The sequence below is a fragment of the Lithobates pipiens genome, unplaced genomic scaffold (assembly GCF_037356315.1).
Source record: "Lithobates pipiens isolate NorthernLeopardFrog02 unplaced genomic scaffold, aLitPip1_a1.2 Scaffold_1, whole genome shotgun sequence".
Classification (NCBI taxonomy): Eukaryota; Metazoa; Chordata; class Amphibia; order Anura; family Ranidae; genus Lithobates; species Lithobates pipiens.
Genome location: NW_027507685.1, coordinates 125698537 through 125966922, shown reverse-complemented (window position 1 = coordinate 125966922; position 268386 = coordinate 125698537). Strand labels below are relative to the sequence as shown.

Below are 268386 nucleotides of genomic sequence, written 5' to 3'. Positions count from 1 at the left end.
GTTTTACTTTGAAGTGGTTGTTAAGCCACTCTAACTTCTTTATACTATCCGCTCTGTCCCCTAATCAGCATTTTATTTTATAAATCACACACAGGACGACACAGGGTGTGTGTGATTTATAAAATGCAGATTATACCTAGTTTCAGAGCATCGCTCAGCGATCACGTGACCGGACAACTTTCTCCTCTCCCTGTCTGACAGCTGCAGCGGGCAGGCAGAGATTCCCCCAATGACATCAGCTGGGAGGGGAGGGGAGGAGAAGAGAGCTGGCCGGTCACGTGATCGCCAAGCGGCGCGCTGAAATAAGGTATGATCGTCATTTTTTTTATAAATCACACACACAGGGGGACATAGAGCAGATAGTATAACAATATACATGTTATTTCAGCAGCAGGAGAGACAGGGGCGGGTACTGTCACAAGCTCATAGGTAGGGAGGGAGGGGGGAGAGAAGAGCAGACAGGAGACAGCGGATGACAGAGGCATGTAAACTGACCACAGTGTCAGGGCTCAGAAGCCATGATGAACCGTTGTCAGTTTACAAAGGGAAGGGTAGAAACTGGCAGGCTCAACCAGGTTTTTCAGGTGATACAGGGGCCAAATGCTTTAAAGGGATAGGATATATATATATATATATATATATATTTTTTTTTTTTTTTAGGGTAACAAATGCTTTAAGGTTCCCATGGATGTTAACGTGTCTCTTACCTTATATCATAACTGCCGGGCAGGAGATATCACAGCCTTCATGAAGGACCTTGGCATAGATGGACTGAAATTTAGACAGTTCAGCAAGAACAGAGTGGTTCTCAACTCCTGTCCTCAGGACCCACTAACAGGCCAGATTTTAAGTATTACGTTGGGGAGATGCAGACTAGAATACTGCAATCACTGAGCAGCAAATTATATCACCTGAGATGTATTTCAGTTATCTTGTGTAGCAAGGTCCCAGGCCTCCTTCGGTCTAATGAAAACCTCCAGGGCCAGAGACAGCTGACATCCTTCTGCATGTGGAGGTTTGTGAGGCATGGTGGGTGCAGAGTAGTTGAAGTTATTGGGTGCCAGACCCTTCTTGAATGCAAAAGAAAGTTTATTTCTCTTAACAAACTTTTTGGGGGGGAAAGAGATTTGGGGTCAGGACACCCTTAGGTAGTTGCAAGATTAATTGACAGACTCCAAGACTTCAATAAGAGCACAGCCATGCAGGGAAAGGTATCCAGCAAGACGCCACATCTGCATGTGCAGGAATGCTCTCTCCTGTGGCAACAGTCTTTAACAGTTCCTAACGCAAAACGTAACATTCCTTTCCCTTTCACTACAATTGCTCCTTGTAGTTCTTTAGCCCACTGAGCTCCCGGCCTCTCACTAGACCTGCCGATTCACTGCCACTGAATTCCTTGGGCTCCTCCAATCTTCACGGTGGTATCTTCCTCAAGCGTCGCTCCCATTTCTCTGCTGGGTCCCTAGCTTGGCACTCTAGATACCTCTCAAGCTTCACCCTCACTGGCCTGCTTGATCCCTAGCTTGACACACAAGATTGCTCTGCATGCGTCACCTCCATTGTCTGGGTTCCAGGCTTGATTCACACTGAAGTTTCACGATTCTTCACTGTCCCCGATTGGTGAGAATGCTGCTCCAGTACTTGCTTCAGTTACTCACTGTGGTAATTAGGTGGATAGTTCCTTACTGGCAACAACTTCCCCATCTACCTCCGTCCACGACATATTCTCCAGCCAGCGGAACCATTTCTTCTGCTTGAACTGCAAGCCGCAGTCCCAACCCTGTGCTGCTCTCGTGCTTCTGGATAGGCCCTCAGATAGCCTAGCAGCCAGATGTGCCTGGGATAGGTCCCATCTCTGTCCTAGCAACCCGGACAGCCTTCCAGGTGGCACAGAACATAGATCACCTGACTCCACCTGAATATATAGGCTCTCCCAGCAGGCCAAGGGATCCAAGAAAACCCCTGCCTCTTTGCTGAGATACCCCATATACCCATAACCTGACCTTGCGTTGCCCTTCTCATATCTAGTACCACCAAGTACCCGACCACCTAGTGGTAGAAGAGAAAAGTGCAACAAAGCTAAACTTAGGGAGAATCAAAAGATCTCTATCAATCAACCAGAATAACTACTTCTGGCAAGTAAATTTGCGAGGAGCAACCCTGCCTAAACTCCAGGGTGCTACACTTGCAAACCTGGACTGTTAGTGGGTCCTGAGGACAGGAGTTGAGAACCACTGGTCTATGGGCAAGCTGGTTGTACATCGATCCATCGACTGCCAACAGCCTATCTTTTGGTTTTTTTTGTGCGATCACTGTGGGCGGCTATAGCTGCCAGCAGTGATCATTGTATTCTGACCGCTGAGAAATCTCCCACTGTCAGAATACAATGGCACAGCGGGATAAATTGAGTGTGTTGATGGGGGAATTGAGTAATTTTCTTTCCTTCAACCTGTGGTTGAAGGAAAGAAAATTTTATAATGTATGGTTTGCTTTACAGCCTAAAACGGACCTCTGCTCTGACAGGGAGAGAAAAACAGGAATATATTAAAAACTTCAATAATCCCTGAGCGGTAAGGCAGCACTATTATAACTATTTAGTTGAGAGTCGGATTTTTACAGATGTGCACCAGTGACTACTCAGAGACAAAAAAATGAATAAAGCTGTCTGCCAGATCTCTCGGGATTATTGTGGTCTTCGTAATCCATTGCTTAGATTCCTCCCAGTTTCACAATGTGCGCAAATACAGTGCCTTGCAAAAGTATTCCCCCCCCCCCCTTTGCATTTTTCGTGTTTTGTTGCCTCACAACCTGTAATTAACATGGATTGTTTGAGGATTTGCATAATTTAATTTACAGAACATGCCCACAACTTTGAAGATTTTTTTTTTTATGTGAAGCAAACAACAAATAGGAAAAAGTCAATGTGCATAACTATTCACTCCCCTAAAGTCAATACTTTGTAGAGACATCTTTTTTATGGCTATCACAGCTCCAAGTCGCTTTGGATAAGTCTCTATGAGCTTGCCACATCTTAGCACTGGGATATTTGCCCATTCCTACTTGCAAAACTGCTCCAGGTCCTTCAAGTTGGATGGTTTGCGCTTGTGAACAGCAATCTTTAAGTCTGACCACAGATTTAATATTGGATTGAGGCCTGGGCTTTGACTAGGCCATTCCAGCACATTTACATGTTTCCCCTTAAACCGCTCAAGTGTTGCTTTAGCAGTGTGTTTGGGGACATTGTCCTGCTGGAAGGTGAACCTCCATCCTAGCCTCAAATCACACACAGAGTAGTAAAGGTTTTGCTCAAGACTATCCCTGTATTTAGAACCATCCATCTTTCCATCAACTCTGACCTGTTTCCCAGACTGCTGAAAAACATCCCCACGGTATGGTGTTCTTTGGGTGATGTGATGTGTTCAGTTTGCGCCAGACATAGCGTTTTCTTTGGCCAGAAAGTACAATTTTTGTCTCATCAGACTAGAGCACATTCCTCCATGCATTTTGGGAGTCTCCCACATGCCTTTTCGCAAACTCAAAATGGGCCATTTTGTTTTTTGCTGAAAGTAATGCCTTTTTTTCTGGCCACTCTGCCATAAAGCCAATAGAGCGTATGGCTTATTGTCGTCCTATGTACAGATACTCCAGTCTCTGCTGTGGAACTCTGCAGCTCCTCCAGGGTTACCTTAGGTCTCTGTGGTACCTCTCTGATTATTGCCCTCCTTGCCCGATCCTTGAGTTTTGGTGTGGCAGGTTTGCTGTTGTGCCATGTTCTTTCTATTTGGTTTTGATAGATTTCATGGTGCTCCTAGGGATCATCAAACATTTGGATATTTTTTTATAACCTAACCCTGACTTGTACTTCTCAACAACATTGCCCCTTACTTGTTTGGAGAGTTCCTTGATCTTCTTGGCAGTGTTTGGTTAGTGGTGCCTCTTGCTTAGGTGTTGCAGCCTCTGGGGCCTTTCAAAAAGGTGTGTATATAAAATGACAGATCATGTGACACTTAAGGCCCATACACACGATCAGACTTTTTGACAACAAACATGCAAATTAGCTGTTTTGGAGCAACATCCGACCGTGTGTACGCTCCATCAGACAAACTTTTTTGGTTTTCATCTGACTTTTGTTGGCTGTGCGAACAGACAAACTTTCTGGCAACAAAAGTCCGATGGAGCAAAGTCTGATCGTGTGTACAGAAAACCATAGAACTTTTGTACAAAGTACAAACAGGCATGCTCAGAACCAATGCAAAAGATCAGACAACAATACAGAAGTTGACCAAAGGTGGCGGTAAAGAGCAGAAAAACCACATGATTTGGTGAAAGTTGGCTGAAAAAGTCCTGCTGTGTGTATGCAATACAAGTTCAGGCCGACGCCCTTTGTACAAAAATCCAAGGGAAAGTTTGTACAAAGTCCTATAGTGTGTATGAGGCTTTAGATTGCACACAGGTGGACATCATTTCACCAATTATGTGACTTCTGAAGTTAATTGGTTGCACCAGAGCTTTTTATCTGCTTCATAACAAAGGGGGAAAATACATACACACATGCCAATTATCATTTTTTTATTTCTGAAAAATAGTTTTATGTATATATTTTTCTAATTTAACTTCACCAACTTAGACTATTGTGTTCTGATCCATCACATATAATTCAGATTAAAAAAACAGTGAACTAAAGGCTGTAATGTAACAAAATAGGTAAAAAGCCAAGGGGGGGGGGGGCAAATAATTTTGCAAGGCACTGTAGCTAACACAACAAGTGCCACAAACAGTAAGACTCCTCATTTCACTGTGAAGGCGTTTGCAGGCATTTTAGCACTAAAAATAGTGCATGTAAAGTGCCTGAAAATCTCCTCCCATGCCACCCCAGTCTGAAAGCCCGAGTGCTTTCACACTGGGATGGTGCGCTTGCAGGAGTTCTGCAAGCAGCAACTTTGGGGTGGTGCTGAAGCGACTGCTCCCAAAACACCCTGCCCATTGAAATGACTGGGCAGCGCTGCGAAGCGTCGCAACACGGCAGCTTTTAACCCTTTCCTCTGTCCCGCTAGCAGGGGTTAAAAGCTCCCTGCTAGAGGCCGAAAAGCATTGCTATAATAGTGGTAAAGAGCATATAAAACTACCGGCGCTTTACCGATAACGCCGGGACTGCCCCAGTGTGAAAGTAGCCTACAAGCAGCATCTTAGGGGAAGTTTGGAGGCAGTACTCCTAAACCGACCCTAGAATGGGCAGCACTTCCAAAGCACTTCACTGAAAAGTGATTTGGAAGTGCTGCAACACGGGCGCTTTTAACTCTCTTTTCGGCCGCTAGCGGGGGTTAAAAGCACCCTGCTAGCGGCTGAAAAGCACAGCTAAAATGAAGGTAAAGCGCTGCTAAAACTAACGGCACTTTACCACTAACGTGGTGTGACCCCAGTGTGAAGGTGACCTAACACAATTAGATTTCTTAAGTTTGTTTAAACATATTGCTGAAAAAAGGAAAACAATATATTTTTTAGTTACCAGTGTTACATTTAGAGAGAGTATATTTTTTTTTTTTTCTGTGACGTTCCCTTTTTTACATGCCTGTGTAGTGGGCACCCGGCTGTGAAGCCGCAAGCTGTCACAGCCGGGGGCACATAGTAGAGTTGCCGATGCTGCTGAGTGAGGACACGGGGAGAGCACGGCTGTGGTGGGTACACCGCTGGATCATAGGACAGGTGAGTGCACTTTTTGTAGCTGCTGACTTTTAATAAACTAAAACATGACTGGAACTCCGCTTTACGTCTTGTACTTATTTTTAGAAAATCAGATTGTCCAATTTCTCCTACATGTTCGTACCATGCTGAAAACAAGAATGCCATCAATGGCATGAAAATTCTCAAATGACAGAGGAAAACTTCCTGTGTACCTTCCAGGGGAGATCATTGATTCAATAATGCGCAGTCTTGCTCATTTGATTCTTTTAGGCCCCTTTGGGATAGCGGATGTCAGCGGATAAACATCCACTGACATCCGATGACATCAGTCTCCACGCTCTGTTTTGATGACGGAGGAAAACCCTACATTTCCATCTGTCATCAGATCAGATGAAAACTCACTCTATGGTCATCCGATCCGCCATAGAGTAGAGCAGCTCTCTGACAAGTCGGTCCCTGCACGGTGTGCAGAGACAGACCTGGCATCTGCCTGCTCAGTGGGGATCGATGGAACGATCCCCCGATGAGCAAAGCGGAGCCCATACACGGACATGTTTTGATAACCAGAAAATTTTTCCAGCCTGTCCCTTCAGAAATTTTTGTCTAAACAGTTGACATCGGCTCTTGTATTGATGAAGGGAAAATCAAACGATTGTTCCGAATACGGATATTTTTGTCTGATTTTCTAATAACGTGTACTAGGCGTTAGTCAATCTTATTGTTAGTTTGTTGTTATTCTCACATCTGAGAATGCACCCTGCCTCTGGATGTGAGAACCCCAGTGGCAGCCCCATTGAAAGCGAAGGAGAGTCTGCCGTCTCCCACAGCTAATCGCAGCCACTAGCATGTAATCTCTCATGCAGCGATCACATGCAAGTGATCTACCCTGGACGCAGACAGTCTGAATCCAGGATCAGACACTCACAGGTGATTGCTGCATGAACGATTACATGCAAGTGATTGCGATTAGCAGCTAATTAACAGTTAATCAGGGGAACCCCCAACAGGGTTCTCGCATCTGATTGGAGGCAGGGTGCATTCACAAGTGTGGCTGCAACCTTAATCTTCATAGTGTTAATTATATTGTTAAAATCGTTGTTCTTATTGTTATGCAGGCCATACACGGTCGAATTTCGAACGAATTTTCTTTTCAAAATCAGAAAATTCGTTTTTTTTGTGATCCGATGATGCCACCATTGATTTTCGAAATTCGGCCGACCAAGCCTTCAATTTCACCTCATGTTGCTACAGAAAAGAATTTTCTTGGCTGGGAATCTTCTTTTCTCTCCGTACATTTTCTTTTATCTCCGTACATTTTCTTTTATCTCCGTACATTTTCTTACGTTTCTCGCACGATTCTCCCATCATTGATTAGAAAATCGTTCGTTTTTCTAAAAATTTCCAACATGTCCGATTCCTCAAATTTTATTTCTGCACGAAAATCGGCTGTTGCTGCAGCCCACTAATGGTGCGAAATTCATACGAAAATTCTTAGATACGATTTTCGAAAGAAAATTCTTTCGAAATTCGAACCGTGTATGGCCGGCATTAGTGTGCTGCTTTTAATCAGGTCAGCACCTGTCCCATTGACAATCACAAAAGAAGGGAGCAGCGAATAGTTTTTGTGCAGCAATACTCAGTAGATGTAGTTCACATGTGGTTCACATTAATGTGATTTGGCATGCGATTTGACATGTCAAATCGCATGCTAAATTTCCGCCAATGGTAGCGTCCGAATCGGTGTGACACCGCACAGATTCTCAAAAGTATTTTACGTACTACTTTTGGCAATTTTGGGTTCAATTTCCATTGACATCTGTGCATAAACCCGCACAGATGTCTCTGAAATTGCCACCGAATTCGGGACTGACATGCGGGAATGAAATTCAGCTGAACTCGCACCATTTCATCCCCGCAGTCGGTGTGAACCTGGGCAGGATCCTTGTAGGATCGGGCACGTGAGGTTTTGAACACAGCCAAGCCCATCACTATCTGAAATATATGCAAGGATGGTGAGGGTCCACCCCACCAGCTATAAAGAACAGAAGAGGAAAGAGGAATAAGGTGAGTAGCCTTTTTCTCTACCCCAAGACTCGATGAGTGTTTAAAGTATAACTAAAAGTAAAACTTTTTTTCTTAGTTTTGGTTAGAGTGGAGAGGGATTAGATGCAATGTCAGTGTTTATTGGGATCTGTGCCCCCATTGAGGAGATTCACCCTCTCTATTTGTCCTAGTTACCATTATCATTGAAAGTGAAGAAAAGTAATAGAGGGGAAAATTGCCTATAGTTCTAATTTGCCCCCTGGAAGAGCGGGGGGTGGTGGTGGTGGGGGGGGGGGGGGGGGGTTGTTGCATGGGCAAAGCACAGATTGACATTTAGCTGATCACATATCCACAATAAAATGTAAAAAATTATAATACACGCAAATGCTGTCAGTGGTGTCTGTCGCAAAGCTTCCGTCAATCCTCATTTACGTGACGAGCACTCTGGATTTTTAGGTGTTGAGCATAGAAAAGTCATGACTCATTGTACCCTTTGGTTTCTACGGAGTTGATGAGACTTTATCCACCCTGAGAAAACAGGATTTAATAAGAGATTTAAGTAGTAGTGTGACCCGCCTTGACAATTACAGTAAATGCTGGATTATTACATTCTGCCAGTAAGAAGTCGCCCATTGCAATTTGGACTTCTGTATTACAACGCCTGACAAATGACTAACTCAGCTTTTTCTGTCTCCCAGGGACCCTATCGTGAGATTTCTGAACTGGGTACTCAGGTCTTCACACCTGCTGTGCCCATCGTAATGGCTCTTACCTAATATTTTATATTATAAGAATGTAACGGGGGGAGCTGGAAGGCACAAAGGACACCCAAAACTTCCAGGTGGACAGGAACAGCAGGTGTGAAGACCTGAGAATTATTAAAGGGAGTCACACTGTTGGAGTATGTAAGACATATAAAGAGCCCGGGGCTGACTCACCTGGTCTCCTTTACAACCAAATATCACTTTAAAATGAACTGGCCCTTCAACCAAACACAACCTATTACTAAATTTGAACAATTTTCAGGACTAAACATGCTAAACAAATCAAACAGATTGATTCTGCAATGTTATCTAGCTCCATATAAACACCTTAGCAGATGTGCATAGTGCTCACCTCTCCTGCAGATCTTTCACCCTTGGAATTTTGCTATAAAATCTTTTGTCAATGTTTCTCAGAAGTATTTCTAGTAAATTTGATGCATAAACAACTTTAACGAAAGCCATTTTCTCCATTGATTTTGTAATGAAAATGGGGTTGAGAGCTGTGCATGTTTCTAGAAAGAAAGATATTCACAAGGAGAGACATGGAGATCACAGGATGGAGTGACCAGAAATCCAACAGATCAGGTAACGATAGCCAGCAGATATACAGTGGGGAAAAATAATTATTTGATCCCCTGCAGATTTTGTAAGTTTACCCACTTAGAAAGAAATTAAGGGTTTTTTATTAAATGTGTATTTTAAATGATAGAAACAGAATATCAACTACAAATCCAGAAAAAAAACATGATACAAATGTTCTAAATGGAGTTGCCGTTCAGTAAGTAAAATAAATATTTGATCCCCAGGCAAAACAGGACTTGGACAACCCTTTGTTGGCAAGCACTGAGGTAAAGGGTTTCTTGTATTTGTTTACCAGGTTTGCACACATCTCAGGAGGGATTTTGGTCCACTCTTTACATATCTTCTCTAAATCCTTAACCACTTGCCGCCCGCCCTATAACAAATTGACGGTGGCAAAGTGGTTTCATAATCCTGATCGGACGTCATATGACGTGATCAGGATTATGAGCCCCGGGGGCGCGCATCGCGGCGATCTTTGTTGCGGGGTGTCAGTCTGCCACCCTGCAACTACGATCTCGGTAAAGAGTCTCCGACGGAGACTCTTTACCACGTCCAATCACGGCTGATCACAGTGTAAATAGGAAAAGCCGGTGATCGGCTTTTCCTCACTCGTGTCTGTCAGACGCGAGTAGAGGAGAGCCGATCGGCTGCTCCTCTGACAGAGGGGGTCTGTGCTGATCGATTATCAGCACAGCCCCCCCAAGGATGCCCACACTGGACCACCAAGGACGCCACCAGACCACCAGGGATGCCCAGGACAAGGTATGCCACCCTAGACCACCAGGGATTCCAGTCAGTGCCACAATGGATGCCAATCAGTGCCCATAATGGATGTCAATCAGTGCCCACAATGGGCATCACTGATTGGCATGCATTATTGTTTGGCATACATTAGTACAGTATATTTTAATACAATGCCGCCTATCAGTTCCCATCTGTGCCCATCCATGCCCACCTGTGCTGCCTACCCATGCCCACCTGTGCCACCTACCCATGCCCACCTGTGCTGCCTACCCATGCCCACCTGTGTCGCCTATCCATGCCCATCCATGCCAATCCGTGCCAGCTATCAGTGCCAATGTGTGCCACCTATCAGTGCCCATCCGTGTCGCCCATCAGTGCCACCCATCAGTGCCGCCTATCAGTGCCCATCAGTGCCGCCTATCAGTGCCACATATCAGTGTCCATCAGTGCCACTTCATTGGTGCCACCTCATCGGTGCCCATCAGTGCCGCCTTATCATTGCCCATCAGTGTAACCCCATCAGTGCCCATCAGTGAAGGAGAAAACTTACTTATTTGCAAAGTTTTGAAACTGAAACAAAAAAAAACATTTTTTTTTCAAAATTTTCGATATTTTTTTATTTGTTTAGCAAAAAATAAAAACCGCAGAGGTGATCAAATACCACCAAAAGAAAGCTCTATTTATGGGGAAAAAATGATAAAAATGTCATTTGGGTACAGTGTAGCATGCCCGCGCAATTGTCATTCAAAGTGCAACAGCGCTGAAAGCTCAAAATTGGTCTGGGCAGGAAAGTGCCCGGTATTGAAGTGGTTAAACTGGATGTAAACCCATTTTTTTTTTTTTCAATTAAGGCTTGCACCTTGTACAATATAGGGTTTCATGTCATCTGTGCCCAGTCTTGCCACGAATAGTTAATCCAACTCTCAGCATTCCTCTTATCTTTTTTTCAGTGAAATAAAAACTGACACACAGAGAAATAGGAGTCAGTTTCTACCCTTTTTGACAAGTTATTTACATATCTCATGCAGGAGCCTGAAAGGGACATTCTGTGTACTTCAAATGTCCTCCTCCTTTCCTCTCCAGCTCTCCCAGGATTGGCTGCTCCACACCTCAGCATGATTGGGCATGTTGAAGTCATGTGGTGACTTTTCTGGGTTTTGACTGGATGTTAGTGATCATAGCAGAAGTTCAGTGTAAGAAATACACAGGCGAAAATGCATGTTGTCAAGCGAAGTGTAGAGGTGGGCGGAGAGCTTACTGACATGACTCCACGGTCCACCCACCAAGCCCTGGACAACAGACCCAACATTGACCTGTACCTTTAGCAGAGAAACAGCCCCAAAGCATAATTTTTCGACCTTTGTGCTCGACTGTAGGGTTGTTATTCTTAGGGTCATCATCCAAACTAGGGTCATCGCCCAAACACGGCGAGTGGAGTTGATGCCAAAGAGCTCAATTTTGGTCTCATCTGACCACAGCACTTTCTCCCAATCCTTCTCTAAATCATTTAGATGTTCATTAGCAAGCTTCAGACAGGCCTGTACATGTAGTACTTCTTGAGGAGGGGGACCCTGCTGGTGCTGCAGGATTTCAATCCATGGCGGCATATTGTGTTACCAATGGTTGTTTGGTGACTGTAGCCCCAACTGCCTTGAAATCATTCACAAGCTCCTCCCAAGTAGTTTTGGGCTGATCCCTCACTTTTCTTTTTCTTTTACAAATATTTATTGAAAATTAAGCATAACATAGCAATTCAGACATGTGACTGAGACATCAGACAGAAAAATGAGGGAAAAAGAGACGAATGTCTCGATGAGGGGAGGATACATAAATGTTATAAAGTTCCATAAGACAATAAAGGTAGCAAAAGAAGAGGAAAAAATAATAAAAAAAAAAAAAAAATAAAAAAAAAAAAAATAAAATAAAATAAAAACAAAGGCCCAGTATAAACAGATAATCATATCGTATATTCAATTGCGTCTCAAAAAGGCCATATATAGTGCAGCCTAGTTCAGGTAACCTCAAACATATTGTTAGAAAGACACATAGGTGCCGGGCTGTGCTGCTAAACAGACATATAGAAGGAGCGATGGAGAAAAAAAAAAAAAAAAAAAAATTGAATTTTCCTCTCTGAAGTGAGTCATCTCGTCTTCAAGATATCTCATATCAATATAATCTTTAACCACATGTCGACTCCTCTAAATGGGAGTCACCGAAAAGGACAAATAGAACAAACAAGGAATGAATAGATAGAATACAGACCGTGGGTAAGAGTGCCCACTAAGAGGGAGTAAAGAAAAGGATAAAAAGTAAAGAAAAGAAAAAAAAAAGGGGGGGAAAAGAAGAAGAAAAGAGAAGGGGAAGAGGTCCTCCGGGGCCGCGCCCACACGCCTTTAGATTGAAAGAAGTTGGTCATTAAATCTGGAGGGCCGGATATAAGTTATCCATGGTTGCCACACCCTGAGAAATTTGGCATGGGTGTCAGAGGTAAATGATGTCAATTTCTCATTAATCATTATATCGTTCATGCGATTTTTAACAGCTTCAAAGCTAAGTGTTGGAGTTTTGATCCCTCACTTTTCTCATGATCATTCTCCCCCCATGGGACAAAATCTTGCATAAAGTTTCAGACTGATGGCGATTGATTGGTTATTTTGTATTTCTTCCATTTGCGAATAATCACTGCAGCAGTTGTCTTCTCACCAAGCTTCTTCCTGATGGTCTTGTAGACCATTCCAGCCTTGTGCAGGTCTACAATCTTGTCCATGACTTTCTTTGACAGTTCATAAATGGGTGCTACTAGTCAAATATAGTCCTGCTGGGTGGTAGAAAACGAAGCTGATTTATAGTCTACTTATGCACTTGGTTCTTCACCTAAATTCAGTGGACCTGTGGTTTCCCCCTTCTGCCAGTAGGTGTCACTGGTACTTCAGGTATTAGTATGGGAATCTACAGGAAAAATTACTTATGAATATTCATACTTCTCCTTGCCAACCAGTAGGAGTTGTTTCTTGGCCACAGGCACATCCTAAGGGCGAGTATTGTCAGGGCTGGGCTGGGCTTCCTTCTCTGAGCTGGCCTCTCAGTTGTCGGCTCATTGCCAGCTCCTATCTCTCCACAGTTACTCAGCTGTTGATGATATCCTGCTGGTCAGTCCTGCCTAATTAAGTCATCCAGCCCAGAGGATCTCTGCCTTCGCCTTAGTCAACATCACAGAGACGCTCTCCTGCATTCCTGTTAAGACTTGCTTGGCCGACATCCCTTCTGGCTCCAGATCCTGCTTGCTGTTTTACTACGCTCATCTCTGGCTCCCTGACTTTTGGCTTGTCTGAATATCAGTTCCGGTTCCTGAACTCTGGCTGTGTTTTGACTACATTTGTTCTATTTACTTTTATTTCTAAACAAGTGTGATTTAACTGTACTTCTGTCTCGGTCTGATTTCATGGTTTCTGATAGGCGAAGGCCAAGAATTCAGAAGATACAGTCAATCCACTTCTTGGTACTATTTTTCTCCAGATTGGATGAGCAAGATCACCGCATGGATCAGTTTGCCATGGCGTTACAAATGCTCCCGAGTCACACGGCTCACTTGGAATCTCCCACTGTGGCTGCTCCAGTACAACCCGAGTTGCAGGCCGTTCTTGCTGCTGCGCCAGTCTCTCTGCAGAAGCACTTTCTCGAGGTTTGATTCACAAATCCTCGTCCCCTGCTGGTGCTGATTTCTTCTTCGTGAAGAGGAAGAGTGGTGAACTGAGACCTTGTATTGATTATAGGGCAGTTATAGGGCCCCGGTAGTTTTCCAGGAATTCATTAACGATGTCCTCTGAGATTTGTTGCAGTTATGTGTGGTGGTTTTTCTTGATGATATCCTCATTTTTTCCAAGTCTCTGGAGAGCCACCACACAAATGTCTATAGTGTGCTTCAGAAACTAAAACTATTGTAAATTGGAGAAGTGTGAGTTCCATCGTGAACAGGTTAAATTCCTGGGTTATGTCATTTCCACTACTGTTTTTTCGATTGACTCAGAGAAACTTTCAGCAGTCCTACAGTAGCTCCGACCCGTGGGTTTACATCCTCTGCAGCATTTCCTGGGCTTTGCCAACTATTATTGGAAGTTTATTAGTAACTTCTCATCTTTGGTCAAGCCCCTGACTGATATGACCAGAAAGGACAATAACCCACAGAGTTGGTCTCCGGAGTCCGTTAAGGCCTTTGAGAATCTCAGTGCTGACTTTGTTTCTGCTCCTGTGTTGAGACATCCTGATCCTATGTTACCTTTTATCCTAGAGGTTGATGCTTCTGAGACTGGAGTTGGCACGCTTCTGTCTCAATGTCCTACCTCTGAGAGCACTATGTATCCTTCTGGCTACAGAGTGCAATTACGAGATTGGTGAGAGAGAACATGATTAAGCATTGTTTGATAGTAAACGCTTCAGCTCTTCTGTCCGTTCTACATTGGCATGTATTTTTTGATTCCTTTTGAAGAATAAAGGCTATTTTTTTGGAGTGAGGCTGTCCAGAATTTTTCTCAAATTTCATTGCTATATGCATTGCCAGCACCTGTGGCGTCCAAACTAGAGGAGAAGTTCATTCCAATCTGACCTGCCTGGAGTGGTGACATCCCTTTCATTAGTGAGTGAGAGCTATTAGCGATCATTGTAGCCCTGAAAGAATGGAGACATCTCTTCAAAGGTACCACTGTGCTGGTTCTCATTCTTGAAAGGGTTAATCCTGTTTCTAGGGGGGTCCCTTCAACCTCTCAGACCTCAGATTCAATGTATTGTGTAATTTCAGATATATCTGGAATCAGATCTCAAAGAAGTGACACTCACACCATGCTGTCTTCAAGAACTAATTGTATAGAGTTATCACAAAGCGATTCATATAGTAATTTACATGTCACACAGAATAAGACATGCGCACTAGATATTAAGACAGTTACAGCTGGTCAAGACAAAACAAACAGTCATTGTTCTTTGTTCCATGTTAGCTAAAGGAATATAAGAATGTGTGAAAATGTTGATAAGAAGTATGTGAGAACAGTTCATTGTTTTCTACATTAGCTGAGGGAATGCTGAGACAATTTGTGAAAGTTTTAGATAAGTGTGTGAGAACAAATGAGTTAGAAGAATCTCGTGTTGAGACAGTTATCTGAGAAGTTAAAGGGGTGTTCAAACTGTACATATTGTAAAATGGAAGTTTGTGAATATTAAGATGGCTGACAGAAACAAGATGGATGCTTAACATAACCTTTCAATTCTTACTGGCCATAAGAATCTCACATTCGTGTCTGAGGCTAAACTCCTTTTTTTTTTCCAAGAAGTGCGCGATGGGCTCTTTTCTTGCTAGTTTCAATTACATTTTCTCATTCTTACCCGGTACTAAGAATGTAAGGGCTGGCGCCTTGTCACGACAATTTTCCTCCACTTCTAAGTTGGAGTCAGTTCCGGTTCCTGTGATTCCTCCTGATCGTATTCTGGCTATGGTTCGCACCAGTCTCACTTCTCATTTGGATGACAAAATTCTTGCTGCTTAGGTCCATGCTCCTCCTGAGAAGCCTTGTGACCACTGCTTTGTCCCAGAGGGTCTCCATACTGCTGTACTCCAGACTTACTATTCTGCCAAGGCTGCTGGCCACCCTGGGAAGAATAAACTCTTTTGGGTCATTTCCCAACAATTTTGGTGGCCTAGCCTATGTACTGATGTAATTGCCTTCGTAGCTGCCCGTGTGTGCTCAGAGTAAGACTTCACGACACCTTCCAGTGGGCCTCCTACAATCCATAACCTATGGAGAGAGGCCCTGGACCCACCTATGGATTTAATTGTAGAGTTACCCAACTCCCAGGGCAACACGGTTATCCTTATGGTGGTTGACCGATTCTCAAAGATGTGTCACTTCCACTTAAGAAGTTGCCCACTTCTAAGGAACTGGCTTCCATTTTTGCTCAGATCTTTTGCTTACATGGGCTACCCAAGGTGATTGTCTCAGACAGGGGTAGTCAGTAGTAGTAATAGTTGTTCAAATTCTGTTAATGGTCTATCTATTAGAGTTTTGTGTCAATGATTGAATATATGTTTGGAGTTGTTGGTATTTCATCCATTTGATCCTAAATTCTAGGCCCAAAGAATCCAGTGGAGGACGTCTGTTCTCCACCAAGGTCTGGACAACTCTCACATCCTCATGTCTGCACCATTTTAAGAAGACTGGAACTTCCATTGCTGGTGGAAATTCAGGATTGCAGAATAAAGTTGTCATTTACCCAATCTGGGTATACCAAGTCTGCATTTTAGTGTAAATATGAGATCTGAGGTCATTTTTACCCGAGATCTCATATTTAAGAGGTCCTGTCATGCTTTTTTTTTGTATTACCAGGGATGTTTACATTCCTTGTAATAGGAATAAAAGTGACACATTTTTTAAAAGAACAGTGTAAAAATAAAAAATAAAAGGTAAAATAAATAAGATTTTTTTTTTGTTTTAACACGCCCCATCCCGCCGAGCTCGTGTGCAGAAGCGAACGCATACGTGAGTAGGCTCGCATATGAAAATGGTGTTAAAACCACACATGAGGTATCACCGCGATCGGTAGAGCGAGAACAATAATTTTAGCCCGAGACCTCCTCTGTAACTCAAAACATGCAACCTGTAGAATTTAGTATATGTCGCCTATGGAGATTTTTAAGGGTAAAAGTTTGTTGCAATTCCACGAGGGGGCGCAATTTTGAAGCGTGACATGTTGGGTATCAATTAACTCACCGCAACATTATCTTTCACAATATAAAAAAAAATTGGACTGACTTTATTGTTGACTTATTTTTTAATTCAAAACATTTATTTTTTCCACAAAAAGTGTGCTTGTAAGACTGGTGCGCAAATACGGTGTGACAAAAAGTATTGCAACGACCGCCATTTTATTTTCTAGGGGTGCTAAAAATATATATATATATATATATATATATATATATATATATATATATATATATATATATATATATATAATATATATATATATATAATGAGCAGAAGAGGCACAAACAAAAGTAAATTTATTGATAAAATTTACATCACATCAGGTATAATTCAGTTATTCAGGTGACGTTTCGGGCTAAGCATGATATCGCCCTTACTCATGACCACATACCTGCAATAAAAATTTTAACTTCACATATAAAGGCTTATAGCTCACATCTATCATTAATCAGTTAATTACATTCAGCTGGAATCAATCTTCATAAACCACCCCTTGTATCTCTCATACATCATTTTTATATCTATGGGTATATCTGAACAATAGCTAAAAAACGGGACAAAAGGACGCATTCCCTTGATGATAGTATGCTGAATCATGTAGTTCATCCAAAAAAATACAAAGAAAACATAATCAATGAATCATCAAAATTCATTTTTTATATTCACATACTATGAAAAACTAAAAACTAAACAACAAACAAAAAAATCTCATGATGTGGGACCATATCTGCCAATATCTGGCAGATCGGTCAACACATATAGAGACTTATACCATCCTATAATCATAAAAATAAATAAAGATCAACACCTGTATTTAACTCTTTAGGATATAAAGAGTCTAAGCGATTTATCCAATAAACTTCTCTTTTTCTCAATTCCAATTCTCTATTCCCCCCACGTCTATTAGTTGGAATACCATTGATTACCATATATCTCAATTGAGAAACTGAATTTTTAATTTCTAAAAAATGTCTAGAGAGAGGTAATTTATCATTTTTATCCCTAACAGAATATTTATGTCTAGCTATTCTGTCTGACTTTTTGTGTAGTTTCACCTACATAGGTCAAACTACACGGACATTTAATGATGTATATGACATATGTAGTTTGACATGTGAAATGATCTTTTTTAGGGATATTGTAACCTTGAGTCGGATGATTAAAGGACTTCCCTTTAATCATGCTAGAGCATTGAATACATGACAAGCAAGGAAATGAACCATAACTAGGAGGTCCCAAAAAAGTAACCCGTGAAGTGGGTGCCCTATACTGGTCAGATCTTACCAATCGATTGTATATGGTCCTACCCTTACGGTATGAAGGTAAAGGGGAGAAACAAAACTCAGGGACAGAAGGATAATTTTTGCTTAATATGGACCAGTGTTTTTTAATAATATTATTAACTTTATGAGAGAAGGGATGAAACTGAGAGATGAAGGGGATCCTAGGACAGGAATTTTTTTCTTTTTTTGTTTCTAAATTAGTACGTTCAAATGTACTGTATTACCAGGATAACCCCGCTGTCGTAGTCTCGCCTCCATCTCACTCAGTCTGTCCTCCTTAAAATGAGATTTATCAGTGATCCTAGCAACTCTTTTTAACTGACTTCTTGGAATAAATTTAAATACACCTGGAGGGTGAAAACTAGAATAGTGTAGTAGTTGATTGCAGTCTGTGGGTTTGCGATAAATATTGCTAACAATCCTCCCTTCCTGAACAGATAATAAAGTGTCCAGAAAAGGAACATTTTCACTTGCAACCGACATGTTAAATTTCAGACCAGGAACTAAACAGTTGAGATATTCATTGAATAACCATAGCGATTCACTGTCGCCCACCCATATGCCAAAGGCGTCATCAATAAATCTAAAATATGCCAGACAATTATCTTCAAACAGTTTACAATGATAAACAAATGCATTTTCCAGCATATCCATAAATGCATTGGCATATGGGGGGGGCGACATTGGAACCCATCGCCGTGCCTGTTAATTGTAAATAGTATGTATCGGGCAGGTCCACAGGATGATACACCTGTCTCTCAAGTCTTCCATTTGTTCAAAGACACAAGAAACGAATTATAAGGTTTTGATGAGATGGTACTTGACTCCCAGCAGACTCCGTGCCATGTTCCCGGAGACCTCAGATCGGTGCTGGCGATGTGGCACGGATAAGGGGACATTGCTCCATATTTTTTGGACCTGCCCCAAACTGCTAACATTTTGGCACTCGGTACGCACTATATCTCAGGACTTCACGGAATTCGTGATACCTGATGATCCCGCCTTCTTCCTGCTACATGTCTCTACCATGTCGCTCAAGACCTATAAAAAATCTATTCTACGACATCTGGTGAACGCGGCCAAGGCCTGCGTTCCCCTCATGTGGAAACAGCAAAACCCACCTACGGTGGCATTATGGCTGAGAAAGGTTGAAGAAATCAATAAAATGGAGGACTTGATTTTGACAGCAGCGGATAAACGTGAGACGTATCTTCAGATATGGACCCGTTGGAACCTATTCAAGTATTCAGATGCAGGGAGACCCTTATTTGACGCCTGACATGTTAAATAGTGTATGTTACCCGGGGGCTCTACTATTAAGCCTAGAGACCCTGCGACCTGCCTCTACAGATTTGTCTACCCGTTACCCCTTCCTCCCTTCCCTCTCCCTCTTCCCCCCTCCTTCCCCCAATCCCTGTCTCTACTTATTGCTTCTCCTTCTTTATTTTCAGACTATCCATACTCTCTGTTTTCTCTGGTGATTCCAGTTCACGTAATTTACATTGCGCAGTGGTGATATATGGTTGTGGTCAATTATATATGTATGGAGGATGGTTATCAAAGTGGCTACTTTTAATATATGTCTGTGCATTTCACCGTGCCCTCGGGCTACCATTGATATTCGACCTGAGCTGGATTTTGTCTTCCACCGGTGCTGCGCACCTGTTTTCACCAATCTCTGTTACCTATATGATATGGTCACCAGACTGTTTGTTTTTTCTTCTTTGTTCTATGTACCGATAAAATTAATAAAACTATATTTGGAAAAAAAAAATAGTATGTATCCTTGAACAGAAAAAAAATTCTCTTCCAATACAAGCCGCAATAGTTTTTTTTTTTTTTTGAAAAATGTTTATTTGGTTTTACAAATAAAAATTACAAAACATAGCCGTAAAGTTTTACAGAAACAGATTCCTGCACAATAAACAGCAAACAATAAAGTACCAATAGTCCTCTTGTGTTGTAGTAAGCGGACCCGAACAGGTCCTATCAGGTCAAACGATCTAAGTATACCAGCTAAATGATTCCACTTCGTAGCCCTTGGGTAAATACCCTCTAGAGTGGGTGAAAAGAACGGGGAGAAAAGAATGCACAGTGTAGGGTCCTTGTTGTCAAGGAGGCTTAAAGTTTGCCGGATCCCCACGGAGAAGCAGTTTAAGTCTACCCAGAGATCCAGCTAAGTTGCTTTGAAGATACCATTCCGTGAAGCGAAATGGTTGCATGGCCATCTGAATGTCAGAGTGTGATAGCGTGGCCTCCATATATTTGCGCCACCGCACAAAAAAACGGTGAGTAGGTTTAGGATTTCTGGTAATGGTATCCAATCTCTCCAGGTAAAAGAGCGATTCGATAGCCTTTTGTAACGCCGGTAGCCACAATAGTTTTAAAATAAATTCTATTTGAGCAGAACTATGAAGTCCCGATTGTTTTAGAAGGCGTTTGCTTGCTTCAGTTCCTAGCTCATGTGGAATTGGCTACATCCCAGGTGACTAATACAGCCCCTGGGGCTATATTAAACTTCTCTACCTTTTCTAAAAAATCCATAGTATCACGAATATAAGAGCGGGTATTGGAGACCAGAGGAGATAAACACTTGTCTACATATTTAGCTAATGGTGTGGTAATAGAATTTATACTAGAGACGATGGGACGTCCAGGAGGATTTTTCAAATCGTTAAACGTTAACAGTGTTCGCACAAATTTTTTACCTGTTTGTATGTTCTGCTGCGAACCGGGGGATGTTCGGCTTATCTCTAGACAGGAGCATGTAATGTACAAAATGCAGGCTCCAGGAATATGTAATGCACAGAATGCAGGGGACAAGTGTATGTAATGCACAGAATGCAGGGTACAGGAGTATGTAATGTACAGAGATACTTAAACTGGTTGAAACCCTTTGCAAGCACTTTTGACCACAGGTAAGCCTAAAATAAGGCTTTCCTGTAGCTACCCTGAATATCTCCTAAACCGGCATGGTTTAGGAGATATCCCCTGTATCAGCATGTGCCGATGTCATTGGCATATGCGTCCTGAAGCAATGACCTACTCGATGGTAATAGAAACAAGTAAGCGGCTTTTTATGATCGAACTGTCTTACCTTATCATTCCTGAAGGGACAGCATCAACTGCTTTAAACCTAATCTGGATGTCTCTTTTAAAATTCCTATTCTGAATGACAGATATCTTGGTTTTTAAATTACTTTGTTTTAATTGTCTTCTTACAATATCTATAACTGAAGCTGTCTCATCTAAATCTTCTTTTTGACTAGCCAACACCATTGACGCAGGATCTAAATATGTACATTTTCCAACATATGCCCTTATTAAAGCTGGAGTTTCGTCCTCCAACGCATATACCATCTTGAAGGCCTTAGAAAATTTCTCTCTAAAATGAAAAGGGTCATCATGTATTGTAACTCTTCCTCCGTAATACACAGCAATAACTGGTGCAATCTCTCAGATGTGTCACTATAAACTTCAACCCCATTATTATTGATATGGTGATTTGCTTAAACGACGTGCCATAAAATTAGGGACCCATCAACAGAAAATTCTATTCCTTTGATCATCACTTAAGTTGAAACAATCACAAAAACATTCAAAGACATCTCCATTTTGAAACGCATCTGCCCTTAAAACATAGTGCGGGATATCTTTCAAAATTTTCATCAACTGATCATGTATTTGCAACTTAAGCTTAGACGTTCTATCTAATAACTTTTGTTTGCGTACGTCCTCCTCACTTGCCACTTTCCTCCTCCAATTCCAAAGGAAAATCTGGTATATAAGATCATTTTGCAGCTTCTGACTGTGTTTTGATATTCCTCATTGCAACCACTGAGATATGTTTGCTTTTTGAAATTGTAACATCCTGCATTTCCATTTCACTCTCCAAATGCTCAATATAGTTGCAAAAATTTCACAGTTTGAACAGCTAGGTTCAATAGATAAATTCTCATGTGTTTGTGTAATTTTTGAAACATTTTCACCTCCTAATTTTTTCTTTGTTATAGCTAATGAAAATCTAGCATTATACATTTCAACATAGATAAAGATAGTTCATACATTGATTTCCCCAAAATAGTGTCAGACACATGATTCGCTAAACCTTTCCATTCCAATTTGCTTTCATTTGCTAGACAATAAACACATTCCATGATTTGTACTCTCCCAATATAGGACTTTTTCCTTTATGCACTGATCTCAAATAGCTGTCTTTCAAGACTTCTGATTTCCACACGAAATTTTCAGGTCTTCACAATCATCAATTGATCGATTTTTCTTTTAGGTTTAGTCAATAGTTCCGAAATTTTATTTAAGTACATCACTTCTCCCCTCTGATCAAAGAAGGAAGTAGTAAAAAAAAAAGTCTGCAAAACTGATACTGGCTGGCATGTGCCAATGTAATTAAGTCACTTTAGCTGTGAAAAGACTCTTCTGCCTTTTCTGGATGATTGTGAGACAAATGTCTTAGTCGTATGACTGAGTCAGCTTAAATCAAATAGTGTGAAGTAGCTTCACCTAAGATCAAATATATAAGATAAAGTTGTTTGTTTCAAAAAATAAGTTCAAGACATGCTCATAATAGAGCAATTTCCTTTGTCCTGAGAGCAGCTGTAAAAAATGTCTGTATGCTGGGTTTCTGTAGGTATGTTAGAAGTGAAGAGAAGAAAAAATAGTGTGATGGAGGAAAAAACTACTCTGCGGTCCATCGTCACCCGATCTCCCATAGGGCAGAGCGGCGCTGTGACAGGTCCGTCCCTGCGCAGTGTGCAGAGATGGACCTGTCCTCTTGCTGCTCAGCGGAGATCACTCCGGCGATCCCCGTTGAGCAAGCAATATCCATGGGGTGGATCAGCACTGATCCGCCCCGTGTGAAAGGACCCTTAGTCACTAGCTCAAAAACCTTCCATGCACACATAATTACAGGGGATTTAATGACCTCAGCTTTATTCTATAGGACCAAATTAAAATTTAGATATTAAGAATATAACAAGGATATCCTGCATAAACTAGCCATTTCCTTCCCCAGCACATATATGGGGCTAAGAGTGGCAAAGGGAAAAATGTGTCTGCATGAGTGGTGTTACTGAAAGGAAAATATGTCCCTGCATTTGTGGTGTCACTAAATGGAAAAATGTCTCTGCAATGGTGGTGTGACTGGAAGAAAATAATGTCCCAGTATTGATAGTACTAAAAAGAAAATCCATCAGAATATCCATCCATCTGTGGTGTAACTGGAAGGAAAAAATGTCCCTGTGTTGGTGGTGTCACTGGAAGGAAAAACATATCTCAGGATCAGTGGGATCACTGAAATGAAAAATGTCCCAAAAAGAGCTTAGGCGTGCATATCATGCAAGGCACAGGGCTCGAAGTGTGTATTACACCAAGCACTGGAAGTATATTGCAGGGCTCCAGGGTGTGTATCATGCAGGGCTCGGGAGTGTGTGTTGTGTAGGGGTGGGTATCACACAGGGCGCAGGGTTCAGGAATGAGTATTGTGCATTGCTCAGGAGTGGCTACTATGCAGGGAGCAAGTCTCGAGAGTGGGTAACACACCAGTACAGAGCGCTTTCCTCAACTTCTGCCCTGTACAGGGTTCTTCCCCCCTCCCCCATTAGAGATCTTCCCTCCTCAGTATGGAGCTCTTCCCTCAACAACCCCCCCCCCCCTCCCGGAATACAAAGCTCCCCCTCCAGTACAGAGCTTTTCCTTCACTCCTCATCCCCTTCAATACAAAGCTCTCCCCACCCAGTACAGGGCTCTCCCCCCACCCTCCAGTATATATTTTTCTTATTGGCATATCTAGAAGGGAACCAGGGAAAGCAAAATCTAAGCAGATTAAACTTCAGCTTTAAACAGACCATAATTATTCATGTAGATACTAGACTATGCAATGTGAAATTCATGTCATTTGTTAAAGTATGCATGCATCTAAAGACCATTTTTTTGTTTTGTTTTTTACAATTTGGATAGAACAGATGGTTAGAACCTCTGACAGGTTTTTATAGCAGCTTGCGCCCCATCTTGTGGGATCCATAGTCCCTATTAGTCCTTGTGTTCATTTTTTTTGCAATGGAAAATGAAAAGAAATCCAATATATTAGAACCATCACCACAACTGCAATAAAAGTTATTTTCTACCAATGGGGATGCCTTTTCTGAACACAACTGTCTAAGTGCTCATTCATATGGGTGCTTAGCCCAGTACAGTGGGCAGAGCCCTTTGCTTACTTTTCTGACCAAACACTGAGCTGCATGCAGGCAACCCATATTACCACTTGACAACTGGGCACTTAAAGAGAAAGTAAACTCTCCCACTCTGATGCTTCTTTTCATTTAGACCATTATAATAAGTAATTATCAGACTATAGCCACTGTAATCCAGCCCAAATCGCATATTACTTACTGTTTAACCACTTTCAGACCGGTCCATTTTGCTGGTCAAAGACCAGACCACTTTTTGCGATTCGGCACTGCGTCGCTTTATCTGACAATTGCGCGGTCGTGCGACGTGGCTCCCAAACAAAATTGACGTCCTTTTTTCCCCACAAATAGAGCTTTCTTTTGGTGGTATTTGATCACCCCTGCGGTTACTAACTGTGGGGGGTTGGGCTTTCATTTAGTGAACACTGATCTCTGCTCCAATCACATGGAGCAGAGATGAGCGTCACTAGTTGCTAGGCAGAATGGAGAAATGCTGTTTACACGGCATTTCCTCCATTCAGCCGTCCCGTGAGACGATCGCGGGGATGCCCGCGGTGATCGACCGCGGGTCCCACGACCGGACTCACGGGGGTCCCGACCAGCGCGGGACACCCGTGGCAGGGCGGCATTGAAGATTGGACGTACATGTACGCCAATATGCCTTCCCGTGCCATTCTGTCGACGTACATCATCGTGCGCTGGTCAGGAAGTGGTTAAAGAAACTTTAAAAAACTTGTTTCCAGGGGTAAGCAGCGCCATCTTAAGTATTGTTTTCTGAGTCCACAGTGGAGTGTATTTCCGCCCTTACATTAAGCACTTCCTGTACTGTTAACCAAGCCTCCTTCTCAATCCAACCTTTCTATGGCAACCCTGCTTCCCTGTTCATAGCTTACTTGTTTTTTTCATAGTATTTACTTGTGCCGATGTCTAATGTTTGCATTTGTCAGACTTATCAGCTTCAGCTGATAAGACTGCAGTAATGGCCAAGTGTAGACTGTATATGAGGTCACATGGTGTGTAGGAGGAAGCTCTGAGTGATTAGCAGCCTCCTGGGAGTTCAGTGGTGTGCCATAGGTCCTGATAACAGATAGATAAGCACATAGTGAGTGTGCCGTAAATCAGGGGAGATCTGGGCATGCTCAGTGACTTCATTCTACAGAACAAAAAGGATTACAACAATACTAAGCATGTAAGGAGATATCTACAAGCAGTGTTTATTAGGGTTTTTATGCTGATTTACATGGGACAAAGTTGTGGGGGAGGGTTTACAACCACTTTAAACCCCCCTCGTGACCAGACCAATTTTCAGCTTTCAGCGCTCTCACAGTTTGAATGACAATTACTCAGTCATGTAACCCTCCCCAAATGAATTTTTTGTCCTTTTTTTCAAACAAATAGAGCTTTCTTTTGGTGGTATTTGATCACCACTGGGTTTTAAATTTTTTGCTCTATAAATGAAAAAAGACCGAAAAGTTTGAAAAAACAAAACAAAATTTTCTTTGTTTCTGTGATAAAATTTTGCAAATGATTAATTTTTCTAAATAAATTTTCGCCACGATTTATACTGCTACATTTCCTTGGTAAAAATAACCGAAATTAGTGGATATTATTTGGTCTTTGTGAAAGTTAGAGTTCACAAGCTGTGGTACAAATCGTAAAATAAGATCACAACTGATGTACTGGTGGCCTAAATGTGCTAAATAAATCAAACAGATTGATTATGCAATGTTATCTTAGTGCTCCATATAAACACCTTAGCAGATGTGCATATTGTTCACCTCTCCTGCAGATCTCTCACCTTTGGAATTTTGCTATAAAATCTTTTGTTGATGTTTCTCAGAAGTATTTCTAGTAAATTTGATGCATAAACAACTTTAAAGAGAGGAAATTTTCTCAATTGATTTTGTAATGAAAATGGGGTTGAGACCTGTGCATATTTCTAGAAAGAAAGATATTCACAAGGAGAGACATGGAGATCACAGGATGGAGTGACCAGAAATCAATATATACAGTGGGGAAAAATAATTATTTGATCCCATGCAGATTTTGTAAGTTTGTCCACTTACAAAGAAATGAAGGTTTTTTTATTTTTTATTATAGGTGTATTTTAAATGATAGAGCCAGAATATCAACTACAAATCCAGAAAAAAACACATGATACAAATGTTCTAAATGGAGTTGCAGTTCAGTGAGTAAAATAAGTATTTGATCCCCAAGCAAAACAGGACTTTGTACTTTGTCGACAAACCTTTGTTGGCAAGCACTGAGGCAAAGGGTTTCTTGTAGTTGGTTACCAGGTTTTCACACATTTCAGGAGGGATTTTGGTCCACTCTTCTTTACAGATCTTCTCTAAATCCTTGTGGATGTAAACCCGATTTATTTTTATTTATTTTTCTTTCAAATAAGGCTTGCACTTTGTACAGTATAGGGTTTCATGTCGTCTGTGCCCAGTCTTGCCACAAAGAGTTACTTCAGCTCTGAGCATTTCTCTTATCTTTTTTCAGTAAAATAAAAACTGACAAACAGAGAAATGCCTTGTCGGATAATCCGACCGTGTGTGGGCTCCATCTGACTTTTTCCGTCAGAATGTCCGAGCAACAAAGTTTGAGAGCTGGATCTAAAATTTTCCGACAACATAATCCGATGTGCGCCAATTCCGATCATCTGTAGCCTAGTCCAACGGACAAATTGCCACGCATGCTCAGAATAAATTCTGAGACGGAAGTGCTCGGTCAGGTAAAATTAGCATTCATAATTGATATAGCACATTCGTCACACTGCAGTGTTAAAAATTCTTTAATGCAGCGCATTCTCTTTTTCTTTATAATGCTAGAAGACTGAAGTTGTTTTGCTGCTCATATTCACACACACTTCTCCAAAACGTATTTCTTTATTCTTTTTTCTGATTTCATGAATAGAATATTTTTATTCGTCAGGTCTCCCAAATCATTTTTTATTTTTGTTTAAATTTTGTGGTTGGTTGTCTAATCAAGATCTCCTTTTTTTGACATTTTGCTCATCTTCGTAATTTTTTTGGTGTGTTTTGTGTGTCAACTTACCACAACACCATTATTAACTTTTTATTTTATTGTTTTATTTTTTAATCTCTAGGAGGTTGTTTGGTGTTGGTGCCCCTTGTCAATTTGACTTGGTATTTTTGAAATGTACCTGCCTACTCACAAATAAACTGCCCTTTTTGAAGTAAAACACATAGGCAAGTATTTCTTGAACCAAAAAAAAAACTTTATTTAGGTGTCATAAAAGAGGGAGGCAATGCTGGAGAAACTGGGGACATTGGCGAAGCCTTTGGCCCCCAGGGCACACATCAATTATTTAAAGGCAAAAATTGGTGGCCTGAGGAGTACATATCTAAGTGAGAACAGTCTGGTCCAGAAGTCCAAGAAATCAGGAACAGCAGCAGATGACATCTATGTCCCCAGGCTGTGGTCATACAAGAGCCTGCATCTTCTGTCAGACCAGACTGAACCCAGGCCATCACTCTCTGGTCTTCCTTCCAGGCTGTGGCTGTGGTGCTGGAGGTGTGGCAGGAGGAGGAGGAGCATGGTCCAAGTCGCACAAGTGCGTTTTTTGTGCCATTTGGCCCTTCAATCTCTTATTTAAAGTTTGGAAAATTATTTCCTCACACATGAGGTGTTGCCCCTCCTCCATTTGGTCCAGTTTGCATGCAGCCAAGGCGGCAAATGCCAATTGATATGTGGGGGTGGCTTTGAGGGCTGCCGAGACTGGCTTGTGACTGGCGGTGCTTTCTCCCATCGGCTGCATTGGAGTGGTGGAAACGCCGGCGATGGTGGTAGTAAGACCATTGTACACTACACACTAACCAATAAGGATTTCATTTGTTGCCAACTGTGTTTTTTATCTTTGTGAGTGCAATATTTGGCGATTTTACTGATTAAATTAAAAGCTGTTTTGCGGGATTACACTATTGTTTGCCTTTTTCATATTCCTTTGAGATACTAAGGACACACCACACCTTTGGCTGTTTGATGAGCTCAATTTATTTTGGGAGTCTGGAAAGTCTAAAACTAAAGGGGGCTTTGCTGTCACACATCACCTTTCTTTGTGTGTATCTATGTCCTTCAACACGTGTGGAGGTGGTCTGTATTGGTGTCAGAGGTTCACTTCTTATCTGACTGCAACAAGAACTGCTGTTGAGTTTCTACGTGTGCATCAGAGAGTTGAGATTAAAGTGGACTGTCCTATCATTTAAAAAGATACAGATTATATGGACTGCAATTAACATGCTAGATTTTGTATTCTATTAATCAGTGTTGTTTGGTTTAATGTTTTAGCGCTGCTGTTTTTTCATTTTTAAAGGGAAACACTTTGTCTCAATTGATGATTGAAGTTATTCATTTGAATAATTTTTTAAGCAGCTGCTGTTGTGATTTTATGTGGTTTTATGAGGATTTAACATATATTTCTCATTGATTTGGATATTGTTTTTCTAGGACTCCACCGCTCCGAAATCCTATGCATTTATATGCAGGGGTATATAATTTTTATATAAGCGCTTGTATTTATAAGGAGAACAGGGCGGAGGTGTCTTATAAATAAATTAATTTCATTTTTATTATTTCACTTTAAGCATTATTAAAATCACTGCTTCCAAAAATATGGCTGTTTTTTGCATTTATACATGTCCCCTGGGGAAGAACCTGGGTACCCAAGCACTTTTTATGACAATAACTTGCATATAAGCCTTTAAAATTAGCACTTTTGATTTTTCACGTTCATGTCCCATAGACTTTAACGGTGTTCACACAAATGTTTTGCCTGTTTGCATATTCTGCTGCGAACCGAAACGGGGGTGTTTGGCTCATCTCCAGACAGGAGTATGTAATGTACAGAGAATGCAGGGGACAGAAGTGTGTAATGTACAAAATGCAGGGGACAGGAGTATGTAATGTGCAGAATGCAGGGGACAGGGGTGAGTATCCATCCAACATCCTCAACAAGGTAATTTTGGTTAATTTTGGTAAAGTGTGTAATATACAGCAGTGGTCATCAACCCTGTTCTCAGGGCCTACTAACAGGCCAGGTTTGCAAGATAACTGAAATACATCACAGGTGATATCATTTGCTGCTCAGTGATTGCAGTATTCTAGTCTGGATCTCCCCAAAGTAATACTTAAAATCTGGCCTGTTAGTGGGTCCTGAGGACAGGGTTGATGACCACTGATGTACAGAATGCAGGCTCCAGGAGTATGTAATGCACAGAATGCAAGGGACAAGAGTATGTAATGCACAGAATGCAAGGGACAAGAGTATGTAATGCACAGAATGCAGGGTACAGGAGTATGTAATGTGCAGAATGCAGGGGACAGGGGTGAGTATCCATCCAACATCCTCAACAAGGTAATTTTGGTTAATTTTGGTAAAGTGTGTAATATACAGCAGTGGTCATCAACCCTGTTCTCAGGGCCTACTAACAGGCCAGGTTTGCAAGATAACTGAAATACATCACAGGTGATATCATTTGCTGCTCAGTGATTGCAGTATTCTAGTCTGGATCTCCCCAAAGTAATACTTAAAATCTGGCCTGTTAGTGGGTCCTGAGGACAGGGTTGATGACCACTGATGTACAGAATGCAGGCTCCAGGAGTATGTAATGCACAGAATGCAAGGGACAAGAGTATGTAATGCACAGAATGCAAGGGACAAGAGTATGTAATGCACAGAATGCAGGGTACAGGAGTATGTAATGTGCAGAATGCAGGGGACAGGGGTGAGTATCCATCCAACATCCTCAACAAGGTAATTTTGGTTACCTAATTCCGTCTTAGTTTTTACAGGTTCTACAGAGATACTTAAAGTGGTTGTAAACCCTTTACAAACACTTTTGACTACAGGTAAGCCTAAAATAAGGCTTACCTGTAGCTACCCCGAAAATCTCCTGCACGGTTTAGGAGATATCCCCTGTATCAGCATGTGCCGACGTCATCGGCATATGCGCACTGAAGCAATGACCTACTCGATGGCAATAGAAACAAGTAAGCGGCTTTTTATGATCAAACTGTCTTACCCTATCATTCCTGAAGGGGCAGCATCACCTGCTTTAAACCTAATCTGGGTGTTTCTTTTTATATTCTGAATGACAGATATCTTGGTTTTTAATTTACTTTGTTTTAATTGTCTTCTTACAATATCTATAACTGAAGCTGCCTCATCTAAATCTTCTTTTTGACTAGCCAACACCATTGACGCAGGATCTAAATATGTAAATTTTTAAATCTATGCCCTTATTAAAGCTGGAGTTTCGTCCTCCAACACATATACCATCTTGAAGGCCTTAGCAAATTTCTCTCTAAAATGAAAAGGGTCATCATGAATTGTAACTCTTAAGGAGTCCTTTATTTTGGCCATTAGCGTTTCTTCCCCCGTAATACACAGTAATAACTGGCGCAATCTCTCAGATGTGTCACTATAAACGTCAACCCCATTATTATTAAGATATGGTGATTTGATTAAATGCCGTGCCATAAAATTAGGGACCTATAAACAAAAAATTCTATTCCTTTGATCATCACTTAAGTTACACAAAATTTCAAAGACATCCCGTTTTGAAACGCATCTGCTCTTAAATTATATCTTTCAAAATTTTCATGAACTGATCATGTATGTGCAACTTAAGCTTAGACACTCTATCTAATAACTTTTGATTGCATACGTCCTCCTCGCTTGCCACTTTCCTCCTCCAATTCCAAAGGAGAATCTGGTATATAAGATGATTTTGCAGCTTCTGACTGCGTTTTGAGATTCCTCATCGTAACTCATTTCACTCTCCAAATGCTCAATATAAGTACAGTTATTATTTATTTGGTCTTACTTTCCTTTTCCTGGTCAGACTATCTTCTTGCAGATTCCCCAGGCCAATTGGAAGATGTAATGGACTCCTCTCAACATGTCCTGGGTCTGTACTAGTTGGATGTTCTTGCAGCAGCTCCAATGATGACCTCAAAAGAGTAACATTTGTGACATAACTACCTTAAATGTCTTCTCTTCATTCAGAGAAGTGGCAGCTTTATTCCACGGTATCCTGGATCAGTAATTGTATCAAAAATAAGGATCAGCAACCCAACAAGGAAATCAAATTTCTGCTACTTGCAAACACAACCGGTTTATTTTGTTGCTAGATATGATGAAATTGTTGAATCCTTGCAACGGGGGTTTTTTTTTTTTAAATGGTCAGGCTGCATGCCTAACTGCAATGCTATCCTAAGCTATGCGATAATGACTGAAAGAAGCCGATCTTCTCCTCATGTTGCAATTTTTGCTTTTTGTCATAAAGGAAGGATGACTCCTGTGTTGGTCTGATGTCCTATCTTTCATAAAAGGAAATCGTGTCTTAGCACCTGTTCTAATAAGATGGCTCTTGTACTGTAAGATCTCTATATTTCTCTTTTGAAATACTGGATATGATTTTTTTAGTGTGAGATTTTTTTCTTGCTTCTTACTATCTGCCTCCTGATATAACCTCAGCATATTCTCTGGCCCTACCAATAACCCACTGGCTTAAACATTACTTTTCTACTGTATCTTGCTATCTGCTCAGTTTTTTTTATTAACTTCTGGTGTTTGCCTGTCTTAACATTGGCTTGTCTCTTGCTGGTTTTTAGTTCCTTCCCTGTCTGTGGCTTTCCTTCTAAGTATTGCTGAAGTTTCTCTGCTTTGACCTTGGCTTTTCTTCAGATAACTGCTGGTGGTTGTCTGCCTTAAACTTGGCTTGTCTCCTGCTTCCTGCAGTTTGCTGCCTGCCCTGGCCTTGGTGTTTTTTCTACTCCTTGCTGGCATTATCTGCCTGTATTAACCTGTACTTGTCTTCTGGTTCCTAATGTTTCCTGTTTACCCTGCACTTGGCTTTCCCTTAAGTCATTGTGTTTGGCTAGCTCTCTCAAATTTGGCTTGTCTGTTGGATTCTGCTGTTTTCCATCTGTCCGGACCTTGGCTTTTTTGCTAATCCTTACTGGAATCTGCCTGCCTTGATCTGGACCTGTCTCCTTGTTCCCTCTGTTGACACTTTGCCTTGGCTGGTTTTCCCTTTAGTTTTGCTGGTGGCTGCCTACCTTAAAGTATCTAATGTCAAAACTTTTATTTGGTGTGTTTTAAGAGTTTGTTTCCTCTGTGATTTTTTTTTACTGCTGTATTTCCATTTTTTTCTGATTCCACTGGTGAACACCATCACAGGGAATGGAGGTGGGGGTGTGGGGGGGGGGGGTTTAAATTGCTACCAGAACATTGGAGAGGTTTCCTTTAATGACCTGTTATCTCTACAGGACAAGAAGTGAAAAGAAATTTCCCCAATAGGTTTTTTTTTTTTTTCATCTGTGTCCTAACAGAGTTTTATATCATTCCCTACTTTACCCAGAATAAAAAAGGCTTGGCTTTCGAATACTGTAGTTAATTGTTGGTTTGTTTCTCAGTTCCTACTGTTTGCACTTGCCCCTTACCTTAGCTTCTCTAATTTGTGCTGCCAACTATCTGCCCTTACCTTCAATTGACTCCCGTTTAATGCGGTTTACCACCTAACCTGGCTTTTTTTCCTACTCAATTGCCCGCCTTGATTTTTGGGTTGTATTCTGGTTCATGCAGTTTGATGCTGGCTCTAACGCTGGTTGATCCTCTAGTGCCAGTTTTCTGCTGCCTCCTTACCTCTGGCCTGAACCAAGCATGTGATACAATTTTAATAATATAGTTTATGGTGTCATTACCATGTTCATGGTATGTTGATGGAGCTGACAGAAGCCAAACTGGGAGGCCGACACCTGCTGTATGATAATACCCAGTAGGTTGAACTAAGTTCATTTGTTCAATAGAGCTATGAGGTGATCAAAAAAACAAGACTCAGTTATGTCCACATATCAGGCTCATTTATTTCGGCAATACAGACTCCATTGCACTTCAGTCCAGTCTGGCTACAGGTAAATAAAGATTAATCAGGGCTCACAGATAACTAGCTCAAAAAGAAAATGGAGTTTTCCTGTAACAACCAGACTGCAGTTGTCAGTTCTTGAGTGCAGATTAGAAAATGAAAGGTTGTCCTTGATTGGTTGCCACAGGCGACAGCCATATTCTTTTTCTCTTGATGCTAGTGTTTTCTTTTTTTTTTTTTTTTTTAAAGCCCAACTATCTATCTACAGAGTGACAGTAGTACAGTATTAGCAATTACACAGACCATGCCCTCCCACCCACCACATTTCCAGGTCAAAACAGCATTTTATCATTTCAATGACCTTACAACATTCACGTGTAACACAATAACAAACAAAATCCAGTGTGGAAGAAAAAAAGCAATCATATCATAAAATAATAACAAAAGTGAGAAGGCAATAGTAGCATAACCAGAGAGTCTTGGGGCTTTGTCTCCCCTTGGCTGGCTGCCAAACTCTTGCTCGGAGTAAAGGTGACCATATTGTTCTCAGAATCAAAAAAGATGATTGCAGTAGCTTAGCAGTGAACCAGAAAGCAATGGAGCTTTGATGACTTTAGTACTTTCTAATTCATTGACAAGCCACCAATTGGTTACCACCCTTTAGTGTCACATACCTATACCAATTGAAATTTAATGTATTAATCTACATAGTAAATATCAGAACCATTTCTTATTAATCATTAATAGAGCATCTGTAATCTTTGAAAATCAGGATTTCATTTTGAAATCTAACATATGTGCATAAACTCATTTTGGTAGACAAAAGGGGAGATGTACTAAAACTGAAGCATGCAAAATCTGGTGCTTCTCTGCATAGAAACCAATCGGCTTCCATATTCTATTCTCAAAGCTTAATTGAACAAGCTGAAATTAGAAGCAGATTGGCTACCATACACAGATGCACCAGATTCCAAGTGCTCCAGTTTTAGTAAATCTCCCCCAAAGATATATATATTTTTTGCCATTTACTCTATAGAGAAGAACATATTTTAGAGGTCTCTGAACCATTGTGCACATATTTAAAATTTGTTGGTCACTTCTATGCTACGACAACCTCCTTGAACAATGTCCACCATCAGGATGAAGCCTACCAAACAAAATTGTTACAATGATAGTTGTGTTTACAAAAGGGTTGAGGGAACGCCTCCATCTCCATGTAAATTTGTCATGTTTACAATAGAATTTCTTTAAAGAAAATCTAAAGTATTTTTTTTTCCATTGTTTAGTAATATTAAATTGATCACATATTACAGTCTTGTAATTGCTTTTTATATTTTCTTCCTTTGATAGTTATACATGGACATTCTTCCTAATTAATAATGCAGCAGTGTGTCTGTCCTTCCTTCTCAAACCAAAAGAAAAGTCAGATTAGACTGCTGGAAAACAATATACTGTACTCTCTGATTTATCATGTAATTGATTCTGCCTTGGTGGTCATTCAGCAAGAGTTCCAGTGGGAGTTGTTCATACATAGAGAATGTTCTACATGGCTTAATATTTATTTTTTGCTCAGAAACTGCATTCAGTACAGTTTTACTTTACCAATGCAAAATGTGTACTTCTTGAGAACAAACTATAATATACATTTAGAGTACTACTATATTTGTAAGAAAGCTCTTAGGCTACTTTCAGGAATGCCTTAATCAAACTCACAGGCTTTATATAGGTTCACCCGTATGAAATGAGAAATCTTTTTCATTGTGGTCTTGCCCTGGGAAAGCTGTAAAAATCACTACTGCACACTGTACACTAATCATTTTTCTTTGAACCACAAATGTATCCTACTAAAAGCAGAAGTATGTAGTGCAATTCCGACCCAACGTTTTGAAACAGTTAAGTGGGACATGCAAAATGTTTTCCAGTTGTTATACAGGTTATCTCAACAGTAAGGGAGCAGTGGTTCTTTTTGAACTAGGGAGCAATAATATTTAAGGGGACCAATGATAAAGCAGCATCTTTTCCATAGTGACACAAATGGGATTATAAGAAAGGTAGTAGCCATGATGGTTTAGCAGTTCTATCTGCAGGGTAGTAATGTAACTGTCTTTGCTCCTATAGTGAAATCTGCAAAATGAATGTTTCATAAGCACCTGACACCTCATAGTTTAACATACTTTGTACAGTGGCCTTGCATTTTTGTGATGACTAAAGGTGTACTTGCACTGGTAGTTTTAACCATACCTGGACACCGTTCACACTCTTGGTCCGGTTAATTTGTGTACTGTGATTGCTCTAAATCATGCCCGGGAATGGTTAAGCGCACCATGCCCAAAACAACTTGGAAGAGGCTATTTGGAGCATGGTTCATCAGTGTCCAGTATCACTGTGGTATAGCACACAGATGTAATAATGTAAGCAAACCCAAGAACACTTCCTTATCCACTTCAACTCCGGAAGGTTCACCCCCTTCATGACCAGACCATGTGTGCCACTGACAGTTGATCGGTTGTGCGAGACTGTACCCAAAAAAAAAATGATGTCCTTTTTTTCCAATAGAGCTTCCTTTTGGTGGTATTTGATCACCTCTATGTTTTTTATTTTGCGCACTAGAAAAATAGCATGACCAACAATTTTGAAAAAAAACACTATTTTTTACTTTCTGCTCTAAAACACATGCAATAGCCAAATGTAAAAAATCTACTTTCTTCATCAATTTAGGCTGGGACATGGTTTTGTAAAACCATGTCCAGTGTGAGCACACCCTAAGAGAACTGAAAGAAACCCTCCTGGTTTCAGACTTTGCTTGTAACAAAGGAAAGCTCCAAACAAAAAAGTTCCAAATGGCTGCACTCCAAATCACTTATACAAAAAATGCCTTTATTGAAATAAGTATTAAAAGCACTACAGATGTACAGACAGAGGGGACGAGAGGTTAACGCGTTTCACACGGAAGGATGCTCCACGTTTCCATTATGAAACTGTCCTTTCATTACCCAAGAACCATAAAGCTGGCCATAGATGGTACAATTTTCTTTCCTGAATAGGATGGGGGAATCCTTTCCATGGAGTTGTGTTGGGGAGGGGGTTAGGTCACGTGGGGTGTAATCCCTGCCGGGAGAACACGTAGTGTTATTGCTATAATCGCATGAAGAATCTAACATGCTGGTTGTACCCAAGTCCATAGATGAATCGACTTGGGGACAATTGGCCTGCCCACACATGGTTTGAATCTTGGCCAGTCCCTGCTGAACCAGCCAAAATTTTAACTGTGTATGGAAAGCCCAAATCGGAGAATCTAATTGGTCATCATGAGGATCTGCTTTCATGCAAAGGGTCCTAAACTAGCCCACAGGAAAGCTGCAGAAATGTACTTTTGCTAAAGGTTTTGTTAATTGTTAACGCAACAAAAGGACATGTCTATAGCTGTTATTACTAACCCCCAAAAAATCGTTTTTCTACCCACTTATTGCTTTATAAGAACATCCTGGATGAAAAAAACAACAGTGGCTGTCAAAAATGACAATGTCCAATGTTACCATCAAAAATTTGAGCAGTACCAGGAAAGAGGCAATGAAGCCTAAAATGTGGAGATGTTGCTGCGTTTTCCAAACTTCCATGGTCCATAATTCTAAGGGTTAAGTCTTGTGGTTGCATTATTCCTCTACATGGGGCAGATGTATTTTAAAGGTAATCTGTACAGAGAGGCTGCCACTGATGGCCTAATGAAATCACTTGTTTCCTAGATGTCTTTGGATCTAGCATTTTCAGAGTCACTGACCTGAAGCACACCATCAGCCCGTTAAGCAGGAACTCCTGATTTGCATGCAGCCGGTTAAGCCGGAACTCCTGATTTGCATGCTGGTTGCCAAACAATGATTTAAAAATGGTTAAACCCACTAGATCAACATAATTCCAGGAACTAGAATTTTTAGAAGGAGAGTTGGGCAATAGCTTATACATTTCTCCTCCAAATGGTTTCCTTTCATTTGAATGTAAACTTACTGTAGTAATTTTATGTGGATTCCTTTACCCCCTATATGCCCTGCTTAATTCAGGTATACATTTTAGACTTGCTTTGAGTTGCTCACTGGAGTTAACCTATCAAAGTTTTTTGGGTGTATGGAGAGTAGTCAAAGCATTGAATCAGAGTACAGCTCCTAACTTTCTAGAACAGATTGTAAAAAGAAGAGTAGTTTCCAAGGCTTCAGGCAATCGCTTTGTGGTATTACTATGCTTACTAGCTTTATTGTCATAAAAAAAAAAAATGAGAGGACAGCATTTCGTTTTCACCCCTTTAACTGGTTACACATGTTAGGCCCTGTCTGCACTTTAGTTAGATCATATTTCATGGCTATCGGAGTATGCGAAGGCCAATTTTTTATCGAATGTGGTTAGATAAGACACTGGGATGATTCAAGGATTTGAATGTACTGGAACCCTTCTTCACCCGAATATAAATATGGTGTTACTGTATAATTAAATATGTTACTGTACAATCTTATCCCATCAAAATTATTAGTAGTCTTATGTTTAGTTTTGCAATAAAATCTTAAGAGGAAATAAATCTAATATTCTTGCTCAGTGTGATGAAATTGTATTTCAAAGAAATGATCATTTCCAATAATTATAACGTGTAGCCTGCTTTAGAATGGCCATTCCTGAATATAGATATTTACGGGGGGGAGGGGCGCACTAATTGGATCCATATTACCTTGTTGCTTTTAGAAAGATACTCTTATGCCACCAGAATGGTGTCATTTATTGCAAGTAATGTTGTGCAAAAATGAATGTGTTAAATAAAGTAGTAATCCATTTAATGGGAACTACACACAACTGAAATATACATTTTTACGTTTCTTTTGACCATCCAAATTGATCCCCTAAAGGATTTTTATCAGGTTTACCCACCTTTTGGTCCTTACTATCACAAGACACATACAGTATAACACACTCTCACTCATACGCACTCAAGTAGGCAGTAATTGACAATGTCCTTTGTTATTTAAAGCAAAGGTTCATTGAGGTCTCAGAATTCGTTTTCAGGTACCATTTTGTTGGTTGTATTTTAATTGTTCTACAGTAAAACCTTGGTTTAAGAGTGTTTTGCAAGACAAGCAACATTTTTAAATAAAGTTTGACTTGATATACAAGCGATGTCTTGATGTACAAGTAGCGTCATGTCACAACTGAGTATAAAACAGAACAGAGGTGCCTCTAAATGTAGCAATATGGTTACATTTAATGAAGGTACAACATTTAGCAAGTCGCATGGTTGATGATTAAAACAAGCATCCAGGGTAAAGCTGTCCACATAGACCATCCTCCAGACCACCATCAACGTCCCTTCCACTCTGTGCTCCATGAGCGCTTTAAGCCTCACTTTCAAATTGCTCTACTGCAGGGTAGTATTCCCGGTCACGATTGCAGACTGACAGCGGTAAGAGCCGGTGGTGCGGTCTATGTGGACAGCTTTACCCCAGGTGCTTGCATACTTAGATGTGCCTCTTTTAATCACTAACCATGTGAGTTGCTAAATGTTGTACCTTCATTAAATGTAACCATATTGCTACACTTAGAAGCACCTCTCTTCTCTTTTATACACTGTAGCTCCTTTTGCTTCTAATTACCTTGTGGATGGACACATTGCTATAATCTTTTTATATGGACTATAAACTGAAGGACTTATGAATAAATGGTTATGGAACAATTCATCTGAGTTTCTTACTTCTTATGGGGAAATTTGCTTTGATATGCAAGTGCTTTGGATTACAAGCATGTTTACAGAACAAATTATGCTAGCAAACCAAGGTTTTACTGTATATTGCCTTTTGGAGAAATGGCACACCAGAACATAGACTGCAGTACATTGATGAATTGACGCTTGAAATCCCAGGACAATCAAACATTACCTTGGATACAACAGATCTGACACACTTAACACATTCACTCCCAGAAAACAATACAATGACCTTAGTAAACCAAGAACAATAGCAGGCTGAAATTTAGACTCAAACCATGGGTGTAGCATAACAGGTTGCGGGGGTCACAATCGCAACCCTGCCCCTAGCTCCAGGGGGCCCTGCAGCATCCCTGTCATATTAACATATCCTCCACAAAGTCCAGCTTCGATCAGCCCTAGGGCCCCACAGCCACACTTTGCCTTCCACAGGTCATACTCCTCTGTTCTCATTGGCTGGGGAGAATCTGTGAACCATTTCCTGAATGGAGAGGAGCATGGGGTGAGAACAGGCCAGGATGGGGAAGTGTCTGTGCTGTGTGCTGGCAACATGGAATGGTAACCGATCACAGAGAGGCAAGAGGAGGAGAGCGTCGTCCTGTAGCCCTGATGGGTCCGATGTCCCTGGTCAGGTAAGATACCGCCCAGTGTCTTCTAGTCACTAGCTGGGATTCTCTGACCCCCCCCCCCCACCCGGGGTTGTCCGCTTACCCCACTTCCCTGACAACTGGGGAAAAGACACACTCCTCTGGGAGGGGACCTTCCCCCAACATCTGCCAACACTGATGGAGAAACCTTCATAAATTGCTAAATCAAATCCCATAACACCTACTGAGGGGCCCCTGAGGGGCTGCAAGTTCCAGATTTCATGTCACGTCGCTTTGCCCCCCCCAGATCTAAGTTTCGCCCATCCCAAAGTCCCATGACCAGCCCCTCCATCCTGGATGCTATGCCCGCTGCTGAGCACCTTTCCCATTACAGCACTCTATACTGCTCCTCCTCCGCAGGGCTGAAATCACATTCCTTTACAACACAGCCAGATAGCCACGGTCTGCACTGGGTGTATCTGGCTACTGCAACTACACTGCCATTCTGACCAGAGAATTTCACAGGTCAGAAGGGCAAAATAAAAGCCAGATACACCCTGTGAAGACTGATAGACAGTATGTAAAGGAATGTGATTTCAGCCCTGTGTAAGGGGGGGGGGGGCTGTATATGGTGCTGGGATGGGACAGGAGCTGTGCCAAGTGACCTGCCAGTGATTCCTGTCCTCTGATTCTCCAGCGGTGATCCCTGTCCTCTGAATCTAAAGAGGTGATTCCTGTCCTCTGATTCTCCAGCTGTGGTCCCTGTCCTCTGATTCTCCAGCTGTGATCCCTGTCCTCTGATTCTCCAGCTGTGATCCCTGCCCTCTGAATCTCCAGGGGTGATCCCTGTCCTCTGATTCTCCAGCTGTGATCCCTGTCCTCTAATGTAAGGATGAACTCTGGGAACTCAAAACTCTTAGGCCACTTTGAGTATCTTGGCGTGCTGTGGGTGTATCTGCACACGTGGTGGAAGTGGTGGGCGGTAGTGGGGGGGGCCATGTCAACTTTTGCATCGGGGCCCACAAGCTTCAAGCTACGCCTCTGACTCAAACTGTCATTTGTAATCCTAAGTGGCACACTGACACTTGGGCAGGACATACACGGAGCACATTTCTTTGCTGAAACATATGCGATCTAGAAAAATAACAGCATGACAACTAAGGGTCTCAGAACAATGACATACTAATATTTGGTGATTCCAGAACAGTATTATACCAATATTTATGGTTCTAGGGAAGTGGCATGCTTCGACTTCAGCTACCAGATCAATGGTACATCGACACCTAGGGCTCCAGAACAGTGTCATTCTGAAAATGTTTTTATACAGTGACACATTACCAACATGTGGTTACCCTGTACAGTGCCACCCTCACAACTGGCAATCCTGTACAATGGCACACTTATACTGGTGATCAGTGTACATTGGCACACTAATACTGGGTACAGTTGTACAATGGCAACCTGATATTTGTACAATGGCACAATACCATTTGCAGTTCCTGGACAATGTCATACTGACATTTGGGGCCCCTGTACAATGGCACACTAACACTTGGGGTTATTGTACATTGACATAATGATGCTAGCAGCTCCTGATTGGGGACCCTGTGCAATTACACATTGATACATGGGGTTCTTGTACAATGTCTTGGGGTGTCTGTATGAAAACACATCAACATTTGGGATCCCTAATCTATAACATCCTGATATTTGGAGTCCCTATATAATGGCACACTGAAACTTTGAATCTCTGTACAATGGCACAAAAACACTTGGGATCTCATAACAATAGAACACCAATATTTAATGTCCTAGGACAGTGGTAGAATGACACTTGGGCTACCATTACAATGGTACATCAACACTTAGGGTTCCAGAACAATGCCATGATGACACTTTGGATCCACAATTTGTGTCCCAGGATAACTCACTGTCACTTGGGATCCCTGAACAGTGACACACAAACACTTGGCAATCCCTTGTAATGCCACATTAACACTTAGGGGCTATGCACAAGGGCACAGAAACACTTGGGGACACCTTTACAAGAATACACTGACATTCGGGGTCCAAGAAATATGACACACTGACACATGGGGCTCTGAATAAGAACACACTCACTGTTTGGGTCCCAATTATATACTGACACTTGGGGTCCCAGTACAGTGGTGCACTGACACTTGGGTTCCCAGAATATTAACACACATACACTTAGGGTGAGATCCCAAAACAATGATACACTTACAATTGGGGCCAGTACAATGACACCTGGGTCCTAAATCAATGCATGGAATCACACTGCCTTACAGAAAGAGACCTGTGCAATGTTCTGCACTAGAATGGCGAACTGTTACGCTACAATTAATATGAATTAAAGTGAAGGAATAAGTCTATGTTTTCTGTACAGTAAGAGTGCATTTAAGAGCTTTAACATAAATGTATGAAACAGAAAACAAACAAACATTCTCTTATCTCTCCTATACAACAGAGACATTCTAGTAAACTAAAAGGCATATGAAAATAATTACTTATTTTCATCATTTATTAACATGGTAGCAGCTCGAATATGTGGCAAATGATGCCTACCAATGGCATGTCAGCTTTGTGCAGTCTGTTTTGGGCTAGATATTGGAAGCTGATATCTGACGAGCCAGTGTAGAATTGCACATATAGGAGTATTTTTACCAAGTTATTGAATAAAAATTATAGTCCATATATCATTGTATTTTTAACCACCTTTTTACAACTGCCAAAAATGCAGTCCTTCGGGCTTCCAGACAATTAACAGGGTTAAAATAAAAGCAAAACAATAGCAGTTAAGTGTATAGTAGTTCTATGAGTAAACATAAATTTAGGTCCAATTATGTTATATGACTCTTTCATAGCATTTAACGTTCAATAAAGTATAAGGGTTAGGTGTTAATACCACCCCAAAAGCTTGTTCATTCAAAGTCTTTAATGCAGGGGTGGCCAACCTTTTGAACAGCGAGGGCCACTTAAGCGACTTGGTAACCGGTCGCCGGCCACAATAAGCAGAGCAGGCGGATGACAAGTCTGTGCAGAGCGGACACAGCCCACTCTACTCTGTGGGTCCTCCTATCCACCCTGACAGAAGGGGATTGATCCCCTTCTGTTTTTTTAGCGAATCAGATTGGAGGTAGGCAGATGTAAAAGGACACAAATCTGTTTACATCTGCCGTTTCATAGAGGTGAATGGAGGATCTGATTGAGTCAGACCTGTGTCTTTCCTGCAGGTTAGCTACACTTTGCCATAGACTTCTATTATATCCTGCAGGTGTGGTGCATTTTCTGAAAGCTCACCAAACCTGCAGGTAATAACAGAAGTCTATTCCTCAGTGCAAGTAACCTTAGTAATAAACTGACCTTTAATAACAGTCTTCCATTCAGGTATCGCTTGCTGTTGCTGTACCCGGCAGAGTGCATTTGGCATCACTCTGCGTGTGGCAAGAGATGGCGCTATACAGGAAGCTTATACAGCTCTGGTCCACAGCTGCTTGCTTTGCCAGCTTCATTAACAACACAGATGCTCTGGGATGGCGGGTCTGCAACCCATGATCTGGGCTTGCCAATCTGCCATCCCACAGAAGGAGATCGCGGACCACATCAGAGGGCTCCGCGGGCCACTGGTTGGGCACCCCTGCTTTAATGGCTAGTGTAATGTAGTTTAAGACACAACAAACAAAAATGTTACTTGCGCCTTACGCAAGGGACTGCATTAGTTATACATATTGTTATCCCAATTTAGAAACTCAGGGGTGGGACATTAGGTAACACCCCAAAGCTTCTATACTGTGGCAAAATTAACAGAACGCAATGGGAAGAAATAAAGGGATTATGGGAAAAAGGATTACTGGAAATGTTAATGATTGCTATTACTTGCTGTTGTCCTAACACCTTCTAAGAGATAAGCAAAGTCCTTTGAGAATGTAAAAGTAACCTTATAGTTACTTAAGACAAGTACAAAGGTACAGATTTTGAAACTAGTAGCCCTTTAAATCATGGCTGACTGCAGTCAGAGAAGAATCCGAAATTGATCACATAAGATTTCCCATCTGTGTTTCATAAAGCTGATACCGGTCCCTTAGTTTATGTACACAACAGGGCATAATAAATATACCACAATTTCCTCTGGATCTGTGTAATGGTAATATACTCACTTGATATTGGACACACATACAGTCTCCCCCTTCCCTGTACACTTATATACACATACACAGAATGTAGTGGTACTCTTTAGTGGGACATTGTCCTACTTCTCACATCTTAATTCCAGTCCTCAATCCCAGCTGGGGTGCTCCCCATTGTGGGAGATACAGCCTTGCTTCATCACCCTAAAATCAGTTGCATCAACTGCTGGGGAAGCAGGAAGCCATGAACAGGTAGAGGTTTCCGGTGAAGTCTACCGGTGCCACAGGAGAACATTGTCTCTTGGTCCTTCTACATCTACATCTAGAAAACTAAGGCTTTGTCCAGTATAGCTCCAGATGAGTTGGGTACAATAAGAACCTGCATCTTCCAGGTTGACTGTTCAGTGGCAGTTTACACAATGGCATCCAGTTGCTCTATCAGAAAGTGGTGGATCAACTCAAACGTAGATCGGTCCTTTATGTCCCTACTCCAGCATTTCATCATCAGTTCAAAGATGGGGGTGGGGCACAGGGGCGTCTGGGAGAGATAGATCTAGGGTACAAATAAATAAAAATGTATATGAACACAAACAGCTAGGTAATATACCAGAACCATGTTATACTTGGATCTTAGTGGAGTGATACTTATGGTTTGCATAACTTCTTAAATTGAATCTTTTCTTAAACTGTACTTACTGTATAGCCAAAATCTTTTCTTTTCAGTTTTGGAGAGACGCAAAGGGGTAAAAAAAAGCCAATATAATTTTTTTGTCTATGTTCTATTGGGGAGAATCCCGTACTGGAGACACAAGTGAAAATCACTTCTTAAACCGTTGTTATCAGAACAGATTTCATCACTGAAAGATTTACCATCACCTCTGATTCTGGTGACAGTTCTAAAACTTAAAATCTAAAACTTAAAATTTGTAATCATTTTCTGTCTCAGTGGCAATGGTCATGAAGACTGTTAGAAAGGGCAGCTCTACATGGGGATAAGGACAAAAATAAAAACTTGACGGGGGTTCTGATCCTTCCTGACTCTATCCAAAACGACATGTTTGTGGCTATACATACCATAAAGTAAAAATCATAGGTTTTCCATGTGGTCATTAGATACATATATTCAATACACATGCAGACTACACATACACATTTTATTTACACATTTTAAATATATATGCCGTTAATTTGGCTTTCCCCTAATCTGGCTTTATAGTGTATGTGTGTTGGGATAATTGGTTTGTGAGACCCTTCAGGTGATAGTATTTGAATCAAATGGTTCTATGTATTCTGCAAACTGCTATATCCCAATAACATGATCGCTATTTAATACTGGAAATAAATATAATAGAGAAATTATATTTCTATAAAGGGTTCTTAAAGAGTTTCTATACTTTCAAGCATAATTTGCCCACCCTAATTGTGAGCTTCTGTCACTGGATTCTTCCCTGATATTTTTTATTTTGGACTAAAAAAGAGCATCTGATTTAGTATTAATAAATGGTTCTCAATCAAACATATATTCTCTAACAATTTCTATATTTCCAGTAGGCATACTCGTACATTGCCAAATTAATTGTATTAGAGGAGAAGTACAGTCAAAGCTCGTTTGGCTGTGGTTCACAGGAGTGCAGTTAATCTCATAAAATTACTGTGACACGTTTTACAGCGGATAGCGGGCTGAAGCTCACTGTCGGTTGACGTCACAGATCCGGTCCAGGCTGGGGAAAGAGCAAGACCATATGGTTGGGATCCACTCAGGAACCTGGACCGACACCTGGCTCAGCCACTCAGCGAGCTCTTAGAGCAAACAACAGTGACTGATAGTCGCCAGCTCTTGAAAATTGAGTCTTACAGTTGGCAGGGGACAGTAGGTATGTATTATTTAAAAAACAAAAACAAATTTCTCTTTTAATGACCAACTCAACTCTTGTGAGATTTTTAAAACACCTATCTTAAAGGAGGAACATTGGATAAAAAGTTCCACTAAGAACTACATATTGTACTGCTATTTAAATCAATGTCATCCAAAGATGAAAGTTCACTGGGATTTAATTTCATGAACCTAACCTCCAATATCCACCTCATTAAAAATGCTGTCCCCTCTGCTTCTGTCATTACCATTGTTTTCTGTCTGAACAAGAACGTAAAGGTTCCAAAAACATTTAATGGTGATTTTTAGTAATAAATTGAGAGGATGGGCTGTGAAAAAACTTGCCAGATTTAGAAGATGTCTTGATGGTGGAAGCAGTTATAACTGCAGTTTGGGCATCATGATATCACAGAATATCCAGTAACCCACTAAACCAAGTCCCAACAAAATGCATTTTTAGTGACACATCTGATATGGCTGAAATAAATTGAATCTATAACAATTATAAATGTAATTAGGGAATCCCATATCATTACCTGTCTTCCTTGGTCCCTGAAAAATTCCCCTGTGTTTTCAATCACCTGCTCATCAGACAAAACACTGTATGGTTGTTCTTTACACAGGGTAAACATCTCCCATAGTGTGACCCCAAATGCCCAGACATCACTGGAGGTTGTGAACTTTCCCTAATGAGAAAATGGAACAATCAGCATGAAGGTGAGGTCAAAATACATCAAAGAGAAATTATGTATTGTGACCTAGGATAGCAAAGCAAAATATGACGTACTAGGAGAATACTTTCCCAAGCCATCCAACGAATTGGGAGCACCGCTCGGCCCTGGATACGATAATAGTCCCCACTGTATAGGTTCCGACTCATCCCAAAGTCTGCTATCTTAAGTGTGTGGTTGTTACCCACCAGGCAGTTCCGTGTGGCCAGGTCTCTGTGCACAAAGTTCAGGGAGGCCAGATACTTCATTCCAGATGCGATCTGTGTGGCCATGTATAAAAGGTTGTGGAGGCTGCAAGATGACACAAAGAGGCTATAATATCACTAACTTCCACAGTGTGCAAAAAATGTAGTGTTACAATCTTAAAACCATGTTGTTTCACAATGGTTGGCCATTGATTTTAGACTTCACAATAGTCTGTATCTGTGTCTTAAATAAAGAAATGAAAAAAAAATAAAATACACAAATAACAGGTCTACACCAAAGCTTGGTTTAATGTTAAACTTATGTTGCGTTCTGTTTTGTACGAAAAAAAAAAAAAAAAAAAAACCACAATAAGACACCTTTCCAAAAATGGATCAATTGCTAAAGTGTTTTTTTTCCCCAACAGAGAATGGCTGGACTTCTCACTTCTTAATCCAATGACAGCAAGCTGTGTTAAAAATTATACCATAACCTTTGCAAACCTTTTGTTATTTACATCTCCTTTATGCTGCTACACCAATGTCATTTTTCATGTTTATTATATTGCCAATGTATATGTATGTGTGTTTTTATATATATATATATATATATATATATATATATATATATATATATATATATACACATACATATATATATAATGTGTACACCCCTCACATTTTTATAAATATTTTATTGAATAAATGACTCTTTGTTACAATGTAAAGTAGTGAGTGTTTGTGTGTGTGTGTGTGTGGGGGGGGGGGGCTGGGGTGGCCAGCGCAGCATGTGAGCAGACGCTTCTACACAGAGCTCCCGCACATTACCCTGATTTAATCTGGTTTCCAGCACAGTGAGATGCCTGGCTTAGCCCCATTACTTATGGGGAACACCAGCTGTACCTCCCGCACAACTATAAGGCTGCAAAACAGCAATGCTGACCCGGGGAAACAAAGTAGATGGTCCACGGCCTAATTTACAACATGGCGCTGCTTCGACCTCTGCACAAAAGGCTTGTGGGGGAGACAAATCCAAGGAGGGGGTGACTAAACAACTCAAGTACCCCAAATACTGGAATGGAGATCCCCCCCAAAGACATGCGCAACTATGCACTAAAAATGACAGAAAAATCTGACCAGACGAGCCGGCCTGACCTGAACGCTGATGCAGGGCACAGTAATGAGGACATGGAGGACAGTAAGATAGAGCAGGGAACGGCTGCCATGTTAGCTCAGATAGACAATTACACTGCTGAGCGGGGAAGAGGACGGTGAACAGCTGACCCTTGAAGCTATCCTGAGGGCTGTTAACAAATGCAAAGTTTCTGTACAAGCCTGCTTTGGAGGTTTAAAAGAGAAGGTCAACCTGATCAGACAAGATCTTCAAAAAATAAGAGAGCGAACCACAGCTACGGAGAGCAGAATCAGTGACAAAGAGGATAAACTTCCTGCTATGCTCAGAGAATCCCAAACCACTACCCATACCTTATTATAATTTTCTATTTTCATAGGGGGGCCCAGTCATCGTAGCAGTATTCATGCCCCTCCTTTTGTTTTGGAAACTTGGGTTTTCTAATTTTCCACCACAGGAATGTCCCCTCTATAGTAGAGCTCCACCTCTCCTCTCCTCATCTTTCTAACTATGCTTCTTTTCTAGAGATCAGACTTGTGAAATGTATCTTTGGTGGCCCGGGAATCCCTTTCCATTTCAACAGGTTCCCACTGAACCCAGCATGGATTGGCGGAAGAAAATCTTACAATCGTTTCAGTCCCAAAAAACACATATTGTGTTACTCCAGGAGAACCCACTTTCCAAAACGATATTCCCCATCATTCATTTATGCCAAATTCCCTACCCTTTTCCTTGCAAATGCAGATGATAAAACCAAGGGGGTTGCTATCCTAATTTCACAAAATTGTAAATTCTCACTCCTAACTGAACTTAAAGACCCAAAAGGGTGATTCATTTTTGCTAAAGGGATCATTGATGACCTAATTTTATAATTAGTATCTTACTATTTCTCAAAATAGCAGACAGGAACACTTCTTTCAGAACATGTTCAAAATGCTAAACCCTCTGTTAGAAGGTGTAATAATTTATGTCAGGGACTCAAACACAGCCTTTGACCAAGGCCTAGATAAAAAAAGACCCTGTGGCAATCGTCTCACCACCCCCCCCCCCAAACTAAGTTCTCGCATCGGCAAACTATTCTACCAACAGGGCCTGGTTCATATTTGTAGAGAAATCAACCCAACATTACATGATTATATTCACTTTTCCCACCCACATCAATAATTTTCAAGGATCGATCATATCCTTATATTCACTACGCATGTGCCTGTGGCCTCTAAAGCATATATTAGAGACTTGGTTACGTCCGACCATTCTTCAGTTTTCCTACATATCCTTCTTCCCTCTAACCAAAGGGTTGGGTTTAGATGGAAGCTAATGAATTTATCCTTAGCGATCCTATTAGAGTGATCAAGATCGAGAAAGCTATACAAGAGTACTTCCTACTAAATGATAGTCACAAGGTCTCTCCTGAGATGCTGTGGGCTGCCCACAAAGTTACATAAGAGGTAAACTTATTGAAAATTTCCTCCCAAATACGCAGGAACAACCGAGCTGAAATCGATAGGCTACAGAGGAAATTCCAACGCCTAAGTAAGGAACACAAGCAGAACCCAAAAATGATCCCCACTGAAAAGCTTGATGTGGCATGGACGACTCTTAACTTAGCACTCACCTCCAGGGCAGAGAAAAGCCTGCGCTGGAGCGGGGCAAATTTCTACTTACATAGAGATAAGTTTAGTTGTATGTTGGCGTGTAGGCTCTTCCTAAAACCCACTCTCACACCTTACCTAAAATCAAGATGGCTGGAGGCACATTGTCCCAAAATCCACAACGAATCCTAAATACATTTAAGGAATTTTATCAAAATCTTTATAATCCAGGGACAAGCCCATCTCAACCTAATCTAGACTGCTTACTCAATTTAATTCATGTTCCAAAACAGGAAAATCATCATCGTCAGAGGCTTGAACAGAAGATCTCTACAGAAGAAGTTTCTCAAGTAATCAAAAATCTAAAAAACCGTTCAGCACCAGGCCCAAATAGGTTCTTATTTTAATCAATAAAACGTCTGTTAAAAAAAAAATAGGTTCTTTGTCCCTCCCTTATAAAGCTTTCTCTAACATACTTTTGCCTTATCTTGCAAGGTTCTTCAATGCCTTATGACGAGGCTCTCCTTTAAACAAATCTCTTAATACATACATACATTCATTTCAGGTAATACCTAAACCAGGAAAAAACACTAGCTCGGTGAGCAACTATCGTCCAATCTCTCTTATAAATAACAATCTTAAGAGCCTAACTAAGATCCTTGCAGGCCGAATGCCATCTTTCATAGGACTATATATCCATAATCAAGGATCAAGTAGACTTCATACCAGGGCATCAGGGCCTTGACCAGATCCGTAGGGAGATAGACATCATCTCCCTTCTACACTCTCAATGGGATGGCGGGCCAGCACAAGGAGGCATGCTGCTTTCGCTAGACTAACAAAAAGCCTTTGATTCAGTTTCATGGTCTTATCTATTCTCCATTCTGAAACTATGGGGATTTGGAGAGACATTCTTGAATATGATTAAAGCTTTATACTCGACCCCTGAAGTTTAGATTCGGCTGCAGGGATTTTACTCTGGATCTTTGAGTATCTCAAGAGGCACTAGACAAGGCTGCTCCTTTCACCTTTGTTATTCGCCATAGCAAAAGAATCGCTAGCAATAGCTATCAGGGACCATCCCAACATACACAGAATTAGATGCGGACCCCAAACCCATAAGTGTGCATTATTTGCCGACGCTGGCTACTATTTATATCCTCTCCTGTAACTTTTCTCCCCAATATTTGCCGCATTCTAGAAATATTCTCAAAAGCTTCGGGTCTGGGTGTAAATTACGATAAATACAAGCTCTGAATATCAACCTTCCACTTCCTCTGGTTTCAACCCTTCAGGAACAATTTAGGTTCTCTTGGAGTGACACATCGATCCCATACTTGGAAATCACATTAACTCCCAGAATAGATCTGCTCTATGCCGTCAACAATCCTCCCCGTTCAAGAAATTAGAATTGAAACTTACTCAATGGGCCCCCCTAGTCCTTTTCTTGGCTAGGGTGGATCAATTCAATTAAGATGACCCTGCTTCTTCAAATATTACATTTCTTTAGGTCTCTCCCTATCCCAACACCTAGAGAACACCTTAGACACCTACAGGCACGTCAAATTTGTCTGGGGATCCAGGGGTCACTGCTTAGCTAGTGTGGTGCTCTTGTGCCCCCCCCCCCCTGCACTCAAGGCGGCTTAGGATTGCCTAACCTCTACTGGTATTACCAGGCATCCCAATTAGCTCAACTATCTGGAATTTACTTATGCTCATGACTCCCAGAATAAATGGGTATAGAGAGGCAGACGGCTTCACGTTTCAACCTAGATTACTTGCTATGATGTTCTCCTAAACTCAAACCCCTGATCCTTGCTCTGACCCTCTCCCACTCCTTCATTCTTCTAACATTAGTCCACTAGTACATATCTTTAGGAACATACAGTTTCTGCCCGGAATGTAGATTCATGCATTCAACATGGTAGCTGGACAGAGGCCTATACAGAATCGGTCATTTTTTTGTATCATCCAGCCCTTTAACTAAAGGCTATTGTGTGCGCAAATTAGACATGCCTACCACAGAGAATTTTCGGTTCTCTCAAATCTCACACTTCCTACATAAAATATGGAACACCACACCAAACCCACCAAGTCTCACACCATATGAACTGTGGTGCGGTCTGTTGTGAATTCATGAAGAAATACATTTAATATTCACTGTCAGAGATGAGAGATTTCAGTAGGCCTCAAAAAGTGGATGAACTATAATTTTGATATTATTGAACTGTTACCCTTTTGGAGACCTTTAAAACAAAATATATGATCTGACACTTTTTGTTTTTCCAAATGTGCAGGGGAATAGTTATCTGTAACTTTTACAAACCCTGTGTTGAAACAAGAGACTGGAACAATGGTAGCTTTTGTCACCAAACAAAAAGATGTGTACTTATTTTGTTGGTTAGATTGAGAAGACCAAACTTGCATAGGGAATGATCACATGGCAATAACCCTTAACTAGAAACCCCATTGTGCTCAAGTGAAGACTGTTTGGACAATATACAACCATGAAGACAAAATTCAATAGCTGACACCTTGTCCAACAAAACCTATTGTGTGAATTCTAGGGACTTGAGGGCAAAGCTAAGCTATCTAAACATTTATTGGATTGCTCAAAGTCCATCTCAAAACATAGTGTTAGAGGGATATGCAAGTCAGACATATTTTAAGTCATACAGTGAATATAAGTCATTCAAATTATATGTGATATTTGTAGGTCATCAAAGAGATATTATAATTTTAGTATCTAATGATCTAAAGAACTTTATCATAAAGAAAATATATATGAAAGTGTGATCATAAGTAGAAGTGTTTTAGCAACGAATTCATATTATGAAAAACATATAATCGTGATTATAACTGTATAAGAATTTAACCTATGTTTAGATAAACAAATATTGATTGGATACCCGAATTATACATGTATCCATATAGATAATAATTTTAGGTAATTTTGATATATATATATATATAAATATATATATATATATATATATATAAAACCTGTGTCCTTTCTAAATAGACTAGATTTAATAGATATACATTGTTATACATATATATATATATATATATATATATATAACCATTTTATACAATGGGGATTATTCAAAATTATGTTAAGTGTATTTTCTATTATATCGGTTACTACCATTCCTGAACACTAGAGATATATTCATTAGAACATATATCAAAACGAATGCATATTATAGAAATAAAAAAAATATTAACTTAAAGAGATAAACACCAAACACATGTGAGACACCTGGTGGTTGAAGGTGCTATTACCTTAAAATCATTAGATTCCTGGGAAAGGTCACCTGCAAATGAGGAGGGAACACATACCCTTTTGGGCAGAACTTAGTATAATTTTATGATCTTTTTGTTTAAGAGGATATTTAAGAAGCAAGAAAGAGGCCATGGGAAGAGAGCTCAGGGACAGTGCACACAGGATTAGAAGCTCTAAAAACGAAATGGGTGGGGGACTTCCCTGAAATGGACACGGAAGAGTGGGAAGACCTATGGGAGTGCTTCTTCTCACAACTCATCTCGGCCAGGGACATACTGGTCCAGCTCAAAATTAGGCACAGAGTGTATTTTACACCCATGCGCTTATAAAAAATATATCCATTTATTTCAGATTCCTGCTGGAAGTGTGCCACACCTGCAGTAGACTTTATACATATTTTTTGGAGCTGTTCCCTGGTGGAGACCTTTTGGATTGAGGTTACCACAATCATTCAGACAGTCACTACAGTTCAGATTCCATTGAAGGTAGAAATATGTTTGCTGGGGCTTGTAGATTAGATCCACTGACTCCTAGCCGAGCAGTTAGAACTCTCTTGGAATACTACTTTATTATGCATGCAAGGCCATCATCATGATGGAAATCCTCCTCTGCACCATCAATTAACTTATAGAAACATCTGGTCAATTCAGCCCTGCCATTAAACAACACCACCTATCTGTCTAGAGGTTGTGTCAATAAATTTCATAAAGTGTGGAACATTTGGGTGGAATTTGCTTATACTAATGCTGATTCTTCGGATGATTAGTTAACACTTGGATAGGTAATTAACGGTATATATTGTTGTACAACTCTACATTTATGCTTCATTAGAGTGAGTCTTTCTCGACCAATAAGAATCCTTATATTTCAGCCTGTGCAGGTGGTTAGAGCGTACCAACGTTTCCATAGTTTAGAGTGCCTTGATTTTAGCTATGTTGTTTTTATTGTGTTTTTTATTGTGCTTTTGTTTCTGTTTGTTTTGTTTTTTTGTTTTGTTTTGTTTTTTGCTATGCAATTGAGTCTGGGTATGCCCAATAGGCTCTGTTATATACTCTTAACTTCGAAACCGGCAATAAAAATGATTTAAAAAAAATAAAACTTCACACCTGAACAACTGAATGGAAACCACACCGGACTCTGCGCAGAAACCGGCCCCGCATATATGTGATCCCAGTCCTAATCTCAGGACTGAAGGAACAGAAATACAAATGAATTGAGATGTAAAAAATTCCCACAAATCTATTATATCCATGTATTTATCTGTTTGCCTGAAGTTCAGTTTTAAAAAATAAAATAAAACGAGATGTGACAATCTTGGCGTAGCAGCATAAAGGAAGGGTTAAAAAAACTACCATTGATTTCAGGCTATGAATACAAGCCTTCAGAAAGTGTGGAGCCTTGATATCATATCAGATTGTAGGCACAAGATCTGATATATGTGTCACACTTTGCTGCTTCTGCCTGGAAGTAAAAAAAAAAAGCTTTCGACCAAATTAAAGCCAACCTTATGCATAGATGCAATGACAAACCTTGTGTAAGTAACACATATACAGTAGGCTCATGGTGCTATATGCCTTTCTTCTAAACCTGGAGTCTCCAAACTTTCTAAACAAAGGGCCAGTTTACTGTCCCTCAGTCTTTTGAGGGTACTGGACTGGCCAGTAAGAGTAGAAAATACCCAGAATCAATGGGAGTAAACGATGTCCCATTGTTGGTGTCAGTGGGAGGAATAGTGCCCCATTATTGGTGTCAGTGGGAGGAATAATGCACCATTGTTGGTATCCGTGGGAGAATTTGTGTCCTTTCGGTGTTGTCAGTGGGAGGAGTAGCGCCCCATCATTGGTGTCAGTGGGAGTGTCAGGAGCATGTGCGCTCCTGTGCCGTCTTAGTGGCTGGTTCCAGCATCCTCTGGTTTCGGCTGTGGCATTCTCCTTGTTTGTCTGTCCACCTGCAGGGTGATTGATTGTGGCCAGACTCTGGGTTGAGACCCAACTTGACGTCATCTGGCCATACATTATACAATTTTCTTGTTCAAATTCTTTTAGATTTACCTTTAACTATGTAGTGCAAGGGCCTGCCTGATTGCATATAAATTGAAAGTTTTTAGGTCTTATATGGTTTTGGTAAATCTAAATGAAAACTACACAAGAAAATCGTATAATGTGTGGCCATTCTTAAGCTAGCCAAGCTTTCCAGTCTCATGCTTGTGATGTTATCAGAGTGTGATAACGTGTAATACCTGATCAAGCTATTTGTCTGTCTGCCCTGCTCTGCTAGATGTGTATGACCTTGGATCAGATAACTATTCTCTGATATCTGCCTCTTTTTTATCTGTACTGTCATTGAACCACTCTGCCTGTCTGCCAGCCGCAAGTAACAGTTTGCTTTGCTCAGTTTGTGCCTGACCTGGAGTGGTGGCCAGGAACTATGGCATTGTGTAGGCCTGCTTGCCTTATGTAAAGGGAAGCTGCTATAGGTTAACAACACAGTAGTCAGCTTTAATGTCTGACAACCTGTGTTAGGGGTATTTGACAGGGAAGAATAGCGCCCCATCATTGGTATCAATGGGAAAAATTGTGCCCTTTTTTGGTGTCAGCGGGAGGAATAGTGCTCCATAATTGTTATCAGGGGAAGGAATAGTGCCCCATCATTGGTGTCAGTGGGAAGAATAGTGCCATGCCATTGATGTCAGAAGGAGGAATAGTGCACTGTTGTATCAGTGGAAGGAAGGACCAGATAAAGACAAGCAAAGGGCCACATCCAGTCCCTGGGTCGCAGTTTGGAGAACACTGCCCTAAACCAATACCAGTTTAATCTTTTTCTTAGCTTAGCTTTCAGACATACAAAAAAACTATGAATTTCAAAAAATACAAGGATGAGCAATGAAAAAGTGGGCTAAGGCCATCTACCTGACAGATGGTATGTTGTTAGCAGTGGTGAACTGGCTGCGGATCTCTCGTTGGGAGAGAAATTGGTTGAGATCTCCGTTCTCCATATACTCAGTTATCATACATAAGGGGTCATCCCGGATGCAGACACCAAGCAAGCGAATGATGTTTGGATGCTTCAACCTAGAGATGATCTTTATTTCTTTTAGAAAGTCATTTCTGGAGATTTGGAGATAAAAGGGATGTTAGTGAAGTAAAAACGTCTCAGGTGGTCTTTAAACTGATAGTTGTTTTAAACATTACATGCAATGCAGCCCACCTCATAAGCTTTACTAAACCCTGCAAGCATTGTGTGTGAAACAAGCAATCTTTTTGTGTGACCTCAGAATGTACTGCAACCCTAAAAAAATAATACCAGTAAAAATAAATCAATCAGCCACTAGGTGGGAACTCTTTAACTTTCTCAGAACCAAGAAATACACCATTATGATGATTTTCACAGCTTTAATACGCTTTTCTTCACTGTTTTGCAACTTCTCGTGCTTAACATCACACCTTGAGAACTACAGAGATAGTGTCTGGAACTAGAATCCTGTAGCTAGCATTTCGTAATCCGCATGCATATAATCATGTTCTGCTAAAAACTGCTATGTATCACTATCTCATGAAAGATCCATTCTAATTTTTGACACAAATGGAACAGTCCCTTTACTATACCGACTTTATGTTAACGCAGAGACATTAGCAAATCTTCTACCTTGCAGTTTTGGTAACGTCGGCTCTTAGCATCTTCACGGCCACCAGAACCGGCTGATTACTGCACTCGCTTGAGGACATTTCAAGAAAGTCTTGCAGCCCTTCCACCTCACACAAGTGGACCTGTAAAAGAAAAGAACAAAAACAAAGACAGTATTACTGCAACAATTTTATTAGAACAATGCAAAAAAATTATATGGCGTGACCCATGTCAACCAATCAGTAATCAACGTTCTGCAGCTAACAGTGGGTATCCTAATGAGATCACCTTACTAATTCTCTCTGATTTGTCTTTTTTTTTTTTCAAAATGTAATATGTAATATTATTTTTGCTGTACATGGTTAGTTAGCTGACATTCCTTTCCTGTAAATGAATTGAATAACAGTGACATCTGCAAGCTAAAACTAGTACTGCAGCCAATTTAAAGCAAGGATGGCATAAAAGTAAGGGAGAAACTATTGACAACTGTTTAAGGGGGACTATCCCCTAACTTTGGGGAGAGATGACCTCCTAATTCTTGCAGTGTTTTTGGGACATGAAGTGTAGAGAAATCGCATGTTGGAACACAGAGAACAAAAAATGTACACTGAACCATTTCTTACTCTATCCAAAACTGAAAAAGTGTTGGCTTTAGAATCTCTCTATAGTGATTCCAATAATACACAGCATGTGTAATGGCTTAGATAGAAAGCATACAGTGACATATAGGTGCTGTATCGCTTCAGGGCATGCAGTAGGTAATTTATTGGTTACTTCTTTCCTTCTGAGCATATGCATCCAGACAGAGGAAGAAGGTAAAAAAGAGATGAAAAGGAGATCCCTCCCATTCATAGTTTCCTTTCTCCTGGACATCAATGAAGTTCATTGTAATTGCCCCTTTTGAATAATAATGGACAGAGGAGGGAAGGATTAAAATCACAGCACCTACTGTAAACCTCCTCATTGGCTGAGTGTAAACAGGTGTGATTTACAACCAGTGGTTTTCAACCAGTGGTTTTTAAGATGGGAGGGTATAAATTCCAGGAAATGGTTGCGATTCATGTTTGTTTGACACATTATAGTGTGCACTACATCTTTTTGGTCTTGCATTTTGCACTTTATTATTTTGTTACTCCAGATTTAGCCAATTTAGTGGCAAACGTGAACTTGTGGGATGCATTTGAGTATATAAAATAATATTTTTTGCTTATTCAGGAAGGATTGGAACTATTTCACAAGGGCAAGTAACCAATGCATTGAGGGTCCCCCGATACCCTCTACTTTCTCCTTTCCCTTCCCTAGATGTGAAAGATTCAGGGAAAGATAGACAACTGTTTTATATGACTTTTCTGTCTCTTGCTTCAGTGGTTTTCTAACCTTGAACAGGCATGCATATCATTGGATCAGCATGACAGCTAAGGAGCTAGTATTTTTAAAAGAAGAGGCAGTTACATACTTTCCTGCTACTGAATTATTTGAAACTGGGATGTCCTAATGCATGGGGGAGTAATGGCAAAATCATTACATGTAATTTTCTAAAAGGAATTTAGAAAAGGAATTGAAAAATTAACTTCAACCATTTCTTAGGAAGACTTGACTGTTCAACGTACCTCTCCAAACTGACCCTCACCAAGTTTTTCTTTCATCCGCAACTGATCGCGTGGGAATTCACCTACACTGATGTCCTTCTTAGTGAGTGAGTCCACAGTGAGGGCAGGCACAGCGTACATGTTGTTCCCGGTCACCCCTTGAAGATTGACAATATCTGTTTCTGCATAGTGTGGAACACTGTTCTGAAATCCCTGGTGTGGGGTGGACTTGGTCAGATCTGGCTCAGCGTAGTCTCCACTGCAAGCTGGGAAAACATTTAAGACTTTCAATCAAATATACATTAATGCCTTTGTGACTTGAGGGTGGAATGATTTTGGGCAGAAGGTTTTAGATATTCATAGTAACAAGAAAATAGATGTTGTTGGATAACATGATGAGCCCAGGCTGCAAAAGATTTATGACAAAGCAGATTTCAGGCAATGCTGTTGGGAAACTATGATTTCACACCTTAGTTGGAAAAGTTGCTGAAAGAAGCCTTAAATGACACACTTAGGCATCAGTGCCAGCCAAGGTTCTTACCTGAATCCTCAGCACTCTGTGACAGTTCAGGAAGCTTGCGTAGTGGTTTGGTGGGTTGCTGGTAGTCGAGATCCAGAGGGAATATCCTTTCATATGTTGGGTTGGACTGATGGATTTGAGTCTGGTTGTTGCTGCCAATAGTGTAGCTGTAGAAGGAAAGGCGAACAGTGGCATCTTCTTCCAGAATCCGGCGTGGAGCCTAGAAAGTCAGAGTATCAGTTCTCCGATACAGAAGGACACTTACAACCTATATTGAAATGTGCATGTACATTTGAGTAACTTTTTATTGCCAAATGGTTTCTCAAAAACCTAGCAGATAAACAATATTTTAGGAAAAACTATAACTTATTTCAAAGTTTTTTGTTTAGTAATAATATGTGTAGCCAAGTAATGGGCTATGCAGGTATGGAGAAGAGCTGGTCAAGGATGTAAACAGAAGCCGGTTATCAGCACTCCTTTCCTCGCACTGACAGCGCGAGGAAGAGAGAAAAGAGCCGATAACTAACTTTTGTAAAAGGGACATGTACACTGATAATCAGGGCATTGATTATCAGTGTATTAGAGTGCCCACCAGTGCTGCCAATCAGTGCCCCTAAGTGCCTCCTCATTAGTGTTACCTATGAGTACCACCTATCAGTGCAGCCTCATCAGCGCACATCAGTGAAGGAGAAAAATGACTGGTTTGCAAAGTTTTATAACAAACTATGAAATTTATTTTTTTCAAAATCTTCAGTCTATTTGTTTATATGGCAAAAAATAAAAACCCAGTGGTCATTAAATGGCACCAAAAGAAAGCTCTATTTTTGGGTACAGTCTTGCATGACTGTGCGATTGTCAAAGGGTGACTGTGCTGAAAGCTCAAAATTGACCTGGGCATGAAGGGGGTAAAATTGGCCAAAAGACGAGTAGTCAAAGTGGTAGTAAAGTCAGCAATGTACAAATCTGCTGACTGGCAGGCGTGGTGGGTGGGGATGAGCGAGCCCTGAACATGGGGGGTAGGTGCTTGGGGGAAGGGGCCCCCCCACCTCAAAGCACCTTGTCCCCATGTTGATGGGGGCAAGGGCCTCTTCCTGACAAACCTGGTCGTTGGTTGTCGGGGTCTGTGGGCAGGGGGCTTATCATAATCTGGAAGGGGGCCCCAAGATCCCAGCCCCCCACCCTATCTGAATGAGTATGGGGTACAGGTACGACTTCTTCTCCCCTCTCCGGCTCTTCTGCATCCTCCACTGATGTCTCCTGCCTCTGCCGGTTCTTCTTCCCTCTCTGGTTCTTCTCCTCTCTCTCTTCCGTTCTTGTCCCTCTGTCCACTGTCTTCTGCCTTTGCTGGGTTTTCTCTGCTGTCTTCTCACTCTTTTGCTGGTTCTTCTCTGCTGTCTTCTCCCTCGGTTCTTCTTCTGATGTTGATGCGATACTTATATAGGCATGGGGCGAGGCCTGCCCCTTATTATGTCACCACCAATCATGCCCCAGGTGGTGACATCATAATGGATGGGGCCTCCAGATGACATCACACAGTGACCCTGTGCCATGCCAATATAAGTAGTTAAAGGGGACTTCCAGATTCCAATAATTACCCCACTTGCAGACCCTGACAACCAGCGGCCAGGGTTCTTGAGAAAAGGTCCTTGCTCGCTCATCCCCTTTCCTAACCTGCCGGGCTGTGTGCTTGGATGAGGATCTGGTATGGATTTTGGGGGGACCCCCACGCAGTTTTTTCAGTGTGGTGGTTCCCTTTAAAATCCATACCAGACCGAAGGGCCTGGTATGCTCTTGGAGGGGAACCCATGCGTTTTTTGTTTTTTTTATTTGGCATGGAGTTCCCCCTAAAGATTCATACCAGACACAGTGAAAGACAAAAACAGAATATTCCATAGCTCAACTGACCAACCAGTCTGCCAACCGACCAAATTAGCCTGTCCAACAGTCTGTGTTAAAAACAGGGGTTTAGTTAGCACATATTTGCAAACGCATAAATAAGCTGCAAGGCCTCCTCACGGCACCATGTGTATTTCTTGCAGTCCTAATGCTACTGAATTTATAAGTGTCTCCACAATGAAAGCACATGCATTATATGGATAGATGAGGGGCAGGTGGGCCTGGAAGCAGCCCAATCCCCCTTAAAGGAACAGGATGGACAGGTTAATTTGGTCGGTTGGCAGACTGGTTGCTCAGTTGAGATATGGAATATTCTGTTTTTGTCTTTCACTGTGTCTGGTATGAATCTTTAGGGGGAACTCCATGCCAAATAAAAAAAACAAAAAACGCATGGGTTCCCCTCCAAGAGCATACCAGGCCCTTCGGTCTGGTATGGATTTTAAGGGGAACCGCCACACTGAAAAAAGTTGAGCTATAGAATGTTCTGTTTTTGTCTTTCATGCATTTGCCCTTCCATGTGCTCCTTGCTGTGAAGGCCAGTTATAGGTGGGGGCAGGGGCCATTTGTTTGATACCAGACACAGTGCCTGGTATTGTCAGAGATCCCTGTTCATTGAAGTCGGATGCATGTGGGACTTCAAATCACAGGGTAAGGCCGGATCCAAAGTGGTACAACTGTCGTGTCATACCACTGTGAACCCGGCCTGAATGTCTATGTGGCTAGTTCTACATCTGCTTAAAATTACTAACAAACTATTTACTAATTATGCAACGTTCATTAAACTGTGTGCCACATTTATCGACAGTTTAATAAATTGAAGACTGTGTTTTTTGTTTACCTTTTCCAGACGCTTCTGTATGTATTGCTTCCACAGGATCAAAACTATTATAACAACAAGTAGAAGAATTATGGCCACCAAACAGCCAATCAGAACAGATGTTTTAGGCTCATCGTTTCTGGCCACTGGTCGGCTGATGGTGAACGGGAAAGTGGTTTCTGGGAAACAGAACAAAGAGACAAAGGGAAGTATTAATGAGATAGGTAAGGATGTGGGCAGTGGAGCTCCAATTCATTATCATAGTTTGCACAACAAACATAAACAAATGCAATCAGTAAGAAGGGCTACATATAGTGCTTTGAAAAAAAAATTCATACCCCTTAAAAATTTTACACATTTTGTCATGTTACAACCAAAAACGTAAATTTATTTTATTGGGATTTTATGTGATAGAACAATACCAAGTGGCACATAATTATGAAGTGGAAGGGAAATGATAAATGGTTTTCAAATTTTTTTACAAAAATGTTAAAAGTGTGGCATGCATTTGTATTCAGTCCCCTTTACTCTTATACCCCTAACTAAAATCTAGTAGAACAAATTGCTTTCAGAAGTCACCTAATTAGTAAATAGAGTCCACCTGTGTGTAATTTAATCTCAGTATAAATACAGCTGTTCTGTGAAGCCCTCTGAGGTTTGTTAGAGAACCTTAGTGAACAAAGACATTATGAGGGACAGGAAACACACCAGATAGGTCAGGGATAAAGTTGTGGATAAGTTTAAAGCAGGGTTAGGTTATTAAAAAAAATTCCAAGTTTTGAACATCTCACAGAGCACTGTTCAATCCATCATCCAAAAATGGAAAGAGTGTGGCACAACTGCAAACCTACCAAGACGTGGACATACACCTAAACTGACAGACTGGGGAAGGAGAGCATTAATTAGAGAAGCAGGCAAGAGGCCCATGGTAACACTGGAGGAGCTGCAGAGATCCACAGCTCAGGTGGGAGAATCTGTCCACAGGACAACTATGTCAAGTATGTAGTTGTCAAATCTGGCCTTTATGGAAGAGTGGCAAGAAGAAATTGTTGAAAGAAAGCCATAAGAAGTCCTGTTTGCAGTTTGCAAGAAGCCAACACAGGACACAGCAAAAATGTGGAAGAAGGTACTCTTGTCAGATAAGACTAAAATGGACATTTTTGGCCTAAGAGGCTGAAAAAGACTTGCGACTGGGGGCGAAGGTTCACCTTCCAGCTGGACAACGACCCTAAACATACAGCCAGAGCTACAACTGAATGGTTTAGATCAAAACACATTCATGTGTTATAATGGCCCAGTCAAACTTCTGAACTAAATCCAATTGAGAATCTGTGTCGAGACTTGAAAATTAATGTTCACAGATGCTCTTCATCCAATCTGACAGCTTGAGCTATTTTACAAAGAAGAATGGATAAAAAATTCTCTCTATGGATGTGCAAAGATGATAGAAACATACCCAAAAAGACTTGCAATTAATTGAAATGCAGGCCACACTTTTCAGATAGTTATTTGTTAAGAATTTGGTAAATCGTTTATAGTTTTTCTTCCACTTCACAACTATGTGCTACTTTGTGTTGGTCTATCACATAAAATCCCAATAAAATACATTTACGTTTTTGGTTGTAACATGACAAAATGTGGAAAATTTCAATAGTCCAGCTCCTTTATTGCTGTGTCCCTATTAGGGAGATTTCCCCTCATTTCTTGTGAGGACAAGAAATGATGGGGAAATCCTCCAATGGGGTCACAGACAAAAAGCAAAAACATAGTTTTAGTAGAGCAGGGAAAGCTCACTTCTAATGATGTTTTTTGCCTTACTGTCCCAGTGCCAATCAATTGTCTAACAGTTCTTGTCTTAGTGTCAAAGGGGCAGGAAGTGGGCAAATATCTAGCTAATGGGGTATAAATAAAAATAAAAACCTATTAGAATGTTTCCCCAGTGAAACCAAAACTTAAAAAAATGGATACAGTTAGGTTTTAAAATAATAGTTTTCAGTGGGAAATAGCAATTCAGAAGGGGGTAGATCAATGTATTGCTTAGAAAGATTCAGTTGGACCTTATTTATTAAGAGGGTTGTAGCTTATTTTGGTTTAAGTTTCTTTTAGACACCTGAGTGCTAAAGGTCATACAGTTAAATACATGGTGGTGGCATGAGTTGAAGGTTGTCAATAGGCATTTTATTGTCAAAGGTAATTGTGTTTATGACTTTGAAGGTATTAATTTTGCACTTCATTGAAGAAGGTCATAGCAAGGATACGATGGAAGATCAAAGGGAATTGATAATTAATGAAAACAGCCAGGTTTTTAATTGTTGAAAGCTCGTCATTTAATCGCTCAAGGCTTTTATTAAACTTTTGACAATAGGAAGTCAAGAGTTTCGAAAGTCGGGACATTTTACTGGGGAAGGCCACAATTAGGCATTTGAAATGTAAAGAGGGGTGAGCAAAATTTTGAGTTTTCATTGCCCTGAGCATTCGGCGAAAATTGGGAGTTATTAGTGGTTCAATGGAAAGGTGAAATTAAAGTGATTTATCCGTTTGAGTGCAATGGGCTCTAAATGACCTCTGAGGATTATGGAAGATCCATTTAACTATCAAGGACCTTTTCTTGTACCACAAAAGCCCCTCTTTTGCCTCACTATTTTGTCTTTTTTGTAAAAAGCTAAATTGCAAAATTAGTTGACGCTTATCCTTAGCGAGGACCATAAACAGTGTTTAACACTCACCCAAATTTCTCTCAGTAGCATTCAGGAATGGCGTTTCAGTGGTGGCTGCGCGGACAGTAGTAGGAGCCAGAGTGACACTAGTGGGCACTGCAATGTCCATATCTGTAAAACAGTAAGATGATCAATAAAATTGCAAGATGGGCTTCAATAATTGACTTGGGAATATAATTTTTTTGCATTTTATCTAAATAAAAAATTTGAGATCTGACTCTGACAAAAATGTAGGGGGAAATACACAATGGCTAGCAATGCGTTACCTGACTGGAAGGAGATCTCGCTGAACATCATCCATGTGTCGGCAAAGTAAAATCTACAGAGGATGAAGCTCCCCACTCGTTGCTGTAATGGGATTATGACAAACCGGGAACTTGGGTTCTTGTCATCCAGCACGGTCACCACCCCCACAGACTCTGGCTCCCAGTCAGATTGTTGACGTGATTTAAAGAGGCACTCAGCCTTCTGAAAAATCTTCACCCCTTTACTGAACATGTTGTTACAGTGGACCTGTAAGAAATGATATGTCATCATTCATTTTGGGCTTTGTGACTATGGGTCATTAAGTGTAATCATAATTTTAATAAATAAATATTAAAGTGGAAGTCCAGTCAAAAACTAAAAATTTTCTGTCATATATAAAACATCTGTATCTTTGACATTATTCATTTTCTGTATAGCTGATTGCCAAGCTTAGAAAGTCTAATCAAAGCCAGACAATCAGCTTCTTCCTGTTCTTCAGGGACAACCTTACTTTCTTATTTCTGATTTCTGCATGTGGCCTCTCACTTCCTGAAAACGTCCTTCTCTTCTATACAGGCATGCCTACTGTTCATTCTAACTGCCCCTGTCTTGCCCAGCCCCACCCTCCTCTCCTTTTTAGACAAACATGGCTAGACCTGACCAGCACCATCCTGTGCTGTTTGCACCCTTCTGTGTGCATGGTGTGCAACACGCCAAGCTAAGGGTGCTACATGTGAGTAATGAATTTAAGGTTCCATTTCCACTAGTGCAACTTGTCATGCGACTTTAGATACATAAGTTACATGACACTGAATTCAGTGTCAAATGTTCCCATCTTTCCGCCTGCACTACTTTGATGCAACTTTTGATGCCACTTTGATCAGAGTATAAATTTGGATCAAAGCTGCACTCTAAATCGCACAGCTTTGGAGTCGCACTAGTGGAACCGTAGCCTAAGGCTAGGGTGCATCTTTGGAGTGTGACTTTGATGCAACTTTGAGTGCAGCGTAGAGCCAACTTTACTTACTCTGGATCAAAGCATTGCAGGTACCTTTTCAAAGTCGCTGATTTAAAAAGTCAGCTACACTGACAGTTCCCTCCCCACCCCCATGTCCAGCTCCCTTCTCCTGTGCACAGCTATACTGTATATGTGCACCTCCCATTTCCACCCCCCCCCCCCCCCCACCCCGTGTCCTGTGTGGACAGGTCTTTTTATTTATTCAATTTCTCATGAGTTAGGATTTACAATGAGAGAACACTGGGCAGGAACCTATGATCAGCTCCTCCCATTCTGCATACGCCCACTGGCTACACAGGAACAGTGTCCCTCCCAGGAAGTGATGTCACTAGCTTTCAGGAACCACATCCACTGGCTGATTTTAGTATCAGAAAGAAATAGAATTGAAGTCTGGATTCTGCAAAATAAAGGTAGAAAAACTGGGATTTTTTCATTTTGAGATATAAGTTGTGAACTTAGCTCACATTAACGATTGCAGGGTGAGAATTTAAGTGTTAGGATGTACTTCCACTTTAAGGATGGATGTTGATTTATATTACAATCCAGTGAGGAGAGTGAAGACACCTCATAATGGCCACAATAGCATATCTCCCAACATTTTGAGATGGGAATGAGGGACACCTACTAGCAAATGTATGTAGGCATAGGACACACACTCTGCCACACCCCTTAAAAGAATAATAATAAAAAAAAAAGATTAATTAAATCCACAAGGGCTTTTTTTTTACCATTACTATTCCTTTATATTGGCTTTTACAAGTACAGCAATTTAGGATATGGATGAAAGGTTTAGCACTGGAAAACACTTTTTGAAAGATAAAAAGTGCACTTTATATACAGCTTTGTAGGTCAGCCCAAAATGAGGGACAAATGAGGGAGAAAGAGGGACAGAGGGACATTGCTCCAAATCAGGGACAGTCCTTCAAAATCAGGGGTAGTTGGGAGCTATGCAATAGGAGTGAAGACCTGGAAACCCAAAGCAGGCACAGAGATCCCACCAATAAAGCCCTCAAGAGAGCAGCTACTGTTGAGTTGTATAATTCTCCAGTATACACCAAACACTGAAATATTCATATTGGATGGACTAATCCCTTTAAAGAGGAAGTAAACTTTGGTATAAAAAAAAAAAAAAAAAGACAACCTGCAAGACAAAAGCATATTATGTATTACTTACCTCAGATTGAAGCCCCCAAAGCCATCCTCGTCTCCCCCTCTGGCCACCGACATGTCGTCCCGGAGTTACTTCTGGGTATCTCGGCACCGGCGCTGTGACTGGCCAGAACTGCGATGACGTCATTCCAGCGCATGTGCGCGGGAGATGCCGGTAACGGCACGCAGACTGATGCAGTGGCACATAGGTGCCATTGCGTCAGTTTGCTCTAGTGCACATGTGCCAATGTTATTGGCAAATGCATGGGATCCTAAACTGTGCAGGTTTAGGAGGTATCCTAGTTAGCTACAGATAAGCCTTAATATAGGCTTACCTGTAGCATAAACTTTAAAATGAAACCAAGTTGCCTAATTTTCCATTCTGAAGGCCTTAATTATCAAAGATTTGGCTATATTGCTTGGAGAAACAGACATTTCCTTTCTGTTTCTGTATCTGAATTGAGAGAATAAAAACAAAATATTTGATTGCCTGCTGTGGGCAATACATTTCTAATCCAGATATAATGAATAAACAAGACACTTTATATAAATGTAGGTAGTTCAGATTGGTAGGTTGGGGGTTTACCTTCATAGACGTGAAATTTCTCGGCCTATCAAACTGGAACTCAACCTCTACGTATCCATTTCGTGTACTTTCATTTTTCCAGCCAACGTAATCGTAGCCTGGCCAAACGCGATACTGGTGACTCTGCGTGAAGTCATCTAACCCTAGCACTCCATCTGTCAGCTGTCCCAAACCGTCAAACAGCCGCCTGCATTTTTAAACAAATAAGATATTAGAGGATGATTTTAAATAAAGATGTCATGCAAGAAGGTATATTTGTAATATACAATAGTATGGTAATAGCATCAAATAATCAGGAGTGTGTATTGTATATCCTTTTATAATGATCTGATAAAAAAAAAGGCAAGAACACCTTGACTAATCCTAATCTTGTCCAGATCGATAGGGTTAAGGGGATTTACCCTATTCAGTCACCCTGTTAAATGATCTGTACACACCGTCAGCCGGGGGTAATTGGTGTCAAAAACAGTAAACACCCCCCGGGGTTGTAACCCTCTGAACAAAAAGCATATATTAGAAAAGGACTGGAATTTTTCAAAAAGATATTCTTCAAGGAGGGTATATCGGATATAACAACATTTTTATTGATAGCTCTCACACCACAGATACATAGTACAAAAAAATCAATATACCGTAATTAACTCCTCCAATACAAACAATTAAAATTAAGACAAGGTCTTGATAAGACACCTGTGTCAAACATATGTACTCATCCATACTCAAAAAAAAAAAAAAAATCTTTTCATTATCCTTCAAATTTTTTAATACCATGCATGGTCCAAAATTTCCAATAGAGTGATGTGTATGGATTAAATGGATGGTGCGGATGAGTACATATGTTAGACACCGGTGTCTCATTAAGACCTTGTCTTAATTTTAATTGTTTGTATTGGAGGAGTTAGTTATATTGAATTTTTGTAATATTTATCTGTGGTATGAGAGCTATCAATACATTTCTTTTTATATCCGGTATACCCTCCTTGAAGAATATCCAGTCCTTTTCTAAACTGTGATCTGATAAGCAACACAAATATTGTAATTTAAGGAGGCCTGTCACTTTAAAATAACTTATTCATTATCCAAACTGATGGCTCAAGTGTGGACAACGTGGCACCTTATATCACACCTGGTGGTTTTGCCCAGCTCTCATCACAGGCAGAGCTCAGCGGGAGGGGAGACCAGAGCTGCACGTGTTTCCTCCGCTCTGGCATGGTGCTGGTGTCTGGATCACACAGCCGCTGCTTCTGCTGAAGTATAGGGCAGGCAGATGGCTCGGCAGGGGAGAGCAGCAGGTGCGGATGCCAGCCAGGCTTCTGAGGCAGCCAGCGGTCCCGTGATGTCTGAGGGGGGGAATTCTGAAGCTGAGAGGACCGGCGGTGGAGGTCGTGCAGAGGACGCCCATGCCAGGGGGTGTGCCAGGAGTGCATACAAGATGTCGGTGGGTGGGTCTTGTGTTCCAGTGAGGAGAAGCAGCTGGGACCAGTAACCAGGTCAACTGTGAGGCCAGCTGTGAGAGATGCTAGGTCGGAGGGGGAAATGTCTGGGTCGAAAGTGGACAAGGGACATCCAGCACCAAGGGATTCTGGCACGGCGGCTGTTGGGCCCAGTCCTGGGCAGCCTGGTGAGTGTGTTTCTGTTTTATCTGTTCATTTAGTATTGCGGGATTTGCTGGGTTCGGGTAGTGGGGGGGGTTGGCGTGATAGGGTAGGTTGGCGGTTGAGGGAAGACACCCGCTAAGCTATCAGTGGCTGATATTTCCAATACCGGGGGGTCAAAGAGGTCCTAAAGGACACGTTGTCTGGTTTACAGGACTTGGTCCAATGGTTTGAGCCAGGCGATGGAGCCAGAGCATCCCCGGTGAATGCGTGGGCGCCGCCACGGGGGGTTGAGTACAGGGGTCTCCCCCTTGCCCGCTGTTGAAACAGTGGTTCAGGGGAGTTGCCAGCGGCATCGGCTGCTGGGGAGGCTTCAGGGGGGGGGTTCCTGGATCCGTGACCTTGGCTAGTGCTTCAGCGTTGGACAAACAGGAGAAGGTGAGTGACAAAAAGGTGGATTCAATTTGTTTGGCTGACTCCACAAAGTGCAAGGCCTACGTTTGTTTTGAGGGTCCCTTGGGCGCCCATCTCACACTGGAGGTTAAAGAAAATTTTTTGAAGGGTGAGTATGTGGACAGTTTTAACGTTGCTGCCAGTGGAAAAATTCAATCTGGATAGATTGAAGCCGGAGGAGAGCAAAAAGGAGGACAAGGAAAAACCCCACTATCGACTGATTTCATTTACTTTTTCTGACTGGTTGCAGGCATCTGCAACTCTGGCGAGTGTCGTCAGAGAGAAGACCCTATTGTTCCATGCTATTAGTTTACCTAGAGGCCATCAGCAAGGCCCACAGGACCTTTGGAGGCATAGCTTGGCTTCGCTATGATGAGCAATTTCGACAATGGATGGCTATCAGATCGTTGCTGCGTTGGGACCATGAGGACATCAGTTTGTGGATGAAACTTATGACGTCAGAGCGAGCTCTCAACCAGTTTTTTCAGGGGGGGTTGGAGGTACCTCTGCCTCAGGACAACAGATCCATAAACAACGAGGCTTCTGCTGGCAATACAACGAGGGGGTCTGTAGGTTCACTTTACCTTGTTGTTTCAAGCATGAATTTTCCGGCTGCTGGGGATCCCATGAGCTGTCAAGGTGCTTCAAAAGAGGTAAGGGTCATGCCAGAGAGTCTGCGGGTAAGAGGGAAGATGCCAGTGTGGGTGGAAAGGATGCTTCCTTTCCTCAGTAGGTATACTGACCAGCACACTGCGGCTTTGTTAGAGGAAGGGTTTTCTTTGGGTTTTTGCATACGGTGTTCCCTTTCCTTAGTCCCATTGCACGGAATTTGCGCTCTGACTTGCTACAGCCTGTAGTGATCACTGAAAAACTGCAGGAAGAGGTTGCACTGGACCAGATGAGCGGCCCTTTTGCGACGGTTCCACTGCAGGACTTGGTGGTCTCTCCTCTGGGGGTAGTTCCCAAGAAGGAAAATTTTGGTTGATTCACCGCCCTTCCTTTCCAAAAGGGGATTCAGTCAATGATGCAATCGCACCTGAGGTGTGTGCTGTGACCTACACCTCTTTTGATGCAGCGGTATCCTGGGTGCGCACCGCTCATGGCAAAAGCGGATATTGAATCTGTTTTCCGTCTGCTGCTGGTGCACCCTTGACAGCTTTTGATTGCATAGTTGTGCTTGAAATGTGGCGTACTATGTTGATCGTTGCCTGTCTATGGGCTGCTTGATCTCCTGTGCCTTGTTTGAAACCTTCAGCAATTTTCTGGAATGGGCGGTGCCGGATGTCTCCGGGCTCAACTCCGTCATTCATTACTTGGATGACTTCTTGTGTGTATGTCCACCGGCTTCCAACATTTGCTCCGTTCTGTTGGGAACATTGCAGTATATAGCTGATCGTTTTGGGGTCCCGTTGGCTGCTGAGAAAACGGAGGGCCCCATGTCATCCATTATTTTCCTGAGCATTGTTGTGGATTTGCAGATTATTGACTTCCTGCGGCTAAGCTTGAAGCCCTTAAGTCTGAGGTTCGCGAGACCATTGGCAAGCACAAAATTCAGCTACGCCAGTTGCAGTTGCTGTTGGGTAAGTTAAATTTCACTTGCAGCATCATGCCTATGGGCAGGGTTTTTTGCCAACGGCTGTCAGCATCTATGGCCAGGGTTAAAGCACCCACTCATTTTGTGCATTTGACCAGGGAACACAGGGATGATTTGCTAGTGTGGCATGGCTTCCTTGAATTGTTCATTGGGCGCACTTTATGGATGTCTGGGCCCATCAGAAACTTTGAATTGGAGCTGTTTATGGACACAGTGGGTTCTGCAGGTTATGGGGCTTTCTTTTGCGGTAAATGGAGTGCTGCGCATTGGCCTCCGAATGGGTGGAGGCTGGGTTCTTGAAGAATCTGGTACTCCTTGAGATTTTCCCGATCGTGTTGGTGATGGACTCTTTCCACAATCTGAAGGTGCACTTCAACTATGATAACCTTGGTGTTGTCCAGGCGGTTAACCCGTATCTCAGCAGCTTCGCAGCCGGTGGTTCAGTTGCTCCATCATCTGGTTCTGCGCTGTTTGCAATTGAAAGCTTTCATTTATGCTGTACACCTTCCTGGGGTGGAAAACACTTTGGCTGATGCTTTGTCTCGATTACAGTTTGACAGGTTCCGAGAGTTGGAACTGGAAGCGGAGCAACGCAGGGTTCCCTGTCTAGACTAACTGTGGACCATTGCTTTGGAGTCGCAGCAAGGTGGATTCAACTCTCAGTGAGTAAAGCTACTTGATCTGTCTATTCTAAGGTATAGTGGGAATGGTTAGCATTGTTGCAGAGGCTGGGGATGACACCGAGGATCGGGAGGTTAAACATGCAGATCTCTGCATCTGCTCTTGATCGCAAGTTGGTGGGTTTGGCCTTCTTTTTTAAACTACAAGGTTGCAGGGACTACACAAAGGAATTTTAGGTTAAGCAGGCGGTCAAGGGGTACCGGAAAGCCCATAGGCGCAGGGACCGTCGTCGCCCGGTTTCCTTTTCCATGTTACGTGACCTTTTTGTTCACTTGAGTTCACTGTTTAGCTAGGATTATGAGCGTTCCTTATTTTGGACAGCATTTGTACTTGCCTTCTTTGGAGAATTGCATGTGATTGAGTTGGTTAGAGTGAGTTGCCGCGTACACATGGTCGGAATTTCGGTCAGCAAAAGACCGATGAGAGCTTTTTGTAGAAAAATGTGACTGTGTGTATGCTCCATCGGAATTTTGCTGGCCGAATTCAGCCAGCAAAAGATTGAGAGCAGGTTCTCAATTTTTCCCATGGAAAAAGTTTCTATCGGAAATTCTGATCGTGTGTATGCAATTCCGATGCACAAAATCTCACGCATGCTCAGATTCAACTACGAGACAAAAGCTATTGGCTACTGGCTATTGAACTTTCTTTTTCTAGTCCCGTCATACATGTTGTATGCCACCTCGTTCTTGATGGTCAGAATTTGGTGTGACCGTGTGTATGCAAGACAGCTTGAGCGAAATCCCATCGGAATTCCGTTGGGAAAACCATCAGAGCTTTTTTCGACCAAAATTCTGATAGTGTGTACGTGGCATAAGCGGGCTCACAAGGCCTGCTGGTGCAAGAGGTGGCTTTTTCACAGGATATGGATACAGCTTATGGGTACGGCGGTCCAAAGCTGACCAGAGCGGGAAAAGGATTCGCTCAGTTGTCCAGTGAGGGCGGTGGGGTCCTTCCTTTCAGTATGTGTGGCTTTGGGGGGTTCTTTCCTTATACATTTGGATGGTTCTGCTTTGTCTTATTTTCAGTTCATTGCGGAATTCAGGAAGTGTCTAATGGTTGCTCAAGGGGGTTTGGATGATGAGGCAATCAAGCGCATCAGTCAGTGGGATCCTGACAGGTTTAAGCTCTACATTCACCCTCATTTTTTGCTGGATTAGGGCCACTCAGGGGTCTTTGTTCATCTGTGTGAATGGGGAACGGGGAGATTATGCTGTAACGTGTTTTGTTTGTTTCCTCTTTTTGAGATGGAGAGGTCTGCCTAGTGTGGATTCTGGGTCATTCCTAAGTGTTTTGGGGGGCCAGACAAGCATATGTCTTGCTTAATGGTAGGCAGGTGGGCATCAACAGACAGGAGGCTCTGGTGGGTCAGGGTGCCTGGTATACTGTGGAGCCAAGTGGTGCCAGAAGTGAATCGCTTCTCTCGTCTTGATAAATCCCCTGACATTTTGGTGCTGTACATGGGTGGTAATGATCTGGGGCCAGGTCCATGCGTGAGCTTATACACAATGTGAAATTTGACTTCCTGCGTCTACGCACAGCATTCCCTGAGATGCTGATAGTGTGGTCCGATATGGTCTTGGCGTTTGGCTTGGTTGGTTAAAAAGGTTAACAAGGCCCACGTAAAATTAAATAAAGGGGTGGGTAGATTTGTGACTCACAATGGGGGTTTGGCTGTACGGCATAGGGAGCTGTAAGTTGATACCTGGTGGTATCTTCAGATTGATGGGGTGCACTTGAATGCTGTAGGCATTGATCTGTGGTCCCTGGGGTTGCAATAAGGAATTCAGAGGGCATTTAGGGTGTGGAGGGGCACGCAAGGGTGGGTCTTTGGAGGAGGAAGAAAAGTCTGGATTATAAAATAGTCGGTGGTATGGGGTTCTCGGGTACATTCCCCGAGGGGTTTAACTCAAAATAGGTAAATGGAGGTCACTGTGGATGATGAGGTTCGTCTTTGAGCTGGTGTGTTGCGGCTGGAGGCCTAAGTTGAAGAAAAGGTTGTCGCAGTGACCAAGTTGTGTGTTGTTGCCCTCAAACACCATCAAGCGTTATTTTTGCAATTTTTGGTTGATTATTATGTTAAGTATGTTATTTATTTGAAGTTATGTATTTTGTATTTGTGTATTTTTGTATTTATGTATTTTTGTCAAATAAAAGGCTGTGATGGCCATTTTACTCCAAAACTTTGTCATGGCTTTTATTGTATAGGTGGGGGGTTGGAGGGTATGGTCTAACAGGTTTGGGCAAGGCTGGAGGTTATCTGTCCTACACATGTCATGTATGCTAGATGTATCTTCAACTTCTATTTTTGTTTTTTGTAGCAACTGGTCCTTTGCCACATAGCTATCATGAAGAAACAAGGGGAACTGGGAGTTGAGAAATACCCCTACAAAATTCTTACTAAAATATATTGTACATTATTGTATTCATTCCAGGACCAGGGCCATGTATCCACCAAAAAGTCTGACTTGTCTCTTAACACAATAAATTGAGCTTTAGTACAAGTCAATCAAAACTATCATCCCAATGATTCTATCACAGAAATTGAGGGGGCTGTACTTCAAACAACACTAATCAATGAATCTACTTAAGGGGGGAGAATGCAAAATAAATATCTACAGTTGATGTAAATCAAACGCTAAGGCATGCGCTACAATATATCTGCCAGATATTGTGGAAACATCACCCTTTGGCTAATGGCATGGTAGCAGGGTAAATATTAATAAACTAAGACATATAACACCTGGGGAGCAGAAACTTTACCTCCCAGTTATAGGTTTTTACCTCTTTATTTGACCCCACTGGGGGAATTTTTTGTCTTCTGTAATCAACAAGGCAGAAAGTCAGAGACAGAAAAAAAGAACATTGTCAGGAGTTTTAAACCTTCCCCACTGTTAGAAAAAAGTTATTTGTCTGTGTTTCCCCATTGGTGATGGAATATATCTCCAACAGAGACACAGTAAACAATAAATTCCTGGCACAGGCTATTTTCCTTCTGTACTTTAACCAGAAGTAAAAAGTTTGATTGGAGTTGGGTTTTGAATCTCAGTTGTCAACAAGTTGGCGTACCTCTTCTCCAGGTATCCATCATAAGTGGAGTCATTTAAATATGCTATTGGATGTCCTGGAGCCATATAGGTCTCTCCTTCAGGAATACTGTAGGACTTCAGACCATCTGGAATGAAAGAAATGAATTTATATTAGAAATTCCAAATGCAAGCTTTCATCTGGGGAGATCGGTTTGTCACTGATTGAGCTATGCATTACTGGTGTTTTCACTAATTTTGTCAGTTCAAACAGCTATGCCTTATACACAGTGAGCAGACCTTTCCAGCATGCTAGAAATTTACACTAGGAAACTGCTTTCACTGAGCTATTATGTTCTCCAGGTGGGGGGGGTTGGGTGGATTTGGGAGCTGGCCATTAATTGTTCGAATCTCGGCCAGTTCCTGCTGAAGGAGGAGTTCAGGAGGAACCGGCCGAGATTCGAACCGAGTATGGCCAGTCTAACACATATTCCAATACTGGAACATTCTCCTACTTTCATCTATTGGCAAGTGGACAGTGCAGCATGGGGAGGGGGAATGTCAGCAATTTTATGTTTTAATTTGGCAACTGCAATTATAAAAGTGGCAGGTACGTTAATACGGAACACTGTGCTAATGGCTGTATGTTTTTTGGGGGTTTTTTTTGTCAGATAATTAGGAAACACTACATACAAATATTCTATATATTGTTTTGGGCTTTCTTTACTGGGTATCATGTACTGTATATAAAATGCAATTAATGTTTCTCTGAGAAATATTTTAATTTAAAAAAATAATTAAAACATTTCCAAAATATAATTTTTAAGTTTGTAAACTTTTTTTTTCAAATGTAAATGAAAGTGATTAAAAACCATTATATTTACTGTAATGGTTTGTATTTAGTACAAATGAGTCTACTTACCATACCAGGCGCAGCCGTAAAGCTCCACCCTCATACACACTGTCATGGGGACCTTGGTGACAGGGATGACTCGGATGTGACTGGCAATAATTGGGGGTCTTAGGTCGTTCAGGACCACTTCATATTCATCAACATTGCCTTTGATTATCTGAGAAAAAAAGGAACAGCGATATTTATATTTATCTATCTATCTATCTATCTATCTATCTCTTAGTTGTTTATTGACAGTAATTTCTATTTATTTGCCTTCACACATCTAATAGCAACCCCTCTCCATCAAAAATGTATTATTTGTAAAGAATAAACATTTAATTGGGGAAATTCAGTTAGCTGGTTACTCACAAACAAGCAAGGTCATCATTCAATTTGGCTTAATGAGAATTATCAGAAGTGTCAAGGATACGTGCGAGATCTGTCTCCACTATACAGTAGTGACAATTCAGGGCCTTTCTGCGGTTATAAGAATCACGAAAGATGTGGTAGTTTGAATATTATTTTTGAAAAGTTGTGCGCAGTGTTCGTTTCTTATTTTCCCTACATGACTAAGCAACGGTCACTGCTGTGCGCAACAGAAGAATGAGGTGTACCCTTTGAGAAGAAGGCATTGTTCCTACATGGGCATCATAGAAATGTCGCAGGTCTTACTCAGCTAATCTATATTGTTGAGAGCAAGATGATCATTTGTGTTGTGGTTTGAGGGGCCAGATGGGAAGCTATAGTTTTCACTGGCTACTAGGCTACTATTTCATCTGAAATTTATTATTTGTAAAGGAATAAACATTTAATTGGGAAATTCAGTTAGATGATTGCTCACAACCAGCAGGGTCATCATTTAATTTGGCTTAATGAGAATTATCAGATCATTCTCCACTTTACAGCGTTAATGATTCAGGGCCTTTCTGCGGTTAAAGAAATCGCACAAGATGTCGTAGTTTGGATAATATTATTTTTGAAAGCTATTCGCAGTGTTTGTTTCATATTTAACCTGCATGGAATAGTCAATGATGTGCGCAACAGAAGAATTAGGTGTACCCATTGAGAAGAAGGCATTGTACCTGTATTGTTGAGAGAAATATGACCATGCATATTGTGGTTTGAGGGGGCAGATGGAAAGCTATAGACTGTGTCTTTGGGGTCTTTCAAACACCATGCATTGTTAATACAGTAGACATAGTTGAACCAGAGGCTGTGAAGATGCTGTGAAGACCTGTGGAAAAGACTTCCTCAAGGCCTGGATTCTTTCCTAATTGCACATAATATTAATGGACACTAATATTTATAGGTATGGTTGACCCAGGGAATATCTGATTTCCTCTTGGGAGATCAGGAAGGAATTTTTTCACCCATTGGAGCAAATTTGATGCTTTATCGTTTTTTTTCAGTTCCTATTTCAAGGTGTTAGTTTAGACAGATTTTAGATTGAACAAAGACAACATGGTATAAGGGCCGGTCTACAACTGAACATGCATGTTCCCATGTGGTTTGGTTTTAACAGCCCATTCATTTGAATGGGCTGCAGAATGCACTGAAATGTGGAAAAAGTAGTGCAATAACTACTTTTTCATATTGCACTGCACCAAACTGCAAGGTATTGCATGATCATGTGATTTGGTGGCCACAAATGTGCTGCAATTGCAAGATGCATTTGGGGTGCCATTAACGTGGAAGTAGACCCATCGATTTAATAGTTTCAAAAACCGTTACATTCCCGGCATGCCAGAAATGCTAACTATCACATTGGTTGTGCTCTTGAACAAACTGTCAAACCATCCAATGGTTGGTGTCATAACTGATCACATGTGCAGCATCATGACAGTTGAAGATTAAACAGAGGCGCCAAGATGGCAGCTTCCTTGGCTGAAAATGAGAGAAGGGTTTACTTCCACTTTAAGAATTACTTGGTATCTGCCTGCATCTCACAGGGGCAGTGCGTTCACCTGCTGTGCAGGACCTGCATGTGGAAAGCGCCTTTCCCACATCGTGCTTTGGTGTGAACAGAAATTTACACATTATTGAAGAATATGATCTTTCTGCTTGTAATGCTACCATTTGTCTCACCTGCTGGCCTTGGTGGTCCTTCCATGAAAGCCATCTATCTCCATTTCGGCTGTAATCCACACGGTAGGATCTGGCAAATTCCTTACCAGTAGCTCGAGCATGACGTCCTTGCGTTCCAATCAATGTGATGAAATACAGTTTGTGTAGATGTATCTGTAAGAATTGGACATCCTCTGGCTGAAGCAAACCCGCGGGGCACCAAGCTCCATCACCTTCCTCCCGTTGAAGCCTGTGGAAGAACAGAATATAACTTTACTGGAGCTCTAGAAACTAGGTCACTGTATAACTTTTCATGTTTTCTTTCCTAAAAGTAACATATAATGCGATTAAATAAGATGCAAAATAGTATTTACAAAATACCAGTGCTGGGATGTAACCCTCCAATTTAGACACATAGCAGCTAGCATGAAATGAAGGCCGTACATAAAAATCATATGATAAAAAATGTGCACTGTACATCCCTTTAAATGAGTCACACAATCATGCAAACATATGTAAATATAACTAAAGAGTCTCTCAAATCATGGGACCCAAAAGTGGATGTAGTTAGTCCATACAATTTAGCATAGAGTGGTTGCTATATGATGAAGAGATAGGACATCTCTACAACTGCAAGTGTTACTGCATTGTTGAATCCTGAATTGGGGTCTTTGGAGATAATTTGCCTAATCTTGCCTGGAACTGCTATACTGCACCATTTGGCTGCTTATGAGGAAGCAAAATCTCCTAGTAGGAGGCTGCACGATTGGTGCTGTGGAGGCTGTAGAATTGCTGGTGGAGGATTCTTCTGTCTATCTCTTCATCATATAGCAACCACTCTATGCTAAATTGTATGGACTAACTACATCCACTTTTGGGTCCAACGATTTTAGAGACTCTTTATTGATATTTACATGTGTTTGCAATGTCGTGTGTCTCTTTTAAAAGGATAGTGATTCAATAAGATGAAATTTATATAAATGTTTATTATTTACCAGTGATACCACTGGCAATGCAGGCTATCTATTCACTAGAGACCAATGATATCACAAAGAATTCAGTCTATCCGTTTACTAGAGACCAGTGATATCACAAAGAATTCAGTCTATCCATTTACTAGAGACCAGTGACATTATTGCGTATGCAGCCCTTTCCATTCACAAGAGCCCAGTAACATCACTAGGAATACAGCCTGAAGCCTCCTTTCCCAGTTGACACCTGTTACAGGGAAATGCATCAGTGGAGCCACATCTGAGATGTCTGTGTTTGTTATACTAACCGCTGTTTTTTTATCATCCTAATTGTAAGTGTAACTATCTTTTAATAAATCGGATTGTTTTAAGTACTACACTATGAATTGCCTACCTCTTTCTTCACGTGATAAACAATGAGGATCGCTGTTCCGTATATGCTGGGATTTCTCATGGAAAAGGTGTTTAACAATGCTGAACCCTCCCTGTGCAAGACAGTCTATCCTCTGAATAACACAGAAGTGTGTGGAGAACAAAATGATCTTGATCTCTATAATTTGAGATCCACAGTCTCTGGTAAGAGGCGTGATTTACCGTGGAAAAGGATTTGTGTGAGCACCCTATCATTGTATTGTCGTGTTCTCGTTTCTGCACACCCAATCACCGGGAGTTTTATTGTTTATATGGATGTTTATTTACGTTTATTTTTGTAGTTTTATTTTGATGGACTTGAGTTCAAATTTTTATGTGTTTTTAAGATTGCAGACACTTAACTGTGAATATTGGTTACTAATTTAAAAATGCAGCTGGTCACTTTACTTTACCTATTTGAGTCCCTTATTTAAACTTCACTGGGTAGCGGCTCTCATACACTTTGCTTTGGGATATGCTAATTATATACACATTTAGATTTACTTTACACTTAGAGATTTGTTAGCGTTGTTGGACACTTATTTATATCACATTCATTGGCGGATCAGTGCAGGATTCCTTTTCCCTTTTTATTAGTTAGTCACATTACTGAGACAGCATCATTTTCATCCATAGAGACTGGTGAAATAACTGAGAATTCAACTGATCTATTCACTGTACACTGGGGACATCAATATGAATATAGCATACCAGTTTAAAACAGCCTTAATCCAACCTTTTTAACAGAGAGGCCATGAAATCCCCTGGAACCCCTTCTAAAAATTACTATATCTACAATTCAATATACATGAGCATGATGGTGCCTGCTATTGTGTTGCATTTGAAAGTCTGGCACCCATCTGTACACATTGCGCCACCCTTGTCGGGGACTGCACCCTGGGGAGAAATGCAGTGGCAGCAAACAAAACTGCCTCCCCCGCGGGAGACAGACAGCAGCGACCAGTGAAACGCCCCCTTCCCACCCCCAGGAGATGGATGGTGGCAATCAGTGGCCTTACCTTAGGAGGCCGATGCTACCCCTTGCTCCAGCTTGCTGAGGGAAAAGCCTCAAAACAACATACCCGTACAACACTGCGTCATCGGCGGCTAGCGGGCATTTCCCTGTTCTGCCTAGCAACATGACAGGGATTTACTGCTGTCCAATCTGTCCGCCGCAATGTCACAGTCAGGATAAAAATCAGATTGCCGCCATTACTAATAAAAAAAATTATAATAAAAATGCCATAAATCTATCCCCTATTTTGCGCAAAACCAATCACTTATTGCGATTTTTTTTTTTACCAAAAATATGCAGAAGAATACATATCGGCCTAAATTGAAGAAGAATTTTTTTTTATATATTTTTTGGGGATATTTATTATAGCAAAAAGTCAAAAAGTATTACTTTTTTTTTCAAAATGTTCGCTTTTTTTGTTTATAGTGCAAAAAATAAAAACCGCAGAGGTGATCAAATACCACCAAAAGAATGGTTAGGGTACAACGTCGCACAACAATGCTCAATAGTCAGTTAAAGTGAAGCAGTGCCGTATCGCAAAAAAGGGCTTGGTCATGAAGTGGGTAAATCCTTCCGGGGCTGAAGTGGTTAAAGAATATATTACCCTAATATTTCATATTCTGATATGTGTCTGTTGTGCCATGTTCTTGTAAGAAAAAGTATTCTGTTCTCTTTGTATTGCTTTATTTGTGTGAAATCCCTGGTGATCCTGCCAGTCTCCCTGCTTTCCTATTTCAAACTAAACACGCAAGGCATGAAAGCGCATCCATATCAGCATGGTCAGTTTTCTGACTGTGCTGGGAGAACAGCCTGCTTGTCCTCCAATGGTCAGACTTGTGCTGACATGCCCCCTTGCACAGCCATTCACTAGAGAGATCAGAGAATATGCGATCACTACAAAAAGGTATTTATAATGTTTTTCATCCATTTCTATTTTAAAATGAATGGGTTGTTTTACAAGGTAAAATATCGTTTAAATGCTAGAGTTCAATTACATCATTCTTCCAAACTGACATCCTATTCTTTCCCAAAGATAAAATGACTCTTAAAATTGTGAGTTGTGCCAAGCATGGAAGATCAGTATACACTAATGCAGTCAAAATGGAATTAATGAATTATTGAAATCTGAGACACTCAACCTTGCATATTCATTCTGTTTTGAGTGAATCAATCCTTATCAGTCAGCAAAATGTATGTTACTTTTTTTTCCCCGACTACTGCCTGACCATGCCCTGTGAATTTTCTAATTCTGTGATTGGCTTCTGATTGGTGCATTCCTATGAAGGCTGGGCTTAGAGGACAGATGGCGGATGGCTGCAGCCTACTTTTATTCTGACATATAAGGGATAGGTCTGTGACCTTGATAGAACCTTTTTTATTTTACATCAAACCATGGGCCCTTTTGTTGAACCTGAGGCTAATTACCTGGGTGTGTAATTCATTCATATTTAAATAAATGCAAATAACTTTCATTGACAGTTCCATGTCAGCACACAGCTGTGTAGGCCCCGCCCACCTCCTGCATTAATCAGGACCTTAGCGCAAACGTTTGAGCCTCCACCTCAGTCTGGCATTCCTTTCTTTACCTCCAGTGCACTGATGATCTACCAGAGATAGAGAAGCTAACAGCAGGGGAATTATGAATCACTTATTATTAGGGATACACTAAAATTGAAGGAGGATTAGATTCAGCTCCCACTCCAACCATCTGCCTCAACATCACAGTCAGTGGATCCTAAGTGAAAAACTGGGGGTGTAGATGTTCTGGGGGGGGAAAGGTCTCCATCGTCAGGCTATTCTTCCTCAGAGGAAGAGGAGAACTGTTTTGATAGGTTTGACTTCAGCTGGTCCAGCCTTTCCTTAAAGAAATCAGAAAAGCTCTACTATGGGAAGATCCTGTGGTAGAACCACAGAGGAAACAGAGAAGATACTTTAAACACATTTATAAAAAGGACTTAAATTTTCCTTTCATGGCGGAAATTTAAGACATCATAGAAGAGGATTGGAAACAGGCATATTGAACACAGTTCTATCTATTAACCACTTACCCACTGGGCACTTAAACCCCCTTCCTAACCAGACCAATTTTCAGCTTTCAGTGGTCTCACACTTTGAATGACAATTACTCAGTCAAGCAACACTCTACCTATATGACATTTTTGTTGTTTTTTTTTTCACACAAATAGAGCTTTCTTTTGGTGGGATTTAATCACCACTGGCTTTTTTATTTTTTGCTCCATAAAAAAAAAAAGACAGAAAATTCTGTAAAAAAAAGCATTTTTCTTCATTTCTGTTATAAAATTTTCCAAATTAGTAATTTTTCTTCATGTATTTTGGCCATAATTTATATCGCTACATATCTTTGGTAAAAATAACCCAAATCGGTGTATATTATTTGGTCTTTGTGAAAGTTATAGAGTCCACAAGCTATGGTGCCAATCTCTGAAAATTGATCACACCTGAAGTAGTGACGGCCTATCTCATTTCTTGAGACCCTAACAAGCCAGGAAAGTACAAATGCCCCCCCCCCCTCCCCCCAAATGACAACTTTTTGGAAAGTAGCCACTTCAAGGTATTTAGTAAGAGGAATGGTGAGTTTTTTGAAGATTTGTTTTTCTTTTTTTCTTTTCTTTTCAGAAAAGTGTTATATTAGCAGGTTATTTCTCACACACAGCATATGCATAGCTCAAATTACACCCCAAAACACATTTTACTATTCCTCCTGAGTATGGGAATAACACGTGTGTGAGACTTTTATACAGCGTGGCCACTAGGGATGAGCCGAACACCCAGAAAATGCGAACAGGCACAAAATGTGTTTGAACGCGCAAAAGTGCTAATTTTAAAGGCTTATATGCAAGTTATTATCATAAAAAGTGTTTGGGGACCTGGGTCCTGCCCCACAGGACATGTATCAATGCAAAAAAAAGTTTTAAAAATGGCCGTTTTTTCTGGAGCAGTGATTTTAATAATGCTTAAAGTGAAACAATAAAAGTGAAATATTCCTTTAAATTTCGTACCTGGGGGGTGTCTATAGTATGCCTGTAAAGTGGCGCATGTTTCCCGTTTTTAGAACAGCCTGAGAGCAAAATGAGAAAAAAAGTAATTTAAAAGATTCAAAAGTCACGGCTATAATGAATTGTCAGTCCCGGCAATATACATAAAAGTCATTGACAAAAACGGCATGGGATTCCCCCATTGGGGAACCCCAAGCCAAAATATTTAAAAAAAAATGCGTGAGGGTCCCCCCAAATTCCATACTAGGCCCTTCTTGTCTGGTATGGATATTAAAGGGAACCCCGTGGCAAAATTAAAAAACAAAATGGTGTGGGGGTCCCTCTCAAAATCCATTATAGCCGCGAGTACTTTTAAATTACTTTTTTTCCTTTAGAAATGTCATTTTGCTCTCGGAAACATGTGCCACTTTACAGGCATACTATAGACACCCCCCAGGTACAAAATTTAAAGGAATATTTCACTTTTATTGATGGCATTAATAAAATCACTTTTTAACAAAACTGACGTTTTTAAAACTTTTTTTTTGCATTGATACATGTCCCCTGGGGCAGGACCCAGGTCCCCAAACACTTTTTATGACAATACCATTCATATAAGCCTTTAAAATTAGCACTTTTGATTTCTCTCATATACTTTTAAAGGGCAGCCTTCAAATTTGCCGCAAACACCCCAAATTGTTTGCTATTCAGTGAACAGGCAAACACTATTGTTGTATTGAGTCGAACTTGCGACCAACTCAAACATCGGGCTCATCCCTAGTGGCCACATACAGGGGCCCAACATGCAGGGAGCTCCATCAGGAGTTTTTGGAGCATAAATTACACATATAATTTCTTGACTACCTCTTAGTCCTTGCACACACGGTCGGACATTCCGACAACAAAATCCGAAACTGGTGTTGCATACACACGGTCAGACAAAGTTGTCGGAAAATCTGATCATTCGTAACTTGATGACGTTTTTTAGTTATGACGGGACTACGTTCAGGCTAGTAGCCAATAGCTTTGGTCTAGGAATTTGATCTGAGCATGCGTGGCACTTTGTCTGATCAGAATTCTCTACAAACGATCGAACAAAGTCCAATCAGATCATGTTGTTGGAAAATTTTTATATCCAGCTCTCAAACTTTGTTGGTCGGACATTCCGACAGAAAAAGTCAGATGAAGCCCACACACGGTCGGATTATCCGACAACACGGTCCGATCGGACATTTTCCATCGGAATGTCCAACCGTGTGTACAAGGGCTTACACTTTTGAAGGCCCTGGAGAACCAGGACAATGGAAATGCCCCAAGAATGACCCAATTTTGGAAAGAAAACAACCCAATGTATAATCTGTGAGGCATATCGAGTCTTTTGAACATGTCATTTTTTTCTACAAGTTTTTGGAAAATGCTTAAAGAAAATGAAAATGCATTTTTTTTACACAATGTTGTCCATTTACACAATGTTTCTAACACATAGCATGTACATACCAAAATAGATTCTCCTACTCCTCCTGAGTACAGCAATACCACATGTGTGAGACTTTTACACAGCATGGCTACATACGAGGATCAACATGCAGGGAGCACCATGAGGTGTTCTAGGGACATAAGTTTCAAATCTAATTTGATTACCTATTACACTTTTGTGAGGCACTGTAGTGACATGGATGTGGCCTGGATGATAACTGATGATGCATGGATGAGCATGTATAGGGATGGATGAGCAGTGGATGGGGATGGCTGAGCATGAATTAATGAATATGGCTGGGTACGGCTGAGTATGGATGGGTACGGCGCTGAGTTTGGCTGGGTATAGATGGGATGGCTAGGTCCGGCTGAGTATGGCTGGGTACGACTGAGTATCACTGAGTACGGTTGGGTACAGCTGAGTACGGCTGGGTACAGCCGAGTATGGCTGGGTACAGCTGAGTATGGCTGGGTATGACTGGGTATGGCTGAGTATGGATGGGTATGGCTAATTATGGATGGGGGTGGATGGGATGGCTGAGCATGGATAGATGGATAAGTATTGCTGAGGATGGATGGATGGATGAGCGTGGATGGATGGATGATTATGCCGAGTATGGATGGCTGAGAATGGATGGATGGATGAGTATGCTGAGTATGGATGGATGGATGAGTATGCTGAGTATGGATGGCTGAGCATGGATGGATGGATGAGTATACTGAGTATGGATGGCTGAGCATGGATGGATGAGAATGGATGGATGAGTATGCTGAGTATGGATGAGGATTGATGGATGAGTATGGATGGGTATGCTGAGCATGGATGGCTGAGTATGCCGAGTATGGATGGGTGAGAATAGATGGATGGCTGAGTATGCTGAGTATGGATAGATATGCTGAGTATGGATGGCTGAGCATGGATGGCTGAGCATGGATGGATGGACGAGTATGCTGAGTATGGATGGATGAGTATACGGAGTATGGGTGGATGGATGAATGAGTATGCTGAGTATAGATGGGTGAGCATGGATGCATGGATGAGTATGCTGAATATGAATGGGCAAGCATGGATGGATGGATGAGGATGGATGAGTATGCTGAGTATGGATGGGTATGCTGAGCATGAATGGGTGAGCATGGATGGATGGATGAGTATGGATGGATGGATGAGTATACTGAGTATGGATGGATATGCCGAGCATGGATGGGTATGGATGGCTGGAATGGGCACATATCAGCGCTGTGGGCACTACACATCCAGCCCACATCACTGCTGCCACCGATCTCTCCCCTCTCCACTCACACTGTACCAATAGGTACGGGGAGGAGAGAGAGGAACTGGACATGATGCGGGTTTGTCTACAAGTGATCGCTCTGTCATTTGACGGAGCGATCACGGGGTAACTGGCCGCTATCAGCGGCTGTTTACCGTGATCCGTGATGCGTTGGGTCCTCTGGACCCAGCGGTCACAGATGTTCTCGGGTGTGAGCAAGAGTGGAGCGTCATAGTACGCCCTCCCAGAGTTATCTGACTGAGCTGCAGCCGTCATTCAGCTATAGCACGGTCGGCAAGTGGTTAAGAAAAGAAGATGTCAGGGGCATGACCGGTATGCGAACGGAGTGAGAACTGCAGACAAAGAGCTCCGTACTAATCAGCTTATTTTATCCTGTTCCCGGGCAGTATAGTGCTCCAAAACCGGAGGACGGTGTCTCCTCACATTCTGGAGCTTTCGGTGACTGCAATTATAGCTGCAAAAGGAAAATATAAGTCGCAGCAGGACCAAAAAAACTCCAAGACCAGGGAGGGGCAGGTCACATGCTCGTCTGACGCCATCTTGCCTTCACAAGTGAGCACAGCCACAAGGCATTCGGCTGCAGCTATGGAGTCTCCAACTACTGCCTGTCCCTTGGTGCCTGAGCCCGTTGTATCAGGTGTGAGTTTGCCAGGTGATATCAGTCTAGAGGAGGCGGCAGCAGCCACCATCACTAAGCTGATCCTGGACGCTATTGCTAACTCTAAGGCCGCGTACACACGGGCGGACTGTATGGCCTACTTAGTCCGTCATACAATCCGACGGACAGTCCGTCATACTTTCGAATGAACGGACTTGACCACACACGGATGCACAAACAGTCCGTCGAAAGCTTGCGCGATGACGTGTACAGCACGTACGACGGGACTAGAAATAGGAAGTCCAATACACAGCAATGCAACCTTCCGCCGTGTAAATCCTTTCTGAGCATGCGCCATTCTTAGTCCGTCGAACTAGCCTACTGACGAGCGGATTGTCCGCTGAAACCAAAGTATGCCGGACAGAATTTCGAAAAATCCGAAATACTTAGTACGCCAGACTGCACGCTGAAAAAGTCCGCTGAAGCCCACACACGAGCGGACTGAAATGTGTTTCAATGGACTAAGTAGGCCATACAGTCCGCCCGTGTGTACGCGGCCTAAGGCAGATTTAATGCACAGAATAGACTATCTTGCTTCTGAATGTACACTGATTCGGCATGACATGGATAAATTCAGGGGCAGATTGAGTGAAGCAGAGGATCGTATTGGCACAGTGGAAGATGTGCAAGGCTCACATGTAACACAGCTGGCTGATCTTCAATCCTTAGGTAAAAACCTGACTAATAAGGTGGAGGATGCAGAAAACAGACAGAGGAGGAAAAGCATATGAGTAGTGGGGTTGCTGGAGGGTGCTGAAGGGCCCCAACTGGCATATTTTCTCAATAGTTCTTTATGAAGTTGCTGGGGATGCCTGCTATGCCACCAACATATGTGGTTGAAAGGGCTCACCTAATTCACATGGGAAATCGCTCTTCTGGTGCACCACCTAGAGCCTTCCTGGTTAGATTCCTCAACTTCAGAGACAGGGATCACATACTGGCTGAAGCTAGGAAAAGGGAGGAATTAACCTTTGAAAATGTGAAAGTGGTGATGTTTACAGATTCCTCTGCAGAGACCCAGAAACCTCGCCGTTCTTTCACCCAATGTCCGTTGAAGACTCCGGGAGAAGAAAATCACCTATAGCATGCTATATCCTAGCAGGCTGTGGGTCCCTCATCAAGGTACTGTTCACTTGTTTGACATGCCGCAGGAAGCTAGCAATTGGATTGACACCTCCAGGATTCATAAATGGTATCTGATAGTAGTTGCTGATATTTATACCTGTAAGTTGGTATTGGTTAATGATTAGTCGGCGCCACCCTTCCATATACAATTGCTGTATGACTTGATTAGTAAGCCAGCTGCCTTCATGCACCTCCCTCTCCTCATGGCTGGAGACTTCAATACAATTATGGATTCTGTGTTGGATTCTTCTAACTAGGACCCCATCCTTTGAACTTTTTACATGGGTTGAGTCTGCCTCTCTGACTCAGTTGTGGCGATGGAAGAATCCAATCCAATATTCATATCTGTCCAAGACTCATAAATCTTCCTCTAGAATTGATTTGGCGTTTGCCAACTCCCAGATGTTGCAGTTTGTGGACAAGGTGGGTTATTTACCCGGGGGGACTTTCAGACCATACCCCCTTATCAATAATTTTCACAATTATGAAAATGTGGTGCTCACAAATGTTAACAAACATGTGTAACCAAGTGTGCATGAGTGCAGATGTGAATATACAAAGCAAAAAACATGTAAATAAAGTCCACATAAATGTGCTAAATGTTCTGATCCGCTATGGGAAAAAAACGTTTGAAGTGCAATGGACCACAGACGCTCCAGGACTTTTCAGGTGCAGAAACGCCACCCCACATGTGTCCCCACTCACCAAATGACGATGACCCCCAGCTTTGCAGTCTGGGGGTCACTTCAGGCTTATGTGATGGTATAATAAAATAAATAAGATTGCGCTATGGACAAATTCTACCTGTTCACTACACAGGTTAGGAGGAAAACTGAGCGAGATCAAGTAAAATAAAAATAAAAATAAATAAAAGTGAACTCCAAAGGTTAAAGCTGCCTGTGCTTGAAACCTATCCCTAGAAGTAGGGGTAGGCTGGAAATCTGAAGTAAGAATTGAGCTTTGGCGCTAAAACCTTTTTCTTATATTTTTACGTGCACTGTGGGTGCCAAAATTATGTATATGTGTGAAGTGATCTGTAGTCTCTGCTAATGATCTAAATAATTATTGTGAAATAATGTGGGAATCTCCTAAAATCCACTGTATACGTGATGTCTACCAAAATACGTGTGTTGAAAGGAAAAAATAAAGAGAGAAAAAAAAAAAAAAAAGGAGAAAACAAAATGTGTATCTGTTAACTTGCAGCTCAAAAATACACATATGTTGCAAGAAAATAGTGGATGAGTCGCATGAAGATAAACAATTAAAAATGATAATAATACATGCGTGCTTAGTGATCATACGCAAACCATAAACCAATGTCTATAATATATGCTCTATGTTCAGAATCCTCAAAAGTGACAGTCAAAAAACGTTTGTAAAAGTACCAAGGAAAAATGAAAAGTAAAAAATAAAAAATAAAAAAATAAAAATTAAAAAAATTCTTTCACTGTCCAACAGAAATTTGTTCAAAATCGCATCATTTAGTTGCTGGAAAACGCATGGAATTTCTGTCAGGTGAGGGGGGTAGAGCAAGGTGACTAGTGCAGAAGGGTTAAATGCATTCCTCTCCGGTGCGCCACTCTGTGTTAAAAAAGGGTGTATATATGCGCTCACCAGATCAAGAACCCACAAGGGGTTAACCGAGCAGTCACAGTATGAGCCACTGTGCAGCTTTCCTTGGGCTCTGCTTCTGCTGTGCTGGGGGAATGCTTTTACACTTTTCCTTCCACAAATGGTCCGTTTAGCAATTAAACATAGGAGGAAACAGAAGTACAACCATAGTGCAATACTGTTGTTCAATGATTTATTTGTTTAAAAGTTAGGTTACTCACAATGTCCACTAAAGACAAATCGCCTTAAAAGTAACTGCGCCGGCGTTGCTGCTTGTATACCGATATGAGGTGCACGTCCTAGGCCACGCCCACGACTCATAAATCTTCCTCTAGAATTGATTTGGCGTTTGCCAACTCCCAGATGTTGCAGTTTGTGGACAAGGTGGGTTATTTACCCGGGGGGACTTTCAGACCATACCCCCTTATCAATAATTTTCACAATTATGAAAATGTGGTGCTCACAAATGTTAACAAACATGTGTAACCAAGTGTGCATGAGTGCAGATGTGAATATACAAAGCAAAAAACATGTAAATAAAGTCCACATAAATGTGCTAAATGTTCTGATCCGCTATGGGAAAAAAACATTTGAAGTGCAATGGACCACAGACGCTCCAGGACTTTTCAGGTGCAGAAACGCCACCCCACATGTGTCCCCACTCACCAAATGACGATGACCCCCAGCTTTGCAGTCTGGGGGTCACTTCAGGCTTATGTGATGGTATCCAGAGAAGCTCAGGAGTGGTGTTGTGCACATCAGATCAAAGGATTTCTTGTTGGAATTTCCCAGCAGAATCATAGGCACCAAAAAAGGATAACAAAATTGAACTAATAGTGAAAAGTACCATTTGAAAAGGGATTTATTCCATATAAAAATGGGTACTTACAAAATAGTTGATAAAAACAGGCATGTAAAAGGGATTAGGGATGGATCCGGACGCTGCTCACTGCGGAATGAAAACGTTTTGCAGAATGCTATTTGCACCTTTTTGGGCTCTCCCAGCGGCTGTGCTCTGCCTGTGGGAATGACCTTTTTTCATTCCATCATCAGCATGGTTCCCATGTGGATGGTGATTAGTCCTCTGTGTGGGGGATGTTTTCTCCTTTCCTCTATTTAATACGGTCAGTGGGCCTGGAATTAGGTCTTTGATAACGTCCTGTAGATTGGCGAAAAACATGTCGATGTGTTTCCGGTGGCACTGACGTCATTTCCTGCTCCTTGGAACACACTTCCTGGTTTCTGGAACGCACGTTGTGAGCAGCATCCGGATCCATCCCTAAACCCTTTACATGCCTGTTTTCATCAACTATTTTTTAAGTACCCATTTGTATATGGAATAAATCTCTTTTCAAACTGTACTTTTCACTATCAGTTCCAATGTTTATCCTTTTTTGGTGCCTGTGATTCTGCTGAGAAATTCCATCAAGAAATCCTTTGATCTAATGTGCACAACACCACTCCTGAGCTTCTCTGGATACCATCACAGGTCATCGTAGGATGTTAGCCTCACATCTTTCAGAATTGACTCAGACTTCCTTAGTTTACAGGGCAGAGGCATTTTTTTTTTTTTCCAGAAATTTTTTTATTGAGTTTTACAGAATACAAATATAAAATACAAAATACAAACGGTTCCAGCAAGGCATAGAAACACAAACAAAAGGTCTAAAGGTGTAAACACATTCGCCTGGAATCCATATGCATAAACAAAGCTTTATAATGGCCAATTATTGTCAAACAGTGAACATCACCAGTATATAGCACATATAGATAGGATACCATAGTAAGCATTAATAGATCAAACGAACATGAAAGATCGTATTAATAATATGTCGAAATCTGCTATATCTGAAACAGAACGTACGTCCACCCCTACAGGGAACTTGCTGTGGACGGGAGAAGGAGGGGAAAGGGAGGGGGGAAGAGAGAAAAAAAAAAAAAAAAAGGGGGGGGGGGGAAGTTTCGTAAGGAAAATCTATTGGCAGAGGCATTTTTTGACCAGGGGGACAAGAATGACCAACTTTTGTTTTTTCTGGTTGCAGATCAGAGGGCTGAGACCAATATTCTGTGCATTAAGACTGAGCAGGGGGTTCTAGTTACAGGCTCATCGGATATTATGGCCACATTTGTGCAGTTTTATTCTAAGCTGCATACACAGCTTCCTGCTTATCTGGAGGTGGCGTTGGAGTGGTTGTTAACTCCTTTGCCCATGCCCACTTTGTCAGACCTAGATAGGGATTTGTTGGAGGCGGACATTACGGAAGAACAGATTGAGTTGGCCGTCAGGGGGTTTCCTCCACATAAAGCTCCCAGGCCCAATGGGTTTACTATTGAATGGTATAGACAGCATATTATCCTACTGGCTCCCAGGTTCAGATATAGAGAAAGCATTTGACTCTGTAGAATGGATATTTATGGCTGCTGTGCTGTGTAAAATGGAATCATATAGTAATCCGGTGGCGGTGCTGCATATTGGAGCTACGATGTTGACATATCTTTTCGGTAGGCTGGGGCACGAGACATGGGTGCATGCTATCTCCCTCTTTATTTGCATTGCTAATCGAGCTTCTGGCGATAGCCCTGCGGGTCTCTCCGGAAGTTCTGGCACTTGAGATAGGAGGCATTCGTGAATGCACTGCTCTTCATGCAGATAACATGTTATTTTTTCTTCAAGATCCAGGCCCATCCCTATGAATGTTTTTTGACATATTGACGACATTTGCAAGGTTTTCCAGTCTCAAAGTCAATTGGACTAAGTCAAGTGTGATGTCAATTGACAATGGGTCTTAAGCAGTTGCCGATCCTAACATCCCTAACATCAGGGCACCCAAGTTCACATACCTTGGTATTCAGATATCACCAAGAATGGGGGACTATATGACCCTTAATTTATTACCCCTCATTCCAATGGTTAAACGTAGATTGGAAGCATGGAAAAATGTACCTTTGTCATTGATTGGAAAGGTGAACCTTCTCAAAATGAAAATATTGCTGTTATTTTTATATTTCCTTTGAAATGTGAAACGTATGGTTGCGTGGATTCTTTATTTCAAAAGAATGAATAGTCTTTTTATCCTGATCCTATCCTAGGATCAGTATTCACACCTTAAAGGATCCGATGGGACGGGGGATCTGGCATTGCCAGATCTCCACAAATACTTCCTAGCAGGACAAATGGTATTGGCTATTGAAGAATAAGTAGGATGCTGCTACTGTCTTGGAGGCAGCAACCCTTGGATCGTGTGAGGGTCTAGCTAAATTAGCTCAAAGAGGTTCACAAGTGCAGTCCTCCTTAATAGGATCCATGAAAGTAACGCTCAGGGCATGGGATATAGTGCAGGAACTCATTACTCGGGGACACATTTGGTCTCTCCATCAACTCCGTTGTGGTTAAACCCGAAGTTACAGCATTTCAGTGGCATCCCAGATCCAGTCATATGGGCGGGAGTTGGAATGAAGAGGCTGCAGGATGTGGTCGAGGCGGTGGAGGTCATGTACTTTTGTTCAACTCAAGTCCAGGGATGTTAGTTGTTTATGTATAGTTATTTGGTCCCTGTGACCTGTTAAGCCTGGGTATGCCCTTTAGGCTCTGTGTTTAATGTACTATCTCTTTTCTTCAGACAAAAATAAGAAAAGAAAAAGAAGATGTCAAGTTTCTGGATGAACTGCCAGTAGTGGACACGGCCTTGATATGGTTTTCTCGTCATGCAATATAGACTCTTGATGATGTGGTCACATCCAAATATGTCCGAGATAGAAGGATAAATCAAGATCTTAAGATCTATTTGATGGCTGGTGGTCCTGTGAGCTCTCAGTAGCATTGGTGTCCATATCTAAAACCATGGAGGTTGGCTGGAGAGATCTGAGCCAGCTATTCTGGACAATCTCAATAAATCCCAGATATTGGCCTTCTTCAATAATTTGAAGCTAAATGTAGGTTTTATGCACTCATAGCCAAGGCTACAGATGACAACTCTGTATTTATTCCACAAGGTAGACGATTACTTTGTCAAAGAGGATCTAACTTTACAGATTCCTGCTAAGTCAGGGAAAGAAGGGCCAGGTCTTATAGACCAGGCAATGAATTCAAAAGACCTAGAATAACACATCAAGAGGACAAAAGTCTTAGCCCTTGTACACAAGGTCGGACATTCCGACAGAAAATGTCCGATAGGACCGTGTTATCGGATAATCCAACAGTGTGTGGGCTCCATAGGACTGTTTCCGTCGGAATATCCGACCGACAAAGTTTTAGAGCTGGGCTATAAAATTTTCCGACATCATGATCCGATCGGACTTTGTCCGATCTTTTGTAGAGAATTCCGATCGGACAAATTCAGATCAAATTCCTATACCAAAGCTATTGGCTATTAGCCTGAACGTAGTCCCGTCGTAACGAAATAACGTCATCACGTTACGAACGATCTTATTTTCCGAAAACTTTGTCGGACCGTGTGTATGCAACACCAGTTTCGGACAAAATCCGTCAGACAAAATCCGACAGATTTTGTTGTCGGAATGTATAACCATGTGTACAAGGGCTAAGAAGTTTTCTTCTTCCATGGGACAGAAATTCCAGAAGCCTTTTTGATGGTGCACTGCACGTGTTTGCCAGGTGGGTGCCAGGCTCTTAAATTTTTGTTAGGTATGTGCGGAAGAGATCAAGGATCTCCTAGAGCAGTGATGGCAAACCTTGGCACCCCAGATGTTTTGGAACTACATTTCCCATGATGCTTATGCACTCTGCAGTGTAGTTAAACATCGTGGGAAATGTAGTTCCAAAACATCTGGGGTGCCAAGGTTCGCCATCACTGTCCTAGAGCATGTTTTGTGCTGACAAACCAGCCCCCTTCTGATAAAACAGGGAAATTTATTTATCATGTGTAGAGACCCTGCTTCTTCATGGGGTGGCAAAGGAGGTACCTTATGGTGAGTGCTTTTCAGGTGTTTACTCTCTGTTTTTTTATGGTGCAGAAAAGATGAGAGGGTGGAGGCTTGTGATAGACCTGAAGTATTTCAACAGGTTCATCTAATAGTATAATTTCAAGATGGAGTTCTTATAGATGATTATGAAGATAGTAAGGCAGGCAGACTGGATCTAAGAGACGCACAAAACTATATGGCGTTAACCTGGCAGTAACGCACACAAAACTATATGGTGTTAAACTGGCAGTAACACACACAGAACTATATGGTGTTAAACTAGCAGTAACGCACACAAAACTATATGGTGTTACATTGGCAGTAACGCACACAGAATTATATGACGTTATACTGGCAGTAACACACACAAAACTATATGGTGTTAAACTGGCAGCAAAATCAAAACAGACAGTGTTCAACCGCCACTACAGTGATGCTATTTGAACTGTCTCCTTATTAACTATACACTAATGTAAAGATTACTGACACGGTCTCACTACACTACACTGAAAATATCTGAGCTGTCCGTATTCTACACTAATGTATGTATGAGTGACACGGTCTCACTACACTAAAGTAAAACTAAACTGTCCCCAATCTAGCTGCACACTTTGCAAAGCTGAATGATGGTCCTCCTTACTACATTCACACTATCCCTAGACTGACACTAAACTAATATTCTACACTGAAAATTGAAGCAAAATAGCACAGTATAGCACACTAACTAATAGCACTGAACAGAGCCCTGTTCTATCTCTCCCCACGCCAAAATCACACTGAAAATGGCTGCCATTGAAAGAATACTTTTATACTTTGGGGCAGAATGAGCCATGATGGGATAAAGTCATGATGACAGTGTCCAATCATGACTTTGACAGTGCTCGGTGCCCTGATTGGCTGAAGATCTCACTGCTTCAGCTAATCAGGGCTTGCAATGCACTGTTTAGCGCTGCAATGCATTGTGGTCGGTTTGAGGGCCGAACAAATGGTCAAACCTATGCTCGGGTCGAACCGTTCGCCCATCCCTACTGAAGACTGTTTTTCTGGTGGCGGTGACATCAGCCAAAAGGGTTTCAGAAAAAGAGGCCTTAGGGTGTAAAGAGCCCTTTACCACATTCCTGGATAACAGTGTGCTTCTTGTTACAATGATAGAGTTGGTGCCTAAAGTAGCTTTCAATTTCCAAAGGTGGTAAGAAATAGTTCTTCCCAGCTTTTTCTCAGAAAATGGACAGATTAGTCCTCTGGATGTTGGTAGAACTTCTTATATTGATGCCATGTCAGAATTCCGGGCCATGGAGCATCTGTTTGTGATTCCATCTGGAGCCCACAAAGGTAAAAAGGCTTCAAGCAGGATGATTACATCCTGGTTAGTCAAAGTCATCTCCTTTAGCCTACGGGTCCAAAGGATTGGTGATTTCAGAAGGGATAACAGCACTCTACACTAGAAGTGTTTCAGCATGATCGGCAGCAGCTTTTCATGTCTCTCACTTAAACTATGCGTGATAGAGCCCCATAGCCAAACCATTTAATAGACCTTGTCACATGATTAAAGTGGAACCAAAGAACTATAAGCAAAACTTTTTTTGCATTTTGGCTAGAATAAGGGAGAGTGGGAGGGTTGTAACCCGTCGTTTGGTTTTTGGCCATCTGTGTCCCATTGGGGATATCCTTCACTTCCTCTCCCATATCCAAAACAGGAAATGGAGGAAGTCCTTCCAAAGGAGGTTGTCACCGGGAACACCAGAACTAGGTTCCCCATTGGAAGATTTTCCCTTTATTTCTGTTCTGGTGACAATCCAAATTTTGGGATTTTCTATCACTTTCACTCTTGGAGATATCAGTGAACAGGACAAATAGAGGGAGTGAATCTCATTATCAGGGGCACAGACAGCAATAAAAATCTGCCCGGGGTTCTAATCCCTCTCTACTCTATCCAAAACTAAAAAAAAAAGGTTTTAACTTTAGTTACACTTTAAAAACATTCTTAAGCAGGCATATATTTCTAAATAAGAAACAGAATGTCTGTCTTACTGCCTGAGATCCTCAAAGCTGCTCTTCCCCTGAAGTCTGCAAGGAAACCAACACTTCAAGTAGTGCCAGTCTAATAATTTCTGACCCACTCTTCACTTAAGGGTTGTCCTATAGACATTCTGAGGCTGCAATTGGCTAAAAATTGGACTAGGCTGACAAATGATGTAATGTTTCCACCTACCTATCTTCAGTCTGCTCCTGCAAAAACCTAATATCGCTCGGTTAGTCTTGCCCTTTGAATGTGAAAATAATATATTAATAATAGTATTTTTATTATTTCTGTATGGAGCGAGGAAGGGTTGGGACCTCTAATGCGTTTTTAATGCAGTTAGGGACTCCATTGGGGAAATTTCCTGCCACTTCTTGTTCTGGTGACAACATCGGAAGGACAGGAATTGAGGGGAAACTTCCAAGAGAGACAACAATAAATAAAAAAAATTTAATCCAACTCTATGTATTGTTTTAAGTGCCATTTGAGTGAAGTTTGGCCCATAGTGTTGAAATACTACATTCTTAAAAAAAACTGTAACATTCACTTTTACCATATATATATATTTATATATATAATATATATACGGTATATATATATATATATATATATATATATATATATAAAGGAAGCATGTATCTACAAAACATCTGTATACAGCAGAGGACGTACCTTGCAAACTGTGGTCCAGTTGACTCATACCACTGACTAGAAGCAGTGATATCCTCATCACGAATTGTCCGGTCATACATCCCTAGTGCATAGCGACATATAGCTGCAGACATAAAAACAAGACATATAACTTGTTTTTTTGAAATATACAATATACACTGTATATATAACTGGGGCCCAATTATCTTTTAAAAATCAGGGAAATGGAAGAGCATTTGTGTTGCTCACCGCAGTGAGCGAAGTGTATGCTCTCATTATCTGAATTGCATTAAACATAAGTTATTAAGGAGTCTTTTTTGGTAGGAGGGTTTTGTATTGTCCTTGCATTTTTATTTGATATAATTTACAGCAGAAAGTAAGGAAAACTGTTTCGTTTTCATTTTACTTTATGAAAAAAAAAAATAGAAAAAAAAACAGTGGTTATTAAATACCACTCAAAACAATGATATAGAATTAATTTGGATACAGTGTTGCAAGGCTGAGTAATTGTTAGCCAAACTATCACAACACTAAAAACTGAAAAATGGACTGGTAATAAACAATGTGTAACATGCTTTATGATGTCACATTGTATTATACCATCTAGTATTGTTTTATGCAATATCATAGTTACATAGTAGGTGAGGTTGAAAAAAGACCATCAAGTGCAACCTAGGTGTGTGATTATATGTCAGTATTACATTATATATCTCTGTATGTTGTGGTCGTTCAGGTGCTTATCTAATAGTTTTTTGAAACTATCAATGCTCCCCCGCTGATACCACCGCCTGTGGAAAGGAATTTCACAAACCCTGTTTCCCCGAAAATAAGACCTAGCGTGATTGTCTGTGATGGCTGCAATATAAGCCCTACCCCCCAAATAAGCCCTACCCTGTTTCCCTGAAAATAAACCCTACCCTCAAAATACAGTAAGTCCTACAAGGATTTTAACTAGGGTTTATTTGGGAGGTAGGGCTTATATTGCAGCCATCACCGACAATCACGCTAAGTCTTATTTTCGGGGAAACGGGGTAGTTGCCGCTCTTACATTAAAGAACCCTCTAGGCAGTTTAAGGTTAAACCTCTTTTCTTCTTAATTTAATGAGTGGCCACGTGTCTTTTTGAAATCCCTGCTGCGAAAAAGTTCTATCCCTATTGTTGGGTCACCAGTATGGTATTTGTAAATTGAAATCATATCCCCTCTCAAGCATTTCTTCTCCAGAGAGAATAAGTTCAGTGCTCGCAACCTTTAATCATAACTAATATCCTCCAGACCCTTTATTAGCTTTGTTGCCCTTCTGTGCACTCTAGTGTTTTTTTTTTTATTATACCCTAGGCCAGTGCTGGTAAAACTTCTTAAAAAGGTGGGCCTCAATTGTGATCTCAATATCACCAAAGGGCTGCACATAAAATTCAGTGAATATTTAGTGTCAGAGAAAGCAGACAGTCAAAAACTATGGGAATGACGCAATAGATGGTCAGAGACTGCAAACATAATACAGGAGATGGTCAGAGACTGCAAAAATGCTGCAGGAGCCTCAGATACTGTGAACATGCTAAAGGAGTTGTTGGAGACTAGGGACAAGCTTCAGGAGCCTACAGGGGTTCAGAGGGCCGCACAAAAAGGCCTCAGGTTGAGCACCAGGGCCCTAGGCTATCATGTATCTTATAAAGCGCTCACATAGTATAACTTCAGATGTCGAGTGTCCAGTCAGCAGGGTCAGCAGGAGAAGGCGGAGATACATTCTGCGGAGGCCGGACGTGTACAAACTCCGCCCGCTTTCCAGTTCTCTTGTACGCTGTCCTCACAAGGCAACTACATTTCTGCAATAAAAAAATTAAAAAGTTAGTTCTAATAAAACTGACATACGATTCTCCATAGTGTTCAACTTTCTAAGATGAGAAAGAGGGGCAACCTTTTGCACAACAGATGTAGGTGAAGAACACTCCCCCGAGGAGACCATTAAGAAGTCATATGCACAGAATGGTTACCTAAACACACTAGTTATTTTTGCTGCCCTCTTTCTTCATAACAAATATAGTAGGTGAGGCTGAAAAAAGACACATCAAGTCCAAACTATGTGTGTAATTATATGTCAGTATTACATTGTATATGCCTGTATGTTGCAGTCGTTCAAGTCTTATCTAATAGTTTTTTGAAATCCCAGCTGAATCAAACCACCCGTGGAAGGAAATTCCACATCTTTGCCGCTCTTACAGTAAAGAACCTCCTACGCAGTTCAAGGTTAAACCTCTTTTCTTCTAATTTTAGTGTGTGGCCACGTGTCTTATTAAACTCCCTTCCGCAAAAAAGTGTTATCCCAAGTATTGTATTTGTAAATTAATATCATATTCCCTCTTAAGCGTCTGTTCTCCAGAGAGAATAAGTTCAGTGCTCACAACCTTTCTTCATAACTTATATCCTCCAGACCCTTTATTAGCTTTGTTGCCCTTCTTTGTACTTGTTCCATTTGCAGTACATCCTTCCTCAGGACTGGTGCCCAGAACTGGACAGCGTACTCCAGGTGAGGCCGGACCAGAGTCTTGTAGAGTGGGAGAATTATTGATTTATCCCTGGAGTTAATCTCCTTTTTAATGCATGCCAATATTCTGTTTGTTTTGTTAGCAGCAGCTTGGCATTGCCTGCCATTGCTGAGCCTATCATCTATTAGGACCCCCAGGTCCTTTTCCATCCTAAATTCCCCCAGAGGTTCTCTCCCTAGTGAGTAGATTGCATTCATATTTTTGTCACCCAAATGCATTATTTTAATTTTTTCTACATTAAACCTAATTTTCCATGTAGTTGCCCACCCCATTAATTTGTTCAGATCTTCTTCCAAGATTTCCACATAGTGCGGAGAAGTTATTGCCCTGCTTAGCTTAGTGTTGTCTGCAAATACAGAGATTGAGCTATTTACCCCATCATCTAGGTCATTTATGAAGAAAATTTAACAGGATTGGTCCCAGCACAGAACCTTGGGGGACCTCATTTGCCACTTGAGTATTCCCCATTTATCACCACCCTCTGAACTCGCCCTTGTAGCCAATCCATGTACTTACCCTATGGTCCATGCCAACGGACCTTACTGTGTACAGTAGAAGTTTATGGGAAACTGTGTGAAATGCTTTTGCAAAATCCAGATACACCACGTCTATGAGCCTTCCTTTATCTATATGGCAGCTATTGGTTTGGCAAGAACAATTCTTCATAAATCCATGCTGATTACTGATAATGATACTGTTTTCCTTAATAAAATCTTGTATATAGTCCCTTATCATCCCCTCCAAGAGCTTGCATACTATTGATGTTAGGCTAACTGGTCTATAATTCCCAGGAATGTATTTTGGCCCTTTTATAAATATTGGTGCTACATTGGCTTTTCTCCAATCAGCTGGTACCATTCCAGTCAGTAGACTGTCAGTAAAAATTAGGAACAATGGTCTGGCAATTACTTGACTGAGTTCCCCAAGTACACTCGGATGCAAGCCATCTGGTCCCATTGATTTTTTAATGTTACCTTTCCCAAGTCTATTTCTAATTCTGTCCTCTGTTGACCATTAAGGTGCTTCCTGTGATGTGTCATGAGGACAAGCACTGCAGTTTTGATTACTGAAGACCCCTAATTCCCTTGTGAAGACTGAGGAGAAGAATAAATGCAATACCTTCACCATCTCCCTATCCTTTGTAACCAGATGTCCTTCCTCATTCTTTATGGGGCCAATATGGTCTGTCCTCCCTTTTTTACTGTTTATATACTTAAAGAATTTTTGGGGATTTTTTTTTTGCTCTCCTCTGCTATGTGTCTTTCATGTTCTATCTTAGCCGCCCTAATTGCACCCTTACATATCTTGTTGCATTCTTTTGTAAAGTCTGAATGCTGATGATGGTCCTTGTTTTTTTTTTCGAAGGCTTTCTCCTTTTCTTTTATATGCATTTTTACATTAGAGTTAAGCCATCTAGGACTTTTGTTCACTCTTTTAAATTCATTTCCCAATGGGATGCACTAGCTAATGCCCTTATTTAATATGCTCTTAAAGCAAACCCATCTCTCCTCTGTTTTTTTTTTCCAAGATTTTATCCAAATTTATATCTTCTAGCAAGGTTCGTAGTTTAAGGAAGTTGGCTCTTTTGAAATTCAGTGTCTTTATGTTACATAGTTACATAGTAGGTGAGGTTGAAAAAAGACACAAGTCCATCAAGTCCAACCTATATGTATGATTATATGTCAGTATTACCTTGTATATTCCTGTGTGTTGTGGTCATTCAGGTGCTTATCTAATAGTTTCTTGAAACTATTGATGCTCCCCTCTGAGACCACTGACTGTGGAAGGGAATTCCACATCATTTATGCTTTTACAGTAAAGAACCCTCTACGTAGTTTAAGGTTAAGCCTCCTTTCGTCTAATTTTAATGAGTGGCCACGAGTCTTGTTAAACTCCCTTCCGCAATGTTTTTTTAGCCCTATTGTGGGGTCACCAGCACGTTATTTGTAAATTGAAATCCTATCCCCTCTCTAGCGTCTCTTCTCCAGAGAGAATAAGTTCAGTGCTCGCAACCTTTCTTCGTGACTAATATCCTCCAGACCCTTCATTAGCTTTGTTGCCCTTCTATGTACTCGCTCTATTTCAAGTACATCCTACCTGAGGACTGGTGCCCAGAACTGGACAGCATATTCTAGGTGCGGCCGGACCACAGTCTTGTAGCGCGGGAGAATTATAATTTTATCTCTGGGATTAATCACCTTTTTAATACATGCCAATATTCTGTTTGCTTTGTTAGCAGCAGCTTGGCATTTTGTGTTTCCTATTTGTGTGATTTATACTAAAGCTAAAATTGACTTGTGATCGCCGTTTCCTAAATTTCCCCGTATTTCTACATCTGTGATCAGATCTGTATTGTTGGTAATCAGTAGATCTAGTAACGCTTTGTTTCTAGTTGGTGCATCTACCATATGACCCATGAAATTGTCCTGCAAGTCATTTAGGAACTAGCAAGCCCTTAGACAAATCTGTAGTTCCCTCCACCCAGTCTATGTCTGGATAATTAAAATCCCCCCACTATGATAACACTTCCCATCCTTGCTGCTAATCCAAATTGTGATAGGAGGTCCTTCTTCCCCTCCTCCCTCAGGTTAGGGGGCCCATAGCATACTCCCAGTATTATTTTCCCATTAGCTTCATCCCTTTTGGAGCTCTACCCATAAGGATTCCACCTCCTCCCTAATTGATGTAATCTCTCACATTCACTTGTGCATTATTCTTGATGTATAGGCATACCCCTCCCCCTTTTTTTACCCTCTCTATCCTTGCGATAAAGAGAATACCTTTGAATGGTTACCAGCCAATCAAGAGAGCTGTTGAACCAGGTCCCTGATATTTCCATAAAATCTAAATCCTCCTCGTTCAACAGTATCTCTAGTTTACCCATCTTGTCCGCCAGGCTCCTGGCATTGGTGAACATGCCACATAGTTTAGACCGGTTGCATACTGCCCCCTTATTGGCTGCTCCGAGATTGCAAATAGGGCTTGTTACTATACTATATTATATTTAGTGGCAGAATGAAAAGTATACTGCAAAATAAAGCACACACAATCAGAAAATCATATGGAAAATACAGATTTCGATGTGATCGTACAATAATCGGATCGTTCATACAGAGCTTTCGAGAGCCCATCAGGACAGTTCATTCAATATTATTCTATCGGACATGCACGGAAATTTTTTTTTCGTATGATGTCAGATCAAATGATTTCCATTTAATCAGTACAGCTATTGTTCGAAAATGCAATACAAATGCATTACAACACACAACATCATGTCCGAATTTTATTTCTGTCATTCGGGAATTTTTCGTGACTTTAGTAAACTCAGATCCGATCTGAGATTAGCATGCAATAAAAAACGGACAATCATTCGTCTGATAATCTCATTGTGTGTTTACAGCATAATGCTTTGAAACAAGACCAGTTTGGAGTTAAGATAGAGTACAGTAAGAACGTATCAGTTGCATGAAAGCCAAGTACAGCATAAAAAGTAGATTCCGCTAGTAGGTTAAATAGTAATAGACCCCTGTTGGGGGCCTGTGGGGGGTAGTGATTAGAGCATATTTCCATTGTGCAAACCTCTCATTTAAATTGGTCAGCTATTATAAACATGCATGATGCAATCCTTCCCTCTTTTATCACACAAACTCTTTTTTTCAGCCACTAGGTGGCAGGAGAGCTGCACCGTATCTTTTGCTGCTAGTGTAAAAAAAAAACCAAAAAAAACAAAAAAAAAAAAAAACTGTCACTCCATGTCATGTATACAGTATACCTTAGAAAAATGTATCGCATTTATTATGTTATATCTATTCTTACTCTCTGTACTTCCCCTATGTAACAAATAAAAATCGTTTGTAAATGAGAAAAAATGTATCAAACATTATATTACATAAAGGTAAATTGCAGAGCACTTGATGAAATCTTTCAAAGTGCTAAGTGGGAGATTTGGCCTTTTTCTCTGAACCTTTTGGCTTTATACAGGAGCTAGTAAAAAATGCAAAGAGGGGTCTTGTGTGGTAAAATAAATAATATAATAAAAAAAAAACTACTGTATATTTTTTGTATGATATTTGAATTCAGGCTGATGATACCCTAGTTTATTATCCCCCCCCCCCCACCTATCATTAATGGCATTGTAGTGTTAGGGCTCATTTAGGCCTCACTCACACCTATGCAGGTTGCAGTTTTCATATTGCAGATGTATTTAGCATTTTTCAATAAACATTTTTAGACCCTGGCCCTTTCCATAAAATGCACAGATGTGAACTACATCCATAAGAAACCATGTTAATTGGACTGTAGTGTGTTTCTGCAAAACTGAAAATGCACTAAAAAAATCACTTCTCTGCCTTTTGGCTAAGATCAAGTGTAGTATCTGTTCTTATCAGTTACCAGGAGGTCACGCTTGCTACCGTCCCTGTTCTACGGCGAGGTGGAGGGGGGGGGGGCGTTTGCTATGCAAAGCCTGCTGGTGTAAAGGTGACCCGGAGCGGTTCGTAGCCGAAAGGGAAGTCTTCTGATGGGGACAGAGAACCACTGGTCAGCGCCGGTAGGTCGGGGCCCTGGCCTTCTGGCCTAGATTTGGTGCAACCCTGGAACTGTCAGTTTTTTGGCAAGGAAAGCCGACCCCTCCATTAGAAGGGGCTGAGGATTTCAGTGAGTACTTCCTGAATATAATTAGGTAGGGGTTATGGGAGTCAGGGGAGAGTACAGCGACCGGTGCTCTCTCTAAGCTTCCAGAAGTCCCATGCCTCCTGGTGGGAAAGGGGGGCTTCCGCCCCTTGCAGTTTTTCGGTTGGGAAAGCCTGCCCCTTTTCGGTATTATTGAGGGGAATTGGCCGGTACCGCCAAATGTAATTAGGTGGGAGCACTGGGACCTATGGGGGGTTTGCCAGTTTACCCCCCCCCCCCATATGGCGCTCATGATCTTCTGATACCTTCCTGTCTGGGGTGGGGCTGCACTAGGTCTGGATCGGTGGCCAGGGTTGCTAAGAAAAGCCAGTGGTGAATGTGCCCCTGAAGTGGCAGTTCAGGGGTGCCGTCTATTCACTGTGATGGAGATCACTTTGAGTTGAGGCACCATGGTCACTTCACCACAACACACGTTTTTCGGACCTGCCTCTAGGGCCGAGCCTTTTGGCTAGGACCAGAGGAATTTTTTATTCCTGGCCGGAGGGCCGGCCATTGTATTGCACAATGGTCACTTTTCACTCTCTCCCACTTCCTTCTCCCCTACTTTCTTTTTATTTATTCCCCATGTTTGTCACTTTATTGTATTTTTTTGTTTGATGTGTTACACGTTTGCCACTGTGTGATGAGTAGGGTGTGGGTCCTCGGGCCAACCCTGAAAGTCTTGAGAGGAGGTGTCATGGCCTTCTGGCTTAGTCCGCCTTCTCTCATGGGGTCTCCCTTCGGGGGAGCCCCACCTAGTACTTGGGTGGGTCTGTTTCGGCAGACCCTCCAGAGAAAGGGGGACTGTCTGGCTTCGGTCAGAAAGTCCCAAGTGAGTACCTCAGTCCCCGTCAGGAGCCTAAAGCCCCGGGGGATTAGGGTAAGGTCCTTCCTCGTGGAGGACAGTGTAACACCCGTTGCACGTTTTGTGTCAATCTTTATGTGTGTGCACTTTTTTTGGCACCGGGTGGAGCTTTTTCGGTGTGTTTCACACGCCACTGGCTTTTCAAAAAAATAAAAATAAAATATGTTTTTGATTGTTCTGTGTTTCAATGGCTGCAGGAATCACTACTTCCCCCTGTTCGTCTGGAAGTGTTTTAGGGCAGGGAGAGTCTAATCAGCAGCTGAATATTTATGCAGCTTTGGCCAGTCCCCAGAGAGAGGTGCCTAGATGGTGGCTTGGAGTCTGTATAAATATTCTGAGACTGAGGAGGCGATCACAGTCTAGGGTGGCTGTTTTCCCTTAGGTCATTTCGTCCTGTGTCTGTTTTGGAATACATTTTTCATATTTTTTGTGCAGTGACTACATCAGCCAGTAGATGTCAGTGTTTATAAGTTTGTAGCTGATATCTAGGGTTAAATTCTATGTCTTCTCTGTATATTAAAGTTTTCCCATTTCCTGTCTGCAGTCAAAGTAGATCTATAGGCAAAATGTTTTTTGTTCATTTTTGATAGAGCAAGGGAGGGTTATAACCCCTGTCTGATTTTTTTTTATCATCTGTGTCCCATTGCAGAGATTTCCCTTCACTCCCTGTCCAATAGCCAAACGGGAAGTGAAAGGAATTCCATGCAAATTAAGGGGATCTCTTGGGGACCCCCAGGTCACCGGAACTAGTGTCCCCATTGGAAGATTTCCCCACAATTACTTTTCTGGGGACAAACCAAAATTTGGGATTTTCTTTTACTTTCACTTTCAATGATAATGGTAACAGGACAATTAGTGAAGGTGAATCCCCTAACTGGGGCACAGGCAGCAATAAAAACCTGACAGGTGTTCTAATCCATCTGCACTCTATCCAAAACAAAAAAAAAAAATAGTTACACTTTAAGTAGCAAAGCCCATGTGGATTGTGCACTTTTCTGTAGAGCTATTGTGACGGACTGGGGTTTATATTGTCACAAAACAGACACCCCAAAGCAAAGTACATATTCATTTTTTTAATTCTAAATATCTCCCTTCTATTCTATCAATAACCAGTAGATGGCAGAGAAGGTACACGAACAGAGTCTATATAAGGCCACACACCATGTGACTGGAAATTAAACTACTTCCAGCCATAAAGTCAGTGGTCATATCTCATGCTGTTTGTGTGATTCTTTGCAGGTATGTACTCTAAATCGTTCCTAATTTGTATTAACCTGTGATAGAAAGATTCCTAAACATCTTGAGCAGATGCAGAAAAAGTCTCAGCAGATTTGATGCTAGAGTTTTGCTGTAATTAGAAGTTTAGAACAGCATGTGTGAGAAACAAGTGAAAAGGGCATAAGAACATGAAAATACTGCATTAGTCAGAACAAATGTCTATTATAAGCACTAAACCGTTCTAAATAGGTATATTTAAACCTGATTTATGGAATTGCATAGATTATAAAGCACATGTTTTCTGCTATTAAAATGGAGAAAAAAACTATTGTATGTAAAGCTTATGCATTGCGTCATACAGACATGCAATGTGCACCATCTAGTGGTTAAAAAAGAGTACTACCGAGATAATATTTGTATTAAAGCAATGCATTGCCAGTATGATTATTGCACAGTTAAAGTGTACCAGAGAGATAAAGATAATTATCTATAACACTGAATAACAGGGATATAAATATTATTAAAATATAGTAATGTTCATTGTTGTAACTACGTTTTAAAATACTGTAGTTAAAATCTGTATTATATATGGTTAATGGTTATAAACATGTGACTATAAAAATGTAAAAGATGTATTGTTATGTAAAAATGAAACTACTTCCAGCCATAAAGTCAGTGGCTCATCTTAATTCTCATCACAATCATCGGCTCTCTTAATTCACATTTTGAGGCCAGTAACACTATATACAGAATTTCTAATGGTCTGTGGTTCATCAAGGCTTACTTTGCTAAGAGTTTGCTGAAGCTGACTGAAGGGCTGTTGTCTGGGGATCAAGCCTGGTATCACTGGAAGGAAGTGTCTGCAAGATATTGGAAGGTGGCAACCAATTATCCAAGGATATTATTGAGTACAGACCCCTTTGAGAGATCCTAGAGACTGTGTGCTGCTGCTATCTTTAGAGTAAATATGTTCATACCACCCAACATTGAGATGGGAATGAGGGACACCTACTAGCAATGTATGTAGGCATAGGACATGCCCCCTGCCATGGCCCCTTAAAGGAGGAAAAACAAAACAAAAAAAAGGTTAATTAAATCCACAAGTGCTTTTTTTTACCACTACTATTCCTTTATATTGGCTTTTAAAATTGAAAAATACAGCAATTTTAAATTTGGATGAAAGGTTTAGCACTGAGAAAACTTTTTGAAGGATAAAGAGTGCATTATATATACAACTATACAGATCAGGCCAAAATGAAGGACAAATGAGGAGGAAAGAGGGACAGAGGGACATTGCTCCAAATCAGGGACAGTCCCTCGAAATCAGGGACAGTTGGGAGCTATGTATGTTTGAAGGAGATATTGTGTCTGGTGTCCTGAAGAGCTCAGTCTTTAAATTCCTTGTGAAAGTACTTTACTCAGAGTAAGATGAATCTCCTAAGGTTGCTGCTACAAAGCTTGGACCATCATTTACTTGTGCAAGGACTTGGCTCGCAGTATAAAAGGGGAAAGTTCAGTGTCTTCAGGTTGCTACTAAAGGTTACTGGAATATCTCACAATTATCCACTACTTATTCTCATTATAATGATCGTAATTGTGTGCCTGGCTGTGGGGCAATTATTGGGAAAATAATCCTGGGAATCTACTCAGCATCATCTCCCGGGGGTAGCGCTATAGAAGTAAAGGGAAAAATCCCAAATCAGACACTAACAAAAAGAAAAACCTCATAGGGGGAGATGAGTTAACCTTTCCCCAGAATGTGGAAAAAAAATTGGTTTTAGATATACATTAACGCTTTAACCACTTCAGCCTCGGACCAATAAATACCTTAAGGACCAGAGGTCTTTTTGCAATTTCGCACTGCGCTGCTTTAACTGGTAATTGCGCGGTCATGCAATATTGCAACCAAACGAAATTTGCGTCCTTTTCTTCCCACAAATAGAGCTTTCTTTTGATGGTATTTGATTGCCTCTGCGATTTTTTTTTTTTGCGATATAAATGGAAAAAGAGCGAAAATTTTGAAAAAAAAAGATATTTTCTTCTTTTTGTTATAAGAAAAATCGAATAAACTAAATTTTAGTCATACATTGAGGGCAAAATTTATTCAGCCACATGTCTTTAGTAAAAAAAATGTCAATAAGCGAATATTTTTTGGTTTGCGCAAAAGTTATAGCGTCTACAAACTAGAGTACATTTTCTGGAATTTACACAGCTTTTAATTAATGACTGCCGATCTCATTTCTTGAGGTGCTAAAATGGCAGGGCAGTACAAATCCCCCCCAAATGACCCCATTTTGGAAAGTAGACACCCCAAGGAAATTGCTGATGGGTATGTTGAGCCCATTGAATATTTATTTTTTTTGTCCTAAGGGATTGAATAATGACAAAAAAATAAATAAAAATTTTTTTTTACAAAAAGTTGTCACTAAATGATATATTGCTCACACATGCCATGGTTATATGTGGAATTGCACCCCAAAATACATTCTGCTGCTTCTCCCGAGTACGGGGATACCACATGTGTGGGACTTTTTGGGAGTCTAGTCGCGCACGGCACCCCGAAAACCAATCACCACCTTCAGGATTTCTAAGGGTGCAAATTTTTGATTTAACTCCTCACTACCTATCACAGTTTCGAAGGCCATAAAATGCCAAAATAGCACAAAACCCCCCCAAATGACCCCATTTTGGAAAGTAGACACCCCAAGCTATTTACTGAGAGGCATGTTGAGTCCATGGAATATTTTATATTTTGCCAAAAGTTGCGGGAATATTACAAACTTTTTTTTTTTTGCACAACGTTGTCACTAAATGATATATTGCTCACACATGCTATGGGCAGAAGTCAAATTACACCCCAAAATAAATTCTGCTGCTTCTCCCGAGTACGGGGATACCACATGTGGGGGACTTTTTGGGAGCCTAGCCACGTACGGGACCCCGAAAACCAAGCACTGCCTTCCGGATTTGAATATAAAATGCTATAAAAAACAAACTAACCAGAGTCACCCGTAACACTTATACGGTGATCAGTGGTGAAAGGGTTAACTAGGGGCAATCAGGTGGTTCAAATTTTTATTAGGTAGTATATGGGGGTCCCTGGCGCTATATAAAAACCTGACGGGGAACCTAAATAACTAACTGGCTAACCAGCGTCACCAGTGACACTTATACTGTGATCGCTGGTGAAAGGGGGTGAAAGGGTTAACTAGCAGCAATCAGGGGGTTAAAACCATTATTGGGTAGTATATCGGGGTACCTAGCGCTATAAAAACCTGGCGGTGAACCTAAAAAAATAACTAGCTACCTAGCGACACTAGCGACACTGATGCAGCGTTCAGAAAAATGATCGCTTAGTGACACTGGCAAAAGGGGGTGAAAGGGTTAACTAGCGGCAATCAGGGGGTTAAAAACATTATTGGGTAGTATATCGGGGTACCTAGCGCTATAAAAACCTGGCGGTGAACCTAAAAAAATAACTAGCTACCTAGCGACTGTAGTGACACTAATGCAGCGATCAGAAAAACGATCGCTTAGTGACACTGGCAAAAGGGGGTGAAAGGGTTAACTAGCGGCAATCAGGGGGTTAAAAACATTATTGGGTAGTATATCGGGGTACCTAGCGATATAAAAACCTGGCGGTGAACCTAAAAAAATAACTAGCTACCTAGCGACACTAGCGACACATGCAGCGATCAGAAAAATGATCGCTTAGTGACACTGGCAAAAGGGGGTGAAAGGGTTAACTCTAGGGGCAATCAGGGGGTTAAATCTTTATTGGGGGGTGATAGGGGGCTACCCTGGACCTAACACTAACTGTCCTGACAGTTTTTACTGTCACAACTGACACTGAATGCATTGATCAGTAAAGAAATGATCAATGCAATCAGTGACACTGTGACTGGGGGGGGAGGGGGGGGCGGGGGGGGATCGGGGGGCGATCGGGGGGGGGATCGGGGGGGGTTTGTGTGCCTCTGTGTACCTACATGTCAGTGTAGTGTTGGTGCACACTTACTTTTACTGTTCTCCTCGTAGTCCGGTCAAAAAGACCGCCCCGAGGAGAATGACATCACTTCCTCCTTCCTGTGTAAACAATACACAGGGGAGGAAGCTTCTCATTGGCCAGGAGCGATCCAGAGGGGGTGGCCGAAAACCAACGGCCATCCCCTCATCACGGAGCGCTCCTGGACCGAATCGGACCGCCGTAACCAGCGGGAGGGGGTCCGATCAGACCCCCCACCCGCTGGAAGGCAATCACGTAGATGTACGTGATTATGCCTGCCTGTGCCATTGTGCTGACGTACAATGGCAATACGGCGGTCCTCAAGTGGTTAATTTTCTTTTTCCATATGACTTCTTCATAGTTTGCCTAAAGCTAAACTGTAGTTTTATTTTTTCATTCAGCCGGGGGGCTGAACAAAGGTAAAAAAAAAAAAAAACGATTTCTCTATCCACACAAATGAAGTGGATGGAGAAATCCAGCCCCACCTGAGATATTGGCTTCTGACAGTAGCATCTGCTACTTTCAGATATTATACTGATTAAAGACTGCAACTGATTGGCTGCAGCCGCTGATTGACAGAAGTCAATCAAGCGTTTGTGTTCTGCTGAGCAGGGACAGCCACACACACACATCGAAATTTGGCTAGCCCCTGCAGTGTCTGCCAATCTTAACTGTGGGCATGGCAGGGGAGTTTCCTTTCCTCCATGCTATGTGATGATCAGGTCCCTCTTTTAAAGGTGGTTATTTCCTGCCCTAATGACACAACTGAAAGTGAAGGAATATCTTCTTAAAGTATATACTGTATCTCATAAAAGTGAGTAGAGCACTCACATTTTTGAATTTTTTTTATTATATCTTTTCATGTGACAACACTGAAGAAATGACACTTTGCTACAATGTAAAGTAGTGAGTATATAGCTTGTATAACAGTGTAAATTTGCTGTCCCCTCAAAATACCTCAACACACAGCCATTGATTTCTAAACAGCTGGCAACAAAAGTGAGTACACTCCTAAGTGCAAATGCCGAAAGTGTCAATATTTTGTGTGGCCGTCATTATTTTCCAGCACTGCCTTAACCCTCTTGGGCATGGAATTCACCAGAGCTTCACAGGTTGCCACTAGAGTCTTCTTCCACTCCTCCATGACGACATCCACCTTCCATTTGAGGATGCCCCACAGATGATCAATAGGGTTTGGATCTGGAGACATGCTTGGCCAGTTTATCAACTTTACCCTCAGCTTCTTTAGTAAGGCGGTGGTCTTCTTGGAGGTGTGTTTGGGGTTGTTATCATGTTTGAATACTGCCTGCGGTCCAGTCTCCAAAGGGAGGGGATCATGCTCTGCCTTAGTATGTCACAGTACATGTTGGCATTAATCGTTTCCTCAATGAACTGTAGCTCCCGCAATGTCGGCAGCACTCATGCAGACCTAAACCATGACTCTCCCACCACCATGCTTGTAGGCAAGACACACTTGTCTTTGTACTCCTCACCTGGTTGCCACCACACACACTTGACTCCATCTGAACCAAATAAGTTTATCTTGGTCTCATCAGAACACAGGCCGCTGTATGGTCTTGGCCACCATGCTGCAGCAGCCTAGGCCACAGTGGCGGCTGGTGCTCAAAATTTATTTTGGGGGGGGGAGCACAAACAAACTGAAAAATACTGAAACCCCCCATCAATTGCAGCCTCACTGTGCCCATCAATTGCAGCCTCACTGTGGCCATCAATTGCAGCCACTTGTGCCCATCATATGCAGCCACTTGTGCCCATCATATGCAGCCACTGTGCCCATCATATGCAGCCACTGTGCCCATCATATGCAGCCACTTGTGCCCATCATATACAGCCACTTGTGCCCATCAAATGCAGCCACTTGTGCCCATCTAATGCAGCCACTTGTGCCCATCATATGCAGCCACTTGTGCCAATCAAATGCAGCCACTTGTGCCCAGTATGTGCAGCCACCTATGCCCATTATATGCAGCCACTCGCGGGGCTCACGGCTCTGGCAGTACCCCCAACGCCCCGCGTTTGGCTCTGACAGACCTCCGCTCCAGTGTTGTCTCCTCCGCTGAGTTCGCTCTTCTTCCTAAGTGCCAGGCATCCAATAGAGTGGTCTGGCGCTTTGGAAAATCGGGAAACAGATCTGACGCCCTGCCTCCTGATTGGCGGGGAGGAAGGTAAGTGTGAAAATAGCAAAAATGAATGAATTCGCCATCGTCACACAATTGGGTGGGATCAGGGCGCACTCTCTGTGCCCCAAGCCCACCCTATTTTGAAGCCTATTAGAGCCTCTGGCTCTAATCAGGTGCTTCAAAAACCACCCATCTCGCCCCCTCTCACCCCTGCCATAGGAAAGGGGCTGGGTGCATGGATGGGGGGGGGGGGTGGCCACTGCTATGTCATCTTTATGTAGAGCAACAATTCTTTTTTTCAGATCCTAAGAGAGTTTTTTGCCATGTGGTGCCGTGTTGAACTTCCAGTGACCAGTATGAGAGAGTGAGAGTGATAACACCAAATTGAACACACCAGCTCCCCATTCACACTTTGTAAAGCTCACTTTTGTTGCCAGCGGTAATGGCTGTGTGTTGAGTTATTTTGAGGGGACAGCAAATTTACACTGTTATAGCTGTACACTCAATATTTTACATTGTAGCAAAATGTCATTTCTTCAGCGTTGTCACATGAAAAGATAAAATAAAATATTTACAAAAATGTGAGGGGTGTACTCACTTTTGTGAGATACTGTATATAATAGATCAATTTTCAAAATCAAAGATTCTACCCTTCACCACTATATTTAATATTTAAATAATGTTTTGTCTTCTGGTGCCCCACTTTAAAGGTATAGAACTTTGCTGCACTCTTTACAAAACATCATCAGAAGGTTTATTGGTCCTATGATCTAGATAGCTAGAAGATACAATGAAACAATACATTATTCTGCCTTAAGGGTTTAGTGCAAGTGCAACTTATGACCACCCTAAGTCACTTCTTGGTGCTCCCTTGTAATACAACCTCATTGTCTGCACCATTTCCAACCCAGAGGTCATAGCCCAGTCAACAACCAGGAATGGTTTTCATTGCATCTGAGAAGCTGTCCCCAACAGTCATCGTAGAGAGAGCCCGTCACCCCTTTGCAGCATTATTAATGCTCCATGGCATATATTTAATCTCTTTCCTGTCCATATTTAAAGTATACAGTGCAGAATATTACAAGTCCAACTGTTAAGAAATGGCATTTTATCCATCACCACCTAAAACAGCGATTACACAGACAGATCTAGCATCTGTTTTATTGTTTAATGCTATCAAGGATATGATGCAGACAGCATGACAGGACTCTCCTGCAGTCAGATCTCTTGAGAGAATATTAGTGTTATTATCTATGACTGATAACAGCAGGAAACCGTCCACTTTTCTTGTCAGGTCAGTGGAATGTAGTTCTAGGCTCATAAGAGAGGCCAGATCTGCTCCCTGATCCACTTCCTGTGGCGGCCATGTTTTCATTCTATAAGTGTTATGTTTCTCTGCGACATGAGGTCAGCAATGTGTGGAATTCAGATTCAGGAATTTAGAAATGTGGACCATAGCTGAACTCACATCTGTAGTTCATGTCTTACATATCCTTGCTGCCCCTGTCAGACTGTACTACATGCAAGCTGCCATTTTGAGGCCTGTAAAACACTGAAGCCTGTCAAGGCTATACAGTGGTGAAAATAAATATTTGATCCCCTGCAGATTTAGTAAATTTGCCCACTTACAAAAAAAGAAGGGTCTAAAATTGTTATCAATCAAAAATCCAGAAAAAAAACAACATATGATACAAGGCAAGGGGGTGGAAACATTATGTTTTGAGGCTGTTTCTCTGCTAAAGGTATGACTTTACCGCATTGAGGGGCCAATGGACAGGGCCATTTATTGTAAAAATTTGGACGAGAACCTTCTTCCCTCAGCCAGAAAACTAAAGATGGGTCATAGATGGGTCTTCCAGCATGACAATGACCCAAAACATACTGCCAAGGCAACAAAGGAGTGGCTCAAGAAGAAGCACATTAAGGTCATGGAGTAGCTTAGCCAGGCTTCAGACCTTAATCCTATGCAAAATTTATGGAGGAAGCTGAAAATTCGAGTTGCCAAATGACAGTCAAGAAACCTTAAGGATTTAGAGAAGATCTGTAAAAAAAGAGTGGACCAAAATCACTCCTGAGATACTACATTTGTGGTTAAGAGACTGTGGAAACGCTAATGGTGTGGTCAGAAGCTGTGGACATGCTACAGGTGTGGTCAGAGATTGTGAAAATGCTGCAGATGTAACCAGATAATATGGAAATGTTAGAGGTGTGTTCAGAGATTGTGGTCAGAGACTATGGATATGCTACCGTTGTGGACATGCTACAGTTGTGGTCAGAGACTGTGGACATGCTGCAAATGTTAAAGGCTGAAGACGTGCTCCTGGTGTGCTCATAGACTGTGAACATACTGTGTTACAGATGTTGTTAAAAGACAGTGAACTTGCTATAGGTGTGGCCAGAGACTGTGGACGCACTACAGATGTGATTAAGAGACCGTGGACATGCTAGAGGTGGGGCTATAGACTGTGGACAAGCTACAGGTAAAGTCAGAGACTCTGGCCATGCTTCCGGCATGATCAGAGACTCTTGACATGCTGCAGTTGTGGTCAGAGACTATGAAAACACTTCAGGTGCACTCGGAAACTGTGGACATGATACAGGTGCAGTCAGAGACTGTGGACAAGCTGCTGATGTGGTTAAAGACTGTGGATATGCTACAATTAGGGTCAGAGACTATGAGGATGCTACAAGTATAGTCAGGGATTGTGGACATACTACAGTTGCTTTCAGGGATTATATACATGCTGCTGATGTGGGTAGAGACTGTGGACATAATACAAAAGGCCATCAAAGGTTGCTTACAAGAAGATGAAGAAGACTGTTAAAGCTCATTGCCTTTTCAGCTCTTTTATAAATTAGGGGAGACGTTCTTAGGTCTTGCCTTTGTCACAGGGCTTATAGAGGTAGTCCAGGAACTCTTCTCCTCAAAGGAAAATATTGACTACTGGCTGCTGAAGGCCTAAGAGCCACGCAATACATACTAAAGGACACCAAGACTTTAAAAGCATAACCCAGCAGAGGTCTTGTACATCACTCCAGTATGTACAAGATAGATATCTGCCCCTACGGAAGCCAGCAAGTGTACAGGGTGTGCTTTGGCACAACAATTTATTTTTCAGCCTGTTAAAGTCACATGAAAGCCATTACTGAAAATCTGTTCATGACGCACATTGGTTTAAAAGAAATAAAAAAGACATTAGGATTGTGCCATCCTGCATTTGGATGGGGTTTTGGCTGAAGAAGGAGGAAAATTAATTATGTGCAACTTGATCTGCAACAAAAATCTGGGTGTAGACGGTCTCTTCAAAATATAAACTTGCTATAGGAAAAAAAATAAAAACTAGGACAACAGCAGAGAGGGGACCAGTGGTGCCTAGATATTATTCAAGTGAACCTAGGATTTGTGCAAGCAGTGCAAAGCAACATGTTCACAACACTGTCCAACACCCTCCAGCCCCCCACTGTTAGTTTTTACCTTCTGTTCACTCATCTCCTGTAGAGAAAGATGTGAAGTACCCAATACTAGAGAGTATGAAGGTGTGGGGCTTTTTTCCTTTACTCCCGAAATACAACCCAGGGTAGACAATTAGGTGACTGGAAACATAAGAGAAAACAGAAGGCGTGTAGGCCTAGTGCATTATCCTCAATACATGTTTTTATTAGGTAAAAAGAAGGTGAATGTGCGTTCATCTTCTTTTTACCTAATAAAAACATGTATTGAGGATATTGCACTAGGCCTACACGCCTTCTGTTTTCTCTTATGTTTCCAGTGACTTTGGACTCCCCCGGTCTTTAGAGGGCAGCGAAGTGTGCATTGTCCACTTACATTTATAAGCCAAACAAGAGTTAATTGATAACACGTTTGGACCGACTACACAGGAGAGTGAACATTGTGATATTCTCTGATGAACAATTAGGTGAATCTGTCTTGCCTTGCATGAGCAAAGAAAAAGAGGTTCACATTAAAGTACAGGTTCACCTTTTGTAACATAATTGCTGTTTTTTTTTCTTCGTTTTTTTTTGTTTATATCAAATCCTATCTTTGTTGAGAATGAATGGGTTGACATTGGATCATTACACGTTATGAAGGCACCAAATTGGAAGCCTGATGAGTGTGGGCGTAACGTGACCCATATATAGATGCAATACTACAGGAAAAATGGGGGGGTGCCCAAAGGACTTTGTGAAAAACATCAAAGAAGGTAAAACCGAAAGGAAAAGGAAGACAGAAGGATTAAGTAGTGGACTCAGCCGCACTTCCAAGATACCACTGGATGAATAAAATATGAATAAACTGAGTAAATAAAATGAAGGTAAAACAGAACACCTTTTTCCTTCTGTTTTACTATATTTCATTATGATTTGTGTATGCTTTTTCTCATGTCCCCTAGCTTTTGCAGCTCAGCCACTTCCTCGCTCAACTCTGTGGCTCCTCTCGTGGGCAGTCAAGTCTCTCTCTGGGGAGGATGGTTTGGGCTAGTTGGTATATTCTTGCCATACCTTTTGTGTAAGAGCCAGCATTTTCTTGGTTCCTTTTATTGGATATGTACTATTACAGCTGTGCTCATAAGTTTACATACCCTGGCAGAATTTATGATTTCTTTTTCAGAGAATATGCATGATAACCCAAAAACGTTTCTTTCACTCATGGTTAGTGTTTGGCTGAAGCCATTTGTTATCAATCAACTGTGTTTACTCTTTTTAGAGCATAATGATAAAAGAAACTGCCCAAATGTTTACTTACGCTGGGGATTTTGGCCTTATAACATGCACACAAGTTGACACAAAGGGGTTTGAATGGCTATTAAAAACGTAACCATCCTCACCTATGATCTGTTTGCTTGTAATTGGTGTGTGTGTATAAAAGGTCAATGAGTTTCTGGACTACTGACAGACTCTTGCATCTTTCATCCAGTGCTGCACTGACATTTCTGGATTCTGAGTCATGGGGAAAGAAAATTAATTGTCAAAGGATCTGCGGGAAAAGGTAGTTGAACTGTATAAAACAGGGAAGGGATATAAAAAGACATCCAAGGAATTGAGAATGCCAATCAGCAGTGTTCAAATTCTGATCAAGAAGTGGAAAATGAGGGGTTCTGCTGAAACCAAACCACGGTCGGGTAGACCAACTAAAATTTCAGCCACAACTGCCAGGAAAATTGTTGGGGATATAAAGAAAAACCCACAAATAACTTCAGGTGAAAAATAGGACTCTCTGAAAACATGTGGTGTGGCTGTTTCAAGATGCACAATAAGCAGGCACTTGAAGAAAGATGGGCTGCAAGGTCAAATCGCCAGAAGAAAGCCACTACTACACAAATGCCACAAAGTATCTCGCTTACAATATGCAAAACAGCACAGAGACAAGCTTCAAACCTTCTGGCACAAAGTCATTTGGAGTGAGGAGACCAAAATCAAGCTTTTGGCCACAACCATAAATGCTTCATTTGGAGAGGAGTCAACAAGGCATATAATGAAAAGTACACCATTCCTACTGTGAAACACGGAGGTGGAACGCTGATGTTTTGGTCAAAATTGATGGCAAGATGAATGCAGTATGTTATAAAAAAAATACTGGAGGAACATTTGCATTCATCAGCCAGGGAGCTGCCCATGGGACGTACTTGGACATTCCAACATGACAATGATCCAAAACACAAGGCCAAGTCGACCTGTCATTGGCTACAGCAGAATAAAGTGAAGGTTCTGGAGTGCCCATCTCAGTCTCCTGACCTCAATATCATTGAGCCACTACTTTGGGGAGATCTCAAACGTGCAGTTAATGCCAGACAGTTCAAGAATTTACAGGAACTGGAGGCTTTTTGCCAATTGGAATGGGCAGCTTTACCATCTGAGAAAATAAAGAGCCTCATCCACAAATTACTTCAAGCTGTCATTGATGTTAAAGGGGGCAATACACAGTTTTAAGTACTGGGGTATGTAAACTTTTGATCAGGGTCATTTGGGGAGTTTCTGTTGTCATTATGATTTTAAAAGAGTAAACACAGTTGATTGACAATACTCAACGGCCCCAGACAACATAATTATATGAAGAAACGCGGGTCGGTTGGACAGGACGTGCTGACGTCATTGCGTTTGAGTCTATGAGCGAATGGGCATTCACAAGCTGGTCGGCTGCTCTTGCTGTCTTTTATCGAGTTTTTTTGTAAGTGTGCTTTTTACTTTTTATTAAACGGTAATACCAGAATTACACTATGGAGAGTTCCCTTTTTCAAATTTTTGGGTGATATTTGATATCCATTAAATTCATAAGTCCCCTCTGGATCTTAACATTGGTTCTTTGGCTGCATATCGATCTGTGTGTCTGACGCCATTTGAGCTGCTGTCTCAGACTCCTGTGGACAAAGGCCCCAGTTGGGTGTTTAGCCGCAAGCTCTTGTCGCTTGCCTTTTGGTAAGCGCGCAATTTATTTGATGTTCGGCACATTTTGGTGGTGGAAGATTGCACATTCTTATTTTCTTCAACTGATGTAATTTGTGTGATCAGCATTATGCAATTTATGGACTCTATTTGATATATTCTAATTTACGCTCATTATTGGGACTCTGTATTTCTTTTTTGGGGATTTTCATTAACACTTTTTGCACTCATTGCATTTTTTGTTACACATGGTATATATGTGTTTATTTGTGCAATTATTATAGCACTGGTTCATCACTTATTTGTTTACTGTTACGGTAGCACAGCTATTTTCTTTTTCTATGGTATATGTGTATCTCACATTATTAGTTGCTGCTTCATTTTGGTTAAGTAAATTTTTTGTGTTAGGCTCCTTTCACACTGACGTTCCGTTCAGGCCCGCCTGTCAGTTTTTCAGGCGGACCTGTACAGGTGCTCCATAGAGCTCTATGGAGCGTCGGATGTCAGCGGTGAAATGTCCGCTGACATCCGCCCCGCTCCGATCCGAAAAAGTGTAACGGAGGAAAAAGCTATTTTTCCATCCGTCTGCGGATCGGATCGGGTGACGACGGGCACTGCGGTCCGTCGTCATCCTATCTCTCATTGGGGAGAGCGGCGCTGTGACAGGTCTGTCCCTGCGCAGTGTGCAGAGACGGACCTGCCATCTCCCTGCTCAGCGGGGATCGACGGAGTGATCCCCGCAGAGCAAACGGATATCCACGGGGTGGATCAAAACTGATCCGCCCTGTGTGAAAGGACCCTTAGAGTGTGGTATCCCCCCCCCCCCTTTTTTTTTCTTAGACTGATAATAAATGGCTTCAGCCAAACACTAACCATGAGTGAAAGAAACGTTTTTGTGTTATCGTCCATATTCTCTGAAAAATGGCCAAGAAATCATAAATTCTGCCAGGGTGTGTAAACTTATGGGCACAACTGTACATATGGTTTCTTTTTTTCTTGTTTGCACATCACCTGAGCAAGTGAACATTGTTTCACGCAGTGTGTGATTCATGCAAGAGCTTGTGTGAGAAGTTCCAGCGCTGTCTGTGGTCATTGAAGTATATAGAACCATAAAAAAAATCTACGATATCTACCATATAATCAACAACATCTTTTATAACAAATGACAAAATATTGCACTAAAAGTTCACAATAATTCCTTTAAAGTTTCATCCTTGCAGAAAAAGTTGTTTATAAAGTGCAATCCGTACAATAATATATGGCAAAAGTGATGAAAGTGCTGAGCTCCCCGCCCTCTTTTCTTGCAGCAGTCAAAACTTTATTTAATTTACATTTATTTAAGCACACAACAGTGCGGGGATATTAAACTAAAGATATGTTGGTATTGCGCTGTCCCTATATTAAATAACCCTCCAAGGGTGATAAGTATAATGCCTAGTTACATAAATCAATAGTGTAATATAAAAATATATATCTATAAATGTCTACTGAATAGTATCAAAAAGTGCAAAGTGCTACATTAAATAAAATAAAATAATAACACCACAGAGGTGATAGAATCCAAATAAATGAAAATCAAGTGAACAAAGGTAAGTAACTAAAAACAGTCTCTTAAAAGATTACTATTTTGATAAAGTGCAGAAAAAATGCAAAAAAAAAAAAAAGTAAACGCACTACAGAGTCAATTGAAAACCTCCACGGAAACACAACTGCTTCAATTGAGTGCAAAGCCAAAAAACTGTGAATTGATCATAAAGTGCCAAGTGCGTCTTATAAATGTGCAAATAAGTAAACACTCTCCAGAGGTGATATAAGTGAACCACCCTAATAATAAACAAATTATATACAAGAAAATAAGAAAGAGTATACCTAGACCAAAAAGAGGGTACCCTCTCCTGATCACATGGGAATAAACTTTAGAATAAACAAAAAATATATATAGTAGTAAACGCACTACAGAGCCGGCTGTAACATATCTTTAGTTTCATATTAAGTGGATACGGTGTGATCCATTCGGGTAGTAGCAGCAGCCCCTGACATTTGATAGATCACCAGTGGTAGCGCAGGAATAAAACACTATCATTTAGTGCGGGGATATTCATAGCATGCAAGAGCTTATCCACTATGAATCATTTATGATGTTGAACATATCTATAAGTACTCACATTCAGTGGCGTAACTAGAACCTTCAGGGCCCCGATGCAAGAAACCATGAAGGGCCCCCCTGAACCCCAGCCAGGGCCCTTCCCTCCGAGTCTGGCGGTGGAACTCCAGGGCGTGGTCACAGGTATAACCTTTGTGAGCCCTGTAGTTCCACCACTGGTATCAGTAGTTTTTTTATTTTTTTATTTTTAGGTGCCCCATTGGGGGACTGTCCCTAGGCAGGATTGGGTCCCCGTCCCCAGAAGAGATGAGGTCCTTTTCTCCAGGGCAGATGAAGTTACTACCCCCAGGTGAGAAGGGGTCCCTGTCCCCAGGGGGAGATGAAGGGGGTATGTAATGGTGTGATGGGGATGGGGTCCTCTCACTCACCATGACCAAGCTGTAGGCCGCGCACTCATCCAGTGTGCTGGACGGGTGATCCGCATATCTCCCAGAAAGATCTTTCATCATCTGTGTATGACGGGGGAGGAGGGGGGCTGGCAGACAAGCCTGCAGTGTCCTCCGGGGAGCTCTCATAGGGCTGAACTGCATCTGTGTGCTTAAAGTTTGTTTACCCGGGAGAAGTATGGAGTGCAGTCCGGACTCGGGGGGGTGCGGGACTCTGGCTGGGGAGAACAGACATCGGACCTAGCGGCAATGCATGGAGCAGGAGAGGGGTACTCTGAGGAGCCGGCTGAGGACACAGGTCATGTGGGGAATGCACAACTGAAGAGCAGCCAGTGCGATAGTCGAGCATGGAGCTCTGCTAGTCACCCTCCACCTCCAGCCACCCGTGTGCATGGTGCACTGGTACCCCTAGCTGCCTATGATGCTCCCGGCCATATATAGAGGAGGCTGCATGGGCCCCCTGCATCACAGGGCCCGGTTGCGGTTGCGACTGCTGCACCCCCTATAGTTACGCCCCTGCTCACATTTATATGTACATCAATGTTCTGTTTATTAACCACTTCAGCCAAGGACCAATTGTCAGCCTAAGGACCAGAGGTCTTTTTACAATTTCGCACTGCACTGCTTTAACTGGTAATTGCGCGGTCATGCAATATTGTACCCAAACAAAATTTGCGTCCTTTTGTTCCCACAAATAGAGCTTTCTTTTGATGGTATTTGATTGCCTCTGCGATTTTTATTTTTTGCGATATAAATGGAAAAAGACTGAAAATTTCAAGAAAAATATATATTTTCTACTTTTTGTTATAAGAAAAATCGAATAAACTCAATTTTAGTCATACATTTAGGGCAAAATTTATTCAGCCACATGTCTTTAGTAAAAAAAATTTCAATAAGCGTATATTTATTGGTTTGCGCAAAAGTTATAGCGTCTACAAACTAGAGTACATTTTCTGGAATTTACACAGCTTTTAATTTATGACTGCCTATCTCATTTCTTGAGGTGCTAAAATGGCAGGGCAGTACAAACTCCCCCCCCCCCAATGACCCCATTTTGGAAAGTAGACACCCCAAGGAAATTGCTGAGGGGCATGTTGAGCCCATTGAATATTTTTTTTTTGTCCCAAGTGATTGAATAATGACACACAAAAAAAAAAAGTTTGCAAAAAGTTTCACTAAATGATATATTGCTCACACATGCCATAGTTATATGTGGAATTGCACCCCAAAATATATTCTGCTGCTTCTCCTGAGTACGGGGATACCACATATGTGGGACTTTTTGCGAGTCTAGCCCCGTACGGCACCCCGAAAACCAATCACTGCCTTCAGGATTTCTAAGGGTGCAAATTTTTGATTTCACTCCTCACTACCTATCATAGTTTTGAAGGCCATAAATGCCAAAATAACACAACCCCCCCCCCCCAAATGACCCCATTTTGGAAAGTAGACACCCCGAGGAAATTGCTGAGGGGCATGTTGAGTCCATGAAATATTTTATATTTTGCCACAAGTTGCAGGAATATTACAATTGTTTTTTTGTTGTTGTCACTAAATGATATATTGCTCACACATGCTATGGGCATAAGTGAAATTACACCCCAAAATAAATTCTGCTGCTTCTCCCGAGTACAGGGATACCACATGTGAAGCTTGACATGTTGGGTATCAATTTATTCAGCATAATATTATCTTTCACAATATAAAAAAAAAATTCTAACTTTACTGTTGTCTTATTTTTTAATTCAAAAAAGTGTATTTTGTTTCCCAAAAAAGTGCGCTTCTAAGACCGCTGCGCAAACACGGTGTGACAGAGTATTGCAACGACCGCCATTTTATTCACAAGGGTGTTAGAAAAAAATTTACGATGTGTAGGGGTTCTAAGTAATTTTCTAGTAAAAAAAATGTTTTTAACTTGTAAACAACAAATCTCAGAAAGAGGTTTAGTCCTTTGGCTGGGTTCTATTGAGAGGTGCACCAAATTTTGCTTGCTCCAGTTTTAGTAAGTTCCCCCCTAAGTATTTTTTCCTGTTTTCTAAATTCTAAATTGGTGTAGGTTTGATGGGGAGCAAGGTAACTGTGTGTTTTTGTCTAAAAACAAAGAATATTAGGATTCGCCCCCTACTTCCCACCAAGGATTTGTTTTGTACGTTTTAATATTCCCTGGTAGAGTCTTGTTAGTTCCAGATGACAGCAGCGTATGGACAGCAGATATTCCACAGGGATGGGGGGGGGCTTTCCTTTTTTTTTTCCAGAGTAATTATTTTGTTTAGCAGAGGGGAGAAGCTTTGCGGAATTTGAGGCCCAGGAATGCTCAGCATGCTTGCAGGAAACTCATCTTATTCATGATGCTGAAAACTATTAGGATTTCTCTTAAGGGTCATATTGCACAACAGCTGTTTTCTCTACAGGCTCTACAGCTCAGCTGAATGTGCGTTTATTACTATGTCCTTTCCTGTCCCTTCAGTGGAAAGGAGACTGGAGCTAGCCCAGTTGAAAAACCTTTGACCTGCACACTTCTTCATTATTCTCTCTGTCTACATTACTCATCGTACCCGACCTATCCTACAGCACTTTACATACAGCAATTCCAAGCAGTGAGCTGCTCGCCCCATACAGCAAAACCTACAGCTGTGCTCAGTGCCAGGACTGCCGGGTCATCCAGCGCCTAGGGCAAAGATGCCAAACTGTGCTCCCCCCTTCCCATTCATGATCTGCAAGCTTAGGTTTTACACTTAGGGGTTGGACAACCCTCAACTCCTCCTGGCTCACTCCTCACAGCGCTGAGCTGACAAGAGTAGTGATGCTGCTGTCACTACTCTTGTCAGCCTTGTAATAGAAAGAACTCAGCACAGGGTGCCCCATCCCTGCAATAAACCATTGCGCCCTGGGCAACCCCCTCTCCTGCCCACCCCTTTTTCCGGCCCTGGCTGTGCTAAATGTAGTAAATGCACCCAGTTCTGTAGTAGCTGATCTAGCAACTTATGTATGGCTCATACAAGACTCCTTCATAACGTGATAATAAAGAAAAAAAGGGGCGTGCCTATGGGACTCGTGGAATGGCGACCAAACTTTTACCCTTAAAAATCTCTATAGGCGAGGTTTAAAAAATTCTACAGGTTGCATGTTTTGAGTTACAGAGGAGGTCTAGGGCTAGAATTATTACGATCGCTTTACCAATTGCGGCGATACCTCACATGTGTGGTTTGAACACCGTTTTATATGCGGATGCTACTCACGTATGCGGTCGCTTCTGCACGCGAACTCTTCAGGACAGGGCACGTCAAATACAAGAAAGAACTTTGCTCACTTTGGAAACCGCAGCTTGGCATTGCATGCTATTATTGAGCTTATGATCTACCAAAACCCCCAGATCCTTCTCCACTATAGATCCCCCCAGTTGTACTTCCCCTAGTATGTATGATGCATGCATATTCTTAGCCCCCAAGTGCATAACTTTACACTTCTCAACATTAAACCTCATCTGCCACATAGTCGCCCAATTAGACAGAGCATTGAGGTCGGCTTGTAAATTGGAGACATCCAGTAAGGACGTTATTCTACTGCATAGTTTGGTGTCATCTGCAAAGACGGAGATGTTACTTTTGATCCCAGACCCAATATCATTTATAAAGATATTAAAAAGTAAGGGTCCCAGCACTGAACCTTGGGGTACACCACTGATAACCTTAGACCATTCAGAGTAAGAATCATTAACCACTACTCTCTGAATTCTGTCTTTTAGCCAGTTTTCTATCCATTTACAAACTGATATTTCCAAACCTGTAGACTTTACCTTACACATGAGCCATGTGTGCGGAACTGTATCGAACGCTTTTACAAAATCCAAGTATACCACGTCCACCACCACCCCTCTGTCCAAGGTGTTCCCATTAGGGCCCCCCACAGCAGGTGTTCCCCATCAGAGCCCCCCGCAGCAGGTGTCCCCCATCAAAGCCCCCCCACAGCAAGTGTCCCCCATCAGAGCCTCCCCCACAGCAGGTGTCCCCCATCAGGGCCCCCCAAAACAGGTGTCCCCCATCAGAGCCCCCCCACAGAAAGTGTCCCCATCAGAGCCCCCCCACAGCAGGTGTCCCCCATCAGAGTCCCCCCACAGCAGGTCTCCCCCATCAGAGCCCCCCTCCACAGCAGGTGTCCCCCATCAGAGCCCCCCTCCACAACAGGTGTCCGCCATCAGAGCCCCCCCACAGCAGGTCTTCCCCATCAGAGCCCCCTCCACAGCAGGTGTCCCCCATCAGAGACCCCCACAGCAGGTGTCCCCATAGATCAGTACCTGTCCAATAGATCCCTGTACTTGGGAGCATGCTGGGAGCAGAAGCACCATGCATGTTGCAGGGGGTGGGGCATCCGTGGCATCTTTGGTTACTAGGAGGGTGGCACTTGAACAGCATTTCTGGGAGTGCACTGGATGATTGGCAGCAGCTCCGGCCAACCCAGAAGAGAAGAGCCGACACATGCAGGGGGGGCGGGGCAGACAGGAGACTGCTCCACATGCACCAGACATAAAGATTAGTGGAGTCAAGTACTGGAATGTGTTCCGGTACTAGACTCCACAGCGGTACTCAGACAGCATGGATTCTGGGGACAGTGGGAGCGGTATGTGCTCTTGTCAGTTGCCGGAGGGATGGGGAACCACAGCAGCAGCTACATGCTCTCCACCTCTACCTCTGGACACAGACGAGGAGGAGGGAGGGGAGCAGCACTCTGGAACTTCGGCGCCCCCACCTCTGTGGCGCCTGGGTGCGGAGCACCCCACGCACCCTGCCTAGGATCGGCCCTGCTTCTGGGCCTCCTTAAATCTAAACATGGTGTTACAGAACAGTACAATGTCTAAAGACAGTCTCAGCATAGACTGATGATGCATATTTGGCTCTGGAGTTAATTTTTTATCTTTGACAATTAACCCTGGCCTACATACAGCAGCACCGCAATCTAACTCGGTTTAGTTTGTAAAAAAAAAAAAACTTTTATTTTCCAGCTCTCATTAAGAATTATGTTAGCAGTGTTGTGGTTGGGATTTGAACCAGTAACCCTTTTTACTGCTAGGTGAGAGTGCAACCCACTACACCACTGTGCACACCACTGTGCTCACAACTGATCAATCCTGATGTACTAACATCTCATTTCTTGAGGCCCAAAAATGTCAGTACAGTACAGATATCACCCAAATGACCCCTTTTTGGAATGTAGACAGTCCAAAGTATTTAGTAAGAGGCATGACAGGTTTTTTTAAATTGTAATGGCTTGTCACTTTTTTTGGAAAACAAATCAATTACATTTTTATTTTTTTATTTTTTACATACTGTCACTAATGCAGTACAGCGTCTCATCATATGATCGGGGACACTAATACACAAATAATAATATATATTTTTTTCCATTTGTTTTTATAATATATATATTTTTTTTCAACAAACTTTGACCAGAGCAATATAATGTTACCATAGTAACATTGTAATACTCTGGGGAAGTGATCAGTATTTTTTTCCACACATTATGTTTGTATTTTACTTAAAGTGGACCTCCACCCTAAAGTGGAAGTTCCGCTCATCGGAATCCTCTCCCCCTCCGGTGCCACAATTGGCATCTTTCAGAGGGGAGGAGGTGCAGATACCTGTATAATCCAGGTTTCTGCACCCACTTCCAGGAATAGCTAACCGCAGATGCCCCCCCCCCCCCCCATTGTGTTCTGGGAAACACACAGTTCCCAGGACACAGCGGAGACCAGTCTCATTGCGCTGCGTGACTCGCGCATGCGCAGTAGGGAACCAGGCAGTGAAGCCGCAACGCTTCACTTCCCGATTCCCTGACAGAGGATGGCGGCAGAGGCAGCCGAGAGATGAGCAATTGCAACATCGCTGGACCCTGGAACAGGTAAGTGTCCATTTATTAAAAGTCAGCAGCTGCAGTAATTGTAGCTGCTGACTTTTAATATTTTTTGTTTAAGGTGCAGCTCCTGTTTAATTTGATTCATTCAGTTTGTTTTGATGTGATTAGCTGTGATTGGCCACAGCTGACCACATGGCACAGATGGGCTGTGATTGGCCCTGTCTGTACCATGTGTTCACTGTGACTGATCACATCTAGCAACACATTTGTACAAAATGGATGGCTTAATAAGAAGCCATCCATTGCTTACAGCTGTCATATGACCTGCTGTGATTGGTTACAGTGGTCACATGGTACCTGTAGTGGGCCCGTACAGTGATCAGTCATCAGCTGTGTCCCGTGCACAAAGCCGGTGACAGATCGGCCCCGTGGGTGCGCATGATCCATACAACGTCCACCCAGATTAACGAGAAGCTGGCCCAGGCGTCATTTGCCCATAGGCCAGGCGGCTCTGGGTTAAAGGCATTATGGTTTAAAAAAAAACTATAGATAAATCTGCACCTAAGTTATATGGGACAGCAAATTTCAAACATGTAGGATTTGCCTTCGAATGTCATTCCTAGACATGAATAGGGGGATCAAAACTTTATCCATACTGGGATTTCATAGCAAATGTACTTGAACGTTGTACTTTTCTGACCTGAAAAGGGGTGGGTGGCCAGTGTGGAATGACATGTAGATAGATGGCTCCGCAGAGGAAGATTTAATAAAACTGAATCTGGTGCAGCTATGCATGGGAGCCAATCAGCTTCTAACTTAAGCTTGTTTAATTAGGCACCGACAATAAAACCTGGAAGCTGATTGGTTTCTATGCAACAGTTGCACCAAATCCTGAGTGCTCCAATTTTAGTAATTCCCCCACAGCATAAATCCCACGTACACTCACAGGATCTAGTGAGCCCGCAGCAAAAGACAAAAAAAGAATAGGCGCAGGGCGGGCATGACGGGGTTAACAGTGGAAGAATGGAAAGCAGGGGGAGGGGCTTAGGTGCCGAGGGGGACGGGCTGGGGCAGAGCTAATTTATACTCCCGGTGCATCATGGGAGTTTAACAGAAGGTCAGGGGAAAAAGTTGGACAGCATGGCGTCGGTGGAGCTGCTCATGGCACGGCTGAGGGAACAGGCAGCGGAGCGGGGGGATGACTGGTTACAGGACACCTTGGAGGGTTTATTGCGGATACCGGCAGCGGAGCTCGGCGGTGAGGCGAGGAGCGGCACTAGGACACGCCGCTCGCGGCTGCCCGAACGTTTTTCTCCGGCTCGTGAGGGGGGGGCAGGGCGGGTGGCGGGCGGCGGTTCTACGGTGCGGGCGACAGCGCCCCCGGCCAAGCGGCAAGCAGCGGACTTCAACGGCTCCCCTGTCACTGATCCCAGGATGGCTGGGGTGGCCACGCGGGGGAGGCGAGCTTCGGAGGCAATGGCGGCCATGCACAGAAGGAGGGGTGAATCGCAGAGCGCGGGCCCCGCCCCCCGGACGGATTCCAGAGCCATGGTGGTGGGTGTCAGCAGGATGAGAGCTGGGGTCCCTGGGCTTGCTGCTGCAGCGGCAGGGGATGCTCCACGGATGGCCAGAGGACGGATGGGACCAGCAGAGACCAGTGCGGAGGCAGCCAGGTCCGTGGCTTCATGCGCCAGATCTGGCAAGGCTGTCCACAAGTCGGTGGGGGGACACGCAGCGCGCAGGAGGAGTCGCACGACCGCGGCTGCAGCGGCATCCGGGTCCGAGTTACCTGGAGGGCTGTCGTCTTCGGAGGAAGAGGAGTGTGAGCTGCGGGACGAGGATGACTCGGCGGGGGTGGACGAGCCGGCCCCCGCTTCCAGGAGGAGATCGGTGCTGGAGAACAGACATTCGGCTGATGGGGCGTCACCTGTGCAGCCTGGTAAGTCCCCTATACATGTCTCTGTTGCGTGTGATTCGGGTGCTCCAGGGGATGGGGGACGTGTGTGTGGGGCGGCTGGGGGTGCTGGTACAGCGGGATCTGGGGGTGACTCTGCGGGTTTGCTGGGGTTTTTGGCAGGGATTAAGGATCTGGTAACAAGGTTTGAGCAGGGTGCGAGGGCTGTGGCTGGGCCGGTGGCTGCGTGGGTTCCGGAGTCCGTGGGGGCGGTTGGGACAGGCGCTGCGGTGGCCCCGCCGGTTGGGGAACCTTTGCCTGATGGGAGTGCAGCAACTGGGGTGGTAGGGGCGGCGACGTCGCCCCCGGTGGGAGAGAAGGTTGCGAGTGCGGCCGACAAACCCAGTCGGCAGGACATTACGAGGTTGGCGGACGCGGCCAGTTGTGAGGTCTACGTTTGTTTTGAGGGGCCGTTAGGGGCTCATCTGAAACAGGAGGTGCGGGAGAAGTTGTGGAAGGGTGAGTATGTGGAGATATTCTCCCTTCTGCCGCTAGAGAAGTTCAACCTGGATAGGGTGAAGCCGGACGACTCCAAGAAGGAGGATGAAGAAAAGCGTAGGTATAGGTTGATACCGCGAACGTTTTCCAATTGGCTACAGGCGTTCGCTATCATGGCGAGCGTCATAGGTGAAAAGCACCCCGAGCATTGTTCGGCGCTTTTCTGTTATCAGGATGCCATAGGAGAGGCCTACCGGGTCTATGGTGGAACGGCTTGGCTTCGTTATGACGAGCAGTTCAGGCAGCGGCGAGCCGTTCGACCGGCGCTTCGGTGGGACCACAAGGACATCAGCTTGTGGATGCGATTGATGACGACGGCGAGGGCCCCGGGGCAGTTTTTTCAGGGGGGGGCCGGCGGACCTTCGTCCCCAGGACAGTCGGCCGGAAATAAAAAAGGGGTGTGTTGGCAATACAATTCAGGGGTGTGTAAGTTTGGGAGCGGCTGCAGGTTCAAACATGAGTGTTCCGGATGCGGCGGATCACACCCGGCGTCCAGATGCTTTAAACAAGGAAAAGGCCGCCCTGGAGAGGCTCACAACAAGAGGGAGGACCCCGGTGATGGTGGAAAGGATGCGGCCATTTCTCGGTAGGTATCCCGATAGGGCGGCGGCTCGGATTTTGGAATTGGGTTTTGCGCAAGGTTTTCGGATTCCATGTTCACTGGCGGTAGTTCCCCCGTTGGCACCCAATCTAAAGTCGGCGCTGCAACATCCGGAAGTGGTTTCTGAGAAACTGCGGAAGGAAGTTGCCTTGGGTAGGATGAGTGGCCCCTTTTCAACCCCTCCTTGGCCAGATTTGGTGGTGTCTCCGCTAGGTGTTGTGCCCAAGAAAGAACCTAATAAGTTTAGGCTCATACATCACCTATCCTTTCCTAAGGGCGGGTCGGTTAACGATGCGATCGACCAGGAGGCGTGCTCGGTGTCATATACGTCGTTTGATGCGGCGGTGCGCTGGGTGCGGAAGTACGGAAAGGGGGCGCTGATGGCCAAGGCGGATGTGGAATCGGCCTTTCGGTTATTGCCGGTTCATCCGGACAGTTTCCGTTTGTTGGGGTGTCATTGGGCTGACGGTTTCTACGTGGACCAATGCTTGCCGATGGGTTGTTCGATTTCGTGCGCGTTGTTCGAACAATTCAGTTCCTTCGTGGAATGGGTGGTACGGGATGTGTCCGGGGTGAATTCAATCATTCACTACCTAGACGATTTTTTGTGTGTAGGGCCGGCGGGTTCTAAGCTATGCGCGATTTTGTTGGCAACACTACAACATGTGGCGGGCAGGTTTGGCATTCCGCTGGCACCGGACAAGACGGAGGGACCTCGCTCGGTCATCACGTTCTTGGGCATTGTCCTTGATTCCGAGGCCATGGAATGCCGGTTGCCGGAAGGTAAGCTGGTGGACTTGCGAAGGGAGATCGCTGGAAAAAAGTTCAGTTGCGGGTTTTGCAGTCAGTGCTGGGCAAGCTCAATTTTGCTTGCCGTATTCTGCCGATGGGGCGAGTTTTTAGCCGTCGGTTGGCGGCTAGTACTGCGGGTGTTCGGTCTCCTACGCATTTTGTGCGTTTGGTGCGGTCACACAAGGAAGACTTGAAGGTGTGGAATACTTTCCTAGAGTCTTTCAATGGTAGAGCAATGTGGATGTCAGGTCCGGTCAGCAATTTTGACCTGGAGCTTTTCACAGATGCTGCAGGTGCTTCGGGTTTTGGTGCCTTTTTTCAGGGACGCTGGAGTGCTGGCCCGTGGCCTCCGTCTTGGGTATCTGCGGGATACACCAAGAATTAGGTTTTATTGGAACTGTTCCCGGTGGTTCTGGCGGTTGAGCTGTGGGGTGCAATGTTTAGGGACCTGAAGGTACGTTTTCACGTAGACAACATGGGGGTGGTGCAGGTTCTCAACAAGAACTCGGCATCGTCACCGCCGGTTGTGCGGTTGTTGCGACATTTGGTGTTGCGTTGTCTCCAAATGAATATTTTCCTTCATGCAGTGCACCTCCCGGGCGTGGAGAATGTGGTGGCGGATGCCCTTTCCCGGTTCCAGTGGGAGAGATTTCGGGAGTTGGCGCCAGCTGCAGATCTGCATGGCGCGACGTGTCCCGCAGGGTTGTGGGAGATAGCTGTGGGTGAGTCTCTGGGGGAGAGTTGATCGGTTTAGGGTTGGTGGCCGCAGGTGTGCTAACGGGGGAATATTTCCCCTTCCTTGGTGGTATGTGGGAGTGACGAAGGTATGTCGTAAATCATAATGCAAAAAAAAAAACAAGGGGAACAAATAAAACCTACAAAACTAAACTACAAAATATGAAGGGGATGTGATAAGGGAGAAATTGGGGGGTGGTTTTTTTTTTGTTTTTCTCGTTCTGAGCTTTGTTTTCGGTTGGTGTTTGTTTTCGGGCGGTGGAGGCGATAGTTGGGAGTTTCGTTCTCTGATACCGGGTGCTGTTTGGGTGGGTGTATGGAAAACTTTTGGGTTGGGTTTAAGTTGTCCGGGCCGGCGGGGTGGTCTCGGGGAGTTTGGTGGATGGTTGCGGTGCGGGTACACACCGCAGGGGGCGGAATTATGCAAACACTAAAAAAATGAATAAATAAATGAAAGAATGTAAAAAAAAAAAAAAAATAATATATATATATATATAATGAAAATAAAAATGCAAATAAAAAGTAAAAAAAAAAAAAAAAAAACACTCATTGGTGGACAACTGTAAGGGGATTGTCCTTACTTAATGGTTGCATGGGTCTGCACTGGGTATGGTTGGTGTGTTTTTGTGTTTGGGGATAGTGAGGGGTTTAAGGATAGCGGGTTTGGGAGTTGGAGTGGTTTGTAATGCATGGTTTCTCTGTTTTTCCTCTATTTTCAGATTCAGCGAAGGGTTTGGTCTGGATAATGGGCCATTCCTATGTTTGCTGGGGGGTACGGAGGGGTGATGCCAGAAGGGGGGGCAGACAGCTGGGATTTGCACGGCGGGAGGTCTGCGTCAAATGGTTCGGCTTTCCTGGTATGTTATGGGGGAGGTTGGTTTCGGAGGTTCACCGTTTCGCTCTCAGGGATAGGCCCCCAGATGTTTTAGTCATTCATGCCGGGGGTAATGACCTGGGGTTGCGATCCATGATTGACCTTACTAAGGACATTAAAGAGGATGTGGGGCGGTTGATGACCGATTTTCCTGCAACGGTCATTGTCTGGTCGGACATGGTGGCCCGCACGACATGGCGGTTTGCCAGGTCCGTGGAAGGAGTTAATAGAGCAAGGAAGAAGGTGAACAGAGCGGTGAGCAACTTTATGGTTAGGAACGGTGGTCTGGCCATCCGCCATTTGGAGCTTGAGTTTGAGACCTGGAGGTACCTACGAGCTGATGGAGTACACCTGAATGATGTGGGCATTGACCTATGGACTCTGGGCCTGCAGGAGGGCATAGAAAGAGCGCTCCGGGTGTGGCGGGGCATTCGGGAATAAGTAGGTTACTCCCTCATGCTGTGGCGGGTGTTGGTCTGTGCAGGGGAAGGAGATATGGAAAAAGAAAAGTTCAGGAACTATCGCTGGATGGATCCTGATGGTGGTTTCCGGACAACTAAGGTTAGACGGAAAGTGTTATGGGGCACTGCGGACAGTGTTTGTCTCTGAGCCTGCTTGTCGGCTTGAGGCCAAATTTTACAATTGGAGAGGGACCGCAGTGCCAGTTGGTTATTGGTTATTTGTTTTTGAGGTTTACAAAAAAGTGCCTGCACAGACCAATGCCAGATAGTATTTATAACAGAGTTTTTATATTCATACAGAATTTTATTGGATATTATTTGTTATTTGTTATTTAAATAAAGTAGGCCGCTACGGCCTTTGTTACTCCAACTCGGTGTGGTCTCAAGTTAATGGGTAAAAAGAGGGGTAAGTTGGGGGTTGGAATGATTCATATCTGGTATACAACAGTCATGCGTTAGTTTCTTGTAACGTTTTACAATGTGCAGGAAGTTCAGGACATGGTCCACAGTTGGAACAAAATGTACAAGAAACAGTCTTAAAAGATGTCATGTTGTGTCCTGCACTGACATGTAAAAAATACAACCCACATGGTGTGCTTCAAAAAACAAGTCAATCGGTAAGAATTTATTTACCCAAAATTGGTGAACAAAAAAGGAAAGAAACATATATCAATGATGTCCTAAATACTTTAGAAGAAACTGTTGGTTGTTGTTAGCATTGCATGGGCACATCGAATTACATACAATTTTCTATTTCTATAGAATTTTTCTCAAGTCAGGTCAAGACGGCCACCCAAATCTTGTGGGATTTCAGTATTTTTCCCAAGGTGGATGTCTGGAGCCCATAGCAGGGGACAATTATTCCTCAAAGTCTGGGATAAAGGCACAGTGCCACCTTTAGGTTGGATGAAATACTGCAGCCTACACCTGCCTACACACTTGGAAGAGTGCTGAATGCTGAAGATCTTGCAGCAACATTGTCTTTTGAATGTAAGGGGTGGGCTCTCCGGACGACATCATTGGATGGCCATGCTCCATGCCTATATGCCGGACAGCAGGGACATCACAATGGAGAAAGACAGCTTCAGGACAGGACCCTTTTTTTTGTTTTAGGGTGTAACCGGCGGATGAGGAAGAAGACAGCGGCAGTGAGGAAGAAGACAGCACAATAAGAAGATGACTCCAGGAGATGACAGCACTGGGAGATTACGGCTCCGGAAGATGGAGGTTCCGGGAGATAAAGGTTCCGGGAGATAAAGGTTCCGGGAGATAAAGGCTCTGGGAGATAAAGGCTCCAGGCTTCTTATTTAATAAAAGACTTGTCAAAAACCAGCTCTTGTAGTTTGTTAACATGTCACATTTTTTTTGGTAAATGGGTACCAGATACCTATTCAGATGGAGAGGGCCCCCCTTGTGACCTGGTATGGTTCAGGAGGAGGCGCCTGTTCGTCCCCTCCCTTTCCTGACCTACTGGGCAGCTTGCTCAGATAAGAGTCTGGTATGGATTTTGGGGGGGGGATCCCACACCATTTTTAAAAAAAATGTTGGCAGGGGGTTCCCCCTCTGAATCCATACTAGACCGGAAGGGCCTGGTATGGACCTGGGGGGGGGGGGGGCTCTGATGGTGGCTTTAACCACTGGCTGACCACAATACGTATATATACATTGCAGCCTGCAAGTATTGTGTGGCCGGCTGGTCACAGAGGTGATAAAAGATTAGATCATCTTTGATTGCCTCAATGGCTTTAGAGGACTGGGGTGACGTGACATGACGTCACTTCCGGGCCAGTGTGGAAGTAAAAAAAAAAAATGTATTTATCTTAAAGCAAATGTTCGCAATTTTTTTTTTTTTTTTTTTGATCATTCGATTTTGACCCCATATCGCTCCATAAAGAGAACCTGTTATTCTTATTTCTATTACAAGGGATGTTTACATTCCATGTATTAGGAATAAAAAAAAAAAAACTTTTTTAAAGCGCCCCATCCCTCCGTACTCGTGCACAAAAGCGAACGCGTATGTAGATCGCGCACGCATATGTAAACGGTGTTCACACCACACATGTGAGGAATCGGCGTGAAAGTTAGAGCAAGAACAATAGTTCTAGTGCTAGACCTCCTCTGTAACTCTAAACAGGTAACCTGTAAACATTTTAAAGCATTGTCTATAAAGATTTTTAAGTACCCTAGTTTATCGTCATTCTACGAGCAGACGCAATTTTAAAGCATGACATGTTAGGTATCTGTTTATTTGGCGTAACATCATCTTTCATATTTTACAAAAAAATTTAGGTATATATTGTTTTTTTTTTTTTATTCATTAAAGTGTATTGTTATCAAGAAATGGCCATAAATACCATGGGACATAAAAAATTGCAACAGTCACCATTTTATTCCCTAGGGTGTCTGCTAAAAAAAAATATATACAGTACCTTCAAACCTGCAAACAAAAAGTGCCAGCAATAGCCAGGTCTTCAAGTGGCTGTGGAAGGAGATAGTCCAGCTTTAAGCAGATTTCCACCCAAAAGTGGAACTTCCGCTTTAAGCACTTCTCCTCACCCCCTGACATGCCATATTTGGGGGGGGGGGGGAGTGTGTACCCTTTTTTCCTGGGACTTCCTGTCTTACTTCCTGCTTCCTATCTTCGGCCACCTAGGTGACGCCTCCTCTCGCCCTAGGCAGCCCTTCCCTGCCAGCAATCTTCTGGGACACAACTCCCAGAAGATCGGATGGCCAATAGGAGAGTGCAGCACGACTTGCGCATGTGCAGTTCATGCCCGGCCGTGAAGCCGCATTACTGGACCGTGGGGCAGGTAAGTGTCGGTTTATTAAAAGTCAGCAGCTATTTTTTGGAGCTGCTGACTTTAAAAAAAAAAAAAAACGGGTGGAACTCCGCTTTCAAGAACTATAGGTTCTGGATTCTTGCCAACTTTTGCCCTTCAGCAACTAATTTTGAATTGTGTAGGAGAGCCCCATTCACACCTGACCATAGCATTTTCAGGCAGAAAGTCACGTGATTTTACAGATTTTTGATGCGATTTTGTACAGGTCAAAAGGTCACCAATGTAAAAAGCAGAAAATCTGTAATCTGCCTAAAAAGAGTTCCAGAAATTGTTTGAGCATCAGGAGTCTTGGAGCTTCTAACTTCAGGCGTTTGGAGTGGAGAGATGAACCATCTCCATAGAGAATAATAGATTTTTTTCCCCTCCAGCGTTTCGTAGCTTCAGGCTTCAAGCTACAAAATGCTCAGGTGTGAATGGGGCCTTACTATGTGGGGAAAAAAAAAAAAGATTAAAAGTGGAGCTTTCTTTTATGTTGTGAGTCTATGATCCACCAAACCACAAAACGCTGTTCTATGGTTTGGTGGTGGTGGGAAACAGTGTCGGTAGGTGGGTCCATTTAGTCCTCTTGCTGTACTTGGGAGGCAATGGCCTGCGATATGCCGATCCCCGCAGCTACAGTACAGTAAGAAGGGCCAGTAAAGGGTTAATGGTGGATGGTGTTCCAGATTACTACCATCTGTCTGCCTTGGAGTGAAATGCATTACAGGCACCCAGAGAGAGCAGATGATTGCATAAAACCAGCAAAAACAAAATATTCACACAGTGAGAGTGTGAGAAACAGAACCCAGCAATGTCAGGGGATGGGGAGAGTGAGCTCACGCAAATCCATTCTGTATTGTTTGACAATGCTATCAATCTACGATCATTCAGCACTCTATAATTCATTGGATATTGACGTGGGCTGTAGGCGGGACATCTACCTCTGGAAGTTTTTCTTTTGGAAGATATTTTTTGACACAGTGTGCATTTTTCTTTTTGCAAAGAGGTAAAACATTAGGACAAAAGAAGAACATAGAAGAGGAAATGAAAGTCACATGTATCTACAAAATCAGATTAGAATAGGTTCTCCTCCTGGGACACCATATCACTGATAGAAATGTTCATTCCAGATGTATCATAAAAATTCTGGGAAAAAATCTGGAGGAGGAGGATATCACAGCTACTCTGAGACTCAAAAATGTAATATATTGCAGTTACTGGTAGGGTTGCCACCTTTTCATTAAGTCAAACCCGAACACTTTAGCAGTGCACAGCAATTTTTATAAAAAAATGTATTTTTATTCATTTTTAACTATTAAATAAAATTGCTAATCATATGAAATTAATAACACGTGTCCCCCTATCCCCCTATCTACAGGAGTCTCCCTATTTATTTATCTATTAAATAAAATTTCTAATCATTATGAAGTTAATAACAACAGTCCCCCTTTACATCAGAGTCCGCAGAGTTCCCCTTTACATCAGAGTCCACAGAGTTCCCCTTTTACATCTGAACTCGCAGAGTTCCCTTTCACTATAAGAGGGGACTCTGCAGATTCTGATGTAAGGGAGAACTCTGGGGACTCTAACATAAGGGATGCTCTGGGAACCCTGATTTAGGGGGAAAACTGAGAACTCTGATGTACAGAGAGGGCTCTGATGTAAGCCTCTGTGTCCTCTGGTGTAAAGGGGAACTCTGATGTAAGGGGTGCTCTAAAAAGCCTGATTTGTCTTAGTGTACCCACTCACAGGCAGGAGAGAGAAGGGGGAGACTTCAGTCACTGACAGGGATGGATGGTGAGCTCACTCACCCCTTGGCAATCAGCACCTCTCATCCAGATCTGAGGCTGCTGCTATTTTTTCAGCTGTCTTTAACCACTTCCGGACCCCCACACACCGATATACGTCGGCTGTCTAGCTGCCATAGCCCCCCCCCGGTATCCTCTTCTTTAGTGGGTGATCTGGTTCCCGATAATAGTGGTCTCTGCGGCGGATTTGCCGAAATATCACATTTATGAGCAGCGGGAGAGGGCCCCCCAGTCCCGCCGCTCTCCGATGCCCTCTGCTGCTTACCAGAGTAGGGTTGCCACCTTATCCCTTTAATACAGGACACACATTGATTACACAGGTTCTGTGGCTGATTACGGTGGCAATTAATCTCACTTGGTGCCTTATCTGCAATAAATTAGCCTCAGAACCTGTGTAATTAATATATGTCCTGGATTAAAGGAATGATGTAGCAACCCTATACCAGAGCCGTTGGCAGCGGCGGAAACAATTGGGTCCTCTTCCATGTGTGGTCTTGAGACGAGTGAGGGGAAGATGGCCCCCACCTGTCTCCATACCATTGAAAGGCGGAAGTGACGTCAAAATATCACTTCCGCCCATAGCTCTTAAAGGGACATTTTTTTTCTTTTTTTTCAAATGAGAAATTTTTTATCTTTTTTTTAATTACATTTTAGTGTAAATATAAGATCTGAGGTCTTTTTCACCCCAGATCTCATATTTATAGGTCCTGTCGTGCTTTTTTTCAAAAGTGATGTTTACATTCCTTGTAATAGGAATAAAAGCAACACAATTTTTTAAAGAACAGTGTAAAAATAAAAGGTAAAATAAACAAGATTTTTTTTTTTAACGCGCCCCATCCCTCTGAGCTTGCGTGCAGAAGCGAACACATATGAGTAGCGCCCGCATATGGAAACGGTGTTCAAACCGCACATGTGAGGTTTTGCCGCTATCGGTAGAGCGAAAGCAATAATTTTAGCCCTAGACTTCCTCTGTAACGCAAAACATGCAACCTGTAGAATTTTTTAAACGTCTCCTATGGAGATTTTTAAAGGTAACAGTTTGTCGCCATTCCATGAGCGGGCGCAATTTTGAAGCGTGACATGTTGCATATGAATTTACTGGGCGTAGCATTATCTTTCACAGTATAAAAAAAATTGGGCTAACTTTACTGTTTGATTTTTTAATTAAAAAAAGTGTATTTTTTCCAAACAAAAAAGTGGACTTGTAAGACCGCTGCGCAAATACGGTGTGACAGAAAGTATTGCAATGACCGCCATTTTATTCTCTAGGGTGTTAGAAAAAAATGTATAATGTTTGGGGGTTCTAATTAATTTTCTAGCAAAAAAAATACAGTTTTTAACTTGTAAACAACAAATCTCAGAAAGAGGCTTGGTCCTTAAGTGGTTAAGGTTGGCATTCTGGGCACCACTTTGGGGAACATTCTTCCTATTGACCACCAGTATAAGGGGCATTGTTCCTATTGACCCCTGATGAATTGGTTTTAGTAAGGGTTCCTCGAGACCTGAAAATAATTTTTGGGGTTCCTCTAGGGTTAAAAAGGTTGATAAAGCCTGCTCTATATCAACATTGACTATTTGTATTCCTTATACTGCTAGCATTAGTAAATAAATAAGAAACATTATATCTTTTTTAAAGCAGAGGCTCTGGAGAATATATTGGTGGGTTGTGCAATTTTTTGTCACACTATTTGCGCAGCGTTTTTTTTAAAAGCTATTTTTTGAGAAAAAATAGACTGTTTTGAATTTTAATGCAAAAAAACACACAATACATAACCCAATTTTTATGTAAAATATAATAGATGATGCTACACCAATAGATGTCAAACATGTAATTCTTTAAAATTGCACACGCCTGTGCAACGGTGACAAACTACGTAAATTGTATTATCCATAGGTGACACTTTAAAAGCCTTTACAGGTTACCACTTTATATTTACAGAGGAGGCCAGTGCTAGAATTACTGCCCATGATTTGACATTCGCATTGATACCTCCTATGTAAGTAACGATCACTGTTTGCATGCGCGCAGGACCGACGCGTGCATTCGCCTTTGCGCACGCGCACGGGACGCTTTAAAAAATTCTAATCTTTATTTTTTTATTTTTACACTGTTGCTTTAAAAAAAAATTGTGATCGATTTTATTGCTGTCGCAAGGAATGTAGACATCTTTGTAACAGTAATAGGCAGTGACAGTTACTCTTTATGGAGAGATCTGGGGTCCATAAGGCCCCAAATCCACCCTCTGCCCTTTAAAGCATTCGATCACACCAAGATTGGTGTTTTGAATGCTTTTTATTTTTGAAATTGGCGCAGTTGACATTCGGGTAAAACAGAAGTGACGTCAGGGCATCCCTTTCCGGGTTACCATAGCCGAGAGCTGATCTGGGCTGTGTACGGCTCTCTGATCAGATGGAAGTGCCGGCTGGTTGCTAACGTCTTCTGGTAGGACGGGAGAGTCAGAAAGCCACGGAAGGGGGCAGGAGGGAGGTAGACGTTTGCTCCTGCTGCTTGTAAAAGCAATCCAGCAGCTAGTTAGATAGTCGACCACCTGCTCTAAAACCAGTACTGGGATGATGCCTTCAGCTGGATGATGCCTGGTATAACCACTCAAATTCCAGCGACATACAGGTACATTGCTGGTCAGCAATTGATTATTCTCGTTTTTTTTATTTTTTATTTTACATTTCTTCAGTAACTTTCTAGTTTATGTGCCTAGACAAATGATGTGATACATCCCAGAAGACTTCAGGATGGGGACGAGAGGTTTTCTCAGCTAAGCACACCCTCCTGCCTGCATTGCTGAGCTAAGGGCAGATGGAACCCAGTAAATGCTACGTGAATCAAATGATACATTTTATGTCGTTTGCGCATACGAGCAAATATAGCAAACAGCTATTTTGATGCCCATGTCAGACAGAAGCTTGCATAAACTATTGTAGTATCATGCCACTTTTTTTCTGTACAAGGCTGTGTCACACATAAAAACTTAACATGTTACGGGAAGGGTACAGGGGAAACTCTGAGTCACATCCTTGTTTTTCATTTTAATAACCTTAATTTCATTATGTTCGGATCTTGCCGTGGATTGTTTTTCCTTTTCTTCATTTCAAGGAAATAGTTTGATTCCGAGTGCCAGGGTCAATGGTGCATTCTTTCAGGTACAGTATGATGGCAGTTGGACACATAGACAGTGTGTATGGGATAGTCTCAGTCTACACTGCTGTTTATTGTACAGCTTTGATACTCACTGCTGTCTGAATAGCTGAACATTAAATGCATCTGATAGGGCTAGGGTTGCCATCTTTTCTTCAAGCCAAACCTGAATACTTTAGCGGCTAAGGGCAAATAGTTTTTTCATAATATATACTATAGGATTATAAAAGACCTGGGACACCTTTGGGTGCCCCAAGCAAAGTAGTAATGTGGCATGCATAGCGCATGGTGGCAAACAGTGGCTGTGGCAAAAATGCTCTTCCTGGCATCAATGCCCAGCCTCCCAGTAATGCCGAACCTGCCATCCGACATCCCCCTGCAATTCCCGCATGGCAACAGATTTGTGTGTGGCTATCTCAGTTACTTGGGGAGCCACAGCACGATCGGAATAATGTGGGTTTCAAGCAGACTGAAACCTGGAGACATAATTCAAAACCCAGACTGTCCGGGTGAATCCTGGACAGGTGGTAACCCTAGACAAGACGCACTCACCGTTCAGCTGACAATCTTCCACTAAGCTCAGTTGATTTTCAATCAAATTTTATCAAGCTAGGTGGTGCAGACAGGGCCACCCACGGCTCAAGTTCTGAACTTTGAGCCGTTTATGGCCAGCTTTATACTCCACCAGGCTCCTTGGGATAGGAGACAGAATTTAGAAATGTGAAAGGCACAACTTTGCCTTATTTGAAGAATGACTTACCATACATGGCGCTTATTAGTAAACTGCAGGAAGGGCTGTGAGGTTCTGTCATGGATTGTCATTGGAGACTAATGGCTTAGCTATGGTCCTGTATAACCGCCACTAGAACTCTTCTTGACTGCTGAGCAGCATAGGCTTAAAGTCGGAAATCATATCAACCATTAACCTTGCTCGACAAATGACACAAAGACAGGTTAAAGGGGTTAAAAAAAGAATAGAACATGTCATACTTACATCCACTGTGCAGTTCGTTTTGCACAGCATGGCCCTGATCCTCCTCTTCTGGGGTCCCTCAGTGGCACTGGTGGCTCCTCCCCGCATCGAGTGTCCACATTGGAGAAGCGCTCTCCTTGGTGGACACCCATGCAGGCGTGCTCCCGAGTCTCACAGAATGCAGGACTCGGTCCCGCCCCACATTATTGGATTTGATTGACAGCAGCAGGAACCAATAGCTCCGCTGCTATCAATCTATCCAATCAGGACACAAGACACCAGCTACAGATGGTGTGCTTGTTTCCGGGTGGAGGGTGACAGCGTCCAGGTAAGTAAAACAGGGGGCTGGGGGGGGCTGCAGCACTGAAAAAGTTTTTCACCTTAACCACTTCAGGACCGCCGTATTGCCATTGTACGTCAGCACAATGGCACAGGCAGGCAGAATCACGTACATCTACGTGATTGCCTTCCAGCGGGTGGGGGGTCCCATCGGACCCCCTCCCGCTGGTTACGGCGGTCCGATTCGGTCCAGGAGCGCTCCGTGATGAGGGGATGGCCGTTCGTTTTCGGCCACCCCCTCTGGATCGCTCCTGGCCAATGAGAAGCTTCCTCCCCTGTGTATTGTTTACACAGGAAGGAGGAAGTGATGTCATTCTCCTCGGGGCGGTCTTTTTGACCGGACTACGAGGAGAAGAGTAAAAGTAAGTCTGCACGAACACTACACTGACATGTAGGTACACACAGGCACACAAACCCCCCCCGATCCCCCCCCCGATCGCCCCCCGATCCCCCCCCGCCCCCCCTCCCCCCCCAGTCACAGTGTCACTGATTGCATTGATCATTTCTTTACTGATCAATGCATTCAGTGTCAGTTGTGACAGTAAAAACTGTCAGGACAGTTAGTGTTAGGTCCAGGGTAGCCCCCTATCACCCCCCAATAAAGATTTAACCCCCTGATTGCCGCTAGTTAACCCTTTCACCCCCTTTTGCCAGTGTCACTAAGCGATCGTTTTTCTGATCGCTGCATTAGTGTCGCTACAGTCGCTAGGTAGCTAGTTATTTTTTTAGGTTCACCGCCAGGTTTTTATAGCGCTAGGTACCCCGATATACTACCCAATAATGTTTTTAACCCCCTGATTGCCGCTAGTTAACCCTTTCACCCCCTTTTGCCAGTGTCACTAAGCGATCATTTTTCTGATCGCTGCATGTGTCGCTAGGTAGCTAGTTATTTTTTTAGGTTCACCGCCAGGTTTTTATATCGCTAGGTACCCCGATATACTACCCAATAATGTTTTTAACCCCCTGATTGCCGCTAGTTAACCCTTTCACCCCCTTTTGCCAGTGTCACTAAGCGATCGTTTTTCTGATCGCTGCATTAGTGTCGCTACAGTCGCTAGGTAGCTAGTTATTTTTTTAGGTTCACCGCCAGGTTTTTATAGCGCTAGGTACCCCGATATACTACCCAATAATGGTTTTAACCCCCTGATTTCCGCTAGTTAACCCTTTCACCCCCTTTTGCCAGTGTCACTAAGCGATAATTTTTCTGAACGCTGCATCAGTGTCGCTAGTGTCGCTAGGTAGCTAGTTAACTAGGCTCCCAAAAAGTCCCCCACATGTGGTATCCCCGTACTCGGGAGAAGCAGCAGAATTTATTTTGGGGTGTAATTTGACTTCTGCCCATAGCATGTGTGAGCAATATATCATTTAGTGACAACTTTGTGCAAAAAAAAAAAAGTTTGTAATATTCCCGCAACTTTTGGCAAAATATAAAATATTCCATGGACTCAACATGCCTCTCAGTAAATAGCTTGGGGTGTCTACTTTCCAAAATGGGGTCATTTGGGGGGGTTTTGTGCTATTTTGGCATTTTATAGCCTTCGAAACTGTGATAGGTAGTGAGGAGTTAAATCAAAAATTTGCACCCTTAGAAATCCTGAAGGTGGTGATTGGTTTTCGGGGTGCCGTGCGCGACTAGACTCCCAAAAAGTCCCACACATGTGGTATCCCCGTACTCGGGAGAAGCAGCAGAATGTATTTTGGGGTGTCATTTCACATATAACCATGGCATGTGTGAGCAATATATCATTTAGTGACAACTTTTTGTAAAAAAAATTTTTTATTTTTTTTTTTGTCATTATTCAATCCCTTAGGACAAAAAAAATAAATATTCAATGGGCTCAACATACCCATCAGCAATTTCCTTGGGGTGTCTACTTTCCAAAATGGGGTCATTTGGGGGGGATTTGTACTGCCCTGCCATTTTAGCACCTCAAGAAATGAGATCGGCAGTCATAAATTAAAAGCTGTGTAAATTCCAGAAAATGTACTCTAGTTTGTAGACGCTATAACTTTTGCGCAAACCAAAAAATATACGCTTATTGACATTTTTTTTACTAAAGACATGTGGCTGAATAAATTTTGCCCTCAATGTATGACTAAAATTTAGTTTATTCGATTTTTCTTATAACAAAAAGAAGAAAATATCTTTTTTTTTCAAAATTTTCGCTCTTTTTTCATTTATATCGCAAAAAAAAAAAATCGCAGAGGCAATCAAATACCATCAAAAGAAAGCTCTATTTGTGGGAAGAAAAGGACGCAAATTTCGTTTGGGTGCAATATTGCATGACCGCGCAATTACCAGTTAAAGCAGCGCAGTGCGAAATTGCAAAAAGACCTCTGGTCCTTAAGGTGTTTATTGGTCCGGAACTGAAGTGGTTAATACATGCATTAAGGTGAAAAACCATGAGGGTTTACAACCCCTTAAAGTTGGAAAGGGCAAGGGCACAGCTTTATTGAAATCTCCAACATAAGTATTTAAATATTATCAGTTAGAGCTGTACTGTGAGCAATCCTGAACATTAACTAGACCTAGTCTTAAAGGCCTGTCATAACCTTGAGTGCCAGACAGACATTAGACTGATCGAACTTCCACTCAAGGGCATAGCTTATTAAAGGAAGGCCCGGAGCTATGAGGAATGAATGAAGGGTAGGGCTGGCATGACAAGGTAGAATTGGAACCAGACAGCATTGAGTTAACATGTTCAAAGGTAGAGGTGTGAGGTTTACTTATGTGATTGGTTGAGGAGACGGGTGATGGGGAGGAGCGTAGGAGTGTAGACGGCAGGAAGGGGTGGGACAGTAACAGTCAGAGTTGGGAAGCTATCGGATGAACGTAACTCCCTATATATAAAGGGTATATAGGCAAGAAATATGTAGGTACTGTGATGGCAGTTGGGACCCCTTGGATGGGGTTAAAATCTGTTGGTGGAATACAAGTGGGGAACCATCGGTTGGTATGGTGTCCTCTGGTTGGGTGTGGTTTAATAATAGGGACTAGGTAGTGGTAGACCTGTAAGGTCTGTGGCAAGTGTTAATGTCCCCGAGGTGGTTGTTTGCAGCTGGGTACATCTATGTTTTGTTGAAACTTTATTGTTATTTTTTTTAAATAAAAGGCCTGTCGGCCACTTAACTCCGCTTGGTGTCAAGCATTTAATTGGGGTTAAAGGGGGTCAGGATTTTAGAGGGTTCATGAAGGAGTTTTGGTGGTGCCCCCTGAGCTACCCTTGTCAAGGAAACATTTAATGTTGGCAAGATAAAAACGCAGAGAAAGCTATGAACAGAACAGGACGGGTCGGCAACTCTTTTTTTTACAGAGTTCAGGCTTGCACACTCACCCCGTACCCAAATAGCCATTTGTCTTAAGACTACTCAAACTCGTAGCTTATGTCCACACACAATCACTGAGCCATGCTCCTTGCAGTCATGGTTCTCCTTCTATAGAGGCGCAAGGGGCCTTCATTTAACAGTGTTGAACAGACAGAACAATAAATTATAAAGAAAGGGCTCTGTCTTGGTAGCTGTGAGTAGCTGCACCTTTGCTCTTTGCACTTCACCTCCGCGGTACCAATGACCTTCAAGTCTGATACCTAATACTTAAAGCGGTTCTTCACCCTAAAGGGGAAGTTCCGCTAATCTTATCCCTCCCCCCCTCCGGTGCCACAATCGGCACCTTTCAGGGGGGAGGGGGGTGCAGTTACCTGGATAATCCAGGTAACTGCACCCACTTCCGGCCAGACCGCCGCAGACCCCCGCAGACGCTCCGCCCCCCCCCGTTGTGTTCTGGGAAACACACAGTTCCCAGAGACACAGCGGGGGACCATAAGAGACGCTCAGCGCGACTCGCGCATGCGCAGTAGGGAACCGGGCAGTGAAGCCGTCATGATTCACTTCCCGATTCCCTGACAGAGGATGGCGGCGGTGGCAGCAGCGAGACGAGCGATCGCTCGTCATCTGCCGCCAACATCGCTGGAACCTGGGACAGGTAAGTGTGATTTTATTAAAAGTCAGCAGCTGCAATATTAGTAGCTGCTGGCTTTTAATATTTTTTTTTTAGGTGCAGCTCCTCTTTAAAGTTTAGGGGATCATGTGACCCACTCCTCGTGTAACAGCGCTGGTGATTGGCTATTCAGACTACCAGTGCTTTCACCTGGGGGAGGGAACAGAGTCCTCAGTCCTGTGTAAGCTCTAAGTCATAGCTTGGACCTTACACTGGATTCCCTCTCTTCCCTTCTAGCCACTAAATGGAAGGTATGTATATATATCAGTGTTTCTCAACTCCAAGGCGCCCCAACAGGTCATGTTTTCAGGCGTTCCATTATTTTGCACAGGTGATTTGATCAGTTTCACTGCCTTAGTAATTACCACAGCTTGTCAGAATAATTCAGCGAGGAGATCGCTGTACTAACATTGGATTGTTAGCACATGATCTCCTCCCAAGCTCTTCAGTTTTTTTTTTCATTTAGCCTACTGGGTTGAATGATAACAAAATACTGATAGTGTGTACTAGGCTATAATCTATCCAAAGCTACCAAAAAAAAATAAAGTTGGCAAGAGTTAGCCTATACACACAGGTCACCACTCTGCCCTTTTGATGCAGATAAAGTGACTTTGAAGCTGATGAATGGGGCTGTTGTGCAGCAAAATGAAGGATGTACTCTGTATAGACATTGGCCTGTGCAAAATTCTATAAACATTGATGTGCAGATTTGACTGTAAATGTCCTTATCTGCATTAACTACATAAGTTGAGTCTTTTGCAGTTCCAGTCCGGTATCGGCATCGTTAAATTTGTTGTACATCAGAGCTCAGACTAGGCGAGGGAGAAGCAGCACAAGTAGCCAAATGGTCATGTTCTGGTGCTATTGTGGGACTTGCCAACAGGGAGAGCAGAGTTCCAGATGAACTCCTGAGTCTTCTGCTTCTATTTTTACTGTCTATTCACAGACAAAATGGGAATATGTGGGCACCATGTATATAATATTGGGAATATGTGGGCACCGTGTATATAATATTTGGGAATATGTGAGTATTGGGATGATAATATGTAAAAGCAGTGATACAGTTAGGACCGACCACCTTTTTCAGCACCAAATCCACAGATGGGTACAGGTCCAGCTTGTAACTACATACATGTAAATAATGGAACACATATGACCACACACCTCATAAAATACCTCATAAAATTCCAACTTCTTTATTCAAGCATTTAAAATCATCATTATTAAACAGACCACATCACAGACACCCCAGGGAAGACTGTTGGTGTGTTTCAGGCATTCAGCATTTACTTATTATGAGTATTGGGGAATATGTGGGTACCGTACATATACTGTAATATTGGGGAATATATAAGCATAATGTATATAATATTGGGGATTTGGAATATGTCGGTACAATGTCTAAAATATTGGGGAAAGTGTGGGAACCATGTATATAACATGGTTATATGTGGGTACCATGTATATAATATTGGATTTATGTGGGCACTATGTACAGTATATAATATATAAGGGAAAAAGTGGGCATCGTGTATATAATAATGGGGAATATGTGGGTGCCATGTCTATAATATTGGGGAATTTGTGAGCACCATGTATATAATATTGGGAGTATATGAGTACCATATCTATAATACTGGGGAATTTGTGGGCACCATGTATATAATATTGGATATATGTGGGCATTATGTATATAATATTGGGGAATATGTGGGAACCATATCTATAATATTAGGAATATGTGGGCACCATTTGTATAATAATGGGCAATGTGTGGGCACCATTTGTATAATAATGGGCAATATGTGGGTACCATGTTTAAAATATTGGGGAAAGTGTGGGAACCATGTATATAATATTGGGGAATATGTGGGTACCATGTACAGTATATAATATTTGGGAATATAGGTGCCATGTATATAATATTGGGATTATGTGGGCATCATGTATATAATGTTGGGAACATGTGGCCACCATGGATATACAGTAATATTGGGGAATATGTGAGTACCATGTCTATAATACTGGGGAATTTGTGGGCACCATGTATATAATATTGGATATATGTGGGTACCATATATATAATGTTGGGGAATATGTGAGTACTATGTCTATAATATTGGGGAATTTGTGGGCACCTTGTATATAATATTGGGAATATATGAGTACCATGTGTATAATACTGTGAAATTTGTGGGCGCCATGTATATAAAATTGGATATATGTGGGCATTATGTATATAATATTGGGGAATATGTGGGAACCATTTCTATAATATTGGGAATATGTGGCCACCATGTATATAATATTGGGGAATATATAGGTACTATGTATATAATATTGGGATTATGTGTGCATCATGTATATACTATTGGGAACATGTGAGCACCATGGATATACAGTAATATTGGGGAATATGTGAGTACCATGTCTATAATACTGGGGAATTTGTGTGCACCATGTATATAATATTGGGGGATACAGTATGTGGGAACCATATCTATAATATTGGGAATGTGTGGGCATCATGTATATAATATTAGGGAGTATGTGGGTACCATGTCTATAATATTGGGGAAAGTGTGAGAACCATGTATATATCATTGAGGAATATGTAGGCACCATTTACAGCATATAATAATGGGGAATATATAGGTACCATGTATATAATATTGTGAATATGTGGGCATCATGTATATAATATTGAGAACATGTGGGCACAATGGATTTAGATTAATATTGGGGATTATGTGAGTACCATGTCTATAATACTGGGGAGTTTGTGGGCACCAAGTATATAATATTGGATATATGTGGGCACCATACATATAATTTTGGGGAATATGTGAGTACCATGTCTATAATAATGAGAAATTGTGAGCACCATATATATAATATTGGGAATATGTGGGCATCATGTATATAACATTGGGGCATAATTAGGTAGTATGTCTATAATATTGGGGAATTTGTGAGCACCATGTATATAATATTGGGAATATGTGGGCATCATGTATATAACTGTAGCGCCGACTCCTGAAGAGCATGCGCTATGTTTTTGAAAATGTAAGGTTATACCTGAACTGCAGTTTGGTTTAGGTACAATTGTTCTAAATTTGGACCTCAGCATTAGTCTGACTGGACTATATGTTCAGCCTGGCCATAGAGGGCACTATCTCTTCTGGCAGGCATGGAACCACAGTCTGGTTGGGTGCTTTAAAATTAATTTCTCTCGGAGCCCGCCCAGTGGGAGTGTAACTCTTGCTGTGCTTTCTGGGAGAGGGTACTTAAGATGTAGACTTCATGTGGTTCGGGGTTCCGGTCCAGAAGTATGTTCTGACTCCATGGTCCTGGTCCTCCTGACCAGCCCCCAGGAAGGCTATGGCCTGGGGTGTGGATCCACCCGACTTTATGTCTCGGGGCTGGCTAGCCCGAGGCAGGGAAACTAAAGAAAGGATTCTGAGGTGTTTGGGTGCCATCTCTGGTCGTGGAGAGGCAGTAACTTCGTAGCTATCCAGGGGAGGATGCTTCAGAAGAAGGCCACGTATGGGTTGGCTTTTTAGTAAGAGCCTGGTGGGGCTGAAGTACCTAAGTGAATCCAGTCTCTGAGGATGCTGGGACTGTGACATCACAAGGGGCGGGACATCACCCGGTGACCCTACCCATTGTCCCTATATAAGTCGCCGCGCACCGCATCCCTGTCATTGCGGCCAGAGAGAGCGTTGAGTCAACATCTCAAGGAAGAAGAAGAAGAGAAGGTGGCGACGGTGGCGGTAACCGGGCCACCGCTAGTAAAAGAGCTGAAAGAAGGAGCGTAGACCCGGCAAGAAGAAACGACCTCTTGCGCTAGTCCCGTCTACCAGGAGCCATGTTCAAAATGAACAGACTTTTCTCCGTGTGCGGGAAAGTCCGTTCATTTCAAAAGTCCGGCGGACTAGCACACAGACGGCCGGATTATCCGCCGCACTCGCAGTCCGGCTGACAATTTTTGAGTCAAAACTACTTTCTTAATCCGCTGGACTTTTGGGGGAAAAAAGTCTGCCGGAGCCCACACATGGGCGGATTGTCCAACGGACTCTGGTCCACCGGACCAAGTCCGCCGGATAGTCTGATCATGTGTACGCGGCATAAGAGTACCTGAACTTTCTTCCTAACCCTCTGATCCTATTTTAAAAGACTGTTCGTTGACTACGTTTTTGCACATAAAAATCCCTTTATGCGGATCTGTCGTCAGTCTCTAAAGTTACTGGGCCATCTACCACGAGAAACCCCTAGACGCAAATCAAGGAGAAGAAGATAACGGTAAGCCCAATCAAACCAGCAGCTCCTTCGGGGGGTTAGTGCTACATAACATTGGGGCATAATTAGGTAGTATGTCTATAATATTGGAGAATTTGTGAGCATCATGTATATAATATTGGGAATATATGGGCACCATGTATATAATATTGGAAATATGAGTACCATGCCTATAATACTGGGGAAATTGTGGGCACCACGTATATAATATTGGATATACAGTATGTGGGCACTATGTATATAATATTGGGGAATATGTGGGTATCATGTATATAATATTGAAGAATATCTGGGTACTATGTTTATACTATTGGGGAATTTTTGAGCACCGTGTATATAATATTCTGAATATATAGGCACCATATATATAATATTGGGACTATGTGGGCACCATGTATATACTACTAGAGAACATGTAGGCATTATGTTTTTAAATATGTTTGTAAGTTTGGAGTAAGGTAGATATAAGGATGTGACAACTTGCGTGCTATGTTTATGTTATATTTTATTTATTTTTCTAATACAAATATGTTTCCTTTTATGTCCTGCTCTTGATCTTTCAGTTTTTAATAAACAATATCTTTCATTCCGTGGTTGAAGGTCTTATAAAAGCGTATTTTCTGGTTCCAAAAAGTCTCTGTTTGCTTAATTTGCTTACTGCATCCAGACTCCATTGTGAATTAGTTTAAGTTGTAGTACTTAGCTTTGTTTGCTGATAAACGGAGTTCAATCTGTGTTTGGATGTCCGCCAGCATGTATTGATGTACAGAACTCGGGAACGCAAGCAAGAATGTGCCCGAGTCATTTTATGTAAACGACCCTCTAGGCAAGTAAGCATATAGAAACAATACCCCAGCGCAGCCAAAAACCCTTTTTTTTTTGTTCTGGGATGGAATGAGGAAGGGCTAGCTGCTCTGTTGGGCTCTTTCTGCTGTTTGTTTCTGTTGTATTCCACCCTGATTCCAAGTGTATCTTTAGACCAATCCTTTTTTTAGTTTTGGATAGAATGGGGAAGTGGTATACCCTTTGTCAATTTTTTATGTCCGTCTGTATCACTGCTGGATAGACCCTGCCCTGTATTTGTACTGGTGACCATTATCACAGAGGGAAAATACAAAAATTGTAGAGTTGTCTCCAGAACAAGAGGTCCAATGGTAACATGCTTTGGGGACAACTGTCAAAGCCCTTGTACACACGGTCGGACATTCCGACAACAAAATCCGTCGGACTTTGTCCGAAACTTGTGTTGCATACACACGGTCGGACAAAGTTGTCTGAAAATCCGATCGTACGTAACGTGACGGCGTTATTTCGTTACGACGGGACTACGTTCAGGCTAGTAGCCAATAGCTTTGGTCTAGGAATTTGATCTGAGCATGCGTGGCACTTTGTCCGATCGGAATTCTCTACACACAATCGGACAAAATCCAATCGGACCATGTTGTCGGAAAGTTTTATAGCCCAGCTCTAAAACTTTGTCCGTCGGATATTCCGATGGAAACAGTCCGATGGAGCCCACACACAGTCGGATTATCCGACAACACGGTCCGATCAGACATTTTCCGTCGGAATGTCTGACCGTGTGTACAAGGGCTAAGAGGGGAATTCCAATTACCTTGGAGATTTCTTCTAATTTCCTGTTATGTCTCCGAGACAGGATGTGACGGGAAGTCTCCCCAATGGGACATACATAACAAAAAATAAGCCAACAGGGTTTTAATTCTTCCCTACACTATCCAAACCCAAAAAAAAATGTTGACTATACAAACACTTTCAGGTGCCTTTCGGCCTTGATGCAACATGTGTACTAGAAGAGGGTCACTGGGATAGGAACTTGGGGGGAAATGTTTCAAAAAGAATACAGACAGTTCAAAAAAACATATAAAAGTTAGAACACTATCCTCTTTGTTCAGAACTAAGGAAGAAAACTTTTGGCTGGAGGTGGGTGTTAAAAGGAAAGGGCATGGAAATATGGGACATCCCATTGAAGACCTTGTTTTCTAAAATTCTTCAATTAACACATTTTTCCAAGTAATAAGGTACTCAAAATTTGCAATCAGTTGGCACAGAACGGTATGTTTTAGGTGTTTGAGGCAGAGCTACACATCAAGTATAGAATAGCAATAGTGCACTCTGTTAAAGTGGTTGTAAACTCTCCCCCACAACTTTGTCCCATGTAAATCAGCATAAAAACCCCTAATGAACACTGCTTGTAGACATCTCCTTACTTGCTTAGAATTGTTCTAATCCTTTTTGTTATTTAGAATGACGTCACTGAGCATGCCCAGATCTCCCCCGATTTACGGCACACTCTCTATGTGCTTGTCTATCTGTTATTAAGACCTCCTACGGCACACTACTGAAATCCCAGGAGGCTGCATAATCACTCAGAGCTCATGTGACCATGTGACATCACATGCAGTGTAAACCTGGCCATTACTGCAGTCTTATCAGCTTAATCGGCACAAGTAAATACTATGAAATAAAACAAGTCAGCTATGAGCAGGGAAGCAGGGTTGCCATAGAAATGTTGGATTGAGAAGGAGGCTTGGTTAACAGTACAGGAAGTGCTCAATGTAAGGGTGGAAATACACTCCACTGTGGACTCAGAAAACAATACTTAAGATGGCGCTGCCTAACCCCTGGAAACAAGTTTTTTAAAGTTTCTTTAAACAGTAAGTAATATGCAATTTGGGCTGGATTACAGTGGCTATAGTTTGATAATTACTTATTATAATGGACTAAATGAAAAGAAGCATCAGAGTGGGAGAGTTTACTTCCTCTTTAAAGAGTAATGTAATTGGCACTTTTTGGGGAGGAGCAGGTACCTGGATTGACAGGTACCCACTTCCACTTCCGGTTGTATCACCATGGCGATCTATGCAAAATTTTGCAGTCTGCTCACAAAAGACATCTTTGCCATTCTGAAGCTTCCCTCTAACCGCTTTGCATATTATTTTATATATACTGTGATTCTGTACTTGCCAAATATGCTGCAGAAACTCCCTGAGTCTGGCTGCAACCATTTTAACTGTGGGCAGCTGAAGCTGCTGCCTGTTCACTTCCTGGATTTACACACACACAGAGGCACACCACCAGCTCTGCAGCCTTGGAGCTCTCATTGGCTCTCTTATGACTCCTCCCCCCTCCCTTCCTGGCAAACTCTCAGGATAGTGAGAGAGCGAGCTGTGCATGATGTCAGAAGCCTAGGCTTTTTATCAGACAAGAAACAGGGGGCTGTATAAGGTATTTACTGGCAGAGAAAAAATGTTTTACTATCCAAAGTTAAAACAACAAGGGCAGAGGATTTAATAGATGGAAAGATGAAAAAATGACTGAAGGTCCACTTCAGTGTAGATTCACATCACAATGGGCAAATTAGCACAAAAGCAAAATAAACACCACAATGCATGTAAAAATACACATAAAAACATGCACTGTGGTTCACATTGTCAGCACATGGCAGTGTGTTTTTTTGTTACATATGTTGTGGTGTTTATTTTTATGTTTTTTTTTTCCTTTGGACACATCTTTCTTTATACCTAACGCCTGCTGTGACTAAATGCTACCAGCCTCATCATTTTTTTTTACATTGAACACCAACGCAGTGTGCTGGTGTGAATTGGCACAATACAAAGCAATCCTTTGTAGAATAGACATCTCTTCCGTTTGAAATTACACAAACTTTTTATTTTATTTCCGAGTTCACATTTGGTCTGGTTAAAAAAAAAAGTAATGATCTGCTGTCCAGAGTCTGAAGGGTTAAACTTTCTCCTGCGTCACCAAGTTATTCTAACCTCCTCCCCCACTGCACTTAAACTTCTTTTCCGGAAACTTCCCTGAGCCAGATGAGATGCATGCATGGCCCAGCGCCCAGCTGGATTCAAGCATTGCCAGTGAAAATTCTTGGAGTGGCTTATTACCGCGCAACTTGGGGGCAGGGAGCGGGAATAAAAAATCTCTAATAATCCATGGCTGCAGCCTTTAGCTGCCTAATAGGCCTTTTCCTTTTGCGGCGAGTGGAAGGCGCTGACAGACGCTCCCTAAGTGTAGGTGGAAACCTCCCTTAGACCTCATCCTTCTTTGTTCCAATGTGTACAGTACAGCACTAGATGCATTCTTCTAATATGTGCACTATAACTGGATGGCGCTAATCACAGCGGCAAATCTTGATACAAGCGTATCTTGTTGGTACCCACCAATAGCCTTTCACCTGACATGCGGCACGCTGGAACCTGAAGTTCTACTGTGTGGTTTATTTCCAGTATCATGAGGCCTACCCACTGAACGGGTATAACATGCCAGCAAAAAGTGCCTACTGCTATTCAACAGAAAATCCAAACCCCAGCTCACACTTTATAAGCAGCTACAGCAAACTGTTTTTTTTTCCTTTTGGGATAACGGTTTTATATTAAAGTGGAACTTTAGTGATTTTTTTTTCAACATTCCATCTATTAAATCTTCTGTTCTTGTTTTAAATTTGGATAGTAAAACATTTTTTTTCTGCCAGTAAATACCTTATACAGCCCACTTGTCTGGTCATTAGCCCGAGTTTATGACATTGTGCACAGCTCTCTCTCTCTCACGCTTGCCAGGAAGGGAGGGGGGAATGAGTCATGAAAGGGCCAATAAGAGCTGCAGAGCTGGTGGTGTGCCTCTGTGTGTCTGTGTAAATACAGAAAGTGAACAGGCAGTGTTTTCAGATGCCCACAGTTAAAATGGCTGCAGTGAGACTCAATCTAGGGAGATTTTTGCAGCATATTTGGCAAATACAGAATAGTATAGTATATATAAAAATAACATGCAAATTGGTTAGAGGGAAGCTCCAGATTGGCCAGGATGTTTTTATTACAAATTATGTGAGCAGACTGCAGCTCCTCTTTAACCACTTGCCCTCCGTGCTATAGCCGAATGATGGCCACAGCGCGGACCTGAATTTCCGGGAGGCCGTCATATGACAGCCATGCAAAGTGGTATTACAGTATATATAAAATTAACATGCAAAGTGGTTAGAGGGAAGCTTCAGATTGGCAAAGATGTTTTTATTACAAATTATGTGAGCAGACTGCGGCTCCTCTTTAACCACTTGCCCTCCGCGCTATAGCCGAATGATGGCCACAGCGCGGACCTGAATTTCCGGGAGACCGTCATATGCTTGCGCGCGCTGTGATCACCGAGTCACTGAGACTGATCCTGGCCCCTTACCATGTGATCAGCTGTCATCCAATCCGGCGGAGATGACTGCATCTGCCTGGGTATGGAGACGAATGAGGGGAAAATGACCCCCACCCGTCTCCATATCACTGCAGGGCGGAAGCCATGTCAAAACGTCAATTCTGTCCATAGCTCTTAAAGGGCCATTTTTTTTATTACATTTTTATTTTTTTATTTTATTGCATTTTAATGTAAATATGGGATGAGGTATTTTTGACCCCAGATCTCATATTTAGGATGTCCTGTCATGCTTTTTTCTATTACAAGGGATGTTTACAAGAAAAAAAGATTTAAAAAAAAGTAAAATAAATAAGAATTTTTTTTTTTTTTTAATGTTCCCGCAGAGCTTGCGTGGAGAAGCGAATACATACGTGAGTAGCATCCGCAAATGAAAACGGTGTTCAAACCACACATGTGAGGTATCGCCGCAATTGGTAGATTGAGAGCAATAATTCTAGCCCTAGACCTCCTCTGAAATGCAAAACATGCAACCTGTAGAATTTTTTCAATATCGCATATGGAGATTTTTAAGGGTAAAAGTTTGTTGCCATTCCACGAGCGGGCGCAATTTTGAAGCAGGACAGGTTGGGTATCAATTTACTCATCTTAACATTATCTTTCACAATATAGAAAAAATTGGGCTAACTTTACTGTTGTCTTATTTTTAAAATCAAAAAAGTGTATTTTTTTTTTAAAAAGTGCGCTTGTATGCAGGGCCAGATTAAGAACATTATGGGCATGGTGCTGAGGATTTTGGTGGGGCCTTTTATAAACAATAAATAAATAAAAATGCAAAATATTTTTTGTTATAACAAATTAAATTAAAGAGAGAGAGGGAGGATGAGAGAGAGAGAGAAAGGGGATGAAAGAGGTGTGAGTTGTAAGGGAGGGAGGATGAGAGAGAAAAGGGGGGGGGGGGGAATGAGAGAAAGAGGATGCACATGAGCATGTGTGGGAATAGCATCAATGCAGCCTGGCAAAGGCAAGTGACCAAAGGCACAGAACCCAGAAGGAAGTCCGGGTGAAGATGGAAGTGCCCGGGCCCCGCCGGATTGATCACTGCACAGCACTGGAGGGCTCTGTCTGACAATTTAAGTGTACCCTAATGTGCTAATATGCTGTGCATACTTGTACATTATGGCATAACCTACCCCAGGGCCTCTAAAAAGTAGTAATGTTAGAAAAGTTTACTACTGCTTTAACCCTTTCATGACTAAGCCTATTTTTGGCATTTGGTGTTTACAAGTTAAAATCCATATTTTTTGCTAGAAAATTACTTGGAACCCCCAAACATTATATATATATATATATATATATATATATATATATATTTTTTAGCAGAGACTCTAGAGAATAAAACGGCGAGTGTTGCAATATTTTATGTCACACGGTATTTGCGTAGCGGTGTTTAAAACGCAACTTTTTGGGAAAAGGGACACTTTCATGAATTAAAAAAAAAAAAACAGTAAAATTAGCCCAATTTTTTTGCATAATGTGAAAGATAATGTTACGCCGAGTAAATAGATACCAAACATGTCACACTTTATAATTGCACGCACTCGTGGATTGACAACAAAGTACGGTACCTAAAAATCTCAATAGGCGACGCTTTAAAATTTTTTTACGGTTACCAGGTTAGCGTTACAGAGGAGGTCTAGTGCTAGAATTATTGCTCTGACGATCGCGGTGATACCTCACATGTGTGATTTGAACACCGTTTACATACGCGGGCGCGACTTCCGTATGCGTTTTCTTTGCTTTGCGAGCTTGCGGGGACGGCGGGCGCTTTAAAAAAAATTTTTTAATTTTTTTATTTATTTTATTTATTTTAAAATGACTAAATTGTTTAAAAAAACTTTTATTGCTGTCACAAGGAATGGAAACATCCCTTGTGACAGTAATAGGTGGTGACAGGTACTCTTTATGAAGGGCTCCCAGCCCTCCTTTACACTTCAATGTATTCAGATCGCCGAAAACGGCGATTCTGAATACCGTATATATTTTTAAAACCGGCGCCATTGGCAGCCGAGTAAATGGGAAGTGACGTCATGACGTCGCTTCCGTGTTTACTATGAGGAGACTGGAACAAAGCCGATTACTCCCCAGCAGCTGGAGGCAGCGGACATGCAATCGGTGCTCCCGATCGAGCGGGAGCACTGGTAACAGCGGCGGGAGGCGGCGGGAGGGGGGGACGTCCCCTCCCGCTCCTCCGGCATAACAGCCGAGCGGCTTTTAGCCGCATCGGTTGTTATGGCTGGATAGCCAATCGCCTGCTGAAAAAAACGGTACTGGGATGATGCCTGCAGGTGCGGGCATCATCCCGGTATACCCCCCGGAAGCGGAGTACGCAGATCTGCATACGCTTGGCGGGAAGGGGTTAATATCACGAGCCTCTCATGGGGCCCCCTACTGACCCTGTGGCCCTTGGGCAGTGCCTAAGTGAATAGTTGTCAACATTTCAAAAATATTTTCAGGAATGCTTTTTTTTTTACAAGTGCTATATTTAGAGTAGCTGACATCCCCTATGTTCCTCTATACATCACAATAGTAATTACAAAATTAAATAAGTACTAATAATGGGGCAGAACAAATATGAGGACTGTGAGATTTCCTTTAGTTGAACTGACAAAAGTGGGCCCATTCTAGAGCTGGTGACATTGAGGATATTCAGTATAATTTTAAAGAACAGTTTTTGTGGGTAAGAGGCATAGGGGAGGAGTATGGGTGGTATAAAAGTGGAAAGTATGTGCAGGTGAGGGAGAGGAATGTGGAGGGTTTAACAGTGGGCACTATGTTCATGAGAGGAGTGCAGAGGGTATGGCAGAAGGCACTATGTACAGGAGAGGAGTGTGAAGGGTATGACAGTGGGCAGTATGCACAGCAGATGAGTGTAGAGGGTATGAGATTGGGCACTATGTATAAGAGAAGAGTGTGGAGGGTATGACAGTGAGCAATATGTACAGGAGTGTGGAGGGTATGACAGTGGGCACTATGTACAGGAGAGAAGTGTGGAAAGTAGGACATTAAGCAGTAATTACAGGAGAGGAGTGTGGAGGGAGGGTATGAAGCTGGGTACTATGTATAGGAGAGGAGTATGGAGGGAATGACAGTGAGTAGTATGTACAGGAGAGGAGTGTGGAGGGTATGACAGTGGGCACTATGTATAGGAGAGAAGTGTGGAGGGTATGACAATGGGCACTATGTATAGGAGAGAAGTGTGGAGGGTATGACAGTGAGTAGTATGTAAAGGAGAGGAGTGTGGAGGGTATGACAGTGGGCACTATGTATAGGAGAGAAGTGTGGAGAGTATGACAGTGGGCACTATGTATAGGAGAGGAGGATGAAGTAATCTGGGAAGGAAAAATGTAAAGGTTTGATGAAGGATGTTTAGGGACTGCGTAGTGGTTAAGCGGGCCATACATGGATTGAAATTACACCAATTAAGCAGAGACCAGTCATAGTCGATCTATGTATGGGCTAGCTGGTTTTACACAAGTCAACCTATTAACCAACTTGAGTACAACCAGCCTGTCAGGTTTTCCCCAAAACAATCAGTGCTGCCAGCTATAGTTAGCAACACTAATCATTGTATTCACTGGCAGAACACAATAACACTGCGGGAGTGATTGCCCCATTCACAGGTTAGCAGGTGAGAGGGTGTGTGGGGACAGGCTGGGGGAGATACTAGTCAATTCCTGGGTAGGCACCGGTTAGTATCAGAGCCGGATACACACAGGTTACATATCGGGAAGAGGCCCTTGTCCTCATCATCAAGTGGACATAGAGTTAGAATAAAAAAGAGCCGAGCGCAGCGAGGCCGAGCCCGAAGCGTGGCGAGCGAAGCTCGCCCGCGAGGGGCCCTCTAAAATTCTAAACCCTATGTCCGCTTGGATAGTGGGGCTACCTCCTCCACTCACGGCGCAGGCGCCATTCAGCTTCGGAGATTTTCCGAAGCTTCGTCTGCTCCGTACTGCGCATGCGCAGTACGGAGCGGACACATATGGATGGCCGGACTCTATTAGGCAGAACACCGTCTCCGGTTTGGGAGAGACCCAGTGACTTCAAGCATTCCAGGGGAGGACTCTTCAGAAGAAGACCATGTACGGGTTGGTTTCTTAGTAAGAGCCTGTAAAGGCTGAAGTACCCAAGAGAATCCGGTCTTGTGGATATTGCCAAGCTGGCTGAAAGATCCAGGTATCCTACGAATGTTCTTCAAGTTTAGTTTCCCTACGTGTTCTACAACAACGTCTGTGGTAGAGACATTATCTTGTATGTTCTACAACAACGTCTGTGGCAGAGACTTGTTCCTGACTAAGCACCTTGTTGGCTGCTAGGCCTTGTGAGAGAAGGACTGTCTGACTTGAGTGAACATCCAGTTGCGAATGGCCATTATCTGGATGCAGTAAAAGTAAGCAAGTTCTTCAATATTTTGACTTTGACACTAATGCCGCGTACACACGTAGCCGACTATCCGGCGGACTTAGTCTGGCGGGCTTCCCGCCAGACTGTCCGTTCGACTTTCCGAACAGGCTACTTGCCCACACACGGCACTTTTTCAGCTGACTTATACGGCGTACTAAGTCCGCCGTACTAAGTCCGCCGTACTAAGTCCGCCGTACTTTTGAAATAAACGGACTCGCCCACACACGCGGAGGAAAGTCCGCTCATTTCGAGCGCGTCTCCAGGTAGGCGGGGACCGCGAAGGAGACGTCGCTGGCCCCGCCACCTGGTATGGACTTAAAGGGGAACCCCAACGCCGAAAATAATTGGCGTGGGGGTCCCCCCAGGCCCACATCAGACCCTTGTCCGAGCACGCTACCCGGCCGGCCAGGAAAGGGGGGGGGGGCGAGCGAGCGCCCCCCCCCCCCCCGAGCCATACCAGGCCGCGTGCCCTCAACATGGGGGGTGCCTTGGGGAAGGGGGGCCCCCCACCCCAAAGCACCTTGTCCCCATGTTGATGAGGACAAGGGCCTCTTCCCGACAACCCTGGCCGTTGGTTGTCGGGGTCTGCGGGCGAGGGGCTTATCGGAATCTGGGATACCGGCCCCCCACCCTATGTGAATGAGTATGGGGTACAATGTACCCCTACCCATTCACCTGTGAAAAAAGTACAAACAAAAACACAACACGGTAAAAATAGTTTATTGCACAGCTCCGGGGGTCTTCCGTCTTCGGGGGGTCTTCTCGCCGGACTCCTCCGCTATCTTCTTTTGCTAGCGGAGGAGCCCGGCTTTCTTCCTCGCCACCGGCCTCTTCTTCCGACTTCGGGGGTCTTGTCCCCCTCTTCGGTTCTTCTGCCGGGCCACCGCGCCTTCTTATAGCTCTTTTACAGGCGGTGGCCCGGTCTTCTGTCGTCACTGTCGCCGCCGTCACTGCCTTCTGTTCTTCTCTTCTTCTCTTCAGATCTTGACTCGTCGCTTCCTCCGCTCACAATGGATCCGACGCGCGGCGACTTATATAGGGACATCACCGGATGATGTCCCCGCCCATTATGGTGTCACAGTCCCAGGGGATGCTGGGACTGTGACATCATAATAGGCGGGGACATCATCCGGTGATGTCCCTATATAAGTCGCCGCGCACCCGGTCCCCGTCATTGTGAGCGGAAGGAGCGACGAGTCAAGATCTGAAGACAAGAAGAGAAGAACACAAAAACAGAAGGCGGTGGCGGCCACATCGACGACAGTGGCGACAGAAGACCGGGCCACCGCCTGTAAAAGAGCTATAAGAAGGTGCGGTGGACCGGCAGAAGAACCGAAGAGGGGGACAAGACCCCCGAAGTCGGAAGAAGAGGCCGGCGGCGAGAAAGAAAGCCGGGCTCCTCCGCTAGCAAAAGAGCTAGAAGAAAATAGCGGAGGAGTCCGGCGAGAAGACTCCCCGAAGACGGAAGACCCCCGGAGCTGTGCAATAAACTATTTTTACCCTGTGTTGTGGTTTTTTTTGTACTTTTTTCACAGGTGAATGGGTAGGGGTACATTGTACCCCATACTCATTCACATAGGGTGGGGGGCCGGTATCCTGGGGCCCCCTTATTAAAGGGGGCTCCCGGATTCCGATAAGCCCCTCGCCCGCAGACCCCGAAACCAACGACCAGGGTTGTCGGGAAGAGGCCCTTGTCCTCATCAACATGGGGACAAGGTGCTTTGGGGTGGGGGGGCGCGTGGCCCCCCCTTCCCCAAGGCACCCCCCATGTTGAGGGCACGCGGCCTGGTACGGCTCAGGAGGGGGGGCGCTCGCTCGTCCCCCCCATTTCCTGGCCGGCCGGGTAGCGTGCTCGGACAAGGGTCTGATGTGGACCTGGGGGGACCCCCACGCTGATTTTTTTCGGCGTTGGGGTTCCCCTTTAAGTCCATACCAGGTGGCGGGGCCAGTGACGTCTCCTTTGCGGGCCCCGCCTACCTGGAGACCCGCTCGAAATGAGCGGACTTTTCTCCAGGCGGGAAAAGTCTGTTCATTTCAAAAGTACGGCGGACTGGCATACCAACGGCCGGATTGTCCGCCGAAATGCAAGTCCAGCGGGAAGATTGGAGTGCAAAACTACTTTCTAAGTCCGCCGTACATTCAGGTCAAAAAAGTCTGCCGGAGGCTACACACGGGGGGATTGTCCGGCGGACTTGAGTTTGCCGGACTTTTTCACCCGATTGTTTGATCGTGTGTACGCGGCATTAGAGTACCTGAACTTCTTTTCCAACCCTCTGATCCCAATTTAAGAGACTGTTCATTGTCTACGTTTTGCAAATAAAATCCATTCAAGTGGATCTGTTTTTAGTCTCTCGAGTTACTGGGCCATTTACCACAGGACACCCCTAGACGTGAAACGAGGAGAACAGAAGGTAACGGTAAGCCCAAATCTAACCAGCAGCTCCTTCGGGGGTAGTGCTACATGTGGGGTCTCGTAGTCCGGGATTTACCGTTACCCCCGCAAAAGAAACTGTACACGTGGTAAAGCATAGGACAGAGGGTTGTGTTTTTGAACTGCGCCATCAGCGCCATCTTTACTCGGACTTTCACTGAGGTGCGTAAGCGTGGGAGGAGCCCTTGCGGAAAAGCCTGCGAAGTTACACAACCCAAGCTATCAGTGGGAGGAGTCTGAGTTGTTCTTTTCCTGCACGAGGCACCGCGTGAGAGTGTAGCGTGGAAGGAGAAGAAGTCAGTCTAGTTTTCTCTTGAAGTATTGAAGAGAAGGTTTCTGAGAATGTACCATGCTCCGGGTATGCAGTCTGTATCAGGACCCAGGATGCCTACTGAAAGGGGTCCCACAGACATGCAGTTGCCCGGTACCGTGCTGACAGACAGGGGCATTCGCCTGCTGCTGCAGGGGAGGTTTGTGTTGTATACCACAGGAGATATTGAGGGCCTCAGCATGTTATGTGGGAAGTGTGACGGCCTGATTGCCAACCCTCGGACGTTTGCAAGATGCAGAAGGTGTGGAGAGTACGCCTTTAAAGTGGAGCAGCCCACCGAATTGCCTCGGGCCTACCACATGAACTGGGTCACAGGCATAGCAACCGAGGAGTCGATTGTTTATGCCCCAGCATCATCCATTGGAGCTCGCACTGCAAGAAGGGATGTTGCCTCCTCTGAACTTCAGGAGACTACCCCGGAGGTCGTGGACACAACCACAGCTGTGAGTACTGCTGCGGAGGTACTCGTTTGTAAAGAGGGAGAACAATCCAGCGCTCCCCGTTGTCGCGGAAGCAGACCGCCCTTATGCCTCCCCAGGCCGAATATCTGGAAAAAAGTATCCGTGAACAAGCACCGGAAAACTGCGGGTGTTACCACTGGAAACTGTCGGCCCGCAGGGGAGTTGTCACAAAGTTCAGGGACTAGTTCTGGCTCCAACGAAGGAGATGACTAGCATTTCAAGCCTAGGTTGCCGTGAGTACTTTTGAACTTTTCTTTAAAAGGCTTTTAAGTTGTTAAGACATTCTGTGATATGAAAAAAAAAATTGCCAGATTATGACGAGACTGATCCTGGTCTCAGAGACTTTTGAAATAAGTGGGTGGCAACAGAGTATGGGGTTGGAATGTCCCAAGGGACATTATGACCATTATTGAGGAGAACCGGCTATGGCCTGGGGTGGGGATCCACCCGATTTTGATGTCTCGGGGCTGGCTAGCCCGAGGCAAGGAAACTAAAGGAGGATTCTGAGGTGGTTGGGTGCCGTCTCTGGTTTGGGGGAGACCCAGTCACTTCAAGCATTCCAGGGGAGGACTCTTCAGAAGAAGACCACGTACGGGTTGGTTTCTTAATAAGAGCCTGGAAGGGCTGAAGTACCCAAGAGAATCCGGTCTTGTGGATATTGCCAAGCTGGCTGAAAGATCCAGGTATCCTACTAGTGTTCTTCAAGTTTAGTTTCCCTACATGTTCTACAACAACGTCTGTGGCAGAGACATTATCTTGTACTTCTACAACAACGTCTGTGGCAGAGACTTGTTCCTGACTAAGCACCTTGTTGGCTGCTAGGCCTTGTGAGAGAAGGACTGTCTGACTTGAGTGAACATCTAGTTGCGAATGGCTATTATCTGGATGCAGTCAAAGTAAGCAAGTTTTTCAATATTTTGACTTTGACACTAAGAGTACCTGAACTTCCTTTTCAACCCTCTGATCACAATTTAAGAGACTGTTCATTGTCTACGTTTTGCAAATAAAATCCATTCAAGTGGATCTCTTGTCAGTCTCTCGAGTTACTGGGCCATTTACCACGGGACACCCCTAGATGTGAAACAAGGAGAACAGAAGGTAACGGTAAGCCCAAATCTAACCAGCAGCTTCTTCGGGGGTAGTGCTACATTGAGATATAGCAATGCACAGTGGCGTAACTAGAACCTTCAGGGCCCCGATGCAAGAAACCATGAAGGGCCCCCCTGAACCCCAGCCAGGGCCCTTCCCTCCGAGTCCAGTGGTGGAACTCCAGGGCGTTTTCACAGGTATGACCTTTGTGAGCCCTGTAGTTCCACCACTGGTATCAGTAGTTTTTATTTATTTATTTTTTTACATTTTTAGGTGCCCCATTGAGGGACTGTCCCTAGGCAGGATTGGGTCCCCGTCCCCAGAAGAGATGAGGTCCTTTTCTCCAGGACAGATGAAGTTACTACCCCCAGGTGAGAAGGGGTCCCTGTCGCCAGGGGAGGTGGGGGTCCCTGTTCCCACGTGAGAAGGGGTCCCTGTCCCCAGGGGGATATGGAAGGGGTATGTAATAGTGTGTGCTAGCTGCCTATGCTGCTGCTGGCCATATGTAGAGGGGGCTGCATGGGCCCCAGTTGCGGTCGCGACTGCTGCACCCCCTATAGTTACGCCCCTGGAAATGCATCATCCACATAGAGGGACAGTTTTTCTTCCAGCTTCCCCACCTGCAGGCCCAGGACATCCGGAGCATTCCTGATAAAAATAGCCAGGGGCTCCAGAGCCAGGGAAAACAGGCTAGGGGAGAGTGGGCAACCCTGACCTGTTGTTAGTACAAACCCGTGCCCTAGGAGCCCTGTAGAGCAATTGAAGTCCATGTAGAAATTTGGGACCAAACCTAAAATGGCGAAGGACCTCCCAGAGATAAGACCACTCTACTGAGTCAACTGTATTACATTTTCATTTATTAATTTTTTTGCATTGTTATATCTGGCATGACAATGCCTTGCTTCTCATGCCTTTTTTTTAAAGTAGTTTGTCTTTTAGCCCTATAAATGGGCATACTTTAACAAGATTTGGCCCCACTTTAATGGGATTCGCCTCTACATAAGTTGAGGTTTGCAGAATTTTAAACAATATTTTCTGAACCCGTGGTCGATCAAACCTGGGCAGGTTCACCCATCGCTAAATGGATGCATGAGAGCACATTGTACAGCAGCCTATTACACCATGCTCTACCACAGTCCCCTAAAACCAGAAAAAGTAGACCACAATGGGTGATGGATCACCAAAACTATATGACTTTCAGATTCTGTTGTGCTATGCAGATGATGGGATGGAATTTAGGGTTCACAGCATGAAGTTATGACTCTGTGGATCCATCCTCCTCTATTTTTAATGTATCAGGTTATAGGAGAAGAAGTGAGTACCTTCCCCACATATTTTACCAAATTAACGAGGGCACATTTCAGCTCTGAAACCACAGAGATGAAATGCTAATTTCTTCCAGCTTCATTGTGATGCAAACATCACTGTTTGGCCAGTTTACCATGGTCCCAGGCTTCCTGGAGGAATGGGGGTGCCTGCGAACCACCGATCGTTGCTTTAAAAATGGCTAAAATATAAAGGTCATGGCTGCAGCTGAGTTTGCTTTAACCACTTGAAGTCCAGGATGTTAAAAATTAGCTAAGGACAGTAAGTGTTAAATTTGAAGTCCAGGCGGATATAAAAATATAGATTAAAGGAGAAGTATGTTTTTTTTATTTAAATGAAAAAAATCACACTTGCCTAGGTGGATGCAGCATCTGTCCCCCGTCGGTTCTAACACTGAGAACTGAGCTATCAAACACCGCAGATTGCTCAGTTCTCAGAGCTTCCCGAGTAGAGAGCTGGTGACTGTCAGTCAGCAGCTCTGTGCTCTGCCCCTCCAGCGTTTGCTGGTGCACTGGGCTGTAGAGGGGGCTGGAGCAGCCGGCTCAGACTCTAAGCGCCTCGTTGAGAGGCTGAGCTAGGTGCCGGTCCAGGCTTCCCGACTTCATTGTTGCGACCTGGCCTGAGCCTGGACCAGCTCACAGGAGTGCAAAATGAACCGCACACCTGTGATCCACAGCAGAAGTATAGCCAAGCAAGCTTTGGCTGTACTTCTCCTTTAATGCAGTCATGTATTTAATAACACACCCTTAGAGCTATCTTTTAATCACTTGACCACTGGGCACTTAAACCCCCTTCCTAACCAATGTAACCATACCAATTTTCAGCTTTCAGTGCTCTCACACTTTGAATGACAATTACTCAGTCATGCAACACTGCACCTATATGACATTTTGGTCCTTTTTTTCACACAAATAGGGCTTTCTTTTGGTGGTATTTAATCACCGCTGTGTTATTTATTTTTTGCTCTATCAAAAAAGACAGAAAATTTGGTTTAAAAAAAAAATATTTGTTTCTGTTAAAATTTATTGCATAGTATTGGCAGAGTATTTCACAGTGTTGCAGAGTATCGCACAGTATTGCAGAGTATTAGCAGAGTATTGCACAGTATTGGCAGAGTATTGCACAGTATGGGCACTGAGCAGCGCTGTGGGCACTACACATCCAGCCCACAGCGCTGCTGCCATCTCTCCCCCTCTCCCCTCGCACTGTACTGATCGGTTTATTTACAAGTGATCGCTCCGTCATTTGATGAATCGATCACGTGGTAAATGGCTGCAGCTAGCGGCCGTTTACTGCGATCCGTGATGCAGCGGGTCTTCTGGACCTGGTGGTCACAGATGTCTGCGGGGGTGTGCCCCAGGGGGCGCGTGAGAGCAAGATTCTGGGAGGACGTCCATAGACGCCCTCCCAGAAAAACACGACCGCACTGTAGCCTTCTTTCGGCTATGACCCGGTCGGCAAGTGGTTAAAGCATATAAGTGAGTTCCATTACCACCTTAATCAGCCTCAGAACCTGTGTAATTAATATGTGTTCTGTTTTAAAGGGTTGAGGTTGGCAACCCTAGTCCTATAAGTGATAGTGAAGTGCAGCAGATTAAAATCAGGTCTCCTGTCTTAGCGAACATGGCTGTGTCGCATGGCAGAGCTGTATGAATCCTGCAACCGGATGGATAGGAATGTAAATCTTTTTCTAGAAAACAGCAACCTTGTATGTGATTCATTTGGGTATTTAGCTATTTGCCTGAAGTTTGGCTTTAACTTTTTTTTTTCAATTCCCAGAATGACTTCAGATTTACTTAGAAATATTACTACAAGCTCTTTTACTTAAATCAGCCGGTGATTTATGATTTGGTGTTGTTTAAATAATGACCCTGATGAGAAGCTGTGCAGAAATTCAGCGCAGAACACATGGCACGATGCCCGGAACCAGTATCACCGAGACGATGTATTGCACATTTGTGTTCATCATCATTGTTTAACAGTGATCTAAACACGGAGATTAAATAGCAGCTATATTCCTTCTTCTATTATACACTTCTATTATATCCAGGCTCTACCAATCATTGGGAGACCCTTATCATGATTAACTGTTCCGACTGCTTCTTCCGCTGATCACTAACAAACATCATTTTCCCTTACTACTCTTAAAGGAAAACTATTACACAGTTTCATCAAGTTCTTATAGTAATGTCAAATTTATCCAGACTGATTATAAATGTTCAATTGTATGTGTTCGGTTAGTCTTATTTTCATGATCATATACTGATACAGATGTGAGCCCACTAATGGCTACCAGACAGTGCAGACAGCATTTTTTCTGTACAGCTGGGGAGATAAAATCAGTCCCTGATAAAGATCTGTGCAAAGCGAAAATATTTCTAAAGGCCTGGCCTATATAAGCAATTAGGCATGCTCTTTATGAAAACTTTGTAGACACTTTCAAGCAGCTTAAAGTGTTACTAAACCCTCAACAGGTCAACAGGTCAAACCCTCAATAATAATAATAATAACAGTAAAATCAGCCTGTATATGCAATAAAGCATGCTTGTTATACTCACTGTGGAACCCAAGGGGTTAATCCTCTGCACTGTGTAAAAAGGCTGTTTGATCCTGTCTTCTCTGATCCTCCCCTTCTTCCACTACCCCCAATCCATCTCCTGATAGTGCACAGCCTTGAAGGCACTCTGCACATGCTCAGTTTAGAGTGTATTGCTAAAAAAAAATTTTTTTGAGGGGGGAGGGTGAATGATCACCACAGCGCCAATCAGCACTGTCCAGACAGAGGGGGAGGGCTCCTGCAGCCTCATAGGACAATCATGGGAGAATGAAAACTCCTCCTACAAGCTTTAATCAGACACTGGTAGAAGACATAAAACTGCTATATACTACTGGTGAGAAAAGGTATTTAGCAGTTCGTATTTACTAAAATAATTGCATTTTCATGTTCTGTGTACTGTGGGTGACCAAATATAATGAATGCAGGGTCCTGGGTTTAGTAATACTTTAACCACTTGCCAACCAGCTGCCGCAGTTTTATTGTGGCATAATGGCATGGCTGGGCGAAAGGACATTATGTCATGTTGCTTCGCCCTGTGGCCATTGCGCCCGCCGGGCTCCCGCGATCGCTCGTGAGACAGCGAGAACCGGATCTGTGTGTGCAAACACACAGTTTACGGTTCTCTGAAGGGAGAAGAGACAGATTGTGTGTTCATACAAGGTATAAACAGCGATCTGTCATCTCCCCATGACAGTCCCATCCCCCAATCAGTTAGAACACAGAGAGGGAACACAGTTAACCCCTTGATCGCCCTCTAGTATTAACCCCTTCCCTGCCAGTGACCTTTTTACAGTAATTGGTGCATTTTTATAGCACTGATTGCTGTGTAAATGACAATGGCCCGAAAAATGTGTCAAAAGTGTCCGATGTGTCCGCCATAATGTCGCATTCCTAATAAAAATCGCAGATTGCCGCCATTACTAGTAAAAAAAAAAAAATAATAATAAAAATGTCATAAATATATCCCCTATTTTGTAGATGCTATAACTTTTGCGCAAACAAATCAATATAACCTTATTGAGATTTTTGTTACCAAAAATATGTAGAAGAATACATATCAGCCTAAACTGAGAAATAATTAGCTTTTTTTTTAAAAAGTTAAAGAGACGCAGTGCTGTATCCCAAAAAACGGCCTGGTCATTCAGCAGCCAAATCTTCTGGGGCTAAAGTGGTTAAAGTGGTTTGTAAACCTCTGAAATTAAAATTGAACAGAGCATATCTCTCTAAAGTGTGTACTTGCCTCAGTCCAAAGCACCAGGCGTAATTTCTGTCTCCTTTCTTTTCCCTCGGCATCAGTCAACACTAGGGATGAGCTCGGTGCTCGACTCGAACATCGGCCGTTCACCTGTTCGGCGAATTCAGAACTTTGTGGACCATTTACACCAATTTCGTGTGGCACGAACAGCCCACAATGCAGCACTACGCCATCGCAGTGCATTGCTGGCTCATGATTGGCCAAGCATGCACTGTGACCCCACATGCTTGGCCAATCACAGAACCGGCAGCGAGGAGAGCCATAATTGGCCACAGACAGGATGCATGTGGCCAATTATAGCTCAGGGGGTTTAGTACACGCCCCAAACTATATAAGGCTGCCAGCGCGGCAGCCTTGTGTAGTGTGTTTCAGCGTGCAGGGAAGGAGCTAGATAGGCAGGGGCTGTTCTTTTCTCAGGCATCTTAAAGTTAAAGTGGTGTTGTGTGCCTCCAGCACAGTATACACCTGTATCTACCCTTTATTGCTGGTGTTCTATAATAAAGGCATCTGCAGGAGTTAGTGGGTGTTGTGTGCCTCCAGCACAGTATACACCTGAAGATACCCTTTATTGCTGGTGTTGTCTGTTGCATATCTTGCATATTAGCCTTTAAAATTAGCACTTTTGATTTCGAACGTTCGACTCCCATAGACTTTAATAGGGTTCTAAAGTTCATATGAATTTTAGGTCCATTCGAAGGTTCTGGTGCAAACTGAACCGGGGGGGTGTTCGGCTCATCCCTAGTCAACACCACAGAATCTCAGAAGACAGCACACAGCAGGTGATTGACAGCCTCAGCTGTGCATGTTTCCCCCCTAAGACTGTTTAGAGGGCAGTGTGTCCTTTTCCTCCACTCAGGACTCAGATTACACTCAGTTCCCTGTCCAATGCTGTGCAGTGTGTGACGTCAGATTCCGGTACCCTGCCTGCTGTATCTCAGAAAAAAACTTTACATTTTTAGATTGTAAGCTCTAAGGAGCAGGGCCCTCTGAGCCCTCCTGTATTAATTTGTATTGTAAGTGTACTGTCTGCCCTCATGTTGTAAAGCGCTGCACAAACTGTTGGCGCTATATAAATCCTGTATAATAGTAATAGTTTGCGTGAGGGCTACAGATAAACCGGTTCAATGTAGGAGGATTTGTTTCGTCTTTGTATCAGCTGAGGCCAGTCCCTTCAATGGGCATATACTGTATGCCAGGGGTTTACAACCACTTTATAGAGAATTGTGGTGAGAGCACGCTCTGAACATTTTAATGTGTTTTTATAAACTATAATTATGAGATGAAAGTGTGAATTTGCTAGCAAAACGTTGCATGTGACATTTTCAGAACATCTATAAGTATCTATAAGTATGCCAGCCAAATGTGAACGTAATGTTATTGCTGATGCCCAGGTATTTTGCCCACATTTCGGCTACAAAAACTTGAAATTGCTATCCTTAACATGCAGCTGCCAACACACCTCATCATAGCCAATACTGCATCTGATCCTTCGTCAGGAATGCAATGCAACACATAGCAGTGTAATGCTTTGGGCTGCACCATAGGTGCGTTTACTTTGTGCGTTTAGTTGCCATTCAAAATAACTGCACCAATGTGTCTTTGACAGTTACCTACTTTCGGTAGTACGCGCCATGATCCATGATGTCACCGCAGGGCTCCGTAAAGCTACACTGCCGCCATGGCGGCCGGCAGCACCCGACAGCTGACGGAATCATCAGCTGCGGTGTCGACATCGCTGGACTCGAGAACAGGTAAGTGTACGATTAATAAAAGCCAGCAGATGCAGTATGTGTAGATATAGTAGGTATCTCAGGGACAAGAAATTAGAATGGGCGGCACACAGGGACAGACTGACAACTCATGGGGCCCCCAGGAAATAGGATATTATGGGGCCACCAGGCAATCAGAGATTAAGGGGCAACACAGTATACAAAAACACACACACAGTATACACATACATGTACACATAGTATACACAGACATGTTTCTATTGGCTGATAAGGTACTGGAGAGGATTTTTACATACATACTACTGTCAAAACTGGCAACCCTGATGGGGTCCCCTAGTGGCCAGGGGCCCTCAGGCAGTGCCCGAGTGGCTGAATGGTCAGTCCGCCCCTGGCGGCACACATACATGCAATTGAATCTCAAACAGTGACAGCAGTGTGCAGCAGCACAGATGATGACGACGCCTCACTGACACATTCTCCTGAGTCACAGTGAAAGTCTCTCTCCAGGCAAGGTGCTTCCTTCAGTCCACACAGCACTAATAGTCTCACTCCTGGCTTACCTTGCTCCCATCCTGCAGACCCACAAAGGAAGCTCTGGCCGCTCCTCTCCCATGCACCATGACATCACTTGACACATTCAGGCACCGCATCTGCCAGACCCACCCCTGCCAGCACCGCCCAAACACACTGTAGCAGGTGTTCCGTCAGATTAGGTGACCCGTCAGGATTGGTAACAGAAGTGACGTTCCATCGCCACCATCTTGCTACACCCCTCACTCCTCCACATTTCACACTTATTTTTAACCGTAAACACAGCTTATAAAGTGAAATACAATAAGAAATTTGACGGACTGTTTAGATTCTGTAAAAGCAGCAGAAACCTACTCATCTCATAGGTTTGCTAATCTGACAGAACACCGCTGCTTTTAGAATTCAACATGTAAACAGTCCGATGGATTTTCAAATACTGTATTTCACCATATAAGCTCAGTTTACTGTTAAAATAAGTGTCAAATGCAAAACCCCGATGGGTCTAACAAGATGTCCGCTTGCTCCCTTCTCGGTGTATCATTACTGTGGAGGAGTGTGGGGTGTAGCAAGATGGCGGTGATGGAACGTCACTTCCGTTACCATTTCTGACGGGTCGCCATATATGATGGAACACCGGCACATGGATAGTCCTAGGCAGCTCCGGTCTTAGCCGAGTGTTACAGAACATTTTTTTTTTACTGGCAACCTTTTCCTGTCACTGGCATTTAGTAGAAAGAGAAAAGTGACAGTTTTTTATTGCTATAAATCCCAGGGCCCCATACAGCCTACTTGACAGCCCCCCTTCCGCCACCCACCACAGCCGAGAGTGACTGAGAACATAGATTTATCAGTCCCTTTATCTATAGCCTCAGCTGCACAGATGAATGAATAGGAAGCGCTCTGAGGCTTTCTGCTTATTCACAAACTGAAGCATAGTAAGCACAGTTTACTGTGCTTCAGTAATGAATGGACACGGGAGTGATTGGTACCTATCGCTCACTGTGTTCATTCAGGAAAGGATGAAGCCAGTAAATGGCATTCTCCTGTGTGCCCACAGCAGCTGCCAGCAGGAAAGGAGGGAAGCCAGGGACACTGTGAGGGAAAGGGGCACACATGGGGGCACAGACAGCAGATGGAAGGAGCTCATGTGCTAGAACCAATCCCTCTGCAGTGCAGCTGAAGGGAGGGTGAGGAGGAGAAGATGCAGTGGAAAACAGAAGAGGATCTGTGCTTGCAATAAGACACTACAGCCAGTCCTCCTGCTCAACAGGAACTCAAACCCCCCTTTTGAACTGATGGGGCCGGGGCCCAGTACAGGAGGGCTAGCTGTACTGCCTTATCAGCAGCCCTGGTTGGCAACACTGTACTAGGGCTGATTTAGACAATTAACCTACCAGCTTGTCTTTGAAGTGTGGGAGGAAACTGGAGTACCCAGAGGGAAACCCACGCAGGCACAGGGAGAACATGCAAACTCCAGGCAGGTAAGTGCCATGGTTGGCATTTGAATCGATGATACTATGCTAAACTGCTAACTAGTTAGCCACTTCGCTGCCCTGTTATACACTAAAACTATTTTTACATTTTCACTATGGGCCTGTTTATTTAAAATATGTTTTTTAATTATTTTTTTCATTTTTTAAGGCCATTTCTTTTATTTTAGACAAAATAGGGAATCATTAAAACCTATGTCAGAATTTTTTTCCTATCTGTGTCTCATTGTAAAGGTTTCCCTTTACTTCATATTCTGTAGACACAAGAAGTGAGAGGGAATGCCTGCTTAGACAGCTGTCACCATTTCCCCATTTCTTTTGGTAATATTGTTTCACAAAAATGTACTTATTTTCTTTGTAATCTATAGACAATGATACCTAACAAATTAAAAAAAAATGTAAGTTTTTTAATTTCGCACATAGAATAAACGTGCCCATTATAGACTAGAGGTTGTTCCATTTATACACGGAGTAAATTAATATTTAGAAAAAGGTGGAGGAAGTACTGGCGGTTCACGTTGTGATGAAGCCAGTACACCAAATAGGAAGGGAATTGAGATACCGGGGCTTCCTGTCTTTGCCAATGCCGTGTTTGGGGGGAGGGGGTGAAACGCGTTGGCGGAATTTCCAGTGTTAGTGACACCACATCCGGTAGCAGTGGAACAAACGCAAAGCCACAGCGAACCAGGAGAACGCCAGTCTTGCTAACAGCTCACAACTGTACCTTGTTATTAACCACTTCCCACCCGGCCAATGCACATATACGGCCGGGTGGGAGCCGTCTACTCCTGATAGGACATTCAGGAACGTCCATCAGGAGGAGCGGGATCGCGCGCGCGCGTGCCCGCGCAGCGGCGCGATCCCGATGCGCCCGTGTCACCGGGACACGGCGCATCTCAGATCGGCAGGAGGGCTCTGTGATTGGCCCTCCTGATCACATGACGGCCGTGTCCAATCACGGCCGTCATGTGATGTAAACAAACAGCCGGTTGCTAGGCAATCGGCTCCTCCTCTCCTCACACAGAAGTCATCGCTGAGGAGAGGAGAGCAGATCGCTGCAGCCGGCTGATGATCAGTGAGTATGAGCCTTTTTTTACAGCTTTTTACTCACTGATCTTCAGTCTAGTGTAAACACACAACACACCACACAGTGTAAACACAGTCCCCACATATGTCCCCATAACACACATGTCCCCAAAACATACATGTCCCCAAATAATAAAAACACATGTCCCTAATAATAAAAACATGTCCCCCACATATGTCCCACTAAAATCACTTGTCCCAATGATTATGTGCACACATATGTACGTGATCACCTGCACACATATGTACATGATCATTTGCGTACATATGTCCGTGATCACACAAACCAATTATTATACACTTAACGGAATTTTTTTTACCAAAAACATGTAGCAGAATACATTTTGGCTTAAATTATGACAAAATTTGATTTTATTGGATTTCTTTTAAAATAGAAAAAAGAAAATATAGTTTTTTTTCCAAATTTCCGCTTTTTTGCGCTTATATCGCAAAAAATAAAAAACGGAGTCGTGAATAAATACCACCAAAATAAATCTCTATTTGTGCGAACAAAATGATAAAAATTTCATTTGGGTACAGTGTAGCATGACCGCGCAATTGTCACTGAAAGCGCTAGAGCGATGAAAGCTGAAAATTGGGCTGGGAAGGAAGGGGGCGAAAGTGCCCTGTATTGTAGTGGTTAAGCAGTTATCCATTCTGTACACTGTAGGTGAGTTTTTATACTTTTTTATTGAATAAATAAAACATACTACACTATAAGAATTCTCTCCCTCTATTTGATCCTGGTGAATTATGAGTGACGCCAGTGTTGACAGCTAGACACCATATATCACCAGCCATCTAGGAACAGAGAGCTCCACTCAACACCCCCTCACCAGCATTAGGTGCGTTAGACCCTTATGCCCACCAGCTGGGGATCCATTTTCTCTGGAGAGTATGGGCACAAGAGGGGTTGGGCACCTTGTGTGAGGGGTGTGTGCAACACTTTACAGCATGAGATTTTCTGGAGCACTTTTCTTATATTAATATTTTGAACACGGAGCACTTTAAAAAGAAGAATATTCATTGTAGAATAAAAAAATTTTGGGACATTATAAAAATTATCACGTAGAATTTATAACATTTTTTTTTTATGTTTCGTTTGATGAATTTTGATAGTTCCTGTTATGCGCTTTGATTTATTGTATTATCGATTGGGTTTTAAAGCTTTTTACACTTTGAAAGGCAGCAACAGAAGTATAAGTACACTAGTCACTATCCTACAGCGCAAGTTTATTTTTTTATATTTATTGCCCCATTTATAATATTATAACACTAAAATGCTGATTCTTGTACAAAGTATGGTAAAGTATTTACAAATAAAATAAAGGTTCTTTATTTTAAATGTTTCTATTTAAAAAAATGTGACACTCAAAAAAAAAAAAAAAATTAACAAAACAAAGGCAAATTTATTAATGGCAAAAAAGAAAAATATAAAAACAGCAGAAAAATAATAACAAAGAATAGAAGGGGAGGAAGGATATGTCCGATTAATGTTAAATAAGGTTGCTAGGCAATTAAATGGAAACACATTTCTTATTTTTTTTTCATCTTTTCATCTGGTTTAACGGTCATATGCAGATCAAAGGTCACCCCTTTGATCTACACATTAAAACAGAATAAATACAATGAAACAATATTGTCACACCATAATTCTTAATTAAGCCTTCTGAATCATTCCAATTTCCATACATTCTATCATTACACAGAATCATAACTATGATACGACACCATAGCAAAATCATTAAATTGTTAATACTATAACTCTCCAACTAAGCTTAGATCAACACTTGTTGATATAAAGGCACACCAGAGTTAAAACCCACTTTTATTACATATAATAAAACCATGTTAAAAAAGCAGCACCAGTGTATGTTACATCAGGAACTTGCATGTGCCAACAATATCTGAAAAATCAATATAAATTAATATTTGTATATGTACCACAATATGCCATAAATTGCAACCATATCTAAATGATTAACTGGGTTGTAAGAAACCAATGGTCAAAAAAAAAAAAAAAAAATGCCTCCTTTGCAAAGTAGCGATAGTGTGACCCAATAGCCCCAAGAAGTAATAATATAATTTCACTATTATAGCAAACATTTGCTGTGCATTTACACATCTGTCACAAATAATCCCTGTTATGTTTCTAGTTTGTTTATTTCCTATAATCAACAGCTCCATCTATTGGCCATAATGGAGTATTTTCCTGATTGAGATATTTCAGGAAAAGACTGCATTATGTCCACTAGATGGAGCTGTCAATCAGAGGAAATAACATATTAGACACATAACAAGGATTATTTGGGACAGCTGTGTGAATGCTGAAACATTTGCACAGCAATTTTGTATAAGCAGACTTTATAGAGTCGCACTATTGTTACCCATATACATTGCTGTGTAGCCAGAAAGCTCTGGGCCTCCTGTGCTTTTGAACCCATTGCAGATTTGTTGTCTGCTGTGGTTATCGTTATGCCCCTACATACCTCACTGCTTGTTAGATTCTCATCTCCCACTTAAGGAATGGCCTGCCACGGATGCGGATCAATCGGTCTTTGACCTCTTTCTTCTTTACATATAGTGCCTCCTAAATAGAAAATTAGAATTTAATTTGCTGAATTACATGTATTGCATGTGTATATGCATTTACTGTTGGATATTTTGCATAGAAATATGATAGAAGGTAATTAACGGCCATACTTAAAAATGTTTAATAAAATTTAATAAATAATAAAAAAAATAATAATAATAAATGTATAATATATATGTGTGTGTGTGTGTGTGTGTGTGTGTGTGTGTGTGTGTGTGTGTGTGTATATATATATATATATATAGATATATATATATATATATATATATATATATATATATATATATATATATATATATATATATATATATATACAGTATATAGGCAAAATTAAAATGTGCTTCTTAAAGAAGAAGGGTTATTATTGTCTTATAACGCAACTGATAAGCATTGGCTGCAAGGTTCTTTCTGTTTTTAGAGATTTTTTTTATCAAACTTCAAAAATGGATCTGTCAGAATATTAGACTGTAAGCTCCTTAGGCTACGAACTCATGTGAAAGGCTCATTGTTCTGTGCCCAGTGCTGAGGGAAACTCTCAATGCTATCCATGGAAGTAGACATATTGGAGGAGATTTACTAAAAACTGGCGCACTCAGAATCTGGTGGAGCTGTGCACGGTAGCCAATTAGCTTCTCACTTGAGCTTGTTTAATTAAACTTTGACAATAAAACCTGGAAGCTGATTGGTTCCTTTGCAGAGCTGCACCAGATTTGCACTCTCCGAGTTTGGTAAATCAACCCCAAAGTTTCCTAGAGATCTAAGAAAGAGCCCTGTGATTAGAAACTACAGGAACATTTCAAGATGTTTGTCTAATCCGGTCATCTCTTTTTATCCAGTTTCTGTTGATAAGTAGAAGTTTTTTGCAAAAGTTACAGAACAAGATGGAGCAGGAGGGAGGGAGTCATGGGAAGGGGGGGAGGGGAGAGCTGCGATATCAGGAACAAATTACCCTCCGGGGAGTGGGTGGGTGTAAGGAGTGGGCTCCAGTCGGGTCACGGGTTTACAGCATGCAGTATAAAATCCTGATGATCAGAATAAATTGTGAATTTAACTCGTTAGAATATGTCAAAGAATATTTCTTGGAGCATTGTTCAAAGAACAATCTTTTTTTTTTAAGATATCTTAAGAAAGGAAATTTTAAAAAACAGGTTAAGTGCTTGCAAAGTGCAACTCTCAAAGCTATAGGCCTGGCAAGCCTCTAAATACACATATATGTGGGAACTCATTTACCTACAAAAGGTTCTGTAATGCTCTTCAGCCAGTTTGTGATCCAGGCATCCCAGTCACCCAAGCTCCTAGCCCAAAGTGCAAAAGCGGCAGCACAGCTTGTTCAAGAACACACCCCCAGCCTGCCCATTGGGCAATGAAGGAGCAGAAGCACATTGATGAAGTCATCCCTCTGCCCACTCTGCTCTCTCCTGTCAGCATCGTGCAGCTGAATCTGATTAGTTTGTATTGCTGCAACAGACTGCTGTCACAGAGGCAATGCTCAGTAATGGGCAACAACTGGCCATGGCAAATTGGTTAAACATCACACATGTATTTGTGCCGTGTCTTTTCCCAGCTACAGGGACCTTTCTGCCCATCTATAATTAAGCCATATAGAAACATTCTGATACTGATAAATGCCTTCCAGATCAAATCTGGGACTAAAGCCAGCCATAGATGGATCCAATCTCGGCCAGTTTAGCAGGGATCAGCCAAGATTCGATTCATCTATGGACAGGCTGGGTGTTTACCGAAATCGATCTATTGGTGGACTTCAGTACGACCAGCCTATCAGTTTATTTTGCATGTGATCACTGCTGGCGGCTATAACTACCAGCAGTGATCATTGTTTTCTGCTGGCAGGGAAGGCTCCCCTCCGGCAGAACACAAAAGCGCTGCAGATGGGATTCATCAGCACAGTCGGTGTTGATGTGGGAAATCAAGCAATTTTTTTTCCTCCCATCTTCTTTGGCTTGTTTAAGTTATAATCTTTCTATTTGTTAGACAAATGAATCTGAAAATGGTGATGTCACAATAGGATGACATAACTAAAATTTAAAATCAAATGTACCACTGTCAAATTACCATAAATTAAAAAGACAATACGTCAACTAATATTCAAAAAGCATATTGTGCTCAAAATGTATGATATAATTTTAATCAAAAAGCATATAAGTGTATGAAAATCCAGTTTTGGGTAGCGTTGGGAAGGATTTGAACCCATGCAAAGTTTTTATTGCGGTGCCCCCTTTAGAGAGATTCACTCTTATCTACACTATATTGTCAAAAGTATTGGGACACCTGCCTTTACACCAGGTGTGCCCAACCTTTTTTCAAGAGCAAGGGCCACTTAACCGGCTTGGTAACCGGTCGCGGGCCACAATGAGCGGAGCGGGTGGATGGCATGTTCGTGTCCACTAGGCATTTGCAGAGCAGACAGAGACGCAGCCCAAGATACTTTTTGGCGGATCGTATTGGAGGTAGAACACGAGTCTGTTTACGTCTGCCACTACTTGGAGGTGAATGGAGGGTCCAATTAGTTGGACTGTCGGACTGACTGTGTGAAAGGGGTCCAAGGCTGCTTTCACACTGATGCGCTGTGGTTTACCCGCACCACGTGTGCAACGCAGTGTACCTTTGGCTTTCCTGCAGTTTGCAATAGACTTCTATTATATTCTGCAGGTTTGGTGCACTGAAAGCTCACCAAACTCACAGGTAATAATAGAAGTCTATGACTTAGTGCAGGTAAACTGCTCTGCACCTGCGGATCAGTTTGAAAGCAGCCCAGTAACCACTGAAGAACAGATATGCCCATATATACACTGTGATTTTAGTAATAAACTGAAGTTTAATAACAGTATTCTTTCTATTCTATCCAAGAGCAGGAGGTCATGGGCCACATCAGAGGGCTCCGCGGGCCACTGGTTGGGCACCCCTGCTTTACACGCACATGAACTTTACTGGCATCCCAGTCTGAGGCCCCATTCACACCTGACGGTTTGTCAGGCATTTTGTCACACATATTTGTGCATTTCCATGCAGTTTTCCGGCGTTTTTGAGCTTTGGTGTTTTTTTTTATTAGCCAATAGGAAAAATGATCATCTGTTTCATAATTTGTTGCTATGTTGTCACCTGCTTCCTGGGTGACTCTGCTCCAAAAACGCCCAAATCTGCCCGATTCGAGCGACAAAAAAGGGTCCAGAACTTGTTTGAGCTTCAGGCGACTTGGAGTGGAGATGTGTACCATCTCCATAGAGAATATGGATTTTTTTCCCTCAAGCGTTTTGTAGCTTCAGGCTTCAAAACGCTCAGGTGTGTATGGGGCCTTAGTCTGTAGGGTTCTATATTGAGTTGGCCCACCCTTTGCAGCTATAACAGCTTCAACTCTTCTGGGAAGGCTGTCCACAAGGCACTGATGTTGGACAAGAAGACCTGGCTCGCAGCCTCCGCTCTAATTCATTCCAAAGGTGTTCTGTCGGGTTGAGGTCAAGACTCTGTGCAGGCCAGTCAAGTTCCTCCACCTCACATTCACCCGCTCATCCGCACTATATTGCCAAAAGTATTATATCCGAATCATTTGGTGGAGCGGGGATTATGGTGTGGGGTTGTTTCTGAGGGGTTGGTTTTGTCCCCTTATTTCCAGTGAAGGGAACACTTAAGGTGTCAGTATGCCAAGACATTTTGGACAATTTCATGCTCCCAACTTTGTGGGAACAGTTTGGTGATGGCCCCTTCCTGTTCCAACATGACTGCGCTCCAGTGCACAAAGCAAGATCCATAAAGACTGTACGTGAGCGAGTTTGGGGACAAAACATATGTATGGCAAACAAAGAAAAACCCAATAACACATTAAAAATGCTCCTCTAATTCATAAATAATCTACCTATCATAATTCTTAAGAAAACAGAGATACTAGTGGATCTGTAATAAATGGATTTGCTGTACTAAATTTGGAAAATAATCTAATTATAGTTTAGAAAGGATGAAAATGTGTTTAGGCTCATTCTTGGGAAGACAGGAACACTGCAGAGACGATCCAGAGCACTGGGCATTGGGGCATGTACCCGGGGTGCCAGGACCTAGCACAGACAATACGCAGGGTTTAGTAATGAACTGTATGCCTCTCTGCAGTCTAAATATTCGGCATGGCAGGGAGACGTATCGGAGATGCCAGGCTCTCCTCAAGCTTTGGAAACTCGTGGCTGGGGAATAACGTCATCTCACTTCAGCTGTCAAAATAGTTCTGAATATGAGTTAGTATTGTGTTACACCATTACATCAGTTTCCATGTGAGTTGCAGACGTTAATTGCTGGGGGAGCCTTTGGCAGATTAGGACGGGGGGCTTCATTCATTGCCTCAGTTCAAGGAAATCCCATTGAAACAGGAATAAAAGATTGAAATCAGTTACAACGGCCATGGTTTGCCAGTAAAATAGTTTCTTTACTCTGTAAGCTCATTGGGTCTATTGGTGTCCTCTGTGCCACATGGCTACAGTAATCCTCGTAATGGGGGCACCGGATGAGGAAGTTTACAAGACACTGGGCCACATTCTACTAGTCTATCTCAACACGACAATCCACTACTACAGCATCAGGCAAGGACTTGAAGCCACTTGCAATGTTCCTTGTAAATATTTCATGAAATGCTCATGTGCACTAAGACAATTGGCTCAATTTACTCTTCCTGTGCCAGCATTAGAGGCACACCCTGAGCTATCCCCTTTAATGAATGTACTAGGCCTTGCCCTACAAACTGAGAATCACTTTCTAGAAGCTGAAATGATAAGTCTACAGACCCTAAGTTGTGGTTTCTTGTTCAAAAGTTCCTTCAATTTCATAATGGCTAATGGGGTAAAATTGGCAATGGTTTTGAGAAAATTTGAAGGAGCAGGATGGACAATTTTTCTTGCACCAAAGTCTTACTGTGAATGTGGTTTTCATTTGGGAAAAATAGTGTGATGCGTATGTTCTAGGCATTTAGCATGTTTGGAATTCTATTCATGTAGCAGGCCTGGATGAAATTTTAGGAGCTTTCAAATGAAATGAGTTGACTCAACGATGGCAAAATGAAATGCTTTGACAAACAATTTGTCAGAAATTCTGTACAAATATTTGAATGAAATATTACTGGTATTTGATCAGCTTAGCCACTTGACGACCAGCAACGTACTGGTTTGTCGTTGGACTTCAAGTGATTATACCAGGATGATGCCTTTATTCTTTTGGGCCTCTGCTTTAAAAAAATATAAAATGTTTGGGGTTCTAAGAAATTTTCTATCAAAAAATATATAATACAGACATTTAAACAAAAGATGCCAGAAAAGGCCTGGAGCTAAAGTGGTTAAAATCCTTCTGCACACAAGCGTTCATTGTGGGCTCCGGCGGACCTTTTTTTCCCAAAAGTTCGGCGGGCTTGGAAAGCAGTTTTGACTCGAAAATTGTCCGCCAGACTCCAATCCGGCCGTCTGTGTGCTAGTCCGCTGGACTTTTGAAATGAACAGACTTTCCCGCACACGGAGGAAAGTCCGTCCATTTTGAACACGGCTCCAGGTAGCCGGGACTAGCAAATGAGGTCAATGTCGCCACCTTCGGCGGCGAGATTGACACGTCGCTGGCCCCGTCACCTGGTATGGACTTAAAGGGGAAGCCCTACACCGAAAAAACGGCATGGGGGTCCCACCCCAAGGTCCATATAAGACCCTTATCCAAGCACGCAGCCCAGCCGGTCAGGAAAGGGGGTGGGGACGACCGAGCCGTACCAGGCCACGTGCCCTCAACATGATGGGGTGCTTTGGGGAAGGGGGGTGCTGCGGCCCCCCACCCCAAAGCACCTTTTGCTCCTCCGCTAGTAAAAGAGCTAGCAGAAGATAGCAAAGGAGTCCCCCCAAGAAGGAAGAAGACCCCTGGAGCTGGGCAATAAATTATTTTAAACCCTTGTGTGGTGGTTTTTTTTTACATTTTTTTTTCACCAGGTGAATGGGTAGGGGTACATTGTACCCCATACTCATTCACATAGGGTGGGGGGGCCAGTATCTGGGGGCCCCTTATTAAAGGGGGCTCAAGGATTCCGATAAGCCCCCCGCCCGCAGACCCCAACAACCAACGGCCACGGTTGTCGGGAAGAGGCCCTTGTCCTCATCAAAATGGGGACAAGGTGCTTTGGTGCTTCCCCAAAGCACCCCCATGTTGAGGGCACGTGGCCTGGTACGACTCAGGAGGGGGGGGGGCGCTCGCTCGTCCCCACCTCCTTTCCTGACCGGCCGGGTAGCGTGCTCGGATAAGGGTTTGATATGGACCTTGGGGGGGACCCCCACTCGTTTTTTTTCGGCGTAGGGCTTCCCCTTTAAGTCCATACCAGGTGACGGGGTCAGTAACGTGTCAATCTCGCTGCCAAAGGAGGCGACAATGACTTTTTTCGGTAGTCCTGGCTACCTGGAGCCGCGTTCAAAATGAACGGACTTTCCTCCGTGTGTGGGCAAGTCCGTTAATTTCAAAAGTACGGCGGACTCCCGCCATAGTCCGGTTGTGTGTGGGCAGGTCCGCTCGTTTGGAAAGTCCAGCGGACCTCCGATTCAAAGTCCGGACTAAGTCCGCCGGACAGTCTGATCGTGTGTACATGGCATAAGAGAATATTTAAATATATATGAAAAAAAAAAACATATAAAAAAAGACTGTGCCTCTTTGGAAATAATGTATTATGATTTTCATCTTTCAAAGAAGATAATCACATAATACTGACAGTTTACAGCCTAAACCTCCCACAAGAAGGTGCCATACCCCAATAATGATAAAGGTGTAATTAATAAAGTGATGGTGTTGCGCAAGCAAGATAACACAATAACGATAACGCAAGATAACACACATAGTACCATTACCTGCTCAGGTTAATACAATATGTACATGGATGTATACCTTTTCAACAATGTGTCCTTTAGAACAAATTTCTGCCCTGTGTAAAATTGTCCTGCTTGCTCCTCTCCTGTGCTATCTTTAATGGTGCTTTGCTCTGGTTGCTCAAGCTAATGTCTTCTGGGCCCATTGCCAGGACCCACCACCCCCTGTTTCCCTGAGCTCAAAGTCACAGTGACCCCCCCAGGCCAGTTTTGGATAGAATGGGAAAATGTTAGAGTGTTACTGCTATCCAGGGCTTTTTCCCCACTTTCTGTTTTGGGGACAAAAACATCAGGTAATGGTGCAAGCAGTGAAGAATGAGTTCCTTGGTGGATACCCAGCAGAAAATCCATAATAGTCTGTGACAGGTATATCAGAAGAAATTTCCACTGGCTCCAAAACACTCCGTTTAGCAGCTCAAGAGATCACTAGAGTAGCAAACAAAAAGAACTCAGAGGGCAAGATCTAAGTGTAGTAAACATTAAATAAAAAGATAATTGCCAACTCACATGCATCAGAAGAACAAACCCTTGCCAACAGTATCTGGTGATCTGCTACTAAAACCACAGTATTATAGATGGAGGGAATCAAGTGCACAGTGTGCAGCTAACAGTTCTGACCCAGAGACAGCCAGGAAGCAAGAAGCTCCTCTGATAGTGTGGGAAGTCAGTGACGTCAGACATCAGGAGGCATCAAGGAAACGCTATGCATTTTGAGGCGATTCTTCCTCTTTCTCAAGTGCTCCACATTGTGAACTGGATTCCCTACATCTGTGATACCGTCGTTTCAGCAGCAAACCACCAGATCGAAATATTGTTGACAGGCACTTATTCTTCTGATGCATGTGAGTTGCCAATTGTCTTTCTATTCAATAAATATATGTTTACTACACTTAGACTGCGAACTCTGCTTTTTGTTTGTCTATTTTGGTGACAACCTTTTACCAGACAGGAATGGAGGAAAAATCTGCAACAAGGCAAAAGACAACAATAAAAGGCGACAAAGGTTCTTTCCTTCTCCTACTTAAAGTGGTTGTAAAGGCAGAAGTTTGTTTTTATCTTAATGCATTCTAAGCATTAGGATAAAAAGCCTTCTGTGTGCAGCAGCCCCCTACAACCCCCCTAATACTTACCTGAGCCCCATCTCTATCCAGCATTGTCTATGAGTGCCTTGGCTATCCGGGACTCTCCTCCTGATTGGCTGAGGCACAGCAGCAGTGCCATTGGCTCCTTCTGCTATCAAAGTCAGTTAGCCAATGTGGGAAAGAGAGGGGGCGGGGCCGAACCAGAGCTTCGTGTCTGAATGGACACAGGGAGCTGTGACTCCGCTCAGGTGCCCCCAAAACAAGCCGAAGAGGGACCCAGAGAAGAGGAGGATCTGGGTTGCTCTGTGCAAATCCACTGCAACGGAGAAGGTAAGTATAACATGTTTGTTATTTTAGAGGGGAAAAAAAAGACTTTAATATCACTTTAACTTTTTTTAAAAAAATCATTTTTACTACTATATATGTTGCTATTAGAGAGATTTCCACCCATTTCCTGTATTGGGGACAACCTTTTCATCAGACAGGAAGTGAAGGAATCTCTTGAACAGATCATCTGATGGCAGTAAAACCTGAGATCCAGGAGATTACATGTTTTCCCACTCCATTTACATTGTTCCATAGAAAACATTCATTGTATACTGTAATACATATATACATTGGATAATAAAAAGCTGTAAAAGTTTAAGTAAACATTATGATGCAGCAGAACAAAGTCACTCTATAGAAGAGGCCATAACATGTCCAGATGTGTCTTCATGAATTGGCTTGTCCTGTATTATTCTGAAACAATGTACTGTGTGATTACATATGATATCCAGATTGTATTATTATCCATTTCCCTGAGCTCCCCCCCGGTCCAGAGAAAAATATTCTTGGAATGAATTATCTTCACCAGATGGACATTCACAGAACTGATCCGAAACACAGAAACAAGCACATCTGTGTAACACAACCCATTATACAACAGATGTACTGACACACATTCAGATTGACTGTATAACACGTAACATGTAAGAAACTGCCCTATTCTAATGCCCTGTACACACGGTCGGACTTTCTGCTGGAAAACGTGCAATCGGAGCTTGCTGTCGGAAATTCAGACCGTGTGTAGGCTCCATCAGACAGTTTCCATCGGAATTTCCGTCGCACAAAATTTGAGATCTGGTTCTCAAATTTTCCGACAACAAAATCCGTTTGCGCAAATTACGATCGTGTGTACACAATTCCGACGCACAAAGTTCCACACATGCTCGGAAACAAGCAGAAGAGCAGCACTGGCTATTGAACTTAATTTTGCTCGGCTTGTCGTACATGGTGTACGTCACTGCGTTATTGACGTTCGAAATTTCCGACAAACTTTGTGTGATCGTGTGTATGCAAGACAAGTTTGAGCCAACATCCATCAGAAAAAAAACATGGGATTTTGTTGTCGGAATGTCCGCTTGTGTTTACAGGGCAGAAGGGTTTGGTAAAATAACTCAAAATGTAACCTATCCTTTCATTATAGCCCAAAAAATACAGCCTATCCATTCACTAGAGACCAGTGATGTCATAGAGAATGCAGCCTATCCATTCACTAGAAACCAGTGATGTCATAGAGAATGCAGCCTATCCATTCACTAGAAACCAGTGATGTCATAGAGAATGCAGTCTATCCATTCACTAGAGACCTGAGATGTCATAGAGAATGCAGCCTCTCCCTTCACTAGAGACCAGTGACGTCATAGAGAATGCAGCCTATCTATTCCCTAGAGACCGGGGGCGTCACTGAGAATGCAGCCTATCCATTCACTAGAGACCTGTGACATCATAGAGAATGCAGCATATCCATTCACTAGAGACCTGGGACGTCATAGAGAATGCAGCCTATCCATTCACTAGAGACCTGGGACGTCAGAGAATATTCACTAGAGACCTGTGACTTCACTGAGAATGCAGCCTATCCATTCACTAGACACCAGTGATGTCATAGAGAATGCAGCCTATCCATTCACTAGAGACCTGGGATGCCATAGAGAATGCAGCCTATCCATTCACTAGAGACCTGTGACATCATTGAGAATGCAGCCTATCCATTCACTAGAGACCTGTGACATCATTGAGAATGCAGCCTATCCATTAACTAGAGACCAGTGACGTCATAGAGAATAGAGCAAAGAGGAAGAACTGCGCTACGGAGTGAGAATGATATTGGTCGGAAGCTGCAATTCAAATGTACACCAAAAATACACAAAACAGAAAAAGAAAAAAAGAGAACTGCGCTAACCTCAAATTCCCAAAGTGAATGGGATATGTGTATGTGCTGAACCCACGGTATAAGCCTTAGTGTCTTAATGTCTCTAAGGCCACCTCAAAAAATATAGTGCATACTGTTATATATACAAATATGTAAAATTAAATACAAAGATAAGACACAAGTGCGTGTCAATGATGTGAATTACCCAAACACAGTACAGATTGTGTAGATCTCTGTGCATATACCCCTAAAAATAAAGAATGGAAGTTTTCTGAAAAATTACATAAAATAAATTATCAAAATATATTTTGAAACACTCTATGTATATAAATGTCATATATGGACATGTTATAGCAATAGTTTGGCATATAATTATATGGACATTACATAGAGTGTTTCAAAATATTTTTTGATAATTTATTTTATGTAATTTTTCAGAAAACTTCCATTCTTTATTTTTAGGGGTATATGCACAGAGATCTACACAATCTGTACTGTGTTTGGGTAATTCACATCATTGACACGCACTTGTGTCTTATCTTTGTATTTAATTTTACATATTTGTATATATAACAGTATGCACTATATTTTTTGAGGTGGCCTTAGAGACATTAAGACACTAAGGCTTATACCGTGGGTTCAGCACATACACATATCCCATTCACTTTGGGAATTTGAGGTTAGCGCAGTTCTCTTTTTTTCTACGTCATAGAGAATGCAGACTATCCATTCACTAGAGACCTGTGACATCATAGAGAATGCAGACTATCCATTCACTAGAGACCAGTGACGTCATAGAGAATGCCACCTATCCATTCACTAGAGACCTGTGATGTCATAGAGAATGCAGCCTATCCATTCACTAGAGGCCTGTGACTTCACTGAGAATGCAGCCTATCCATTATCTAGAGACCTATGACATCACAAGAATGCAGCCTATCAAATCACTGTGATCTGAGACCTGTTATATCACTGAGAATACAGCATATCCATCCACAAGAGCAGTGGTTTCTAACCTTTTTTGAGTCATGGACCCCTTTAAGAATCTGATGAATGCTAAGGTCACACTATCTTCTAGAAATATTCACATAAATAAAACTTTGCATGTAATTAATATAAATACTTTATTTTATTGAAATTTGATTGTCTCATACATATATGACATACGCGATGTTTGAATAAAGTAAACAATCTAAACAAAAAACTCAAAATAGCCACTCATTACAAAAAGGAAAAACCAATCATCTTGTGCAAATTAAACAAAACTAGTTTAATTCTGCTCAGATCTACTATTACTACTTCTACTTCTACTACTACTAGAAAATGAGAATTACCACTTGCTATTATGGAGTAGGACAAGATGGGCAGAAAATGGGAAATGGCTATACAAATTGAAATGGTAATCACAGGCCAACCACAAGTCAAAGAGCATTTTCTTTAACCGCTTCCTGCCCGAGTTATAGCTGAAAGATGGCTACAGCGTGGGCTTACTTTGTCTGGAAGGTGTACATGTACGTCCTCCGGTGATCGCGTTGCCCGTGCACCCCACTGCAGTGTCCGGGTGGCATGCTCTGTGATCGCCGAGTCTTGGCTGAACACAGATCAGGGTAAAGGTCCAATCATAGCAGCCCTTTACCACATGATCAGATACTAGCCAATGACAGCTGACCACAGGATGTAAACACAAGCCAGTTATCGGCTTTTCTTTCCTCACGCTAACAGCGTGAGGAGAGAAGAAAGCTGATAACCGTGTTCTGTTAAAGGGACATCAGTCCCAACAGTGCCCACTAGTGCTGATAATCAGTGCGCAACAGTTCTGCCAATCAGTGCCCATCAGTGCCCAATAGTGCTGTCAATCAGTGCCCATCTCTGCTTCATCACCAGTGTCACCTATCAGTGCTGCCTAACAGTGCCCATCAGTTCTGCCAATCAGTACCCACCAGTGCTGCTAATCAGAGCCCACCAGTGCTGCTAATCAGTGCCCACCTGTGCCACCTATCAGTGCTGCCAATCAGTGCCCATCAGTGCTTCATCATCAGTGTCATCTATCATTGCTGCCAATCAGTGCCACATCATCAATGTCACCTATCAGTGCTGCCTATCAGTGCCCATCAGTGACACCTATCAGTGCCTTCTCATCAGTGCCCACCAGTACTGCCTCATTAGTGCCCATCAGTGCCATCTATGCTCATCAGTGCAGCCTCATCAGTGAAGGAGAAAACTTACCTGTTTGCAAAATTTTATAACAAACTATGAAAAATAGTTTATTTTTATTTTCAAAATACTCTGTCTTTTTTTGTTTAAGCAAAAAATAAAAAACCCAATGGTGATTAAATACGAAATAAGAATAAGAAAGCTGTATTTGTGCGAAAAGAAAATGATAAAAGTGTCATATGGGTACAGTGTTGGATGACCACACAATTGTCATTCAAAGTGTGACAGCACTGAAAGCTGAAAATTGCCCTGAGCAGGAAGGGGGTAAAAGTGCCCGGTAGGCAAGTGGTTAATTTCTGTCAATGAGAAACCATTGATTGAGCTGGGGGTGGGGGCTGCATAGTGAATGTAAATGTTATTTTTTATCTGACTCTCATGGACCCCAGGTTTAGAGCCCCTGCACTTGAATAACATAATAAGCCTTCTCATTTCTTGTTTTTGTGTTTATATTGGGGATAATATGAGAGATTTTGGGGTCAGGCATAACAGCAGGGTATTGCTAGCTGTACCTTTCCATGGCTGATCTTGAAGCACACAGCAGAGATCTTAGTTTGGGATAAAACCTGGCCTCAATCATACATAATCTGCTCCCTGGGAATCTACACCCCCACTGAGACTGCAATGTAAATAGAGGCCTTGCAGGGGAGCCTGTCAGCTGCATAAATGCTTTCCGTCTGACATTTCCCCAGCGAGAAGCCATTGTTGAGTGTTCTGGAATTGATTACCACTCATGCTTTCTGCGTGCTTATCAGGATATGCTGATGAACATATTTTAACAAATCAAACATTTACCTAGGAACGCTTCTCTGTTTTTAAAGAGGCACCTTCCTAAATGATAAATTAAAACCAATTCCAGCCAAGCCGCTTAATGTGCAGTTGAGATACATAGATGTGAACTGTTTCAGTTGCTTAAACATCGGTAATTCTGTTCATCTGCTGTTGCGATTCACACATCCCGACCGAATTGCATTGCCGACAGGGTGACACCATTTTTTTCCTGTTCCCAGCTTCCTGTGTCATATATTATTTTATTATATTACTAGGCTCCTCCCTGTGCGCCCTTCCACCTCTACGCTGTCTGGACACCTTACCCTTCTCGACCCCCGTTGCCTGAAACATGTAATGCCCCGTACACACCAATGAGAGCTTTTGGTCGGAAAATGCGACCGTGTGTATGCTCCACCGGAATTCCCACCAGCAAAAGTTTGATATTTGATAAAAGTTAGAATTTTTTCGATTGGAAAAAGTTCCTATCCGAAAATGCGTTAGTCTGTATGCAATTCGAACAAGCAAAAAATCTTGCATGCTCAGAAACAATTCAACTTCATTTTCTCGGCTCGTCATAGTGTTGTACGTCACCGCGTTCTTGACGGTCAAAAGTTCTGAGTACTTTTGTGTGACCGTGTGTATGCAGGGCAAGCTTGAGCGGAATTCCGTCGGAAAAACCATCCAAGTTTTTTCTGATGGAATTTTTGTGTATGGGGCATAAGTTTGGAACCATTCAGTGATTTAATTGAGCATCATTTACTCACAATGAATTACCTCCAACTATCGCTGTGTAGAGGATTCTGAAAAGAAAGATTTTGAACAATAATGAAAAGAAAATGAAATATTTGCACTCCTGTGACCCGTTTTCAGCAGGCTAGTCCAGGCTCAGGAAAGACTGTGGGATCCGGCCACATGCCTGCACCGGCACCTGGCTCAGCCTCTCAGCAAGCCACTGAGAGCCTGAGCCAGCCACTCCCGCCCCCTCCAACTGGCTCAGCAAGCCACTGAGAGCATGAACCAGCAGCTCCCGCCCCCTCCACAGCCCAGTGCTCCAGTGAGCTGGGGGGGGGGGGCAGTCTGACAGTCACCTGGTCTCTGCTCAAGGAGCTTTGAGAACCGAGTGATCAGCAGTGTTTGATCGCTCGGTTCTCAGTCTTAGAGCCTGTGGGAGACAGATGCAGCATCCACCTAGGTAGGTACGATTCCAAAAAAAAAAAAAATTCCCATATTTCTCTTTTAACTGAACATGTGACAAAGGGTTGATTTTGTAGCATTTCCTGGAGTTCCACTTTATGGATTTCCTTTGAATCCATGTGCAAACCATAATGGACCAAAAAAACACATAACTTTAAACAGCTGCAGGCAAAGTCTAGTGAGTGATTATCTCACTCAAGTACTCCCAGCATACCGCCGTCATGTAAATACTTAAAATACCAGAATGATGGAGTAAAAGCTCAGCGCAAAGAGAGAAAACAAACATTGGGGTACATGTGCCGAAGCAACTACATTGGTAGTGAAGGGGGCAACCAAATGAATGAATCAATTGCCAGCTGGCATTTTTCTAGAGCGGGCAGGAGAAGCAAAGTGCATTGATCTTTTCACATGGCAGCAAGCGAGCTGAACATTTTATCCATTGCCACAATACACACTTCAAATGGACACAGACCGGGCAGGACGAAGGCCTGATTCACACCTATGCATTTTTAGTGCTTTTTGCATTTTGCAGATTTGCACTACAGTCCCTTAAACATGGTTTCCTATGCAACACGTTCTGTAGTGCAAATCTGCAAAATGCAAAAAGCACTAAAAATGCATATGTGTGAATCAGGCCTTAGGGTGGTGGGGGCCCCTGGGCTTGAGTCACTTTCAGGCCCTACCTTCTATACATTACTGTATTTATGGGCGTATAACATGCGCCGGCGTATAACACGCACCCCAAGTTTAGAAGGGAAGTTTAAGGAAAAAAACTTACATTTAAACACCCATCAATGCAGCCTTGTCCAGTGTCATTTGCAGCCTTGTCATTGCAGTCTTGAAGTTTAAAAATGGCACCGCCAATATACAAAGTCCTGTGTATCTTGGCGGCTCTCCTGTCCTCTTGGCGGCTCTCGGGTCCTCTTGGCAGCTCTTGGGTCCTCTCGCAGACCGGAGCGGAGCCGAGAGTAGCAGAGTGTATTCGGCTCGGCTCACAGTCATGCCCATTCCCTTTGTTATGTCCATCATAGGGTGGGACTGGGCATGACTGTGAGCGGATGCCGAGTACACTCGGCTATGTATCTTGGCGGGGCCCCCTATTGGGTGGGGCCCATGGGCTTGAGCCCAGTCAAGCCCAATGATAAGTCCTGCCCTGGACACAGAGTCCATTAAGTGACACAGTAATAGTATATAACCTTAGATACATGGGTTTTAATGCCACCTTCAGGCGTTTGGGACAATGGCAAGCAAAAAAGATGAAAGAATATGTAAACCCAGTCATATTCCTGATATATGCCTGCTGTATTATGTACTTATTTGAAACAATATCCTGTTCACGTGCACTTTTTAAACTTTTGGTTAGAATAGGTAAAGGAAAATACCTGTGATACCAGAGCAAATGTTCACGTTTAAAGTTTTAACCCAACCTCTTGTTCTGGTGACAGCTCAAACCTTTGGATTTTACATCGCTTTCTAGCCTGATGACAATGGTAACCAGAAAAAATTAGAGAGGATGAATCCACCTAGGGGGAAGCCAGATAGTAATACACTCTTGACAGGGGTTATAGTCATAATCTACTCAAGCCAAACCTACAAAAAAAATTGTTTGTACATACCTGTACATACCTAAGACATCAGTACTTAAATGTACAAATTAATTAGTCAAAGCAATGAGATCCCTGCTCACTCTCCTCCCCGGGAACTCTGTATGGCTCTGCATAGACCACTAGTTATAGAGAGAGAAACTGAAAGCAAGCAGCTTCTGTTTGTCTCTCTCTCTCTCTAGAAACCCTTTTTTTCGTATAGTAATTAAGTACCTATTTATGTGAAGAATGTGAAGAAAGGATAAGCATTTGATGTTCATTAACCTCTTGGCGCCGACAGTATGCTAATATGCCCTGCAGTTGACCATTTTCTAACCTCTAGTTATATTAACTGCCCTCTAAGCTGCATCAATACTGTATAAGCTGTTCTTGCAATCTTATGAACTTGTAAGGCAAAATAATTAGTTAACAAAACTGGTAAGAAAAAAAGAAAGAAAAAGTAGTAAACAAAACCATGTTGACAATGGCGCTTAGTGAAGCTGTTCCTCTACCACAGTGCTAGAGCAGTGATTCTCAACCAGGGTTCCTCCAGAGGTTGCTAGGGGTTCCTTCAGCATTGGCAATTTCTGCCTCTCAGATAAGTTCCCACTCACAACATTGATCCTTTTTAGATATCTGTAAGAAGGTAATTCTTCCCAATGACCACAAGTATAAGGACCATTCCTCTTACTGACCATCACACTAATGTATCATGAGTTGTAGATCTTTAATTTTTAGCAGGGGTTCCTTGAGACCAGAGAACTATTTCAAGGGTTCCTCCATGTTGAAAAGGTTGAGAAAGGATGTGCTAGAGGAACACTGTCTGAAGTTCCATTAATACTTGTTTATTCTTGTATTTGTTAGTCTGAGCTTTTAGAGGCGATTTGGTTATTTAATTTATTAATATTATACGACTTATTAGGGTTATTTACATGATCGTGACCTCTAATAATCACTGCTGCGATTTGACGCCAACAATGTCTGTGTTTAATTATTTTTTTGGTCTTAGGTCAACATGTTTTTATATCTTTTGGGTCCCATACCATCATGCCTCCCAATTTCTGTTGAGTTGAGAAAAAAGGGAGGACATGGAGCGTTCCAGCACCCAAATGGTAGTGGGACACAGCCGAAATCAGGGGGATGGTGGGTTTTTGTCACAATACTGGGACAGTTCTGCGGAATCCGGGACTGTTGGGAGGCATATGCATAACCTCTTTGAAGGGTCACGCTTCCAGCATACAAATACCACAGCCTTTTCATAGTCATTTTCTCTGTCAGCAGCCCTCCTCCCTGTAGCTCCTGCTCTCTGGCTGGCTTCAGGCCGGCAATCAGCTGGGAGTAAGGCCATATAAACAAAGAAAAGTAAGCTTGGATCTCAAAGAGCAAAACCACAACACAAAGCAGCTCTTAGCTCCAGGAAACGGGACTCTTGTAGGGAAGAAACAGCTACAGATGCATTCTTTAATCCCATACTGAAATCAGCACTTTTTAGGCTAAGCGACATGATTGTTATGAGACGGATTCTTGCCTTAGTCACCTCATAAATTGCCAATTATGCCCCAGATTGCTATTCATTTTGTTACAGATCGTCATTTATATTTCCACCTTTATTTAGCTTTATTTACGTTGTCTTAGTGCCCCTATTGGTACCACATGGCTTGAAAGAACACTTAAACAGTGACCATATCCCAAAAAATGCTGCAGCCACTTTTCAGGTATTCTGACAGCCATGGGTGCTTGCTGTCAGAGTGATTGTCAGGGAAGATTCATCCATCTTTGCTGTTATGCATGGATGGAGGTATCTGCAAAGCTCCCAACTGTCCCTGATTTTGAGGGACTGTCCCTCATTCGGAATTAAAATCCCCCTGTCCCTCTTTCCTCCTCATTTGTCCCTCTGATCTATACAGTTGCACATACAATGCACTACTTTTCCATCAAGAAGTTTTTTACAGTGCTAAACCTTTCATCTGATTTCTAAATGGCTGCATTTGTAAATTCCAAAAGCCAATTTAAAGGAATAGTAGTGGTAGAAAAAAAAAATAACACTTGTGGGTTAGGCCAATAATTTTCTTTGTATAATTCTCCATTAAGGAGGGCATGGCGGGGGTGTGCCCTATGCCTACATACTTTTGCTAATAGGTGTCCCTCTTTCCCATCTCAGAAAGTTGGGCAGTGCGGGTATCTGCTATATTCCTTTCATTCAGCAAATTCAGTATAATAAAAATAAGCTTACAGACTTCCAGCTCCTGAGGACCCATAACAATGGCAGATGCCAAAACTATGTAGTATCAAAGGAACAACTAGAGGGCTCTGTTATAATGTACAATTACAATTTGGGATTTTCTTGTACTTTCACTTTAAACAATAATGGTAAACAGAAAAAACAGGGGCAAAGACAGAAATAAATGCCTGACAGGTGTTCTAATCCATCTCCACTCTGTCAAAAACTGATCAAATAAAGTTTTCTCTTTAGTTACACTCTATAAGTTAGTCTCCAGCAAAATATAAGGCTACTTTTTCACTGGGGCGTTGTGTGTGATGGCGGTAAAGCGGCACTATATTTTGCTGTGCTTTACCGTCGTTTTAGCGGTGCTATGCGGCCGCTAATGGGGCAGTTTTAACCCCTACTAGCGGCCGAAAAAGGGTTAAAACCGCCCACAAAGCGCCGCTACAGCGGTGCTTTGCAGGTGGGTTTGCAGAGCTGCCCCATTGTTTTCAATGGGAAGGGGTGCTTTAGGATCGGTAAATACACCGCTCCTACAGCGCTCCAAATATGTGGCTTTTGCAGGACTTTTTTGACCGCCTTGCAAGCGCACCGCTCCAGTGTGAAAGCCCCCTTTCACACTGGGGACACAGCAGTGATTGTTTCAGGTCGCTTTGCAGGCGCTATTTTTAGCACTTTAGCGCCTGCAAAGCGCCTCAGTGTGAAAGCAGCCTAACAAACAAAGCATGATTAGCCTCTCCTTACTCTCCTTTCCAAGGTCACAAAATAGCCAATGATCCTGCCAGTCCAGTCAGTAAGATGTAATTTCCTTTGATATCTGGACAATACTCACCTGTCTCCTGTGAAAAGATATCAGTGTTGTTTTGGTCACAACGTAGCCACAGCATGGCGTGGAGACTAGAGATGGGCAAATATAGGGATGGTTCGATTTTTCTCAGGGTTTGGTGAATCCCGCTTAAATTCAGCCAACTTGAAGTGTAAGGAGGAACAGACATTGGACACCTGCCCTCTCTGTGTGTGTCAAGCCCACCAGGTTGTGAGAGCCCTCCACATCCTATTAGGCCTTACATACTATATATCCTATCTAGTCCATTAACCTCCATTCTGGTAACTTGCTTTTGTGAATGCAAATAATTGTCATAACATTTGTCACCATAAAGCACATGGTACTGCCTTAAGGCAGGAGTAGGCAACCTTAGAGAGGTGGAGATCTACCTGAACAACGTGGGAAAAATAAAAAAAATCAGGATTCCACTCGCCAATCGCGACCCATTCAAGTAAATGGGGCAACTCTGCAAGCGTCCTGCAACTGTGTACTTCTTTAGGGTCCAAGGGGTTAAAGCAGGTGGTAAGGAGGTGATACAATGCCTCCTCACCATCTGCTTTAACCCCTTGTTTGCTGTACTAGATAAGGTTGCAGGGTACTTGCAGAGTGTCCTCATTAACTTGAATGGGTCATGTATGGCAGATTTGGCACCCACCAAGCCTGACAGGGTGTATAATTCCTGATGCAGCTGCGACATTTGAGTACCCCCTGGCAATTGCAGCTAAAGAGCGTACAGTTGGGGGATTGTGGTAAAAATACGTGTCCACTATGGGGTTTTAACATCCCCCAAACCACAAATGGATGGGCAAATGTCTCATCTAGAATTGTAGCCAGTCAGACATCCCATTAATAACATTAGTTTACTCCCAAACAGGTAGCAGGCCGTCCAAAGACACCACTGGTATGGAGATCCCAGGGGAAACACAGCCAGACACAACAGAAAACCTTAATCAATTGGTGTCTCTTCGCTACCTACCATAAATATGATCACTCAGGCAACCTAAACATGATCTTATCACATTAGAGAAAAGATCATTTTTAAGGGGACATCACACCTCCACATCTCACCATCCTCTGATGTCTATGAATAACTTTAAGCCTGACCTGTGTATGAGCCATTTGACCACCTCACAAGGTCTAATGGACCAGTTGTCCTTGCCGGCTTGAGGAAGAAAGGAACATTCCAACAGATGGAAGAAGTGGAGGAAGAAGTGGAGGAAGAAAGGAACATCGCAACACAGACAATGCTGGCAGCACGCATATGTCTATTTTCCAAAGACAACCTCTGTATATGATGCTGAGCATGTACATTCAACTTCTTTGGGCCTGTCCTAAGTGGAACCTGTCCCGTTAAACCGCTGTATGGTCTTGGCCACTGTGCTGCAGCTCAGTTTCAGGGTCTTGGCAATCTTCTTCTAGCCTAGGCCATCTTTATGTAGAGCAACAATTATTTTTTTCAGATCCTCAGAGAGTTCTTTGCCATGAGGTGCCATGTTGAACTTCCAGTGACCAGTTTGAGAGAATGAGAGCGATAAGACCAAATTTAACACATCTGCTCCCCAATCACACCTGAGACCTTGTAAGACTAACGAGTCACATGAGACCGGGGAGGGAAAATGGCTAATTGGGCCCAATTTGGACATTTTCACTTAGGGGTGTACTCACTTTTGTTGCCAGCGGTTTAGACATTAATGGCTGTGTGTTGAGTTATTTTGAGGGGACAGCAAATTGACACTGTTGTACAAACTGTACACTCACTACTTTACATTGTAACAAAGTGTCATTTCTTCAGTGTTGTCACATGAAAAGATCTAATAAAATATTTAAAAAATGTGAGGGGTGTACTCACTTTTGTGAGATGCTGTATATCCTTAGAGACTATTGAGAAATATGTTTAGATTAAAGCATTTGGCTCGGACCATCTTGGCGGACAGGGTCACGCACATGCTATTATGTTAGACAGCAATGGTGCGTAGAATTCTTCTTTAACTCAAGATGAAGGCAACTCTGCTTTACCTATGATAATCATGTTAATACAGTACGTAAAATGGTTAGGCCTCTGAATTTACACGCTGCAAATCTACCAGCTAATCCCTGGAGTAATTCTAGTCCAAGCCGATGTCTTTTAAGTAGACATTATACTAAGCTCCTGATGGCAGCGTTCCAGGGGATCTTAGCTGCTTGTTAACAGCCAGCAAGGAATGGGGTGTCAGTAACCAATCTTAGGACGAGATTTTAGAATAGCTTGCTATAGCATTACCTACAACGGACTTGTCAGCAAGCTAATTTGAAAAGCAAGCTAATATACTGGCAACTGATAACCCCAGAAACTATGTGCTTGGGTTTCTCATAGTAGAGAAGGGTCTGGGTGTCCTCATAGATCAGTATGAAATGTCAATCTGCAGCTTCAGGGGCAATCTTGTCAGGGTTCCTATCGAATTCCCCCTTACCTCAGAGTCCCCCATACAGCAGGGTTCCTATAGGAGTCCTCCTTACATCAGGGTCCTATCCCCTTTACATCAGGGTCCCCATCATAGTCCCCCGCACATCAGCAGTGGAGACCATAGGTAGTCTCAGCTAAGCTTAATCCCTAATCAGTGCACATTAAGGGTACGCCACTGATTCTAGCTGGGGGCCTTATAAAATCTTGTAGTGGGCCAGATATCACCTGCGGGCCATAGCTTGGAGACTCCTGTTCTAGATCAATCACAGTACTTTCTTGTATTAAAAGAAGAATAGACTTCTGAGAGATCATTTTACCCATATACAAAGCATTGAGAATAGACAGTTACGTTTGGGGCGCTATTTCACAAAAAGGATGCTGTGGAACTGGAAAGAAGGCAACTATATTAGTAAGGAGCATGGAAGAGCTCATTTATGGGAAATGATTAGCTGGACTGCATTTAATATTCATTCTTGAGAAAACTTATGGGATATGGTCACCTTGTATGAATACATAAATGGTTCAAACATGATATTAAATTCTATGGACAGGTGTTCACTTTAAGTTCAGTGCAGAAGACACAAGGACACTCTTTCCAACTGGTGGAAAAAAAGTTTTAACTGGGGCATATACAAAGGGTTCTTTACAGTAACAGTTGTGAAAATGTGGACTAGCTCACCATGGTAGCTGGTTCTTTTTTTTTTTTTATTCTTTATTTAAATTTTTCATTTATGTTGCATACAAAACATAATCAAGTATTAAAAGAAAAACCATAGGACCAAAATACGTTCATGCCCTTCAATTTTTCACATTATCCTGGTTTTCTTTCTTTACTTCTCAAGTTCTTCTAAAATATCTCCCCCCCCCTCTCCCCGCCCCTACCGACCCATTACCTCGCTAAAGATCATAGATTGTCTAAAGATTTTCCAGTATTTCCATTTCACATGGAATCTCTTTCTTTCTCTTTCTTCCTCCATTCCCAGCCCTTCAATACTATATATTTCCTCTACTTTTCCTAACCATTCCTTTACTTTGGGTGCTTCTATTTCTTTCCATTTTTTCGGAATCAGACTTTTTGCCACGTTTATTAATGAGCTTGTAAGGGAATTCCTATACTCAATTGGGGTGTCTACTGCATGGAATAGGCATAACCATGGGTTCTCAGGTAACTGTATTTTAGCTATTACTTCTATATATCTTATTATTTCTCTCCAATATTCTTTAATCTTGGGACAGTCCCACCATATATGGGCCAAACTTCCCGTTTGTCCACAATTCCTCCAACATTTCCCAGATTGTCCCTCCTGGTACTTTGCCATTATATCTGGGGTCCTATACCATCTTACTAAAATGTTATAATTTGTTTCTATCATCTTACTATTTTCCGTGGATCTGTGAACCATCTTCAATATTTTTTCTATATTTTGGTTTTCACCCCGTGCTCCTAACTCTTCTTCCCATTTTTTAATGAAAGTTGGTACCTCCGCTTCACATTCCCGTCTCAAGACCTTATAAAACTGGGCAATGCCTGCCCTTGGGGTTTTCCCCTCGCATATCCGCTCCAAAGCAGTCAGATTTTCTCCATCTCTAAGCGGTTGTGGTAGTCTTGAGACGAAATGTCTAAGCTGCAGGTATCGCCACTCATTCAAATCCATCCAATCATTTTCTTTCTGTAATATTGCTAGTGTTTTCAATTTCCCCTCTTTAATTATGTGTCGTAATTGCATATTATCTTGTTTTATCCATTTCCCTCCTATTGTACTTTTACCAGGTGAAAAAAAATCATTATCTTTTAAATAAATTAAAGGGGAATTATATTTCCACTTGTTATGTTTGTGTATTCCCTCCCATACTCTAAACACATTTTTTGTGACCAAAGGTGTTGTCTTCCCTAGTGATCTATATTTTAAAGGAGTCCAGATTTCTCGACCTAAATTTGTGCCTGATAAACTGTGTTCTATTTTTCCCCATCTTTTTTTACTTTCTAATTTTGCCCATTCCACCACCCGTGTTAACACTGCTGCTTCGTAATATTTTCTAAAGTCTGGGACATTCAGACCCCCCTCATCTTTTCCCTTTTGCAAAGTCTTCAGTGGGGTTCTAGGTTTCTTGTTGTTCCAGATAAATTTAGAAATTAAAGAATTTATCATTTTAAAATATAAGGGGGGATATATATTGGTAATAGCTGAAATTTATAAAGGATTTTAGGTTGAATAATCATTTTTAAGGCATTAATTCTTACCAACCATGACAGGGGCTTTGTTCTCATTCTCCTTATTTCTTCTCTCAATTCTTCTAAAAGGGGGATATAGTTTATTTGATATATTTTTTCTATTGATGCGGTCAGTTTAATCCCTAAATATTTAATTTATTTTTGCCATAGAAATGGGAATTCTCTCTTAATGTCTAATTCTTCTCTCAAATTTATATTTACGTTTAAGATTTCTGACTTACTTGGGTTAATTTTAAAGTTAGATAATTCCCCGTACTCCTGTAAGGCCTTTAACAAGTTTGGCATGGAGATTCGTGGGCTAGATACATAAAACAGAATATCATCCGCGAATGCGGCTGTCTTATGTATTTCCCCCTCTATCTCAACCTCCTTTATATCTGGGTTTCTCCTTACCGTCTCCAGGAGTGGCTCCAATGCCAGAACGAACAATAGGGGAGACAGCGGACACCCCTGTCTAGTCCCATTGTTCATTCTGAAGGCTGTTGATAGTACCCCATTAACTCTTACCACTGCCTTGGGGCTGTTATATAGTGCCTTTATCCACTTCAAAATTTTGGGTCCAAACCCCATTCCCCTTAGGGTACCCATCATGAATCCCCAGTCTACTCGATCAAAAGCTTTCTCAGCGTCTATTGGTAGCTGGTTCTGAATCAAGCTGGATCTGTTTTTGAATGTACAAAACATAAATAGCTGCTAATATTTCTAATAATTAAGACTGTAGAATGTTGATCCAGGGAGTATCCGATTGCCTTTGAGGATCAGGAAGGACTGCTTTCACTGCTGGGGAAAATTATGTCTATACCTATAAGATTGTATTTGCTTTTCTCTAGATCAGCTGCAGGATTAGTGTTTAACTTCTGAGGATACAAAGTGTTTTTTTGGGGTTTTCCTAAATGGACATCTTTTTTTCAGTCCATCTATTGTATGTAATGAAATTCATATGTGAAAAAAAGTAAAAAAAAAAATGTGAAAAAAATGTGTATGTATGCTGCTATCTCAAAGAATTAAATACTCAATTCACAAACATATACAGCATGGAAAAATAGGAGATTGTGCAAAAACTCAATAAAAAATTGTGCAGAAAACACACGTGAGTGAATTGATCTATACACTCACATGTGTTTTCTGCACAATTTTCTTATTGATGTGTTTGAGTTTTTGCGCAATCTCCTTTTTTTTTTTCTACATCTATTGTATGTAGCTATGTATACTCCCTACATCATACAGGCAGCATAGTATAAGCCTGCTTCATTGAAGCTGTGTGAAAGAACACTTTGTTTCTTGTGCAACAAAAGTTTTGCTCATCTGGTTTGTCTTCACTCTGTTCCTTGGTCCAATGCTTTAATGATTAACCTGATGGTAACTCTGGTCTCATTCTGTCCATACACACTACCCTGTTCATCCTCAATTTCTATATAACAGTGTTCCCATTCTGTACTAGTGGGATTTTGTAGATGCTGCAAATTTCTGTACCTGAAAGATAGACAGTGACCTTTGAAGTAAATGTGGGCTATCGGGTAGACAGACCCTGAAGGGTTGATTGACTGGCATCACCAAGAAAGAAACTTACACAGTCCAGATATAGCAACAGAGAAGGTGCAGTACCTGATTAACAAAGGAACAATAGTTATGGTAGTCACAAAGGAAACTATATTGGGCAACAGAGTTTCTTTAGAGAAAACAGTTTACCCAAAACTGATATTTCACTTTTTGGAATGTTAAAGGGGGAGTCCACCGGGACTCCGCGTTTTTTTTTTTTTTTAAAAGCCAGCAGCTACAAATACTGCAGCTGCTGACTTTTAAATAGTGACACTTACCTGTCCAGCACGCCCGCGATGTCGGCACCCGAAGCCGATCGCTCGCTTGTCTGGCGGGTCCTGCCGCCGCCATCTTGGGTATGGGAATCAGGAAATGGAGCCTTTCGGCTTCATTTCCCGGTTCCCTACTGCGCATGCGCGAGCCGCGCGGTGCAATCCGGACGGTCCCCGCTGCCTCTGGGAGCTGTGTGTTTCCCAGCAGGCAGCGGGGCACTTGCTGAAGGGGGCGGGCGCTTGCGGAAAGGGGCGTAACGTACGCCCCTTTCCGCAGAGAGCTAGCCCGGAAGTGGGTGCAGTTACCTGGATTATCCAGGTAACTGCACCCCCCTCCCCCCTGAAAGGTGCCGATTGTGGCGCCGGAGGGGGGGGGGATTCCGATGAGCGGAGGTCCATTTTAGGGTGGACCTCCGCTTTAAACCACCTGACAGCTTCTTCTGTATTTTATGGAAAAAGTAACAGAAGGAACTGGAACACAACGTTTGATAGAACCACTCAGAACTCCAAGGTGTACATGAACAGAGCTGGCAATTACTGCACTGTTGGCATTTCCAAGACATAGAAGAACCAAGGTACTGATTCGGCCCACCCATAGCCCAAAAACAAAAAACATTTTGGGTGAAGATGCCCTTTAAAAATAAGAAAGGAGTGGTGAGAGCCTCGGATAACAGATTTGAGATTCAAAGAACAGTTCCAACAAAGCTCCATCTGAGCTGTGGTATCAGCTTTTGCTAAACTTTTTCTGCACCTAAGGTTAGGGTATGTCTGTCATTTCACTTGAGGCTAAGGCCTGGTTCACACCTATGCAGCTTGTAGTTTGCATATTCCAGGTGCACTTTGTGCTTTTCAATAAACGTTTTTGATCCATTGAAGCCTATGAAACCAAAAACCAGAAAATAAGTCCCTGGTCCTTTCCATAAAATGCACAGATGTGAACGTGACCCCATAGGTAACCATGTTAGATGGACTGTAGTGTGTTTCTGCAAAACTGAAACCGCTCTAAAAATGCATTGATGTGAACCAGGCCTTGAAGACCATCATCCCAGGCTCAGAGTCCTGATAGATATCCCCAATACTCCTCAAGACATCAAAGGCCCTGCTTCCACTACACACTTGCACCAAGACTTCAACAACCTACTCATGATGGTAGTGGGACCAATGCAGATACTGTGGTAGCCAGTCTGAACATCATTAGCGTTCTTCTCAAGCTGCTCATGTTAGCACCACCCTGAATTAAGTTTTAGCTCACATATGCGGCTATTACTGCCACCCCACTGAGAAGCAATCCGTTGTGTATCGCTTTTCAGAGGGCACTTGGCAGTCTTATCCACAATGCCTGTTTTAACCCTAAAAGTGCCAATCAGCTGCATGCCTTACACATGGTTGCATGACAGTTGTGACGTAGCCCCTTTCACTTGAATAGGTTAAGTTCTGCAGCAGTACAGCCAGGTGAGTGTAACATGCTACTAGTTGTTTCCTGCGGCATGCATATAACCCTGAGTGATTACAGTTCTAGCTTGCGACTGAATTTAACAGAAGTCTATGCAAGTCGCAATGAAATCAGAGTCAAAGCGATTTGAATGGTTTAATTGCCAGTAATGGGTTGCAACTTGACTTGGAATGGTCAAATTGCATGACAAATGGCACCGGTGTGAACCAGGGCTGAAGCTAATTGATTTCTGTGAAGAGCTGCACCAGATTTTGCACACTCCAGCTTTAGTAAATCTCCCCCCATGGTGTAATTTCTCTCCTTCCTGCTTCATTCCTCCGCTATCGGCATTAATCACTTCTGACAAGTTTTCCTGACACCAAGAGAAAAAAAGGTGACAAGGGATGGACCTCCAGCACACAGCCTATGATTGACAGCCTCAACTCTGTTCTTGTGTGCTGTGTTCCTTTCAATCATATTTCAGGGCTATCATCATTGAGCTCTGCAGAGTGGAATTTCAGCTTTCTGCCCCCTTTTTTCTGACAGATCAGGCACGCTTTATAAATTCTCAACTTTGAACGGCTGTAGAGAAGAGGAGACTGCAGATAAACAGGTAAACCGTATGTACCTCCCTGCTCCTGATGGGCAGACGCTATTGTTTTTTTTTTTAAATTTAGTTGTCTGAAGAGTAGTTTGGCTCAGGCTAATTTTCCCTAAGCCCTTGTGCACACGGTCAGACATTCCGACAGAAAATGTCAGATCAGACCGCGTTGTCAGATAATCCGACCGTGTGTGTGCTCCATCGGACTGTTTCCGTCGGAATATCCGTCCGACAAAGTTTTAGAGCTGGGCTATAAAATTTTCCGGCAACATGATCTGATCAGACTTTGTCCGATCGTTTGTAGAGAATTCCGATTGGACAAAGTGCCACGCATGCTCAGATCAAATTCTAGACCAAAGCTATTGGCTACTAGCCTGAACGTAGTCCTGTCGTAACGAAATAACATCATCACGTTACGAACGATCTGATTTTCCGACAACTTTGTCTGACCGTGTGTATGCAACACCAGCAACACCAGTTTCGGACAAAATCCGATGGATTTGGTTGTCGGAAAGTCCAACTGTGTTCTGGCTAAAAGTTCTGGCTTCTGTGCCAGTCCAACTGGGTTGTGCTAGTTCCCACTTGACTGTAGGTGTTGCTGAGAGGGTAGGCCCACAAAAGTCTTGGGGCCTACTGATCCAGGGGTGGTCCTGGGTTGTCTCGCCTGCAGGGAGAAGCCAAGAAAACTGGAGGATCCAGGGGAGGACTTTTCTGGTAGAGGACCGAGCGCAAGGCTGGTGTCTCTGGAGGAGCCTGGAAACTCAGTTTGAGGATGCAACCCGGATCAATATCCTTACAGTATCGCCGGGTCGGCTGAAAGAATCTGGTACTGTATGGTAGTTCTTCTAAACTCTCAAGATTTCTTAAAGTTTAATTAACAAGTCTGTGGCAGAGACTTTGTTGAGCATCTCATCGGCTGCTAGATCAAGTGAGAGGTGCCTATCTCATGGTTGCTGGATCCAGTCTGTGGAGCTGCCTGTCCTCTGGATCTGACCAATACCTATAACCCACAATTACTAAATGCCTGAACTCCCCCTTTATCTTCTGACCCTCTATTGATGGACTTTTGTGCTTATCCTGAATAAACGTTAAAAAAGGACTAAGGCCGCGTACACACGGGCGGACTGTTCGCCCAACCTTGTCCGCTGAACAGTGTTTGGGCGGACAGTCCGCTCGTGTGTGGGGCTTCAGCGGACAGTTTCAGCGGACAGTTGGACGAACAAGGTCTTACGGAAATTCCGAAAAACTGTCCGCTGAAACAAGGTTTCAGCGGACTGTTCGCTCGTGTGTAGGCTTGTTCGGCCAACTAAGTCTCGCGCATGCTCAGAAAGGATTTCCACGTCGGAAGGTTGCATTGCAGTGTATTGGACGTCGAAATTTTCGATCCGTCGTGCGTGCCGAAACGTCATCGCGCACGGTTTCAGCAAACTGTTCGTCCGTCGTGTGTGGCCATGTCCGTCCATGCTAAGTTTGAGCGGACTGTTTGCCGAAACTGTTGGACGGACAAAGTTGGGCGAACAGTCCGCGCGTGTGTACGCGGCCTTAGTGTCGGATTCAACATCATTTGGGCTACTTTCCAACGGGACCCCTGTGACGGAGAGGCGAGCAGGTGAGGTAACGGTAAGCCCAAATAAAACCAGCAGCTCCTATAGGAGGATTTATTTCACCTCTGTTTATCGCCTGAGGATAGTCACTTCACTGGGTATACAGTATGTAGGGGTTTAAAAAATACTTACATTTTAACTCTTTATCTAACTCCCAAAAACTGCGCACACACGTATCAGTTTTTCATATGATCTGCTATTCTACTGTAAAGCTCTAAAATGGAGCTACAATGCCTTGAAAAGTATTCATTCCCCTTGAATTGTTCCACATTTTGTCATGTTACAACCAAAAACGTAAATGTATTTTATTGGGATTTTATGTGATAGACCAACACAAAGTGGCACATAATTGTGAAGTGGAAGGAAAATTATAGATGGTTTTCAATTTTTTTTTTTTTTACAAATAGCTAAAAAGTGTGGCGTGCATTCAGCCCTCTTTACTCAAATACCCCTAGCTAAAATCTAATGGAACCAATTGCCTTCAAAAGTCACCTAATTAGTAAATAGAGTTCATCTGTGTGTAATTTAATCTCAGTATAAATACAGCTGCTCTGTAAAGCCCTCAGAGGTTTGTTAGAGAACCTTAGTGCACAAACAGCATCATGAAGGCCAAAGAACACACCGCACTTCTGGGCACCTTGGAGAACAGTGCAGGCATTTCTTTTGGTCCAAAATAGAGCATTTTTGGTCCCATAGACTTTAATGGGAGCATATGTAAAATGCATAAAAGTGCATCAAAAAACATGAAAAATGCAGATGCACAAGTGTGAGCGTAATTGGTATTGTAGGCAGATACAAACCCTGCACTGGAACACATGCATCTGAGTGGAGTTGCATTCACACGCAGCGTCCTTAATAAAGTCCAACTACACCGGCCCTTACTGATGTGTCTGCAGGAAACAGTTGGCGGTTTTGGGCTTTGCTGAGTGTTGCCATGGGACTTGATTTCTGTTGATTAGAATTGTTTTGGCAGCTGTAGCTACACTCAGCCGCTCCATCGCCTTCTATGGGCGTACACGGCGATTCTCGTGTTAATTTACATTGCTGCAGGCTGAGTGATGGAGATGGGACAATCTGCTTTCCTCATTACACAACAGGCCGGGGCTCCATGCGGCTGAAAGGGGGGCTTGTCTGTTTACAGGGGAAAAAAAGGCATTAAACATTTGTGCAACCGCTGCGGGACATCACAGTTCTGTCAACAGATGAATGAGTTTATTCCGATCACATAAACAGTGCAGTTTTTATTATTATTGTGCATAGGGAGATAGTTTTGTACACAATATCTGACTGTTAGTGTTTCCATGTGTGGTCCGGAGAGGACTGCAATACCTCCAATGGTCCCTCTTCTGGACCTGAATCTTTCTGTCACTTTTGCCTCCACCCCCACCCCTCTTATGCCCTGTACGCACAACCGGTTTTGCCATTGGAATAAACTCTGAAGGTTTTTCCAATGGAGTTTCCGACGAAATTCTGCTCAAGCTGTCTTGCATACACACCAAATCACACCAAAGTCCGACTATCAGAACGCGGTGACATACAGCACGCACGACAGGACTAGAAAATGTAAGTTCAATAGCCAGTAGCCAATACCTTCCGCCTCATTCTTGTTTCAGAGCATGTGCCGTTTTTGGTGCATCAGAACAGCATACAGACGAGCAATTTTTCCAATAGTAATTTTTTCTGTCAGAATAATATAGAACTTGTTCTCTATCTAAGTCCGTCTGGAAAAAGCCCAATGGGGCATACACACGGTCGGAATATACGATGAAAATCTCCCATCGGACTCTTTCTGTCGGAAATTCCGCTCATGTGTATGCGACCTTAGGTCTCATGTATAGACAAGGCTTTTTTATATCAGAGAATAGGTGCAGGTACTTCCCCCTTCCAAGTCAACCCTTGTCTCCGCTCCCTACCCCCCCAAGCACCGTCCCTTGGTTCCACTCCCTATCCCACCTCCCAGTATCACCTTTTTTAGAGACTACAGAACCGTTCATTTGTGGTGCTAAGTAATTTGTATGGAATTTAATGATAACAAAAACAACAGTAAAATGAATCCCCTTCAGTCAGAAACAATAGTTCCCCCCCAACAACAACAGATCCACCCGAGCAACAATAGACCCCAACAACAATAGTTCTCCCAGCAGCCAGCATCAATTGGCCCTTCAACAGCCACCAACGATAGAGTCCTCCCTCAACAGGAAATCGCTCCCAGCAATGATAGATCCCCACCAGCAACAATAGACCCCCGAAACAATAGATTCCCCAGTAGTCAGCAATAATAGGCCCTTTAGCACACCCCACCACCCCTTCCCATTACATACATTTAGTGCTGGAAGTGCCAGAACTGTGTTACCCTGTATTGCCACTGAAAAAAATCCCTGGTGCCAAGTAATTTGTATGGAAATTATTAATGATAACAAGAACAGTAAAATAGAATCCCCTTCCATCAGAAACAATAGATTCCCTCAATAACAATAGATCCCACCAGCAAGAATAGATCTTCCCGAGCAACAATAGACCCCGACAGCAATAATTCTCCCAGCAGCTAGCATCATTAGACTCTCCAACAGCCACCAACAAAAGACTCCTCCCTCAACAGAATATCCCTCCCAACAACAATAGATCCCTCACCAGCAACAATAGACCCCCAAAACAATACATCCCCAGCTAGATCCACCAGAAACCAGTAACAATAGACCCTTCAGCACACCCCACCACCCCTTGCCATTACATACATTCAGTGCTGGAGTTACCGTGGGTATAGATAAATACATACTGTACAGTGTATGCGCTAGAAGTGTTTAAATGTTTCTCCAAACACCACCCCAGGAAAATGTAAGTACCCAGATTTTATCCCAGTTATGTAGTAATTCGGAAATCCTAATATAGCGCTACCACCGGAGACACTGGTAAAGGTGGGTCTTCTGCTTCTGGCCTCGACCTTCTCAAAGACCTCAGCCCCTCTCACATACCAGGCTGTATATACAGACATACAATTTCATAGAGGAATAACTGACAGTGACATTAGTACCCAGCTATAATGCTATTATAACCACTTTCCACCCACAAACAGTACATTTACTGCTTATGGGCAGCTCCCCCAAATGCACATGCGCACTGGCATCCCCCTCCCCAGGTGCATAGTGGGCGCGATCTGCAAGAGTAAACAATGACAAAATTGCAGGTGCCACTCAAAGCTCCAAGAAGTCCTTTTCTGTAACCAACCATTAGGAGTGCAGGCAAGGGTGGAGCTTGTTCCAGCTCCAAATGTCAATATGGAGAAAAAGAGAAGTTTTGTAACCTGCACATCATTGCAAGACCCTATGTGTAAGTATGTAACAGAATTAGCCTGGGCTCCAACTAGGCCACGCCCCAATGCATATTGCTCCAACCCAGAGCTTAGTCATGGGGATCATGGATGACCATGACTAAGCTCCAGGGGCTGAGTGAAATGCATTGGGGGGCATGACCTGGCTGGAACCCAGACTGAGGCTATTACTTACACAAGGGGTCTTGCAGTGATGTGTGGCTTATGCCACGTACACACGATCGGATTATCTGGTGGACAAACCTCCAGACTTTGAAGCGGAGATCCGCCGGACTTCAAAACGAGCGGACCTGCCCACACACAACCAGACTTTTCTGGCGGACTAGGTGCGGCGGACAAACCGCTGGACTATGGCCGGTGTTTTGAAATGAACGGACTCTATCGTTGGTGGCTGTTCAAGGGCTGTTGGAGGGTCTATTGATGCTCCGGATTCCGATAAGCCCCCTGCCCGCAGACCACGACAACCAACGGCCAGGGTTGTCGTGAAGAGGCCGTTGTCCTCATCAACATGGGGACAAGGTGCTTTGGGGTGGGGGGGCCGCAGGGCCCCCCTTCCCCAAGCACCCCCCCTTGTTGAGGGCACGTGGCCTGGTATGTCTCAGGAGGGGGGGTGCTCGCTCGTCCCCACCCCCTTTCCTGACCACCCGGGCTGCGTGCTCCGATAAGGGTCTGATATGGACCTTGGGGGGGCCCCCACGCCGTTTTTTGCGGCGCATGGCTTCCCCTATAAGTCCATAACAGGTGACGGGGTCGGTGAGGTGTCAATCTCGCCGCCAAAGGTGGCGACATTGACTTCCTTCGCTAGTCCCGTCTACCTGGAGCCGCGTTCAAAATGAACGGACTTTCCTCCGTGTGTGGGCAAGTCAGTTCATTTCAAAAGTCCGGCCATAGTCTGGCGGTTTGTCCGCCACACCTAGTCCGCCGGAAAAGTCCGGTCGTATGTGGGCAGGTCCACTCATTTTGAAGTCCGGCGGACCTCCGCTTGAAAGTCCGGAGCTTTCTTCTTCCAGCTCTTTTACTAGTGGTGGCCCGGTCTTTTGTCGCCGCTGTCGCCGCCGCCTTCTCTTCTTCTTCCTTGAGATGTTGACTTGACGCTATCTCTGGCGGCAATGACAGGGACATGTTGCGCGGTGACTTATATAGGGACAATGGGTGGGGTCACTGGGTGATGTCCCCACCCCTTATGATGTCACAGTCCCAGCATTATCCGGGACTGTGACGTCATAAGGGACGGGGACATCACCCGGTGACCCTGCCCATTGTCCCTATATAAGTCGCCGCGCAACGCGTCCCTATCATTGCGGCCAGAGACAGCATCGAGTCAACATCTCAAGGCGGCGACATTGACTTCCTTCGCTAGTCCCCTCTACCTGGAGCCACGTTCAAAATGAACATACTTTTCTCCAAGTGCGGGCAAGTCCGTTCATTTCAAACGCGCACAGACGGCCAGATTGTCCGCCGACTGCCGAGTCCGGCGGACAATTTTGAGTCAAAACTTCTTTCTAAGTCTGCCTGACTTTTGGGGGAAAAAAGTCCGCCGGAGCCCACACACGGGCAGATTGTCCGCCGGACCAAGTCCGACAGATAGTCTAATCGTGTGTACGTGGCATTACAGGACTTCTCTTTTTCTCCATTTATGACACCATTCTTTACTACTGTGTGTGTGATCTGTGATTGGTCATCAGTGATCACACTGTACCTGGTGATGCTGTGGGCCAATTACAGCATCACAGTCATAAACAATGAGTTATGAATGAAAGACAGTCATGAAAGTTCAAATGATTGCTGTTACAGAGATCATCACTGTAGCAAACAATTATAGTGTTAAAAAAAAAAAAAAACCCTGATCACCCCCCAGAGACTATAGTGACACTGAACCACTCTGACAGCATGAAAAAAAAAGAGAAAAAAAAAAAGGAAAAAGAGAAAAAGTTAAAATTTTTTATAAAAAATTATTTATTTAATACACGGTCTTCAGTCAGTATCCCTGATCACTGCCATACCAGTCATATGATAGCACTGTACTGCACTGGTCACAGTATGCAAAGAAAAAAAAAATGTGAACAAAAACACATTGCAAATCCCATAGTCCACAGTCACTAGTCTATCTCTTGGGAGTGAGCAAGAGAGTGTGGCTATGTTCCTTCATACAGTGGGACCATGGAGAATGAACGCAGCCACTCTCTAAAAGGAAGACGGATCACAGCATTAAAAAAAACTGAATTTGAAGATTTTCAGGAGGCTGATAGCAATAGAAGTTATTTTTTTCAGTGGTTCTAAAGGTAGACATTTTTTTTTTACCTTAATGCATTCTATGCAAAAACCATCTGTGTATACACCCCTCATACTTACTCAAGCCCCATTTCGATACCTAACACTCATCTGTTTCGCTACTTGCAATTTTGCCATGCATTTACATCTTAATTTGTTAATGCTGTACTTGTAATTCAAGAGGGAGACATGGAGTCTGTGCTCCAGGATGACTCTTTAGTTAAAGTATTATCCAATGTATATAAGCATTTGTTTACTGATATTAATAGGGTCCTTGCACCTTGCAGAGAATCTTGGGTGGTGGTTTTCCCTTGGTCAGACGAGGAAGACTGGGATGACATTTGGGAGATTCATTTCTCCAGATTGGTATCGGCTAGAGCAGGGGTCATCAACCCCCGGGCCGCGGCCCACTGCCGGGCCGTGGCCTGCTTGCAGCCGGGCCGCGAAGGCTGCACTGTATCTGATGAGCGGCGGCGGAGCAGGCAGAGAGATGACATCATCTCTCACCGCCCGCCCGCATCACCGCTGTTACGCTCTCACAGCAGAGCCGCTATACGGAGGCGAGCGAGCAGAGAGATGAGATCATCTCCAACTGCCCGCATCGCCGCTCTTCCGCGCTCACAGGGGGATGCTATAATGCTGGAGGTGAGGCGGGGGAACAGAGAGATGAGATCATCTCTCACTGCCCGCCAGCTTTACTGCTCCTCTGCTGACACAGCGCGGCATTACACTGGTCCAGGCTTGAACTAATGTGCACACCTGTGCTGCCACCACTGCAGTGACAACAGTCATGTGGTGGCAAGTGACAATCCACATTTGGTGGCAGGTGTCGTGGCAAATGACAAGCTGCATCTGATAGCAGACAACCTCGCAAATGACAAGCTGCATCTGATGGAAGGGGACGTGGCAAGTGACAATCCAAATCTGGTGGCAGGTGACGTGGCAAGGGACAAAATGCATCTGGTGGCAGATGACGTGGCAAGTGACAAGCTGCATATGAAGGCAGGCGACATAGCAAGTGACAATCTTCATCTGGTATTAGGTGACGTGGCAAGGTGACATGGCAAGGGACAAGCTGCATCTGGTGGCAGGTGACATGGCAAGGGACAAAGGGACAAAAAAGCATCTGGTGCCAGGCAACGTGGCAAGGGACAAAATGCTTCTGGTAACAAATGATGCGGCAAGTGACAAGCTGCATCTGACGGCAGGCGACGTGGAAAGTGACAATCTGCATCTGGTGACAGGCGACATGGAAAGTGACACTCTGGCACATTCTGCGTTATGGTGAGTTGAACTATTTCATTATATATTACAATGTAATAATAGAAATAATGCACTTCAATCATCCTAACATCATATCAATGATGGTGCCGGGATGATTGAAGCGCCAACGCCAGCCATCGCCCCGATAAATTGCCCGCGAAAAGCCGCATACACCCCACTGGGCCTTGGCACAATTTTCTTCAACTACGCCGGTCCCCGGTGCCAAAAAGGTTGGGGACCACTGGGCTAGAGATTATCTCATTCAATACAAATTTCTGCATCACATTTACCTTACTCTAGCCAGAATGGCCAGGATATTTCCCTCTCACTCTCCCTGTTGCTGATGGTGTACCTCAGCCAGAGCAGATTTGATGCACATTTTCTGGGACTGTACTGTACTATACAATGGTTTTGGCTAGAGGTCACTAAATATATAGAAGAAGCCACTACACTTTGTGTCAGGCCAGTCATTGAAGTGTGTCTATTGGGCTTGGTGGAAAATGTAACATGTACTCTCTTGAAAGCAGGGGCATTGCTAGGGGGTGGCTATTCGGGCTATAGCCCCGAATCTGGGGCCCATAGCCCAGAGTCTGTTGTGCAGGATCCCTGCCTAACCAGCAGGTTGTGGCTGCTGCGGCAGGCGGGCTGGCTGCATGAGAGAGACGGAGGAGAGGAGAGAAGCGAGCGGGCGGACAAGCAGAGATGACATCTCTCTCTGCCGCTCCACATCAGCGCTCTTCACAGCCGGGCCTCTTCAATTTCGGAGGGACATGTCGTGAGCTGCAGAGAGATGACATCATCTCTCACTGCCCGCCCCACATCACCAGTCTCCCTCTCTCACTAAATGGACCAGTGCTGTCAGCCTGCCACCAATACAGCGTCAATGAACATTTGGTGGCACTGGCTGGCATGGCAAGTGACAATCCACATCAGTTGGTAAGTGACAACCCACATCTGGTGGCCGGTGACAATCTGCAAATGGTGGCAGGAGATGTGGCAATCTGCAAATGGTGCCAGGAGACGTGGCAAGTGACAATCCACATCTAGTGGCAGGTGACGGTGGCAAGTAACACGCTGCATCTGATGGCAGGAGATGTGGCAAGTGACACGCCCAGGGCTCCCACTGATTCTGCAGTATGGTGAGCTGAACCACTTCATTATATACTAGAATGTAACAATAGAAATAATGCACTTCAATCACCCTGACACCATATCAACCATTATGCCATGATGATTGAAGTGCCAACACCCGCCCGTGAAAAATTGCTTACCACTAGAAACCCCCCCCTCCCCGCGGGCATGCAAAAAGGTTGGTAACTTCTGCTATGGGCTCTAGCCCCAGATCTTTTGCAGACCTAGCAATGCCCCTGCTTAATAGTATTGCTTTATTATGCTAGAAAGATGATAGTTCTATCTTGGAAAAAGCCAATGCCTCCTGCCACTCCAGCCTTGAAGGCACTTATTAATAAAGCCCTTTCCCTATACAAAGCCACATATACTAGTAGAGGAATACCCAATAAATTAAAGAGAGTGTGGGGTGTGTGGACAAGTAGTGAGTCTACAGTGCCTGATTAAGTCAACTTGATAGCTTGAGGCTCAGGGTTGCTGCAAAACTCTTTTATATCTGGAGTTTGATATTGATACGTTGGGATTGTTGTGGGCTGGGCATTTGTGATTTATATCCAGAGGCTGTTGGGATATACTACTGACAAATATCTTTGGTTGGGGAATTGGGAGCCAAAAGTTGTAAAGCTCCGTACACACGATCGGAAATCCTGCCAGCAAAAGTCCGATGAGCGCTTTTGGTCTGAAATTCAGACCATTTGTGTATGCTCCATTGGACTTTTGCTGGTGGAATTTCTGCCAGCAAAAGATTGAGAGCAGGTTCTCTATTTTTCCGACGGAAAAAGTTCAGATCGGAAATTCCAATCGTCTGTAGCAATTCCGACACGCAAAATTCCTACACATGCTCGGAAACAATTTGACGCATGCTCGGAAGCATTGAACTTAATTTTCTCGGCTTGTCGTAGTGTTGTACGTCACCGCGTCCTTGACGGTCAAAGGTTCAGAGAACTTTTGTGTGACCGTGTGTATGAAATCCAAGCTTGAGCGGAATTCCGTTGGAAAAACCATCCAAGATTTTTCCGATGAAAACTCTTATCGTGTGTACACGGCATTACTATACAATGATTATTATCTGTCATATCTGTGCAGTGAGATTATTACGGATGAGACTACAGTGGTGTGAAAAAGTGTTTGCCCCCTTCCTCATTTCCTGTTCCTTTGCATGTTTGTCACACTTAAGTGTTTCGGAACATCAAACCAATTTGAACAATAGTCAAGGACAACACAAGTAAACACAAAATGCAATTTGTAAATGAAGGTGTTTATTATTAAAGGTGAAAAAAAATCCAAACCATCATGGCCCTGTGTGAAAAAGTGATTGCCCCCCTTGTTAAAACATACTATAACTGTGGTTGTCCACACCTGAGTTCAATTTCTCTAGCCACACCCAGGCCTGATTATTGCCACACCTGTTCACAATCAAGGCATCACTTAAATAGGAGCTGCTTGACACAGTAAGGTCCACCAGAAGATCCTTAAAAGCTACACATCATGCCGAGACCCAAAGAAATTCAGGAACAATTGAGAAAGAAAATAATTGAGATCTATCAGTCTGGAAAGGGTTATAAAGCCATTTCCAAAGCTTTGGGAATCCAGCGAACCACAGTGAGAGCCATTATCCACAAATGGCGAAGACATGGAACAGTGGTGAACCTTCCCAGGAGTGGCCGGCCGCCCAAAATTACCCCAAGAGCGCAGCGACGACTCATCCAAGAGGTCACAAAAGACTCCACAACAACGTCCAAGGAACTGCAGGCCTCACTTGCCTCAGTTAAGGTCAGCGTTCATGCCTCCACCATCAGGAAAAGACTGGGCAAAAATGGCCTGCATGGCAGAGTTCCAAGGAGAAAACCACTGCTGAGCAAAAAGAACATCAAAGCTCGTCTCAATTTCTCCACAACACATCTTGATGATCCCCAAGACTTTTGGGACAACATTCTGTGGACCGATGAGACAAAAGTGGAACTCTTTGGAAGGTGTGTGTCCAAGTATATCTTGCGTAGAAGGAACACTGCATTTCATAAAAAGAACATTATACCAACAGTAAAATATGGTGGTGGTAGTGTGATGGTCTGGGGCTGTTTTGCTGCTTCAGGACCTGGAAGACTTGCCGTGATAAAAGGAACTATGAATTCTGCTGTCTACCAAGAGATCCTGAAGGAGAATGTCCGACCATCTGTTCGTGTACTCAAGCTGAAACGACCTTGGGTTCTGCAGCAGGACAATGATCCTAAACACACCAGCAAGTCCACCACCGAATGGCTGAAGAAAAACAAAATGAAGACTTTGGAGCGGCCTAGCCAAAGTCCTGACCTGAATCCTATTGAGATGTTGTGGTATGACCTTAAAAAGGCCGTTCATGCTCGAAAACCCTCTAATGTAACTGAATTAGGACAATTCTGCAAAGATGAGTGGGCCAAAATTCCTCCAGGACGCTGTAAAAGCCTCATTGCACGTTATCGCAAACGCTTGGTTGCAGTTGTTGCTGCTAAGGGTGGCCCAACCAGTTATTAGGTTTAGGGGGCAATCACTTTTTCACACAGGGCCATGATGGTTTGGATTTTTTTTCACCTTTAATAATAAACACCTTCATTTACAAATTGCATTTTGTGTTTACTTGTGTTGTCCTTAACTATTGTTTAAATTGGTTTGATGTTCCGAAACACTTAAGTGTGACAAACATGCAAAGGAACAGGAAATGAGGAAGGGGGCAAACACTTTTTCACACCACTGTATGTATCGGTCTTAGAGCTAAGAGCATGACCTAGTGCTGAAGTCTTGTTGTTTATTGGGTCATATGTTGCCTGATTGTACTATTTTTTGAAACTCAATAAAAAGAATAATAATAAAAAAAGTATACCATGTTTGTTATTTTTTTACACATAAAAAACAAGACTTTAAATACATTTTTATTAAACCAGAGTTTTGTGTCACTTTAAGGGCTCATGTCTTTTCCTCTGGAATAATTTTGCACTTTAAGGGCTCCAACAGGGGAACATGGAGGCAGGAAAACAAAAAGTATCAAAGGGTGAGAAAGATCTGGAGAGGGAAGGGCTTAGGATGCATTACAGAAAGAAAGGAGAACTTAGCGTTATCAGGCTCATTTACAGTCATTATCTGGCTTACAGTCAGAAAGTTGGAGGCTAAGAGATGCCACAAGAAGCTGCAAACTGTCAATCGTGGTGTCACCTTTTGGGGACATAGTGAGGCACTGGTGTGTGATTTACACTTCTTAGTGCCTTGGGAGTCCCAAAACATGGAGTGGTCTAACATGCAAACAGTTGTTCTGCTATAGCATCTTTTTTATATATTCAGTTCATATATGTCAACTAAGGGATCTTTTATTTTTTGCCCATAGAAATGCCTCAGGTTTTCAAATTTGCCTGGTAAAATTCCTTCATATCCTACAGCCCAACTTCTGAATACAAGAATGGGTTTGTTCGAGGAATAGAGAGAGGCGCAGCAGGCTTTATCTGCGAGTCCCAGCTAGACGGCGGTTCAAAGCAGGTCAATGTAACCGCATTAAGCACTGGAGAAAAATGAATACCAAAGAGGAAGCCAAGATAGATTGTGTTACAGAGCATTACCTCGGGAAGGAAGACAAACTTAAAGTCACCGCTCCTTCTATTGTTGTGTGCCATGCCACAGGACAAACGGCAGGTGGAGGGTGGAAATATTGTCCCTGATACATCAAAGGTGCAAGCTAAATAGCACTTAAGGCATGCTAAAATGACAAATGGTAATACTAATTGACAGGCCACTTTACCATAACTTAAACAGATCTAGTTACCAGCCCTAATAGTATTTTAAAAGTTATGGTCATGAACCTTTACTTTATTGTTGCCCACTCTGGGTTATATTTTTAATTAGTATTATTGTTTTTTATATTCTGGGGTTGTGCTCAGGAGAATGTAAGCAAGTTGAAATAGCCAGATTAGTGCTTTCCCATCCAGGAGGGTAGGAATTAATGCCTTTTGGTAAGTTCATCTCTGGATCTGGCTCACTAATCCTGTGGTATATAAATATGGGACAGTGGTCCGGTAACTGAGGGAGGGAGAAACGTGAAGAGAGGTTCGCTGCTGAAAGAGTTCTGTCTGGAGGACAAAATTTGAAGAGTTCCCCCCATGGGGAGCCCAATGGAGAGATATAGCTGTAATCAGGGCCTATAAGGGAGAGAGATGGAGAATGTTACCCGTGAGGAGCAGAAGGAGGTCATTTATCACCATCAGGATGTAGCACTGAGCATACCTCTGAAGGACTTGCATCTGCATGAGAGTGTAGTTAGCAGTAGGGACATAAGAAAAACCTTGCTCTTGTATGTTGGACTTTAGAATGTTCATTTTACACTATTTTTAAGTAAAGTTTTGAAATGTCGTCCATGCCTGGTGTATCGCAAGTAACCAGTACACATAGTTTATTGAATGAGTCTTAACACACTAGGTTTTGAAGACATCTATGTGGAATGGAATAGTGTGAGGACACAAGTGGTTACCTAGGGTAATGACAGTTTAACAAGCAGCGTGTCAGTAGCGTGTACCTGTTATAGGTGTAACGGCCTCTAGCAGTGAGGGAGATGTTGTCGACCGGCGTTCTGTCTCCCAGAGCTAAGGGAGCAGATTCACAACAAAGAGGTTACCATCCTGTACAGGGATACAGAGGTTCAAGAGAGCCAGTGCAGAGTACACAGGGGTGCCCACTCTGCTACTGGGGAGTAGCTGGACAGGCGGATATGGATGTGCTCTGCATGTGCCTCGTAATTGAACATTACAGAGAAGGTGTACATTTTCATGGGGGACTGAGAGTTAACTGGAGAACAGTTGCAGTGCGAGTGTACATGGTGTACGTTCATCTCTAAGCTTAGAGGCCTGCCTTAAGGTCAAGTATTCCCCCACAGCAGCTTCTGCCTTGTCCCAGGGCATTGAAGATGGTATAAAGCGAAGGTACCCCATGTGTAGTAAAGTGACCCTGTACAAGGTGCCTAGTGTAGGACAGAAGAGCCCACTCCAGGGTAGGCCTCTCATGTGACCCTTGCTTGGCACGCAACAATATGATGACCAACCCCCCACCTACTCTTACAAGCTGGGCAGACCAAAATGATGTAGCGGTTGAGGGGTGGGGGTGATGAACAGCAAATAGCCACTGTAAAAGAAAAAGAAAGCAATCAGGAGCTGCCATTGCTGAAAATGCTAGTTACCTGGTTGTCTGTAGCTTCATCTTTTTGACTTGAAACAGGTAAACCTGTACCATTTCAAACTTTTACATGTCATATCATTTGGCAAAATTTGTTTTGGTTCATACCTGAGCAGGTGTTAGAAGGACCTGCACACAGTTTACTATGCTTCAGTTATGAATGAACGCAGTGAGTGAGTGTGTTAACTGTGTTCATTTAGAAAAGAAAGGGGCTGGTAAATTACATATTTACTAGCCCTTTCCCCCACTCTCTATCCTAAAACATCCCCCACAGCAGCCAGGGGCAGGGCCATTGATAGGAGGGACCAACAGTTCTCTTTCAGGGAGCCCGAGCACACAGGGTGGCCCAAAAAAGGGAGGGAGATTAGTGACAGACGAAAATTACAGAACTCTTCCTCCAGCAGCTGAAAGCAGGTCTCTCCCCCTCTTCCTGCTGACAGCTTTCAGCTGCTAGAAGAAGAGTTCTGTAATTGTAGTCTGTCACTAATCTCCCTCCCTGTGCGGGCCCCGAAGGGCTGGCTTGAATGATAGCTGTTCCTCGTCCCATCTCATCTTTCCTGTCTCTCCGATCCCGGAGCTCCAACTACCCAGTCTGTATATTTTTTTTGTCCCTCTCCCCCCGTTGCTCTGTATCCCTGACACAATCACAGCTGATCAGCTGTATTCCCATGGGGTGAAGACTTTGCTGCTACACCAGATCCATAGCTGCCTTTTATCTTGTCCCAATGCAGTTTGGTGTGCTTTATGTAGCTGGGCTTCCCACTACTCTCTCCCAGACTGCTTCTTCTCCCCTACACTGCCAGTTTCCTCTGCAAATTCATCTATCAACTCCTTCTATTTAACAATTTATTAACTGATCTCCAGTAAACTCCATGTTTTATCTTGTATCTACAGGTAAGCCTACAATAGGGCTTACCTGTAGGTACAGTGAATATCTCCTAAACGTAGCACCTGGTGATGGCATGGACGCATGTGCACTGCACTGCGCTCTTTGGCTTGGCCAAACAGCTGGTGCCCAAGAACCCAGAGAGAGGACCAGATGAAGATGGAATCAATGGCAGCACGCTGCTGGAGAGATCAGTTTTTTAGGTAAGTCTGTCATAATGATATTTTACCAAAGCCTGTCCCCCAACAGGGTTGTTAAAAAAAATTGTTTGAAAAATATAATTAAAGGCTCATTCACCCAGGTACTCTGGCTGTGTTGAGGAGGGGTTTGGGCTGGAGCCACCTGTCCCTAATTTGGTGTGCAGGTGAGTGGCCCCCAAATGCACGGGCTGTACACCTACATCTCCACGCCTGTCAAATTAGGACCTGCAGGTGTGTTCTTACAGCTACAGGGGGCTCAAGCCACATAAATGAACCACTGATTCACACTATACAGACCACAGCACCCATGTGAATGAGCTTCAAGACCTCATCCACAAAGAGCTTTATTTATTAACTCAGTTTTATCTTTTAGATTTAGCAAGAATTCTGTGAGTTATGTTATATTTGTGTCTGCAAATAATGAGTTTATTGTATTTTTAGCAACTTTTATAATTAATAATTTCTTGGGGGACCCTGTCAGGTAGTTTGTACTGGGCCCCGCAATTTCTATCAGCAGCTCTGACCAGGGAAGAGGAGAAAAGGGAAGCCAGCAGCACTGCGGAGTGGGGGGGGGAGGGGAGAACCCAGGCAATAGGGGAAATCGGCACCACACATAGTGATTAGGGTGTGCCAAGGCAACCCTGTGCACACCTATGCAGATTTTATCTGTTTATTTGTTTTATTAGTTCCTCCCCGACAATACCATCACCTGCTTTTCCAACTGTGCAATGTCAGCATTGACTTTCTTGGCCAAGAAGCTGAGCCAGAGATGACACAATCATGTAATCCTGGTACCTGTGTAGTTCTTTACCATTTTATTATTATTATTATTATTATTCAGGATTTATATAGCGCCAACAGTTTGCGCAGCGCTTTACAATATGAGGGCAGACAGTACACTTACAATACGAATCGATACAGGAGGGATCAGAGGGCCCTGCTCGTTAGAGCTTACAATCTAGAAGGGAGGGTCAAGTTGAAACAAAAGGTTTTAACTGTGGGGGGATGAGCTGATGGAGAAAATGAAAATACAGTTAGGTGGGGGTAGGGTAGGCTTCTCTGAAGAGAAGTGTTTTCAGGGATCGTCTAAAAGCTAATAAAGTAGGAGATAAGCGGACAGATTGGGGTAGGGCATTCCATAGGATTGGGGAGGCTTTGGAAAAGTCCTGGAGGCGAGTATGGGAGGAGGTGATGAGGGAGCTAGAGAGCAGGAGGTCTTGAGAGGAACGAAGAGGACATTTTAACAAATGTCTGACAAGGATTAGCTCCCTGCTGCAGATTCTCACCTTGTGACCTGCTACATGGTTACAATGTACAGTCGGAGTGAACGCTTGACTGATGGAAGCATCTCAGCCTAGGCTAAGTCACTTGTAAAGAGCTCAAAGACTGCTTTTCAGTGACAAAATGTAGGACGACTTCTTAGAATGTAATTCTTTTTCTTTTTTTGAAAAATTAGACGGTTGCTGTATATTGTGAAAGGCCAAGACTGAAGGTCCTTTGACCCTCCCTGTCCCTAAGGAAAGGAAACCTTGACTGCTGGATGCTTGGCATCCAAGTGTGCATCAACCTAACCAGGGAGTTTGAGTGGCTTCGTTGGAATTGGATACGATGGCACGAGATGACTGGGTGGAACCTGAACTCTACATCAGGCTACGCAGGGGCACATCCCACTACTCTCAAGAGATTTTGATATCACAAGAGTTGCCCATTGTGAGTTTCGTCACAGCTTTCTTGCCGGTTTTACCGTGCCGGCAATGGATATTGCTTTCGGGGCTATTTAATTCTGGGGTCTGTTTAATCCCTGTCACTGATGGAGACAGGCCTCTTGGACTATCCGTGTTTGGTTATGGATGTTCACGGTATAACTGTGAATGGGATGGTTATGTGGTATTTTGAAGGTTGTGATATTTCGTAAGTTCAATAAAGCTGTGGCCTTGCCCTACTTACAACTTAAAGCAGTTTCTGTGTCTTTTTGGGGGACAAGGTTTTTGGTTTCCTAGTGGGTTTAAGACATGCCTATGCTTATCAGCAGTTATGTCTTCATGAAAACTTGTAAAGTTATTGGAAGGTCCGTTTTAATATTTTATAAGCAATTTCTGTGTTCTTTGCCTTTTGCTTGCACAACTGGTTTACCAGAAATAGTACACGCCTGTAGTAAACTGCCTACACCCATTTATCTTTTTTTTTTGCTGGTTATAAAATAAAGAGCTTTGTTCTAGCCAGTTTTTGTCTTTGTGATGTTCCCCAGAAGAGGCACACAGTTGAACTATAAAGGTCTTGAAGCTAAATAGCTGGTGACAGCTCTGGGTCACACCTCTACTAGACACAGGATCTTAGTCACATCCAGATTCCTAAACATGCCGATTATGTTATCACATATCTGGGAACCCTGGGCCTTTGTAAGCAGTTATCATGCTGAAACAGTCCCATTTAAAAACAGGACCTTTACTGGATTCCCCAGATGGCAAAGGCTGTGGAAGCCGACTAGCCTGGCACAGGAAGGATGTCGGGGGTGATTGCATTGTTTCCATGCTGATTAATTGGACCGACTACAGGCATTGCAAGCTTCATTGTGGGTTTGCTCACTGCAGATTGTCTGAAAGGGGCCATTGTATTCTAGAACAGGGGCTGGATTTTTATATTTCACATAGTCTTCTTTGCCCTTAAAAGAAAAGAAAATTTTGAGAGATAAAAGGGTCGGTCCACCCACACTAAAGAAAACCAACCACAGCTGCAAAAATATGAATATCTAGCCTTATATTGTTATAGCTGTGCAGGTTACCTAGTAAAGATCTGTATTTGCCCTCTTGGATATGTGTGGCTGAAGGGTAGGTGATGCCTTGGCCACTTGTTATTTGCTGTCTGTAGTGACAGTTTCCTGGAGCGATAGCTCATGTGGGGTCAGACTTTACCTACATTACCTGAGTCTCAGACTTCAACCTTCAGGGTTTAAAAGTCATCTTTACAGAGGAAAGAAACCCATCAATTTAACTGTTTCTCAAAACAGTTACATTAAGGCATGTTATGAATGATAACGCTCATAGTAACTTGCGCTCTCAACTGAACAGTCAAACCATCCAATGTCTGGTGTCATAACTGATCACATGTGCGGTACCAAGGCAACTGCAGATCAAGGAGAGGCTAAGATGGCAGCTTCCTTGGCTGTAAAGGATAGAAGGGTTTAGTTTTTCTTTAGGCCTGAGAGCTATTGTCTTGTCAGCCGTCAAACCTTGCAAACTGTCTCCCAGCTTAATAGAGTTTAAACAGTATGTAGCACCCTCCTAGGTAGGTGCTAGAAGAGTGTATAGTTTTTGATCTTTCTGCTTACCAGGAAGATGGTCAGGTAAAACTTAGAGGGCTCTCTGCCTACCATGGAGCAGGATCTATTGGTTAAGTCTGCTCATTGTACTCAGGTGCTTGTTCTGACTGTTCCCCACTGGTCCAATAGGGGGGCATATTGGACAGTTGTAGGGGACCTAACAAGTGAGTGCACAGGTTTTGTTACAGCCCCGGCAATTGTTAGAGGACAAGTGCTGCATTGCATGTTAGGATACTGTATATAAAGCAGGAGTACATGTTCTCAGAGTTAGTTGAGCCAGGGAACAGAGTCTAGGAGGGAGAGGGACGGCTGCCCTCTCCTCCGTGGAGGAGGCAGTGCACCCCTGGGTGGTCGTTCCAGGGACCTAGAGAGAGAGAGATAGAGAAGCTGAACCCAGAGGTCCTGCAGAGCTGACTAGAAGGGAGACACCAGGAAGGATTGGATTCTGCCAACTGTGAGTACAGATCTGTGTCTTTGGGGCCTGTTGAGTGAGGGCCACCCCCTTCAGCTAGAATAGTAAGTGGACAGATGTCAGTAAAGGGGATGATAGAGAGTATACTGAAGATAAGGTAGTGCATCAAGTCTGCTGCTAGTGAGAGCAAGAAGACTTAATTCCTCCATACATGTAGCTGTATGGTTAAAATGGTGTGACTGCTTCTGCTAATAATCCAGAGAGGTCAAATGAGAGTTCTCCTTATCCTTTGTGAATAGTTCCAGTTGGAGTATCCCACTAATCCCTTCTCCCATCCAAGTTCCAAAATAAAATACAAAAACACAAATATACTTGACTGGTCATTGAACAATGAGCAAATGGGAGTAAGGGTGGGACAAGCGGGAATCCCTAGCAAGAAAGCGGGAACCCCTAGCAACTAAGTGGGAAACCCTCAGCAACCAGGTGGGAAACCCTCAGCAACCAGGTGGGAACCCTCAGCAGCTAGGAGGGAACCCTCAGCAGCTAGGAGGGAACCCTCAGCAATCAAATGTGAGCTATTTTTTTTATTCCTCCTAAAAGAGAAGTATGGGAGAAATGTATTTTTAAGAATCATACCTACCTCAGTCCGATGATGCAGCTCTCCCTTGCCAGCTCTAAGACTGAGAACCGAGCAATCAGTGATCTTTGATCGCTCGGTTCTCAGTGCTCCCTAAGCATAGAGCTGGTGACTGTCAGTCACCGCTGTCTGCTCGTCTCGTCCCACCCGTGTTCACTGGACCGCTGGGCTGTGGAGGGGTTATGAGTGGCTGGCTTAGGCTCTCAGTGGCTCACTGAGAGGCTGAGCCAGGTACCGGTCCAGGCATGTGGGTGGATCCAGACCATATGATCATGATCTTTACCCAGCCTGGACTGGCTCTGTGGCATCAGCCAAAAGCAGGCTTCAGCCAACAGCAGTCATGGGTCACAGGAATGCACTCCTGTGATCCACAGGAGAAGTACAGCTGAGCTTTGCTTACTTCTCCTTTAACTATAGTGTACTGGTGTTTGACACTTAGTAGAAGGGAAACAGCATGGAAGGTTTAACAGTTGACATGTTAGCTGTCGGGTTTCAGATGACATCTGATGCCAGATTTTTCAAAATGAAAACCGTAGCCATAGAGGCAGTAATCTAGCACTAGATGCAGGCACAATCACATATTAATCATATCTTCTGCCTGATATTTATACCAAGGAGCTTTTAATTTGAGTCCAAAAGACACTGTTAGCTACAATCTCCAAGCCATGATGAAGCTGGGTTTTGTACCCTGAAACGCATTAGATGCCTTTTGCCTTCCTGTTCATTCTAATGATAATACTAATAAATTATTTTGGACTCGATCATTTGGTTCTCTTTTCTTATGTTTTCACATAGACCTCTCAGTTTGGGTTACCCCTATCTCTCGGGGGGGGCCTCAATTAACCACTTATTCTGTTGCCAGTTTTCTATGTTTGGGTACAGTCATGGCTTTCGACCGAGTACCTGGATTCTTCTTCTATGCCCACCCATGGTTGGTTCTCTTTAAACTGACTCACTAGACATAAATATGACTGAGGGGTTTTAAATCTTCTTGAACTGGATTGTTGGATGTGCTCACAATGCTTGCCTGTCATTGCTGTTTGAAATCTTTCTATTGTCTCACCTGTGTTCCCCCAGCTTGTGCTGTTCAGCGGCAGAGCAGACATGTCTGGCGGTATGAGATCCCACAGAGCTATGAAGTCATGTGTTACCAAGCCACAGGAATCAGGCTCAGTCTGTCTCATCCACTTTACTAAACCCTGACACTTTTCTGGTCCAAAGACAAATCGCTATTGTCTGGGGAGCATGCATATTCTCCTGCCTTTGTTACCCGTATCACCCAATCAAATTCTGCAGAGCAAATGAAAAAATAAAAGAAGATTTTTTGTAACTGCCTACTATGAGAAAAATAGATAAATGCTGTTAAAGCTGAATTCCAGGTACTGATTTTATAACATGGCTACATTGATCCAGCTTGGAGCAATGCAAAGCTGGAACATATAGTGATCAGTTTTTTCGATCTGCAATAACTGAGCGGATTCCCCCATAAGCGAGGTTGATGGGGAAATCCTTCCACTGTGCTATTGTATTCTGACAGTAGGGACTCCTCTGCTGTCAGAATACACTAATCGGTGCTGCGGCTAATTAGCTGCAGTGCTGATCAAACAAACATTTTCCAACAATATTGCTCGTAATTGATAATTAGATTAATTTCTCACAAATGGGAATGGTCATAGATGGATCAAAATGTCTGATTCTTGCTTTTTTTTTCTTTTTAAATAACAAACATGTCATACAGTGGTTTTGCACAGAGCAGCCCTGATCCTTTTCTCAGATCCCTCGTCGGCACTCTTGGCCCCTCCCTCTTGCCAAATACCCCCACAGCAAGCAGCTTGCAATGGGGCACCTGAGCAGGCTCATTCCTGAGCTACAGCTCTGCGTGTCCATTCTCACACAGAGCCGCGGCTCGGCCCCGCCCCCTCTCCCCTCTTTGGCTCATTGGCTGTGATTGACTCCCACTGCTGTCTCAGCAAATAAGGAGGGAGAGTATCCGGAGAGCTGAGGCTCTCCTGAGCATCGTTGGATCGAGATGAAGCTAAGATAAGCATTGAGGGGGCAGGGCCAGATTAACAGCATCATGGGCCTGGTGCTGAGGATTTTGGTGGGCCTTTTTTACGGAAACAAAATGAAAATGCAAAAATGTTTTGCTAAAACAAATTAAATATACTTTCACCAGTAATATCGGCCGTGCAGCCTTTGAGCAGCAGGAACACCCCCAATACCACCTGCTATGCGGTCTCTCAACAGCAGCAACATAGGAGACCACATTTCCAAACTGCCATTCAGGGAGATCCCCCCCTTTCCAAAAAAAAAAAAAAAGAGGGGGGATGTAGTCTCGGGTTGATGGGGAAATAGGTGGCGGGGGGTGATTTTTCAGGCAAATGGCACTTAGCACTTAAAATCATCCTGACGCTATGCTTGATATGGCATCGGGATGATCAAATTCCATTATTTCTATTACTACATTGTAATATATAGTGAAATAGTTCAACTCACCATGATGCATTATCAGTGGGAACCTGAGCTTGTCACTTCCCACCAGATGCAGTGTGTCGCTTGCCACCATTGCCTGCTGCCAGATGCCACCCGCAGCCTGCCACCAGATACAGTGTGCCACTTGCCACCAGCATGCCACCAGATACAGTGTGCCACTTGCCATCAGCATGCCACCAGATACAGTGTGCCACTTGCCACCAGCAGCCTGTCACCAGATACAGTGTGCCACTGGCAGCCTGCCACCAGATACAGTGTGCCACTTGCCACCAGATACAGTGTGCCACCAGATACAGTGCCACTAGCAGCCTGCCACCAGATACAGTGTGCCACTTGCCACCAGATACAGTGTGCCACTTGCCACTAGCAACCTGACACCAGATACGGTGTGCCACTTGTCACAAGCAGCATGCCAGATAGTGTGCCACTTGCTACCAGCAGCATGCCACCAGATTAAAGCGGGATTCCACCCTAAAGTGGAACCTCCGCTGATCGGAACCCCCCCCCCCCCCATCCGGTGTCACAATTGACATCTTTCAGGGGGGAGGGGGGTATTTTCACCCACTTCCGGGCATAGACTCCCACGGGAGTCTACGCCATTTCCTGCCCTGCCGCGCTGTCTGCTGGGACACACACGGGTCCCAGTGACAGCGCGGAGATTTCCTATTGCGCGGCGCAGCTCGCGCAGTAGCGAACCGGGAAGTGAAGCCGATTCGCTTTACTTCCTGATTCCCTCACCTAGAATGGTGGCGGCAGCAGCCGAGGCACGAGCGGTCGATCGGCCTCGGCATCGCTGGAACCCGGGACAGGTGAGTGTCCATTTATTAAAAGTCAGCAGCTGTAGTATTTATAGCTGCTGGCTTTTAATATTTTTTTTTGGGCGGAATCCCTCTTTAAGTGTGCCACTTGCCACCAGCAGTCTGCCACCAGATACAGTGTACCACTTGTCACAAGCAGTGTGCCACTTGCCACCAGCAGCATGCCACTTGCCACCAGCAGCATGCCACCAGATACGGTGTGCCACTTGTCACAAGCAGCATGCCAGATAGTGTGCCACTTGCTACCAGCAGCATGCCACCAGATACAGTGTGCCACTTGCCAACAGCAGCCTGCCACCAGTTACAGTGTGCCACTTGCCACAAGCAGCCTGCCACCAGTTACAGTGTGCCACTTGTCACAAGCAGCCTGCCAGATAGTGTGCCACTTGCTACCAGCAGCATGCCACCAGATACAGTGTGCCACTTGCCAACAGCAGCCTGCCACCAGTTACAGTGTGCCACTTGCCACAAGCAGCCTGCCACCAGTTACAGTGTGCCACTTGCCACAAGCAGCCTGCCACCAGTTACAGTGTGCCACTTGCCACAAGCAGCCTGCCAGATATAGTGTACCACTTGCCACAAGCAGCATGCCAGATACAGTGTGACACTTGCCACCAGCAGTCTGCCACCAGATACAGTGTACCACTTGTCACAAGCAGTGTGCCACTTGCCACCAGCAGCATGCCACTTGCCACCAGCAGCATGCCACCAGATACGGTGTGCCACTTGTCACAAGCAGCATGCCAGATAGTGTGCCACTTGCTACCAGCAGCATGCCACCAGATACAGTGTGCCACTTGCCAACAGCAGCCTGCCACCAGTTACAGTGTGCCACTTGTCACAAGCAGCATGCCAGATAGTGTGCCACTTGCTACCAGCAGCATGCCACCAGATACAGTGTGCCACTTGCCAACAGCAGCCTGCCACCAGTTACAGTGTGCCACTTGCCACAAGCAGCCTGCCACCAGTTACAGTGTGCCACTTGCCACAAGCAGCCTGCCACCAGTTACAGTGTGCCACTTGCCACAAGCAGCCTGCCAGATATAGTGTGCCACTTGCCACAAGCAGCATGCCAGATACAGTGTGACACTTGCCACCAGCAGCATGCCAGATACAGTGTGACACTTGCCACCAGCAGCATGCCAGATACAGTGTGACACTTGCCACAAGCCGCCTTCCACCAGATACAGTGTGCCACTTGCCACAAGCCGCCTTCCACCAGATACAGTGTGCCACTTGCCACAAGCAGCCTGCCACCAGATACAGTGTGCTACTTGCCACAAGCAGCCTGCCACCAGATACAGTGTGCTACTTGCCATCAGCAGCCTGCCACCAGCAGCAGTGTACCACCAGATACAGTGTGCCACTTGCCACAAGCAGCATGCCAGATACAGTGTACCACTTGACACAAGCAACATGCCACCAGATACAGTGTGCCATTTGCCACAAGCAGCCTGCCATCAGATACAGTGTGCCATTTGCCACAAGCAGCCTGCCATCAGATACAGTGTGCCACTTGCCACCAGCAGCATGTGCCACTTGCCACCAGCAGAATGTCACCAGATACAGTGTGCCACTTACCACCAGCAGCCTGTCACCAGATACAGTGTGCCACTTGCCACCAGCAGTGTGCCACCAGATACAGTTTGCCACTTGCCACCAGCAGTGTGCCATCAGCAGCCTTCCACCAGATAGTGTGCTACTTGCCACCAGCAGCAGTGTGCAACCAGCAGCCTTCCACAAGATAGTGTGCTACTTGCCATCAGCAGCCTGCCACCAAATACAGTGTGCCACTTGCCACCAGCATGCAACCAGATACAGTGTGCCACTCGCCACCCACAGCCTGTCACCAGATACAGTGTGCCACTTACCACCAGCAGCCTGCCACTGCCTCCAAGACTCTCCCCAATTGGATAGAAGAGACAGGGCCTGCATAGTCAATCAAATCCCTGGAGCCCCCACCCCTCCTGAGCTGGGATGGTATGGCTGTATGTATGTATGCCAGGACTTTTGTTTAGACCAAGTTGTACAGGGTTGTGTGTGCAAGCTTTTGGGCTCACACTGGTGTGCTGCAGTTGGCTGCACTGCTCATGTATCTGCAGTTTTAGCTGCAGTCCTATTGATTTATATCAGGTTGCAGGTTTTTGCTGCATTTTCTGACAGTGTGCCAAAGATGCAGCATGCAGGAATTTTGGTGCGCTTTCAGAAAATGCAGAAAAAACAAACAACCTAATAGAAATCTATAGGACTGGGGGTAAAACGCAGGAAAACTGTGGATACACCAGCAATGGGCCAAAACACAGCAAATCAGTGTGAACCACCTAAAAGCACAAGGGGCCACCAAGCACTGCCACAGGCTGATGACACAATTCTAAACACTTTGGCTGCAGTTCTAACAGCTACTGCTGGAGAAAAAAGTTAAAAACGAGGGAAAGGGATATAAGAAACCAGTCACTGAGCTCACATGTGGACGGTCCCTGGAGGCTCATCACTCACAGATATCCTGTTCACCTTCTATCTGCCGGTGTTTCCCACCCACACGGCTCCTTCACTGCATAGACTTCACAGAGGGGGAGGGGAAAGGCAGAGCCGACTCAGCTTCTCCCATTTGTGTAGGGGGGGAACTGTGCACTGTGACATTGTAATAACCACAGTGAGCAAACACAGATGCAGCCAGACACCCCTACATTTACACACACTTCTCCTGTCCCATAGAAGTTTATGGACAGGAAAAAAAAAAAAATCGGGCTTATGCTGCTGGCTGGGTGGGCCTATTTTAAGGCAGGGGCTTGGTGCTGCAGCTCCATCAGCCCCTATGTTAATCCGGCCCTGTGAGGGGGGCTGCTGCGCAGAGAAGATTTTTTACTTTCATGCATTGAATGCATAATTATAAAAAACTTTGAGTCTTTACAACCACTTTAAGTATGCAAATGGCATACCTGTTGGACCACAGTAGAAGCGGAGCATAACTGTAGTAATCTCAGCTTCTACAATGATTGCTGCTGTCTTCTGAGCCATTCATAGAACGCCTTGCATTCTTAAGGAAGGCAAGGCATTCTCTGAGTGGGCTGGTCCTTGCAAATGCAAAGCTTTCTCACCTTGCTGAGTGGGCGGCCCCCCTGTGGTTACTAAGGCATTCAATTGGCAGGGGAGCTGGAATACCTAGCAAACACCATAATAGAAGTGACTACTACAATAATTCTCTGCTTCCCGGCCTCTGGTCTGGATTGGGGTAGTTCTAGCCCCGGGCAGTTTTTCGGAAAGGAACGCTGGTTACTCTCTTGGCAGGGGGGAGTGCCGGTTAGTACATCCGAATATAATTAGGAAGGAGTGATGGGAGCGATGGTGGAGCCTGATGGTAAAGGGCTCTCACCGAGCTTCCTGATCTTCATGCCTTCCTGTCTGGGGTGGGGGCTGCTGTGGTCTGGACCGGGGGTCGGGGCGGTCTTGAAAGCCTATGGAGTATGTGCCCCTGGAGTGGCAGTCCAGGGGTGCCTAACAATCACTGTGAGTGAGGGACACTTTGATTTTGGGCACCACGGTCACTGCACCATGACACGCTTTTTTAGCACCTGCCTCTTGGGCCGGGCCTTTTGGCTGGGACCAGAGGAATTTTTTATTCCCGGCCGGAGGGCCTGGTCGTTGTTTCACACAACGACCACCTTTTCACTCTCCTCTCCACTATCCCTTCCCCACTTTTTATTTATTTTCAGTGTGTCTTGTCACGTCTTGTTTTGTCACTTTGCACGTTTGCTGTGATGAGTAGGGTCACAGGTTCTAGGGCCTGTCCTGAAAGTCTGGTGTGGGGGTGGACATGGCCTTCTGGCTTAGTTCACCCTCTGCCTTAGGGTTTGGGGTCTTCCTTCGGGGGAGCCCTACCTAGTATTTGGGTGGGTCTGTTTCGGCAGACCTTCCGAAGAACGGGGTCTGACTGGTTTCGGCCAGGAAGACCAAGTTTTAAGTGTCCTTGTCCCTGTCAGGAGCCTAACGCCCCGGGGGATTCAGGACAAGGTCCTCTGATTTTAGAGGACTTGTGTACCCGTCTGCACTTTTTTGTGTCACTCTCTATGTGTGTGCACATTTTTTATGTACCGGGTGAAGTTTTTTGGAGTGTGTTTTGCACGCCACTGGCTTTCAAAAAAAAAAAATTCTCTGCTTCCACAAGGATCACACAGTAGTACTTACATTGGTCCAAGCTTGATGTAACTATGCTATAAAATCCATACCTGGAGTTCAGCTTCAAAGGGTATATAACGGCAGAACTTTTTAAAAGCTTTTATTGCAGTCTGTGCCCCTACTGGGTAGGTTAACCTTCTTAGTTTGTTCTGGTGTTCATTGTACATGGACACCAGATGATCCCTGCTTTTTTTTTTCAGCCAGCAATTCCCTTTTTTGTGAAAGCCATTCTAGGGGCTGATTAGCCGCTGGATTGCTTTTACAGGTAACAGGAGGGGATGTCTCCCCCCCCCTCCCATCGCCCACTTGCACCTCTGTGTAATCGGGGGCACAGTATGCGACCCAACAGTTCCACCAGGTTACCATAGAGCCAGCTATGGATGAGATAATCCTTGGGCATTTCTATGTTCCTGGGAGGCTGGAAGCGATGTCATGATGTCACTTCCAGTTCTGGCAGATGTAAATACTGCCATTTTTTTCCCTGGACAGCAGAGATCAGCCCTCATGCTCACACGCAGAAGAGAACGCATACATGGGACTTGCCTGCATATGGAAACAGTGTTCACACCACACGTGAGGCATTGCTGTGAGCGTTATAGCGTACTAATTCCAGCAATAGATCTCCTTTGTTACCCTAAACTGGTAACCTGTAAACATTTTTAAAACTTTGCCTATGAAGAGTTTTAAGTATAATAGTTTGGCGCCATTCCAGGAGCGTGCATAATTTTAAAGCGTGAGATGTTTGGTATCTATTTACTTGGTTTAACTTCATCTTTTATATTTTACCAAAAAATTGGGTAATATATTAAAATTAATTAAATTTTATTTTTCCCCCCAAAAAGAGTAGTTAAAGCGGGTTCCACTCTAAAGTGGAACCTCCGCTGATCGGAACCCTCCCCCCCTCCGGTGTCACAATTGACACCTTTCAGGGGGGAGGGGGGTGGAGATACCTGTCAAAGACAGGTAATTACACCCACTTCTGGGCATAGACTCCCGTGCGAGTCTACGCCATTTCCTGTCCTGCCGCGCTGTCTTCTGGGACACACACGGGTCTCAGAGACAGCGCGGACAAATTCCTATTGCGCTGCGCGACTCGCACATGCGCAGTAGGGAACCGGGAAGTGAAGCCGATTCGCTTCACTTCCTGATTCCCTCACCTAGAATGGTGGCGGCAGCAGCCAAGAGCCGAGCGATCGATCGGCATCAGCTGCCGGCATCGCTGGAACCCGGGACAGGTGAGTGTCCATTTATTAAAAGTCAGCAGCTGTAGTATTTATAGCTGCTGGCTTTTAATATTTTTTTTGTAGGTGGAATCCCTTTTACATAAATCGTATCTGTTTCCTGCTTACTGGTTCTGCATAATGCTTGTGCCATCATGATTTCCTTAGTCCTCTGCAGTCATTTATACAGGGCAGCTATCAGAAATGTTGGGTCCCCTTATACAGCTTTAGGCTTGGGCCCCCTGGGCCTGACCATCAACATTCCCCAGGGTCCCACCAAGTCCTTCTGAGCACCCACTTTTTTTTATAAGACTTACAACTTAATACATGAAAATGAAAAGTGTATTCCAAGTCATCAGTGCTTTCAATATGTAACAGTAAGGAATTATATTTTGTCCAAAAAAAATATGAAGCTTGCCAGTTGCCACCACGACAGAGTAGACTCTTTTGAGCAGGACCCTACACTAACTTCACTTCCTTTTCAAAGACACAGTCCAATCCAGTAGAGACATCCCAATATAGCAAAGAGACGTTCCAATCCAGCAAAGAGACATCCCCATCCAGCTAAGAGACAGTCACAGCACACTTCAAAGCCCCGCTTAGCCCTCACAGCTGTTCCCACTTCAGCAGTACCTGCCTCTCCTCTCCCCCCTGCATCGCTCCCCAATCTCCTGTACTAAGTCAGCACTCTGAGGGTCCCAGTTCTGTTCTCAGCAGCAGGACAAATGGTGGAAGCCGGGAGCCAGAGCACAAGCATGTGGTGGAGCAGGCAGGAGGAAGTTGCATCCTCTTCCGGGGCCTATCAATGTAGGTGGTGGGCTGCTAGGATGCCAGGAGGTCCTAGCAACCAATAATTTTGAAAGTGGCAAGCTGGGAGTCAGGAGTGCAGCAAGTGGCACCAGCAGGAGTCAGGACTAATTGTCAGTGTAGAGGAGGATAGGAGCAAAGGTGAGGTGCCAACTTGGGACCTGGGCGTCCTCAGGAACCGGGCCCCTCTGGATGCCTGGGCCCCCTACATCTATATGGGCTGTATCCCCTGATGGCAGCCCTGCGTTTATATGTGAAACACCCACACTGCTCCTATTAACCATCATGTGATCTAAGCTGCCTAGGCTTTGATTCACATGACGAGCTCAGGACACTGTTTGTATTAAATTCACAGGAGGTAAAGGGTACTTTATTTTCAGTGTGGCATTAACATAAATTTGTGTTGTTTTCATTAGCAGCTCTTTCATGTAAAGAAACTTTTTGTTTTATATTTACTGCTTTTTTAAGTTATGGTTATAGCAAATATAAACCCTGGCGTCCCATGTCTAAACAATGTGCACATTTCTCAACATGTTTATCTATAAAAAAAAATCTCTCTTATTTGGAAATCGCGCACATTTCTTTGTCTGGAGCGCAGTGAAGTTGTGTGATCACAAAGCACTTTGTGTGCAGGGTCAGATGGTCTTGGAAGACGTTCAAGAATGGTTAATGTACTCAGCTTGTAATTGAAATTGTGGTCAGCCTTTTGTTTCTTCACTGCATTCATCAAGTTCTTAGTGTTCGTATTTTATCTTATTTCAGGACGGCAAAGAAAAAGGAGGAGATGATGGAGCAATGACAGGTCAGCTAACTGAACATGCCCCTAGGTCTATTTTATTAGCTGTGTTTATACTGATTTATAGGTGGATGGAAAAAAAAGATAAACTCCAGATAAATGTAAAAGAAGCCAATTAATGAAGCTCCGTAATATTTGTTCATCGTCATTTATTTTTATTATTTTGAATGCAAGCAGTACTTGAATTTGAATTGCTATCAGCCACTTGCAGTCCCTGTACAGCAAAGTTCAGACTGGAAGAGGGCAAAGATGTGCAAGGATCTATTTAATTGAACTTCAATACAAGGAGCATGCGGATGGGAGAAGACAGCAGAGTGACAGACAAATGACCTCATCAGTCTGCTGCTTCTCCTTTCACTGGCCAGTCACAAGCTGGGGTGGAAGGGGGATATGAGACCTGTACATGAAATCATAAAATCATAGGCATGCGCACAGGGTGTTCCGGGTGTGCCTGGGCACACCCTAATCCAAGGGTTGGCAACCCATCAATTGTGAGCTGTCGATTCACAATTGAACCATAGTAAACTGTATTGAACAGGAAACTGTGAATGAAGGAAGATGCCCAGTGCAGAGCACTTCCCATTCACTTATCACCAGTGCATTTGAGGCTGCAGAGAAAGGGACTGGGGAATCTCTGTCCTCTGTCCCTTTCTTTGTTTCAAAAGTGAGACGCCAAGGGTCTATTTTAATTATATTATATGTATATACACATACACACACATACACAGACAAACATGTGTTTTTGCTTTGGGGTGCACACCCTAATGCAGTGATGGCGAACCTTGGCACCCCAGATGTTTTGGAACATTTCCCATGATGCTCAACTACACTGCAGAGTGCATGAGCATCATGGGAAATGTAGTTCCAAAACGTCTGGGATGCCAAGGTTCGCCATCACTGCCCTAACGCATTAGGCTGCACACACCTTTTCATATAATAGAACATTTGTAATCGGTTCTCATTTGTGGCAGGGCTGTACAGGAATGACTGATAGATATATAAATCTTTTGGCAGGTAAAACAGATATTAGAAGGTTATTGTAGATCTTAAAGTGTTTCTAAACCCACAACAGTAAAATCAGTCTGTATATGCAGTAAAACATGCTTGTTATACTCACTGTGGAACCTAAGGGATTAATCCTCCACATTGTGTAAAAAGGATGTTTGACACTGTCTTCTCTGATCCACCCCTCCTTTTACTGCCCATCTCCTGATAGAACAGAACCTTGGGGTACTCTGCACATGCTCAGTTTGATGTGAATTGCTAGAGAGTTTTTTTTGGCTTGGGAGGATGCATGTGATCGACACAGGGCCAATCAGCACTGTCCAGACAGAGGGTCAGGGGTCATGCAGCCTCATATACAGTCAAAGGAAAATGAAGACTCCTCCTACAAACTTTAACCTGTGCTTGGTCAGACACTGATAAAAGTCACAAGACTGCTATATACTGCTGATGAGAAAAGGTATTTAGCTGTTTATATTTACTAAAATTATTGCATTTCCATGTTCTCTGCCCACACCCTTAGCACTTAAAGTGGATGTAAACCCTCACATACAGTGGTGTGAAAAAGTGTTTGCCCCCTTCCTCATTTCCTGTTCCTTTGCATGTTTGTCACACTTAAGTGTTTCGGAACATCAAACCAATTTAAACAATAGTCAAGGACAACACAAGTAAACACAAAATGCAATTTGTAAATGAAGGTGTTTATTATTAAAGGTGAAAAAAAATCCAAACCATCATGGCCCTGTGTGAAAAAGTGATTGCCCCCTAAACCTAATAACTGGTTGGGCCACCCTTAGCAGCAACAACTGCAACCAAGCGTTTGCGATAACGTGCAATGAGGCTTTTACAGCGTCCTGGAGGAATTTTGGCCCACTCATCTTTGCAGAATTGTCCTAATTCAGTTACATTAGAGGGTTTTCGAGCATGAACGGCCTTTTTAAGGTCATACCACAACATCTCAATAGGATTCAGGTCAGGACTTTGGCTAGGCCACTCCAAAGTCTTCATTTTGTTTTTCTTCAGCCATTCGGTGGTGGACTTGCTGGTGTGTTTAGGATCATTGTCCTGCTGCAGAACCCAAGTTCGTTTCAGCTTGAGTACACGAACAGATGGTCGGACATTCTCCTTCAGGATCTCTTGGTAGAATTCATAGTTCATAGTTCCTTTTATCACGGCAAGTCTTCCAGGTCCTGAAGCAGCAAAACAGCCCCAGACCATCACACTACCACCACCATATTTTACTGTTGGTATAATGTTCTTTTTATGAAATGCAGTGTTCCTTCTACGCCAGATATACTTGGACACACACCTTCCAAAGAGTTCCACTTTTGTCTCATCGGTCCACAGAATGTTGTCCCAAAAGTCTTGGAGATCATCAAGATGTGTTGTGGAGAAATTGAGACGAGCTTTGATGTTCTTTTTGCTCAGCAGTGGTTTTCTCCTTGGAACTCTGCCATGCAGGCCATTTTTGCCCAGTCTTTTCCTGATGGTGGAGGCATGAACGCTGACCTTAACTGAGGCAAGTGAGGCCTGCAGTTCCTTGGACGTTGTTGTGGGGTCTTTTGTGACCTCTTGGATGAGTCGTCGCTGCGCTCTTGGGGTAATTTTGGGCGGCCGGCCACTCCTGGGAAGCTTCACCACTGTTCCATGTCTTCGCCATTTGTGGATAATGGCTCTCACTGTGGTTCGCTGGATTCCCAAAGCTTTGGAAATGGCTTTATAACCCTTTCCAGACTGATAGATCTCAATTACTTTCTTTCTCAATTGTTCCTGAATTTCTTTGGGTCTCGGCATGATGTGTAGCTTTTAAGGATCTTCTGGTGGACCTTACTGTGTCAAGCAGCTCCTATTTAAGTGATGCCTTGATTGTGAACAGGTGTGGCAATAATCAGGCCTGGGTGTGGCTAGAGAAATTGAACTCGGGTGTGGACAACCACAGTTATAGTATGTTTTAACAAGGGGGGCAATCACTTTTTCACACAGGGCCATGATGGTTTGGATTTTTTTTCACCTTTAATAATAAACACCTTCATTTACAAATTGCATTTTGTGTTTACTTGTGTTGTCCTTGACTATTGTTTAAATTGGTTTGATGTTCCGAAACACTTAAGTGTGACAAACATTCAAAGGAACAGGAAATGAGGAAGGGGGCAAACACTTTTTCACACCACTGTATACCCAGTGAAGCCTCAGATGAAACACAGAGAATTTTGGTAGGGTAAAGTTTGATTTTAAAGAGCTGGTAAAGGAAATATTCTCTCCTATGGAACCTTTATGGTGAATACAGGCCAATTGGACAATAAGCTGTGAAAATCTGTACCTCTTATATCAGGAAAATTGACCACTACTGCCTTAGAGTTGAGTTGGGAAGTTGGGAAGCTATACAATGTTCACATACCCTTGGTACTGACAGTCCCACACTGAAAATTATGATTATCCAAGATCAAGAACTGTACCATTATGAAAGTTGATTATGCAAGGTTTGGCTCACTGCAGCCTCTGAAGCAGAGGCGTAACTAGAACCTTCAGAGTCCCGATGCAAGAAATCATGAAGGCCCCCCTGGCTTTCGACCAGAGCCCTTCCCACTGATCCCAGGACCCTTTACTCCCATCGTAGATCCCTTTATTACGGTCCCACAGCGGGCCACCTGCCTGCCTTATTGGGCTCCCCCACGGTGGCAGAAAGCCAATGCCCAGTTGCAAGTGCGACCCTGGTAGTTCCACCACTGGTGTCAGTAATTTTTTTAAAATTTTGTTTTATTTGTTTAATAATTTTTTTACCATTTAATTTATTTCAAATGTTTTTTTCCATTTTTTTTTAGGACCCCCATTGGGGGCTTTGGTGAAATATCAGGGGTCTAAGCAGACCCCTGATGTCTCACTTTTAAACCAGAGAAAGATTGATCAGTCCCTTTCTCTTCAGCCAATCACTCTATTCATTAAAGCAAGGAAGGAGGAGGTAAATGACAATCCTTCCCTGCTCTCCATCCTGACAGTATCTCCTACAGCAGTCTGTGGAAGGTGGAAACCCGGCAGTGCTGCGGGGTATACTGTCAGGATGGAGCGTGGGGAAGGAATGTCCCACCTTGTTTTACTGGTGGGAGTGAGGGGAGGGTAAGAGAAGGACTCAGGAGCCCTGGGGCAGAAGGACAGACATAGGGAGGTGGCGGGAGCTGTATGTGGAGGAGCCCATCTCTCCATTTTCCTCCTGCAGCTGCTGAATGTCTGCAGGAGAGGAAGGTTCAGCCGCTGCATGGAGCGATCGGTTCATCTACATGCTGCCGCCCTCCAATCCAGCCATACAGTGGGCTGCATGAGCCCCCTGGAGCGGGGGGGCCAGATCGCGATTGTGACCCCTGCGACCCCTGTCCCTGTTCTGGAGATAGACAGTGAATACAAGACCTTATTTATACCTAGACCTACACATACAACATCAGAAGAGAAAATTGAAGGCGTGAAGTAATACGAGGAACTAAAATAATACAAGCCAGAGGACACTTTTAGGATAAGGATTATGTGTGAATATAATGTATGAATACATGTGATGCTTCTTTTTTTATTTTCTGGTGTAAAAAATAGGATGAAGGGATCCTGTAAGATACTTAGAATTATGAATCTCTACCTAAAACTGTCCATTCCATATTGCTGCCAGGAGTTTGACAGAGATTAGACTGGCTGTGAGGCTGGACCCCGGAACCAAAGAATTCCCAAAGGAACATCTGGATATTGGCATTTGTGTTGTTCGTGTACAGGGCTAGTGAGGTATTTACGCAAGGCAGATGAGCTGATTCCCCAGATGACCCCTAACCACAGGAATCTTTCCTGCCTGCCAGGCAGCCTTACCATAACACACAAAAAGAATGAAAACATGGCTGCCGTCATTTTCCAATAACCTCCCAGGACACTCTGCTGCTAATCTGCTGTTTTAAGGTGGACCTCAGGGATCCACACAGAGCTGACTAAGCTGTTTTCAGAAAATCCCATGTCTACCACTATCACCAGCTGTGAGATACTGGAAAAAAAACTGATTCCTTTGTCCCACTCCATGGCATTAAAGTAGAGCTCCAGTGTCACCAGTGTCAGTAAACAGAGCAACATTGTTCCTGATCGGTGTTACCAGACCAGTGCAGCCAGCAATAGTGATCCTGATCTTTATCCACACCAGTCCCCATGTCAAAGGTCCAGTGTAAGCCAGCAACAGCGTTCCTGATCACTACCCACACTAGTCCAAGTGTTCCATATCGCTAGCCATACCAGTGCCAGTGTAGTCAATAACAGTGTCCTGATTACTATAAAAACCCATGCCAGTGTTGCCAGTTTCAGTGTAGTCAGCAACAGTCTCTTGATCACTAGCCACACCAGTGCCAGTGTCACCAGTACCAGTGTAAGCCAACAAATGTGTTCTGATTGTCACCACACCACCGGTGTTACCAGACCAGTGCAGCCAGCAAGAGTGTTCCTGATCTTTAGCCACACCAGTCCTAGTGTCAATGGACCAGTGCAAGCCAGCAGCAATGTTCCTGATCACTAGCCACACTAGTCCCAGTATCACTACACCAGTGAAGCCAGCCACAGTGTCCTTGATTGTCACCACACCAATGCCAGTGTCACCAGACTACAGCAGTGTTCTTGATCGCTGCCACACCAAGACCAGTTTCAACAAATCAGAGCAGTCAGCAACAGTGTTCCATATTGCTAGCCACACCATGCTAGTGTAGTCAACACCAGTGTCCTCATTACTAGCCATACCCTTGCCAGTGTTGCCATTGCCTGTGTAGTCAGCAACAGTGTCTTGATCACTAGTCACACCTGTGCCAGTGTCATCAGTGCCAGTGTTCAACAACACACTTCTGATAGTGGACACACCAGTACAGTGTTACCAAGGCCAGTGAAAGCCAGAAACAATGTTCTGATCACTAGCCACACCAACGCCAGTGTCTCCAGAGCAACACAACTCAAATGGACCAGTGCAAGCCAGCAGCAATGTTCCTGATCACTAGCCACACTAGTCCCAGTATCACCACACCAGTGAAGCCAGTGTTCCTGATTGCCACACTAGTGCAGTGACACCAGTGCTAGTGTAAGCCACCACCATAACCTCCTTGCCATTTACACCAGTATAGTGTCATCTAGTACCATTGTTAGCCAGAACTAGTTCCCTGATCACCAACAATCCCCACACCAGCACCATTTCATCAGGTAGCACTAAAGCCAAAAATGTCCAAAACAATGTACACTAGTGAGGAGGCCTTTCAAATTCTGAGTATGACTGATAAAGCAGGTAGAAGACCTGAGTAAAGCAGTGGTTCATTAACAGCCACCCCTGATTTAAAAGATGAAGTAGTCCCTACTAAAACAGCCTGATGTACTATGTCACCAAGCACCGGACATCCTACTGAACGGCAGCAGGCAAGCACCAGCAGTGCATACATCCTGGTCAAAATATGATAGGTAGTCAGGAAATTAGATACGTAATTTATGTTATGTTGAAGATGCTCCTTGGATTTTGGGCCCCTTTATGTGGCTATACTGTGAAAAAGTCTCATATATGTGGTATCCCTTTGCTCAGAAGGAATAGCAGAATATGTTCTTGGGGTGTAATTCCAAGTATGCACATGCTGATTATTATTGATTGACAACTGAAATAATTTTTATTTTTCAAAAACTTGTGGTAAAAAATGTCAAAAGACTCAACATGCCTCTAAATACGTTGGAGAGTCTGCATTCCACAAATGTGATGGGTAGTCAGGAAATTACGGTAGATGTGTTATTTATGCCCCTTGAAAGCTTGAAGGTGCTGCTTGGATTTTGGGCTCCTCTATGCATTAGACAGTGAAAAAGCCTCACACATGTGGTGTCCCCAAACTTATGAGGAGTAGAGGAATGTTTTTTTTTTTTTTTTGGAGTGTAATTGTAAGTATGCCCATATAGCCATATTGTATCTGATAAATAACTTGTTAAAATGTGAACAAAATCACATTTTATTTACTTTTTTAATCCCCCCTCCCTCCCCCCCAAAAAAGTGGCATGACATTGCAACTTTAAAAAACTGAACATGCCTCTTACTAAATACCTTGGAGTGTATAGTTTCAAAAAAATGGGCCATTTTGGCATGTTTTCACTGTCCTTTCATTTTAGGGATATCAAATATAGTTTATAGTCTCTATAACTTTCACACAATCTAAAAAAATCTACACTTTTTTTTTACCAAAGAAATGTAACAGAATACATTTTGTCCTGAACTTTTGAAAAAAGTTTTTTATTTGCAAAAATGTATAGCGGAGATTAGGAAACTGGTTTCTTTTTTAACATTTTGATCATGTTTCCTTTATATATAGCAAACCTAAAAACCCTGTGGTAGATACATACATAGATAAAAAATGTCATTTGTGCACAGTGTTTCATGAGTAATTCTCAAAGTATCACAGTGCTGAAAACTGAAAAATAGCCTGGACAGGAGGTTTAACATGCCATGTCTTCAAAGCAACTGGCTGTGTATGTCTGTATTTCATAATGTGCTAACATGCCATGCATACTAACACATTATGCCATTGCCTATGCAGGTGTTTTTTTTTTTTTTTTTTGCAAGCCACAGTTTACTACCACTTTAAAGAAGAACTAAAAGCACTTTTTTTATTATTTTTTAATAGCGTAAAGGAGGGTTATAACCCTTGTGAGTTTTTTTTTTGCCATCTGTATGCCAATGGGGAGATTCCCCTCCACATCCTGGATACAATGGCAAAAGCTGGAAGTTATATGCAATCCATCCAAAGTAAGGGGATCCCTGGTTGTCACCAGAACTAGTGTCCCCATTGAAAGATTTCCCCTCTATTCCTGTTCTGGTGAAAACCCAAAATTTTCTTTCAGTTTCACTCTTGGTGACAACGGTAAACTGGACAAATAGGGAGGGTGAATCTCTCTAATGCGTACACAGAGAGCAAGAGTTCCTCTTTAACAAAAATGTTGTTTGTGGACACCTCTGTGAATAGTTCAGCTGTTTTATAGTAACAGATTTTGGCCATGTTTAAGAGATGTGGAATGGGTTAGAAGGTCAGCATAATCCAGGAATAGTGTAATCAAACATAGCAGAAAGTTTTTAATTTCAGCCCGGCATTCTGAGCGATTTTAACGTAACGTAAAGCACGTGTTGTAGTTGCCATCATTCCTGAGCTCGCTCATTGAACCAGTTCATAAACTGACATGTGTCTTCAATCACCTCTCTCCCTCCCCCTACACAACAGCCCCCAGGGTCCGGACAGGCAGAAAACAAAAGCCAGAGCACACAGCTTAATAAATTCTTTCCAAAAAGTTTGAAGACTCTACGTGTCCTTTATTATTTTATTCCTTGGACACTACTCTACAAGAACACAAAGTGCTTTGACTGTGGATGAATTCACAATCCAATATCCCCACCAAGTATAATACAATCATCGACACATATGGCCAGCTTTGGTGGAAGTCATTAAAGCGGCACTACACTACTACTAAGCACCACAAACCAAAATTACCAATTCATTACCCCAAAGATTCACAGTGATAGTCAGGAAAGCTTACCCAAAGGTCACCGCATCCTCTCTAAAGATATAATGGTCCAGAATCTTTCAGAGCTATCGAAGACACAGAAAATACATAGCAAGCAGCTCATCAAATTATAACCAGACTTATCTCCTTGCGTCACCGGGTGGTCCTTACGTCACCGGGTGATCCTTACGTCATTGGGTGGGGTGCCCCCACCCTTTAATTATTTAAGAGCTGTCACGTGGCGGAGCAGGCAGAGCCTTCATGGGGCACCCTATTTTTTTTTATTTTTTTTATTTTATTTTTTTACACTTTTTTGGTGAATGGGTAGGGGTACTAAGTACCCCATGCTCATTCCCATGGAGGGGGATCTGTGAGCCCCCTTGTTAAAGGGGGCTTCCAGATTCCAATAAGCCCCCCGACTGCAGACCCCCACAACCCTGGGCAGCGGTTGTGGGTGTCTGCGGGCAGGGGGCTTATTGGAGGAGGCCCTTGTCCCCATCAACAAGATGCTTTGGGGGGGAAGAGCCCCCTGCCCCAAAGCACCTCCCACATATTGAGGGCATATGGCCTGGTATGGTTTGGGGGGAACGCTTGCTTGCCCATCCCTTAACTGACTTTCTAGGCTGCATGCTCGGATAAGGGTCTGGTATGCATTTTTTTTTTATTTTGCCATTGGGTTCTCCTTAAAATCTATATCAGCCCCAAAGGGCCTGGTATGCATGGGGGGGGGGGGGCTCACAATGTTTTTGTTCCAATTTTCTTTCATTGCTAGCATTATTTTTTATTTTTTTTACATTCAGCTGTCAGTGGGGAAACTCGCTGACAGCTGAAGAGTCATCGGTTGTCAAGGACATAGCGGCCGGCTTCTCCGGCCCACTCGATAACAACCAGTTATTCTTTACAGAGAATTCAAATTGGTGAATACATTTTCGATTGATTTGAATTCCAATCCTTATGAAAATTAAGAAACCTAATGATACTAAACAAATTCTTCTGTTCTGCACATACATCCAAGGTCACATCCAAAATCGCATCAAGGTTGCATCAAAGTCCCATCAAGTCGCACCGTAAAGTTGCAATCAAAATAGAACGATTTCTAAGTTACACAAGTGTGAATGGAGCCTAATAAACTGATGAGCAGCTGTTTTCATTCGTTTTGGAAATTCATAAAAAACTGTAATTCCATGTTTAATTTTTTTTTAAATGTTACATTGTACCTTTATTATCTCATCATTTAATTTTTGTCTTGCTTAGATAGAGTATTTAAACTGAATAAAAAAGTACTTTATTTATTGTAGAGTGACACAGGTTGGCTTAGTTACAACATGTAGAAAAGGAGCAGTGATCACATAAAAGAGTTAGGGTCCTTTCACACGGGGCGGATCAGTGCTGATCCGTCCGAGGATATCCGCTTGCTCAGTGGGGATCGCCAGAGCGACCTCCGCTGAGCAGGAACATGACAGGTCCATCTCTGCACACTGCGCAGGGACGGACCTGTCACAGCGCCGCTCTCCCCTATGGGAGATCGGGTGACGACGGACCGCAGTGTGGAAAAAAATAGCTTTTTCCTCCGTCTCACTTTTTCGGATCGGAGCGGGTCGGATGTCAGCGGACTTGTCACCGCTGACATCCAACGCTCCATAGACCTCTATGGAGCATCCGTTCAGGTCCGCCTGAAAAACTGACAGGCGGACATGAACGGATCGTCCGTGTGAAAGGGGTCTTAAAATGTAAGTACAAATAAAACTTATTTTTGGTATGTAATTACATATTTTTTTTTTTTGCTGTTTGTATCAAGTTGGGGAGTTTCCGCTTCACTTCTTGCACTGAAGTTCCAAGAAATGAGAAGAAATCCCTACAAATTGAAGGGAAATCCCTCCTGTCATACAGTATATGTAGAATGTTTAGTTTATGTGGTAAATGCTTCCATCTCAGTTAGGAACTATGGTTAAAGTCTTTCTTGCCAATTATTTTTTTTTTAAATGAAATGAAAGTTCAACACCTCAGTTGCCCATGCAGGGGATTTCAATTTTTGCACAGCAAAATGTAACAGAGGAATACCAGGCCACATAGCACTCTCTCTCCCTCTCCGGTTACCCCACTAGAGCAGTGGTTTCAACTGCCCAGGGGCCTTCATGGAGTTTAATCCAAGACTAGATTAATTGTATTAAAAAATTTGTGTTTTGTTTAACTGAGTTCTTCTTTATTTGTATTTACGGCTGTTAACATGAAATGAAATGACCAGTTTGCACCTTCACCCACCTTTGACCTTCGGTATGTTCCACTATGCAACAGTAGAAATGGGACTTCACTGTGATAGGAACAAATCTGGGATCTCCTGCTGGTCAATCGATACAAGAATCCAGATTGGATAGAGCAACCCTTTTAGAGAGCTCAATATTATTGAGTCGATTAAGCCTGAAATAATGTGCAGAATGTGCCTGCAGTGTGTTGGAAGAAGCTGTGCGAGAATATTTTGGATGAGAATACAAGATGACCTCACATTCACAAGCCAACGCTCTTAAATAACACATTGACCCAGCCAGAACAAAATCATCTTCCATGGATTTCACCGAGGAAGAATTCCACTGTTTCTTCATAGCCCTACTGGAATGTATTGTAGGGACCAACGCTATTCCATTTACGTGGAAATCACTGCTAACAAAGATTTAAGGAGCACCTCTGGACCAAACTTACCTTTGCTGTCTTTACCCCAAAATGTAATCTTTGGTCCCTCCAAAATCTAACATGACCAAAAATTTTGTGAATGACAAAAATATTAATTTTCAAAGTCTACTGCCTCAGTTTTTATGATGGCAATTTGCATATACTCTAGAATGTAATGAAGAGTGATCGGATGAATTGAGGAAAAAGTCCCTCTTTGCCATAAAAATGAACTTAATCTCATAAAAAAATATTTCCACTGCAGAAGAAGAAGGCTTCAAGGCACACAAGAATGTCCAGCAAGTGCCAGGATTGTCACCTACACTTGGTTCAGCTGCTACAGGATTGGGGAACCACCAGTGCAGAGCTTGCTCGGGAATGGCAGCAGGCAGGTGTGAGTGCATCTGCAAGCACAATGAGACATTTGGAGGATGGCCTGGTGTCAAAAAGGGCAGCAACAAAGCCACTTCTCTCCAGGAAAAACATCAGGGACAGACTGATATTCTGCAAAAGGTACAGGGATTGGACTGCTGAGGACTGGGGTAAAATCATTTTCTCTGATGAATTCCCTTTCTGATAGTTTGGGCCATCTGGAGAAGAAAAGGTGAGCGCTACCATCAGTCCTGTGTCATGTCAACAGTAAAGCACCCAGAGACCATTCATGTGTGGGATTGCTTCTTAGACAATTCTCTCACAATTTTGCTTAAGAACACAAGCCATGAATAAAGAATGGTACAAAAACACCCTCCGAGGGCAACTTTTCCCAACCCTCCAAGAACAGTTTGGTGAGGAACAATGCCTTTTCCAGGATGATGGAGCACCTTGCCATAAGGCAAAAATGATAACTAAGGGGCTTGGCGAACAAAACATTGAAATTTTTGGTCCATGGCCGGGAAACTCCCCAGACCTTAATCCCATTGACAATTTGTGGTCAATCCTCAAGAGGCACACACAAATTCTGACAAACTCCAAGCAGTGATTATGCAAGAATGGGCTGCCAACAGTCAGGATGTGGCCCAGATGTTAATTGACAGTATGTCGGGGCGAATTTCAGAGGTCTTCCAAATGAAGGGTCAACAATGCAAATATTGACTCTTTGTATAAACGTAATCTAATTGTCAATAAAAGCCTTTTGACACTTATGAAATGCTTGTAATTATACTTCAGTATACCATAGTAACATCTGACAAAAAGATCTGAAAACACTGAATCAGCAGACTTTATGAAAATTAATATTTGTGTCATTCTCAAAACTTTTGGCCACGGCTGTATTACAAATAATACACATATCATTAATACCTCCTCATTCTAAAAATGGGAGATTGCTCTGTCCAAGAGATACAATAGGAAGTAAGAGGAAATTGCTCCAAAGTGAGAGGCAATCTCCTCTTAGACAACTGTCAACAAAACAGGGTCCCCATTGAACATTTCCCCTATATTCCTGCTTTGGTGACTCCTGGAAAATGTGTGATTTCCCAACAATTTCTGCCTCCTTACACATATGCATTAACGTGAGTACAAGTACATATTGGATAGCCAATAAAGACTGCTATGCTGGTGATAACTTGTTTTTTTTCAGCTGGGTAGCTTACCTCTGAATAGGGACTGTTTCTATTTTTCTCTCCCCTATTTAAAATCTAGATTAGGAGGACTGTACTATGAAATACAAAGGCTGCCATTACTGATCTGCTTCTAAAAATGCTACCTACACTGATCACACAATAAGTATGCTGATGGTGAGGTCATAGAAAAGTCCTGCTTTGCTTACTTTCAGGTCAGTGATGGCCAAAATATTGAAGCCTATAGATTAAGAAATAGTCAAGCAAATTACATTTTCAACATACAGGGTTCAGCTAGGGCAGTGGTCTACAAACATTGGCCTGGGGCCTGGATGCAGCCCTTTGCTTGCCTTTATTCAGCCATATTCCTGCCAGTGATGCAAGGCACCATCTCCCCCACTGACAACAACAATGGGGCACCATTCCTCCCACTGACACCAGCAATGGGGCACCATTCCTCCTACTGGCACTAATGATCTAAATCTTCTAGTGCATTTAACACAGAACAAGGACATACGAGAAACTGATAGAGCCAAATTCAGGAACTTTTAAACATTTTTTTTAAATTATTACATAATCACTTAAATAGTTGTTATATTTGTTTTTATATATATATATATATATATATATATATATATAGTTCAGAGTTACTGTAAAAAAAAAAAAATAAGAGGGACAGGAAGTAAGGACGCACAATTGTCTTTCACTGAAAAGGAGCTAATCCTTGACCCACTGTAACTTGTTAAGCGATCGGTCTGGATAAATTGTAGCCGGGACGTCTCTGGATAAGATAGACGATACACGAGACCCTCTATCTTCACCACTTCATACTTGTGGCCTTGTTAAAATGCCTGACCTAAGCAGCTGGCAGAGGGGACACAATTTCCACTCACTCAAATTACAGTGCAAGATCGTTGTGGTGGCTGCACCAAGTTAATGTGTCAGCACTACGCTGCGGCCTCGTCCTCTCTGGGGAACTGTGGACCCGGTGAGGCCCGGATGGTCGGCGCAGGGTACCATGGGAACAGCACAAAATGTTCTCCAAACTTTGCTGGGGAATCATCGCTAAAGCTGGTTTAAGAATATAATAAGCCCACCAGGGGTGGACTGACAACTCATGGGGCCCCCGGCAGTAGGAGATTATGGGGCCCCCAGGCAATCAGAGATTATGGGGCCTCACAGTAAACACAAACACAACACACACACACACACACACACACACACACAGTATACAATAACACAGTATACACAGACATGTTTCTATTGGCTGAGAAGGTACTGGAGAGGTGGGTCAGCTATAATCTCAGGATTTTTAGACCAAAAGGATGTCGGTAAGGGACATTTCAGAGACAGATGTAAAAAAAACACAGATTTTTACATACTGTCCCTGGTTTTACTGAGGCTGGCAACCCCGATGGAGCCCCCTAGTGGCATGGGGCCCTCGGGCAGTGCTGTCCGAGTGGCCCAATGGTCAGTCCACCCTTGAAGCCCACCCATGTGCCAGCAGCTGGTGCCTCCAATGTGGGACCTGTTGGGCCTCTGGATAGGGATATGAGCAACCCTTGAAAACTTGTCCTTTGAATTTTTTGTCTCTGACTTCCAGAATAGTGATTTCCCAGAAATGCACGTTCAGATTGTATTGCAACATATCTTAAAATATGTTTGCTTTTTATAAGTTATCTTTTGAAATCAGATTAGTAATAATATGAACAATGATAGTTATATTATTCATATTTTATTCATATTTTAAAAACCATAGCATGTACGGGGCGGTACTCTCCTTTGGTCTTCCGAGATCAGCATTGTGATAACTTTCTCTTCTATTGGAACTCCAGGCTAACAGCTGAAATTCATATAGGCAAAGCTTGTACAATATTTTTAAATCAATAAAAATCATTCCTGGGATTCCCATACGCACAACACACTAAGTAGCCAGAAGGCAACAAGCAGCACTGTTGGGATTCTGCAGCAGTACAGTGCAGCAGCAAAGCAGGGATAAGAAACAAAAAGACATTTAGTAAAAAGCAGCACACATTATACAAATTAATACTTGCTAGGTACACATTGAATGACTTGCTTGTCCTAGATTTTAACCCATTTCCAGCCAGTGTCCGTACAGTGCCAGTGTATACTATTAGCACTGATCAATGTATTAGTGTCACTGGTGATGTCAGTGGCAGCTAGTCAGTTCGTCCTCAGCGTCAGTTAGTGTCAGATTGTCCGCCACACTATCAAAGTCCCATTATAAGTCTGATTATGTCATTACTAGTATAAAAAGAAATTGCGGTGTATATAATATAGTTTGTAGATCATACAGTGGTGTGAAAAAGTGTTTGCCCCCTTCCTCATTTCCTGTTCCTTTGCATGTTTGTCACACTTAAGTGCTTCGGAACATCAAACCAATTTAAACAATAGTCAAGGACAACACAAGTAAACACAAAATGCAATTTGTAAATGAAGGTGTTTATTATTAAAGGTGAAAAAAAATCCAAACCATCATGGCCCTGTGTGAAAAAGTGATTGCCCCCCTTGTTAAAACATACTATAACTGTGGTTGTCCACACCTGAGTTCAATTTCTCTAGCCACACCCAGGCCTGATTATTGCCACACCTGTTCACAATCAAGGCATCACTTAAATAGGAGCTGCTTGACACAGTAAGGTCCACCAGAAGATCCTTAAAAGCTACACATCATGCCGAGACCCAAAGAAATTCAGGAACAATTGAGAAAGAAAGTAATTGAGATCTATCAGTCTGGAAAGGGTTATAAAGCCATTTCCAAAGCTTTGGGAATCCAGCGAACCACAGTGAGAGCCATTATCCACAAATGGCGAAGACATGGAACAGTGGTGAACCTTCCCAGGAGTGGCTGGCCGCCCAAAATTACCCCAAGAGCGCAGCGACGACTCATTCAAGAGGTCACAAAAGACCCCACAACAACGTCCAAGGAACTGCAGGCCTCACTTGCCTCAGTTAAGGTCAGCGTTCATGCCTCCACCATCAGGAAAAGACTGGGCAAAAATGGCCTGCATGGCAGAGTTCCAAGGAGAAAACCACTGCTGAGCAAAAAGAACATCAAAGCTCGTCTCAATTTCTCCACAACACATCTTGATGATCCCCAAGACTTTTGGGACAACATTCTGTGGACCGATGAGACAAAAGTGGAACTCTTTGGAAGGTGTGTGTCCAAGTATATCTGGCGTAGAAGGAACACTGCATTTCATAAAAAGAACATTATACCAACCGTAAAATATGGTGGTGGTAGTGTGATGGTCTGGGGCTGTTTTGCTGCTTCAGGACCTGGAAGACTTGCCGTGATAAAAGGAACTATGAATTCTGCTGTCTACCAAGAGATCCTGAAGGAGAATGTCCGACCATCTGTTCGTGTACTCAAGCTGAAACGAACTTGGGTTCTGCAGCAGGACAATGATCCTAAACACACCAGCAAGTCCACCACCGAATGGCTGAAGAAAAACAAAATGAAGACTTTGGAGTGGCCTAGCCAAAGTCCTGACCTGAATCCTATTGAGATGTTGTGGTATGACCTTAAAAAGGCCGTTCATGCTCGAAAACCCTCTAATGTAACTGAATTAGGACAATTCTGCAAAGATGAGTGGGCCAAAATTCCTCCAGGACGCTGTAAAAGCCTCATTGCACGTTATCGCAAACGCTTGGTTGCAGTTGTTGCTGCTAAGGGTGGCCCAACCAGTTATTAGGTTTAGGGGGCAATCACTTTTTCTCACAGGGCCATGATGGTTTGGATTTTTTTTCACCTTTAATAATAAACACCTTCATTTACAAATTGCATTTTGTGTTTACTTGTGTTGTCCTTGACTATTGTTTAAATTGGTTTGATGTTCCGAAACACTTAAGTGTGACAAACATGCAAAGGAACAGGAAATGAGGAAGGGGGCAAACACTTTTTCACACCACTGTATAACTCTCATGCAAACCAATCAATATACACTTATTGGGATTTTTTTTTTTTTTTACCACAAACATGTAGTAGAATACATTTTGGTCAAAATGTATGAAGAAACTTGATTTTTTAGATTTTGTTATTGGATATGTTTTTATAGCAGAAAGTAAAAAAATTGTTTTTTTTTAATTTATATTGCAAAAAAAAACCCCCAAAAAAAACCTCAGAGGTGATCAAATACCACCAAAAGAAATCTCTATTTGTGTGATATAAATTTAATTTGCGTTCAGTGTTGCATGATCAGGCAATTACCAGTTAACGTAGTGCAGTTCTAAATAGAGAAAAATTTACTGGTCATGAAAGGGGTGAAATCTTCCAGAGCTGAAGTGGTTAAACAAACCCTTAAAGCGGTATTGAAACCCAAAAACATAACTAATATATTGCAGGTTACCAATCCTTGGATGTGGTGGCTGCATCAGTTTTATTTTTTAAGGCTTTTTTTTATTTTATTTCACCCAGTGATTCAGCCATCCGCCCTCCTCCAATCACAGAATGCTTCCATTCATTGAACAAGAATGCAAGGCTTTTTCTGAATGGAGGAGGTGCAGAGTGAGAATCCTCCTGCGATATCTGCACTACATCCAGGACTAAAAGTCATGAATACGACAGGATACTGCAGGCTCATTATAAGTAAAAGAATTACCAAATACTCCAGCAGCCAGAGACAGGGCACACTTTATTAGAGGTAACCTATTTTCACTGTACAAATATACAAAAAATTATTTTTGCCCATCCTGCAGCTTTAACTTAATTCTTAATTCTAAAACTCGTTCTGTAAGCTTTGAATTATTGGTTTAACTCAGGGCTGGGTTTATCAGATGTACAATATTCGCCTGTCACCAGGAGCTGCCAACACTTCCATTCACCAGCCATTCTGACAGGTTCTCTTTTAACCACTTAAGCCCGGACCATTTTGCTGGCCAAAGACCAGAGCACATTTTGCGTTTTGGCACTGCGTCGCTTTGACTGACAATTGCGCGGGCATGTGAAGTGGCTCCCAGACAAAATTGACATCCTTTTTTTCCCACAAATAGAGCTTTCTTTTGGTGGTATTTGATCACCTCTGCGGTTTTTATTTTTTGCACTATAAACAAAAATAGAGCGACAATTTTGAAATAAACACATTTTTCCCCTTTTTGCTATAATAAATATCCCCCAAAAATATATAAAAAAAATATTTTTTTCCTCAGTTTAGGCCGATACGTATTCTTCTACATATTTTTGGTAAAAAAAAAATCGCAATAAGCGTTTATTGATTGGTTTGCGCAAAAGTTATAGCGCCTACAAAATAGGGGATAGTTTTATGGCATTTTTTATTATATATATTTTTTTTTTACTAGTAATGATGGCGATCTGCGATTTTTATCGGGACTGCAACATTATGGCGGACATGTCAGACAATTTTGACACATTTTTGGGACCATTGTAATCTTTACAGTGATCAGTGCTATAAAATTGCACTGATTACTGTAAAAATGACACTGGCAGTGAAGGAGTTAACCACTAGCTGGTTAGGAAGGGGTTAAGTGTGTCCTGGGGAGTGATTCTAACTGTTGGGAGGGGGCTGTGTGTGACACATCACTGATCATAGCTCCCGATCACAGGGAGCTATGATCAGTGACAGTGTCACTAGGCAGAACGAGGTGATGCTTGTTTACATTAGCATCTCCCCATTCTTCAGCCCCGTGAGGCAATCGCGGGTATCCCCACGGACATCAAGTCTGCAGGGTCGTGCGTGCACTGCTGGAGGCGTGCATGTGACCACACAGTGGTAAATTCAAAGGGACGTACCTGTACAGCCCATTTGCCCAGCCGTGCCATTCTGCCGACGTAAATGTACATGCGGCAGTCGGCAAGTGGTTTTAAGGAAACATTTCTAGACAGAAGGTGTAGGCTATCATCCAGGACTGCTGTTAGAAATCACAGGGCCCCATACAGCCTACCAGATAGGGCAGTCAACATGCCTGTGTTTTCTGAAAAGTGATTCAAATGCTGACTGCTCTTCAGAGACCAAAGCACATGTGATTTTTATTTTTTTTATTGTTTTTTTTTATTTTACATCTTTTTAACTGCCCTGCTGGGGGGCTTTGGTGAAATATCAGGAGTAAAACAGACCCCTGATGTCTCACTTTTGAAAAACAATTTAGGACAGATATCCCCCGGTTCTTTTCTCTGCAGCATCAGCTGCACTGGACAGTGAATGAATGGGAAGTGCTCTGTGCTGAACGCCTTTCTGTTCATTCACAAACCAATACATAGTAAACACAGTTTACTATGCTTCTGCTATGAATGGGCACAGGAATGATCGGTACAGATCACTCACTGTGTTCATTCAGGAAAGGAAGAGGCTGGTAAATAGTATATTTACCGGTTCCTTCCCCCTCTCTCCATCCTGAAACAATACCTGTATGCCTGCAGCAGAGGAGGGAAGCCAGCGGCACTGTGGGGCCTGGACATTGGGTGGTAGGGGCAGATACTAGAGCCAAGCTTCTTGCTGCACAGCCAGAGGGGGAGATGTGGCAACGCTCCAGGGGGATCCACAAGAGTCACAAGGCAGTACAGCCGGCCCTCTGACTTGGCAGGTGCCTGGGCCCCCCCTTTAGCTGTACTGCCTTATCAACGGCCCTGCTACCATCACTGACCTCCTGGCTGAAATTGCTGGCTGTCATGTTATTCAGGTGGATTCAAATGGGGAACCAGAACAAATAATTGATTAAAATGGGGATCCGAATTGCTATAGGGTAATATAGACTATTCTTATATCTGGCACAGAGAAAGGATGCTTGAACCAGGAGCTGATGGAGGCTGTGATAACTCAAATACCCCAACCATACCCAACTATACAACGATCATTAAAACGGAGTTACACACAAAAGTGGAACTTCTGCTTATTCGTCTCCTTCCCTCATCTGGTGCCTTTTGGGGGGGGGGGGGGGTACCTGTTTTTGACACTTCCAGAGTTTGCACCCTGGTAAAGCTTGCCCCCCTCCTCCTTCCCCCCCCTCCTCCTTCCTCCATGCTTGCGCAATAGGGAACCGGCTGTGAAGCCGAAAGGCTCCGCATCACTTCCTCCCTCGCCTGTGCTCCTGGAAAATGTAAGCCATCATTTCCCAGGAGTCAGTGGGTAGTACTGTGAGCAAAAATCGCATTTTTTAAGGTGGATCACATCTATGTTGCCATAATGGGGCGGGACCTTCCTCCGTCACCGCCCATTGTTATGGCAAGTTCCTAAACAATTGGCACAACAGCCACTGGTGCTTTGCGCGTGCGCGAGATTGAGAGGCGCATGCTAGTTACCCAGCATTCACCTCTCCATCGGAAATCCAGGAAGAGGTTGCGATTGGGCTTCACATGCCCACAATCATCATGGCAACGGGCAGAAGCGGATTTTCTAAATGGTATAAAAAATATAAAATTAAGATCCACTAGCAAACATATATAAAGTTTATTGGGTTTATTTATTTATTTATTTATTTATTTATTTTATTTATTTATTATGATGGGATGCCAGAAAAAAAAAAAATCTGTGGCCGGAACTCCGCTTTAAAAGACAAGCTCTCCAGATGCTGTCGCCATCCACTCTCGTGTTTGGCAAATAAGCTCAGGGTTTAAATTGAAGAGTCACTTGTAAACGCCACACTCTGTTCTCTTGTCTGACTATACACTCCACATGTAGGGAATAGAGATAGAGACAGAACCTCCAATAGTGTAAAATCACTCAGGATAAGGAATCTATCAAAATATATATTGCACGTACATCAAATCAAAGTAAAACAAGCCTTCATGTTACATGGTACAAGACAAGCTGGGAGGCGCTACGCTGCGATCTCATCAATCATTCATTCGCTAGATGTCAGTTTGCCTTCAGAATACAGTTGCTGTATAGCCACGCTCCGACGCGTTTTGTCACTTCCATTTTCGTCACAGGGAGCCAAACCATACATTACATGCAATGGGGTTGATTTACTAAAACTGGAGAGTGCAACATCTGGTGCAGCACTGCATAGAAACCAATCAGCTTCCATGTTTTCTTGTCAAAGCTTAATTGAACAAGCTGAAGTTAGAAGCTGATTGGCTACCATACACAGCTGCACCAGCCTTTGCAATCTCCAGTTTTGGCAAAATCAACCCCAATGTCTCCTCTGTGTTAAAATACACTTACCTGCCTGCTCAAAGTCTTCTGCGGCATGTAAACTGAGCTGCACATGAGCCGCTCAGCTTACATAGCCGGCACAGTTCCTGTGTGCCAGAATTACTGAGTCCTGCGCATGCACAGGAGTTGAGTTACATCATCCTGTGCTGGGCAATGGAGATTCCCAAATACCAGCACCTAGGCAGAAGATGCCAGCGATGAATTTGGACTATTAGGGCTATTTCACACTGGAGCGCAGTGTGGGAAAAACACACATTGCAAACGGCACCAAACACAGAGATCGGACACGCACTGCAGCACTATGCGATTTTTCAAAAGTAGTGCATGAACCACTTTTTGTATATTCCCGTGTGATTTGCAGCCCCTGCTGCAAATTCGCACTGCAGGTAAACAAGCAGGAATTGCACAGGAACGAGGATCGTGATTCTGACCCTTAGGGTAGATGTAGACGTGCATCTAAATCTTCCTTGTCTCTGAAGTCTGATCCGCTTCCAGATTGCGCTGCAGAGGATACTGACAGATGGAGGGGAAGAGATGCAACGCCTCCTCACTGCCTGTTTTAAACCCCTTTTTGCTGACTGTTGTGCCCCAACCGCGTGCGTTGCAGGGCATTTGTGGTACTTCCCCATTGACTTGCATGTGTAGCATTTGGCGGGCGGCACATGATCGCTACATGTTGGGTCAACTTAGCTGCAGACATGAAACATTGAGGCCAAGCATGTAAATACCCCTGTCAGCTGCCTATTGTAGCTTGGAGTGGTTGTTACACCACTTGTACCTACAGGTAAGCCTATAATAAGGCTTACCTGTAGGTACTGAAATATCTCTTAAACTTGCATGGTTTAGGAGATATTTACCATATACTCACTGAGGAAACGGTTCAATCGTGCCGTTTGTAAAGGGCATGTGCCATGGCCGGCGGGTCATCGTGGCTCCAGCCAATCACAACGCTGAAGCCCACAAACCTGGAAATAACTCAGAGAGACATGTGGCAGGTCACAGCGGTGTTCGAGGACCATTGAAACAGAGTAGATCTAAGGTAAGTATTTCATAATGAGCTAGTATGCGAGGCACTTTTTCTTGCAGTTTATTCTTTTTATATGGGTTTTTTTCAACCACTTTAAGAACCCTTTCACAATGCCAGCGGGCCGCGTTAGCCACAAAGTGCCGCTAGTTTTAGCAGTGCTTTACTGTCATTTAAGCGGCGATTTTTGGCCAATAGCGGGGCACTTTTATCCATTTATATTTGAGCCCGAAAAGCGCTGCTGCCGAAGCACTTTACAGGCGATTTATTTCAATGGGCAAACAGCTCTAAAGATACTGCTTGCGGAACTTTTTCTAATGTCCTTCAAGCGCATTGCTCCGGTGCTCGGGCTTTCACAATGGGGCTGCAGGGGAGGCATTTTTTAGGTGCTTTATTTTTAGCCCTTTAACTCCTGAAAAACACCTCAGTGTGAAAGGGGTCTAAAGTGTTACTAAACCCAGGACCCTGCATTACTATATCTGGTCTCCCACAGTACACAGAACATGGATATGCAGTTATTTTAGTAAATAGAAACGGCTAAATACCTTTTCTCATCATCAGTATATAGCAGTCTTGTAACTTCTATCAGTGTCCAGCCAAGGACTGGTTAAAGCTTGTAGGAGGAGTTTTAATTTTCCTTTGACTGTCCTATGAGGCTGCATGACCACTGAACCTCTGTCTGGACAGTGCTGATTGGCCCTGTGCTGATCACATGCACCCCCCCAAAAAAAAAACTAACAATACACACCAAACTGAGCATGTGCAGAGAGCCTCCAAGGCGGTCAGGAGATGGATTGGGGACAGTGGAAGAAGGAGAGGATCAGAGAAGACAGGATTAAACAGCCTTTTTACACAATGCGCAGGATTAACCCCTTAGGTTCCACAGTGAGTATAACAGGCATGCTTTACTTCATATACAGATTAATTTGACTGTTGTGGGTTTAGTAACACTTTAAGGGGGATTGGAGGGAGGCAAAAATGTGTCACAACTGTGCATTTTTTCCGTCTAAACGAGGCCTTAGGGAGGAAGTATGTTTTAGAAAGCCTTTAGTTCTGCTTTAAAGGGATTGTAAAGTCTCCTTGTTTTTCCTATAAAAATAACAAACGTGTTATACTTACCTGCTCTGCATAATGGTTTTGCATAACAGCCCAGATCCTCCTCTTCTAGGGTCCCTCTTCGGCTCTCCTGGCCCCTCCCTCCTGCTGAGTGCCCCCAGAGCAAGCAGCTTGCTCTGGGGGCACCTGAGCCGAGTCACAGCTCCCAGTGTCAATTCAGACACAGAGACCCATTTTGGCCCCGCCCCCTCTCTCTCCTGATTGGCTAACTGAGTTTGATTGCCAGCAAGAGCCAATGGCGCCACTGCTGTGTCAATCAGGAGGAGAGTCCTGGATGGCCAAAGAACTTGTGGACATCGCTAGAGAGAGATGGGGCTCAGGTAAGTGTTAGGGGGTCTGAGGGGGCTGCTGCACACAAAAGGCTTTTTATTCTAATTCATAGAATGCATTAAGATAAAAAAAAACTTCTGCCCTTAGAATCACTTTAAAGTGGGCCTTCAGTAATTTTTTTAATGTTCCATCTATTAAATCTTCTGCTCTTGTTGTTTTAATTTTGGATAGTAAAACATTTTTCTTCTGCCAGTAAATACCTTATACAGCCCACTTCCAGTTTCTTGTCTTGTCTCGACATTAGCCTAGGCTTATGACATCATGCACAGCTCTCTTTCATGCTCGTGAGAGTTTGCCAGGAGGGGGGGGGGGGAGTCATAAGAGGGCCAATGAAAGCTGCAGAGCTGGAGGTTTACCTCTGTGTACATCCAGAAAGTGAACAGGCAGCAGCTTCAGCTGCCCACAGTTAAAATGGCTGCAGCCAGACTCAGTGGAGGGAGATTTCTGCAGCATATTTGGCAAGTACAGAATCACAGTATATATAAAATAATATGCAAAGTGGTTGGAGGGAAGCTTCAGAATGGCAAAGATGTTTTTATTACAAATTATGTGCGCAGACTGCAGTTCCTCTTTAAGTTCTTGGAAGAGGCATTTGGTATCTGGACTTCCGGTCAAGTACCCTTTGTAAGACCTCATTCACACCAGAGCGTAGAGGGAACCCTCATTCCCGCTTGTCTTTTTTTTATTTTTATTTGTGCGTTTTTCACATGTTAACACACTTCATGCCTAAGGCAGCCCTTTCACTTGTATGGGCTACCCAACAAATGCCACAAAGTAGCTCCGTACCTTTTCGGTTGTGGAACGTAGGCCGTTTTTTCGGTGTGCATTTTGGCACGCAACAAATACATCACAAAATGCTCATCTGCTACAATTAATGGCACTGCAAGTGCGACCCGCGATTGCAACGCGTTCAACATTTTTGTGGTTCTTTTCACACTTTCGTGAAACGCACAGGTGTGCCTAAGGCCTCATGCACAGGGATGTTTACCAACTTACAAGTTCTTTCTCATAAAATCCCCAGTACTTTTCCTCGCCCGGGGATCCATAAGTCCTCCCGTACAGCTAACAATAAAAGTGAAAGGGTCTACTCGTGTAAACACTGAGGGCTTCAACATTAGCAGTTACCTGCGCATACGTGTGCAGCGTATTTCCCTAAACACACCACTTTTGCGTTTTGGGAGTTACACTTCCATGCAGACAGAATCCGGTGCACCTTCTTTAGCCTACAATGGCTGATAACCAAGAATGATGTGAACAGAGTGGTAGATTGCTCAATTCTTTACAAATACAAGAAAAGTTATAGATGATCGGGGATATTAGTAACTGTTTGACATCCTGCTTGTAGGATAATTATGGTGCAATCACTGCTAGTATTTTAATTAATTACAGACTCTGTTTATGCAATCAATAAAAAACAAACAAAAAAAATCATAATAAATGCAAGACAAAGTTTACAAAACAGATAAAACTTCAGAACAAGCTACAATAACCATAGTAATACACCCCCTAAACAACATAAAAGTAACCATTTGTATTTTTACCACATTGCGTAAAGAAACTTCAATCCCTAAACAAGTACCAAAATATCGAAAAAGCCAATTGTATTTTATCACAGGATGCGTTTTGTCCCAATGCAATCCCAGATCAGACAAGCAAGTCTGGAAAAGTTTATAAAGCAAAATGCTAAAAAGATAATGAATCAAAATCTTGTCATTTCTGCCTAAAATTGCAATCAGAAATCTAATTTTTGGTCTAATGAGCGCATTCTATGCGGCTCCCATCCTTCGCATTGTAGCACATTGTCTTATTACAAAATCTGTGTTTGTCATTCTGAACACACAACAGCCTAAACTTTTCCCACTGACCTGGAGTAAAGTTTGACTAGTCCGGGCCCTTCTTTTGTTCCCTGTTTGGTCTACGGCAAAGTCGATCTTATGCTTAAAAGTCCTCCGAGCGGCTTTTTGGGTTGGTTTGGCCGGTGGATTTTCTTTGTTTTTTGCTGTAATTTCAGGGATCTTCCAAAGGTTTTCTCTATGAATTCACATCACATAGTCCTTCCGGCTGTAGACAAGGAGAGGAGGAGGAGGAGGAGGAGGAGGGAAGGGTGGGGGGGGGGAGAACGAAGGGGGGCTTTGCATCTACTTTGCCTTTTAAAGGGCCAGTCAGCTAGGATGCTGGCCATAAACTAGTAGATTTTGGAATTTACATTCGTGTGAAACTTCTTAGAAGATTTAATGACTTATCACATGTCGTTCCAAAGTTTTGTTTTGCTTTTTATCATTCAGTTTTGGAAAAAATAGACTTTCCCGAATGAAAATCACATACTCTGTGAGAAATTTGTTTGCTGGAGAAAAATTTCCATCCCACGCTTTCCAATTTTCTTGCCACTGAAGTTTAAAATGAATGTCAATTTGACACCACTAATGATTAAAAAATCGAAGGAATGTTCTTCAAATAAAACATTTTTTTGAATAAAAGTTCTACTAGTAGTTTTAATAATTACATACATGTGCTAATTTCTCTTAGTGGGTAGCTCTGCTGGACCCACGCCATTCTAAAAAAACATTTGGTCAACTTTTGTCAATAAAGCCATTGGAACTTTTTTGGCCAGACAGAAGTTGGATCCAATCAGATGCAGCTGCTGTTAAAATATTTTGACAGCCCACAAGACCGGCTGTCAAAATCCAATAGCCATAGTGAGTGGTTCGTTCATCCGCACTGTATAGCTTGGATGGAAGAATAGGTCAATTTTTTTTCATCAGTGTATGGTCAGCTTTAGTTTGATAAAAACTCCAAACTCCAATACTCACTAAAATGTCAACAGAATAAGACAATATCATTTTAGAACATGCACTCTTTGGCCTTGTACACACGATCGGACATTCCGACTGAAAATGTCCGATCGGACCGTGTTGTCGGATAATCCGACCCTGTGTGGGCTTCATCAGACTTTTTCTGTCGGAATGTCCGACCAACAAAGTTTGAGAGCTGGATATAAAAATTTTCCGACAACATGATCCGATCGGACTTTGTCCAACCGTTTGTAGAGAATTCCGATTGGACAAAGTGCCACGCATGCTCAGATTAAATTCCTAGACCAAAGCTATTGGCTACTAGCCCGAACGTAGTCATCAACGTAAATATTGTCATCATGTTCCGAACGATCGTATTTTCCGACAACTTCGTCCGACCGTGTGTATGCAACACCAGTTTCGGACAAAATACGTCAGACAAAATCAGACGGATTTTGTTGTCCTAATGTCCGACCGTGTGTACAAGGGCTAAGAGTGCATAAAGCTTAATTTAAAGCACAACTAAGAGCAACATCAAATTCTGCATATTGGAGTCTTTCAATGGCATCAACACCTTATAGTGCTATTACCTGTTGATTCTGCCAGTAGAACGCTTCTTTTTCCACTGCCTATAACAGACCAAGCTGTCTGATTGGATGCAGACACTGTTTGGCTGACAATTTCTGGTCCGGATGTTGGGTGGGAGGGGGCTGAAAGGACCATCTGCTAAGCAAAGTTGGGATGGGTAATCAGGAACCGGCCACAATTCCAACAGTATATGGTCGGCTTCAGCAAAAGGGCCTTTGACCAGATAAAAAAGTCTTTATTTGAAACAAATACCCTGTCCTGTTGACTGTTTTATTTTAAAATGAGTAAGTAAAGGTCTTCTACCTTAAATCTGAACTACAAACAAAATGAAAATTTTCTCTTGCAGTTGGGCTGCTTCCGCACTGGAAGGGTAACCTATTGTTTAGGTCTAGGTGGCATGGAAAAGTAGATTTACTTACCTGCTCTTCCATGCTGATAGTCTGGTCTCCAAAGTATCATCTCCGACATGTTCCAGTGGTCTAAGGTCCTAACATCATCCAGTGCCTTGCACTAGACATGATGATGCAGAGGGACAGTCCACCACTGGAGCATGGGGGAGTGTTGCCTGCCATGCCGAGGATCCGATAAGTAAAAGTGTTTTCACTCTTCCTTAGGATAAATGAGCAGTCAACCCTTCGAGTATGTGCCCTGCCCTACTGCAAGGGAGAATTTTGTTATTTCTGAAAGTTTGGTTTTTACTGTCTAACTGGATCTATTGTATGAAAAATAACACGTCTGACTTTACATTTTGAAGTACAAAGCTCATCCATGTCTTCAGAACCCCAGAGTGATTAGTTCTAATATTGGAAATTCCCACGGTCTAGTTCCCACACTGTCATAGCTCTTCAATGTCATTGAACGGGATATACAAGAATCATTTCACAAACCCAAATGACCAATTTTACACGTTTGTTATTTTATCTGATGTTTTGCAACAAAATTCATCCATCCCATATACTGTAATATTATAAAAATAAACACACTCTAGGGCAGTGGTCTCCAAAGTGCGACTCGTGGGCCGGATGGGGCACTATTCCTCCAACTGACACCAACTGCAGGGCCCTATTCTTCCTACTGATACCAACAATGAGGACTGCAAAGGGTGAGATACTATTTGTCAATCTTCATCAGCCTAATTTTGGACAAATCTCAGGCATTGCGGATTCATTCCTACTTACTTCCTGTGTGCAGCCACTCCTTCTAGAGATGCCTCCTCCATTTAATTTCCTTGTTTTCTCCGTTCCTCTTTCATTTTTCTGTACCTTTTACATCTTACTTTGTATTTACTTCTTTTCCCATGTTCTTTGTTTCAGTTACAAACTTCCTTTTAAAAATGTGCTTTGACCTTCCAGGGATGGCAGTTTTATAACCAAATGCTATTCATGTGATTAAAGGCACTGGTCAGGTGGTCCCAGCTAAAGGTGTTTAGGAAAAAGTTCACAGAGCTTATGGGCGGTGCAGTGGTGGTGAGTGTTCCTTGTGACTGTATGCCCATTAGGTCCTTGGGCTATGCAAGGCAGTGTGGATGAGGCCTATTGCGCCCATGCCCTAGAAGTACCTTGCCTGAGGGCACGCTCATCAATGCCTGTAACCAGGTGAGAACTGTCAACATGAGAACAGTCTAATATTAAGGCAGTCTCCCAACTTATAGACGAGCTGACACTGCAAGTAGTATAAGACCTTCTTAGCCAAAAGGCTAAGAAGATGCTGGCTCTTTTTTTTTATTTTTTGAATCCACGTTGGTGCCGAAAACAAAAAAACAAACAAACTGTTAAGTGTACAAAAAATGTGCATGTGTACACACACTAAAAAAGTGCACTTAAGGGTGTGCTTTGTCCACACTCCAAAGGGGTAGGACCTTTCCCTGATGGGGTGCAAGGCTCCTGATAGGGACATAGGGTACGACATTGTCTGCCTAGCCAGAAGGCCTGGTGGACCCCTCTTCTCATGGTCAAGCCGAGTACTAGATACTCCCGTGTCTTAACTTCCTGTGGCAGCTACAGCCAGTACTAACCTACAGAACCCCCCCCATCATACCAGCAAGGGTACTATAGAGCTATCCAATCCCACAATAAGGCAGGAATAAGCACGTATCGCCCCATACTGGACACTGGTAAGAACAGATACTATATTTGATCTTAGCCAAAAGGCAGAGAAGCTGCTGGCTCATTGATTGATCTAGTAAATCCTGGTGCCTGTCAGTTCTTCACAGTGTCTAGCATATCCGGCCATGATGGCCCAAGCACTTCCAGTTATGGTGCCATAACTGTCTCCCAAATATGCGTCTGCTTGTCACCCTGCCATAGGTCTCTGATGGCTGTGCCAGCATACTCTAAACAGACATGGTCCTCTGTTGTTGTAATTTAGAGGCATCGGGCAAACAGCAGTGTGTAATTTGAGGTGTACTAAATGAATGCAGGAAAAATGAACAATGCAAATAAGATAGTAATGGGAGTGTACAATAAGCAATGGATAAAAAATAACAAGCAATGCAACTATGATACTAACAGGAGTCACCTAGGAGCAGTTTCTCAGTAAGGACACTAGGCAGCAGCACAGTACAGCCTGTAAGACTGTATAAATGATTACATTTGATTCCTTTGTGGCAACACCTCTCCCACAAGGAGGTAGACTGTCTCTGATAGTCAATGTGGTCAGCTGGAGGGTTCTCCAGACCTGTGCTACAGGCAAGTAACATGAAGATTTTTTTTGTCTGAAAACCAGAGTGAGTGGTTTTAGGAGTGGCATTACCACCACTGGAAGCTCTCGAAGGCAATGCCCTCTGTAATACAGAGGCTGGGTCTTCAGGTACAACAGGTGGAGGACCAGGCATCAGTAACTTGTGTCACATCAGGGGTAGTCTTTCAGAACTGATGGAGGCAGGAATCAGGAAAAAAAATATTCCGTAGGGGTACTGGGTCGCCCAGGGGCTTGAGGAGGCCCACTGGATTGTGAGAAAATTAAAGGAGCCTGCACTTACTACTGAACAAGTTGGGTAACGAGGCACTCCACTATATTGTCCCTACCAGTATGTAGGCAGGTGCCTACAAAAGATGACTGCGTCTGCCTGTGTAAGCACTTGTTTCCCCTGGCTGTGATCAGTGTTAGTTGAGCCAGCCAGGTGCCAAATGTTTGTATGCTTTCCTGTGTCTTTGGATTGACCTGAGAGCTAGGGGTAACCAAACTATAGGGGTTACCATTGTTCCCTCCATTTTCATCTGGGTTACCGCCCCCTACAAGTCAATCAAGATAAAAGGGACTCCCTCAAACCTATGGGGAAATACTGCCAAAATGTAGCTGGTTACTCTGCTGCAGTGATCACCATATTGGGGGGGATGATAAGAATCCAGTCAGGGTCTCTGGAGAGGGTCTCAAGCTTATGAGACCCTATGGACTTGTAGCTATTGATCATGGACTTACTGCCTTTATGGATTACTGCCAATCATAGACTGTAAGGAACTCATATTGCTTCTCAAGGCCTTGAGGGAGATACAATACATGAGTCCAACACACAGTTCTGTCAGGTGAAGATAATGTGCTGTTGCTAAGGACTACAGTGTTTGTGTCACATGCAAAGCAGCCAATCAACCCGGAGACGGGTGACTGACAAGGGTGACGGTTCCTCTGATAGTGGAGAGGATTAAGAGTGTGGTACCTCCACTAGCGGCCAGTTCCCCACTCTTTGGGACCAGATCCGTGGCACAGAGTGCTTAGGGACCCAGCCTGGAGTCATGGAGGAGAGTATATAGAGGGGCCCTAGGAGAGAGCAAGCATGGAGGCTGGGAAAGGAGAGAGAGAGAGAGAGAGAATTTTCTCTATCCCATAGCAACAATGGGATATGTAATTGGGAGGGAGGTGACATGAACTGCTGACTTGGTGGAGCCTGGTACAGTCTCAGCTGTACCAGCCTCAAAATGCTGCACACTTGGGAAGTGGTGTCCTCTATGCATAAGAGTGTCTGAAGTGTAACAGGTCAGCATGGAAAGCAAGGAGTTACAGTGTCATTGGAGTTTGCTTCTAAGTTTGGGAGATCTGCCTTAATGTTGACTGTCACATGATTGAAGCTCCCAGCCTAAGGTTCAGACATTAGTGAGTGCAGTTCCACTTGACCTCACACGGGTGTCTAAGCCCTGCCCACAAGTAAACTGGTCCAATGCAATGATGTGCAGCCATATATGTGTGTGTGCATTTGTATATATACTAACAGGATATGTATAGCAGTAGACAGTGTCAGTAGGGCAGAGATTGCTGTCAGTAGGGCAGTGGACGATGTCTGTTTTTTTTGTTTTTTTATCATACTTTTTTACAGATTAATTTTTTAATTTTTTTTTTACAATATTTTTAGGAGCCCCATTCAGGGGGCTTTGGTGAAATATCAGGACTCTAAGCAGGAGGAATCTGCATGACATAGGGTGATTAAGGTGTGCCCAGGCACACCTGACACACCCTGTGCACACGCCTATGTGCGCAGCTAAGGCAGGACGGGGTTGAAAAAGGAAAGTTAGCGGCACTGAGATGCAAGTAACAGTTGATGAGTGCTTTAGCACGCTAAAAATAATCAAGTTAGGATTTTATCCATATTGTATGCCAGGGAAAGACTCAAGCTAATCGTGTAGGGGATGAGACACAAAGATTATTGTTGGTGGAAGATTTGAAGATTCTGGTATATTACAGGAGATAACAAAGGAAAACTTGGCCCCCAAAATGTTTTATTCTGTGCAAGCTAAACTCAAAACCAATGAGTCACTGTTATGAAGCACAAGGTTTTACAATCGGCAGCACTGCATCTCCTCTCATTATCTCCGGACTAGGCTCATTAACATCATAGAAACCCTGCTGGAGTTTTCTGCAATTTTCAGCTGTTTAAATGTAATTTCTTTAGTTGGTCCCAATGAAATGTTACTATCCTACCTGTTGCAAGTCTTGTTGCTTTGACAATGCTGAAAGGCTGCCCCCTAGTGTGCATGTAAGATAACTACATTGGTGCTGCTAAACCTAGTAGACCAGTGGAACTGGCCTTTAATTGGGGGTCATTTGTGACCCATAAAAATGCACAGCACATTCTGCAGTGTGAAATTTTGTATAATTTACACAGTCACGGCAAGGAGATGCTCAAGCGTCAGGTTACCAGAGATGGCTGTTTATTAGGAAACTGATCATGGTGTTACGCATACAGTGGAAAATATCTGCACTATTTATGGGTTGACATATGTGCTGTTTGGGGGGGGCCTTTTCAGAATGTGCAACAGATCAACATCTTCTGCAGAAGGTAAAAGGACAACCCTTAAAGGGGAAGGAGAGTTTATGGGTCAGCTTTTAAGAATTAGTTTAGTTTATTATTTGTTATAGTTGATCTCTTTTCAGGTATAAAAGACTTCCATTTAATCCCCACAATATACTAATTAAAAATCATTAAACATAGTTTAAATACAAGCTAAGCATGTAGTGCCAATCCACAAACATAAACTCTTCAATTCTTCCAATTACAATCCTACCACCTGCAGGACAAACAGTCACCCCCATGGGGGACCTCACATCATAGAGGTTAGTATGCTGCTTAAAGTGGTTATAAACCCTTACAACACACTTCGACCTACAGGTAAGCCTAGATTAAGGCTTACCTGTAGGTCCAAGAAATATCTCCTAAACCTACACGGTTTAGGAGATATTTGCCGAAAGACAGGCACTGCTGTCTACGGCGCAACGACGAAGATGCCGCGCGTGTCGGCTCCCGCGTGCATGCGCGGGAGTGACGTCATCGCGGCTTCGCCGAATGACAGCGGCTGAGCAGCGAGACCCACCGAGAAGATGGATGCGCCGGACTACAGGGGACAGCGTTGACATCGCTTGCTCCTGTGTCAGGTAAGTGGCACATAATGGACTACTATGCGATGCATAGTAGTCCATTATGCTTTGCCTTTGCTGGGAATGAAAGAGGAAGTAAACTCATCAGGGTTTACTTCCTCTTTAAGAGTGAGTCTGCACATAGTTCATACAGGACCTTTTTGTAATTATGCCTTCCTGCCTTGTGCACTTAAGGCACTATTTGGTAATGCAGAATTTCCCACAATACCATGCCTGATTCAGAAAAACGATGAGGGAAATACAAGATTTATATACCTGTGTAGCAAGGACCCAGGCCTCCTTTGGTTTAATGAGAACCTCCATGGCCAGAAATAGCTGACATCCTTCTGTATATGGTGGGTTGCATGGCATAGTGTAATGCAAGGTAGATTGATTGGGTGTCAGACACTTCTTGAGTGCAAAAGAGATTTTATTTCTCTTAACAGAACCTTGAGAGAGAGGGTTAGGGCCAGGACACCCTTAGGTAGTTGCAAGATTAATTGGCAGACTCCGAGACTTCAACAGGAGGACAGCCATGCAGGGAAAGGCATCCAGCAAGATGCCACATGTGTAGGAATGCTCTCTCCTATGGCAACAGTCTTTAACAGTTCCTAACACAAAGTGTAACAGTTCCTTTGCTTCCACTACAATCACTTCTTGTAGTTGTTCACCCACCGATCTCCCAGTTTCTCACTAGACTAGATGATTCACTTCCACTGAATCCCTTGAGCTCCTCCAATCTTCACGGTGGTATCTTCCTCAAGCGTTACCCCCGCTTCTCTGCTGGGTCCCTAGCTTGGCACTCAAGATACTTCTCAAGCTTCATCTCCGCTGACCTGCTCGGTCCCTGGATTGACACTCAATGTTGCTCTGCAAGTGTCACCTCCGCTGGCTGGGTCTCTGGCTTGATACCCACTGAAATTTCCCAATTATTCACCGTCCCCGGTTGGTGAGAATTCTGCTCCGGTACTTGCTTCAGTTACTCACTGTGGTCCCTGGTAATATGGTGGTTGGTCTCGCCACAACAGGTTCTCTGGCCAGCAAACATGTCACTCCTAGTTGGACTGCAAGCCACAATCCCAACCCTGTGCTGCTCTCTTGCTTCTGGATAGTCCCTCAGACAGCCCAATCTCCAGCCTAGCAGCCCGGGCAATACAACACATGTCCACCCAGACAGCCGTCCAGGTGGCACAGAACTCTGATCACCTGACTCCACCTAAATATATAGGTTCTCCCAGCAGACCAAGGGATTTAAGAAAACCCCTGCCCATTGGCTGGGATACCACAAATAACCAAAATCTGACCTTGCATTGCCCTTCTCATATCTAATTCCTCCAGGTACCCGGCCATCTAGTGGCAAGAGAGAGAAGTGCAGCAATTACAGACTAATGCCGCGTACACACGATCAGATTTTCCGCCAACAAATGTTGGATGTGAGTTTGTTGGCTGAAAGTCTGACCGTGTGTGTGCTCCATCGAACATTTTTTGTCGGACTTTCCGCCAAATAATGTTGGCTAGCAGGTTCTCAAATTTTCCACCAACAAAACTTTGTTGTCGGAATTTCCGATCGAGTGTTCACAAGTCCGATGCACAAAAGTCCACGCATGCTCGGAATCAAACAGAAGGAGCCGCACTGGCTATTGAACTTCCTTTTTCTTGGCTCGTCCTACGCGTTTTTCGTCACCACATTCCCACGTTTGTAATTGTTGGCCAACATTTGTGTGACCATGTGTATGCAAGACAAGTTGGAACCAACATCCTTTGAACAAAAATCACGGTTTTGTTGTCGGAAAGGCTGATCGTGTGTACGGGGCATAAGAGTGAAATCAGCTGATCCCCAACAATTAGCCCAGGCAGCTATATCTGGCAGGTACATTTATGAGTAACCCAGCCTAACCAC

General features: G+C 43.2%; 1 protein-coding gene and 2 pseudogenes across 1 annotated transcript; 1 reads left to right on the top strand and 2 right to left on the bottom strand.

Annotated features, from left to right (window-relative positions):
* Positions 1-32926: 32926 nt before the first annotated feature.
* On the bottom strand, positions 32927-259333 carry LOC143974600 (discoidin domain-containing receptor 2-like). Its single transcript, XM_077476166.1, has 18 exons — positions 259128-259333; positions 175777-175877; positions 97519-97661; positions 95859-95961; positions 76707-76935; positions 74649-74796; positions 73770-73875; positions 66381-66567; positions 63648-63894; positions 63391-63492; positions 60686-60843; positions 57973-58171; positions 57453-57697; positions 55864-55985; positions 55128-55325; positions 46083-46317; positions 45832-45981; positions 32927-43975 (listed from the first exon to the last, which is right to left on the bottom strand). Exons 3-18 carry the CDS (start codon positions 97580-97582, stop codon positions 43835-43837), a joined length of 2634 nt encoding a protein of 877 aa, XP_077332292.1. The 5' UTR covers positions 97583-97661; positions 175777-175877; positions 259128-259333; the 3' UTR covers positions 32927-43834.
* On the top strand, positions 102718-102850 carry LOC143989436 (U2 spliceosomal RNA; annotated as a pseudogene).
* A 3349-nt stretch (positions 259334-262682) lies between the features above and the next one.
* Positions 262683-262804, bottom strand: LOC143989542 (U2 spliceosomal RNA; annotated as a pseudogene).
* Between the last annotated feature and the right edge of the window lie 5582 nt (positions 262805-268386).

Coding starts and splice junctions, on each gene's coding strand:
- LOC143974600 (XM_077476166.1), bottom strand. CDS start 97,582: ATGTATCTCCGCCTTCTCCTGCTGACCCTGCTGACTGGACACTCGACA. Junction 58,172..60,685: donor TACAGAAGCGTCTGGAAAAG/GTAAACAAAAAA, acceptor CTGACTTTCTAG/GCTCCACGCCGGATTCTGGA. Junction 46,318..55,127: donor AACAACATACCATCTGTCAG/GTAGATGGCCTT, acceptor GTCATCTTGCAG/CCTCCACAACCTTTTATACA.